Here is a 288,358-nt window from a genome sequence, read left to right as displayed (position 1 = left end):
GTGAGTGTCAAGAAGGAGAGGCCAGTCTCTTTTCAGCTGTGCCCTGTGATAGGACAAGGGGCAATGGATGCAAACTAGAGCACAGGAAGTTCCACCTCAACATGAGGAAAAACTTGTTTACTGTGAGGGTGACAGAGCCTTGGAACAGGCTGCCCAGAGAGGTTGTGGAGTCTCCTTCTCTGGAGGCTTTCAAGACCCATATGGATGTGTTTCTATGTGATCTGCCCTAGATTCTGTGATCCTGCTCTGGCAGGGGGGTGGGATTCAGTGATCATAGAATCATAGAATCATAGAATCTTAGGGGTTGGAAGGGACCTCGAAAGATCATCTAGTCCAACCCCCCCTGCCAGAGCAGGGTCACCTAGAGCACATCACACAAGAACGCATCCAGGTGGGTTTTGAATGTCTCCAGTGAAGGAGACTCCACAACCTCCCTGGGCAGCCTGTTCCAGTGCTCTGTCACTCTCACAGTAAAAAAATTTTTTCGTATATTCACCTTGAACCTCCTATGCTCCAATTTCCACCCATTACCCCTTGTCTTATCACTGGTCATCACTGAGAAGAGCCTAACTCCATCTCCCTGACACTCACCCCTTCCATATTTGTAAACATTAATGAGGTCACCCCTCAGTCTCCTTTTCTCCAAGCTAAAGAGACCCAGCTCCCTCAGCCTCTCCTCATAAGGGAGATGTTCCACTACCTTAATCATCTTTGTAGCTCTGCGCTGGACTCTCTCAAGCAGATCCCTGTCCTTCTTGAACTGAGGGGCCCAGAACTGGACACAATACTCCAGATGCGGCCTCAGCAATGCAGAATAAAGAGGTAGGAGAACCTCCAGAGCTCCCTTCCAACCCCTGCCATTCTGTGATTCTATGATCCTGTGTTTATTCGATTTGAAAATAAACCTACTGAAACTTGGCTGAAACAGTTGTAGAGGACTATTTAAAACATTACTAAACCTTTTACATACTGTTCTGGTTTGGTTTGGTGGGGGAAGGGCACCAGAAGGGTCTCCGGTGAGAAGCTGATGATTGAAAGACCCAGGGCCAGAGGAGTTCGTTCCCGAAGCAGCCGTGACTCTGTGGGAAGCCCAGGCTGGAGCAGCTCCAGACCTGGTGGGAAGGACTCATGAAGGAGAGGTTGGTGGAGGACTCTGCCATGGGAGGGACCCCGTAGGAAGCAAGGAAGGACTGTAAGGAATCCTTCTTCCTGAGGAGGAAGGAGCAGCAGGAACCACCAGCCTGTGAACTGACTCTAAACCCCATCCCCATCCCCCTGTGCCGCTGGGGGGAAGGAGGGAGAGAAACCGGGAACAAAGGGATTTGGGCCCGGGAAGAAGGGAGGGGTGGGGTAACATATGCAAGCCCTGCTCTGGGTGTGTCTGTGTCCTGTGTGTGTTTGATAAGTGTGAAAATAAATGATTATTTTTTCCCCAAGTTGAGTCTGTTTTGCCTGGGACCTAATTGGTGAAGAACCCTCCTTGTCCTTTGTCTCGACCCATGAGCTTTGTCCTCCTCATCCCAGAGTGTGTGTGAGGGGGGAGCTGAGTGAGTGGCCATGGGGCTGTTCCTTTGTTGTCATTTTGTCCCAAACCAAAACACATACACTAATGTTTTATGTCACAAAGATTTCCAAAGTCTTGGGTGCAAAACAATCAATTGGTGCAAACTGGAGCACAGGAGGTTCCACATAAACATCAGAGAAACCTTCTTTCCTGTGAGAGTGACAGAGCACTGGAACAGGCTGCCCAGAGAGGTTGTGGAGTCTCCTTCTCTGGAGACATTCCAAACCCGCCTGGACACTTTCCTGTGTGATGTGCTCTGGGTGACCCTGCTCTGGCAGGGGGGTTGGACTAGGTGATCTTTTGAGGTCCCTTCTAACCCCTATGATTCTGACATTCTGTGACAGTGGAAAATACAGAAAGTTTTGGGGTGTGGGGTTTTTGTGTGTGTGAGTTTTTTAATGAAAATTCTTAATTGAGGGATAAACATTGAAAAGAGTCCAGTATTGACATTTTAAGATAAAGGCAAATTGAGATTCTAATGAATAGTATGTATTAACAAGATTTATGAAAAAAAATCAAGACCTGAGGTGTGAGGTCAGTCTAGAATATACTCTTTGTTTGGAATTTATGGCTGTTGATGCATCCTCAGCATCTTCAGCTGATTTCACGTTCCATGGAAGTCAGTGGAGTAAAGCAAAAATTATGTTTCCACAAAGATAGTTCTGACTTTGCCACTTGTTATATAAAGTAATAACTAACTAAATAAATAACCAAACAATCAAACAAGAAAGTGAGAGCAGCAATAAAAGTTTTGGGGTTTTTTTTTGGCTGGTTGTTAGTTCGTTGGTTGCTTTTTTTAATTATCCCAGGAGTCTCAGGTGTGAGTCTTAAAGGAAAAACATCCCCTAGTGCAAGATGCAGGTTAAAATTTAAAAACTCTGCATCAGTTTGTGCTTAAAGTGCTCCATAGATATTTTGTGGTTACAGTTGAGCAGATGAGCCCTGCTCCCATGGAAATGAAAAGGAACTAGCACATAGGTACCTGTAAGAATCCACACCACAGCCAATGATGCAGCATCTGGTTTATCAACAGCAGCAGTATGAAGTAGTTAATACTTCAAAGTGGTACAAAGTGTGGCTGTAAATTTGACAGAGCTTTCTGCTGGAGACCATGTAAGGACACAGTAATAACAGAAAACTGATTCATCTAAACCTTTGCTTTGCATTTGCTGTAAGACACATCATCCAGTAAACTACTTCAGCTCTCTTCCACTGCAATAATGACTGCCTCACTGGCTATTAATAAGCCACACTTAAAAGACACAAATGGAAAAACATTTTTATTATTTTTTTTTTTTAAAGAGAAATATTACAGACATTGGGGAATGCATTCCTTGTTGGAGGTCTCATTTATTGCAGTTTTATAAAGATACAGAATTTCACAGCATGATAGAATCATAGAATCATTAAGGCTGGAAGGGACCTTAAAGATCATCAAGTTCCAACTCCCTGCTATGAGCAGGGAACCCCACCACTAGATCAGGTTGCACAAAACCTTGTCCAACCTGGCTGTAAAAACCTCCAGGGATGGGGCATCAACAACCTCCCTGGGCAACCCATTCCAGTTCCTCATCACCCTTATAGGGAAGAATTTCTTCCTAACATCTAACCTAAACCTCCCCTCTCTCACTTTAAAGCCATTACCCCTTGTCCTATCACTATCTTCTCTGATGAAAAGCCCCTCCCCAGCTTTCCTGTAGCCCCTTTCAAGTACTGGAAGGAGCTATAAGGTCTCCCTGGAGCCTTCTCTTCTCTAGGCTGAACAGCCCCAACTCTCTCAGCCTGTCTTCATAGCAGAGCTGCTCCAGATCATCTTGGTGGCCCTCCTCTGGACCCTCTCCAACAGGTCCATGTCTTTCTTGTGCTCAGGGCCCCAGAGCTGTACACAGTATTCCAGGTGGGGTCTGACCAGAGCAGAGTAGAGAGGCAGAATCCCCTCCCTGGCCCTGCTGGCCACACTTCTTTGGATGCAGCCCAGGACACAACTGGCTCTCTGGGCCCCAGCACACACAGGAAGCTCATGTTGAGCTTCTCATCAACTACCACCCCCAAGTCCTTCTCCTCAGGACTGCTCTCCAGCCATTCTTCCCCCAGACTGTATTTGTGTCTGGGGTTGTGCCAACCCAGGTGCAGGACCTTGCACTTGGCCTCGTTGAACTTCATGAGGTTGGCATTGGCCCATCTCTCCAGCCTGTTAAGGGTCAATATGATACAGCAGATCCATGTAGTGCCTTAATACTGTTATTTTTTTCTCGTTGAAAGCCTGCTGAGATGTGTTTGAAAAACTACACCATTAAAACCAAGAAAATGCATTTCCCCCTGGCTTTACTGTCTCCCCCTAAGAAGACCATGACTGGTTTTAGTCTTGTGGGAGAATTATCTGCTCAGATTTTATAAAACTCATTCTTCCAGACACTGCCATGACTGAAGTTAATGTCAAAATGGCTCGTTTTCCACAGCCCCCTCCATAGGGATGATACCTCACTCATTTAGAGGGCAGCACAGCAGGACCTCTCACCCCAGGGTGTCTTATGCAACCAATTGGCCTGAGCCGTGATGCCCCCACAGACCTCGGCTGTGGGGTGGAAAAGCAGTGACAGTGCCTGCAGCATGTGGCAAACAGACTGCTTGGGAGAGCTTGGCATCATAGAATCACAGAATGGTAGGGGTTGGAAGGGACCTCTGGAGATCATTGAGTCCCACCCCCCTGCTGGAGGAGGATAACAGAATCTAGGGTAGATCACACAGAAACCATATGGGTCTTGAAAGTCTCCAGAGAAGGAGACTCCACAACCTCTCTGGGCAGCCTGTTCCAGGGCTCCATCACCTTTACAGTAAAGAATCTGACATGAAATCTGACTTTCATGAAGCTCCTTAGCAATCTGCTCTGTTTGGACAGCCCAGCCCCAGAGTTGCTGTGCAGAGATAGGATTTTATCCCAGTGGATGAGTCCCCTGCCCTGGCTCTGGCTGGTCACTTCTGAGCTGTTTCTGCAGCACTCGGTTCCATGATGAGCTGTGAGTGGGGCAGTTGCAACATCCAGCTTCTAAACAGCCACTGTGTTTTCACCATGATGAAAGTCACAGCATTTCTGATGTTTTACAGATTTCATGCAAATATTGATAACTGTAAAAATACCATTTTTTAAAAAGCTGAATTGTAAACTTCACTGTTAGCAAGGTTTTTCCTCTAATAATAAAATCATTTATCTGTATATGAAAGGAGGTACATTACTCAGAAACAGTCTTCTTTGAGTCTCAAAACCCATAAATGCCATCAGCAGGAAGACTGAAATAAATACGAAGATGCTGAAATCTCAAACTTTGCTGCAAAATCTTACCCTGAGGTGAAATTGATCCACTCTGCTGTCACAGAAGCTGAGGGAGGTCAGACACAAATTCCCCAGGTAGGAAGCAGATCGTGATTGCTGCAACAACATTCACAACATGTTGGGTTTTGTCTTTATAAAGGCTATTAGTTCCCTTAATGTTATGTATTACAATATTTTTTTTTCTAAATGTGGCACCTACATCATGCAGAAACTGCTATCTTGGGGGTGCTGGAGTCTCTGGTCACCTCCAGACTTCATCATTTACATTCTCTGGTCCATCCCTGTAGTCATCATAACACCAAAAGGCAAAGCAAGGGAAGAAGTGAAGGAGGAGACCTCTTCTGTGTGACTGCCAGCTAGGATAAAATGTGACCCATCTCTCCCCATTCCTTGGGTGATAACACAGGTGGCTGTAGATCTTCATCTCTCCACTCTGCTGCAGAGGGCACTGGCATCACAGCCATAAATCAGACAAGGTGAGGTGCTTGACTCTTTCTACCCCTCTGCTGTGCCTTTTCTGTAATTCAAATCAATCACTTTAAGTGTCCATAGAGCTAGTTTACTGCTCCAGATGCTGCCAAAGCAAATGAGTCATGGGCAAAATTAAGGACATTTGGTCACAGGAAGCTGCTGCTCTTGCCTGTTGCTTCTAAACAGATTTGGATATGCCTGTAGAAGAAACCTGGTGTTGTGGTTTGATCCCAGTAGGCAGCTCAGCCCCACAGAGCAGCTTGGTCACTGCCCCCTGTGGGATGGAGGAGAGAATCAGAAGGGTAAAGTGAGAGAACTTAAGAGGCATTTAACAGATACAGCAAAACCTGTGTGTGCAAGTGAAACAAAGCAAGGAATTCATTCACCAATTCCCACTGTCAGGCAGGTAGGTGTTCAGCCATTTCCAGGAGAGCAGGGCTCCCCACCACACAGAACAGTTACCTGAGAAGACAAATGCCATCACTCCCAACATCTCCCCTTCCTTTCCCCCCCAACTCCCCATCTTTTATTGCTGAGCATGACATCATATGCTCTGGAGTATCCTTTTGGTCAGCTGGGGTCAGCTGTTCCAGCTGTGTCCCCTCCCAGCTTCGTGTGCACCCCCAGCCTACACACTGGGGGAGTGAAGAGCAGAAAAGGCTTTGATGCTGTGTAAGTCCTGCCCAGCAGTAAGGAAAATATCCCTGTGTTATCAGCACTGTTTGCAGCACAAATCCAAAACACAGTCCCATACAAGCTACTGTGAAGAAAATCAACTCTGTCCCAGCCAAAACCAGTAGACCTGGCAATAGGTGTTTGCAAGTCATGCCTTAAAAGAAAAGCAGCAGTGTGCCTGGGCTGGATGAGCAGTAGCAACTCAGGAGCCACGCAGGGACCCCTCTCTGCCCAGGTTTCAGCAGAGGTATATATTCAGTTTGTAAAACAGCCATCAAGCAGCCAGAAATGCAAGTAAAACAGTATTTTTCTTTTTTTCAGGTATAAAGGGAAGACTCCTGTGGCAAATGTCACCATGCCTCTGTGTGCCTGATGTCCTCTGTCCCTTCTCAACCTCTAAATTTCAAATGGACCATCTGGATTTCCTCAGGTCAGGCTGGACTATGAATTTCAAGTGGGATAAATAAAACACTATTAATCACAACATTTTCTTTGTAAAGGACATATTAAATTCCTTTACTTCCAGACAAACAACAGAACAGCTTCAGCTACCGGAAAAGGGTCCTATGACCCTTTCATTCATGGCCCAGTTCTGGTGACCAAATCAGCATTGACAGAGAAAAAGGTGTTTTGTATGTCTGTCGATGTCAGATTCAAGCCTCTGTAGCAATTATATTTATTTTTCTCTCTCTCTCCTGATTGCCCATGGCAGACCGAGGATGCTGACTGAAGCCAGACCAGGAGAACAGTTTTCCTTATCACAAGTCACCAATCAGCCAACGTTCCACTCTCTTTAGAATCCTAGTATCATAGAATGGTTTGCATTGGAAGGGACCTTTTAAGGTCATCTAGTCCAAACCTGTGGCCATGGGCAGGGACATCTTCAACTAGATAAGGTTGCTTACAGCCCCATCCAGCCTGACCTTGAATGTTTCCAGAGATGAGGCCCCGCTCTTGACAACCTGGTCCAGTGTTTCATCACCCTTATTGTATTTTTTTTTTCCTTATATCTAGTCTAAATCTACCTTCTTTTAGTTTAAAACCATTTCCTCTTGTTCTATCACAACAGGCCCTGCTAAAAAAGTTTGTCCCTATCTTTCTTATAAGCCACCTTTAAGTATTTAAAGGCCACCATAAGGTCTCCCTGGAGCCTTCTCTTCTCCAGGCTCAACAACCCCAACTCTCTCAGCCTGTCTTCATAGCAGAGCTGCTCCAGCTCTCTGACAATTTCTGTGGCCCTTCTCTGGACAACAAGTCCATTCTTTATTGTGCTGAGAGCTCCAGAGCTGGATACAATACTCTACATTAACATTTATTAATGTCAATCTTGGATGTCCACCATCAGATGTGAATTTCTGAAAATTCATATATCCTGTCAATTCTTTCTCCAGATTCTTAAGCTAGGATGCTGAAAGTAGTGGGGAAATACACACAATAAATTAAATCACACTGAATACTAGGGTAGGACTTTGGGAGCTTGCTACATATTTCTGTAGCATAAAGATGCTCAGGTTTATATATGTTCCTACTGAGTCCAACAACCTTAATTTGAGCATAAACATGGGATGTATCTTCCCACAGCCAAAGAAATAATTACTCCAACTGGAAACACAAAATCAGCTCACAGGGCCAGATGCTCAGCTGCAGCAAAAGAAGATCTGTTTTAATGCAATACGCAGAGTTATGCTATTTTGGATCAAAGTATTTTAGGACTGTAATGTTTGTTAGCATAACATGACAAAGGAAAGTGTCTCTGGACAGCTGGCATAAATTACAGTAGTTTAAGACCTTCAGAGGATCTGTCTTATAATGTAGTTTTTCTCTAGCTAGCTTTACAAACCCATGGCCACTAAAGAGAAGGTAAACAGGAATTAATCCTGCTTCCCATTTTACCAATGAAATTACCTTCCTCTTACACTCTGAGAAATTGAGATGCCTAAAAGTAGCACTGGAAGCAGAAAATACTGTTTATTTCCCAGTTACAGGAAGAGTTTGCAAAGCCAGCAGATTAAAACAAAACAAAACCAAAACAAAATAAGCAACAACAAATAAACCACTCCAGCTTTTATTTTGGAAACTGAGCACATCTCATATGTAATTAGGGAGTGCAAATAAATTAACTTTATAACCTAGGGGTGACATTTTTAAAGATTATAAATCTTCTGTCTGAGATCTGTTGGAAAGATGAAGATTATCCCAGGAGAAGAGATGAACCTTTTCCTCCCCCTTACATCGGAATAATTCAAAACAGACAAAACACAGGAACATACTATCTTCTCCAGGAAAAAGGTTGAACAATCTAACAGTTCTTTCACTCTCTAAATTGGCTGTTGAATATCTTAATCTCATAAGACTATGCATCCACAAAGGTGTGTTTTTATGTGGTTATGAAATCAATGTTATTCGCCAACTTCCTGAATCCTATCCACTTTCTTATCCTTATTTCTATATAATATGAAATGACAAGCCCTGAGCAAGTCATTACCATTTGATGACTATGAATTAGCTGACCTCAGGCCACAGAGCAATATAGCAGTGTCTGGCAGGCCACAGGGTGTTTTAGACAACAAACATATCGTAGTGTTCTGGCCTGCAGCTGGACATTTCTGCTGGCGTAGGAGTCAGGTGTTTCAGCTCTCCAAAAAAGAAATGTTCACCTAAGGAATAAAGAGGACACCTCTTCCTACACTTAGCAAAGCAATACTATTTGCTCGAGGCTATCGGTGCTATCAGAGCTTTATTGTCTTCTGCTGACTGCCATAAAAATACTTATAATGCAGAAAACATTAGGAAAGCCCATTTCAAGTATAATGGAGCATAGGCTAAATCAAATACCCAGTGCTGTAGTGTAGGATTCCTGTTTGCTTCCAGAAAACAAGTAAGATACCACCATTTCATTGAATCCCCACAAGGAATGCAAGTCAGCAGCAATATCTCTGTTGCAGATGCAAGGCAGAAGTAAAGTACCCCACTTCTCCCCTCCTTTCCACATCTTACACCTTTAACTTGTCCAAAGCAGCCCTTTCCCTGCAAAATTCTCCTTCCAGAGTTTGAAAGAGACCAAAGAAATAAAACCTGAGTCTGAAGCAGCTCTATTTGTTTAAGTTACTTAAAGGACTGAAATGTAGCCCCGGCCCATCTATTAATATATTATTTTTGTTTGATCTCAATTAATGATCAATGTGTTTCTGTGTCTTGCAGGCCATGCTGCAGCACCTGGCACAGCCCTGGGCTGTGGGTGGGAGGGATCACTGAGGGTCTGAGGGGGTTTGAGCAGACTCAGCTGCCAGAAGATAGCACATCAAAGGTCCATCTGCCAGACCTTCCCAAGGAGCACCAGTGAACACAGGCAGAGAGTAAAGGAGGAAAAGAGGTCATCCCTTGCCACTACCTTTTAGAGGGGAATATAAGGGGACATGAGCCTTTTTCCTTGGGGGAAAGTTGGAGATGCCTGAAACTCTCCATTCACTGCAAAGAAGGGGGAAAGAGAGACTGTGAGCCCTGTTCTTTCAGAAGGAGAGCTTGAGAAACCCTTTATGACCTGGGAGATGTGAAGTAGCTTGGATGTGCCTCCTCCCTTCTTACAGATAGAGTGCAGCAGAGATTAAATTTGCAGTGTGGTAACTCTGAAAGAGTGGGACACTGAAATGTCCCTGAGATGTCAGAGCTTGCCTCTGTGGTATATTGCGGGCAGATGCATGGAAAAGACAAGTCAGTTCCCATGCAAAAGCTGTGTAATGGCAAGTTAAGTTAATTCTGCTCTGCTGAGAAGCCAGAAACTTTGGGCAGTCTGGATGCACGGCTCTGCTATCAGGAGCACACAGTTGGCTCACGTCCCAGCACAGGCATTTCTCTGTAATGTGCTGAGGAGATACACCTGCCTGATGGATTAGTCTTCAGGGATGTCCATATAGACAGCAGTGAACCTATGGGAGACAGCATCGTGGCTGGGGAAAAGTGGGATTTCTTGAAACAACACTTTATTTGAACTGATCTGGACTTCCAGCTTCCACATATCCATAGTTCTATGCATTTTAACACTTGTAATTTTGTTCATCATCTATAATTGTAGCTTTGCATCTGCTTTTGTAACTTGGATTCTCCTTTTCTTTAATCTGGTTTTACAAGGTTGCTAATGGAACTGTCACAGGTAAAAGAGACCCTTGCTCCATTTTAGGAAGAACAGTAAGTAGAAGGAAGTTGGAAAAAAGCAATATTCAATATTCCTGCATCATTAGACTAAGCCAAAATACAATGTGTTTTCTTCAATGTAATCTTAGCCTCTCATTGCCACCATTTTAATAATCATTCTTCAGTAGTGAGAGGGTCTGAGTGAAATTCATTTATTTTCTCCATCAGATTGTAAGTAGACCAGTGCTGAGGCATGAAAAACCCTCAAACCCAGCAAAAAGTTTTTCTAGAGTAAAAGGAAAAGCCAATAGGCCAAAAGAAAAACTGAAAAATTAAATGGGTGTTTTTCCACTCTCACGTGTAGAATGTTTGAAGCACAAGCCTGCAGGGATGATTGGCTCTGTGACCTTCAGCTCAAGGAGAACATGGCACCCAACTTCAGAACTGCAAATCTGGTACATTTCATTCATGCTTAGGTCGCATTAAATGTTTGTTACCATTCATGTCATAACAATGGAAACAACAAGAGGGCCCTGTGCACAGTGAGGAGCTTTTACCAAATTTGTGGTGCTGCCTATTGTAAAAAAAAAAAATAAAAATCTCAGAGTAATTCCTCATCACATAAGGGTGTTAAAGACTACCTGGAATGAAGGGAGGGTTGCAAGGATCCTTTTTCTGGGCTTGCTGCCATTGTCAAGCCCCTCAGAAGGGAGCTCATCAGGTCTCTGCCATAACGTAGGAGGGTAGCATATGAAGGTTTTGAACTACCTGCTTTCAGAGATGAGAGTGCCCTCAAGTGAGATGCTTCATCCCTTCTCTAGTTTCCATTCCTTGGATTGTCAAAATGAACAAAACAAGCCCTGCCCTTGGGGCAGAGTATGTTGCTCTTAAATACTATCCCTAAAAGAGGGATAGTATTTAAATACTTCTCCTAATGAAGAGATTCCCACCAGCTCTCAATTGCTTCCTCTCCTGCCTTTCTACACTGTCCAGCTCCAGCTCCTGACATCAGTGGTGCAGATGTTCATGGGACTGTGCTCTGGGTGAGATCAGTGAAATGAGTAAAAACAAATGAATAAATGAGACATAGAATTGTAGTAACATTCAAACGGGAAGCAAAGTGAACTCGGGAGCAACGAGGATCTACTGCTCACTACATTGTGTCTGCAGCTTCAGCTATAGACCTCAAGAAGGAATTCACTCCTTGATCACTTCTCCCTTTACTTATAATGACAACTACACCAACCTACACCAGCTCCACACAGGGTGCTCATCCTAAACCTACTGCAGCAAGACCCTGAGCTCAGTTGAAGCCTCTTGGTGCTACTGTAATTCAGCTAATTAATGCTAATTTCAGACAGTTGTTCTTGTGTATCCTAAAGAATGGAGTGACTATTCATTAGCCTTGGTGTGAACTTTGAAAACAGCTACAAATTAAAACTCTTCTAAAATGCAAAATGCTATTTGCCTACGTGCTGTTTTCATTGAGCAAACAGAAGTTTAGGGTGAGAATGAAGAGTCTGCTGTACCTAGACTGCATAAGAATGAGATCTTGCATCCAGCTGCTACCATGCTGGTCCCTTCCGTGTACCTGCTTGTAGCCCAGCTCCTGGCAAGGTGGCCTTTACCAACAGTGTGAAAGGTGCAGCTTGAGTGGGCAAATACAGGCCAAGGTGTTAGGATACGAAGTTCAGGCTTTGGTCTCAGATTTCAATGTCTGATATGGTGGTGCAGATCCCAGGGGACATGGATTCCCGTGTAACATGTACATTCAGTAGGGTGGTTAGTGCCTGTGATTTCATACCTCCAGCTTCTGCTTCTAGGAAAGATGAGAAGCAGTTTTTTCTGCATGGGAGGGATGTTACTTCAATTCCAGGGGATGACAGAGGTGTTTCTGGATTGCACCTAAATTCCTAGGAGTAAAAAGAAGTTGACAGCTACATACCCCTGTGTGTGGCACAGCGAGCACATGCTTCCAATTACTTCTTTAAGTCCAAGATGTCCACAGGGTGTTATTAAACCAGGTTTGATTCAAGCCACAGGCAAAAGAGGTAACTGCACAAAGTTCTGCTGTTGCTGCCAGGAGTCAGGTTAGCAAAATGGTGCTTCCAAATACCTCAATGAGCAAAATCAAACAAGAATTTCTACAAAGTCCCAGCCTGTTCCTCTTCCCCCTCTTTTTCTAGAGAACACACCTGATTGCAGGCAAAAGCAAAGCCAAGCAGTGAAGAGAAATGAGCTGTAAAATTACTGGCATGCAGCTCAGAAGTAGGTGGAAGTTTGGAAACGTGTTTGATGAGCCTCTGAGTATGGCAAGACCTACAGAAAAGCAGGAAGCAACAGCTACCGTGGGATGGGGGATTGGAGTGACAGGCTTATGTAAGAGTTACAGTGGGATAATCTTGATGAGGAACAGACCCACGCCTGAAAATGTTGATGGTCCCTGTGAAAAAGTGTATGGAAGCCACATGGAACAATAAAATAGAGCATGAGATGTGAGCCCTGACCTGAAAATATTTCTCTCATTACAGTTATTGACCCAGGACTATGAGACAGTATTTTCCCTATTCCCCTTCCTTGAAGGAGAAAGCTAAAGCAGCTCAGAGGGTCAAGAAGCAATGGTATCAGACATGAAACAGTGCAGCAGCCAAGGCAAATAAAAGCCAACTTTCCAGCTTATCTCTCAAAACCCTTCTTCCAATCAAGGTGAAGCACTGTGTTGCAACCTGGAGCCTTTGCAAAATGCCAGTGCAACTTGAAAGCAAGTCTGACTTGCTGTGCTCCAGAGGCAGGTTGTAAAGATCTCCCTTTTTGGATAGTATCATTGAAGTGATTGTTGATGGTGTTATACAATTTATTGATTAAATTAAACAATTTATGCATGATGTGTGCCTGTCAATTACATTCACTTAGTGGGCTCTGGGTACTGAAATATTTAAGTATTGAACCCTCTGAGTATGGTAGCTTCAGAAGCTGGCTGAAGAATGTAGGCTGATGATACGGTGGAAACTTTGGGTCCCTGGAACTGGTCTTTTCAGAAAGTTGCAACAACAACATATTCTGTTTTGAATGGGCCTTCTTTTCCAGATTCAACATGAGCTGAAATAACTGCACAAACAACAGTATATCAGCAGGCATCTGCTAACCGTGGCAGAACTGCAGCCTTCGTATCTGCTGGGTAGGAACTTGAGGCAGCCTCATTGCCACTTGATCCCCTTAGCTCAGTCCAAATGGTCTGCATTTTCCAGTGTACTCACTGTCTGGATATACAGCCCTTCCCATGCCAGGCAAGCCTTAAAAAAAGACCAAAAAGGAGGTCCACTACAGTCTCCTAGTCTCCCTTGAAGCACGTCTTTTTCTTCTGGAAAAGCAGTAAGATGTAGTGACCCATATTAGAAAGGAACACATCAGAGAACTTTTTTTTCTGTTTAGGTAGGGAAAATTACAGTGTATGAGAGGCAGATGTAAAGTAGCATTGTCTGGGGGATGAAAGAGCCCTCCACAAGCCTGCTGTGATCTAGAAATGGTGTTAGCACAGTGCTGTACCCAGGATAACTGGCTTTGCTGAGAGCTTTGCCACCAACACAACTACACAGCCTCCATCCCAGAGTGAGCTTCAGCCCAAGCTGTTTGAAACCCTTCCAGAGCTACCTCCCACCTGCCAGCATGGGCACACTGCTCAGTGAAATCTTCCCACACAGGGTCCACCTAAATTTTGGGGACACAAAGGTTTTAGTCTGGAGTACTCTTCAGACATTTGGCTTCATTTGTGACAAAATACAATCTAGAAAGGTGCCATAGATGAAGTAATGACATTTCACATTTAAAATACTTTTCTGAACTACATAAATGTTTTAAAAGCAATTGCTTACTTTTTTTCTAATCCCTGGTTCCTTCCCAGGGACTTAATTGAGTAGCCTTTTGGAGGAAGAACAGGGAAAAAGAGATAAAACTGTCTTTCATCTGTCCAGGTAATCATTGGTCAGGACAGATAACTCCATCAACCACCTTCAGAAAGAGAGAGAGTTGTTTGTCCTCTTGCCATGGTCTACTCTCAGATATGGCAAGCTCAGAAATTCCAAAGATCAAAAATACCACACAGCCATTCTAAACACTATTCACCTATCCAAGATAAAGCACTTCAGCTCTACTTAAATAATAGAGATGGGAACATACGGTTAAGCAGAAAACTCAGGATTCTTTTTAACATCCTGTTCTCTTTTCTTCCCTGTTTTGTACACATGTAGTGTCTGCTTGTTTATTAAGTCAGCAAGATAGCTCTCCTCAGGGAAAAGAATGGAGAAAATGCACCAAATCTGGCACATCAGATCTTTCACATCTAGAAGGTAACATATGCATCCTGTTAGGACAGCAGGAATTTGCTTATGTGCTGAGGAACACAAGGTCCTTGTGCTGCCAAAAGACTTTGAGAGAGAGCAGACCAAACCACGACTTAGAGGCAATTCTCAGGCCATTCATAAGGCAACAATTCAAGTTATCCTTTTTGCCTCACCTCATAACAGCTTCTGCCTTTGTTTGGCGACCATAAAGCTTTTCCAAGTTCACAGTGTCAGCCTCAAAGGAAAATCATTCTACCCAGTAATTGAAAAAAGGGGAGAAGCCAGTGGGGTGTTTCTGAGGGGAAAATCCCTCCAGAACAGCTGCCCCAAGGGACAGAATCACAGAATTATTTACAAAGGTGGTTGTTAGGCGTGTGAAAATGCAGAAATAGGACAGCAAAACTTATATTCCAGTTAACACCAGCCTTGTTTCTTGCTGTGGATCCTGCAGGGCAAGATTTACTTAAGAATTTCTCATTGGATAAATTGTTTCTCATTTGCAACTCAGTGCCCTGGTGCATTTCAGGAAAGGGGAGGACATATACAAGGCCCATATAAAACAAACAAAATGCTGTTAAGACTCCTGCTACAAAGGCTGTGAAATTGATGTAAAAATGGCATTTATAGAAGCACTTTTTACTCATGCCAATTCTGTGAGCCATTTAGTTTCACCATAAACCCTTTTTCACTGCCCCACAGACAATTAGCTAAGTAGCAGTAATGCTACAATTTTCTAGGACATGAAGTAGTAATTTACACGATCAAAACAAAGCTCTGACATTGCCCTCAGTGCCAGGCAATTCCCTCTGGATTTCTGGAGAAGCAAAGCCCTGGGGGAGGCTTATGCCCTCTGCTCTCAATGTAGATCACAGAGATTTCACCCACTAATAAGGATTTCTTCAGAAGCTGATGAAGATAAGGGGATCAAGCCAAACCTATGTCTCTTTTCTTGTCCTCACACTTTTTTTTTTCCTTCCCTTGGGAGCCTGGTAGCTTCCCCCAGACTGGTGCCTCCCCAACCATCACCTTATCTTGGCACCCTCTATGTCATCATCCTGGAAGGAATGCCTTTGTCTTCTGACTCAGGATGGTGGGATAAGGACCATGCGATGAGTAGCTGCCCTGATTTAAAATAAGGAAGTTATCCAAGGTTCTATTTGTCTCCTTTTGTCTTTCTTTCCTTATTTTATTACAGGCCTACATTTGCAATCTCCTTTCTCTGATTTGAAGTTGGAAAAGTCAGAGGTTTCTCCTGGAAAGACATCTAGGCATTTGCTAAACACTTTCCTTCTCCCTAAGAGGGGCAGAGCAGTTCTTGCAGAATCAGGGAAGAGTATTTGTTTCCATGGCTCACCAAGACCTGTCAGTTAAGAAAACAAAGACCTTTTCCATTCTCAGCACTGCCTTCCTGGCCTGGAGATGAAAAAAATAAAAAAGAGCCTTGGAGGGATCACCTTTATGACTATGTCCTGCTGGGTCTTTACCAGTAAATTTTCCTTTTCTCTTGACTGTGGTGCATCAATTCCCTTCACCTTACTGCTACTCTCTAAATGTGTCAAAGAGGAGCAGGAACGCAGGTGAGAGAACAACATCTTGATTAAGGCTCCCAGTGACCAACAGGAACTTCAAAAATAAACCCGACATTTGTAAGGTCTTTTATTCACTGCTAACCTTCAAGAAGCTTCCTTCCTCTTGCTGCAGTGCTGATGTGCCCCTTCCCTTGCCATCTCTGTCCCCACAGCAAGTGTGCACCTGGCAATTTACCTAGCAGTGCATGGAATTGCTCTTCACAAAAGGAGGCTGCATTTTCCCTTTGCGTGGAGTTTGCTTTAATCAGAGGCTTCATTCTGAAAGCCTTCACACGCCCCCCTTGCAGCTCACAGATGTGCTGGGAAACTCATTCAATTCTTTGAACATCCATTGTGGCTCAGGGCTACGGTCAAGCATCCTTAATGAAAAGCTGCTTGTGCAATCTATTTCCTGCTGATAACCAAGAACACCTCCTTGACAAATAAACAGACAAAAATAAAAATCCCAGGAAGCTGTCAAGCCTGCTCCCCCTGCTCCTAGAGTTTCTAGACTCTTCCATGGTAACTGAACTTAGGAAACTACAAAACCCATCCCAGAGCAGCCAGAAGTCTCAAGTGAACGATGACTGCAAAGTGCCTGCATTAAGGTCTGTTTGTGTTGGGCAGTTTGTGTCTTTTCCCATGGCAGAATAGTTTCCAAGGATGGCAAAACTAAAAAATGTGTTTCCATTTTCCCTTCTTTCTTCTCCTCTCATGCTTTTCTACAACCCATATCACAACTGTCTAACTCCAGGCCAGCATGAGGTTCCTCAGAGCTCTGACAGTTCCTACAATCAATTATTTCATCCATATGGGCATTTGGTGATTTTTTCTTGCTTATCCATAGGAAAGGATGCAGTATACAGTCACCTGAGTGTGCTCACTTCAAGTTGCATGGAATGGGAAGCATTATCATATCTGCAATGACAAGTAGAAATCTTCCCTTCGTCCTGTACAAGCCTTGTGATTTGCTGGATGCACCAATGCTAGAACAGCTTTCTGTGCCACCACATCCCCAGGAAAATAAAGCATTGGGATGAATAGAGAATATGGACTTTGGAAAGCAGGTCCCTCTCTCTGGGTAAACCCCATTCCCTGTTAATTCTGAGGTTCTATGAAAATTGGCCCTTTTGTCTTCAGATCCCTCTAACTTACCAAAGACTTTCTGAAAGCACAAGAGAAAGTTCTCATAGTGAAACAAATTTGAAACTTGAATCACAAGTTTCAAAATACCAATGAAAGTGGCTTCCTGAACATGCAAGTGAGGGCTGTGAGTCAGAAAGATCATAAACTTTTGTTCCAAGGTTTCCACTGTAAAATATTGCCTGGAGATTGGAAAGACTAGTTCACTCCCATAAATATCTCCTCTTACTGATGGTACTAAATATATACATAAAAGGATAAATTTTCCCAGGCACTTTAGACAATAGTCCTGCACCAGAAAAAGCTGGTCAAAATGAACAATAATAGCTTTAACAACTGACTAACCTGCTCCTGTCTTCCCAGCCCAAGCTTCGTAGCTAGGGAGACAGATGTGTCAGATAGACAATCAGCTTCAAATTTTCCACTTAAATGATGCAAAAAAATTCACCTAAAGAGAAAAGGAGAAAGGACAGACTTTAATAATAATATTGCATAGCAGCAGGTGTAGACACCAACATCCTTGCATTCACCTGTCTTTCCATAGCTATGACTTTACTGAACATGTGTAAGTCCCCACCACCTTACCAAGGACTCCACTGTCTCTGCTTTTCTTGCTGCTTTTTTCTACAGACTTCTTTTGAACTTTTCTGGCTTTGGCTTGCACTTAGTTTATGCTGCTGTAGAATTGCATATTCTACTACTTGAACAGCCGGGAGAAGGGACTTGGGGTTTTTGTTTGTTCAAATTTTTTATGTTGTTGCTGTTGTAAGTGGATTTGGCTATTTAAAACTGCTGTAGACTCCCTTTGGTCTTCCTTGTTGCAGATGGAGAAGAAAACTTGAACATCAAACAGGAACAACAGAACAGTGTATGGCTTGCTTGCTTGATGCCCTGCATGGATTGGTTTGAAGGGAGGAAGGGAGTGGTTGGACTGCAATTATCAAACTCTGGAAACTTTTGTGTCTTGTTTTCTTCAACTCCCAAAAACTAAATTTTGAGAGAAGTAATTTAGCTGAGAGCTTTGCACCTGTAGAGCACTTTCACTCCAAACACAAATCCCAGAGTTTAATAGATTGGGTGGGGGCCTATCTGTAGAGAACTAATTGAAGGAGCTGCAAATACAGACATTCAACCCTGATTAATTAGAAGAGCAAAAAGGAACACTCTAATTCCATTTAAATTCAAACCAGTTGTACCACAATTCTCTTAAGTGCCTCAGAGACAGTTGAACTCACAGTTAGTGACTCTCTTTCCTCAGGGAGGGAAGGCTTGTGCACAAGGAGAATCATAAGCCTTTGAGCTCTGTATTCACCAAGTTACTTGTCTCTCCCAGTAATATAATATTTTTAAAACACAGAGCTTGTATTTGGGATCAGTTTTCAAGGGTGCTCAGCTCATGGGGTTCAGCTCCTGGGGACCTGAAACTTCCCTGGACATCTACCCACTTACTGAAATAGTCAAAAGAGAGCTCTTCTGGAAATCTACCTTTGATAGGCTTTGTTTTGAAGATCGGATATCTTGGAAGTCCACATCATGAGTCTTGCCTTCCTCAGCTTTCCCAATGGTCTGGGTAATAGGATGTATGATATTATCAAAGCTAGCAAGCATATTTTTAATATGAAATTAGAAAAAATGTCCTCTCCTGGAGATATATTTTTTCCATTGAACATCTACCCTGTCTACCTCATTTCTTCAGCTGGAAAATTTTAGTACCAACCTTAACATTTCTAACATATGGTAGAACAATGACATTATAGTCCCTTAAAGTCCACTGCCTTTCCACATTTTTCTCATTCTAAGCTCATCTCCATCCACTATCAAAATGCAGTTGCCTTTGCAACAGACAGCAGCTGTTTTAACAAGGTTGCAAAGAGTACACAAAAGCTCTGGAAAGAAGGAAACAACTTTCCCAGTTTGAATCTGTAACAGGAATTTCAGGCCAAAGGCAATCAAATAGACCACTGGTTTCTCAGGTAGCTCTGTGAGCCAGTCTTCAACAACCACAACTGGTCAGGGCCTCTCATTTTGTGTCTGAATTGAAAGACAGTTGCTCTGTCTTCTAAATGGGAAGACAGTTCACCTCGAGCCTGGCTTCAGCTGCAACAGCCTTTTTACCAGTAAATATAACTCAGAATAGATTATCAGCATGGGGAGAAGACACAAAGTGTTTGAACAAAACAAGCCATTAATTTTCTAAGTAGAAGAGAACAACTCTAATCCTGGAGACACTGCTGTGCTTTTGTCTGAAACACAATTTTCATCTGAAATTGGGCAAACCATTTGAAGAGCAATTTAAGTTTCTCTAAAGGGAGGGTGTATTGCACACTGATGGTGGTGGAGGGATTCAGTACCCACAACTGTGTTAACTGTGTGCAATGAATTGGAAGCATCTTCTTTTAAAAGGTTCTAATTATAACACTTAGTCCCAACAGTTCATTTGCAAACACCCCGGGACATCCTGCCTTTTGAACCCACCATCATCAAGCTCCACTTTGTTAATTCTGCTCCATTGTCATCACTACCAATTTGTCCCTTTTGTCTTGCAGCTTATTCTGAGTGGTGATCTAAGTCAGGGAAATGTTTGCCAGGAAGCCTTCCAAGGAAGAATCTGTCTCTGCACACACCACGACCAAAAAATAAGGACTCTTGAGATTTAGAGCATTATGACTGATGTGCCAGTGAATTTTAAGGCATCCCATTTTATGGCCACCATTTTAGAATAGACCACTTATCAAACTAAAGGCCAAGTGGGGAAATGCATCACTCCATGCCCAGCTTAATCATTTTTTCAAGACATAGACATTCATAGACCTTTTCACCCTCTATATTATCAATAAAGAAAAAATAGCCTGGGAACTGGAAGCCTAGGGGTGTGTTCTTTATGCACAAGTTTGATTCCTATTCTGGATCACAACAGCCTCCTTCCACATGCAAGGAAGGCTAAACACTCCACCTCCCCTCCACGTTCAGCTGTGTGGTCACAGGATGATGCAGGCTCAGTGCCAACACACTTGTAGATAAGGTGCAGAGATGATGCAGAATCTCCTCCCAGCCAGCTGCAGGCTGTGAAGTACCATTCTTTGGCATTCCATTTCTGAGTTTAGTTTGGGAAAGGCATCCACCCCTGTCCATCAAGTGCCACAGGAACGAAGGCTATAATCCAAGATTATTGCATAACCACAAATAGTATGTAAAGTAAAAACAGGGTTTTATTTTAATTTATCTCAGTATCTACAAACAGCAGAAGTTAAATCTGAGCATCACTTTTCTGGATGCATGTGATCAAAACTTTCATGTTTCATGCAATGCTGACAGACAACAGCAATTTTAAGAGATAAGAATACGGTATGTACAGAGTGATAGATGTTCTTCTACAATATTACTTGTTATTTGCTCCTAAACAAATTTCTAGGGTTTTCCCACATCTGAATATCAATCAAGCCCAGAAGCAGAAAAAGAAAAGAGGATGGATGAGGGAGCATTTGGAATAATGAGTCCTTCTATTGTAATAAAAATAACAGATGAGATTGCATCTGCTTCTTTGCTGGACCTTGAGCAACTGTAGGGAAAAGAAGTCACTTACAGAGTCAAGCATAAACACTGGGTTTGTGCACGTGAAGACAGCAACAGGGGAGAAAAGAGATGTTGGAGAAGTATTTCAGTTGGCTTTGGACCTGACTTACTGAATTGCTTTGAGCACAGCTCTGGCTAGAGTTCAATTACTCTTTCCATTAACTGGTTTAGTTGTAAGGACTTTTTTTCCAAAACATGACAGAATCATAGAATTGTTTTGGTTGGAAAAGACCTTTAAGATCATCAAGACCCTTCACCAGCTTTGCTGCCCTTCTCTGGACACACTGCAGCAGCTCAGTGTCCTTCTTGTAGAGAGCAGCTGAGAACTGAACACAAGATTCAAGGTGCAGCCTCAACAGTGCTGAGTACAGGGGAACAATCACTGGACCTGCTGGCCACACTGTTCTTGATGCAGGCCAGGATGCTATTGGCCTTCTTGGCCACCTGGGCACACTGCTGGTTCGTGTTCATCCAGCTGTCCACCACCACCTCCAGGTCCTTTTCTGCTGGGCAGATTTCCAGCCACTTTTCCCCAAGCCTGTAGCATTGCCTGGGGTTGTTGTGACCCAGGTGCAGGACCCAGCAATGGGCCTTGTTGAGCCTCACACAGCTGGCATCAGCCCATTGATCCATCCTGTCCAGATCCCTCTGTAGGGCCTTCATTCCCTCAGGCAGATCAACACCCTCACCCAACTTGGTGCCATCTGCAAACTTACAGAGGTTGAACTTGATCCCCTCATCCAGATCATTGATAACAATTTTTAATTTGAGGCAATTTATCTTTAGTTAACCATAAAATAATGAGCAGTCTTTCTGTAGCTTAAGAAAGGGTTTGTTTTCATAGAATAATAGAATCATTAAATGGTTTGGTTTGAAGAGGCCTTTAAAGGTCTTCTAGTCCAACCCCCCTGCAGTGAGCAGGGGGACCTTTTTAACTCAGTTGCTCAGTTGCTCAGAGCCCCATCCAACCTGACCTTGAATGTTCCCAAGGATGGGGCACCTACAACCTCTCTGGGCAATCTGTTTCAGTATTTTACCACCCTCATCATAAAAATATTCCTCCCTTATATCTAGTCTGCTTTTCCCCTCTTTTGATTTAAAACTATTACCCCTTATCCTACTGCTACATATTCATTTAGGTTAAGGCAGCAAGGAACAGGTGCAAATGAAATTGATATAAGACATTCTTCAATCAGAACAGACACCCACACTGGGGTTCATAAAGACATAATTAAAAAGAGCTGTAGAGGGCTACAGCTTCATATGCTCCAGACATCCATGTTGGATTGTTTTAACAACAGCAGCATAAAATAATACACCCTGAAACATGGAGGGTCATGATACCTGGTAAGAGGTTACTTAAAGCAGTGAGTCTCATTTCCTGAGGAAATCTGTGTGTTTTTTAAAATTACCCCTTACCTCCAAAGTTGTTATGAAAGCACAAGCTAGGTGAAGCAAAACTGCAGTTTGCAGCTCCTCACAGATCAGAGCCAGGTGACAGCACAGAGGACAGCAGGGTGCTGTGGAAGTGGTGGTGTCCACCATCATCACTCAACCAAACACACTATGTTGCAAAAATGCTCTCCCTTCCTCCCCCCGCCCTACCTCCCAAGGCTTAGTTTTATGCAGTTATATTGTTCTTTGCCTTCCAGACACCTGGACAAGAATTAGTGCTGCCTCATTGCATTTACGTGCTTAGCCAAGCCATCTCAGTATTTTCAAGGTCACCATCTCAGTCACCTGAGGCTGATCATTTGGTTTGCCTTCAGAGAAGCAGGGGAGATAAACCTCCAAAACAGAGATAGAGCAGAGAACTGAAAAGTATCAAAATATATCTCATTTTTAGACAATACAGAAGATGGAGGTCAATTAACCTTGGCTGACATGTACTGCCTTTGCTCACACAGAAAAAAACACCCTTATTTTTGTTGGTGGTGGATTGGTTGTTGTTTGTTTTTTCTTGTATCCACAATACAGGCAAGGACACCTGCTAGAGAGACTTTCCCTTCCCAAAGGTAGTGACTTCATAATTTTAGCCTGAGTAAGCTGCTGCTGTCTCACCCCATTCATTTGTGCAACCACCTCTATCCTCACAGCAATAATGAGCTGCAACTTACCTGCTGGTAGGTGAGAAAACTACTTGGATTTATGCATTGAGCAGAAGCTGATTTTCTTGTGTCAGTTCCTTTCCACAACCCCAGACTATGCAGACAAAACCAGGGGAGGTTTAGACTGGAAAAATTTCTTCACTAAAAATGTTCTGAAACATTGGAACAGACTGCCCATGGAAGTGGTGGAGTCACCATCTCTGGAGGGAATTAAAAGATGTGTAGATGTGGTGCTTAGGGACATGACTTAGTGGTGGACTTGACAGTGCTGGGTAAACTGTTGGACTTGATGATCTTAAAGGTCTTTTCCAACCAAAATTATTCTATGATTCTAAAACTGCACTCTGGTTCACCAACCAACTGCTCTTCAGTGTTGGTGTACCAAATCACAAGGATAGGCCTGTTATTCTTAATACCCTCTGCTTTTAGCCCCATAAACATCCACAGGAGCAGCAACATTTGAGCCAAAATACAAGAGACAGGACATTGAGTGGTGGTGGAAATCATTTGGCATGAAGTGTCTAAAACATTTGACAGTTGTTAACCCCTTTCCTCCTTCTGTCCCCCATATTTTATTGCCAACAATGATGTCATATATTGTGGAACATCTCTTTGGTCAGCTGGGGTCAGTTGTCCCAGTTGTGTCCCCTCCCAAATTCTCATGCATCTCCAGCCTACTTGTTGCTGGGGTGAGAAGCTGAAAGGCCCTTGATGCTGTGAAACCACTGCTCAGCAACAAACAAAACACAGGTGTGGTATCAACACTTTTCTAGTCAGATCCAAAACACAACCCCACATGGGCTTCTACGAAGAAAGTTAACTCCATCCCAGGCAGATATACCTGCTTCCTTTCTGCAGTTTTACTTTCTGCCAGTTCTCATCTTAAATTAGTATCCCTTAAATTAGTATCCTGTCTTTAGCAGATATTTACCTACGGAGAAGGTACACAGTACAAAGAGCTGACAGTGGCAGAAAAATTATACACAAATAGTTAAAAAAAATAATGGTTTCCTCTCTTTTGTCTGTTTTATTTAATTTTATTTTTAGTACTTTCAAAGTGTCTGTTAAGATGGGGACTAATGTTATATTCTGTGATATAGAAATGCTTACTAAGAAAAAAAATCTGTGCCTCAATGCAATTTTAATCTAAGAGTACAACAGGAGAGAGGTGAGCACAGCAAGTCAACCAGCAGAAACTCCAGTCCCAGTGTAGTGTCTTGCCCAGTGAACCATGCTACCTCTACTTTGAACAACAAGACCACCTCCACCTTTCCGAAAAGACACCAGTTTTCACACATCCTTTCCCAGAGGTCTTTGGTGTCTGGAGATGAGATTTGGAAACTATTCCTGTATAAGTCACCAGAATGGAAAAGTCTGCTTGTGAGGCATCTGAATTTCAGGTGCACCTCCTTGGTAAAAAATAAGACACTATGTTTGAAAGACTATACGAGGAGTTTTATTTGTAGCCAGTCTGGCTAGCTAAATGAAGACCTGTTTACAGATATTTTGAAGAAGTCCCATGCAGACACCAAAAACTCTCTCTTTCTTCCCATGGAGATGTTTGTGTTATTTTTTTTTCCCTGAAGTAGAAAAAAGATTTTGCATTTGAGAAAAAAAAAATGGTTTAGAGAAATGAGGTTTGTATAGTCTTATCAGTGACAGAAGTTTAACACACTGGCTGAGTTTCTCTGTGGATGCTGATTTTGACTGCAGATTTACCTGAAAATAAAAGAAGACCCCAAGCCAGAAAAATGCTTAAAACCACCTTTGGAGCTTTAATCATGTGAACAGTCATGTCTAAGCCTTGGAGTCCTCATCCTGCACCTCTGAAGATAATTAGAGTTTTATTATGCTGAAGGAAATTGTGAATACTTAAACACCATGATTTAGGGATGCTGCCTGGGACTTGGGAGTTAGATGTATTTCTTCCTCCTGACTCTGTGACCCCAGGCAACTCATTGCATCTGTCTGACTTTGCATCTCTAAAAATGGAACCAGCAGCTGCTTCCTTCCATCTTTGGCAAGGGCCTTTCTGGAGGTAAAAAAAAATGTGTAAATCTCCATAGCCACTCGTGCCTGAACTTATGTTATTAAACTACCTGTAATAAAGACACTAACTACCAGCACCTGTAATGCTGAGCTTAGTCCACTAGAACCTGAGCTGAGACCAGCAGTTCCTTTTCTGTAAGTTGTCAAAGAGCTGTCAAAGCAACACAATGCAGCTTGAAACTCTCTGACAGTGCTGGTTTCCTGGGTCATCCAAACTGTCTGTCCCTGCCACCACCCAAGTTTCAATCTTGCTGCTGTATTTCTGGGGTTTTTTTAGTAGCCAGGCAAGAAATGGGGCTGTGCTTCTGGGTAATATTGAAGTAGAGGAAATAATACCAAGGGGAGACACAATAACTGTCTGCAGATAAAGAAAAGAATGTTGCACCGGAGGACAGGAAGCAATTATTATCATTAGTCAGCAATGATAGAGAAAGAAGTAATTAAACTTCAGCTGCATCAGGGAAATTTTTAGAATGAATATTAGGAAAACAGCTGAAAAAAAGACTAGGCTGAGCTGCCAAGGAAAGTTGTGGTGTAACTGAGGTATTCAAATTCACTTCTCACTAATTTATTTCTGCAAATAGGCTAAGAACACTAGTCCTATCTCAGCACTCTTGAGGGCTGAGATGGGAAAACATTTATATTCATGGCAGTACCTAAACCTGTTTAAAACCCATTCACATAATCCGAAAAGCCAAGGAATGTAAGAAGAGCTGGAGCTACCAAAGGGCCTGGATGACAAGGGAGTAGATGAGAATTCTCCTCAGACACCAGAGTTGTTCCCAGTGCAGGACAGCTGGTGAGAAACTGCTACGACGAGGATGCAGCTCAGATGGATGTTTGTAGAGCCAGGGAACCTGTTTCTACCCCGACTGCCTCTTACATTTGAGACATTTAAAGTGTGACAACATGGAGGTGACAGTGCAAAGGGAATGGAGCCCCTGTCCCAGTGCAGTGTAAGCACAGGAGGGAGGGAGCATCTGTTCCCTGTGGCTGTGACAGCAGAGAAGAGCCTGATCACAAGACCAGTAGGGGACAGTCATTCCTTCCCACCCCTCAGCTTTAGCCTTGTGGGAAAAATTACACCTGAGGGTGTCTCCAAGCAGAAAACAAATTTATATACTCTGAATCCTTTCTAGAAGAGCCTGTATCCCCAGGGAAAATGCATGAAAGAGAAGGGAGAGCCCTCCTCCCCTCCTCCCTGCCCCACACCCCACCTGAAGCCCAGCAAAGGCAAGGTCACAGCTCTTTTTTCCTGTACTGAGCTCCCTTCCAATTTCTGGCACAGAGCAGAACACAGAGAGAAATTACAATGAACTATAATTAGTGTTTAGAGTAAAATCAGAAAGAAGGGGAGAGAGGGAGCATGTATGCCTAATGGCAGTTTTTACTGCCTTCCCATCCCCATATTTTGCTCATTTTGCTAATCTGCTGAAGAAATGGCTCACTGGCAGGCAGAATCTTGAAGTAGCCACTTAAATTTGCTTGATGGCCCCCAAGGCAAGTCAATTTTCAGTCTGACTGGCTTTAATCCCAGCAGAAAGCCCTGCCATGCCATTACATGGCACAGCAGGAGTAAGAATGGGGAGGTAATCACATTACAGCACCGTTCCATTTAGCTGTAATCTGTAAGGATCTCATGAAGGCATCAACCATTATTATGACTCCTGATGTCCTTCAGGCAAAGTCTTTGTGGGGTAAAAAAAATTTAAAAAAATAAAAATCTCCACCTGTCAAAAGGAGACAGGCACTTTCATTCAAAGGAAAGTGAGGTGAGATGTAAAAGTGACACAATATTATTTAAACATCCTATTACTAAAATTACAGTTCATCTATATAAAACTGAGCTACAGGACCTTAGTCTGTCAGCTAGATCAATGTACCTGCCATAGTCACAGAGACGCAATGAGCTGAGGAAGCATTTGAGAGACAGAATTTGCTGTAAAGGCTCCCACCTTCAGTCCATCCTGCCTGGTGTCCTTCCCACAGCACTGAAGAGCTGCTGCAGAAGGTGATGCTGGGGAAGCCAGGATGGCTTTTCTCAGACAGTTGCTGCTACATTCCTGCCTGGAGGCTGCAGGCAACTTTAGCACAACCACAGCTGGTTTGGGGCTGGCAGCTTTATTAAGAATGGTATTTAAAATCCTGCTCTGTAGTCTGACTCTTTGACCACGGCTATTAATTAAACTGTCCAGCTCCAGGATGGAATGTATATGGACCAAACAGAGTATTTAGGCAATTGCTTCTATTTCTACACCTGCTTTTGCTGTTGGGTAAATCACCAAAGCTTTTTTGCCTCAGTTTTTCTGTTTACAAATGTGAACTCCCGCTCACGTGCAAATGGACAAGCAAGGGATCATGGATACAACATGTCATTGTACCATGAGGCAAGCAAAAACAGTCAGCTTCTGTGAGCTTTTTCTCCTGATTTTCATCTCCAGCATTTTGTGAACTCTCTCAAGGAGTATCAGGGAGGTAGGCAGGACTATGGAATCTCAATTTGGTATGGTAGTAAATAGAGGGAAGAAAGCAGGATCCGAAGAAAGATCATATAGAGCACATCCATGAAGATGACCATTTTCCAGAGATGCAGGACAGGGCCAGGGAGAAGCAAGGATGACACAGTGGCAGGACTGAGAGTGTTACACTCTGGCATTCAGCCTACAAGAGAGAATGCCAAGAATGGCTGTATTTCTTAGGAGGGCATCGATCCAGGAGATGATGTGTAGTAACAGCAAAGCTGCTGACAGCAGGTCAGAGCATCTGAGTTGTGCTGGGACTCCTGATTCTCAGGATAGGATGCACATGGAAAACTACAGCATGGAAGCTAGATATACCACAGAAGGTAATGCTGGGGATGTTGAGGTAGAGCTGTGATGGCTGGTGGTAGTCACCCAAAGGAGAGAGCTCAGTAAGAACACTGAGCTTCACAAGGAGGACAGGGCAACACTCCCACAGTACAATACCCAGCAACCTGGTTGCTGCAACAGAAGATGTCTCTGGCAGGAATAAAATGACCATGGAAGTAAAGGCTTTAGAAAAGCTGGAGCCCAGATCAGTCTCAGAAGGGAATCAGGTGAAGCTTCCAGAACAGACTAGGACAAAGTCACATAAAAGTCTCCTCCTAAACTGCAAATTTGTTTTCTGCAGTGGACTAAAGAGTAGGCCAGAAAACAAAATATAGAGGAGGAGGTGATGCTGTCTTGCAGGAAGGCAGAAAGGAGAAGTCATAAAGAGAGGGTGGGATTGGGTTGAGGCAAAGCCCAGAAGAGGGAGAAGGTGCTTGAAATAATGTGTCTCATCCATCTAGCCATGAAAAACACACAGGGGAAGTGTGTGCTAACGTGCTCACCTAGCAGAATCATGTGGATTTCCTTTGCCTGCTACAAATGGGTCATGATGTGCCTGACCTGGCCAAGGGCCTGAGAGATGAGACAGACAAGCTTCTGTGAAAAGACCAGGCATGCAGTCACAGAAAAAAAGCAAAACAAGAACCTGGGTAGATGAAAGATAGTTCTGGCAGCTCACTGAGAAGAAGACATCTCAGACCTTACAGGGGTTTTTTGTTTACAAAAAGTATGCATACATAATATATTATAGAAGATATATAAAATATAGTGTAGGAAACAGAACATAGAGAACAGAATTAACAATGAGTAGTGAATAATGAATATTATATCATATTATATTATATAATGCAATGTAATATAACCAATATAATATCTAATATGTAATCAGAGATTTGTGAAGAGAAGAGCCATGGGAAGTTTCACCTCTCCTGCTGGATTTTAATGTGGCCCTCTATGACTTGTAATGGAAGCAGATCTATTGTTTCTCCAGTAGCAATAAAATAAGGTTAAAACAAACACAAACATAAATTTTACAAACAATCCCATATAAACACAGCTGCTCAATGAACTGACGAGACTGGTTGCTAGCTGAGTACTGCCCCCTAATGTTGTTATCTAATGAAAATGTCTTTTACAATATCTTTTATTAATGAAACATTTTCTCCCTGTAGGATGATGGAGAAAAAATGATCACTTTTGAGACCAGGATAAACTTAACATAAATGTAACCTTAACTTTAGTAGATGTGGTTTTGGCAGGATTGATTGCCTATACAGTTATTTTCTACATCACCAAATAGCTGACAATGCTGTTTAAAAAACTGGGTTTTGGAGAAAAAGCCTGTTGTGGTTAGATGAAGTTGCTTGGAAGACAAAGATGGGAATTCATTCATAACCAACTTTTTTTTTTTTTTTTTTTTTTTTTCTGAATAAGTTCAGCCCCAATGTGCAATGTCTGGAATAAACAGACTCTGCTAACAGGGATCCAAAAGTTCTGATGTTTCTCAGAGCCTCTGGGAAACAAAAAACCAAAATGAAAAGGATCTCCCATGATTTCTAGTTTTCAACCTCTTAGCAATAGGACCGTCCCTTACTCCAAGGTTTTTCCATATCAGTTCCATACATAAAATTCACATCTCATACTAATATAGAGCACAGAAGGCTTATAGAGCCACCCAGGCACCTGCATTCCTCTGTGGGTCTTAGAAATGCAGCGTCACTAGAAATTATTAATAAAAGTAAAGGTTGGGTTTTGCAATGATGGAGATTTATATCCCTTGCAGTCTTTTCTTTTAGGATTAACTGATCAGCTCCTTGCCTCCATGGTGCCTGGTGGAAGTAAATCCAGCCTGAGAGGAGCCCAGCTGTCCTGAAGCCAGTGCAGTGCTTTAAAACATCCAGGAAGGTGCATTTCTCATCACTCTTCACATCATTCATTGCTTTCCAGGCTTCTTCAACCCCTTCTTCATTTTCTTCCCTGATAGCACCAAACTTAATCTTTTTTTCCTGGTGCTAGGCCCTCTCTGCTCCTCTTGACAGCAAATTCCTCACCTGACAGAACATCCACCCACCGTGGTCCAGGCAGGATGTGGTGTGCACAGCCAGCTGTGCTTTGCCACCAAGCTGCAGTGCAGCTGCTCTGCAAGAAGGCACCTAGCAATGGATCTTGCTCCTGGGTCAGGCACATATTTGCCTGATGACATCTGGCTCTGACTCACCTTTCCTGACTCACCCTTCCTGACACTGTCATACCTACCTGACAGCATCAAATCCCCCAGTATCACTTTACCACAGGATTAGAAATCCTTCCGCTGTCATTTGCCTGGGACAGAACAATTTTCTTCGAGAGGTTATTTTTCATTCTTCCTCCTCTTATTGCTGCTTGACAGGAAACCATCTCATATTGTTCTGTTCCAAAATGTCACCTGTCTGTGGAGCAGCAGTCCCCATTTCCCTCCCTTCTTCCCACACCCTGCTGTATTACCTGATTGTGAAATGGCAGCTCAGCAGACGTAGAATCCTCTATTTTTCTTTTTTTTTCTTTTCTTTTTTTTTTTTCTTTGCACAGCAAACTAAAAATATTAATATAAAAATATATCTGTGCTGATCATGGGTATCTGCTCTGGGATCAGCAAGGAGAAATTTCAGGGCAAGACCCCCCATGGTTTGAATCAATAAGTATAAAACAGGAGGAAAGACTGAAGTGATAACCAGATAGACAGGCAAGATAGTTTTTTTATTTAAGTACTTTTCCTATTACAATTTAAAGGCAAATGTCTTTATGCAGATGTGAGGTCTGCAGCCATTTCAGAAAGGAGAAGGCTACATGCTCTAAATTATTGCAGGAAACAGAAACACAAATAGCACTGTCTCCTGTATATGCCTGACAGCCAGGCTGTTGCTGGTTACTAAAACCTGTCTGTAACTGAAATCCCCAGGGTAATAAGCTCCCTGTGAAACAGGTTCCTGACTGGAAAAATCTGCACATCTCCAGATTAAATCAATAACAATTAAGAATTCTTTGAAATCTAATTGGAAAAGCAGCTATTTTGATCAGCACCATGATGTTATCAGGAAATTGTATTTTGTTTATCTACAGCAGGAGGTTTTCTTCTTTGTGGGATTGGTTTGCCAAGTTCAGTCACATCCTTTGATCTCTCAGATGATACAGTGAACTGAAACATGGGGGCAATCAGAGGGATTATCATGGGATAGGGAAATCATTTGATCTATTTTTAAAAGCAATTTTTGTATTAATAACTTGGGGGGTTGGTTATCATTAAGAAAGGAAGAGACTGCTCTCCCATCTTTAATAGTGTTATATGTCTCTGAAGATGATTGATTCATGTAGCTAATAATACTTAGCATTTATATAATGCTTCCTAACTTCAAAGCACTGTACAAATATTTCTCACTGAAGCCCCACACCAAACTTCTGCATTATTATTTTCAGGGAGGGATGAGGCTGTTTGATGTCTCTAACACTCCTGTGGATGATTTTCTGTTCAGGCCCTTCTTTAGCTGTCTCAGGTTTACTGGGTAGGAAATCCCAGTGAGAGAAGGAAAAGACTAAAGCCCTCTGGTCAAGAATACAGTGAGACTCTTTCAAGCACATCATCTGAAAACTCTTATACTCATCTTGAGAAGGTTTTCTATACCTTGTATGGACTATCCTACCAAGTTAAATGAGTTTCTAGTGCCTATTGTAAGGGCAGTACCTTTGTTTGAAGTTACCTAGCAATAGCAATGTTCACAAAAAAAATAAAAGAGAACATAAGCATGGGAGACATACTGTGCTTTGTGCAAGAATATCTAATGTTTAAAACAAAATATAAACCCTAGAATGAACTTGAAACTCGAAAAGGTTGGTGGAGCCTTTTTTTAACCCTTGAACTTAGTTTTCTTATAGTACACATTCATGCCAACAAACAGCAGATGGTGAAACAGCTAAAATTGTGTTCCTTGCAGGAGTATCTATCATGCTGATCAGGCTGAACAGTCTGTGCTGGCAGCAACGTCTGGTCCACTCTGAGAAGGAAAGATCAAAACCTTTCTCAAGATCTCTTTGGATGGTATTTCAAGCAGATCACTTCACAAACAAAGGTAGATTTGCTCTTGTGGTTCCTGGGAGCCACTGAAGATGGGAATGTTGCAGTGTTAGCCATGTGTCTGCCCTGAAAGGGTGGCTTGAAGCAAGCCAGCATCAGGAATGGAAAGGAAAGACCTCAGGTGTGTGGTGGCAAAGGCACCACCTCTAGTACATACTTCCCTGTGTGTGGGGTTGGAAGCAGCTTGCAGCTCTGACAGCTGGGGTCTACTTGGGATTACTGCAGTGTCACTTTCACTCCTTTTCAGGGAGATCTCCTAAGAGATTTCTGAGTCTCTAGGTCTTCGGCTCCTGTCTGGCTCGCTACAGTCAGCTGTGACAATGTTCCTTGCAGCACAGGAATTTGTTCATCAAGAACTGGCACGAGATCCGCATTGGAAAGAGCAGTAAGGTTGTCATGGATAAACAAGAGAATTATGAGAAACTTGCATGTACAAGGAGATTGAGATTCACAGTTGCCCTGCCTCCAGCAGATCACTCCATCTGTGCTAGCACATTAAAGAAAGACCTTTGAGGGGTCAGCACTTTTTTCAGGCACTTATATTTTTCATCCCAGTCCCCCAAAACTTCAGGAGGCATCCTTTGGTCTTTAATTCAGGAAAGTAATAAACAATGAACACAGACCTTACCCTTTCCAGTAATTTTCCTTCTCTAAGCACTTTGGCATAAATCTACATAGCAAGATTATTTTAGAGGAAGAGCAGGTGGCCTGAGAGTCACAGGTCCTGGGCTCTGCAGTGATCTGTCACTCATTTGTGGTGTGATCTCAGGCCAGTTACTGAGAGTCTGGTTTTAGGTCATGCTGGACACCCACATCTCCCAATGGTTCCAGAGGAAGCTTTGTCTGTTTTGTACATTGAAACTGAAGAACCTCAACTGCCTGGACTCCTTGGTGTCAGTAATGAAAAGATGTGATTTCTCATATCTGCCTCCATGGGGTATTGCATCATTTCACTGATATTCATGTGGCACTGTCAGATGTCCACGTTGTGCAAGAAACTACAGTAACTCTGCTGTGCTTCCCACACTGCTGGTGTAGCACAATGCTTGGGCTTTGAGCAATTGCCCAGATTTTTCTCTACAATCCTCCAAGCACCTCATCAAACTGATCTTTTATATTTGACAGAGCTGGCTTTCTCCAGGCATTCTGGTTAGTAAATCCTACATGGCTTCTTTGTAGTGATACTAATTTTCCCTTATTCAGGTTGCCTACTGATGAGCTGATTTGAACTTATCTCTTGCTTGTAGGCTCAGCCCCTTGTTCAGTTGCTTCACACAATTTTATCTGATTGCTAAAGTGGAAACTGGGCTTTGCTCATAGGCAGAAGCAAAGCCACAACAGCAGCACCAAAACCTGGCACGAATGTCCAGGCTTTGAAAAATGTGTGTGTGTTGGGCTTTAATAGAAGGGAAAGCAGACCCTGTGCCTGCAGAGAGCTCAGCCAGATCCAGCATTTTTCATAGATGCCCCATGTCTTCATTAGTATGCAGATCCATCTGCACTGCTGAGATATCTGCATGGTACAGACAGGGAGTGGGGGAATACATTTATAAATAGGATCTCTTCATCTTTCCCTTCCCTGTGGTCCCCACTCTCCTGTAATCCCCACGGATGGAGGTACTTCACTGCCAAGAGCTGCCAGTTCCACCCTATCTTCATACCTGCTCTAATGTCACCAAACACTTTCTTCTTTGCATTGTAAATGAAATAAAGAAGCAGGAGGTGTGAGGTAGAGGTGGGGAAGAAGGGAAATATTCCAGGGACTGTTAGGACCCTCAAAATACCTATTACCATTTTATTAACAATGACAGGTACTAGAAATGATGAGAATCTGATATTACAGTGCCTGCCTGCTATTCCTAATGGGTGTCTTTTTACATCTAACAGGTAAATAATAGCAATCATCTTAGAAAGGGCTCAAACTATAAAACTACACCCCATAGCACAGCAACCTGCACCAAAACATCTCAGATAAAGCTAACTCTTCCTGCTCACTGTGCTAGAAGGTTTTTAAATGTTGTATGGTCACACAGAAATTAAACATTGCTCCTACTCGTGCTTACTCACATGAGAAGCTGTGGAAGCTGTAGTCACATTGAATGCAGTAATCATGTTAGTACATCACAGTAACAGTTGCTGGGAAGAAAATCACAGCATAAAACTCCATGAGACACAGCTTTTTTGCAATTGGGTTAAAGTTTTTCTCCTGGCATCTCACTGTGATTTTCTGGTAAAGTCAGTAGCAGAGTTCCAGAATTCAAATTTTCTTTCTTTGTGCCCCAACAGCTGAAAAATCTCTAGTAAAATTGTCCCATGCACACAGTCCTGGCTTGATTGTGGTTTGTTCTATGGCATTTGTTTCTGTTTTTTAGTTTCCCAAGATTACACTGCCTGTTGGTAAGCTGATTTATCCTTATTTGTCTGATTGCAGCTATAGAAACTGAGCTTTTGACTTCCAGCAGCAAAGAAAACACATCACATTCCATGGGAGAGACCAATATCCTTCAAAAAGCTTAAAAAGTCAGACTTTCTGTCTTTAAATTTTTCTTTTCTTATTAAGGAAGTAATAGAGGATGTTCTGGAAATTCCATCATCTGGCACTGAGGATTTAAATGTTCAGAAACAGACAGTGCAGTAATGATAATGGCAAAGATGCAACGCTGGAGATCTCAGAGGAGAATCTGAAAAGAGTGAATGGAGGGAACCCACTGGTTTGTTGTACTATAGCTCGTGAGCTCTCCTGGAGCCTTCCTACTATCCCTCATCCCTGAATAACTTCTCACGTGGCATCCTTGTTTAGTAGGCTTTCCTTCACCTTGGCTGAAATAATAGAAAAATCAAGGCTTCAAGCCTTCAGGTATTCAAACTGGGAGCTCTTCAGTGCAGAACTAGGACAGTTTTCCCAATTGACACTTGGCTGTGGAATAGCAATTCATTCCACCAGTGCGATTGCTACACACAGTGGTTCTTCTTATGCACCTTCTCAAGCATCAAACTTCAGTACAAACAGACCCTGAGACACAGGCAGCCCCCTGGACTCTGAGGTGTCTCACCACTATCCCTGTGAACTAAAGCAGCAATGATGCAAAGATACAGCTGGTAACAGGCTCCCAGGTCTATGCAGAACTTCAGGACTTGCTGAAACATTGCTTAAAGTCTACCCAGTACATTTTCTGGTTGGTAGCCAGATCTGACAACTTTGTGCTTGTCACTGTAAAATAGACCCTACAAATCAATCACCTTGCTTGGCAATCTCATGTCAGATTGAGATGACAGTAGATTTCATCAGAATCTGGCGTGGGTGCTTTTATCACTTACTTCATATATGGAAAATCTCATTTATTTTTGCCAAAACTTCATGTGGAAAAACTGGGAAGGTATGAGGAGGAGTAGAAGGGGAGAGGTGTAACAACAGTGTCACTCTGTCCCATTTCTGACATTTGAAAGAAAAGGATTTTCATTTCTCATTCTGTGCTTAGTTCTGACCAAAAAGGGAAAAAAAAAAACAAAACAAAAAAAAAACCTTAAAAAGCTTACAGTGTATTAAAAAAGCAAAGTCTGAATAAAGCTGTTCTGTTCTCAAAAAGCATTTAATTTCTCCCTGAATGTTTCTTTCATGGAGATTTTAAATATTTTGGGGGGTTTCACTTTGACTTGGAACAAAACTGGGCTTCAAAAACATATTTCCTCCTGGAACAGAGTTCTCATGGTCCCCTCCTGCAGTGACAAGCCTGCATGGGTTCAGGAGGATGGCACTGCCAAGAGCACATTTGCTGACTCCACATTTATGTCTTGGTTTCACCTTCTGAGTCAGAATGTTAATGTTAATACTTGTATGACCCCTACTTATCTCATGGTCGTAACTAAGGACATGTACATACAAATGTGACATTTCTGCTATGCCAAAATCAGGTAAGACAGAAGATGTTAGAAACATGATAACTAGAAAGCATCAGGCCTGATACCAACTGTCCCCATTGCTGCCTCAGCAAGCCTGGGGCAAGAAAAGAAACCAGGGGCATGTTAAACTACAGGAAAGTGAATAAGGCAGAGTTTAAGGCACAAGTAATGGGAGAAGCAAGCAGGCAGCCAAGAGGAATAACCTTGACTGATGAACAACAGGATGTGTGATGTCCTTTCATGTGGAACAAAAGGCAAACATGAGACCTTACTCGTGTTCTTTCTGCCTGAAAAACACTGCTGATTACACACAGCAGAGGTGAAGATAGAAGTCAAACACAAACCCTCAGTCTTCTCTTTTACAACCACAATCAGACAACAGACAGAAGGGGATAAAAAATGCAAACTATAGCAGTTGCAATGTAAAGCCTTGCCAGAGGGATCCTAAATAAAAAGAAGGGACTGTAGGCACTTAGCAGTTTTCATATCCTTTTGGGTGTCTGAGAAGGAATCGCCAGAGGGAGAAACTATAAATCTGTGAATTACTGAGTCTGTGTGTTGACCTGGAGTAACCTCAGCCCCTCCTTTCCCTCCTTTCACTTAGTTTTTTTTGGGTTTTTTTGTGTGTGGTTTTGTGTTGTGTTTTTTTTTTTTTTCCAGAGGAGGACGTTGTTTGAAATCAAACCATGAGTGAAAACAAATAAAAGCAAATTAAGAGATTCCAGCTAAGAACTGGCTAGGAGAGACTCTCCAGAAAAGCAAAGAGCTACAACACTGGGAGTCTTTCAGAGCCCTTCTAGACCCATAGAGACAGCCAGCTGCCCATGGTGACCCTCTCACTCCACTAACCAGAATAACCAATAGGCCAAACTGGGCGTAGGAGGGATCTTGGTTCAGTTTTTCACTTGCCTGCTCACAACACCTGACTCTGAGGTACCTTCAAACTGAGTTTCCAGTTGGTGTCACTGCTGTCTTGGTTATTTGGGGGTTTTCTGTTTCTCTGGTTTTGCTCAGAAATGTTATCCAAGGATCTGCTACACTGAAGCATCAATGTTCTAGGGGGGGAAAGAAAAAAAAATATATATATATATATTTCTGGTGAATTTTCATTCTGAATGGAAACCTAAAAATAATTCCCAACTAGCTGTATAATCAGAGCACAAGTATAAATCACGCATGATTCTTGATACCAGCATCCAGTGGGAGTTTTTTGGGAGGTATTGCTTCCCTAGGGCCATGATTTCAATGTGACACTGATGTGTTTGGCTTCTCTCCCATTTCTGTAGAGCACGAGGAAGACTTCAGCCCCAAGACAAAAGATTCGCCTGGGATGTTGACATCTGCAATCAAGTGGAATTGTTTAAAATGGATCCCTCTTTCCCCCAGGAGTTAATTTATTCTGATCAGTGGTAGGTTAAGATACTTTTCCCTGTTTTGGCTAATAAATGAAAATAATAATAAAGCTTTCACTTTCATTGCTTTTTCCCCTTAAATCTGCTATGTGCCTGGAGCTGATACGGACTTGAGAAATCTCTGTTCATGCAGGCCCAGGAACATCTTTGTGTCTGTACAGTTATCCAGAGATTTCTTTCCCTTTCCTTCCACATTTCACTATGTGTCTAGGGTATTGTTCTACTTTCTCAGTAACCAGTGGCTAATTTAAATTGTCCCAATTTTCAGCTCCCTTCTGGTAGCCTCCCCACTAATCCCAGAGGAATTGCCCAGAGGAAAAGACACTTCCCTTTTTTTTTTTTTTTTTTTTTTTTTCTCTCACTCTATCTCCCCACTCAATATCTAATAATTTATGTAAATTAATTCCTCAGTATCAAATAATGTTGGAGGGAGAAGGAGGGTCTGACTGATTATGAAAAATATGTGAACAGCTCTAGGAAAATGCTGTTTTCCTTTAAATCTCTATACCCTGCAATGCACCTCCTTAAAACTGCCTTAATCAAGACTCTGTTCCCATTAGCCAGTGATATACTTAAGCAATCTCAATAATTTTCAGGTGAACTACATTTTCCAGATAGCAGCCATAAGTCACTAGTTGTAGTTGAAGTATAGCAGACCATTTTTAATCCTAAAAACTAAACTTATCTTCATTATAAGAGCTGCTCCTCTAAATGGACACATCCTTAAAACGACATCTTCCACAGGCGTCTTACATGCTTGATGATAACAAAGATAATCTGTTGATGAATCTTTGGCATTTGCCAACTTTGAAGACATTGAATTGCCAGAAAAGTGTTTAGCTGAGAGACCTGGAAGGCCGCAATCCCTTTTGCCCACTGGCATCACTGCTATGACTGAGAATTTGTTCATTCAATTACAGAAACATTGATCTATTTCACTGTCTCCTATGGTAGTTCTACATTGCTCTGTATTCAATTTGTATGCTACAGACACATCTGACTTGATGAATACAGGAAAGGGTTTTATTTCATTATCTTAAAACCTTCAAATTACACATGTACAATAAATATTGACAGGGAAGTAAAATGAAAATGTTGCTGCATCTCTCAGCAGGAGTTACAAATGGCAGAAGGCAATGTGTAGAGGAGGTGTGACAAGCACAGTAGAAAGCCTTGTGTCTTTTACCCCTTAATAACCAGGCCCCTGGTAGAAGACATGCTCTCCTTGGATCCATCTCCTAGATCCTCAAGGGGATAGGGGGGACCTTTTATGTTTCTGCACTCATTAGCAATACTAAGGGACAAGTAAGTAATTGCATGAATTCTCTTGCTCACGATTTGGTGTTGTTTTGCTTTAATTGGTACTGGAAAATAAAAATGGGATTATAAGGTAGTTCAGCCTAGAAAAGACCTCAGGAACTATGTAACCCACCTTCCTACTCAAAGAAGGGTCAGCTATGGGATCAGAGGAGGTTGCCCATGGTTTTATTAAGACTTCAAAACCTCCAAGGATGGAGACTGCACAACATTTCTGGACAATCTCTGCTTCCAGAATCTAACCTAGTCCTGCATCTGCTCTAGCTGAAGAAATTCAATTTTTGTTGCAGCACCTGTAAGCTACAAAACTACTATATATTTGTCAAGTTGAGGACTTTAAGCAAGTTGCAATCTACAAACAGGCATCGTCTTCCAATGCTGGGTTTCCAAAAGCTGTGCTATCACAAACCCTGAACAACACACACTCCCTGATGTGTTCAGGGTCCTGTCTCAGAGGTCCTGCCATGAATCTGCAGCCACACTTGGCTCAGTTTTGCTGCATATTTCTCAGTCAGGAAAACCAAAGTGTGGAGAAATTTGTGACTGGCACATAGGTAGTGCAATGTCACTAAAAAAGATGGGAATTTCCATCCACTGCCTCAGTGCCATTCTCTACATTTTCCCTCTGGCTGTCTAAGCAGACCAGTCCTAGTCTGCTCCTAACAGAGTGGACATATGCCATATGGGATCCACATTTGACTTCTTGGCTACCACTTGCTTTTATTGCCTCATCTTTTCTACTGCAGTTATTGAAGTTTAAAGTTAAATCCTACCTGTTTTGAACCTGTTCCCTACAAGACCATCATTCCCTGCACTTCAAAGCTTTTCTTCAGTGTGTTGCAGGCTGGTGTGAATCAAACCAACTTCAAGAAGATGCCAGGGGCAGCATCAGGGTTTGCATTTTTATGTGCAGTTCTGAAATCTGGCAATTAAGATGCCAACAGACAAAGTCCTGCCTCTGGCAGCCCCCTCTGCCCTTCACAGCAAGACATCTGAGCTGCTCATCCATTAGGCTTCCTCATCACTGCAGCCATCAGCATTGCATTTTATGGAAATTCATTGCCAACTTCACTTTCCTTAAAATTCTGCCCTGTAGTCCTGGGGCTGTTTGAAAAGTAGTTTAGGTGCTGATGAGCAGGATGAGGTTAAGTAGGACAGAGGAGGGGAGGGAGGCAGGGGGCAGTGAACTGCCAGTGATAACCTCATCAGCTTTTCAAGGTAAGTCATCTCCACTCCTCACTCAGGGTCCCCTAAAAGCAGAGGAGCACCAAAGACACTGCAGAATTTATCCCTCAGAAATAACCCATCCTTTGCAGCTGGCACAGGACTGGTACACATGTCCATGTGAGGAATTTTGACAATAACATTTATTTCAGATTGATGTAAAATAAAAAAGTAGATATTCTAATGAAAGCAAGTTTCCCTCTTCCCCACAAAACAGATTGGTTTGGGGTGACCCAAACCCTCCATTTTAGCCAGAAAATCAATGTGGTGTGTTTTGGTTTTTTTCCAACGTCTTTATTATCTGTCATAAAATATTTTAATTCACTTTTTTCTTTCAAAAATATTTCCTTTTGGGAATTTTAGTTCCAAAAAAAAAAAAAAAAAAGGGGAGGAAACTGGGCCCTGATATCACTGGCATTTTATGAGTTTCCTCCAAAACTAAATTCTCATTAATTAATATAATTTCTATAAATATTTTCTTTTCTTTTAATGGAATAATATATTGCAAAGGAGCATGATTCTACCCCATGTCTTCTCATTTTCACTATACTAATTTTAAAGATGTTTATTTTAGGCTATCAGAAAATGAACTTTGAGGGGGTTTTGCTGTAACATTGTCATGAACTACTCAATGCCAGAAGCAGGTAACTATGATGTCTTGCTGACCATCTTTTCTGCTCCAGCCTCCTAATTACATTACTAGCATGAGAAAGAGGACACTGAGCTGCTTTGCTTTTCTAACAGGCATACAAACTTTGCCTGAAGTAGGAAGTCTTAATTTGTGTGAAACCTTAAGAGCCTTGTTACAAGTGCAGGGACATGCACAGCTCTGGCCACCAAGCTGTCCCCGGTGCCGGTGGGGGCTCTGTGAACCACATCGGCCCCCAGAATGAGCTGAGAATGAATTTCCCCCCAAGCTGCCTCTTTGAAGTGCTGCTCGAGTGCAGCCTTCACAGGCCACAAGTGAGCTGACATTTTGTGCAGCTCCTGTTTTGCAAGCAGGCTCAAAATAACAGCAAAGGAAGATCTTTGACCCTGACTGATATTGCATATAACCACATATAGTTCTAAAAATGCAAAGATTCTACTGGCACGATTTGGGAGGAGAGGGAAGCCAGAAACTTTTAATTAAGGAAAGCATAAGTATTTGTTTAATACATGATTTGCCATGTGAAACTGCATGTGAAAGAACATTACTTGTTTGGCTGAGCTCTAGTCCTGAATCTCTCTGCTATGACATTTACTATTAAATCACTACCGGATTATCTTCACTACTTAAAGAAAAGTTAAAACCCACTTGCTTTATCTCAGGGTAATTAGTTTGAGGGCTGTGAGGTTGAACTCAGTATGTTCATCTCATATAATTACTGTCCTCTCCCAAATTTTCCCCTCTGTATGTTGAAGCTGTTACTGTTCCTAGCCAAAAATTACTTGTACTCCACCCCCATTTCAGAGCTGTTATATCCTCATCGACCAAAATTATCTAAAATAACTCTAATGACCTATTTTTACTGTTTGAGTTAGGGAGTGTTCACAGGACTAATTTTGCTGGCAGAGCTGAAGAGCTTGAGGGAAAGGAAAAGAGAATCACAGGTTCAGAGGGCAAAACAGCAGCTGAACATGATGATGGAGGTGTTTGCAGACTGAGCATCTATGGCCTAAAATGACTTGTCTGGGGATTTGTTGTCATCGGGGTTTTGGTTTTTACTGCATTATTACTCCTTAATTGTTAAAAAAACTGAGGAAAAAACTTAAGAAAGAAAACTAAGTCCTATTTTTTTTTTCATTTTGTATTTGGTTTCTGGAAGAAGCTGTTAGTGGTAAACAGGGAAGACAAACCTGGAATCTCTGCTGCATCTTTCCTCCTATTTAAGATTTATGATTCTACATATAAAGAGAAATCCAGCAACTTAGTATGTGGCTCTGGTAAGTTACACAAGATAACATTTCACAATGTAATGTCTAAAACTAATCCTTTAATCCATATTTAGGTTTCTGTAATGAACTCATCTTAAAAGTTATCTGCAGGTGCTCAGACATATTGAAAAATTGATGAAGTATATACTTATTCTACTTAAGGAACCTGAATCTGAATTTTTGGGCCATAATGACTTCTCCTTGGTGTTAATGAAGACCGTCATACATTGAAGGGCTCTTCTGATGTTTATATAGAAATTTTAAATCATACTTTTCTGTGGCTGCTGAAAATTATGCTTCAAGCATCAAAGGAAGTGCACAGTAGCAGGAAGCAAATTCTATCAATCCATGATAGGTAATTTAAGTAATTTATTTTTTTTATTTTATTTTTTAAGGTTTGAGGAGCCTGCCTCCTCCCATGAACCCAATATGGGACTGGGTGATGTTTATGTTTCACACAGAGAGAGACTTGCTCAAATTATGGAGGGAAGCAGGAGCCTTTTTTTATAGAGAGATTGTAGCTGAACAAAATGGAAAATCACTTCATTCCAACTATTAAGGCTAATGAATTTAAGTCTTTGTTCTCTGCCCCTGGAAAGGGGCACACGAAGGGAAAACTTTTCTTTCAACAAGCCGTGGTGAGTTCAGAAGGGCCTAGACTCAGTGGGGGTGAAGGTGGCTGGGTTAAGGTGCCAGCAGGGAAATGGCAGCGACAAATCATCCCCGTCCCAGTTTGAGGCAATAGATTCCCACCTGTATAAGCTACTGATGGTCCAAATGCTCCAGTCTCCTTTCCCCAGGTGCCTCCATGTCATGGTTGGGGACTAACACGACAACAAAGGAACAACCCCGAGGCCGCTCACTCAGCTCCTCCCTTACACACACACACACATAAACACTCTGGGATGAGGACGACAAAGCTCAAAGGACAAGGAGGGTTCTTCACCAATTCAGGTCCCGGGCAAAACAAAATAATCATTTAATTTCACACTTATCAAACACACACAGGACACAGACAGAAACAGGGCTTGCATATGTTACCCCACCCCTCCCTTCTTCCCAGCCCCAAATCTCTTTGTTCCTGGTTTCTCTCCCTCCTTCCCCCCAGCGGCACAGGGGGATGGGAATGGGGTTTAGAGTCAGTTCACAGGCTGGTGGTTCCTGCTGCTCCTTCCTCCTCAGGCAGAAGGATTCCTCACAGTCTTTCCCTGCTTCCCCACGGGGTCCCTCCCATGGGAGAGAGTCCTCCACGAACCTCTCCTCCATGAGTCCTTCCCACCAGGTCTGGAGCTGCTCCAGCCTGGGCTTCCCACAGAGTCATGGCTGCTTTGGGAACAAACTCCCCTGGCCACAGGGTCTTTCAAAACTGCATCATCAGAGTCCACTGGCAGCAAATCCTCTGGACACAGAATCCAAGTCCAGTGGCCAAGTCCACTCCTCCTGATGCCTTCAGGGAATGTTCCACCACATTCCTCCATGACTGCAGGGGCACAGCAGCCATCTGGCTGTAGGTTGCAGGGAAACTTCTGCTTGGGCACCTTCTTCCATTTCTTTCTCATAAAACACGAGGATCTTCACCCCAGCACTGCCTTTCACCTCTCCAGCACGGCTCTTCTTTTTTTAAGTGCTCCCCTGCTCGGGTGTTATATCAGTTTTTTCATATGTTAATGGCAGAGGTTCATCTATTGTCCCTCTAATGGCTCCTTGGCTGGGTTCGGAGCAGGGGGAGCTTCTCATCTTCTTACCGGAGCCGTTCCTGGGGCCCTTCCCCTGCTACCAAAAAACCCACCAAACCAGCACACTTCCTAAAGTTACTGGATTGTCCTCCTTAAATGGGGGAGTAACTGTGGGCTTTCAACATTGCCTGCTAAGTGAAAGACAAAAGGGAGAACGGGTCTGTAAAGCAGGACACAAGGAGTAAAGGTGTGCTGATGTCTTTTGTCAGACCTTTGCTCAAGTTTTCTTCTTTCCATTACAGAGGCACCATCCTGACAGTTCATCAGGTAATGTAAGATGAATAATAATGGGTTTGGTACTAATTTTCTGTGGAATGTTGCACAGGTTTTCTCAGGAGGGTAGATTTTGGGGTAGGATGGGCCAGGTAAAATTTTGGAGGCCACACTCGCAAGTCCTCCCCATTATCTCTTTCCCCAGGGCCAAGTCACAGCACTAGCAGCTGAAGGACTGGCATGTCACAAGCTTTTGTCTCTGGAACAGAATTTCCCCAAGTGGCGGATAACAGGCTCTGTCTATTCCACTTAGGATCTATTCAGAGCCTGCCCTGATACATGTATTATAAACAAAGGCCAAAGAATGTTAAATTTTGTCTCTAACAAAATGCTATTCTGGCTATTCAGATAAAACAGGTTTGGCTTGCTTTTTTTCAGCTGCAGAGTTGCCTTTGCTGTAGGAAATCTCACGTATTAAGGAAAGATCAATACCACAGCTAATGGCCTAAGGTATCAGAAAACCTCACTGGAGGAAATGAGAATGTTGTCTGGAAACCAGATGATGATAATCCTCAGGATAAATGGATTTAGAGATTTCCGAAGCCGTTTCAGTAAACAGAGGGCAGACTTAGGCAGCTATTTCAACAAGTTCCTTTACAAAAGAGAAGGAGATTGCCATGTTCCTGTTTAGTTTTAGTCTTGACATTGATGAGTCTCAGTGAATGTTTATTAACCTCTCAAATGCAGAACAGACCTTTTAATAAAGCACCCTCTTCTTTACAGAGAAATCTTACCCTGGTTGTTTTGTCTTGCAAATGTTGTCCTTGCACATGCTGCTGACAGAGCTTGGCTGAGAGCCATCATTTTCCCTGGGAGCTGAGCAAAGGTAAGTGGAAAACTTGTAAAGGACTCAAGCCAGAGCTCAGACAAGTACAAAGCAGAGACCACTTGATTCTGCTCTCATTTTTGTGGCTGTGAACCAGAAGGCATCCAGAGAAAAGCAGTGTTCTGTGTGGCCCATAGGACCATAAAAATAGCCCTACTACTGCTGAAGGCCAGAGGTACATCTAACCCACCTAGTCCTGTCCATCTTCTGTCTTCAACCATTTCTTTTCCAAGCCCCGATGAGATCTCCCTGGAGCCTTCTCTTCTCCAGGCTGAACAGCCCCAACTCTCAGCCTGTCTTCATAGCAGAGCTTCTCCAGCCCTTGGATCATCTTTGTGGCCCTTCTCTGGTCTTTCTCCATGAGCTCCATTTCCTCATGTTGGGGCCTCTAGAACTGGACACAGTACTGCAGGTGGGGGTCTCACACAAGCTGAGTAAAGGGGGCTGCTGGCCATGAAAAGCTATGCTCTTGCCTTCAGTGCCACTGGCTTTTCCTGCAAGGACATGTTGCAGTGTCACATTGAACTTAGCACCCACCAGACCTGCAGTCACCTCCTGCATGTCCTGTTCTGTATGGATAGCTCTGGAGTGAGTAGCATCTTCCTGACAACCCCACTTCCATCCTATAATCTTGGGCAGGGTGCATGCAAGGAGGTGCTGAACTTGAGTTGATCCACTTGTATCCAAAATAGGAAGCATCCCTCAGGGATGAAGCCTTGGCCCAAGCACGTGCTTCAGAGAGACACCCTGTCTTGGGTCAGTGTCTGCTAAAGACTGGAAGAAAGAATGCACCACTCAAAGGACAATATACACTTTGTTTGAGGTCTGATACATAAAATTTTGGTGGGTTTGGCCTCATGTAATCTTAAAAACATTATGCATTTGTGTCTGTGTTTGTTTGTTTTCAAAGCAATGATCAGTTTTAAAGGAAAATGGGGCCTATTGGATGACAGCAGGTTTTTTTCTGATTATAGCTCCACAAAGGCATCCTAACATTGACAAACTCAGTTGTATGAAAAATAAATAAATTTTTAAAAATCACTAAGAAGTTGGCTTCTCAGATCTTTCTATTTTATTAAATCTTTTCTGGACTTTGTCACCACTTCCCAAGGAATTTTCATTTTTTCACAAGACAGAATGTTAAGAAAAATTACCCTGAAACTTTTTCTATCCATTCTAAATATTTATCACTCAAAAACATGTGTCATTTTTAATGAATGTTTGCCAGTCTTGATTAAGGGCAGAGGGCAAATAATCTTGGAATAGACCTTCTAAGTTTATCCTTACAATCTTTCTTTCTGTATTCATTTTGTTTGAAGGAGGGTAGCCTCAGTACAATTGATTTCCCAGCTCCCTCGAATAGGCTCCAATGTTGCTGACAACAGAAAAATTGAATGATTTGTTGACTGTATCCATAGATGCAGCAATCCTCACTCCGTGTTGAAGTTTCACAGTATCTTGCAACTTTAAGCTAGCATTTTCACCTCTCTGCTTATGAACTGGAAGGCTGACAAGATTAGTATTAAAAAAAGAAAGGAGGTTAGGAAGGAGCAACCAGGGAAGTGACTTGCAGAAATCTCTTAGCTAGAGCTACATTCTTGTATTTATTTACTCTATATGGTTCAGCACTGCCACTTTCTACATGTACCTCATCCGCTGCCCACACTGTTACCTAGGAATAAGCAGCCATCCCTTTCTGTACCACAGGAGCTCACTTTCATCAGCCACCTTTTCTCTCAAGCAATTAATGTATCCATGTTAAACTTGGAGCAATTACACTTTGCTCTACTTACCTTCACATCTCTTTTCTTTGAGAGTTGCAGAAAGGCCTTTACACATGAAAGCTTGTCTGCTTCCTCCCTCAGGTATTTCTATCTAATAAATTATATGACTTCTCTACAATATTTTTTTCTTTTGTACACCCTTAAAACTTTCAGTTTTAAGAATATGACCAATACAATATGTTATTATGGCTACTGTATTTCTGACAAAGCTGTGAAGTCAAGAGTCTTACAGTCATTAAAAATCCCCCAACACAAAAATAGGAATGTTAGTCCAGATTCCCTGGCCCAGTGAGCACAATCTTTACATGATGTTTTGGCTGAACTGTGTTTCCCTTTACATTCTGTTGTAACTGAGGGTTGTTAAACAGCTGCCATGCTTCCCCCACTCCCCCAAGAGATGGAGCTGCAAATGAATTATAGATATAACACAAGCATTCTTATACATGCTTTACACAAAGCCTCTTACATGGGTCAGAATCATACTGTTACTGTCCTGTCAGATCTTTGGAATAAAATCCATGGACTTTGTGAGACCACCCCAGTGTATTGATTGCTATAAAAAGAGACAGAGAATCTTTGACTTGAGATAAAAAGATATCACACGTCTGTGATTAACAATCAGCACAATGTGAGTGTTGCAGAGAGAGCTTTTAATTGACTCCATCAGTGTGCCTCTCTGTGTCTGTATAGTTATGCACCAGATGTGCATATGCAAAGTGCTGTGATGTATGGATTGTACATGTGTATGTCCATAGAGAGTATCTGAGAGATTAATATGTGGCAGGACTGAAAGAGCCCCACACACTGGGGGGTCTGGTTGTTGAATCTGGGGGCCAGCTCAGCACCAGCCCATGGCCCTGCCCAGCCATCCAAGGTTGTGTCTCATCCTGGATCCCCTCACTGTGACTGATCCTCACCTCGTACCTACAGGCTGATATCCCAGCCTGGGCTTGTCCTGTTTGCTCTCCCAGGGAGGTACTTGATGCTTGGGGCTGGTGATTCCCTGGCTGTTCCCCAAGCCTACCCTGTTCCTGGCGTTGGGGGTGAGGGTGGGATGGGGCCCTGAACGCTTTGGATCTTGACACTGGGCCTATTAGGAAAATAGTAGAAATTAAAAAATGGGTAGGGATAGCATAAGATGGATAGGATAGGATAGGATAGGATAGGATAGGATACGATACGATACGATACGATACGATACGATACGATACGAGAGAAAACGCTAAGTTCTCACATTACATGAAAACAAATGACCTAGAGAGAGGAGGAGAGAGAAAGAGAAGAGGGAGAGGGGGGAAGAAAGAGGGAACAGAGAAGGAGCAAAAAGAGAGAAAAACTGAGAGAAGAAGAAAAAAAAGAACTGATTAAATGGGCAGTGTGAGCATCTCTTCTTATAACAGCACTTAAAGGCAAACTCCTGCAAAAGAAGACAAAAGGGGATGGCACTTAGGAATGAAGCTTGAACTCCATCCAGAGGCTGAATTGACTTTGTCAGTCCTGTCCTATTTTGACCTTTCCATTTTTCAAGGGTGATTAAACACACCAGCTCCAGTTTGGATCTTGTTTCAACTAGTGATTCACCTCCACTGACAATGTGGAGAGGTCCAAAATTGCTGCCCAAAAATCCAGGTCCATATTGGTCTTTTTTAATGTGAATATAATGCCACCAAGTAATTAGCAATAAAAACACTGTGTATGCCATTGGGATTGAGTAATTTGATCTCTAACCCATCTAGCAGCTACTGCACAATGCACTAAGTCACTGAAACCCATATATCTCATTATAATACATGTTTTATAGACCACATCTCAGCCCATATCACCTTCTATGACATTGTTTTTAAAGCTGCTGACAGGTGACAGGGTGATTTCGGTGGCTGGTAATTGGAAAGCAGATCTTCCATTGCCATGTTAAAATGAACCTATACTGATACCAACCAAGTGTTTTCATTTGATCCGTGTCAAACATCAACAGGGAAATAAACTGGTGACCCTGCTCCTATTTCTGTAGGTCAAAGGATGAAAGACCACTTCTTCCCCCCTTGGGGTGCCTGCTCACCATTCTTCACCCTCAGGCTGATGCTGACTTGTGAGAAAACTCTCACAGTGGACATCCTGCTATGTTTTGTGGAGAGGCAGAAGACTGCTATTTCAGGCTGTAAATCTGGCATTTTCATAAGTGCTGAATTCACACCTTCACATTTCTTGCCAGATCTCTGCTACATAAGGTAAGCAAAGGTAACCATGCTGCTGATACTTGCAGTAGTCCTTCATCTTGCTCCTTTCAGAACTGCTCCCATGTACTTAAGTACCCTTCATCTCTGACATCTGAAGCCAGCTCCTTATCCATTATGTAGCTGAGAGACAAAGCATCAAAGAAAACTTCCTAACTGTGAGATTTATTAGACAGGAGAGCAGGGTCCTCTGGGGGAAGTGTTGGAACAAAAATCCATCAGAGGAGGTTTTCGAGCTAAAGGAGATTTAACATGATGGGGGGAGATACAGTGTTAAATTGCACTCCTGTACTGACAGGAATTGAGTGGGTACTAAAACCTATATTTTCATCCCAAAATGGGATAGGTATGGGGTAAGGTATGGGAAGAGCCTTCCCAGATCATCAAGTGGAGTCTCGTAGCACCATGCTATATGACTTTTTCGTTAATTGATTGCATGATCTACCTTTAAATCATTCAGAATTCTGTCTAGCCCCTTCACAGAGGGGTGGTGTCTGAGTGATTAAAGCCCCTGGGGCATTCATTCAAGTATCTCTGCAGACACCAGAAGACCATGCTTGATCCTGTTATGAATGGGTCACAACTATTCAGACAAGAGACTCAAAGACAACCTGAAGTGATGCTAGCCAAGCCATTTCCATTTGTGCAAATTTAAGATGCCAGATGCAACTGATCTCCTAGGCTCCCAAGAAAAAGTCAGGCTGTTTTCTTCTAAAGTAACAGAAATGTTTGTACAATTACAGCTCAGACAAAGCCAGCCTGGGATCAGAAGACTATCTCAGAGTCTCACTGTCCTCATGGCTAAAAACTTTCGTCAGCTTTTCAACTTAAGTTCAATCATTCTCAATACTCTTTTGTTCTCTGGGCAATCATTTTCTTTAGCTGAAACCAGCTTGCTCTTCACTGGTGTGCAGTCTAGTGCCCATTTATAGATCACAGTCATGCTCTCTCATCCTTAATTGTGTTAAAATTAACAAGCCCAACTGTCTTGATATAAGACAGGCACTTCAATTTCCCAGACCTCTGTTAGGGAGAAAGTAATGAACAGGGAATGATTGTTCATTGTCTTCTTAAAAACAAGAATTAGAGGAAATAACAAGGATCAATTTCTAAAGAACCAAAGCTGATGGTTTTCCCACATCTTGTGACTGCAGAAGTCCCTGCTGCCACAGAGATGCTGAAAGTTCATATTGGTTCAGAGAGCAACCTGCAAGCAAAGTGAGCAAAAGAAGGTTTGGGAGGAAATCCAATAGAGGGGAAACAAACAAACAAAAACATACGTCAGAAGATGTTAAATGAAAAGATAAAACCTCTTGCTCAGGAAGCCTTTAAATTCAAGTTTGCTGGAGACTGATAGTGTTTTGGGGAACTACTGTCTTGCACTCTTTGTTAAAACTTTCATTCTTGGTCATTATCAGAGACAAGATACTGAACTGCACGTGCCTTTAGTCTGATTCCTTATGGCTTTTCTTATCATAAGTAGTATTTTTTCACTGAATTACTGCATCCACAATCAAACCCAGTTTCAGTGGATGATTCTTGCAGAAGCATACCTAGAATGCCAGTCAGTATTCCAGATGAGCTTTCATAGAGTCCAATACAGGGCTCTTAAATTCTTCACTCTTTCCCAGTGAAAATATCTTCTTTGATACAACACAGGCTTATGTTTTCACTCAGTTTTCCTTCTGATCAGCCACCGTGTTTACCTCTTTCTGCTGTCAAGTCATGTCCCCAGCCATTACAGAACTCCTTATCACCCCAAGGTGTGTGACTTTGCATTTTGAACTGCTTAATTTCATCCCACTGCTCCTTCTCCAGCACTTACCATAATTTCAGTTTCCCTGTATGATATTTCAGTTCTTCTTCAAACTGATCATACCTGCCACTTCTGCCTGATCAGTGGGCATTAGTTAATTTGTATGACACTCTGGCAGTATCCTCAGGAGGGCTATTGTGATGGCATGTCACAATTACTCACCCTTGCCACCCTGCTCAGACTTAACAGAGGCAATAAGCAAAACTTTATTTCATTGGAAAAGTATAATTAGTCAGAAGCAAAAGCCTGTGATGGCAACTATCAGGCTTCCTTGAAGAATATAGTAAGAGCAAGTGATCAGCACTTGGGAGAGCCAGACCTTCTTCTGAAGACAAAGAAGGTATTTGTAACCTAGGCTTCCTATTTCAGAGGGAAATCCTATTTTTTGTCCAGGTTTTCTCCCATATTTATAGCGTGAAATTTTACACATTGTTACTTTTGTCTTAATGAAGGTCAGTTACTGGAACCTCAGATTTTCACAGAACACAAAACCCCTTTCACACCTGATTTTACTACTTCCTAAACAAGTTGAAGCAGGCTTCTTCATTACTGTACATATAAAGATGTCCTATAAAAAACAAAGCAACTGTGGCTTATTTTATAGCATTTTATTATTTTTAGAGTACCCTCTACCCACCCTTCCAACTGATTTCCAATCTCCTATTTTTCAATCTACAACCCTAATAAAACTCTAACTTACCTCATACTTTCCCATTGTGTTCTTCAAAACCACCATTAACCACACACCTGAATTACATTTTGTTCAAAAGAATTCATCAGAAAATGACAAGTTAAGCCTATTCAGTCAGCCTTTGTTCCCTCAAAGGCCTCTGGCTGTTGTTAAGTAACATCCCTTGTCACACTTTAGATAGCCCAACAGGCTGGAAAAAAAATCCTTTTTATAAATACAAAGATAAACAAAATCTGCTCTAATGCTGTTCTAATTGACTTTGGAGTCTAACAAAAACCTTGGGTTGACCTCTTTCTGGGCAAATATTACAACCAGAGTGTCAACCCAGGCTTAAATCCACACACAGTTTTCCAGCTGAACACTAAATAACACTTGGTCATTGAAAATCTAGGCTCCAAAGTCTTCAGCCAGCTTCTGTCCCTCATCAACTTTACAACACCAGGGAAATAAAGGACAAGAACTGCCTGGACACACGATGTTACACAGGTGGAAACTTGACCTGTGCTTTCAAGGGCTGTTACCCTTTTAGCCAGGATATCAGCATTAAGACTTTAAAACTTGTTATCACTCACAGGAGTTCAAAGACTTCCCTTTTATTCCCACAAGGGGTTTTTTTACAGTGTGTTTTGCTTGCCATTTAAATGTTTTCACTCTGAATGTATTGCTTATTTTATCTGGTGGGCAGCCTTAGCTGCTGATTTTTGCAATTTGAGTTTCTAAGATTGTTAAAGCAGCCACAAATTGTTGCTCTGTGTGTTATCCCAGTGAATATAAAATGTGTGATATTTCAGTTACAGTAGGATTGGTAGTAATGAGACCATACATTAAAAAAGAGTGGTATTAACTTTTAATCCTCATACAACCCTTTGAAGAAAACTCGCTAAACTGAAACGCATCATCTCCACTTTCAATGAGACATCTTAAACATTTATTCTCTTCTGCAATCAATCTAAGAATATGTTAAAGGACCAAGCTGCAAGTACCAGTTTCTCATAACCATTTGCTGTTATTAGCTGCTCCTTACAGATACTGGCCCTGAGATGGAAAGTCCAGGAGGGATTTGAGATTAGGGGAACGTGCAAGACAGTTTCTTCTTTGCTTGCTACCAGTTTCTTCATCCTGTAGCCTTGAAAGAGGCTCCTGAGATACAATCACTGTTTGCTTCCTGTATCATCTCAGACAGGCTCAGTCAGCTCACTCGAATATGAAAAGCTCTCACAACAAGAGGCTCATTAAGGGCAAAGGCAGAAGACAGAGGATATGCCAGGATGGGGACTAAGTGGAATCCTCCCTGCAGAGGCTGAGAGGTCCTTCAGTAGGGAAGGCCACCAGCCATCTTTGCAATGCTGTTTTCCCATGAGGCATGAGCCCTTCACCCCTGACTGTCTGGGGGGTAAGTGATCATACAGGCTGGTGCTAGTGCTCAAGCTCTCTCCACCCACAGTGTGGTAGGCACTGCTGTCCATACAGTGCCCCAAGCTTTCGACTGACATCGCTATTCTCATGAGACCCCACCTGCAGTACTGTGTCCAGTTCTGGAGCCCCCAACACAAAAAGGACATGGAGCTGCTAGAATGAGTCAAGAGGAGGGCCATGAAGAGGGCTGGAGCACCTCTCCTGTGAAGACAGGCTGAGAGAATTGGGGTAGTTCAGCCTGGAGAAAGGATGCTCTGAGGAGACCTTATAGTGGCCTTCCTATACCTGAAGGGGCTACAGGAAAGCTGTTTACAACAGAATGGATTAAAACTGGAAGAGGGGAGATTTAGGTTAGATATCAGGAAGGCATTCCTGAGGGTGGTGAGACACTGGCCCAGGTTGGCCAGGGAAGTTGTGAATGCCCCAGCCCTGGAAGTGTTTGAGGAGTTCAAGGCCAGGTTGGATGGGGCAACCAATCTAGTGGGAGGTGTCTCTGCCCATGTAGAGGGGTTGGAACTAGAAGATCTTTAAGGTCCCTTCCAACCCAAACCATTCTATGATTCTATGATTTTCACCACTGCAGTATCTCTTAAATGGATATCTGCTTTATTGCCTCACAAAGGAAACCAATGAATCAAAGTAGGAATGTTCTTGAAACAGGTCTTCTAAATGAAACATTATCTCAAAGCTAGCTCAGAAGGCACTGTTGGACTGCTTTGGGTTAGAAGTTAACATGTTTGGAAAAACATAAGAACTGAGTATCATAAATAAGCCTTTAATTTGGGTTTAATAGGGGCTGTTGTTTTGGGCTGCTGAATTCATCTATTAAAGGGAAACTTAAGGCAATATGAAAAAGGATCAATTCTGTTGTCATATAGTTAATAAAAGTGAATAATTGTTTACTTACAAATTAAATTCTGTGTGGAATTTGCATCTAACAAGGAAAGCTCAGCTAGGTAATTAGATATTGGCTTCAAAGATTAATCAGCATTTTAATAAATATTTTCATTGATGCATCTCCAGTGGTGGATGGCTACCCAAAAATGCAAAGTCTTGCTCACCTTCCATGAAGACTGGAAATGCATATCTGAGAGTAAACTCTGGAATCTATGTCCTGGCTAGTTTCTCTGCAACTCCCATTGTCTAACTCACAAAATTAAAACAAGCAACGTGAAATCCATCTCTTTGAAGGACTAAGCACAGTCAGTCCCTTCTAACTTAAGCAACCACTGACAGCAATCACAGCCTTCTGGAGGGAGACTTGTTAGCTTTGTCATCTTTGCCATCCCTTGAAGGTTTCTTCTGGTCCAAGGGAAATTACATAGATTTCACTAGTAATGCCACTAGAGCTTTTTTTATCACTCTGAGCAGCAACCGGCAAATACAGCCACTGCAAAAATAGAAAAGTAATTCCAACATGCATCTTGTGCCTATGGAATCTCATTGTGGCATACTGTGATTCGTCTCTTGCAGACCATTTCTTTCATTCTCATTTATGGATAAATATCTGTATTTCTTCACAGTAAATAAATAAGCTCTTGCACAACCTCACTTGTGACACAAATGAAAAATGATAAGCCATGAATTGATAACTTTCAGTTTTGTTTGTCTCCAGATATTTCAGAAATCCTGTGCCAGATGAGCTGACCAGTCTAACTCTGTATTTTGTTTAGAGGTCAGACCTTATGCACAGGTTAGTTTTCAGTGTCTTTTGATCACATTTTAAGGACTAGGTCTAAAGCTGTTTCTGGACATACAGGTCTTGATAACTAAGGTGCTGCTTTTAATAAATATCTTCCTGCAACTAGCCTCTCATCCTCAACTATTACTGCCCTTGAGTAGAAAGCATAAAACTTGCTAGAGTTCCTACACACCTACATATTTACAATCCCCTCACATGAATATTTCAAGTAAAATTGGGGAAGAAGGCGATGCAGCTAGAGAGAGAAACTCGCTCCTGTAGTTGCTTTTGCTATTCAGCAAAGTGCCCTGGGCTGATCTTCTAGGGACAACAGTTAATGCTGGTTTTTGTGTCTTATTCCTGACCATAGTCTCTTTCTTCAGGAAGACAAAATTCAAAATTTCTTTGGTCTTCTGCTCCTCCCTACTTACTTAACATTTCATTCATAAAACATAATATTGCATAGTCTTAATCCAGGAGTAAAACTCACTTCTCTCTTCTCCTACCCCACGTTTTGTCACATCACCTTTAGAACTCAAGACACCAGCAGATGGATGGGATTCTCTCTGCTCTCCCTAACTCCTGTTCTAATTGCTCCACCCTCAGAGCCAAAAGATGAATGCAAGTATCCTGACACTCACAACAAGCTCATCCAAAGAAGCTCTGGAAGCCACTGACAAAAATGAGTCATTAGACCACCATCAGGACACCAGCTACAGGGAATGAATGCAACAAACTGCTTCTACTAGTCACCATTTCAGTTCAAGTCAGGACCATGGGGGAAGCCTGAGATGAAACGGTGGAGTGACTGAGCATGTACAACAGGGACAGGGAGGAGGAGCCTCCGTACAGTCCCTCTGAGAAGTGCAGCTCAGCCTTACTCTGGGGTGGTCTGGAGGAGGGAGGTCTAAGAGGCTCTGCTGCATCTCGTAGAATAGTTCAACAGCCCTATACAAGAACAAAGTAACTGGCTCAGTCCCAGCCCTACTGGGGAGAAATTAGGAGCTATTCTGAAGGCTGCAGAGTGGCTCAACACAGAAGGTCACATGAGAGATGGTTTATTTGCCATCTTCAAATTTGTGGTGCAATATATTGCAATGATTCTTCTTGGAAAACTGAGAGGAACAGAAATTAAGTAGGGAGCTTCTACCCTCTCTGTCCTTTTCTCTAGCTCCCCTTCCTCTGAGAAAGCCTTTTATTTGCTGAGGATGAGGCATCCTTGGAACTATTAAGTTTGCTTAATGACGTACCTTAATGAAGGACTTTGTAAGGTGATCACACCAGGCGTAATATTTTCTTCAATCACTATACACACATGCCAGCTAGGAATGTCACAAAAACTGCAAAACAGTGGAACAATTTGCCCAGAGGGGCAGCCTGGGGTCCTGCTCTGAGCCTTTGCTCTGGCTGCCAGCCCAGGTGAAGTTTTGGTCCTGCTTGTGGAATGACTGCTAATACTATCCATAAAATCAGGCAGCAATTGCTGTTCTAGCAGCTTTTCTGCCTGATGTTAGGTAAAGCATTGCCCAGCCTATGGAAGTATTTTCTCTGCATAATAGTTTCATTTAACTTTTTATTGAATTTTTTTCCAGGACATAAAATAAAGGTATTGTCATTTGCTGTGAAAAAAAATATAGATGAGAAATACATCTTGGGGCTTGTTTTTTTTATTTCAAATTATTCTTCTCTTTTTAACAACCAGGAGCCAACAGTAGCCACTCACAGGAGCTGTGAGTTCAGCTCCTCTGCTCTCCTGTAATCTACTCTTTGATGTAACTAACCAGCAAAAATATATTTCTAATCAAATATAGTCTCCCATCCTTAATCAGCTCAGCTTTAAAATGCAGATCAATGAGATAAGAAAGAGCTGATTTAATTAGCCCAACCTCAGCAATGTTACAGCATATTCTCATTTACAGAAATAATGGGGAGCAAGGGGAAAGAGATTCATCATCATGAAAAGACCAGGGAAGGCAGAGGAGAGCAGGATATTTCCTATGTTAGCAAAGGGTGATTTTCACTCTGTCTAAAGAGCCTGCAGATGCTTTATGAGCTATTTAAATAACACTTAGGCCTTGTGCTTTGTCCTTTAGCCTAAGGATGAATTTCTTTCACTAAGTAGCAATACCTCCGGAAATCATCACTCTTGGGCTTAATTGATGAGCCAGAGACAGCTCCCACCACTTGGTGAATAAAGAAGAGGCAATATGGCAGGCAGGAGCACACCAATAATGCACGTTTTTTATAGCTGCATGGAAAAACTCACCCACATCCACTTCACACCCCACATGCCTGGTCAGGCGCTTTAATGGAGAGGCAGTGTGCTTGAATGGGAGCAGCACAGGGTGTATTTCCTGTGTGTCCACAGGCAATTCACTGCACCCCTTGAATATTTTTTTAGGGGGGCAGGGGCAGTGTTTTGTTTTGTTTTCTTTTCTTCCTCTGTCTCATTAGGATTTGGAATGAAGGCTTGGGGGAGACCTCATAGCAGCTTTCCAATACCCAAAGAGCCTACAGGAAAGCTGGGGAGGGGCTGTTTACAAGGGACTGTAGTGAGAGGACATGGGGTAATGGATTAAAACTGGAAGAGGGGAGATTTAGGTTAGACATTAGGAAGAAATGGTTTAGTGTGAGGGTGGTGAGACACTGGAACAGGTTGCCCAGGGAAGCTGTGGAAGCCCCATCCCTGGAAGTATTCAAGGGCAGGTTGGATGGGGCTCTGAGCAATCTGGTCTGCTAGGAGGTGTCCCTGTCTACGCAGGGGGGTTGGAACTAGATGATCTTTAAGGTCCCTTACAACTCAAACTATTCCGTGATTCTATGATTTTCTGCAGGTTAAACCTCTTCCTTCCCCACAGAGAGGGTCCACCCAAGAATGGGGACACTTGCACAATTGAAGCTCCAAAGTATTTCTGTACAGCTACTCGAAGTACAAAACCAGTGCAAGTTCTCAGCTTGTTCTTCCTCCTTTGTGGCTTCAAAGCAGCAGACCACAACTTTACCTCTACCATCCACAAGTAACCCAATTGCAAGGTCTTCTCCATCCCCCTGAAGCATGGGACCTCTTGGATAAGATCAGCTCATGTTTGCTTGATGAGAGATGCTGCCACTTCCACGTAGAGCACCCATACTTCCATGGCCACAGAAATCTTGTGGAAGCCTCAACAAGAGGAAAATTGCACCTGCAAAATTCCAACAATGGTTTTCAGGGAGGCTTCATTTGTGAACTTGGTCTCAGGACCTGAACCTTTGATGTGCTAGATGTCAACATTTGTACTGTTGCAAAGTCAGGCCCAATCCACACAGGTCAGGGTATATCAGCTCCTAATTTGAGTGTTAATTCCAAGGATGAAGTTAAACTTCTTTTCCCATCCTTTTGCATGGAGCTAACTTGTGACATCCACATGTGGCAGACACTACCTGGGAGATAATTGCTCATCATTGAGAGGAGCTAGCACGCCTAGTATAACTCCTTCTCCTCAGGGATGGGAGCACCAGAAGCAAAGCAATTAACAGAGCAATTAAGCTACTGGCCAAACATCTATCTCTGTTTTCTGGGGGATTTTTTTTATTATTTTTTTTTTTTTTAGTCTTCTCGGACTTGTGCCACTCTCCAGTGCCTCTAAAAGCAGCAAGGAAAGGTCCTGCTCTCTGAAGGAAAAGTCGCCTCAGGTGAGCTGGATGTACAGCATTGTGTGACAGCTCTCCCCAAGGTAACATGCACCCTTAGGCTCTTGTAAGGGACAGGAATTGGGGTTAGAGCCTAATCTCAGCCCATGCTTTGTGCTGCTCCTCTTGCTGGGCATCACGATCTTTGGTGCTCAGGGGTAACCTTCAAAGTTGTAGGCACATCTTCTTAGGCTAGGCAGGTGGAAGAGACAACTGCCTGTAATTCAGCCCCAAGTGGAGAGATACCAGCCTCCATCCACCTCTTCTGCCTGATAGACTGCTTAAGTGATCATTCCCTGGCAAGCCTCACCAGCAATGAAATTGGTTAGAAAAAGGCCTGCTGTTTGGACTGATGCAGTTAGGTCCAGAGACTAAAACTCACCACCAGCCTGGGCTTGATGGACACGGCTCGGCTACTTGAAACAGAACCAGTGCTGTTCCAATCCCTGCGACCCAAGAGACAACAGTGGCAGCTTAGAGCTCCTCTCTTCCCTGCATTCTTTTCCTCCTGCCCACCAGGTTTGTCTCCCAAGCAATAAATCAATCTTTCATTAAGATTAGACTGGCTGTCCCAAATCTATGGTTTCATAATAAAGGTTTACACAAAAAGATACTGAGGCAAACTCACATTCGCAAAGGCTGGGTCCCTAGCTGGTGGCGTTCATCAACACTAAAAGTGAAAGTTTGTTTGGGATAATATTAAAAGAGAAGAGAGAATGAAGAAAGAGAAGACTGTTACAGTCAGTCCCTCCAGCCCCTCTCGGCCGCTCCTCCCTCCTCACCCCTCTCCCTGCTCCTGCCTCCTCCTCCTGCGCCCTCCCTCGGGCTCCCTCTGCTGCTGCTCCCTCCTTGGCTTCCTCCTCCTCTGCCTCTGCTGCCTTGGGCCCTTGGGGAAACCTGTTTCCCCCCTTCCCCCGGCGCCCCCAGCTTGGCTGAGAACAAGGGGCTGAAATGTGTATCCCCAGGTCTCTGAGAAACACTGCTCCAGCAGCCAGGGGAAAGGTGCAGGGCTTTGAGGGGAAATCAGGCTGCAGAGGTCGCAGACTCTGAGCGATGCAAAAGGCCAAAGCACCTGAGGACTGCGGGGCTTGGCACAGGTTTCAGATGGTTCTCTCCCACCAGTGCAGCAGCTTGGTCCTACATGCTACAAACCTGAGGTAGATGGAGCCAGGCTGTGAACCCCACCAGGAGGCACTGCAGTTGTTCCTCCAGTTACCCCACCTTTGTTGCCAAATCTTAGAGCCAGATCAAGTCACCAAATAGCATCTTGATCTTTGACACCCAAAGGAAAATCAGCTCCTCCTGTCAAAGCCTGGAAATTAAGCTCTCCATCAGTGACTCCTCGTCGTTAGGAAAACTGCAGAAAAAAACACTCACCCCATCCTTAGCACCTGAAGCCTGCACGTCCCTCCACTTAGAGGATGCACAACGCTTTTGTTAATTAGAGCCTTAGTTTAATATGAGCTGTCAAAGTTCACTTAACTTCAATTAATTGTTTCTCCTGAGCTTAATTTCTTTAGTTAAGTATTGATTAATCATTGCTTAATTATGCTGGAGTCTCACTGGGTGATATTTCAGTCGCTCACTGCAGCAATGCATTGCTTTCTAAAAATACTCTGGGAATCATCAGATATCTTATGCATTGCTATTGTTTAGATGACTTTTAATATTTATCTTTTCATCCCTTATGTTTCAAAGTGTATATTTAACATGTTGTGTTTAATTCCACTGGTTTACACCTCATTTTTCTCTGGGAGGGTAGTTTTCAGACCAGAGTTTTGCATTGAATAGTGTGGGGAGAAAGGACTTGGCATCTGGCACTCAGCATCCTGTACTAGGAGCAGGGGTTAGGGAACACAGATGAATTACATTTATTGTGGCAGAACACTCACATTTCAACAACCAAAATACTGCTGGTATGTTTTTTTTTCTTCACACCTTTTAGGTTGCATGCAAGAACATTGACTCAAGTGCTATCTGTATTTCCTCAAAATTGCAATGCTGGACTTCATCTTATGAATATGGTCATCAGACCAAGACAGCTCCAGTCTGAAGTCTCAGTCTGTTCTGAACTATCAGGAAGAGAAACCTACAAAGTCCTCCACCTCCCTGTAGTATCTCAACAGCAATGTGATGTCAAGTTGGGTTGCAAGGGTCTTAATTCTCACAGATAAGTAAAATAACTTTATTTTTACCAAGGTCTCTCTTGAATTTAGATATTTATCCAAATCAGATTATAAGTTTGATCTGTAGTGAGAAATTAAACAGTTACTTTTTCCCCAGCAATAATTTCCCTGGAGTCCATGCAGAAATCTATTTTTACCTACTCATGGAAGCCTTTTTTATTCTTTTTCTAAGTGAGAAAGAGTCACTCCCCCAGAGAACACTTGGCTTGTCATGATTTTATCACAGCCAAGGGTTAACTTTCTCCCTTTGGTACATACACAATTCTTCAGAGATCTTTAAAGCTACTACTATTAAAATTTCATTTTGAACATGTACTATGCTGTAGGAGTACTAAGCATTATTTACTACTGTCATTCCAGATGCTCGAATGAGCACTGGTAGGAATATGCTATAAAGAGAGTCATCAAAATGAAATCCTTTCTACTACATTTCACCTACTTGGGGGTGAAAACATCTGGCACCTTGGGAATGCACAACTTTGCTGTGTGAAAGACAAAATAACCTGGTAAAAACACTGCTTATTATCTAGATAGTGAAAAAAACTGCTATTCTCTGGTGCTGAATGACACAATATAATACGTTTTCTGAAAAGGGATAGACGAATTACTCCAGGTAAAAAATGAAGTGACAAAGCCATTGCTCAGAACTTGAACAAGGGCTAGTCAAAACATTTCCAGAGTTCAATTAACCTGTTCTTTGTTATTCACTTCTTATGACAACTTTGCATTTCTGGATTCTGATCAAAAACAAAACCCAGAATCCTCCCTTCCATAACATAGGATGCTTGGATTAAATGTATAGTGATGCATAACCAAGAAGCTGAAGAGCAAATCTGTTGTAATGACTCAGTGTCATCTAAACTCTGTATCTGGGCCCAGGTCCCTACTGTTGTAGGTGCTGAACAAACATGGTCCTGCCCTAACATGCTTCCTGGAGAAGAAAAAACAAATAGGAAAAGGAGATTTTACCCTCCCTGCTTTCTGTAAAGGAAACTGAAGCACTGAGGTAACGATATGCAAAATTTCCCAGTGTGATTTGGGGCCATATTAATAAAAAATATTCTTCATTGATCTTAATCATAATCCCTAGGATCCTGCCACATGGAAGCCAGGGTCTGTTTCTGGAAGTCTGTGATGGCAAATGAAGGCACATCCAGAACTTGCTCCTGCTAATGCCTAAACACAAAAAAACTTCTAATTTCATCATCTTTCTTGGCCTGAGCCACATCCTCATTGCTCACTGTTATTTATTTATACTGTAACAAGGCTTAGCAGACAAAGTCATCAACCACAGCTGAATCAGAGGTTTTGCTACCACAAAACAAACTTGTAAATGCAAGTGTTAAGATGACACCACTGAGGAGAGCAGGCAGCTAGGTGGGAAGTATGAGTTTAACATGGCAATCAGCCTGGTCAGAAGGGACCAGACCTTCTCCAGTCCCCTCCTATAGACTAAACCTTGCCTGATTAAGGTTATGAGAGATGGCTACATGTGACATGGCTCTGAATATTTAAAATTTTCCTGTTCAAAGGAGTACACAAAGTCCACAGTAGCTCTTCCATCTGTTACATCCGTATTGAAAAACAGAGCACAGTACCATGGAACCCTCTACCCAATTATCTGCTGGTGTTTGGCAGTTTTCTCTCCTGCTGCCTTAATAATGTGGCATATCCCCACTTAAATTATTATTATTATTAATAATAATAATAATTAATAATTAATAATAATTAATAATAATAATAATTTAAGAGAACCATCACTTCTTTCTTTCAACTTGTCTTCAAGTGAACAGAACCACATTGTTCCCCAGTCTGGGCTGTTTTATCCCCTCTCTGCTCAGGTCTCTGAACCACTTTCTTCACCCTTCCAGCTCACCTGAGAAAAGGACAGAAGGCTAAAAAATCCTTACAATTGCCTGTGAACACATACATAAAGAGTAGCACGTGGAAAGTCTGCTGTGGATTTCTGGTCTCTCTGGACTTGGGGTCTGCAAAGTTGGCTGGGTTCCAGGATTTCCTGGTAGAGGAAATACTGTGATTTGTTGGAGAAAATCTTTCAAGCATGAGAGCAGAGAAAGAAGTTGTAAAAGTCAAAGATGGGTCCTTGAGGAACATCAGCAGTGTCAATATACATGGTTTCAGTGTGCAGTCTCTTTTCTTGGCACACTTGCTTTGGGCAAAACCATAATAGCAGCTTCTAAGCTTAGACAGGTAAATGTGCCTATTAGAATATTTATCCTAAGAGTTTTTTGTTATTAATAAAGAATCAAATAAAAGCTGCAGGACACTGTAACTTTGTCAGACTTCCCACCCTAACAATTTTTTCCATTTTGAATGATACTGTGGGAATGACTGTCACGCAATTTCCTTCCTTGCTTTTCAATAAAATAATTGCTTCGTGTGGATTTTTCAGATTGTTGATAACAAAACTAGTGGGTCTTCTGTAATTGTTTCCCTTTCTGTTTCTCCATCTTTTACTGTAGAGGGGCTACAGTTTTGGTTTGAATCCTGGTCTCCTGGTAACAGCAGCACTTTCGTGTGGGCTGGAGCGGAGTGCTGGTTTCTGGGTGTTCTAATAAAGATCTGTTGAGCAGACTAAAAGGAAAAGAAATGCAGATAAACTCTGAGGAATTGGATTCTGCCTGCCTCAAACATCCTATGTAACTCTTCATCCTTTCAGTAGTCACACTGATTTCAGTGGAAGAAGTTATTGCAGGACATGAATAAGATGTCAGAATTTTACCCTAAATATTTCACTTAGCAAAGGTAACAAAGTACTGCAAAAGATAAAAGAGACCCCAAGCTGCAGCTTGCAGATTTGTGGTGACAGGAGGAACTGGGCAGCCTTTGGCTTCTTTGTGATGGTGCCATCTTATTGAAAGCATTTCATAAATAGCAGTAGTTGAGTCTGAATCAAATGAAAGACCTAAAGACCTTGTTGTACAAGCTGAGAGCCTTCTAATTCTTACACCACCACAAATAATTCAAAGAAGTCTTGAAGTACCATGATAATGGCACAAGAAGATGGATATCTCTATATTATTCTTTTTCTGTACCTCAAAGAATGCTCTGCAGGAAAAATAATGTTGCATAAAAAAAATTAAAAACCAAACACATTTATTTCAAAGAAGCAGACAATTCAAATTATCCATAAGCTGAGGCAAATATTAGTTTAAAATATTTTGCAGTATGTTTGCCTTTGCAAATTTACATTGCCCTTAAAACAATTTTATGGTGGATATTGTGGGCTCTGGATTAACATAAGTGATCGATTGAAATTCTTTATAAGGATGTTAAGATTAAGGACACAGCTCTTAAGTTCTACAAACACAAAACTGATTTCAAAGGAATAAAGTGATCAGAATGGATGTCTGTGAAACAAAAATATTATCTTCATAAAGCCCTTTTTCAACAGCCAAGACATAAAGTGACAACATCTGAACTTGTCATCTGGTTTTAAAATTGTTTAAATTAAAGATGATGGGAAAAAATTAAAAAGAAAATTTAAAAATACAAGCCAGCTGTACCTGTGGTGTGATTAACACTGTCTTCAGTTTAGACAAGGCACTGGTCAGTTGACTTTTATAATGTAATTTTGGGTGTACATGAAGTAAAGAAAATGTGGTGCTGAATGAGCAACTGGAAAGTGCACAGGGCAAAATCTACCTGATTCAGTGCCAGCAAAGCCTGAGGATGAAAAAAGGGAAGGAGAGCATGTTATTCTATATTATTTTACAAAATAAATAATAAAAATGGGCATGGTTCAAACTAGTGGAAACATGAAGGACTGGGCAGAACTGTCCCCCAGACACTCTCATCTATCCCAGAATAATTCTGTGCCTTTTCTAGGTGTAGAATTTGAAGTTCCAGGTGAGGCAGGGCCTTCTGATGACTTGCACAGTCCCAGAAGCACCCAGGGTGGAAATGCAGTGGGACTGTCTGACCCTCATTTCTCCAATAACCAAACTGCTGGGCACGGAACGGGCAAAATCCCCAGTGTTTCGTGCCTTCCATCAGCTCAGACACAGAGCTCTGTGTTTGCCTTTGTCCCTTATGCACATGGAGTCACAGCCCCGTATGCACACCAGGGCAGACACATCAGCAGCAATGTAAGACCTGCTTTACTCCATGGAGAGATTTTGAAGTATAGCATCCACTTACTTGCTGTCAGACCCTTAAATCAAGGCTAAATGAGGTAAAAAGCAAATAGATTTTAAGCCCTTGTAAACTCATAGGGCGAGCTAAATGGATAAACTAAGATGATTCATAGTCATGCAGTATCCTGGTCTGTTAGAGTTGGCTTTATAATAAGTTCATGGCCATCTTGAAGTGAGTGGAAAGGTGAATGCTTCCATTGTGATTACTTGGCTAAAAAATACATGCCAGGAATCTCTCTTCTTCCCCTCTTCACCATTTAATGACAATATTTTAAGGTTAACGGGGGGAAAGTGCTATGTACTTTTCAGGGAAAACTGACCAGGGTTTTTTCAGAGACAAATTATTTAGAGTGAAAATTATACTTGTACTGAAAATGGCTCCTTAATCCAGATGTCTCTGTCGGGCCAAGGATGGGCACATAAAGCTGCAGCTCCTGCAATTCTGTGTCTGGAGTACAAGCTCAGCTTCTCACTGTCAAGCTGAAGGGAAAGATTCAGTAGAAAATCTCAGTTGACCTGCTTGGCTGGGAAGAAAAGTTTGAAGATAATTGCCCGAGTGTAACTGCTAAGGTGCCTGAAGGCCAAACTGAGACACCAGATCTGATTAAGGTCAACTGGGGTATTCTTGCAGTGGGGCCCTAATTCTGTATGGAGGTGTCCTCGAGGGCCTTTCCCCCACCTTTCCTGGCAGATGACTGTGTAACAGAAGAGGAGGAAGAGGAAGGGTGCGGGAACTGATTCTCTTCATGTTGAGAATCTCAGCTGCCACTTCTCCTTTCTCTAAGGTGAAAGGAGTCTTTCCCAAGCCCATCTTTAAGGTGAATGTGAAAAGCAGGACCACTTCAGTGGGAAAGCATAGTCATCACTCAAAAATAACATTATGACTGCAAAGTCCAGGTATGAACCACTATTTAGGAGTGGGTTGGACTACTTTTGAAACTACAATGAAGCAGCATTTTGCCCCCCAACTTTGTTATTTGGCTTCTGGAGCATCTTTTGCACTGATCTCCTGGTGATCCAGCTGATGTTTCTGGGCGAGAAATCACAGATGTAGCCTAACTGTTACAGTATATCCAGGAGAGAAATCTGTGGTGTGGCTGGACACCATCACTCACCTATTTGACTGATCTATTCTATTTGACTGATCTGAGGCAGACAAGGTAGTCTGGGCTACTTCTCCAGCTTCATCTATTGTATGTATGGATTCGTGGCCAGTCCAGTCTTGAGACTGATTACAGAAAAAAGGCTCTGATGAGAGTCTGTCACCCCTTATGTCCATAGTCTGGTGTTCTGAACAGAGTAGCACACTGCAAGAGCACAACAGAAAGAACTTTTCAGAAAGTATCTGGGAGCCCCTGTATGCACAGCAGAAGTAGCAGGTTTGGAACGACTGGGGAGCATAGTGGCCATGAAGAGCTGCCTGGCAGTGGTTCACCCATTTGAGGTGTGACTGAGGAGCTGAATGAGCTTCTCCGGAAGATCCAAGGAATGTTTTGCACCATTAATGGATCTGTAAGAATGACCAGGTGTTCATTATAAAATTTACTCTTTCAGTCCTGGTCTCTTCAGAAAAAAAAGAAAAAAGAAGTAAGATCAAAGTATTTTGGTAAACAATCAGTTTCCATGTTAGTTCTCTGCCTGGTTCACAGGTTCAGGAGGATCAAATAAGCCTTCTAGTTTTTCCACTCTCCTCTGCTACCAAATTACAGTGCATTGGGCCTTTTCTTTTTGCTTGTCATGTTTTGAGCAGCTTCTGATGAGATGGATTAAAATAATGTCCCTTATTTATAACAGCTGTAGTAAATTTTAGGGTAAATCAAGAGGCTATTAGACTGGAGTATGCTGTTTTTTTCCCTCCTTGAGTTAGGGCTGTGGAACACGGAGAGCTGATATTAGGTTCTGGCAATTTAAATCTGTTTAGCAGGGTTTTTAATAATCTCTGCATGTATATCACAGAGAACCTTTCGCACATTGCTTTAAATAATTCAGACCTGCTCCAGTATTGTATTAAATAATTCAAGAAGAGGACAGGCTTTGTGATTAATGATGTGTACCTGGTATTTCTGCTAATACAGTAAGGAGTCAAAGTATGCTCTAGATACAAGTGTCCTGGCACCAAATCCCATTTACCCTTTGCCAAGGCAATAGCATGTATTAGAAAATTGGAAAAGCGCCCGCTACTCAATGGAAAACTGACACAGGCCAATGGTTAATGTGGCAGCTGCTGAAAGAGTCTGCTCTTTCTGACAGACAATTCTAATTTGGCTGAGAATCTTTATTGTCTTCTGACTTCTATTTTTAATCTTCATGAATAGCATTCGTACCTGATGTGAAAATTAAATGGAGGCATAAATATTTCTGCAGGAGCTGAAAGTTTGTCCTGGTATTTTACCAGCCCTGATCTGAGAGCAGAGAAATGGGGTGCTTTGTAAAGCAAAGTACTTAAGCTTATTTTGCATGTTAACTTAATCCTAAAGGGCTCAGATGTTGCTGTTCTTCCCAGCTGTGCTTGGGTCTGTGGTCATGAAATGTACCTGGACAGTCTGTTGTCCTTCTCCATTTGTTTTTGTAGGGAGTTGGGAGTGGAGTAGCATTATTAAGGCAAAAAACTAAATAGTGGAATTGCTGTGTTTTCACCCTGTTGACACAGCAAGCACTTTCCTTCATTAGTAAAGTTGAAACTATCCCTGTTTTAGAGAGTGCTAGCAACATTTTTGCTTAGGAAGCTAATAGAGTTCTGTAAGCTCAAATTATTTTTTTGGTTAAGGGATTTCTCTGAGACACAAGGTAAATCAATGCTACATTGAAGTAGGAATAAAGAAAGCAAACCCTCCTAAATATCCTTTTTAAAATAAAGGCTATGTTTGTGAGCATAATTGGAATATCTATCAAGGAGATCACAGATCTCAGCACTATTGGAAATGCTCTGTAGATATCTTTATAGGAGTCTGATATTGGACTCCCAGACCAGCCGCCTCAGTGAGCAGCCACTTTACAAACATCAAAAGGAACAGCTAATTTTATTGGATTTTGGATGTTTTCAATAGAAAGACTCCGCAGGGGATACACTGAGATGTGTCCAGCTTTAATATTTAAACATGTTCAAGAGTCCTAGAGGAAGAGAGAGGGGGAAAAAAAAAAAAAGAGGGCTGCAGCTGTGGCAACTGCATTGGGTGTGCTGTGGCCAGGATATTCCCCTGTCTATGCTTCTCTGCCCCAGCAGCAGTTGGAGGCCTTAGGGCCATATGGATGGGGTGAGGGATGGGCCTGGATGAAACACATTTTTGTGTTTTGTTGTTGTTGTTTTTTTGGTTTTGTTTGGTTTAGTTTGAGTTTGTTTTGTTTTTTAAAGGGAGTTACATCTCGGAAGGAGACTCAGGTATCTAAAGGCAGGGACAAAAGTCAAAGCATATCAAAGCATATAATATCAGATTGGTATCTAGAACAAAGCTCTGTGTACACATTTGCATTTAAATAGCAGAAGACATTGAAAATCTGCACAAGACTTTATTTCAGTGTTCCTGAAATCCATGTTACAATAAACTCCATCATCTTTTTCCTGAGGCTGGCTGCAAAATGCTGCTCACGGTTTCTTATAAAAATCAAAGCTCTGAAAGGTGACCAATTAGAATGTCTCTGGGAAAGTCTCAGGGGTGAAATATCTCTAAGTAAAAGCGGAAGATGTTAATTTTCCATTCCTGCAGATTAACTGCAAGAGCCATAGTGCTCCTTTTGTGTTTCAGGGCACCAAAGGTGGGAAAGGAAGAGAGAGGATATTGTATGTCAGCCTCTTCTGGGTTTCGATGGAGAGTTGCCTCCCATAAGGAATTAATAAACTCAGCCACCAAGCCCCCACAGCCTTTTAAATTACAGTCCCCATTTTATTATAAAGTGATCTCTCAAAGGAATAAATAAAGTTGACAAAAATAATTGTCATCGTGGCTGACACTGATTATGCCAGACTGAACTCCCGCGCTCATGGGGCTCATCCACCTTTAAATGCCATCATGAGATGACACCTGTCTATCCTGCTGTCAGTCTGAACAGAGAATAAGTCTCTGTTCCCAGTGTCTTCTTTTCCCAGCAAGACCTATTCTAAGCCATAAAACACAGGATGACAAGTCTCATACCACCAAAAACTGGATGGTTTCTTGTTACATACTCTGTCTCTCTGTCACCAGCAGTGGTAATTCACTAGCCAGCTACTTCTGCTGCATATCAAGGACAACTGTGCATGTGGCTCTGTGCTTCACAAGACTGGTCTGCTGGCACACATCATTTCACTTTTGATGTTGATTGTCCATCTTTGAGAATAACAGGCTCAGAATACCATAGGTACTGCCATATTTAGTGAAATTAAAGGCCTAACTAGCCCTGAAGCCCATATTGGAAGGAAAAGAAAGTCTGAGAAAAGAAATCAACCTTCTGAGAAACATAAGCATGGCTGGCTTCTGTGACATGGATCATCTGAAACAGAGATGAGAATGATATTTGGGTTTTCTGAACTAGTTAAAAACCTCCTTCATTAGTCAGAAAATACTTTATCATTTCCTGATGACTACCAGTTGTTTTATTAAATTTCCCCCACCAGGAAAAAATATTCCAAGATGTGATTGTTCACTGAAACAGATAATTTTTTTTTTTTTCTATTTTTGCTTCAGCTCTTATTTTATTACATCAAAATAAATTGATATAATGCCCTCATGTCTCTTTCTATTAGACGCCAAGTTGGATATTAACAGTTTATCTGCCACAGAGCAGATGAACTGGTCTCCACAAACCAACAACACAGAAGTGTATGGCTGTGGATACTCTGTGATACAAACTGACATTCCCTCAGGGCAGCATATACATTTATAATTTAATTCCCTATGAGTTATTTCTTACTATTAGAACTGTTTTCTATGCTGGTAAGAAATCCTATTCCAGCTTCCAGATGGATAGTTCAGATAAAGTGCCAGCCTGCCTATACACCTTCTGTCCTGTGCACTGCAAGTAGGGCAGGACAGGCTCCTGCCACTGCACAGCCTCACTGCCTTGGCAGGATGCAGAGCGGTAAGGAAACACAACACACTCAGGGCTTCCACTTTACAGATGCTGCCAGATTGACTCCTAGCAAAGAGTGCAGTTATGATGCAGTAAAAAAAACAAATACACAAGTGCACATTTGTACACAGAATGTTACATTCATTAATTCACAGGAGATTTCAGATATATAGGGTGTGGCTTTTTGCCATTATCCAATCATTTTTCCTGTCTGCTGTTTCACTTCTTTGAAGCATTGAAGGTGTACTGCAATTCAGTTGGGCTTGTTCAGGTACTGTAAGTGAAAGAACTAGTTCACAGAATGACATCATGGTTGTAAAGGACCTCTAAGATCACCAAGTCCCACCATCAACACAAAAAAGCAAAATGAAAACAACAACCAAACCAAACAAACAAACAAAAAACCCCAACCCAAACCAAAACAAAAAACTCCCAGAACTATGGCCACTAGAACTTGTCTGAAGTACCAAACCTACTCAGCTTTTGAACACCTCCAGGGATGATGACTCCACCACTTCCCTGGACAGGCTGTTCCAGTGCCTCACCACTCTAGCAGTATAGAAATTCTTCCTAATATCCAATCTGAACCTCCCCTGCCAGAAGTTCAGACCATTTCATCTAGTCCTGTCTTTATTTGCTTGGGAGAAGAGGCCAACACCCACCTCCATATAACCTGCTGTCAACCAGTTGTAGAGAGCAATGAGGTCTCCCCTCAGCCTCCACTTCTCCAAACTAAACATTCCCAGTTCCCTCAGTCAGTCCTCCTATGACTTGCTCTCTAGACCCTTCACCGGCCTTGTTGCTCTCCTCTAGACATTCTCTAGCCCCTCAATGTCCTTCGTATAGTGAGGGGCCCAGAAATGCACAGAGGACTCGAGGTGCAGCCTCACCAGTGCTGAGTACAGGGGCATGATCACTTCTCTACTCCTGCTGGCCACACTACTCCTGATGCAGGCCAGGACGCTGTTGGCCTTCTTGGCCATCTGGTTCCTCTGAGCTACCTCCAAGTGTAAATTAAGCTGCACTTACTGAAGAACATGTTCAACAGCAGCTGGAGTACCATGTTCATATTTTGCATCTATTAAAAAAAGCCTGCCCCATTTTGATCTAGTCAAGATTTTCAGGCAAGAATTACCAGGGATTAAAATGGTTTTACATCTTCTTCCAGATTCTCAAGCAGCAGTGCTACTCTGTAGCTGTCCACATTGCTCAGAAAAGGTACAGCAGCAGGTAACTCTACAATTATTGGACAGTGGCAATACCACAGCACCCAGCAAACCCCTGGTTAGTTTAGTTTTTGAGGAGAGGATAAGTCCTTTGAAAAAAACAAAAACAAAACAACAAACCAAACAAACAACACAACACAACCTATTTTAATAAACAAATACATTTGACAATGGATTATCTTAGTTTCCTGGGTTAGCATCATGCCCTTCTCAGAAATGCACTAAGCATACCTTTGACACCTAATTAACACTGTAATAGAAACTAAAACATATTGGTATGGCACTAAGATTTTCCTCGCACTACTTGCACTGCCATGACTAAATAAAAAGGAATTATGTCTGGCTTTAAAAAAGGAGGAGAGAGAGGAGGTATGCTGAGAGAAAAGAATTACCCGTTGATTTATTCTTTTACTTAACAGCAAAGGGGAATGAGCAATTTAAGGTCAGCAGCATATTGCTCAGCTGGCCTCAGATCGTGTAAAATTACCTGCACTGTGCGTTGCAATAAATTGCAAACTTTTGTCGTCCCTGTTTATTTGAAATATGTGTGAAATTAAGAGGGAAATAGCTAAGGCCAGCACTGGGGACTGCACTGATCTGCCTAGAAGGTGAACAGGAGACAAAACAGTCTGCTTTGTCTTGCCTGGTGATATGAGTGGCCCTCTGATGCAGAAGCTGTCCCACTGCAATGATAACTGCTTCCTCCAGTGGCCCTCATACCAGCCAGGTTGGTCAGGAGGGATGCTGGCAATCCCAGAACTGCTACTGCTCCCTGTTCTCTCCTTCTGTAACCCACTGGCTCACCCCAAAGTGCTCACTTTTGAGTAGGCAGAGTTTGCAAGTAGTCATTGTACAGATTCATCCTGCAGGCTGCTCTGTCATCGCACCTGTAGATGCGTTCATGCTAACAGTCCCTAAAGAACTCACCCCCTGCCAAAGGTATATATTAAAGACTGAGGTGTGGCCCAGCCAAGGCAGTGCATCACACAGTGAGCAGGTTACTGACAGTCCAAAAAACTTTCCAGACTAACGATGCTCTCATCAGTCCAGGAAAACAGATCCTATTGCTCCAGAAGGTCAAACTGGCCTTTATTTTCCTCCTGGCAATGCAAGTGCTGATTATAGTGCAGTATCCCAGACAGGTAATTCGTGTCAAAAGGTGGAGAAAGTGGCTTTGCTTATAGATGTGTTGTCATCACAACGTTCAGCCTTTCTGTTCACAGCTATTCATGTGAGTTACAGCAAGGAGTGCCCGCTCCTGGCATTAACTTGCTCCCCAGGCAGCTTTTACTCAACATGCACAATGGCCTATGGGACACCAAAAGATTTGCCATTGGGCTGTTGACCAGGGGCAGCCTTGTATTGCATCCTGTAGTGAAGTAGCATCAAAAGACATTTTTCCAGAGAAAGTTAGTGGGTTGGGAGACCAGGAGGATAAAATCCCCCACTTGCACACCAGTTAGGCTGCTTTTGACATTGTCTAGAGCTGCACTGATCCCAGAAACAAGGGAGCAAACTGGGGTGTTTCCAACACTGAAGGCACTGGGGCAGAAGCATTCGGTGGAGCATCTCATTGTAGACAAGAAGGACTATTTCATCATATCTCCATTTTTTTCAAGGACTATCACTAAGTATAATGTAACAGGCTGCTAAGACCTCTCTTCAAAACAAGGCAAATTACATCCTGGTCGCCTTTACACCACCTGAAAGAAAGAGTTGCTAGAGATTTGATGACCGTAACTATGAATCCTGCAGTTCTGAAATGTTTTCCCAAATGTCAGCTCAGGAAGGTCTCAGATTAAGTCCCTGTCCAGCTTGATAAAAGTTATTCACTTAAGGTAATTCATTCAATCCTCAGTGAAATCTCCATACTGTCTCAGAGTGACTTGATGATGGTCGTTGTCTCAGCCTGTAGATTTCAATGAATCTGGCACCAGATTTTAATCTGCCTGTTAACTCTGAACTGAGTGTGGATGGCAAAAGTTAATTTCTCAACACACATTTAAAGGCCTGAGTCACAGAGGTGAGCAGTTCCAGTGTTGGAGCCTCCTGAGGCATTAGGATCTCCACGTACCATCTCAGCACTGCACTACAGGTTCCTGCTCTGGGAGTGGTGTAGATGGGATTCCCCCTGCTGGGATGCCACATCCTTTGAAACAGTCCTGGCTACTCTCATGGTGATGAGGAAGCCTTTTGGACCAAGTAGGTAATGCATCAGGCAATGAAAGGTCAGTAAGCTCCACACAATTAATTCTTCTTTCCACCCATGGGAATAGTCAGCAGAAATGTGCAGCCCAAGCCACCAAGAGAGGTTCTCTCTCAAAGTTAGGGGCGTCTTCACCCTTCGCTGCTTCACTGTGATGACTTTGCTGTGTTGCTTGGAAGGAGAGTGTTTGAGTGGAGTCTGTGTGTAATGCATCAATGGTCAGTGAGTAATGGGCAGGACTCTACTAATCACAGAATCACAGAATCATCAAGGTTGGAATATACCTTCAAGATCATCAAGTCCAACCATCTGCCCTACAATCCCTAACCACTAAACTGTCTCCCAAAACACCATATCTATCTATTTTTTGAACACCTCCAGGGATAGTGCTTCCATCATCTCCCTGGGCAGCCTGTTCCAATGCTGGTGGTGTCCATTTATGTTTGATGTCATCCTTTCATGGCTTGTTTAGACATAAAACAGTATTCTGAAAGCACACAACAAGACAGCAGGAGCAGTTCTTGCCACCCTAGAACTGATTTTAATGAGCTGCTGCTCCGATCTGCAAGATCCTGCAGGGACAGGGGAGCTAGCTGGTTGTACCTCACCAACAGGTCCAACACTTGGTGCAGCATCAAACAGCTACTGCAGGGACTCAACTGGGGCTGCTGGTGGACTGGATCTTGCTTCTGGCAAAGGCAAACTCCAAAGTCAGTGAGACCCAAGATCTCCAGCTTTGCACAGAGCAAGGGGTAGTCACCTTCTCTGGGGACAAGGTGCTGCCCATCAACTGCATCTAGAACCATACTTACAGGGGAGCTTCCTCTAAAGAATCACCCAATGTCACCCACAGTTTTGAAGGTCTGGAGGAAGTTCTTACAGAGCTACACGAAATATTTAGGACAGCCCCACGTACTCAAAATGCCACTTGTGTAACTGACAGACATCTGGAAGAGGCTTTTAATTTGTTGTAAAAACACACATTTTCAAAGTTTCCAGTATTTTTCTGCATATTAGAGTGAAAGGACATTTATTGCCACTTTTGTGTGTAAGCTGCCTAGAGCTCCATATTACTTGGGGTATAAAGCAGATGAGCAAAAGGCCTTTAAACTAGTGTTGTTACACCTCTTGATTTTGATTGATGTTGACACCAATTAGCAGAAAAGGAATCTTCCAGATAAAGGAAAAGAAGATTTTATTAAGCCCTAAATGCCAAGAGTCAGAATTCAATGCAAAATTCATTAGTGCTTATGGCAGGAGTCCTGCCAGCTATTGCCAAGGGGTTAAAGGGAAATAAAAAAATGCATAAATAATATTTTCAGGACTTTTAAATCCTATCTTGAACAGTAAAAGTGTTTGATTGATTTTGGCTTGCTATTCCATGCCCCAACTTAGAAAGGCTGTTCTGCTACATTCATTAGTTTTAATCTGAGGCAACTCCTACTCAAATCGGTGTGTTCTTCTGAATGGAGAGAAAAGACAAAAATAGAAGGTGGTTTGGTTTTTTTTTCATTCAGATCTAGATCACTGTTTGTAAATACAGTATTCACCAGGTAGAGGGAGAGGACTTCACGTGGTATACCTAGATTTCAGATGGTATAAATATAATTTTAAAATGTCTAAATATATAAATATATAAATGCATATGTTTATATATAGAGAGAGGATCAAAATATTATTTTCCACTTCTGACTCACCTACAGACAGTGACAGAAAACCAGTGATGCCTGTCTTTGCAGTCTTTTAAGCATAAACAATTGCTCAGAAAAATAAAGGAGCTTTGCAAGTTTCCTTATGTTGTATCACCAATAAATCCCAGTTTAACAAAGCTCTGAAGCAATATCTGAAAGCTTTGTAAAAATAAAGATTAAATATGCTTCTTATGAACCAGAAATGAGACTGTAACTGTTAGGAGCCTGGAAAACTTTGAGCACCTGCTCAGTAAGAGAAGTGCTACAGCTGACTGTTATTTACAGCTCTTACAAAAACTGTGTTTTGGAGCAGGAACAAATATTTGGGCAAGTTGAGGCAGTTCCTTCCCATGGCTTCTGTTCACAGCACTCAGAAATCTTCTCGCATATTCATGTCTCTCCGTTAGCTACGTTATGTTCTGCTTTCTACCACTAAGCTCTTCAGCTTTGCAAGGAAACCATAGTTCCCCATTCCCAAAGACTGAGCGCCTGCCTTCCCAGAAACAGACCCACAGATTTTCGTTCCTCTCCTCACAGGATATCTGCTATTTCAGTTCAAAGGACTGCACACGCAGACACTAATTTCTTACAACTCAATTTATCCAATGATAATGCAATTTCAACATGTCTTAAGACATGTTCTTCCACTGGCAGAGGATCCTGATGACCATCAGTTTACGTCTACTTGTCAGAAGCCCCAGGGCAAATGCTGACTCTGAATTTACCTTCCAGTCCCATTTACTGCATCAAATGTCATGAGAGTTTTTGACAGCAGTATCCAAGAGTAATAGCTAGAAATCTATTGCCATTTCTTGCTTGCTGTGAAAGTTAGGGATTTGTTTTATACATCTCTCATTTTCCAGGGATAAGCACGGCAGTTCTCTGTTTTACTTTCCTGGTGTAGTGCTATTCTCCTCAAGAGACTTAATCCCAGATTTATTTTGAAAATTCAAGCATCCCATTGCTGTCTTCACACTGCTACCCTCCAACCAACCACTCTCCCTTCTTTAATACATACTTTTTTGTCCCTGCTGCATATGGCAGGGGTTAATTTTCTTCATATGGATTTAAATAATTTGTCACATAGTGAGAGCTTTGCTCTCTGACTGGGGCTAAGCATTGTTTTTATTTTTTTTAAAGTCCTTTCAGGTTGCCTATTCAAACAAACAAACATAAAACAACACTGTGCTCAGTTATTAAAACAGATACTCTGGAAATTGGTGAGCCTGGAAACTGTTTGCAAACAGAAGAATAATTCTAAAAATTAAGATGTGGAATTTCAATAATATCTTGTGTAGACTCCTACTCTTATCTGATACTGAATTGCCTCAGTTTCTCCTCAAACCTTTTCAGCCACATTATGGTCTTGCAGTTTTTACGTGCTTTGTAAATGAAGGTGGGTGTCTGCTCATTCATCTAAGTAGCTCTGTTTCTTAGATCTTGATCAAACTACCCAATGTACCATTTTTATAATGGCAGATTTTTTTCAGCTAAACATTCAAAAGAAGGTTCCTATTCTGAGTCTAAAACTTCCCTAGCAAAATCTCAACACTGGAGCTAGACCCAGATGGCAGCAACCTTCTTTGGTCCTTCAGCAGCAAGTAACACATTGCAGAAAGCTGTTTCCTCCTTTAAAGGATCTCAGCAACAAAATATTGAGTAGTGTCTGACAGTTAGAGACTGTGACTGCTGTCTGTATGTGTACATAACAATTGTGAAAGCATCTACCCAGAACAGTATTACTCGTGGTTTCAACCACTGCACCACCAGAGGAGTCTCTCCCATGTTCAAAGAATTTTTGCTTTTGATGAGGAAAAGATAGGAAACGCCTTGCTGTGGAAGTTGAGCTGTGAATCTGTCTCTCATGACTATACTGGAAAACTCCTTAGAGGACCAGAGTTGGGTATTTACAAACTTGAAATAACAGGGCTTTAAGTCAGTGATACAATAGATACTTTCTCAGTTGGTTAACCAAATAGAAAAAAAATATTGGTTAAAAATCTCTTTGCAGGCAGTCAGATCTATTTCAATATTGTATCTAGATTCTGTGTGTTCTTCCTTTATTACAAGCAAAGAAGAAAAGACTTGATGGGATTTCAAATTTACAGTATAGCAACAAGAAAAGTTTGAAGCTTTCTGATCCAGAGACAAGGTAAAATCTGTAACTCTGTCCCTTTTCTCACTCTGGAGTCTTGCAAAGAACAGAAAGTGAAATATTTAGTGTTTTTCACAGATGCTCATATATAACAGGACCCAGAAGAAATGCTTACGTTGCCATCCTTGTCAAATTCCATGAATCCACAAATCCTGCTAAATGCCTAATATCACAACTAAAGACATTGCTAGATATGCAAGGTGTCAGTTATTGATAAAAGGCCTCTTATCAGGACTAGCATGGACAATAATGTCTGCAAATGTCAAAGGACCCTTAGCACTCAATAAAGAAATCATCATCCAGCTGTGTGGTAAGTGTATCTGCCAGGTGCTAAGTCTATAAGCAAAACATAAGGGGATAAACAACAGCTACCACCAGGACACCAAGGAGGAACCTGACCAAAGAAAAAAATACGTGAGCAAAACAGTAGGGTTATTGTTGAGCCTGATCCTGTTGTCATTACAGCACTCATTGCTGATAGAATCACATAATGGTTTGGGTTGGAAGGGGCCTTAAAGATCATCTAGTTCCAACCCCCCCTGCCATGGACAGGGACACCTTCCACTAGATCAGGTTGCCCAGAGCCCCATCCAACCTGGCCTTGAACACTTCCAGGGATGGGGCATCCACAACTTCTCTGGCAACCTGTACTAGTGTCTTGCCACTCTCATAGTGGAGAATTTCTTCCTAACATCTAACCTAAATCTTCCCTCCTCCAGTTTCAATCCACTCCCCCCTGTCCTCTCACTACAAGACCTTGTAAAAGATCCCTCCCCAGCTTTTCTGTATCCCCTTCAGGAACTGGAAGGCTGCCATGAGTTGTCCCCGGAGCCTTCTCTTCTCCAGGCTGAACAACCCCAGCTGTCTCCGTCTGTCTTCACGGGAGAGGTGCTCCAGCCCTCTGATCATCTTTGGTGGCCATGGGGTCTACCTAGAGGTGTTGGCAGTCTATAAATCATCAGACAGATTGGTCATTTCTGATTGCGTTAAAACGTGCATAATCTCAGCAGCTACTGCTTCAGCTGACACTTTGACACAAACAGGTAGAAATGATAGAAGTATTGGCATGTGCATGAAATCTCCTCCATGATCCAAATTGTCTCCAGTCACGACTGACAAAAATGAGTACAATAATCTGTAGGTGCCCTTTGCCATCAGCAGCATTTCTAGACAGAAAGAAGTATTAAAACATGTCCCATTAATCTGTCCAACATCTTCTAAAAAGCATGGGAACTTTTACTATCCACACTATCCTGTGGCAATGAGCTCCAAGGTTTAGCTGGAAGTTGCCCACATTCTCAGATGTAGAAAACGCAATCAGGACTTTCTTGACCTGTAAAGCAACTTCCTGAGGGAGGATACTTTTTTTCCTGACAGAATGGAAGCCATGCTCCACAGAACATGTAGACATGTAATGTATGACAGCAGAAAAGCACCAGCAATTAGTCAGAACTCTACTGACTGACAGAAAAGTAGACATATACTATGAGGGCAGATTCATCTTTTGAGTGTCCAAAGTGTGTAAATTAGACCCAAAGTGTGAATTATGTAGTAAGTGGCAAGAATTTCAGAGCATTGATCATCCTGAGACAGTCATTTTAGGAATGAATTCTTTAAAGAATGAAAAAACTGCTTGTCTTGATGACATCTGACAGCTGAGCAGATAAAATATCTTGGCTGAATGACAAATATCTGAATACTCAACCATTTATTGTGCATTGCTCTCAGTGTTTTAGTGCATGTATGTCGTGGCACTCCAAAAATCAGATCCTTCAGAGCCAAAGAACAGTAGGCCTGTGTCCATATGCATCATCTTCACAAATGGCATTAGCATCTGATCTTAATTAAATTAGTTATCACCATTTGCTAAATGGCTCCTAAAGCCAGAGCAAGCTGGACTGTTCCCAGAAAGTCCCTGCTGTTTAAGCGCTTAACAGCACTGATCAGTTCCAAGAGAGCCTTGGGAGGGCATGGACAGAGACACTGTGCCTGTAGATACATCAGCACCTGCTCGTGACACTGGAAAAATCTGAAGTATGTCATTATTTATAATTACTAAATTATACAAGTTGATCATCACTCCACAGGGATTGCACACTGAAAAGTTTACATAGAACCAGGCGAGAAATAGAGCCAGTGCTGCTGAGAGCAAGATGAACTATCAGAAAAGGGCACTTGTACCAATATTTTTAGCATCTGTCAAAAGAAACAACCAAACTATGATCATAAAAAATCTTATTTCCTGCAGGGCACTTTGTCATCACTGTCCAAAATTAGGAGTTCAGTTGTAAAGACTTCCTGCAAAATCAAAGCCGTGTTGACCTGATCAACTTTGCTGGATATGTGACTTGTCCATTCAAAGCCAACTGCCTAGGAGTTCAGATGAAACATGGGAGTCTCCTCCACCTTTAGACTCAAGAAGCTACTAAAAAATTCTGCACATCCCAGCTTGAGGGTGATTCACCTGCGACTAGCACCTGATGCGTCTGTGCATCCTACTAAACTGCACACTTCTCTGCAGGCCAGATAAATCAACATGCAAAGTGAGTACCTCTCAGAGCTCAGTTTCCAGATGGAGGTGAAGGGGGAGATGAGGAGACCGATGGAAACCAGATAATGCTGTGGATTGAACTCACACAATACCACTCAGCATCTTTACATGTGCTCTGTGTGGGAGAGATCAGGGCTCACAGAGTTAGATAGGATACAACTGATCAAATTTTCATTGTTTTACTGGTTATCTTGGATAAGCTAAAATCAATATGTCTTTCTGGGGATCATCCCATCTGACACCATGAAAGCACTAGCTATTACTAGAGAACGCATGTTTCATGTTTATGGTGGTGCTGAAAAGTTTTCTAGCTACAGCAGAAATAAAAAAGCTCTGTCAGCTACATAATTGGAAATGTACAATGTAATCAATAAGATAAATAAAGTTAGCATAAATTATTTTTTTTTAAAATAAATACCTTACCTAGTAACCTGAGAATGGAGTGGATGACCTGGAGACCTTCTCACACAAGTCATCTGGAACAAGAAGAACATGCAGAGGTGTGATTATTATAAAAACACAGAAATGTGGGAACACAGAGACTGGTTGAAGAGTACAGCACATCATGGTTTGTGGTATCATGAAAGAGTTTTAAATTACTAAGGATTTAGCCTGGGCAACCCATTGATCCATCTCTTATGTTCATGCTATGAAACTGTGTCAGAAAACAAGAAGAGGACCTATAACAGGAAAAAGGAAGCACAGAGATAGCTGTGCAGATGTGGAAGGATAAACAACTATTTTCTTCCTTTTCTGCAAATCAGAACAAAGGCAAAAGACTGAAAAGCCTTTTTCAAACCTAACAGTCCTTGACAGGAAAGAGGAAATAATGCCTTAATTGCCAAAAATGGCAAGGAGAGGAAAGAGGGCAGAATGTCATGGTTACAATTTGTTTCCAATTCATCCTCTCTCTCCAAGGTTCCTTCTGCCCTTTGAGAAATCTGTGCTTAAAAAATAATGGGCTAGACAATTTCCAAACCAGGAGCTTGGTATAATTCATTTTAATGCCACTCCAGTTGGCTGGGCAATACAATAGATCATCACATTGCAGGAGAACCCTTTGGTCCAGACTATGTATCAGATTGAACTTTTAGATGTATAGTGTATTTATCATGCCTGTGCTGTCACACCAGGCTATCAGGCTGGTACGCAGTATTTCTCCATCTCTCCCTTAGTGAATTTTGTTCTTTTAGCCAAAATGGAGCTAACCATCATTAAAAAACCTCTATGCTGACTTTTTCAGCAACCAACACTCAAACTTACATACCTACCATGACACACTCAGGGAATGTATCAGCAAACAGGATGGTCTCACATCATCTTCAGGACATTTTTCTTAATACGAGCCAGTGTTTAGTCCTTCGAAGATGTGCTGCATTTTACTTGGTTTCATCTACTTCAGATATCCTTCACTGCTTTTTCTTTTTAGAATGAGCTCCTTGAATAAACAGAGGATTTCTTTTTTCAGAAGATTATTCCCCTCAGCAGAGAAATAGAAGAAAATCCTTCATGTTTTTGGGCCACTTTTTTTCCAGACCCAGTGACAAAACACTTGAAACGTGCTAGGCTTGGGGTCACTTTTTCCTCTACCAGAAAACCAAGCCAAAAGGTCCAAGACATCACAGGAGACATGTCAAAGACCGTGGGATTGGAAAAAGTGCCACAACTAATTAAAACTTTGTTTTGGAAAACACTCAGTACTTAATATTTCCACTGCTTTCTTGGGAAGTCAGTGCTCTGAACTTCTGATAAATCAGGTCATTTATTCAAGCTCCTTACACTGAACTAACCCTCTAAACTTGACTCTGCCTGCTACTGTGAACTTTGATCTAAGAGGTTTAAAATATATGAGGGTAACAGAAATAAAATCCACTTTTGCTCAAGGATCATTGTCAATATTGTTTATTTTTTCTAGTCTTGCTTTCTCTTCCAGCATACGTGCATTTTTGTCTGTAAGTGATAGGTTTGACCAGACCAGCATTGATTAAACCCAACTCACAGACTCACTCAATATTTCAAGGACTGAGGTTTGCTGGAGGAAAAGAAATATTTATTTTTGTTTCACCTTCCATTTCCAGCAAGGAGTGAAGCCAGCAGTGACAAAAATCTGCTGTGCAAAGGTCTTTCTATGCTATTTCCATCTGGAAAGCCTCGTGGATCCCCCAAGAAGGTCTGTTCTTGTAAGCATCCCACATTGTTCCACTGAGCTTCTGAGGTCTGGAGAGCTGAGTCAAGGTCCCTTCTGGCTAACTAGATTCCTGCAAACTCTTTGCTGCCTATTTTCCTCCTCTCTTCACCGTTCACAGCACTGCAGCTAAAGCTCCTTATCCATTTCCATTCAGACTGTGTACCTATTTACTGACAGTCCTTAACCCTTTTCATTATATGTCTAATTTTGTCCTTGATGCCTTGTGTTGCTCCTGCTTATATTTATGCTTTTTATCCTTTCCCCCTTGTTCTGCCCTCACACTTTCCTCAAGCTCATTCTTACTTCTGGTCCATCAGGGCTGTATCAGCTTCCTGTTCTTGCTCCAACTCCCCCAGTTTCTGTCCCCTGGGCAGACTTCTCCCTCCAATCTATGCAAGACCCAAAGCTACAGTCTTGGAGTACAGTCCCACAGGCCAGTTTCAACAAGTTATATACCAAGTTATATTTGGTCAGGGCTTCACAGCACATCAGCCACACAGTGATAACTCCTCACATCCTTGCTCCCATCTCCTAACAGCTGCAAGATGGTCTATGCTTCTGAGAGGGAGTGACTCCAGAATAATATCCTGCTGGGTCTCAAAGAAAGAAGTGAACAAAGCTGAGGGAAAGAGGCAGAGAGAAATGCAAGTTATGTGGCTGGAACCATGCATGGTTTTTTGTTGTTACTGTGGAACAACAGCAACAGTAGTAACATGACAATGATGTTACTACTTTTTAAGAAGGAAAGTGATGTTTGCAGCATTGAAGGGAAGGATACTGTGGACACCAGCATCTGGTAAGATTCTCTCCAGTGGGCCATAGATCCTTCAATACTGCTGCTTCTCAGAAATAGGAAAATGACATCAAGATTGTCTGTTCTGGCACAGATTTTCTGCAGGTGTTATCCCAGAAATGCCTCATGACAGCTGCTGTGAAGGGAAAAAGCAGGAGACCGGGAACAAGAGTCAGAGATGAGACTTGGCAGCAGTTTCACCTGTCCACAGCAGGCAGCAGGGCTCCTTCATACTGATCCAGCTTCCAGGATCAGCCTCGAGTCCAGCAAAGGAGAAGGATGACTTGATTTCACTCAAGCCTTTTTCCTGGGATACAGGCTTGAAGAATATAAGGTTGGAAAGAGCAAAGGCATTGTATCTGGGAGAGGTGATGGGGAAACTGTTGTCCCAGGGCACTCAGCTACCATATTCTCCATCATCACAAATTTCACTTTTAGTTCAGTGTTAGCAGACTTTGGCCAAAACCAAGCAAAGCCCTATTTTTTTGGGTCACATTGCTGTGTTTAGGATGAAGAGCCTAACCAGACAAATCTCATATGATACTGGCATTATAAAAGTGCTCCTAGAGTAGAATTTCTCAAACAGAGGTTTTTTAAATGAGCAGTGATCCCTAAGATTTTCTGCCTTCTGGCTGTACCATACCCAGGAAGCCATGAACGAAGTAAACAGGCTGAAGCTCTTTGAAATTATTTGGCTGCTTCAGGTCATCCTGCAGGGTGCAGCAATGAGTGAAAACTCAGGTCAGATGGTCACAGCAGGCAACTGGGATCCAAGAGTTCTGGCTTTGGCATCTTATCCTCAAAAACCAGCATAAAGCAACTGACTTTTCTGTACCTCCCTTACCATGAGCAGAGTTACCCTTACGTGAAATAATAGATGGCACATTACCTGAGAAATGCTTTAAAATTGTGAAAATGTGAAGTATCACAGCACAGTAGAACAAGATCCCTAGTCTGTTTGCATTGATAGATATAAAAATCAGGGCTCCTGCTGACTCACATTTTCAGGGTAATTGCTAAAAGAGAAAATTATCTATTTGTCAAGCCAACTCATTAAACAAATTGAGACTTTGAACTAGTTGATTTGGGTGGAAATTTAATCAAGGAGTGAAGGGGTGAACTGACACAGAACATACTTCCTATCTTCTGCCCTTGGGCCATTTTAGATATTACAGTAACACAATATTCTTACTGTTATTTTATAAGCTAGCTGAAAATCAGCATTCCTGTGTGTGCTGCTTTTCCACAGTGAACAGAGGAAGTGCTTATTCACACATCTGTAGTTAAGATTCAGTTTAAATAGTAAACAGAGACTGGAAGGGGCTTAAATGTCTCTCATCCAGACTAACTCTGGTGCAGAGTACTGAGACCTGTCCAGTTCCCTCTTGTCTCCCTGCTGGCATGGCTCACGTTCCTGCACTGCATAAAGTGGTCCCAGCTCCATAGGTGCATCCCAACAAACTTCCATCAGGCCTCTCAAGTTGAAGCTTGAGCTTTTCCAAGCATTCAATTCAGTATTGTGAACAAAATCAATCTTACTCATTCCAATTAGGCAGCCAGTAAATAAATCTTGTGTCTTGTCATTGTGGGTTTTCCTGTTGTGTTGCAGACTGCTTAGAAATTTTCTCAAAGCACCTGCAGTGCTCCACTTGTTTCTTTTTGAGAGTTAAAACTTCTACTTTTGTGTAGCCATGCAGAGTTTGTTCAAGGCATACTTCTGTGCAGAGCAGAATCTGTGCTGTATTTACGAAGTAAAAGCCAATACAAAGAACGCTCACTGTAATGAACAGTGTTTGGAGCAAAAAGTCTAATGAGCAGAGATGCTATCAAAGCTGTTCTCTTGCTCACAAGTGAATGCTAATACCAATTACTCATGTTTCTTGATTAAACTCACTTCAAGCATTAAGTACTGCAGAACAAAAAACTCCTCCATCACAAAATATGCACATTGCAGTTGAGTCAGAAGCTGGTACCAAGAAGCCAGGGAAAAAAGTATGTTTAGGTTAGATATTAGGAATAAATTCTTCACCATGAGGGAGGTGAGACACTGGCACAGGTTACCCAGAGAACTTGTGGCTGCCCCATCCCTGGAAGTGTTCAAGGGCAGGTTGGATGGGGCTTGGAGCAACCTGGTCTAGTGGGAGGTGCCCCTGCCCATGCAGGGGGGTTGGAACTAGATGATCTTTAAGGTCCCTTCCAACCCAAACCATTCTATGATTCTATGATTCTATGAAAGTATACTCTGTGTGGTGGTCCTTCAAGGAATGCTACCATGAAATCACCCTGGATGTGATTTATAAAAGACGCCTGTGATTAGTATTCCACTGGCTCACAGGCAAATAACTAAGACTCCAGACTAAAATGTACTTCCAGAGCAAGGGAGGTACTTACATGAGTGACTGGATGAGTATGCTTTAGATGGACAAATAGGAGGTTCCACTAAAACTTTGTCAGTTCTCAAGATTTACAGCTGGGAATCACATAAACCAGGAGTCAGCTAGTGATCTCTCATAGCTGGAGCTGGGGCTACTGCCTCATTTTGACTGGATCCATGTTCACTACTCTGTGTGATAAACCATTCTGAAGTACATTGGCAGCAATTTTTTCTGTCAGTGTTTTGATATGATAGAAAAGGGGCAGGCACCCTGCTGTATGTCTGTATACTTGAGCTCTGGAAAAGGGGAAATACACCAACCAGGAAGAAAAGTCAACATCAGTTTTCTCTTTAAAGGTAAAAAGGCTTCTTGTCAAAGCTTCAGGAATGGATGTTTGCTTTCTATTCATCAAATCAGCTTTTAAAAGTGGAAGGGATGATTAAATAGCCTATTCCCAGCCATCTTCTCTGTCTCAGGCCATTGCACTTGGTACAGCTATCACTGCCTTGAGCCAGAGATTGCTCAGAGCTGTGACACAGTGACACCCAAAACCAGGCCTGGCATACCAAGCTACACAGCAGAAGTAATACTGGGAACAGACAATAACAGGAAAGTTTTGAGTTGAAATAAGACTAAAGGGGGCTGGTGGAAGACTCACTCTTCCTTTTCATCCCTGGTTTCAGACTGGGATGAAATCTTCTGTCTAAACCCTTGAGAGCTTCATGAGCCTCCAGGACCTGCTGTACCTTTCAGCCAGACCTATCAGGGCACTGCTCAGCAGAACAGATAAACAGATGTATTGTATGAAATATTGGGGGGAAAATGTGGCAGGAACGGGGAAGCGCCTTGTCCAGAGACAGGCAGGAAGCCATTAGCAGAGCTAGAAAAGGCCACGGATGTCCCAGTTCCAAAGGCTGTGCTTTAAATATTTAACTACCCAATGTTTATTCCATTTGTTATTGATAGATCACAGCACCCGGCATGAATAATGCTTCACACTTTGAAAATATCACTTAATAAATCTTCGCAACAGGCGCGCACGGCGGGTGGGTGATCAGAGTGATCCCCCCTGCACCAAACCGGGAGACCGGCGCCAACTGCCCAGAGATGTGTCTGCAGCCATCGGGTTAGGGAGGGCTTGAAGGCCAACAAATGCCCTCAGACACCTCCCCATGAACCTTGCAAATAGCAGAGCACAGTGATTTACATGTAAAGACCACGGCTCCTGGAGGATAATTTGCAAGAAGCTGGAGAGTCACTCCAGCTGAGCAGACAATTTGCTGGGTGCAGTTTAGCTGAACGGCTTCCAAGGGGAGGAGGTGACCAGCGAGGTGGCTGGGCTGTGCTAAGGCTGGGGAGAAAACTCTCAGCACACCTGGGATACCTGGACACCATGCCTGCTCATGCCCAGCCTCTCAGCAGCCCAATTACTACTGGCAGCACAACAATTCCCACACAAATTTAAGTTAGCAGGAGAGAAAGAAAGATTTGAAGTAATGGGGGACATATGAATCACATCTGCAAGTCTTTCTGTAATGTGGTTTTGAACTTTAAGATTTAAACTTATGTTGGTCAAAAGTTGTTCTAGCTTCTCTAGGCAGGTAATAATAGAAAGAAATGTGATCTTTTTGATTAAGCCAGAACATTTGCTGTCACTGGGAGGTGCTGCAGATAATGTACTGTGGGGACATGGTGCTTTCTGCAATTTCTGCTGCAACTGCAATATCTCACAGTAAACCTTCAAACGTACAGTGTAGAGGAAGTCTCAAATCATCCTCATTAACTGCATTTATACAACAGAGCACCTACCTATTAAGTTATTAGAGGTTCTTTCAGTAAAATAAATTAAGATCAAGTCCTGTTTCTGCTGCCAAACACCCAGTATAAATCTAGACAACTTGCCCTACTTCTGCAGCATTATTCCAGTTTTAAATCTATTCAACAAGGCTCTTAAATTTATGCCTTGCTTGGGCACTTGAGTGTTGCTAACAGTGTCATTGAGGTTGCTCTTTAAAATTCTCTAGTATCTTTGAAAAACTAAGCATGTGCCAGGGACTAAAGACTGATCTCCAAGGCTAAAAACAACAGATTGACAGAAAGCTGAGAGCTAATACAAAACCATTAGTGAAAATCAAAAGGCACAAGAGCTTCAGGAAGGAAAAAAAAAAAAAAAAAAAAAGAAAGAACTTAAAATGTTTTGAAAAACAGTCAAATCCTGGGAGGAAAAGGAGGCCTGAAGTCTGTGAACATTCACTTTAATTTAAAATACTCCAGTATTTCATCCTGCCTCAAGATCCCATTGTACTGATGCTGCCCAGAGAGAGGCTGGGCCTCTGCCTCCCCAAAAATTCACACCTCAGGTTTGCATATTGAAGATTTCCACTGTTTTGTATCTTCTTAAACACCCTACAAATCCCACCATTATCTGTAATCTACTAGTAGGGCAAGCAAGGTCCAGGAAAGAGAAATAATTTACCTCAGGCCTTATCACACATTCAGACCCTGGGAAATGAGACCTGGTCATCAATTTATTCTACTGTCACAAACAGGGAAAAATCTAGACATGTTTGGCAATAAGCTTTCAGGGTTTTGCTTCCCACAGTTCCTGATGCTGCCAATCTGAAATGCCTCCAAGGTCACAACTGCTCAGATGGAAGATAGGAAGTACCACAGCTTTATTTTCTTAATACACACTACAAAGATATAACCTCAGCCTAACCTTATAAGTTTAGTTTGGGATCATCTTTATGGTCCAGGTAACTCCCAGCCCAGCCAGTGCAGGCTGCTTAAGTGATACTGTAATATGAATAATAAATCTCAACTTGAGACCAAGTGAGATGCTATTGAATTCTGAAAAATTGTGCTGTAAAAAGCCACTTCAAAGACCTGTGCAAGCACAGAGGAAAGACCTGCCTGGCTGTGGGCATGTTAGGTTTCTCAAACAGGGTACATGAATACTTGTCTTGCTGTCTGCAGACAGGTCTTCACCCACTTTCTCCTGTATTGCACTTTGGACCATGTAACTGATGTACACATTGATTTCTTCCCTGAATAATCATCCCCCTAATTAAGCTGAGTGCTGCTTAATTCAGCCAGCCTGTAAACACTGCATTCGTTATTCAGAGTTCTCCAGATCTGAGGGAACTGGAGGGAAATGAAAACAAAGCTCCTCACAGGATTTAACGTCCACCCCACTGGTCTGCAGAGCCTCAACTTGGGGTGCAGCGTCATCCTTTGTCATGAGCAAACAGATGTGGGAAGAGACCCTGCCTGATCTCCCACCAGGAGGACCAGGGGCTCTTCCTTTAAAGTGGTCAGAGCCCATGGACATGGGAACAATCCTTGAAAGGAACCAGGGGAAGAAGAAAAGGCACAGCCCTTCCAGCTGGCTGATGCCAATTCTCCCACGTCCTTTTCCAAGGCACAGCAGATGTCTATGGAGCAGCTTCCAGCCCCTGGCTGTGGTGATGCTGAGTTCCAGCCTGCCCATGGTGCTCACATGCTGGAGCACAAGGGTTGCCTTCCTGGCTCCTAGCAGTGTGATGGCTTGGAGAATTGGAAAGAAGTATTATACTCTCTCTCCCACCTGCTTGTGCATTAGCCACAAGCCAGAGCAGCATCCAAGCCTTTGTGCATCATCCCACCCCCTAGGAAAGGATGGGATCTGGTTGAAGCTCATAAGAAAGTGGCCACCCAGGTATTTGGCTAGGCTATACACAAAGAGCCCTGCCTTGGGGATGGATTAGAGTGGGTGTCTTCACAGGGCTCCAACTTTATCTCCTTTTTCTTTTGAGGCTGCTGAAAAAATACCAGTTGGTCTGTGCAAGAACAGAAGATGGAAACAGGCAAAGATAACCACGTCATGGAGGGAGAGTGAGCAGGAGTAGAAAAAAACAAGTGTGCAGCTGGACATGTGTGTTCAGAGACAGTTTCAATTTGTTGCAAAAGCATTTAGAAATTGAAAACAGTGAGTCAGAACAAGCCAAAATCTGAGATAGTTTCACCTGGAGCAGGGATATGTTAATTCAGATTTCCCAAGTAATTTTAGAGATGTGAAGGCAGCTGTCTTAGATCACCTCAAGTTTGGTCTGTTTTCACCTCCTTGTTTTTATGGATCTCAGTTTCCTTGTTTGGTTTTTTTTTATTATTATTTTTTAAATAATAAAAAAATAAGGCCTCAGAGCAAATGTATCTGTTGCAGGTTGAGCAAAACACCTATTTAAATCTAAGTGATTTTTTTTCTTTTTTACCATACATAAAAAAAGAAAACAGCTTATTTTAGGTTGACCCCAAAAGAAATGACACTGCCCTAATCAAATCAATGGAAAGACACTGTTAAGAGCTTTCACCACCAAGCACTTTAACCAGGCAGTAAAGTTTCTGCTTGTACAAACATGACTTCCCCCATGCCTTCCCAAATTTTTCTCAATCATGTTTTTTCTCTCCACAGACATCCACAAGGGAGGCTATTTTGAGAGCCTACAAGGATTATTCACTGAAGATATTTTTAGTAGGTGTGACCATATTCAGAAATGATACTTTCACATGCATGCATGCACACTTTATTATTGCTTTTAAAAGAACTTACTAAGTAGTTCTCAATCAAGGCTGTTTGATAACCACTCATAGTTTCTTTATTCATGGCAGATGCTGTTCTCAGTCTGTGACTGGCCTCCTGGAACATCTTTTTTTCATACAGACAAATAACAAATATTGGATAAAAACCCCAAACAAATACAAGTATCACCATTCAGTCAACTATTCATATGGATCAGGTTGTTCTCATGAATAACTGGCAATATTTTGTATATTTGCAAAGAGCATAATAAGGTCCCATAAATAATATTAAATAGAATTTAGTCTTCAGAGTCTGAAAGTCAAACTTAGGCTTTTCAGTCTCCTCAGTAGTTTGGATTTGCTTGCTGACCAGTAATGCTGTCGAGGAGATAGGATACCAGCAGTGGGATTATCAGCCGCAGTTTCCTTTATTCACACATGTAACATTCCACATTTCTCTATATGAGATTTTTCAGAATTAACATTGTTATTATCAGCTTCATTTGTCCTTAAAAAACAAACAACAAAAAAAGGTATTGCAAAATGATGGCAGATCTAAGCAAAACCCTAGTTTAGAGAGCTCAAGAAATGTCCAGAGGGTCTCAGGTATGAGAAGAGCAGCAGCTTGATACTGCAGACATAACATGTTTCAAAGAGGCTATAAACAGATGAGTAACTTACAGCAAAAAGAGGAACTCAGACAATAATGTGTGCTTACATGGAGGGAAAGAAAGTGATACAAAAGAGAGCACAGCTCTCAGCACAGATAGATAAACCCAGAGAGATACCAAATGTAGCCAGGCACTGCAAGGTGGAGAAAAGCAAATGCAAAGAAACAGAGTCCTTCAGGCTACAAGGTAAACTGTAAAAAAACACAGAGTTCCCATTTCAGAAGCACATAAGCTGCTTAGTCTGTGTCCTTTGCAAAAGCAAAAGAAGCAGCTGGCTGGGTTTGTGAAGGACTATAGGAGAGGACTGAAATAGTGCATGGCACAGTAATGGAGGCCCCTGCATCCCCGAGGAAGTGATGTACCAACACTGATCACATGCAACATCAGCGACAAGTACTGTTTCTGCCTTCCAACAGCACCAAAGAATCAAACTTGTAGACGCACTGGATTTAGTTTTTTCATCCCTTTTTCTGTTTGCAGAGCTGCAAACAATGTGATTTTCATAGAATGAAACCCTCTCAAATGCCTTAGCGGGTGAAGAACGAGATTTAGCGGGGACACCAGATGGGCAGGACTTGGAAGAGCTGTCTCCCCTATAACTGACATGAATTTCAGTCTTTGTATTTGCAAGGGCTCCTATCTCAGAGTCCTAATAGGAAGAGATAAGCAGTGCAAGGAGGAGGCACTCAGTGTTTTCTTTATTATGGAGCATCAGAAGACACTTTTACACCCAGCTACTAAAGGGCTGCTGCACTGGCACTGCACTTTACACACAAAACATCTGGAGTAAGGATGTGATCAGGATCTCCTGGGTTTTCCCCCAAATTATCCTCCTGCATTAATATCCAGGGAGAAAATGACAGAATTAAAATATTCATCTGCAGAAATGCAAACAACAAAATTAATTTTTATTTTTTTTTTCCAAGCTGGTCACTAAGCACAGGAAAGTGTTATAAGCTGGTCCCCATTTAATCCATGGCCCTCCAGGTCTCCTTTCATGAGAGCAGAGGCTCCAGGAGGAAGGTTGATGCATGGTTGCACAGAGAGGCTGTCTTGCTGCTGTGGGAGGATGAACTCGCATCCTTTTAGAGTAATGACAGAGGAGACAACTGAGTGTAACACCCACAGGCAGTGCCTGTCACTGCAGGAAGGCAGCGAGGCCAAGTTGACCCACACGCAACAGCACCCAGAAGCCCTGGACATGTTGAGTTCTTTGGGCCTCCTCCACTCATGTGCAACCACCTCTGTGCTGAGGACATCCAGGGCTGGGATGAGCAGCCCCATGAACCCACCCAGACACCCACCAGCTCTCCCTCAGCTGTGAAGTGCAGCCTGCAGGCTGTGGGTAACACAGCTCTGCCGAGGTTGCCTCCAGCCCCAGCCATGTGCAGTGAAGCAAACTGAGACCAAGGGAAAATTGTTTCAAAATTGGCCTAAAGTGCAACTAGTCTGAGAGACTGCAAATTCTTCAGGAAGCAGGAAAAAAAAAAAAAAAAAAAAAAAAAAAAAAATTAAAATACCCCTGCTTTTTAAGGGCTTGGAAAGCATCCTGTGGGTGGCAGGTGCTCCTGTGAATAAATGACAGGCTCTGTCAGACCCAGCAACTTGCAGGTTCCTCCTGCAGGGTCACACCTGAGCTAATGATGTTGAGCTGGAGACCTGTGTGCCTGTTACCCATCCCTGGAGAGGGAGGCACATGTACCCCATCATGCATCCCAGAGCCAGCTGCTCCCCACATCTGCAATATCTGGGCAGAAAACAGTCCCCTCATAAATTTCATCTCTGGCTGGGATGGGGTGACCCCTATTTCTGCTGCCCTAAAGGAAACTACTGCTGACAGGAGCTGAATCTTTGAAGTAGGATTTCCAACACTGTGTAATGGCTTTTTTTCCCCAAAAAAGTTAAACTTTGCACAGTTTGAAAACAACTCTGGGAGAAGATGACAACAGCTGAAGGAGTTTAGCTAGAAACTGTGCTACCTCTTGATCCATCACCTCTGCACAGCAGCTCTGTGTGCAGACTCCCAGCTTGTTTGAAGGTGGTTGGGATGGCTTCAGGCTCTTGGCTTTTTTATGCAAGCAGATTTTCATGCTTTGATATCTTCTCTGACATGACTTTTGATCCAGCGGAGATGATGCTGACACTTTTTTTCACTGGGAATATTTTATTTGTGTACAGTGCTGCTGGAGCATTGCAGTTGCCTGAGTTACTTCGAGGGAGCTCTTTCACAAAGGTACAGCCTGATAAATGTGATTTAAAATGAGAGCTCTGCTAACTGCAGTCAGGGTACTTGTTGTGATCCAGACCAAGGTATTACAGGTCAGCTGCACGCAGGGACTATCAGATGTTATCCAGGAAGGCCAGAAGAGAAGGGGACAGACTGGTCTGGGGATCTATGCAGTGAGAAGGGCATTTTGGAATAGTCAGATTATTCCCCCTGAAAAGGGAATGATGTTTCAAGCTGGCAGACTGGCAAGTTTTTGGAAAATGGAAGAAATCCTGGTGGAAAGTCTGCATTTTGCTATCCCTGCTGGGGTAAAGCAACATAGGGAATGAGGCCCACGTGCCAAGGAATGCTTTGTGCCTGGGGGAACCCCCTGCTGAAGGACTTTGAGCTAATTGAGAAAGTCAAACATCCATATTCCCGCTAAGAAAGAGGCTGCACTACCTTCATCAACCATTTTAGCTACAAAGGGAACTGTTCATTAAGGCAGAAGGAATTAAAGGACGTACTATTTAATGGACCAGATTGATGTGCACACTGGTGAGATATACTTCAAATTGACTAAATGCCTGTTTTGGCTGAAGTAGTCTATTTTTTTTTTTCCCCTTGGCCAAGGTTATTTGTTATTTTTGCTTTTTGTGTGCCCTGTCCTTTGCTGTGACCCCAGCCAGAACTGACACTGCCCAAATTTAAGGTGTCTGTAAAAAATCCCACAAAAAAAAAAACAACCAAAAAACCAACACAAAACAAAAAAGGGAAAGAAAAAAAAAAAGATAAAAGAAAAAATAGTTATATGCCCTAATTTATACCATTCTAAGGCCCATAGAAGCAACTTAATTTTGTGCTCTTGTAATTCTCATACCACCTAAACTAAATCCCAGCCTGATTGCAGCCTTCCTGCATCCAGTGTAAGGACTCACAACGTGAATGACACCAGCTCCTCACCAACACAGCTGCCCTCTGTGCTGACTGAAGGAGAGAAATGGGTCTGTACAACAGCACCTTCTCCGTCCTTTCCTAAATCAATGAGGTGGTCTTTTTTTGTTGTTGCTTTTTTGTGTGTGTCTGTGTGTGTGTAATGGCATGAAAGCTCAGTGGCATGGAGCTGGTAAGCACTACAAAGAGCTAAGCTGCTCTGGATTTATACAACTTTTCCAGTTGATGTAGGTACCCAGGTGCAAGCCTCTGTAGTGGGACTTCCACCAGAGAGAGAAGGTCTCTCACACATTTACCTTATGAAGGAAAACTATCCCACCAAGCTAAAGAACTTCAGTGCAGAACAGTTGTAAGAGCTTGTTTACAGGAAGCTGCTCTGAAAAGTTGATCTGAATTTTTAAGTTGATCAGTTAAATGGCATTAATTACAGCCCTTTGTGAGAACTGTCAGAATTAAAGTGGCTTTGATTTGATTTGGTTTACTTCTCTTCCAAGGCTAAGTCATCTTAAGGCCACTTTAATTGTGAAACAGGAAGTTTAATGCAATTTAGCTAATTCACTTTAAACTCCTGCTTTTAGTTAATTTAAATCAACTTTCCTGATTGTCCCTGTATAGGCATGACCATGGGAAAGCGAAGACCACTTAAACAGAAAAACCTAAAAGTAACATTGAGAAAATTAAAAATTTGTCACTCGCACGTTCAGGACGTTACTATCTTCATTACCAACAAGCTTTGGGAATTGCAGGTAACAATGTCACAGTCCAAGAAGGCACACTGAGAAATAGACCCTCAGTCCTGAGCTACAGCTTCTCATCAAGCACAGGATGGCCGGTCGTACACAAAAACTTTACTCCAGCCTAAAATATGCAATGACAAGATAAGAAAATACCTTTTCAGCCCTCAGAAAAAAAATGAGAGCTTTGGGACATGAGCTGTAGAGTGGGAAGAAGAGATCTGCCCGAATTTGTGAAAGAAGGAAGTTTTGTTCAAAGCTCTGGTGACAATTTCCACATCCTTTCTCCCTCCAGAGCCAGAAGGCACAAACAATATTGTTAAAATTCTGTTGGAGGAGATCTGATCTTCTTTGCCACAGAATCATCCTGCAGACCTGTTTCAGGCATCGGTAATAGCCATGCAGCAGCCTGAAGCTCAGAGATTTGGGACCTGGAGGCATCCATCTGGCCATGTGTGGCACCAGCCCCGGCTCTGTAGGGCCAGCACGGAGCCAAGAGTCGATCTGTCAGGCTGTGCCACAATGTTACCTACCAATTTAAAAATTCCAGGTGAATCCTTGAAAACTGTCCATCCCTACAGGTGCAAGTTGCTTTCGTAAGACACTTCAATGCCTACACAAAAATCTACACCCCTTTTGCATCATGTTTTTGTAGCTGGTAGGCTGGATTTCTGCAGCAGCCAGCACTGCTTCCGGTGACAGGGCTGCTCCCCACACCAGAGCAATGATCAGAGCAGGGAACTGCCACATTAAATGAGAGGGAGTACAGGACAGGCTTCTTGTGCTGCCCAGATCCATTTTAGTATTGAATCATACTCCAAACGGCAGCCTAAGTGAGAGCAGAGGTGGTGATTAGGAGGCCTGTGTCTGCTTGGAGCTGGCTGTGTGCATGGCTGAGCATGAATGGCCTGATGACCCGTGGGTGGAACTCCCCTCGGAGGGACTGAGCAGGCAGAGCTGAGGTGGCAATGATTACCTGCTATGCAAGGTGAGTTATTGTCTCCTGTGATGCTAAAGATGTACTGTACCTAATCGTTCATCGCCTAAATGCATTCAAATGGTTGATATTGCTGCAGCCAGAAACAGCCATTCACATAATTAGTTTACCTTCCTAGTTTAAGCCAAATGGAAATTCCCCCTGTAAAGCACTCTTAAGCTGGCTGTTGTGCCAGTGCTGATCAGCACAGTTATTTTGACTTTGCAAAGTTCCCTGGTTTTCCCCAGGTGGATGTGAGGTCCTTCAATCCCCTACCTTATAGCAGTGCCTTACCACAGCCACTACAGGGATGCTCTGGAATCTTCTCTGGATAATCTGACCCCCAGATTTGTAATGGCACCCGCTAAAGTCAATGGAAAAACAAGTCATTTTGTGACAGGTTTGTTGCCCATCAGTGATCTTAATTCCAGGTGTGTGTGACAGGGAGGACAGGAGATGACTCATGCCTTGTCAGAAGTCCTCTGTGACACACATTTTCATTTATACCTTTTTCCAGATGAACTTCAGCTACTTGCATGTAATAAATGATCTTCAGGTGACTTCCTCTCCCTTCCCTGGGAGTCATGAATATTTGACTTAACAAATTAATCTTTTCACTCCCTTCATAGGAAGACAGATACCTTTATATATGGAGTGCATGAGACAGAGAACAAAAAATAAAATTAAATTTAAAAATAGACCACAAAGGATAGCATCTGATTTTCAAGTAACTCTGGTTATCAGAGGGGTTGGGCCAGACCCTCAACTGCAGGGGAGAAATCCTATTTAAATCAGCTATTGCACCTCTTCTTCTAATGAGATAGAAATCTCACTAGTCCTGTTTTGCAGGCAACAACATTCAGAGCCTAGACCTGGGTCTAAACTCAGCACCGAAACCAAGCGGTTTCAGAATAATGGATCTTGTTATTGTCTTCCAGTGTGTTTAGGAGGAAAGATGGACTTTCCTCCATTAAGCTGAGGAATTGAAACTGAATTTCTCTCTCTTCATAAACTGCCTGAAGTGTCAGGGCTGGGAAGAAGAGAGTCCTCTGAGGTCCTTAATATCAGCATAACCCCGTTATTAAACTTAGCATAATTTACTGATTTGCAAAGGTGGTGCCCAGAAAGGCACAGAAATGTAGAATAGTTTGGGTTGGAAGGGGCCCTTAAAGGTCATCTAGTTCAATACCCCTGCAGTGAGCAGGCACATCTTCAACTAGATCAGGTTGCTCAGAACCCCGTTCAACCTCACCCTGAATGTTACCAGGGATGGGGCATCTATCACCTCTCTGGGCAACCTGGCCCAGTGTTTCACCACCCTCATTGTAAAAAATGTTCTTCCTAATATCTAGTTTAAATCTGCCTTTATAGTGACTGTTTCACAGGTGCAGAGTTTACATTTGGATCATCATTCTTAATGCAGGCACATGGTTTTAGTGGGAGAGGGCCCTGATATGAGTGTTTGGTGCTAGTACCTTGCTCCATCACATCCATGGCAAGGAAGTATAACAGCATTCAGGGGTAGTGCCAGCATTTTGCTATTGCTGTCTTACTGTATTTCTTCCTTTGTCTGAGTCTTTTTGTTAAGCCTTCAGCAGCAGGGCTGAGCTCTGGAAAGGGCTACTTGAATGTTCATAGTCCTTCTTGTGCAGTATTACATCCTGTGAAGAGCTCACTAAGTATAGGCAGTACTTAAATTTCCACACACCATTTACAGTTGTCCCCAGAAGGGTAAGTCTGCTGCAGTACAGAGCAGGGTGTCAGGGTCTGGAGACTCATCCCTCTGGTTGCTTGTATTTGCCCCTGCATTCTTTGCTTTTGACCTGTCAGATGCATTATTGAGCCCTGCAATTATTTTTCCATTCATCATCTTCTTTCCTGACTCATTTAGCAAGCAAATACTTCTTGACCTCCTGTGCACTCAGATGCACCATCCAGCTCAGTGTGGTGGAAAGTGTGAATCTGCTGCCTTTGGAAACTCTGCAAGTTGAGAGCAGAGAACAGTTACCCTCTGGATATTTTGTTCCAGTTCCACTCCAGTGATTGCTCATGTAAGAAAGTAATTTTTATTTTTTTTTCTGTCTGGATTTATGCAAGAAAAATAAAACAGCCTGCTCATTTCCTACCTTCAGGCAGACTTCCTAAAGGGTACAGGAAGAGGATCAGTGGGGAGCCTAGGGGCTTCTTGGTCAGGAATAGAGGGTCATCAGAGCATCAGTCAAACAAGCACATTGGTACAGTGAGGTGGCTGCTGTGCCCCAAAGCAGACCAAAACTGCCGAGAGCCACAGCCTACCTGCTCCCTGAAGTCTCTCCTGCAACAAACTGAGCCATAATAGGGTCCAACCCCTACAGTGCAAACCCAAGAGGCCACCCCCCACAAAGGGTCTTACTGTTGTATTGCTGCTGCTTTGCATTTTTCATGAAGGGATGAGGAAATAGATGTCATGAGAGATTTGTACAACCAGGGGTGTACTGTGAGCATCAAATGTCTGGGCTGAAACTGTACACCCCAAACCTTCATGCTGAGCTGCCAGGGTGTCCTCAAAAGAATATCTCATCCCCACTGGCTAGCTGTGATTGCAAGGAGGACTTTTTAACCACAGAGAGCCCAACCTTTCTTTTTTTCCCCCAGCATTTCTAGTAGAGAACAACACTGTTCTCTTGTCCTTCTGCAGCTGAAGAACAATGTGTTGGGGGAGATGGAAGGATGAGCCTTCTGTGATGTTCTTTTGTCATTCCCTTTTGTTTCATGCCCTTTGTTCAGGGGGAAATGCAGGACAGCGACTCTGGCTTTATGTGAGGAAAAGCAGGTTTGCTATCAAGTAAGAAAAGCTGCTACCCAAAAGGAGAATTGGAATGAGGGTGAAGGATTGGAGAATGGGTGGAGACAGTGGGTGTTGTGAAGCTCCCTTTGTCCACAGCTACAGGGAGCTTACAACAGACTGTAAGATCATAAGTGCAAGGTACAGACCAGGACCATGTGTGTTTCCTTGTCTTTAGGTCAATGTCCTTGTGGAAAATTACAACATACTCTAGCTGAGTGGTAGAGGAAGGAGAGGACAGGTGCATGTCAAGATCCAGCCATGTCCCTGACTGGGGATTTAGCTGCCAAAGATGGGAGCATCAAAGAACAGAGCAGCCACCCCTCGTTGCCATGGGTAGAGCCTGCCTATCTGCCTGGGGCTCTCACAGCCTCATGTCTTAGAACCATAGAATAGTTTGGGTTGGAAGGGAACTTAAAGATCTTCTAGTTCCAAGCCCCATTCCATGGGCAGGGACACCTCCCACCAGACCAGGTTGCTCAAAGAATCATCCAGCCTTGCCTTGAACACTTCCAGGGAGGAGGCATTCACAACTTCTCTGGGCAACTGGTGCCAGTGTCTCACAGCTCTCACAGAAAAGAAAGTATTTCCTAATATCTAATCTAAATCTACTCTCTTTCAGCTTAAAAATTACATCAAGTCTGTCCATCCTATGTCTCCTTGATGGACAGGAGAAAACCCTCCTGGGCCAATCAGGTCATCAATCCCACTGCAATGTGGGCCACCACCACTGTTTCTCTTCTGTGACTTGGATGCTAGGGCTGGTGCCTGGAGCTCATCTGTGGCTCAGCCCTTGGCTACCTAGGGAAAAATGTGCATGGCTTTGCCATGGCTGTAGGGAGCCTCCAGCTCCCTGTAAGACTATAATGGGGTACAGAAGGGCTTCAGGTATCCAGTTGTAACACATAAGAGGAGCAACAGAGGAGGAGCAGCCACTCTCCATCACCAGGGGCAGCCCATGCTCATCCCTCCCCTGCCTTTCCCCCTCAGCCCTTGGTCACCTGGCCTCTTGTTTGCCAGCCTGATTTGGACCAGCCCTTTTTATACCCATCCTGGGCCACCCATGTCACCAACACACCCTGTGGCATGGCCACTAACAATGCTCTGCCTGCTGTAGCACAGCCAGGACATTGCCAGGACTGCTGCCTGGGGTTGGTGCTGGATCCCTGGCACACGGCTACTATCTTGCACCATTCAGCCAAGAAGAAATAAATACATAAATAATGAAAACGAACTAATTAATCACAATAAATTACACCTGGTAATACTGGGATGGGAAAGTAGGCATATGTAGCAGCTATTTAAAGAACAGGACCTCAGCAAAGGTTAGAAAAGAGTTAAAAGCAACAAATCCTAGCCACTGCTCAGCTGTAAAGGTTTGTATGGTACTTGCTGCTGAGATCTGTGGGTTTGAAGACTAAATTCTGGAAGAAAAATGCTTGTCAAGTTGGCTGAAGGCAATATTTTGCACCTTTGGAATTAAAGACATGGCCAGCACCAAACTCTGAATCCACAAGTGGCTGACAATGCTCAGCATCAGCTGCAAGACCCACATCTTTCTTCCCCTGAAAGAAACCAAAGATTTTGCCAGGGACTGTCCTGTGCCACTTCAGTTGGACACTAAAATGGAATACATGAATTAGCTTCCATCTGCTTTGTTCACTGCAGGCAATTACACACAATCTCTTTAACTGACAGCACCAGAGGCACTGGGCACAAACCAAAACGCAGGAGTTTCCCTCTGAACATCAGAAAACACTTTTTTACTGTGAGGGTGACTGAGCACTGGCACAGGTTGGCCAGGGAGGTTGTGGAGCGTCTGTCCCTGCAGGTATTCAAAAGTTGTCTGGACAGAGTCCTGGGCAACTGGTTGAAGTTTGGCCATGTCTAAGCACAAGGGTTGGACCAGATGACTTCCAGAAGTCCTGTCCAACCTCAACCATTCTGTGATTCTGTAATTCAGACATATGGAGACTTACTGAGAATCAGCTCACACGTAGTGAATGGTTGCCATTAGCCTTCTTCCAAGTTTGGCCCAAAACCAGCCACCCCAGTAACTGGCTGATACAGTCAGTTTGCATGATGCCACAGATAGTGGGCTAGCCATGAGCACTCAGGGACCACATCCTTCTTGTGCAAACTTTCACCTTCCTTTGGACACCAAAAAAATGGCAGATAATTCAGAGTGATCAGATTATCAGCCTGTAATTTTCCAGGCAGTGGACCTGTGAGCTGTGCGGTCTTCAGCTGGAGAAATTAAGATCCCAAAAGGTTGGCCAGTCTTATATATTTTGGACTTGGAGAAGAGTCAGCCTGGAGAAGGCTCTGGGGCAACCTTACAGCACCTTCCAGTACCTGAAGGGGGCCTACAGGAAAGCTGGGGAAGGACTTTTTACAATGGTGTGTAGTGATAGAGCAAGGGGTAGTAGTTTTAAACCAGAAGAGGATTTAGGTTGGACATTAGGAAAAAGGCCTTTATTGTGGAGGTGGTGAGACACTGGAACAGGTTGTCCAGGGAGGCTGTGGATGCCCACTCTCTGGAAGTATTCAAGGCCAGGTTGGATGGGACTTGGAGCAACCTGGTCTAGTGGGAGGTGTCCCTGCCCATGCAGGGGGGCTGGAACTAGATGATCTTCAAGGTCCCTTCCAACCCAAACCATTCTATGATTCTATGGTTCTATGATTCTGTGACTTAAACCAAGAAATTGTCTAAGGCAGCTCATCTGCAGCCTTCAGTAGCCCTATTGCCCTTGAGGAAAGTAGTTGTTTTCCAGACATCAGTAAAGCTGCTGGGTTGAGCACCAGACTGAGGAGCTCTGAACAGTACATTATCCATTTCTGTGCCTGTGAGGAAAAGAAGGTGCTGAAATGTTGTAATCCTCTGGCATTTTGCACATTCTTTGCTTTCAGTCTTTGCAGAGATAAATGGTTACAGGGGGTGCAAAGCAGTGACAACTCAAACCTGAAATGTTTCCAGATGGGATGAGCAGCACTGGTGCCTGAGGGACCTCACAAGAGCTCCTGCCTACATTTGCAGACAGTAGGACTTAGAAACTTCAGCTGAGCTCCAGATAAGCATGTGGACTTTGCGATGATCTTCTGAATTCAGCACAGGTTCTGAGCCATTTAAAGCTTTTGTTCATCATTTTTCATTTCCTCCTTTTACACAGAAATCTGAATCTCTCTGTGAAGATAATGTTTAAACTTGCTCAGCAACAGATCACATATAATGTGTAAGAAAAGTAGTTAAGTGCACCTTGGCCAGGTTTACATGCTGCAGGAGGTGCTGCAGCTTAGAGATGATAGAACAAGTTAATAATAAATAACTCATGGTTGCATTTTTTTTTCACCTGTTTCCTCTAAAATGAATCCTTTGGAAATCTGGCACAGCTGAGACTTGAGTGAGGGACAATTTGGCTCCCTATTTAGCAGCTCCATCATGAATTGCAGTGTTAATCAAAAAAGAAACTGAATAAAAATGGCACCTAGGTGCTGTCAGTATGTGTTCTCTGCAGGTCTCCTAAGGCATATGTGCTGAGTTTAAGGACCATGTGGTTTTTTCTTCTCTCCCTGTCTCTTTCCTGTAGCTAGGGATGTGCTAGCCATGTCACACTCAGCATTCCTGCCTCTCCCACAGTATCGCCAGTTAATGTCTGATTCCAGAAGCTTTGCAGTTGGCAATGTTTTAATAAGCAGAAAGAACACAGCTTGATTCTCAGGTAACAGGCTGAGCTAGCTGTGCTGGCAGTCAGAATAAAAAACATGGTATTGACTTGAAGACTGAGTGAATTTGGAACAGAAATTGCGGAGGAGGAATAAATGTGGCATACCAGAATGTCACTTCTACAATTTCCAGATGATAACTGCACTTTAAAGTGGAGAATCTCTGACAGTGATGTCCTCTTTTAAGCATCCAACATCTATGCCTGTACTTGGTCCTCCTGCACACCCCCTACCTTACAGCTCTGTCCAACTCACTTTGTGTATTCTTCACAAAATGCACTGACACAGGCTCTGCTTATAAGAGTTGCTCAAGTTTGTATCCAAGTCAGAAGCATCATATTATAAGGAGGTGGCTGGTTTAAGAGAGAAGTTTGCACTTGTTGGGCAAGGACATTGGAAAGCATTCTCTGGGAATACAAGTTGCAAGCTAGGTAGTACACATCTGACTGTGCTACCTAAAAAAAAGTGCCTGGAAATTCCTTCCTTGCCCCTCACTGCAATATCTTTCTGGGCACCTATGAAATCAGCATCCAAGAGAAGTTTTTTCGTCACCTCCCGCTCTACTATTGACCTATTTATTCCCAGGAAATTAGTAGATCAGGTGGAACCTGTCAGTTGGCTCAGATAATTGGGATGTCACCAAGTGGTACCAGAGAGGGAAGAGATGCCTTCTGCAGGGCAAGGCCACATCTGGGTGTGTGACAGCAGTGTGCCCATAGTGCCCTGGTGCAGAGGGGTAGGGGAGCCATGGCAAAAAGGCAAGCCAAAGGCTAACAGAGCTAGTGCTCTTTTGGGTGGAAGGACTAGTCCTTGCTGGAAGATCCTGTGGCACTGAAATATCTAATTTATTTTCAGGAAAGGGTGAAAAAGGATTAAAAGCAAGAAATCAGGCTTTTTACTTCTCTGGAAGAGACAGGCAGTTTGATAATAAGCCTCTTTCCCTTTGGCAGCTCAGAGTGATGCACTTCCAAGAGCCACATCCCTCAGGATGACACTCTTGGTGAGTGAGGTCGACCCTCTAGAAATCTTGTTAGAGTGTGAAAGGGAATGTCTGTGTGCCAAGGATGCTAAAGCCTTTTTCAGAGGGTGAGGAGCTGACCCTTCCGGGAAGGATGTTTCACAAACTGACCTGCACCAGGATGCTTCCACCCGCAGGAAACAAACACACTCCTCTCTCCACTGCTTCTGCTCCCAAAGGCAACCCTTCTCCTCTGGGGCTCCAAAGGCATGTCAAAACAAGTGTCTCTAAAAGACATCAAATCATTATTTTTTCATGCCACATTTGGCACCACAGAAATCACCACGTAAAATCATTAGCAACACACGATTCAGGAATATATGTCAAAAGGACAGTGAAAGCAGTTGTTTGTTGGCCTTTAAAATGTATGTTTGCAGCCTGATTATAACAGTCCTGGAGAACCAGAATATGAAAATAACCATAAAGAAAGTTCTGAATATCATACTTCACTGTCCAGACCTTGCATAATGTAAACAGTGAACAAATGTTCCTCATGGAAAAAGGTAAATGAGTTATTTTTAAAATTTATTTTAATGGTTACTGTGTGATTAATAATATATTTAGAAGAATATTTTCAGCTATGTCCCTAGATCCAGTAAAAGAATTACATGCTCCACAACAGCAGCAAAAAGATGAGGAACTACATCTATCTTAGTGACCAGTTCTATAAATATGCTACTAAAAATTAGTAATCATTGTCATAGCTGCCTCAAGAGAGACTTGTTAACTAATTATAGATCAAGCTTTACATTAAAATTAAAGCCATTTGCAAGATATTACAGCAAATGTAATGTTCCTGATAGATAGCAGATTGACAGTCTTGGAACCTCAAGTGGCTGCGTAACCTCTGCAGCTTGATCAGTGCTAAACCAAATTTTCAAACATTATTCCCCTGTCATACCTGGACTAAGTAGAAACAGTACCTAAGACAGATTATTCCTTGGCCATGGAGTCTGAGATTTCTTTAGACACCACTAGCTGGGGTGAACATGTGTCTGGCCAGGTCTGGCCTGAGATCACACCACACACTGCAGAGACCACCAGGACATTTTCACATTTTAAACAGTCTTGGACTAGCTGCCAAATTAAAAAAGCACTTAGGCACTTTTTTTCAGCCTGTCCTCTTTGGGACTTCACTCAAGATCATGCCTAACCCACTGAATTTCTTGATCTAAAGACTCTGTAGCAGGTGTGCTAAACACAACACAAATGGCCCCAGTAAACTACTTAAATATGGTAAGATCTTGGTTGTTTCTGCCTGATTTTGTGTTTTACAGTAGCTTGTGTGATGGGATCTCAGTCCATGATTAGTAGCCTTCCCACAATATAAAACACACGGAATAATACCAGAGACACTAATGCTGCCACAGTCAAATAGTTTTGGTGCATTACATGTGCCTAGTAAGAAGACTTCAGAAGTACTTTAAAATTGTGGATGACCTGAGAAAAAGGAGAAAGGGAATATACTGGCAAATCATACTTACTTGTAAATTATATGTAAAATTCCAGGATTTTATCCTGGAACAAAATCTGGGGCTGAGTGGCTGAGAAAGGTTAAAGCCCAGCCTTGCATTGCAGCTCCATCACTGGAAATAAAAATAAAATAATAATTTAAAAGTTATACACAGTGCAACCTTGAACATCAAAAGGACCAAGCAGGCTGCCAGAGAGGAGTGGGCTACTTCCACTTGCTTGATCTTCTTGCTCTGGCTAAAATATTATTAATATTTTAGTATATTGACTGATGCGTATTTTTTTGGAGCAACACCTTTAAAAACCAAGGGCATGCAATACAGAGATAAATGTGGATTCCCACAGATTAAGATGAATTTCAGGAGAAAAGCTGTAAAATAATGGACAAAAATATGGAGTAAAGCAACATCTTCCTTTTTTTCTTTTTTTTTCCTTTTTTTTTTTTTTTTAATTTGGATTATTTTTTCCATTTACCTGTAGAAAACAGAGCATCTGGTTGCAAAGAACCTGGTATCTGGACTGCAACATCCAATTACCAGTAATCTGCATCACTAGATACTTCTTTATGTGCCTGGGAACTATTTTGATCCAACAGAAATTAGTTTACTGCATGCATTTACAGGTACACAAAGAAAACAAAAATTATGACTGAGCTAAAATTCAGCTCATTATTTGCTATTGTGGCATTAATTATTGAACAGATTCTTATGGTACTGTACAATTTAAATCTGCCACTAGCAGTAGTCATTCTTCTGAAAAAAATGTTGGAAGATGGTATGTTAAAAATTAAACCTTAAAATGTAGAGTAATAGCACAGCCCAGTGGCTTATCAAAGAATAAACCACCACTTAGAGATCCAGCTATCTGGGCAATTTTATTTGTGTGCTATTAAAAAGTCTGGAAAATGTGAAGATGGGAAATTATTCTAGGGTCAGGTAGAAGCAAGTGATATTTATTCAAATCCCTTTTCTTTATGCAAAATCACTCTGAAATACTGCTTCCAGTTATGCTGGCTATAAAGCCCAGCTGTCACTCCCATGAGTAGAATTATTTAGGATTGTTATTCAAAACTCTGTTTAGAAGAATACTTTTATTTAAAATAATTTATGCTCTGATTTCTGTTATTAGTATAATTCTATTGTTGTAAATAATTATTCTGTATCTCATTATTCCCTTACATACTTGCTTGGATCTGCTTTTATTCTCTTGTACAATTTGCATATATCCCAGCAGTCACCTGAAATCTACCTACACTGCTTCCATCCACCTATTTATTCCAGGCACTAGTTGGTGTCTGACAAAAACACACACCTCTACCACACCCATCCCTGAATTAGTCCTGGGTGTCTTATGCTGTGTTACAGCAACACTTTAGAGGAAAAGAGCAGCTTGTTGTTGCTGTGCTGGGAGCTTCAAAAACACCCACAGGCTGATCAGGGTACGTGGTGGGGAGGCATCTTGTAGCACCAGTTGCAGTTATGGTCCTCAGCTGTGCGACCTGAGGGTCTTCTTACACCCTCCTTGCCCACACATGGAGGTCTCCTCCCCTAAGCAGGTGGGGTGGGAGGATGTTGTGTGCCCAAGTCTCGTTCCATTTAGGAAAAGGAGATGCATTTGGGGGTGGCCTGGGACACAGGTCAGGGAAGACCTCTCCAGTTCCTCACAAACAGTGCTTGGCTGAGCCAGTCCATGGGAGAAGGAACCAAACGGGGCTGCTGGACACCTGAAAATGGAACCCATGCATGTTAGCATGTGGAGAAGGCAAATACTTGACTGAGTCACCAGGAAAGGGTGGAAAGCACCGTGCCTGATGTCTGACTCCCCCAAGCAAAAAGAGCATCTTAATTCAGGATGCACCTCCCTTTCTCCTCTGATGAAGTGCTGACTCCATTCCTTCACAGGGGACACAGCTCAGGTGTTCAGATTGCAGCAAAACCTGCAGAGTCCAGAGCTGGAGCATGGATATGCCAGCTGGGAGTAAGGGGATAAAAAACCTTGCTGGAGAAATGACAAATTAAAAACAATTACAAAAAGCCTTTGAGGTATGCCCCTTGAACCAGAAGTCAGGTCAAAGAGCCTGTATTGATAGTGCAACAAACACAGGTCCCCAGAAGCTAGATAGGCATAGATTTCCCTCTATTGACTAGAGGAAACAATGTACCTGTCCTAGATAATTCCCTAAATTAATTCTACCAGAAGATGCTACAGATAAGAGGTGACCTTGCACACTGAGTCAATTTGTGAGACAGGGTACAGCTGACATAGCTAAGTCCTGCACACCTCAAGTCTCTGAGTCTGAATTTTAGCTTTGTGTGTTCTTCAAATACATCAATTTAATTTTCCATCCTTGTTAGACCCCTGAGCAGCAAAGAATGGGATTAAAATAACAATTAATAATGAAGCTAAAAAAAAAAGTGAGCCAGGCTCTGAGCTGTAATTAGTGCTTTTAAATTTCAGTATAGCCCTAGAGAAAAAGAAATGTAATCTGATGGAATTTTGCCCAGAAAAAAAAAAAATACAACAATGGTACACCTCACTAATGACCAAGTCCCTGGGGATTTAGGGAGGCATGATGAAGCACGTGCAGTCAAAGAAAAAGCTCAGCACCGCTCTGGGCTCTAGGTGTTGATGGCTGCAAGCAGCACCGGTTTCACAAGATGTAAGCTAAAGGCCACATCACACTGTAATCTGGAAGAGTGACAGGTATCACTCCTTGTTGGGGTATGGTGCTAGCAAAGAGCCTCATCTGGCATTATTCATGAGGAGGTGCCAGACAGTGACCCAGCAGCTGGAGAAATTTGTACATCAGAAGTTACAACACCTCTCATGGTGGTGATGGTGACATGACTCAGCGCTTTAGAATCATAGCATTGTTTAGGTTGGAAAAAGACCTTTAAGATCATCAAGTCCAACCATTAACCTAATTCTACCAAGTCCACTGCTAAGACATGTCTCTAAGCACTACATCTACACAACTTTTAAACATGTCTAGGGGGACTCCACCACTTCCCTGGGCAGCCTGTTCTAGTGCTTGACGAGCATTTCTGTGAAGAAATTTTTCCTAATATCCAGTTTAAACCCCCCTTGGTACAACTTGAAGCCATTTCCACTTGTCCAATCACTTGTTACTTGTGAGAAGAGACCAGCACTTGCCTCTCTGTGACCTCCTTTCAAGTAGTTGTAGAGAGCAATATGGTCTCCCATCAGCCTCCTTTCTCCAGACTAAATATCCCGAGCTTCCTCAGCTGCTCCTCATGTGCCTTATCCTCAAGACCCTTCAGCAGCTTCACTGCCTTTCTCTGTTCCAGCTCCAGCACCTCAATGTCCCTCTTATACTGTGGCACCCAAAACTGAGCACAGTACTCAAGGTGTGACCTCACCAGTGCTGAGCAGAGGGCAACAATCACCTCTTGAGACCTGCTGACCACACAATTCCTGATGCAGGCCAGGATGCTGTTGGCATTCTTGGCCACCTGAGCACACTGACTCGTATTCAGCCAGCTGTCAATCAACACCCCCAGGTCTCTTTCTTCCAAGCAGCTTTCCAGCCACTCTTTCCCAAGCCTGTAGCATTGCATGGGGTTGTTGTGGATGGAAACATCAGAGATCAACTGGATGCTGAGCCCTGGATGGTGTCCAGTTGGTAAATGGGATGTGGTCCCCTGTTTTGAAAGTGTGCTGGGATATTTATCTGTGTCAGTGTTGCTATGACATTTGTCCTCAGGACTACAGTGTGGTCCCTGGATGGTTACAGTTGTTAAGACAGGGTAAGACAGTCATGAAGCAGTAATCAGGTACCCAGACTCTGCAGAGGGGTGAAGCAATGCAGAACTGGAGTCCTTGCAGAGGGTTGCTTAGAAATCCCTCTGGAATAGAAGGCAATCAAAGATGGAAGTGTTTACTGTGGGGTTTCAAGCTGAAGGCAGCCACCTAAAATGAGGGCAAAGGAAAAGGGACAAAGCTCTTATCGCACACACGACCTTGGCAGCACCAGTTTCAGACTGTGTGAAGCAGCCATGCCATGCACATCACTCATCTAGAGCCTGAGTGTGGCCTTACCCAAAATCCAAAGTGTGGTTCTCAGTAGCCCTGCTCACTTATAATCAAATGCCAAAAATATCAGCATTTGGTGGGCCTTGCTGCTTAAGGATTAAGCACACATGAGTCTATGGGGCCAGACGGGATCCAGCCAACTGTACTGAGGGAGCTGGTGGAAGTGCTCACCAAGCCACTTCCCATCATCTATCTGCATTCTTGGCTAACCAGGTGTCCTGGTTTGAGCCAGGATGAAGCCATTTTCCTTTTACTGATTATTTTTTCCTTCAGTTAGCTATCTACTGATAATGCTGGAATGTTTATGCTGTTGCTGGGACTCCAAGGTCACATCAAGACACTACAGTGAGATCTGTGACCCCCAACATAGGAGGCTGAATTAGACAGACAGCAAAATTGGCCAGAGATATTCCATTCCATATATCTACGTAAGCTCAGAGGAAGGTCAGAGATCACAGAAGACAGCTTCCTTCCTGCTTCTTCTTCCCTTCTCTTCCATCAATGGCTGGCATCTGGGGAGGACTCTGTCCATGCATCACAACCAACCCCCAGGCTGAAGCTCTCCTGACCCTCATCACTCTCCACTTTCTGCGGCAGCTCCAGGACTTTTCAGGACTGTTCACAGCTCAGGAGATGCTGTGGGAGTTGCTGGGGATGGGGGGAGGCAATAGGGTTTTGCACATTTCCTGGACATATTTGTATATAATGGTACATATTTTCTTATATCATTAGTGTTTAATTAAAGCTGTGTAGCTTATTTTTCAATCCAGCCAAGTCTCTCTCATTCTCTCCTTTCCTATCTAGGTGGTAGGGGGAGGGGATCAAGAGCATTGTTGTCGATCTTGAGTCAAACGTGACACCAGGGAAGTCCCAGTTGACTGGAAGCAAGTATGACCCCTATCTACAGGAAGGGCTGGAAGGAGGCTGTCAGTCTGACCTCAGTGTTAGCATAGGTTTTGGAGAAGATCATCCTGAGAACCATCACATAGCATGTGTGGGACAACCAGGTGGTTATGCCCATTTAGCATGGGTTCATGAAATGCAGGTCCTGATTGACTAACCTGATCTCCTTCTACAGGGTGACCCACTTAGTGGAGGAGGGAAACACTGTGGATGTTGTCTACCTGGACTGCATTAAAGCTTTAACACAGTTTCCCACAGCATTCTCCTGTAGAAACTGGATGCTTGTGGCTTGGATGGGTGTGTGCTTGGCTGGGTAAAAAACTGCCTGGATGGTCAGGCCCAAAGAGTTATGGTCAATGGAGTTACATCCAGTGGGCAGCTGGTCCCAAGTGGTACTCCCCAGGGCTCAGTGTTGAGGCCAATTCTGTTTAATATCTTCATCAATGATCTGGCTGAGGGTATCAAGTGCACCCTTAGTAAATTTGAAGATGATACTAAGCTGGGCAAGAGTGTTGATCAGGATAGGAAGAGTCTACAAAGGGCCCTGGACAGGTGGAATCAACTGCCCAAGGTCAATTGTATGAGGTTCAACAAGGCCAAGTGTTGGATCCTGCACCTGGGCCACAACAACCCCATGCAATGCTACAGACTTGGGGAAGAGTGGCTGCAGAGCTGCCCAGCAGACCTGGGGCATGGCTGAGTGGGGGACTTGGCAGTGTACTTGGTGAACAGTTGGACTTGATGATTTTAAAGGTCTTTCCAAACAAAATAATTCTATGACTCTTGGAGGGTGCAGTGACACAGCACTTCTGTACTGCCAAAAACCTCCCCAGACCCAAGACGGCTTAGCAGAGCGTCCTTCCAAAACCAGGATCTTTTCCACATTTTCTCTCAGACACAATCCTGCAGGAGCTGTCAGAGGACCTCTTGCATACATCTTCCCTGAGTGTCAGAGAAGGAACCTTAAAAGCAGGAGAAAGCCCATAACTGTATAGCCCAGCTCCATCGAGATGCTTTCTAGCAAGCCTTCCTGTGGCACTGTGTGCTGCAATGGAAGACTGGCCTTGTTCTAAGTATCCTTCTGTCAGTCAGCTGTGGGCAAAAGCATACTGAGTGTGATCATTTCTTGTGGCTCCCTTTTCAGCAGCTCTCATTTTTCTACTGTGTATCCCATTCCTGCTCTAGGAATGTATCTGATTAGGGTCAATGCTACCTCTTCTCCTTCAGCAGGGCACAGTGTGCTTCCTTGCTGTTCAGTTTTCCTTCTTCAACCTTTCAGGCACCAAGTCTGTTTGTTTATCCGTGTTTTGCTGCTCAGGTTTGACTGAACTTTATGCTTGTGTAGTTGGTGCTCCAGAGCAGCTCTGCCCTCCTGGCTTTCCTGATCAGCAGGAGTCAACAAACTCTTGTGTTTGTAAAGCCTTCCCTCACTCTTGAATTCTTCTCTGGCCCCTGTGTTTTCTCCACTTGCTTCCCTGTAACCTCTTCCATGAGTTCTATCAATCCTCCTTGTGGGCAGAGAAAACCTCCACCAGGAACTTCCAGAAGAAACATGTCCACAATGTAAGCATCCAGACACAGATCACAAGCAAAGTGAAAAGCTTCCAAACCAGTCACCAAGTGACAAGAAAACAAACATTTCACTCTTCTTCCAAGGAGTTATGGATCTCCTTTCATCAACTCCACAGACCACCCTCTCTATATTTTTCTGTTTAGTGGCTGTGAGATGTTGGTAGTACATGCAGCTCTGTTATACTTGAAGAATTTTTCCATTTATTTTATTTTCTTTATCTAGTTGAATCTGTGATTTTTCAGAGGGTCCTGTAAACTGGAACAAACCTGCCAATCCTCTCCTAGAAAATAAAATGTGAAGATCTTTTGATACCAAATCCCAAGGGATCCACATAAGCATTCCCACTCCAGCTTGTAAATTAATTGTTCTTGGTGAAATATAGGTTGAAATGCCAATATTTTAACATGTAAATTTAGAACTATTATAATACCTCCCCTCCTCAGAGACACAACAGAGGAAGTATGCAGAATATCTTTGTTTATTGTTTGTGCATTGTTCTCTTATCATAGACAATTTCCATTTGCTTATTTATTATAAACTCATTCAAAGTTGTCACCAAAGCATTGCTATATCTTGTCCTTTGGTTTGGGAGAACTGTTACCTGAAGTTCTTCTTTATGTATCTGTTGTGGTACTGAAAGCTGCAGATCCCAGAAGCCTTTTCTGCTTAGGAAAAACAGGAGGATGTCCTTCAGCTTCTCAGAGATCTAACCCTAATTATTGGGTTTTGTTCCTTTTTCTTTTGCCCAATCACTTATCACAGGAAGGAAGATTATTTCCTTCTACTTCTTGCCTCATCCCTCATGAACTTTGTCTTTTCTGTGTGTATATTAAGTTTGACTTTTGCCTTCCTCTCTTAGCATCTGAATTTATACAATTTAGGGCTTGTAATGATTTCAGGCAGGTAAAATATCTAATTCACAAATAGCCTGGACTGTGCTTGATGTATTTCCCTTCCTCTCTCTGAAGGTGAAGAGTTTCAATAAAATTATGTCCTTTTTGTCTAATTTCCTGCTTTGACTTGGTCTTTTCACTCTCCTTGAAAGCAAAGTAAGTACATGGCGACTACGTAGTTCACTTATAATTGAAACAATAGACTAAAAGGCTCCTTTAGAGCAATTACATCTATTGAGCCAACAAGTCAGTTGTGCATTTGCATTAAGTCCAAGTAGTAAAATATATTTATTATTTATTCTTTTTTTTTTTTTTTAAACAAAAGTTACTGCTCATTTAGTCTCCAGAGGCAGCACAATGCGTCATCAGACAGGGAGGCTTAAATGTGAATCTACATGAGCAGTGTGCGTGACTTGTCGTGGAAAAAGAGCACACTGTGCTTTGTCTGGGCATGCTGCATCCAACCCAAGTGTTGTGTGTGTGTAATTAGAACCAGTCTGAGACATAATGGTTAATCTATAAAAACTGAAGTAAAAATTAAAGTCAATTTGAAAGCACAGTGCTCAAGACTAGACAGTGAGGAGGGGATAAACTGCATATTACTAAAATTAGAAGAGCCTCAATTCCTTTGTTTGCTTTTATCCTCAACTAAATCACAGGCTGACACTCCTGACAAGTTTAGCTGAGGGCAGAAAAAAGCAATTAAACTGTGTTAAGCCATACATCCATGTGGGATTCTGGACAAATAAAATCCTATGCAAGACACTGGATTACAAATGAAGGAGCCTGAGATCAGCTCCTAAGTGTGTCAGAAACATGGATGTCTGTATGATCCAGCTGTGCTTGTGCCCTGGAACCCACCGTGATCCTGAGCCACTTAGTGGATACCAATACCCAAAGGATGATGTTCATAAAATGGAGAGCATTTTTGGGGTCATCAATAGGACACCTGCTCCTTCATTAGGCAGCACAGCTGTAAATTCCATGGAGGCTCTGCAGAGGTGTAGCAGTCAAATGCAACCTCAATAGGTAGGAATTTAGCTGTAGACTGAAACAATTGATCCTCCGTGGGTAAGACAGAGCCAAGGAAAAAGCATATTCAGGGCCTCACAGAGTTGGGGCCCAGCTGCTACAGGACCTCACTAGCTTGGAGGTCCACCCAAGCTAGGTAGCTCCATGAAGTACCTGCAGTTTAGTGTGGGACAGGTTTTCCACTAACACGGCTGAACTGCTTTGAGTATCTGGGCCAACAGCCCAGGTCTTTAGCACTGTGTAAACACAGAGCACTTTTGGAGGCTGCTCAGATATCTCTGCTGCACCTCTACAGTGTGGCTGTGCAAGAAATATGTGCTTTATGGGCTTTACGTGATGGGGCTTGTTCTTTGCCCTGCCAATATGCTCTTTTCCATGGCGAGTGTTTCAGCTCCCTCTTAAAAGTAAGCGTGCGTTAAAGTGCTTTTCACAGCGAAGATAATTGAGCCCATGTACAACATCTATCACAATAAAAGCCAAATCTCAGACAGCTACTAGGGCACTATCAAAGTCAAAAAAATAATAAATAAGAGTTCACGAGGCTTTCAAGTCCGACCCCTTCTGCCAGCCCTAAATCCATTAAAAATATTCAAGTGTTTGTACAGCACCTAATTCTACAGAGTATGTGGGCAGTGCTGCAATACAAATAAAACCTATAGCTATTACTCCTAAAAATAATTATCAGGGCTGTCATTTGTAGATTTTTCTCTGTTTTTAAAAACTGCCTTTCTTTTTAGCCTTCTGAAACCTTTTTACCTTTTTCTACATTAAAAATTGTCAAATTGTTGAAAAGAAAATTGAACGTTTTTATAACAAATAACAAGCAATAGCAAATGTGCACATCCAGGTTATAAAGATGAGGTTTATAATGGCAATGCTGATAGATCGTTCCTGTTACCACATCAGCAGGGCAGCACCAGAACATAGTGCTCCACAAAAATGACATACTGAGCAGTACTGAAAATAACAAGAAATTTCTTGGTAGACCTGATTGTTTTTACTGTTTCATCAATGAAGCAGCAATCCCGGTTTTCTTAGCTTGATTTTCAGTTCGGTTGGTATGTTTGGGGATTTTTCAGAGGTGGGGAGGAGATTACTAGAAAATGTGGGTGCTTTTTTCTGCTCCATTTTAGTTTGTATACTTCCCCGGAATTTTCCAGGGAGAAAATACTGATTAAATGCCAGCTCTACAACACTGGTAACAAAGAGAAGAGAGACAACAACTTTCCTCTCATGAGGTCAGATATTCTTTAGGAAAAACATAGGCTTTTTACATAGCTTTTTACAGACTTTATGGTTTGCTTCTACTTCTTCACAAATAGCAGCACATTCTCAAAAGGACAGGACACCTGCAACCCCAGCTTCATTGAAGAAGGGATGGAGCTAGTGAGCACTCTGCCAGATTCAGGCTAGATTCTGTATTTACAGTGACATTTATTTAAAACTGATGAATGGGTTTGTGCTGACAGAGCTAATGCTCAGGAAGAAAACCACCTGTCACCAAGCCAGGCACCTCACCCAAGCTTGTGTGCCAGGTGCCCAACCTCATCAACCACCAGTTTCTGAATCCTCCAAGCCATTATTTCTATGAGCATCCCTGGCATGAGCATCTCTGGCTCCTCCAAGCTTCAGTACCCCTTCCAGCACTGGCTGCTCCTTTGCAGGCATTCCCAGGAAGTTCATGAACTTTTTGCAAATCCATACATCTGCTGAATTTTTAAAATAACAATAAGCCCCCTAAGAACTCAAAAAGTCCTAACTTGGAGGATGCATAAGGGTTCCCTCTTAGTTCCTGAATTACACAACATTTAAGACATCTCATACAGGTTTTGGCTAACTGCCTCAGAGACATGCAAATGCCTGCCCTTCTCTCCTGAAGAGCTCCATTCATTAATAAGCTAAAGTGTACAGAGCAACTTGGCTGCAAAAAGGGTGCAGTGCAGCACAATGCAGCCATTCCGCTCTGCAGTAGGAAGGAAAACACAGGTAAAATAATTTTCATAAGCTTTTTTAGTTAGACAAATCTGGGGTACACTGCAACGAGCAGGAGTCTTGTACAGCTTGAGCTCATGTTGATCAGCTTTTCAATCTGTGGCATAATGAAAATGTATCTGTGACTCTGCAGGTGTGATAGATCTGTGTCTGCTTGTCTCTGTCTTGAGCACTCAGGCAGCAGCACAAGGACACACACTGCTTACACACACACAGAGGGCTTGACATGCTGTGACTGAACAACAAGTTGGGATCAGGACAACTGATGCAAACATTAAAGTCAACTGCAAGATGCCACAAGGGACTTGCAAAGGTCACATTCCTTTCTCTTCAGGCTTAAAAAAATCTTAGGTCGGGAACGTCATGTGCCTGTTGATCACAGCCTCACTTCTGCTCTCCTGCAAGGCACAGAGGAAACAAACACAAGAAGGTGCAGATTGAGGCGGTTCAGAAAATAGTAACGTTTGTTTTGACAACTCCTGACTTCTTCTGCACGAGTTGGTAGGATTTTCTTTGGCTTTAAAAGTGTAGTTTCAAAACTCATCATGCCCAAAATAAATGTGCCAACAAATTAACATCATTTCAGATGTGGAGAACAGCTAATCAGAGTAGGGGGGTAGAAGAGCTGAGATATTTTGAAGAAGAATATCCCAAAGGAAGAAACTTCTGCCCTTCCTTCTGGATACTGTTTTGATTGCTTTATGGTTGTTGCCATTGTAATGTTCTTCACAGTAAATTGATGAAAGATGACAAAAAATACAACACAGTAAAACCCTGAAAATATAATGTATCTGCAGAGGGGGTCTAAAAGCAGGTAGAGTCTGTAGGTTCCCTTCTGATTGCCTTTTCTTCAGGTTGGGGAAATGGTGTGAGCTGCATCTGTCCTTCAGGCCTTCTCCTGCTTCTATGCCTTGCCAAGCTGCTTTGTGTTTGTGAGCCCTCCTCGGAGAAACTTGCTGACCTGGCAGCTCCTGCCTGAGAGAGCAGAACTGCAGAGAAAACACTGTTTTTCTGTTCCCTTACCCTGTCTGATCCCCTTGGCCTGTGGATGTGGATCTGGCAGCTTCCAGAGAGTGAATGTGGTGATAAGTGAAGGCAAAGATACGGTGTTAGACTGGGCGCCACCATGGAAAGTAATGTCATTACTGTGATGCTGGCATGTGATGCTGAAGGGGCAACAATGTGCAAATTCAACCATACATTTGTAACTCATCCCAACTCTTAGAAATGATCAAACTAAATATTCAGTCAAAAATATTTTTAAAGAATATTTTGTAACAGTGCTAAGTGAAAAAGGTAGCAATTCTTGCTTTAAAAACCTTATCAATGCAAATTCAAGGTAAAGTTTCAGAATATCCTAAGGGATAGGAACAGAGTACAGACATCAAATAAAAGAAAGCCACCTCCTGTTTCTTGCCACTGGCAATCATAGAATCATAGAATCATAGAATCATAGGGGTTGGAAGGGACCTCGAAAGATCATCTAGTCCAACCCCCCTGCCAGAGCAGGGTCACCTAGAGCACATCACACAGGAATGCGTCCAGGCGGGTTTTGAATGTCTCCAGTGAAGAAGAAATGTCTCCTGCCTTGCTGTGAAGCCTGACAGAAAGCAGGGAAATGGTCAGGCTCGTTTCTTGAGAACCACAGTGCAAGAGGGGACCTCAAACCACATTATTCCTCACTCCAAGGTGTGATGGAAGGTACCTGCACCCTCCAAAGATGCCTGCTGCCCCTGTCCTGCCTGGGCTTTACTGGCCTTCCCAGTAACGTGTCCCACTACATAATTATTCTCCTAACTGCTAAGTGTTTCCTAATGTCTAAACAAGGTTGCTCTCAGTGTATAAGAAACAACTCTTTAGTCCTGTCCTTGGCCTTGGGAACAAATGGTGAGTATCCCCTTTGTATCACTGCTCTCTCTTTGAAGCCTGTTTCCACTTCCCAATTTGATCTCTCTTTATTAAACTAAACAACCCCCCTTTGGTTACTCTGCCTTGATAGGTCACATTGTCTTAAATCTCTTAGCACTTGTGTCACTCTCACTGAGCTCTCCCCCAGACACACAGATGCGTGCATGCACACACGCACACTCTACTTAAAGTATTTGTGCCCAAAATGGGACACATTCCCTAGGAAAGGTCTTGCCCCAGCTAAATAGAGTGGAATAATAGCCTTTCATCTCTTACATGTGACATACACGAGAATGGCTCAACAGCATCTTATCTGCTGGCTTATATTCAGCCTCTGGTCTAATACAGTCCTTTGCTCTTTTTTTAAACTATACCAGGGTACAGACCAATATTTAGTATTTGTTGTTTGGGGTTTTTTTGCATTTCATTTTTCTTTCGAAGGTGAAACACTCTGCGCTCGCTGCTATTGGATTTTATCAATTATAGTCTATTTCCCAAAGTTATCACAGTTGAATTCTAAGGCTGTCTTCCAAAACACTTGCATCTCTACCCAGAATGTTATTTTCTGCCAATTGTCTAAGATTATGCTCTGTATCACCGAGAAACTTGGCAACATGAGCATCCAGCCATTCTGGAATTGGGGCAGACCTGTCAGCCCCAAATTATCTCAGTGGTGGAAAGTGAATAATGTGTAAGTTCTCTTTCAACATGACTTTTTCATGCAGTTGTGCTCCCATCCTTCCTATGAACAATGTTGCTCCTTCTCCAACTTATAGCTTATGCCCTTCTCCAGCTGGTGGAGGCTTCTTCATGCCTCATCACAGAAAGTGGCCTCAGGGACTTGATGTGCTGGATTTTGTCTGCTGATGTGGGGTATCATCTGGGTGTAAGCAGTGCTCATCTAGACCAGTTTTCTTCCCCTGTCAGTGAGGACACTGTCTATGCCAAGAATTTATCTTTATCCACTGGGTTAAAGAACTAAGCTGAATTCATGTGACATGCTTTATTCTTAACAAATCCATGCTGGCTGCTTCTCATAGGCCTATAATCCTCTAGGGATGAGTAAATAATTTGTTTCAGTATATTTCCAAATATCAGAGCTGCAATGTGTGATTTACAGTTGTGGGATCTCCTTTCCCCTGTTTTTTGAAGACATAATTTAACATAAACCAGCAGAGCTGCCATGCCGGTTACACCCATAGAAATGGATTGAACAGTGCAGGGAAAGTTCCTGGCCACTGCTCTCCATCTCCAAATCTGAGGGTTTTCAGAAGAAATTTGGATGGGGTACTGTTAGCTGTAGCAATTAATTCACAGCCAGTCTCTGGAGCTACATTAAGCAATGTTTGCCATAATGTTTCCAATTAATGTTTAGGTATTAGTGGTGTATGGCATTCTGCAGAGAACGCTGAAGGTTGGTAGAGGTCCATTCATCAAAAAATTATGGGAACCATGGTCTCTGTGGTGTACACAGATGTTGCTCTGATTTAGGGAAACAGAAATAAAAGTTAACATAGCAGGACAAAAGATACACCACAGTAAAAGATTTCTAGCCTTATAATTAAAAGGAGCGTAGAAGTGGAGTAATAACTTAAGATAATCTAATTACTGTCTAAAACCAGAGAGAACACTTCTTTTTTTTCCTCCAGTTTTCAGCAAGACAGATGACTTGATATTGTGGAGGGGACTCAGAAGTCAGCAGACTATAATGACCTCCAGCAAAATCCTTCTGGCACATGTAACAGGAGAGCAGAGGTCTGACAAGAGTGAGATGTGATGGCAGGTTCAACGCCTTGTGATGGCATCAGAGTAGAGCCAAAGCCCTAGTGCAGACCCACTTGTGAATCGTCCTCAAAATGGGCACAACAAACCACAGAAAGACACCTAACTGTGAAGAGTTTCTTTTTATTAGAAGACAAATTAGAACAATCCATTTTTAAAATGGAGAAAATTGGATGTTCTGGGTGAGAGGCTTCAGTGTTAAAGATGTTGTTAAAGATGTTCTAAGTAAGTTTTCCTCCATATCCTCTCCACTCGTTCAGTAGTCAATGAAAACTTCTCAAGGGCAGATCTTGCCCAATCAGCCTCACGTGATGAGCTGAGGAGCAGCTTTGATGAAAGTTGAACTTCACAGTATGTTCCTTCTGGCAGGGTTTGGCCACATCCAGTGGAGCAGGGGCTGCAGGGCCTCTGTGAGGAGAGGCTGGGCTGGGAGCAACCAACTTCACTGGAGTCTTACAACTTCCTCAAGGAGGGAAGCAGAGAGAAGAAGCCGATTTCCTGTCTCTGGTGACCAGCAACAGGACACGAGGAAATGAAATGAAGCTCCATCAGGGGAAATTCAGGTTGGACACTGGGAAAAGGTTCTTCATTGAGAGGGTGGTTGGTCACAGCAACAGGGTCCCCAGGAAGTGATCACGATTAGGCGTCAGAAAGGTGAGAGTGGGAAAGTGTGATTTCAGTTTTTTCTCTTTGTTTCTCACTGCCTGATTTCATTTCAACTGGCAGTAAATTAAATTAATTTTCCAGAAGTCATGTCTGTTTTGCCTAAGACGATGCTTAGTAAATGATCTCCTTGTCCTTATCTCACTCTTTTTCTTCTTTTCTCCCCCTGTCCTCTTAAATAGGGGGAGTGAGAGCTGGGGGGATGTTGGCTGCTGGCTAAGGTTAACTCACTGCACCCAGTAAGATTGACTTCAGGACAGCTTTTGAGACAGACTCCCTCCACAGTTTCACCTGGGAGCTGAGGAAGCCTGAGCTCACCTACAGGAGGGAAGCTGAGCTGGAAAACTGCCTGGATCTCTCTGGATCACATGGTTGCAACCAAGAGCTGAACATCCAGCTACAAGCTGGCAAGGGAAGACCCCAGGGCCAACACAGGCCTCCAAACACACCCATCAGCAACCAGGAGGTGACACAGACTGCACCCTCAGCAAACTGGCAGGTGACAGCAAAGTGGGGGGGGCAGACAAGAAGAGGGGGCTGACACAACAATTGGCAGCACGTCTACCAACAGAAGCAGACCACCATAAACCTGAGGACAGGGCCAAAAGAAACCTCATCAGGCTCAAGAAGGGTAAGTGCAAAGCTCTGCACCCAGGCCAGAAGAACCCCAGACATCAGCACAGGCTGGGGAGAGCTGGCTGAGGAGCTGCCCTGCTGGAAAGGGCTCAGGGCTGGGGCAGATGCCAGCTGAGACCGGAGCCAACATCTCACTGCAGAGAAGGCAAAAGGCAGAGGGGACTGCAGGAGAGGGATGTCACCCCTTCTCTGCCTGCCCTGGCAAGGCCACTGCAGAGACCCAGCTCTCAGGTGAGGACCCTCACTTCAAGGAGGATGCTGAGGAACCAAGAAGGGCCCAGCCCTGGGCTACCACCGTGGTCCAAGGCCTCAAGGACATCATCCAAAGGGAGAGGTTGAGGGAGACAAGCTTGTTTTCTCTGGAAAGAAGGCTGGGGACCAGCTAAGAGCTGTCTACAGCTACCAAGGGGGAAACACTTACAGTGACAGTCAACCCAAACTCTCTGAGCACTATCAGGCAGGATTAGAAAGAGCAATGGCCACATGAGGCAGCATGGAAAATTCAGCTTGGACACAATGACAAACTTCTTCACTAAGAAAGTGATGAAGCCCAGAAACAGGTTTCCAAAGAGGATGTGGATTCTCTGTCCTTGGGGATATTCATGGCTTTGTAGGACAAAGCCATAGCTGACCTTAAAGCCCTGCTTTGAACAAGTGATTGGACCAGAAACTTCCAGAAGTCTTTTCTGACCACTACTTCAGTACCTCTTTGACTATAACAGCTGTAAAACAAATATGTCATGGACTAGTTTTGATAAGCAAGGGAAGTAATGTAAATCAGGAATAATATTTGCAGTCACTGCAAAAGACCTCTCATGCTTGGAATAAGGAGTTTGAAGGTTAAGTCCTTTTGAGAAAAAAACTGCAATACGAAGTGGTATAAAGAAACTTTGTGAGATCATAAAGACGAAAAATCACACCTTTATTTTCTTTTATTCTGCTTTTTTTCCGAGAAGCAACCCTGCTGTTGTCTGTTCAAGAGAAGCATATCAGGGAACAATGGTTGCAGCAAATGTATAGCTGAGTAACTGCTGCTATATTCCTGCAATTGCTGGAGGTCTGGTGGTCTGGAATCCCTTGCAGAGCCTTGGCATGGCTCTGCTCAGCCGTGTAGCAGCATCTTTTCCCTGTGCACTCCAAGATTTTAAGGCTTGAACACAGGTGGTGGATCCAAAACTAAGAAGGAGCAGAGAGCTGCCATCTCACATACAGGTATGAATCCAACTCGTCTTGTGCAAAGGGTTTCTGAACTTCAAGAAGTGAGGAGTGGGAATCAGTACCTCCCTGGAGCAAGTTACCATCAGCCAGAGGATCTGCAGGGTCCTGCTTCTGTTGGGGAAAATGGCTGAATCTGAAAACATCTCCTCTCAAGTGCTCCATTGGGAGGAGCAAAAATGGGATGTAGGGACCATGACTGGTAGTCTCTATGGATGCTTTAAGTGCATAATGACTGGCAAGGCTGAGAGCACATCCCAGAGACCTCTGGTGTGCACCTATAGTCCCAAGAGAATGCTGCTGTCCATCCAGCCTCTCTGAAAAATTGTCATCACATCTGACTGACCAAGTCCAGAAAAGCCAAACTCAGTGTGGACTAGGTGAAAAGAAGGGCTTTTGGACCATGGGAATGGAGATCTGATTTTATAATGCCTTGTTTCATAACGAGTCTTATTTAGCCTGGCAGAAGAGTGGCTGCAAGGGAACATGACTGCTTTCTATAAATACAGCAGGGAAGGAAACACTGGGGAGAACTATTTGAGTGAAAAGCCAATTCTGGTGCAAAAACAAGTGGTGTAAATTGGCCACGGAAAAAAAAAAATTAGTCCAGAAGATTTCTAACCAGCCTAACAGGAATGTCCTAAGGCTGCAGTGTGTTGGGAGGGGGTCCAAACTATTTTACTGACAGACTTTGACAGGTTTTGAACCAGATCATGTGGCTGTTTGTAGTAGCAGATGATGTGACTCAGTCACCCAGGAGCAGCTCTGCCTCTGGCCCTGCAGGGATGGTGTGTCAGAGGGCAGAGATGCTGCACCTCCCCATGCTGTTCTGCCATCAGGGTAAAACTACACTGCTCTAAATTGCTTTAGTACACACAGTCGACTGCTTTCTTTTGCTTTCACAAATTTCTTGTTAATCTCAACACTGTTCTTCCTTCTTTGTTTTGCTGGTGTCCTGGGGAGATATTCTAGTCCAGCCAAAGGACCAACGCCTTCTGTGCTCTATTCTCTATTTTCCCAGCATCGTCTGACACTGCCTCTGCAGCAGCACACATATTATTCCCTCTTCTGCTTTATCTCCATGTTCTCCCATCTATCTAACTCTTCCTCTTTTTTTATTTTCTTCTGCGCTGTGCTACACCTGCTTGATCTTCTCTATCATCCTGGATTACTGACTTTAACTTCCAGCTCTTCTTCCACCACCATTCACCACTTGCCTCCCACATCTTCCTGAAGAGGATTGATATTACTTACCTGCAAATTGATATTACATGGGAATCTGTACCTACCAGAGTCTGTGTGGAGTGTGTGCCTAACAACAGTATCCTATGATGGAGACCACAGATGAAACAAGAGCAGATGTACATTGATAGAAAAAGTGTGATTTAGGGACTACAACTGCTCATTTCTGGTAACAACAGATGAGGAGAAGGCTGAGGTTCTCAACAACTTTTTTGCCTCAGTCTTCATTGGCAACCCCTCTCCTCACAGCTCTCATGTTGATGGCCCACAAGACACAGACCAGAGAGACAAAGTCCCCCCCATTGTAAATGAAGATAAAGTTCGTGACCATCTGAGGAACCTGAAGATATACAAGTCCATGGGACCTGATGAGATACATCCCAGAGTCCTGAAGAAATTAGCAGATGTAGTTGCCAAACCACTGTCCATGATATTTGAAAAGTCATGGCAGTCAGGTGAAGTCCCTGGTGATTGGAAGAAAGGACATGATGCTATGCCCATATTTAAAAAGGGTAGAAAGGAAGATCTTGGGAATTACCAACCTATCAGCCTCACCTCTGTGCCTGGGAAGATCATGGAACAGATCCTTGCTTGCATATCCATTGATATGCAAGTGTCAAGTGTCATTGGAGATGCCTCGGGGTATGTATCTCAGAGGCATTTACAGGACTGACAGAAATTACACAGGATCTACAGTGGACCTGTGACCTTCTGCAGCAGGAGCTGGAGGTTAGGCAAAGTCCTCTAGGACATCTTCCATGGCACTGAAGCTAGTTCTGTGTGTGAGCAACTGATTCAAGGAGTATGTGTCTTTATCTGGAACTGGATTCCCCCTGAGAAGGCTTACAGCTAAAATAAAAACTTTCAGGAATGACTGAAGAAACCAAATAAGCTGCTTTTGCAAGCCCAAGAGTCTCAGTGCAATTCTTGTAGCTCAATATTGATTATCCACTAAGTACAATGCAGACCTAGAAAAAAAAGAAAACACTCGTGTCTCCGAAGAGGAGCAAAAGCAAAATTTGAGTGAAAAATTATAAAGGCAGGTGGCTGTTAATTGATTTATATCACAGGATACAGTGGCTGAAGACTTTGGTACTGTAAATAAGAAAAAAGTGTGACAAATGGCCTAAACTGAAGTAAGACCAACTTTGAATGAAAACAAAGTGTTCACTGGCTCAGAGATGTGAGCTAAACTTCGCTGCTGATTCAAGGGATCAAAAATTGTATTGATCTAATGCCTCTGACTTTCCACATTATGTCCAGAAAATCTGACCTAAGTACAGCTAGGCTGCAAGATTGCTGCCTGACAAATGCTTTCTTTCCCCTCTAAGCTGAAAAATTTTGGCTCCATTTTTCCAGCAGTCCAAAACATCCTTTGCTTCCCGCATTGTGAGATGACAACAATGCTCAGCTGTCTTTGGCCTGAGTTATGGTGCCATGCCAGAAAGTGTCTCAAGTTGGGAAAAGTCTTAAATCAACACATTTTACCACTGAAGACTGAGGAAAAACAGTTTCTGAACCATATGAAATATTCATGTCTAGGATCTTGTGAGATACCATCTGGTTAGATCAAACCAAAGCAGAGCTGATAGTGACACAGAAACACACTGGATACAAAGTAGGATGACGTGACTTTGAAGAATCATTATTTCATGACCTACAAAAGACCACTGCAAACCCAGCAAGCATTCAGGAACAATTAACTTTTCAAACAAAGAATAATCTGAAAGAGAAAAGTTGATCCTTCAGGTCTGTTATTAGGAAAATCATAATGTACTTCAGATAAAATCATGCCTCTCACGAAGGCATTGAGAATTTAACTGCAATTTAACATTTGCCTAAAGTGTGTAAAAAAGGAGAAAACAACCCCCAAAACTACTAGACAAGCACTTCTACAGCCAGAAGAATAACCAAAGAGCAAATCCTGCTGCAGACATACTGATCTCATAGCATTTTGTATTTGTAGAAGTAAATATGTCCTCTTTTCCCTAAAAGTCACTGTTCACAGGGCATAGTACTGGGACTTGGAAGACGTGAGTTATACTCCTGCCAGAGCTACTTTTTTGATATATGACCTTGAGACAAACATTTTCTTCTGTTACTGCTTCCCCTCCCACTTTAGTCTACTCCAGACAGAGACAGTTTTACTGTGCCTTACACAATGGGGCCTCTAGGTGCTATTGCCATGTAAATAGTGGCAGCACAGGTGCAATTGTGAGCAGAATATGGCTTTTATTAGCCAGTTACAAGGTCACCGTTGGGTGAATGGATTGCTGCATAAAACATTACTGAGCCATCAGCCTATGGCTGCCTCACAGTTATATACTAATGTTATTTCAAATGCAGGGAAAGTATTTGAGGCTCTCCCAACTTGCCAAGTTTCCAGCACCACTGAGCAACAAAGGTAAAAATGCTTCACACAGGTGAGTATACACACAGAGGGGCTTAAACTGCCAGGGCTTCTGCCACTCTGTTGCTGCTGTTTGCAATTTATCCATTCCTTTTCTCAAGGTTAATGAAGTTTCATGACACCTTGGAGGATAAGAAAATATTGTACCCAGCTCTGCAGAGGGGAATGATGAAGGAGGCAGACATGAAATGGCTGCCTTGGAGTGGCAGAGCTGGAATCAAGACCAGGATAATCTCCATTCCCTCACCATGCTGTGTACCTTGTGATGAAATTAAAATGCTTCCACCTTAACAGCAGTGTCAGTCACACAGTATGGGCTCTGCACCGGCTTTGAAAACCAGGGAAGAGAGCATCAAATGTTCCAGCCCACTTAATTTGAAAGCTGCCTATAATAAACCCTTGGGAACATGTAAAACAGACAGGTCAAATTACATAGTTACACAAATATCACTGGATTTCTGGCATTTAGGAATAAAAGGCTTTGATCTGTTTAATTTAAAACTGGCTAAAACATGCATACACTACGTCAAAATCTAACATGAAATGCTTTTCTTTGTGTATTTTCCAAAAGCTTAGCTAGAGAGAATTGTACACAGCACGGCAAAACTTTTCCCTTAGTAACATAAATATCTATGCATAAGTAATTTGGCACAGTTTGCCATTGCGAAATATTCTATATTGAGTAAAATGAAAGTTCTTATCTGGTTCTTACAGAGAAATCCATAAAGAAACAATCTACCACCCTTTAAAAGCCCTCTCTATTCCTCACTTCCCCATCTGTCTTATTGATAGCTCTCCTTTGTAAAGCCCTCCAAGATCCAAGAGTGAAAAGTACTCAAAAAACCCCTCAGTGTGAGTGGGGATTTGAAAGCATCCTCACTTATGGATGTTATGCAGATGGAGGAAGGACATCAGTACAAGGCTGCGGTATTCCAAAAATCAACCCTACGTCAGTGTCCTTGTCAACAATTTTGCTTCAAACCAGCGCTCACTCTAAGTGTAGAAATGCCTCAAAATGCCTCTTAGCCCTCCTCCCACTTATTTTCAGCAGGCGTTTGAGCAGGATTCCTCTCTCTCTGTTTTCCCTCATTGCACAATTGACTTTCCATGGGCCTCTTTGGCAGCTCCAGCCCTTTTGGAAAGCAGGGTTTATTCCTCCCCTCCTCTTTCAGCCTGGCATTGAGAAGGAGGTCTGTGGTCGGGACTCGATGCCGCAGAATGTCAGTGCCAGAAGTGTCCTTTCTCATGGAAATCAGGCACAGGAGTCCTGCATTGTCCCTGCATGAAGGAGAGAAGTAGATTTTTTTGTTCCCTCTCCCTTTCTTCGAGGTTGTATTTGAACCCACGCGCTCTGGCTCTCCTGTGCCTCAGAAGCGCCAGATCCTTCCTCAGGACTGGTTTCTCCACCTCCTCCCTCACCTACATTGTTGTACCATCTCCTCTTTGTCACGTCCAATTAGTCATTACAGGCTTATCTTGCCGTTTCTAAGATTTCATAGATAAAAATGCTGAATTAGTGATTTTTTTTATTAATTCGCTCAAGCCAAGGACTGTATTTACCTGTGCCAATAGAAAGCACACAAGTATTGATCACACCACTTAACCCTCTGGGAGAAAAAGAAGTCCTGTTCCCGCCAAACTGGAGAGCAACAGGAAACGTGCAGGAAGGAAATTACTTCCTTGGGGATATGCTGGTGTCTTATTGATATACCTCTGGTGGCATATTTATGTATGCCCTTCCCAAAAGCTTGCAGTTCAAAGTCTTCCTCCTGATTTGACTCAACAGGGAATTTGTGGGGGGATCAGTAACACAGACACTGATGTTTTCCAGTACTACAAATAAGACGGCTGAAGTCCTGGTGTCATAATAGGCAGCCCCTGGTGGCTGAGAGCCACATTGGCCCCAGGTGGTTGTCTGGTATGTTAGAATAAGGTCACTAATGGTTGTTGCTGACCAGCCAAGCTCATGTCCTTCACAGAGCTGGCTATGGTCAGGCTCATTTGGAGACTGGAAGAAGAAAGAGACCCATACAAAAGAGAGCTCCAGTGGAGCTGGGACCTACCACAACCGCTGGGTAAGGACAGCAGATCCACGCAAGGACTTGCTGGGATGGGCTGGCATTACACTCATCAAGCACCAAGCCCTCACCAGGCAGCACATCACACTGCACCTGTGTGAGAGCTGCCTTTCCACCCAAACACCCTGCTCTGAGTATCACCACATTGGAGTGCTTTCTCAGAAGTCAGTGGTAAGACACTAAATCCAGTTGGGCTGTTAGAAATTAGCCACGTCACAAATCATGATAGTTAAAAATCTCTCTTTAAAATAATTTCCTTATTAGATTTCTGCCTTCAAATGAGCAAGATCCAGACCACATATAAGTTCCCAATTCAGATCCTGAAGATCCAAGATCATGGTTTTAGGATTTAAACTGGTTTGCTAACACTCTGGAATAAAGGTATCATGAATATCAAAGGCCAGGAAACTGCACCTGTGCCCTTTTATCCACCTTCAGGAAGGGTTTGGTGAATACATCTCGAAACGTATTTCTGATTATTTGTATTTCTGAATGAATATTTCTGATTTAAAACCATCTGAAGCTCGTCCTGGAGATCTGGCAAATACCTGGCACATCCAAAGTACTCAGTGTGTTCAGCGTGCAGGATAGATGAAAGACTCAGTGTAATTCCTAATTGATAGTGTATTTAAATATCACACCTGTGTACTTATCTCAAGGTAGAGCCTGCCCAACGTAGCACGTTGCTAATGCACACACCTTTCATGACACGAGGTACAAACCCAAAGACATCTGCTTACACCAGCCTCGTGCAGAAGGCTGCATGCTGTGCCTGTGGAACCTTCCCACAGCTGACAGTGTTGGAAGCAAAGGATTTGCACATTAAAAATTTATGCACACATTGTGCACTGAAATGTGCAGCTTTCCATATGAAGTATGTATTACATGTGTGGTATCCATGCCAAATATTTTGAGGAAATGTAGATGTGATTGCCCATATGCTCCCCAAACAATACGAACGTGCTGTAATTTGTGGGACTGGGGAAGCAGCTTGATCCTCAGGGAATACTGAAGCATGGTGGGATAAAGAACACTAGTGATGGAGCAGGCAAACTATGACGGTACTAGCTTGGCTTGTGCACATTCTGAGCAGAAAAAGGCAGCACTGAAATTCATGTGTTAATATTTCCTTTCTCCCTCTGGAGAGGCGGGAAGTATTTGCTTCATTGAGTGTGAAAGAGCATCTCCTCCCTCCTTCTCCCTTATCTCTCCACAGAAAGATTAGAGGCCTTCCCTGTAACACACTGCTTTGCCCTTGGCTCCACAGCAGCCACGTGCAGCATTCCTCCTGCTCCCGCTCACATCCCTCTACCTCTGCTCCCACTGCAACAACTCCCTGGCACAAAAGGTCGTCCTCCCTCTATGTGCTCTCTTGCACATTCCATCACCAACCCTCCCTCCTACATCCCTGACAAAGATCTCCAAGGCAGGCGGGGTGAAAGTGATGAAGTGCACACTGCTGGTGGTACAAGGTGAATGATATGCACAGGTCACCACAGAATCTTAGACTGTGTGGGGGTGGAAGAGACCTTCAAAGCTCATCTAGTCCAGCCCCCCCTGCAGTGAGCAAGGACCTTTTTTAACCAGATCAGGTTGCTCAGAGCCTCATCGAGCCTGTCCTTGAATGTCTCCAGCGGTGGAGCCTCCACCACGTCTCTGGGCAACCTGTTCCAGTGCTTCACCACACTCATTGTAATCTAAATCTACCCAGACCCTTGTCCTGTTGCTACAAGCCCTTGTAAAAAGCCCCTCCCCAGCTTTCCTGCAGCCCCTTCAGGTACTGGAAGGCCACTATGAGGTCTCCCCAGAGCCTTCTCCTCTCCAGCCAAACATCCCCAACTCTCAGCCTGTCTCCGTCAGAGAGGTGCTCCAGCCCTCAGATCATTTTTGTGGCCCTTCTCTGGACTCATTCCAGCAGGACCACGTCCCTCTTGAGATTAGGGTTCCACAGCTAGACACAGTACTCCCAGTGGGGCCTACATACAGCTCCCACCACGGTCCCTAACGACACGCGCTGTGTTCACCATCTGCCCTAAGCACCACACGCACCTTGTACCGCAGACTCGGTGTGCACCACGCACCCCGTGCAGCCCCTACACCCTGTGCAGCCCCTACAGCCTGTGCAGCCCCTACAGCCTGTACACCCTGTGCAGCCCCTACACCCTGTGCAGCCCCTACACCCTGTGCCGCCCCTACACCCCGTGCAGCTCCTACACCCCGTGCAGCCCCTACACCCCGTGCAGCCCCTACACCCCATGAAGCCCCTACACCCCGTGCAGCCCCTACACCCCGTGCAGCCCCTACACCCGGTGCAGCTCCTACACCCCGTGCAGCCCCATCACCCCGTGCAGCCCCTACACCCCGTGCAGCCCCTACACCCTATGCAGCCCCATCACCCCGTGCAGCCCCTACAGCCCCTACACCCCGTGCAGCTCCTACACCCCGTGCAGCCCCTACACCCTACGCAGCCCCATCACTCTGTGCAGCCCCTACACCCCGTGCAGCCCCTACACCCCGTGCAGCCCCATCACCCCGTGCAGCCCCTACACCCCGTGCAGCCCCATCACCCCGTGCAGCTCCTACACCCCGTGCAGCCCCTACACCCCGTGCAGCTCCTACACCCCGTGCAGCCCCTACACCCCATGAAGCCCCTACACCCCGTGCAGCCCCTACACCCCATGAAGCCCTTACACCCCGTGCAGCCCCTACACCCCGTGCAGCTCCTACACCCCGTGCAGCCCCTACACCCCATGAAGCCCCTACACCCCGTGCCGCTCCTACACCCCGTGCAGCCCCATCACCCCGTGCAGCTCCTACACCCTGTGCAGCCCCTACACCCCGTGCAGCCCCATCACCCCGTCCAGCCCCTCCAGCCCCTCCGGCCCCTCCACCCGCGCACGCACACTCACGCGCACGCGCACGCACACTCACGCGCACGCGCACGCACACGCGGGCAGCGCAGCCGCCGCGCTCCCGATGACGTCTCACTCCGCGCGCTCCCCGCACGCTCACCCCTCCCGCCTCCGGGCGCGCGCGCCGCCGGTGGGGGGGGGGGGGGCGGGGCGGGAGGGCGGGGGAGCGCGCGCTGATTGGCCGCGGGAGCGGGAGGCCCCGCCCCCCCCTCCCCCCTCCTCCCCCTCCCCCCCCCTCCCCCTCCCCCCCCCTCCTGACGGCGCGCGCGCGCGAGGCGGGAGGAGGCGGGGATTGGTTGCCATGGCAGTGACGTCACGGGGTGTCGGGGACGGAGACACGGAAAAGGTCAAACTCAAGGCGAGGAGCGGACGCGGCCCCGGGCGGGCCCTGCCGGGGCCCTGCCGGCCCGGCCGCCGCAGGGGGCGAGCGGGTTGGGTTCGAGGCAGCCCCCGTCAGTCCCGGCGCTGGAGCCCCTGCCCCGCCGTCTCCCCTCACAGGTACGGGCGAGCGCGGCCGCCCCGCTGTGGAGGCGGGATGGGGCGGGCTGCGGCCTCCGCGGGACGCGGGGAGGGAGCCCTGGGTGCGGGGGGAGCCTCTTTCCTCCGCCGAGGGGCAGAGGTGTCTTGGGCTGCGTGAGGGGGGAGGGGGTTTTGCAGCCTGACGTCCCCCGGCGACGAGGATGGGCCTGGAGGGGAGGGGGGGGCTCCGCACCCCGTTTTGCTCTAGGGAGTGGGACGGGGTTTTGCGAGGAGGGAGAGGAGCCTCGCCCCGTTCTCTGCCTCCTTGTCCTCCCGGGCCCTGGGTGCCTTTCCTGCCGCACAGCCCGTGAGGCTCTGCACACCCCCCCGCCTCGCCGCGCTGTAACACCGTTGACCTCGGCACAGAAGTTGGGTTGGTTTTGTTGCTTGTGGGGGCCGTTTTGTGCGTGCATGTGGGCTGCAGGGACTCCTGCCCCTCAGCCTGGCCTCCGGCTTTGCATAACTTGTCTCCCGAGTTGACTGCCCCTTCTTCCCTGCACTTTGCCCTTGCCCGGTAGCGCGAGGGAGTACAACTATTCACGAACTGTTTTTTCTTTAGTGAGAAAGCTGAATCACAAACAAGGCAGACTTCCTAATAATGTATTTATTTATACACACGCATATCCCCTTTTTTTCCCCGCAGCAGCCCACTGCTGAAGTAGGATTTTGTGACTCTATAGAGCAAGGCCCTTGGGCATGTGTTTTTTTTTTTTAATTTTAGAAAACCCTGGAGTGAAGCTGCTATTAGCATGTAGAGTTTGAATGCCATAGGCAGTCTGTTCATGTTCAAAGAATAGTTTAGAGGAGCAGCAATGACTCAGAAAGTATTAGTTGCACGAAGGCAAAACCAGGTGAAGTTTCTTACTTTACCACACACTTACTCTGTGACCTTGAATCAGTCTTTCTGCATCAGCCCCCATGTTTGCTTATGGATCAGGAGTAGTGCTGCTTTGCCAAAGCATACTGTGAATAAATATGCTAGTGGCTGTGAAATGTTTATCTGCCATATTAATAGCTGGTAGATAGTGGTGTTATTTCTACTATAGAAGCATAGAGGCTATGGCTGGGATGCAGGTCTTGTGCTGGCAGAATTTTCCTGTAGTAGCAACACTTTGATGGAAATAGGTGTTTGCTTAACAATATGTTAAATAACATTTGACGCTCCGTGATGTGCACTGTGTGATTGTCTTGCACTCCATATTTTTGTGAAGAGTGCACTGTCACACGCTTTCACAGGGCTGCTATTCCACAGTGCAAATAGTTTGTGTTTTTTTTCCCCTCCTCTTTGCCTAGAACAAAGCTGGTGTCCCCTTCCACTGCTAAGGAAACCTTGTGAATTTCTAATGTGGCTGATTATCTCCGATGGCTGGCATCTCTTGGCTATCTGGTGTTAGATTTGGTGTTTTGGTAGGGAAATGGAAGTGAGGTGTCCTGTTGTACTTGATGTGATGAAGAAATTACATTGGTTTGTATCTTACTATGATGCCATTCAGTTTTGTTTGCCAGGGTCAGGTAGTTGCATTAACTGGATGTTAGCTCAGCATTCCCCTGCATTTGCAAGAAAATACTAAAGAAATTGACAAAGTTCCTTACATGTGTAATGGAAGAGTAGTACGAGTGAGTAGCTCAGTTTTAGGAGCAGTGTTTTCCCTATCACCTTATATGATGCTGTCTATAGAAAATGCCTTGTATGCCATAGGCAAAAACTTCAGTATAGGAGTCCCTAGAACTGTGAAGGAGTTACCTGTGCTGGTTCACATGCTGCTTTGAAGTGGTGTGCAGCCAAGCACAGAGCTGGGAGTTGCTGCTGCTGTCAGTACTGACCTTGGGGAGCTAAGTTTTCCCTCTTTACAGTTTTGCGTTATGTTAACTTGTGCAGCTAGATTACTTCTCTCTCTGATTTTCGTTGGTTTTGGTTGGGGTTTGTTTGTTTTTTAAATCTAGTGTGGAAGGATACACCAAGAAGATGATTTATTTGACTGACATCTTAGGGTTGTGTTTTTGTTTGGGTTTTTTTTTGAAGTAATTTGAACTATAGTTTCTCACTTGTTTACTCAAGTTAATATGAAACTTCTTTAATCAGTTTTAACATTAAATAGGAAAGCTTTTATGTGTTGAGGGGGAGTTAAGCACAACACAGTTGGGGTTGTCTGTGAGGTTTTTTTGTCTTTTTATTAACAAAACTGAAAACTGCTCTGGTAAAATGGCAGTTCATTGTTAATTCATAATATGTAGGTGCCCTGGAAAAGTCAAACACCTGGTTTCATAGCTACCCTTAGGCATCTTTAATTTATGCAAGCAGGGCTCACTGAGTAACTACTCTAAGTCTCATTGACCTTAGTAGGTTTACAGAGGTCATATTTTAAAACGGGTGAGTTGTGCTTGAACTATTTTTTCAGTAAGTATTAGGAGCAAGGATTTGTGTACATAATTACATGCTTTTTCCAGTTCTCCATTACATTTTCTGTTTTTTCTTTAGATTCTTGCTTGTAAGTTCTGCAGAGTCTTCTTGGATTTTATTTTTGTTATCTCTTGTCTTAATATTAGAAAGAAACAAAGGATTTTCAAAACAAGTTCTTCAACATCTTGGTAAAACAAAGGAAACTGGGATGTTTTACCAACAGCTAGAAATGCCAGTTTTAGGATCAGAGAAACTTGGCCAGCACAACCCAAACGTATGCAAGTGACATCAGCATTTTCCTGAGCCATTTATGCTATTCATTTCTGTCAGTTCCCAGCAGTGACTTGTCTTATGTAAGCTTGCCCTGTACATCCTGTCCTGCTGTTCTCATGCATAAAAATTCATTGGCATTATCTTACTGTAGGTTTTGAGAGCTGAATAGTTATGGCCTGCTTGTTGTCTCAAATGTCTACATGTAAATTTCTTACAAGCATGCTGAAGAGATCTGTGCTAGAAGTGTTATACTGTTCTCCTGGGAGACATCAGAGGAATAGCTTGGGACTGAGACACAGCTCGTCCCCCTGCCCCTTAATGGGAACTGTCTGTAACCACTGTGACATCGTGTGGCAGTGGAGATAATAATGAGAGAGGTTTTACTGGACAGAAGCCTTGATCTGTACCATGCATAGTTGGACCACTAATGCAGTTTTGATGGCTGGTGATAAAACACCCATAAAAACCAGAGGACTAAAGTTTCAACAGAAGCTTTGTTAATATTAAAGACTGGAAAATAAAAGGTTTTATATATTATTACCGTGCATTTCTTGTTACAAGGCCCTCAAGAGGAATTGTGCCCTCAGATACTGATGCTTTAAACTGGTAGTTAGCATTTAGTGATGCATAATGCATAAGATACTGTCACTTGATGGATGAAATTAAGGCAGATCTTCCATTGTAAGCTCTAAAAAACAAATATTCCTTCTGTTTTTCTTTCTTGCTAAATCTAGCTGAAACTCTCTGGCATAAAATCCTGCAGTAATGCAATGTTTATAGTTTAATTCCAAGTACATTGGGCACCTTCTTTGAACAGTATCTTATGTTTCCTTATACTCTAGCCTATTTTGTTAGTGCTTTAGCAGTGTAAGGGAGCCAAATTCCTGCTTACCTGTCTTGGTAAATGTGGTTGGCCTTGTCTGGCTCCATGGCTTGTTTCGTACAGCTGGAAAGTTTCCTTATGAGCAATGATGTGGTGCAGTCATATACATGACTGTCCAAGATGTGCAGTTCTTCAGTGGAACCATGTACAGGAGGGTAAAGGGTTGATGTGGAGCTGCACGTATAGAGAGAAGTGCTGATGTGGCCTATGGTCGTCACAAGGAATTCTTCCCTATGACTTCCCACAAGTGGTGTGTTCCATGCTGCACAACACAATCATTGTAATGGAGAAATGAGGAGTATGACACTTGACAAGGAGGCTGGTTATCTGAAGAGGAGCAGGTGCAGTGCTTTGACACTTGAAAGCTAAACAAATTCCTGTAAGGAAGCCATTCTTGCAGAGTTAAAGCAAATTTATTGGCAAAACATCTAAGAGGGACTTGAATTTTCAGTTTGAGTAGGGAATTGAATTATCACTATTGCTGCTTTTATCACAAATCTAGGAATGCATGTGCTTTTTCTCATGCTTTTGTTATTTTTGGAGCATATGCAAATCTGTTCTAAAAGCATATGCAGGAAAATGGACACCAATGCAGTTGATTGTGTTTTAGAGACTTGGAGTAGCTGTAAGTAAAGCCCATAAAAAAGAAAAAAATTACACTTCAGAAGCACCTGCTTATAGCACATTCATGACACAATTGCATTATACTTTATAGTTTTACAGATACTAATGTGAATATGAAAGTCCACATATATATTGTCATTATTCAATAGTATTTTTATTCTGTAGATGTAAGCAAGTGAGGGGTAGTCTGGATACTTGTATCTGCTAAAATATTTATAAGAAAGTTGGCTCTTGGAAAAAATTTCTCACAGGATGCAGTGGGTGTCAGGTCTAAAGGTCAGTGGCAGACAGAGTAAAATTAAGGCTCTTTTGGATTTATTTTTCTACCTTTTTTTTTTAAAAAAAAAAAAAGCAACAAACCTTCCTTATGCAAAGAAATGTGGCATCTTTCTTTGTTACTTCCTAAATTTCTAAATGCTAACAGGCATTCACAGGCTCATTTCTACTTAAGTGTTTTGATGAAAACTTTTTTTCTTTAGGAGAGGAAAGAAAAAAATCAGTGCAGTTAATATATTCATGAGCTCTTAGCACGGAAGTTCCTGGTGTAAATAAAAAAGCCAGATGGAGTTTCAAGCAACTGTCATGTACAACTTAGGAAATGAACATTCCTGATGCTAATAAAAGGGCCAGATTGGAACTACAGAATTAATTCCAGAGCCCTTTTCAACACTTGATAAAATTTGGCTGTAACAGCCATAGAATTAATGGAGACAACTGTCAAGTTCTGTGAAGCAGTGGATTGTTTGCCTAAAATAAAAATACCTGTAGGCTTAGTCTTGTACTTACCTACTGCTGGTTAGTGCTCATGCTGCAGTTTAAATGGGGAAAAAGGCATGAGTAGTGGCTGACTTGGTCTTCCATCTTTTTTCTGTCTTAAGTATTTAAACATATTTATATACATATTTATATACATATTAAATGTATTTAAAGACAGGAAATAATTATGTAGGAGTTTTTAAGTGTTGCATGGTAAAACCTCTCCGTTTGAATAAATTTGAAATTTAATGACTGGGGAGTCTCAGGAAACAATCTTGCAATTAAGTTTATTCACTGTATGTATAAGTGACCTGGAAGAAGTGTGCAGGAAGATGCTAAAAAAAAAAAAGCTTATGAGATGGCACGAAGTCTGCCAGAGACAGACAGGAGGAGTGGGCAGATGGCAGTCAGTACAGAACAGGTGAATAATCAGATTGAGAAGCAAGCTGAATAGACTGTGAGTAAGCTCTGTGCATTTTTTAACTTGGTGGGGATTTTTCTTTTTGTGATCTATGGAACAGAAAGGTAAAAATCTTGGAGCTGGTAACATATGTAATGGTGACAGCATGCCTGCCTTTGTCAGCAGGAACTTCTGGGATGAGTAGAAAGATGTGTGCTTCCAGCTCTATCTTTGCCACACCATGTGGAATAATATTGAAAGGACCTAAAATCTTAGTGCCTGGGCAGAATGTGCTGTGTGATGATAAATGTGGTTTTTTTAACTGAAATGGTCTAGAAGGTAACAAGATGCATTTGTGATCATTTGTTTATGTAATTTATTTTCTCTAGTTTGCTTGAAAACTTTTTTCAATTTTAGGGAGTTTCATAAATTAAAACAGCAGTGAACTGGTCTTAGCTGGAGAATGCTCTGCTACCCAATAAAGAGGCATTGCTTTGTCTGAGCTGGCACTTAATGAGAAGAAGCACAACACACCTTGTAGTTTAAAATTGATTTAGTACAGATAAGTTTTCTCTGCCTGAAGTTACCCTTCAGTAATAGCAGTTTGCTCCTTGTCTACTGTCTTGGGATGCCTCAGTCTGAGCCACACCAGTAAAGGGTTTTAACAGCCCAAGAAGTTTGAGGGATTAGGGCTATATTTGTGCAGAAATGAAGGTTAGATAAAGGAAAAAAAAAGATTAAAATATTCACAAGAAGTGCCCTAGATAAGATTGTTTCATGTCTGAGGGCATGTTGAATCCTGTGGGAATGAGGAAGCTAAACCACTAAAAGGCTGTTTCATTCTTATGTTTAGCACTGAATCAACACAATGTTGGATATCAAAGTGGTATTAGTGGAATTTGGAAGAATATGGGTAAAGAACAAAAATACGAAATAAGTTAGTCTGAATCTTTTGCTGTGACAGAGCCATGTGGAGAATGAACATTGGAGGCTTAACATGAGTGTAATAAATCAAAATGCCAGATGAGCCTCAGAGGACTTCATTCATTCACTTCATTGTTTTCTCCACAGATACAGCGTGGTTCAGCCAAATGTAGGGCTGTCATTCTTCTCAAGTTCAAAGGGTTCCTGAAGACTGAGCTCTTTATGCATTATCTTAAACTGCTCGGCTTTATCATCTGGAGTGTTCGGTGTGCTGAGTCTCGCTTTTATATGCAGAAGTCACAGTGTAAATTTGCAATTTTGGGTGAGGGGTAAGGGATGTCGTGTACTGTTGATAACTTATAGAAAAGACTCAAATTTGTGTCTTCTGGAAAGTGCTGTTTCCCAAAGCTGATGCTTGGCAACACAAGATGCCCCACTGACCCTCTGCAGCTTGGCAGAACATGCTCCTTAGTGCGTGAGCTTCCTAAGCATATATCCCAGGGTACAAACTGCCCAGGGCTGCTGGCACATTGTATTTTTTCTTTTTTAACCTTCACTGAACTTTCTCCTTTCCCCATATCCTCAGTACCAGGCAAACAGAATAGTAAAACAGAGGGCAGAAATCTTCAGTCAGAAATTAGAAACAAAATGGTGTAAGTAGAACAGGCTAAAAGCTCCGTTCTGGTTTAAGCAGGTGGTGACCTGTCTAGCTCTTCAGCTGCTGGTACCTGAAATTTCTAAGGCACATCTCAGTGGTTGGACCTGGAGAGTCAGTACTCGTGGCAATAGTGTCACATCACTGTTGGCTTTGGTTAAGTATTTCAAACTAATTTGCTGTGAGTTTTCTGCCACATCTTCCTTTCTTTTGCCTCATCCTTACTACCACTCAGGCTGGGGATGCACAGGGTGTGAGTTGTTCATAGCTTTTCTTAGAGACAGGCACCTTTGTGCTTAAAGACTGGTCCATATTTTGATATGCATCATTATTTTAACATGCATTCTTACAACCTACTCATACACTTGGCAATACACATTATACTAACCTGATGTTTTCTGAGAGTATATTCAACTTTTTATGGAGTCTACATGTGATACAGTGTTGCACTGGTGATAAACTTTATAACTAAATTATCTGATTATAAATGGATTGTGATTGTAAATAAATATTGTTTCTCATCATTGCCCCTCAATCTACTTCTTTTGGAGTTTCGCTTATCTGAAATGATTGTTCAGTAAACTTAATTGGTAAAACTTTAAGTTAAGACTAATCAATATTGCACTCACTTCCAGAAGGATAAGTAAACAAATTTCTTCCATCAAACTAGGTTAAGACAAGAAATACTATAGTTAACTAATTCTTAATGTCAGTTTGACAGGTGTATACTTTAAAACATTGCCTTTGTCTTACAGGGATAAAGAGCATTTTTCTTGATGGTCATTCTGTGACCTTCCTGTAGGTCAAAGACATCTTAATTTTCACATAGCCCTTTGCTGTGGGGTACATAAGCTGCCTGCTGGCAGGATCAGGCACTTTGAGGTCACTGGAACACTAGGAATGTTCTGGTATCAGGGAAGCTAGGTCTTCTGCAACATGTCCCTCATCTGTTCTGAATATATCAAGGGAGTATTTCAAAGAACTAGCAAGAAAAGTTAAGGTGACTTCTAGAGCTGTGTGAAGATTGGCACGATGTATCTCTAGCCTTTATAGAAGAAAACTATAGCAGTTAACAAAGCTTGCCTTGTTCAAAGCTTGAATCAGCTGTGATATGACAGATTCTTTAACAAGGAAACTTGTGAGATGTTCTTTGCTTAAAATACACATTTGGCTTTTTTGATTCTTCTCTCTGATTTTAGTTCAATTACTCTAACTTGAAAAGTGAGTTATTGCATCTGATCCAATGCTTTTAATATTGTTAGTTACAAGATAAATGTAGCAGTTGATATCTTCAGATATTATGTGATTAGGCATGTGGTAGTTTTGTTGTGGTTTTTTTTTCATTTTATTTCAGCCTGTGTAGCTGACTTGAGTTTAAAAGCCTCATGTAGATTTTACAATGAGTTTTTTCACTTTGAATATAGTGACCAGTTGGATCAGGAGCTGCTAAGCTGGTGGTTCAGTTAAAAGTCAGGTTATGCCAAATATTAACCAGAAGCAATAAAATCTCAGGAAAGCAAACTACATCTATGTACTTAAGCATTCCTTGGTTCATACAAACTGATAGAAGCTGTGATTTCGTATGTTAATACAGTTGCATACTTCAATATCAGGGAGAAGTACTGGTTTATTTGTTGCTCTTTCTTACACAATGCAAATTTCAATGTGAAGTTCCTTATTGTTGTGGTTAATGATACCTGACTTCTTGCTTATATGTAAATTAAGAAATAAGACCTTGATTTACACTGTTTGAATTGCTATTATGTGTAGTATTACTTCTAAATTTCTCCTGAGGATACCAGGAATCCCAATAAAACCAAGCCTTTGCTGCATTTCTCAAAACTGTTAATCATTAATGATTCATGGTTCTGCCCCTCTGCTCTGGTCAGACCCCACCTGGAATACTGTGTACAGTTCTGGTGCCCTCAGCACAAGAAAGATAGACCTGTTGGAAAGGGTCCAGAGAAGGGCCACCAAGATGATCAAAGGCCTAGAGCACCTCTGCTATGAAGACAGGCTGGGAGAGTTGGGGCTGTTCAGCCTGGAGAAGAGAGAGCTCCAGGGAGACGTTATAGCACCTTCCCGTACTTGAAAGGGCCTAAAGGAAAGCTGGGGAGGGGCTTTTCACCAGAGAAGATAGTGACAGGACAAGGGATAATGGTTTTAAAGTGAGAGAGGGGAGATTTAGGTTAGACACTAGGAAGAAATTCTTCCCTATAAGGGTGATGAGGAACTGGAATGGGTTGCCCAGGGAGGTTGTTGATGCCCCATCCCTGGAGGTTTTTAAGGCCAGATTGGATGAGGTTTTGTGCAACCTGATCTAGTGGTAGGGTTCCCTGCTCATGGCAGGGAGATTGGAACTTGATGATCTTTGAAGTGCCTTCCAACCTTAGCGATTCTATGATTCTATTATTTTTTTCTTTTTGTGAGAAGGGGAATTTCTCCTTAGGTCACCTGCTTGAAATGAAAAGAGGAACTGGTTTTCTGTCAGTTTACAAATATGCTACTACACAATTTTCCTATATTAGTTTAGACAGTTTATGATATGCTGTTAGCTTGAACTGTATGTGCCTGCTCCAGTTACTGTAGAATGAAGAACTTATTTTAGCTGTCTGGGTAATCTTTGTTCAGACAGGACGTTCAGGTCACTGGAGATTGAAGAACTGTTGTGTACAGGTTATTGATAACTCTGTTTCCTGTCTTTTAAGCTACTGCTTTAAGTTCGAGAATATAATTAGTTTGAGGAGTTCTGCTTTTAAATAGTATTGTAGTGAAGTTGGAGTTTGATTAAATATGAGCTTTTTCATTTGCATATGGAGCTTGACAAATATTGCCAATTATGATACTCTCTTGCATTTAGGTGGAACCTAAGGCAGCTGACTTGGTGGTTTTATGGGAGGGCGGTGAGGTTTTGGTGTGTTGGTGCTTGAGTTTATTTTACACAGAGACTGGGAGCCTACATTTGCAGTGTTTTCTTAAGTGTACCTTCATTGATTCTATTGTATGTTAATGTTACTATTTTCACAGAACATATTTATTCTAGAAATATTATGGCTGATGCTTATTACTCTAGTAATTTCCAGTTTTAATTACTCCAGTACCAGTACATTTTAATTCTTAATCTTGAAAGAAAGTTACATACTGTACATTAAATTGATCTCTTTATAATTAAAAAAAAAATAATTGATTCCTTAGAGGAATTTGATGTTTTTATAACATTTCTGCTGAGCTAATATGATCTCCACTGACCTCTGCTAGAGAGAAACAAGTTCCCCAAAACTGACTGAGAATTTGCAGCTGGTCACTCAGATAAAGAGCAGAAGTAGTTGGTGTCTGCAAAAAGTGCTTTCAGTAACCTGCCCCACACTTGCTGGTAAACAACTTAGAAGAGGCAGAGGAAAATCTCCAAATACCTCAAGAGTTTTCTTCAGTTACTTATCCTGATTTCTTTGGCTTATAAAAAAAGCTATTGAAAGAGATGACAACTGGGTGGAAAGCTGTGTGAAGGTGTACATTTCAGCTCCTTCAACAGGTGAAATAAATCTTAAAGACTGTAGCATCCTTACTCTTCAAATGTTCTTCAGGAAACATAATGTGGTTTATCAACTGAGTGGGACAGGATTCCTATGAAAAGCTACACGTGTGCTTAATTTTTATTTTACATATGTAAATGTTATGAAATGTGGTGGGAAGCCTTAAGTTGTTGTTTGTTGTTTTTTTTTTACTCATTTTTTTGGGGGAGATGTCTGGCTTTAAGATTTTATTTTGGGCTCTAGTCAAGTTCACTTTATAGTTTTAATTTCATTAGTATCATAGAATGGTTTGGGTTGGAAGGGAGCTTAAAGACCATCTAAATACAACCCCCCTGCATGAACAGGGACACTTCACACTAGACCAGGTTGTTCCAAACCCCATCCAACCTGGCCTTGAATACTTCCAGGGATGGGGCTTCCACAGCTTCCCTGGGCAACCTGTGCCAGTGTCTCACCACCCTGACACTAAAGAATTTCCTTCTAATGTCTAATCTAAATCTCCCCTCTTCCAGTTTTAAGTTTTAATGTAGAAAGTTCAGGCTTAATGTTGGTTTTGCATAGGAGGTCTACTTTTGGGCTTGGCTTTCATCTCTCTTGCAAGTTTCTGCAGAGCTGTACCCTTGAGCTGATGAAGTAACTAATGCTTGTGTGTTAGTAGCCAACCAGCCACCAAAAGAGGTTTGAACCACATCCTTGGTTAGAAGTTTTCACAAGTATTTTTCAGGGGTATTAGTATTCAGAAATGTCTTATACTGCCAAGCTCTTAGGACAGGTTTTGCCTTAGGTCCTTTAAGTGCTTTAGATGCTTTTGGCTACTTTGAAACATTTTCATTTATTCTTGCATTCTTTTGGCTTGTCTGTGCCTCCTCAAGGTCAGGATGCTTTCTGGACTAATCTGTATTGTCCATGTGCCAGCAGGTGGAGCGTTGGTAACGTAAGACAGATTTCTGACTTCCTCCAGCATTTAGGAAAAAGTGGTTTCCATGGAAGGCCTGCTCAGTTTCTGTGGAGGTGGAGCCTGACTGGCATAGAAGTCTGTGGGGCAGCTCCATGTTAATGTGTATTTCAGACTTGCAGTTGAGTGAACTTTGATGTAGAGAGTGAAAGGCAACTTGCTGTTTTTAATTCCAATGTCAGTTTCCTGTTGCAAGACATGGAAGTATTGAAGCTGCATCTAAATGGTTATAAAGTTGATACTACATTTAAGGGAGCATAATTTTGTCAAATTCACTTTTTGTTGTTGTTTACTGTGTCTTTGAGATATAAAGCTCACTCACCTTCAAGCGTTACCCACTTGAAACATTGATTCCAGATGTCTTAAGTACTGCTGTCTTTTTCTTGGGGACGTGGTGGGGAAAGGTTTCTGTTGTTAAAAAATACACCTCTGTTGATTTAACACTATATTGCCACCAAAACAGGCAGTCTTGCCCTATACCGCACCTTCTTCATGTTGGTGCTGAGGGTTGTACTATCATCCAGTGACTGAGATCAGCTGCCTGCTGTAGCAGAAAGCTGATTTTTTTTCTTTTCCCCAGGATTAGTTTTCAGCTAAATATAGTGATTGTTCAAGTAACTTGCATCATGAAATTATAAAATTGCTGTATCAGTGGAGGAAGCAGGAATGACTTGGAGAGAGCAGGACCACTCTTTTGTCACGGTGCTTTTACCATGTTCAATTTAAACCATCCTGAAAGCACACCAGTAGGCAGGATCTGCTGTGTGAGTATTTTCTTCATCTTTTTGGAATGGTCGTTGTGCAACAGCCTCCCTCATTAAGATAATTATAAAGAAATACTGAACTGCACTAAATTATGTTCTTGTTGTGCAGTTGTTCTCTATTTGAGGTGTTACAAAGGCTTCAGCTGCATGTAATTGCTGCATTCATTCATTACTCTGTATTTTGCAGGAATGCATAAAATATAAGTGCTTAGGTCTTGTGACTTAACATGCAGCCAATAAAAATTGGGTCAGGATTAACTTCGGAATAATTGTGCAGTATTATCTCCAAAAAGCCTATCAGTATAGGCTGGGTAATGGTGTTCTTTGCTGCTGATCCTGCTCAACATGCAAATGAGCTGCTTTTGGATGAAACAAAATTGAAGTATGTGCTTCTGGACTTGGCTAATGCTTATGGCTTGGCTTAGGGCTGTTCAGACCTCTAAAGGTCATCTAGTCCAACCCCCCTACAACACGCAGGGACATCTCACACTGGAACAGATTGCTCAGAGCCCCATCAAGCCTGACCTTGAACGTCTCCAGGGATAAGGCCCCCACCACCTCTCAAGGCAACCTGTTCCAGTGATACACCATACCTTACATTAAAGAACTTTTCTCTCATGTCAAACCTAAATCTACCTTTATCTAGGTTAAAACCATTATCCCTTGTCCTGTTGTTACATACCCTAGTGAACAAGCCCTCCCCAGCCTTCTTGTAGCCTCTTTTAGGTATTGGAAGGTCGCTATAAGGTCCCTCCCAGAGTCGTCTTCTTCAGTCTGAACAACCCCAACTCCCTCAGCCTGTCTTCATAAGAGAGGTGCTCCAGCCCTCAGATCATTTTCATTGCCCTTCTCTGGATATGCTCTAACATCTTTCTTGTCGTGGGGGCTCCAGAGCTGGAAACAGTATTCCAGGTGAAGTCTCACCAGGGCATAGGGGCAGAATCACCTCTCTCAATCTGCTGGCCACACTTCTTTTGATACAGCCCAGGATGCAGTTGGCCCTCTGGGTTGTAATTGCACCTTGATGGCTCATGTCCAGCTTTTGGTCCACTAGTACCCTCAGGTCTCTTTCCACAGGGCTGCTCTCTAGCATGTCTTCCCCCAGCCTGTATTCATATCTCTGGTTGCCCCAGCCCACGTGCAGGACCCTGCACTTGGCCCTGTTGAACCTCATGAGGGTCCTCTGGGCCCAGTTCTCCAGCTTGTCCAGGTCTCTGTGGATGACACCACTTTTACTGCAGTAAAATCCTTGGAATATCTGTAGAATGAATATTGTCCTTAGCACAAACTGTTTTATTTTGCCAGTCTCTTCTTGCAGTAACTACCCAGTAACGTGGGCATAGCATGTTTCGTGGTTGTTTGGTTTTTTTTTTAGATTAATAGATGAGTCAGTGCAAGGAAGAGAGTTCATTTTATCTACTACTCTTACTGAGTGCCTCTCATTCTTATTTTGAAGCTTGGTGATAGCATGACATAATTCAAGGCTTGTTGGACCAAAAGTACCCAAAAAGCAAGATAATGATATCAGGTAATGACCTGTGTTTCCCTTTCACCAAGCTGTTTCGTCTAGTGCATTGAATTGTATAATCTGTGTGGTTCCAGAAGGGAGTTGTAGGAACCAGTCTTTCTAATCCTTAGCTACTCCCAAGCTGTTTGTTTACTGTAATTGGTTTAATTCTTACTATCACTAAAACCGCATTTTTAGCGTCAGAGCCATTTGATGGGTCATACTATCCATCCGGTTTAATTTATTATACAACTTTTCAAATCATACTGGGAGGAAACAAAATTGAAACTTGCTAGGGAAAAGTAGAGACTTAAAGTCTGTAGTCTGTCCCAAAATGTAAGACATGCTTGTGTATTGCTTAAGAGTGGCAATTAAAAAATTTCATGTTCGAAGTTATGTCTTGTGAGAAACATTTTACTGCCTAAGCACACTGGGAGATGTACAAAGGTAACTGGGCAATAGTGTTTAGCAGGATATTTAAGTTCAGTAGGCTTAGGCATGCAATTTCTATTTGCACTGTAATTTATTTTTCAAAATATTTTGCATCAGTTGATTAAAATAGTTTTAACATTCAATATTTGTGACTTCAGAACTGTTGGAGCTTATAGCTTGTTATAAGAAAGTCTGTTCTGATGTCATGGATAAGTCTTTTTCCAAAGACTTACTGACTTCGTCATATCTGAGGATAACTATATAAGCAAGGCCATAATTGCTGGAAGGATATCACAGGAATTGGTGTTGCCAGTATAGTGGTTAGAAGAGACTTCTGGAAGTCTCTGGTCCAATCACTTGTTCAAAGCAGGGCTATAACTAGCACTTAGTGAGATTAGCTGTGGCTTTGTCCTACAAAGCCATGAATATCCCCAAGGACAGAGAATCCACATCCTCTTTGGAAACCTGTTTCTGGGCTTCATCACTTTCCTAGTGAAGAAGTTTGTCATTGTGTCCAAGCTGAATTTTCCACGCTGCCTCATGTGGCCATTGCTCTTTCTAATCCTGCCTGATAGTGCTCAGAGAGTTTGGGTTGACTGTCACTGTAAGTGTTTCCCCCTTGGTAGCTGTAGACAGCTCTTAGCTGGTCCCCAGCCTTCTTTCCAGAGAAAACAGGCTTGTCTCCCTCAACCTCTCCCTTTGGATGATGTCCTTGAGGCCTTGGACCACAGTGGTAGCCCAGGGCTGGGCCCTTCTTGGTTCCTCAGCATCCTCCTTGAAGTGAGGGTCCTCACCTGAGAGCTGGGTCTCTGCAGTGGCCTTGCCAGGGCAGGCAGAGAAGGCATGACATCCCTCTCCTGCAGTCCCCTCTGCCTTTTGCCTTCTCTGCAGTGAGATGTTGGCTCCGGTCTCAGCTGGCATCTGCCCCAGCCCTGGGCCCTTTCCAGCAGGGCAGCTCCTCAGCCAGCTCTCCACAGCCTGTGCTGATGCCTGGGGTTCTTCTGGCCTGGGTGCAGAGCTCTGCACTTACCCTTCTTGAGCCTGATGTGGTTTCTTTTGTCCCTGTCCTCGGGTTTATGGTGGTCTGCTTCTGTTGGTAGACGTGCTGCCATTTGTTGTGTCAGCCCCCTCTTCTTGTCTGCCCCCCCACACTTTGCTGTCACCTGCGAGTTTGCTGAGGGTGCAGTCTGTGTCACCTCCTGGTTGCTGACGGGTGTGTTTGGAGGCCTGTGTTGGCCCTGGGGTCTTCCCTTGCCAGCTTGTAGCTGGATGTTCAGCTCTTGGTTGCAACCATGTGATCCAGAGAGATCCAGGCAGTTTTCCAGCTCAGCTTCCCACCTGCTCCCAGGTGCTGCTTCATCAGCTCCCAGGTGAGACTGGTGAGATACTGGAGAGAGCCATACTGCAGTCACAGTATGTTTTATGTGCCATTCAGCTTTAATCAGAGTAGCTCCCCAGCTCTTCATGTGAGGCTGGTTGGGCACATTCTGCCTTTGATAATTCTTTAGCTGTTAATGGTTATCTCTTTGGTCCACATTTATAAAATTAACTGCAAGTGGATCTATTCCCTGTGCCTTCCAGAAGTTGGCAGTACTCCATACATCCTCACCTGACTCTCTCATACATGTTTTTTTTGTGTGTGTCAGGAGCCTTCTGTGAATGTTCTGACCTTCTTTGCGGGATTATATTGGTAATTCTGTATAGAATACAGCAAAAGAAGATTAATACATTTGGCAGTTGGCAGAATTTTTTTTTAACAGGTAGTAGAAAAATCAAAGATTATTTTCATTAAGGGAAAAAAACAACAACCCTGCTAAAAGTCACTTGTCTTCTCAAAAAAAAAAAAAAAGTTGTTCTTATTGTAGTCTAGTAGCTAAATGTGAAATGTCACATTGCTCCAAGTAGGGAAACATGGCTCAAATTTGTCAGTTACACTCCTGGCATATTTACAGCTAGGAAAGTACATTTTAATTCTTGTGGTGTTATAAATTATTGAAAGAGGTTGATTCCAGTGGAAATGGTTTGAGAGACAAGCTTTAATAGTAATTTTCTAAGGATATGTCAGAGCCTATGCAAGATTGGTTTGAGATTATGGACTAGTGTTCTCCAAATGAACTGTTTTGCCAGTTCATTGTCTGTTTCCAGTTACTGTCAGTAAATCCTGAAAATTATTGTCTCAGTGAAACTTAAATTTTAAATAGAGTAATTGAAAGGTGTTTAGGGCTTTTGGGGGTGTTTTTGTTGTATGGTTTTTGTTTTGTTTTTGAGAGTGTTGATCCTGAACTGGGATTCCATGACTGCATGCGGTTGTTGGGTGGACTTTATCCTTTGTGGAGGCAGCCTATATACGTGCACTTAACAGGTCTCTTGAGCATTATTGCAAAACATAAATTAACTTTTTTTTGTACTTGTGCATAAGGACAAAATTTTTTTTTGTAAAACCAAGTGCCATGCACTTATCTGATCTTCGGGACTTGCATTCTTGCTGGGTTGAGCTTATTTTCTTTGAAGTAATTAAAAAAAAAAAACCCTGTATATTCTCTGAGAGCAAGGTTAGGATTTATACTGCTGTAAGATCACTTCTCAGTCTGATCTCTTTCAGGATTGCAATGGAGGAGTGGAGCTAACTTTATACAGCAGGGAAAAGATGTTGCAACGCTGTACTTTCACCAAAGTCTACAGGCTGCATGAACAATCCCCAGACTCTGCTTGCCAAACCTAAGTGTGTGAAAAGGCCAGGATTTGCTGTATTTGCAACTATGCTCATTGCAAGGATTGAAATATGCTTGCACAGGATTACCCTTAAAATGGGAACATCTGTCTGATACTGGCCGTAGATCTCGTGGTGCCCTGGCCCCTACCAGCTTCTCCAGCAACATAGTAATTTGGTGTAGACTTAATCGTTTGAGTTCTAGTGGTAACAGACTATTCAAATGTGTCCTTGTTAGCAAAGGTAAGCAGAGGGACTTGGCAGTATCAATGTCTCCTTTCAGTTCTCATCTTGTTTCCATCAGTGTTACAGGGACCTATTGTTGGCAGCTGATACCACCAGTGAAGTATAATTGCCAATGTCAGTGAAAAGTCATTAAGTGAAGGAGTGTGCTGAATGTGTTATTGATTTGAAGTCAATTGATATACACTCAAAAAAAAGCCAACAAGCAACAAACCCTAACTAAACAAAAAAAACTTCCTAGCCTAAGGAATGACATGTAGTTTTTTTCATCTTGATCTCTTTAGGGAGGTTTTTCTGTTCATTCTTGGCCATATTGGAGTCAGCAGGAATGGAGGGCTACTGGAAATAGTAAAGGCTGAATAATTTGTATTTAGGTTAATTTTTTATGGGTAGAGCTCTTCTAATACTACTTCAAAGAACATCTATTAAATGCAGTATTTGTTTCTGTTTCTTGTCATATTTTAGGATTGTGTTTTGCCTTCCTTCTTTTCTTCTGTCTTCCACTCTCCTTAATAGGAGGTCATCGAATTAGTTACTGTGTGCTCAGTAATGAGAATTTTCCTTGTATTTTCCAGATTGGAGGATCATCTGCATCTTAAAGATGTCTTCAAAAAGAAAAATCTCATTTTCTACAGACAGTTTTGTCATCTTGACCGGAGATGTTGGTGACTTTGAAGGAAGAAAAGGCAGACTATGGACCCAAATTAGGAACTGGAAGACTTTTCAGAATACCATGGAAACATGTCATGTAGAGGTAGCTGTAAAGTATTTACAATTATTTGGTTTAATAGATTCTAATTAAGCATCTCTAAGAATCTACCCCAGATTAAACAATCTGCTTTTGGTGTAACTCTTTACCAGGAATGAGGCAAAAATTCATTTCCTGTAAGAGGGCCTGAAAGAGAAAGTTGAATAGCTGAAGCTATGGAATTAAAACTGTACTGTGGGTAGCAATATTGAATTATAAGTTAAACCCACTGAGTTGGTATAATCAAAGTTTCTTGGTAAATCTGAAGAAACAATACTTTCATGGGAACATAAAGAAAGGGATTGAATCTTTAATTGAAATTTGGCTTAATACATTCAGGGTATTCATGTTTGTCCTAAGTTTGTGATTGTAGTTGTTCAGTTTTCTCTTACAGTCAATGCACTGCGATGGAACTATCCTGCTAGAAAAGTTTAAATCTAAAAAACCCAGTGAAAACAGCAGTGCATGTTGCTATATATCTTAGTGATATGTAGCTGCTGAATGTCTGTGCTGTGAGAAGAAATACAAGTCAGGGTGCCAATATTCTATTTTCCTTTTTCTGTTCTTAGTTGCAGGTTAACCTGTTGGTTGGGATTTTTATGAGGGTAATTCATTATGCTAAGTTCTTAGTGTGGTAGATGAGGCTTGGGGGTTTTTATAGATCATTTTTAAAGCAAAATCATTTTGGTTAGCCACTTCCTGCCCTCTGTGGTGACTGTGGAGAGGAACTGATTGCTGCAGAACTTTCTCAGTTACCTGAAATAAAGACTTAATTTGGCTGAATAATTTCTTGTGTGTGTTACTCTACCTAATGGAGAGCCAAGATGGTATTCTGTAAATAAAGATTCTGTTTCCCCAGCCTGAACTGTGTTGCTCAGCCTCAGGAAGAAAAGACACTGATAGTGAAGTGGGGGGTGTCTAATTGCTGCCATCATTCTTAGGCATAGCAGACTAAATTTATTATTGTGTTCTTTATTCAGACTCAGTTGTGGGGCAATTGGACAGAGGCCCTTTAGAATCTGTATCTGCACATTGTTTTGGCTCACACCATCATCTATCTTTCTGTCATTTGTCATCCTTAGATCTCCTTTAGTCAGCCAAGAATACTGTTTTACAACGAAGACTTTCAGGTCTTTGTAGTTCTGAAATGATTATATATTATATGTATTTGCATCCAGCCCTCACTTAAGTTTGGTCTCAGCTATGTTAGCAACATTCTACTTTCTTGCTTTTCCATACATTTTTTAAGTATAAGAAACTTTTTTGTTTGGTTTTTTTCCCCTTCAAAATTGGTTCATTGTTTCAGAATGCATGGCCCCATTTAAAAAAAACCCAAAACACAACATTCTACCTCTGCTATAAAAATTGATAGTCATACCATAAATGTATTAGTGATCAAAATAAGCTGTGTGTGCTTTTCTGACAGGACACAGGACATGTGGTGTTAAAACTACTTATATGCTCTTCCTACTTCATCATAATTCATTGTGCATTGTTAGCTTCTAGAGCTAGAGGGAACTCTGTGTGTGTTAGAAGTTCACTACAACATCCAGTCAATGTTCAAGGCAGTAACACACCTGAATCACATTAAGTGCTGTTGGAAATGATGTGATTTGGATGACATATGAGCTACACCCCCTAAAATGTAATTCTGATTCAGACACACTGTTTGACCCAGGGCAAGCAGCTTAATTTATTCATTGTGATGCCTGAAAAGGAGAATAAAAATGCCTGTGGATTATAAAGGTAGTTAAAAATGTATAAAAATAGCGAGCATTTAATCATTTAATATTTCAGAGTTGGAGAAATTTATTTGAGCATTTAGTTTATTTCTAAACTATTGAATGAAAAGAAGTTGTTCTGCCTTCTCACATCTACCTTCCTCTACCAAAGAAAGAAAAATAGAAATAGGGACTTCCAGATAAAATCTGTTCTGGCTACTTAACTGGAGTAAAACCACATGTTTGTATTTACTTTTTTCCTAGATTTATATGTAGGATGAGTTTGGGGAGGAGGGAGAAAAGAGCATATTGGGAACATACCAAGTCATGCAGCATTAGTCTTTGAACGACTGTAGAGTTCTAAAATCCAGACTTAGCTACTAGAAAACTGGTGAATGCTGGCTATTGGCTTCTGTTGTGAAGTTCTTCCTACTGGTAATTGTGTGCAATTCAAGAATCCCTTTTATATTTAGTATTAAATGTTTAATTTGCAACTATTTTCTGCTCGATATGTGTGACCTAAAAAGATCAGAGCAGTAATGAGCATTTGTCTTCCTCGGTTCTAGTCCCTTTTTGCTTGCATCAGGCCTCTGTGGATAAATTACTTTGACTGGTAGATGATGTACAAGACCTTGACTCCAAAACACACACTCAAGCATGCACAAATAGACTCCTTTCACTCCATTTACATTTAACTGTTTGTGACAACTGAGGCTTCAAATTCAATGAGTTACAGTGTTCACGATGGTTGTAGAGTGAGGATATCTTAAAATTTGGGGAGAAGACAAGGAAGAAACTTTTTGGCTGCTTCCTCCTCACCATCTTCCTTCCTCCTATTGTGTTGAACTCCTTGCCCAAGGTGCTCATGTAAGGCACAGTAAAAGTTCAGTGTGACCTCTAAAATCATGCTTGAGGTTTGGGAAAATTGCAGTAAATCTCTGTGATCTGCATGACTTTGATTTGGGAATTGTGAGTGAACACAAACTGTAGGTATCATTATGATGTCCCTTTCTTAGTATTAAATGTTTTGTTGTTATTCCAGAATGTTGGGAGCTGAAGAACAGTTCTTAGGCAGGTGATCATACATGGTGGTTGGAAAATGGCAAATAGGTAAATTTCTTGTGTCAGAGAGACTGTTTGCTAGTCTTAAAGGTTTGCATTGTTCTGTGTGCTCTCTACAAGTGGAGCTAGGAGGGGAATTCACACTTCAAAGAATAATATCTTTATTGCCATTTTTAAGAAAAACAGAGGCATTGTCAGAAGGCAGCAGTCAATATTCTGCACTTTGTGATGACATTAGGATAAATCCTGTTTGTTTTCAGTGCTTTTAAGCTTTATGAAAATGAGAGGGCAGTGCCTTTAGTGAAAGCTGGGGTATGCTTTCTACTTAAATTTGTTTAAAAAAATAAAGTGTTTGTAGGTGAAGATTCTTAATAAATTTGTGGCTTCAATTTTGATTGAACTTCTACAGAAATTGTATTTTTCAAACATTTAGTCATACCAAGTAATCTGCAAGGCCTCTGCCATTTTTAACACCACATTTGGAAATGAAAATTTCAACTCCTTTTATACAAATACAATAGCTTTGTAAGGTGGTGTATTTGTAAGTGATGGTGAGTTTGATAAGGTAGCAAGAGACTCCATTGCCTTGTATATGGACTATTTTGTCATGATTTCTGTGATGAAACAAAAGGAGGTTGTGGGCAGGTTGTTCTCTTTGGACAGGTGACATTGTAGTAACCTTCATTATACCTTAAGAAGTAAGTGTGAAAGGAAAGCAGTATAAGAAATGGTTAATTGCAACTTAATGCTCAGCAGCCTAATTAGTCAAATACCATGTGCTTACCTCTGCATGAAATAGCTTTTTATTTTCCACTGTAAAATAGGAATTTTCAGTTTTGGAACAGCCTGAAGAGGTCTTTGTTGCAAATGACCACTGACTTTTTAAACTATTTATTCTCAAAAATAATGAAGGTCAGCATGGTATCCATAGTGACTGCATGCAGCTTCCTTGTTAATGTTGGCATGCTGCTGTAGTAATGAACTTCACTTACTACTAAGTTTTCATGTTTCAGGAGGAGACCTTTATTTGAAAACATGTGATCGAGTTCCTGTAATAGAAATATTGATTCTTGTAGGTTTTTTTCACTTTTAAACTTGTCATAGTTCCTTTTTTTTGAGTTGCTGTGGAGGCCCAAGCAGAACCCACCAGAACAAGCAACCTGAAACTGATGATGTCCTTTTAAAATCTGGCACTAGAAAACTTTTTACTTGCACAGTTGTTTTCTTCCTGAAGGCATAAGGGCTGCTAAATATGGATGTTTTCAAGTCTCTTAATAAAAGGAAGACATTCCACTATAAACTACAAAATTAAAGCATGTATTATGTGAATATAATCAGGCCAGAATTGTATGGTTAAAACCATTTCTGCTGAGAGCAGTTTCAGCCCCTCCACATCCATTGCAAAGACAGGGGAAACTTTTGCAACAGCAGGAGCACCAGAATTCACACACTTTTAATTTTGACTTTTGCATTATGTCTCTATACAACAGAGTGCAATTGGAGAGTTAGGAGAATATGCAGCAACTAACTCAGTGCAATTCACTTAATAAATTACTGAAGCTTAAATTATTTCCTCTTTAATTGTTATGCATTGTAAATATTTTGAATATTATAAAGGTTCTTTTAACTTAGGGGGAATTGATTGTTAGAGAACAGAATGCAGTCTTGCGGGAATTTTGATAGTAATCTGTTCAAGATGGGAAGTAAAATTATTTTATCCTTATGTTTTCCTTCCCACCCTGTCCCTATCCTTTTAATACTTACCCAAAGATAAGTAGTTTTGGGTTTCATTGCTTTTGTTTTTTTTTTCCTTAGTTTGTTGTAATAAAGCTTTAAGCTGAACAGGTGGGAGTCTTGACACTGAAAGTAAATGTTTTCAGAATTCTGTCAAGTTTATCTTTCTGATACTTTCTTTGTTATGAACACAGCTTGTTATGCTACTGATTAATTATTGCATATAGCTTATTTTAAAATAAAATAACTATGAAAGGATAGCTATCTGAAAAATTCATTAGATAACCAAAGTGGAAGTCCATTTATTTTTTGAGAGCTCCAGGAATGAGAGTAAAGGGAAGAAAAGTCAAGGGATCTTAAAAATCCATTTTATTTGTGTATCTTTTTAATGTATAAGTAATACATATATTTAAGCCTAAAGAGGTATTTAAATGTGTATCAGAAGTTGAGAGTTTGTTTGTTAGTATGTTGCATTTACAAACTTTTTTAGTTCAATGGAAGTTGAAAAATCTAGAATTTTGGTTTTGTTACTGCATGTGAAAATAAGGTTTTCTTCAGAACAAGCTGAACAGTAGTTGGTTACAGTGTTACAAAAGTGTGTCTTAAATCTTGTCTTTTTTATTTCCCCTCCTGCAAAGGTGACTGGCTGCTTTGCCCTGTTGGACTGTTGCAGTGATGCATAGTAGCCTGTTACTGTAAACATCCCCGACTGGAAGCTGTACCAGTTCTAGCTTTCAGTCAGATGTTTGCTGCACCTGGCTATTCTTGGACAACATCCGAAGGAAAAGCTGGCGTAAACACATCTGTGCATCTCCCTCTCTTAAGGCTGTTTCTGTAGACACAGTAGAATTGCCTTCAGTGACTTAACCTGATCATTGTTAATAGTGTAGGTATGATTTCTTGAAATCTAGTCTGAAATGGAGATAGAAAGCAGTTCCAGATTTATCAATAGGAACAGAATTCTTTGCTGCTTTGTGGTATGAGTTATGGAATTATGCTTCACTGGAACATAACAGTGAGTGGGGGTTAATTTTTTGTGCAGTTATCCATAAACCAAGCTGATTTTATAAGATGTCTGTTTTAGCAGCTTTTGTTACTTATGACTCAGGAGAAGTTATCATAAATGCTGTCAAATACTTCCCAGTCATTTTATCTGATGTGCCTTGCTTTTTGTTTGTGTGGGGGTTTTTTTTGTTTGTTTGTTTGTATTTTTTTTCTGAAATTCTCTGTTCTCAGTCTCAAATGAGTGGGTGGTGCTCTTATTGTTCATAAGCTGGATATAACCCAAAGCCAAAATAAAGGTTAAAAAAATGAGACAGAGGATGTATTTTTGCACTAACAATGCATAGCACATACACTTGTTTGTGGTATGGTCATCTTGGTTTGTGCTGCTCCCCACCGAGACACTACAAAGATTGTTTTTTTTCACATAAATAACAGCTTTTTAAAGAGCTTCTTCAGAATTAACTTTTCACTAACTCAGTCTGAAAACAACTAAAAGCAATTATGTCAACAGGAACAGCTCTCTGCAAAAAAGCTTCAGCACTTTCCACCTCTCTGAGTGGGATCTGCACATGCTGTTTCCTGGTTCTTGTCTGGGATTTCTTTTCTCCTTTGCTTCTCTAGCCTTTTATTTTCAAAGGAATGGCCTTTGTGAGTAATTTCTGCTGCTGCTATTCTTGTGCTGTTTTACTTCTCCATTCTTACCCCTTCCAAAATGTTCTTTTTATCCCCTAACACTTAAAACTCATTTATTTGGTAGTACAGTAAACCTAGATACTATCCATTCAACTTTGTTCAAGTGATTCTGTAAAAAAAGGTTAGGTCCAAAGATACAAATTCTTAAAAAGTGATTTTAACGTATCAAAATTAAACCTACTAGTTTTTTTTAGTCCTGTGAAAGCTAGCCTAATAAGCATTGGAAAGGTAATAATTTTCAGGCAGGCAGTGAACCAAGGACAGCCATTCTTCTTCTGGGATGGTCCCATGACCATAACTATTTTGTTTCTGTTGCCTGGGTGTTCTGTCTGGTGCCATAGGAACACCTGTGGAGATGGAAGGTGCTGAACTTATTGACCCAGTTCATTGCTAGCACCTCTGCAAAGATGTGTGTTTTAAAGCAACTTGTACACTTCATACAATCTCAGTTAAAATTACATCTTTTTAATATTATCTGCTTGGCTTGATCATTGCTGTGGGTGTATTTATAAAAAAGAATTTAAAGTCGAATCTGCAGTTTTTGATGTCTAAAAAAAAAATAATGCTGGTAGTTGTTTTCCAAGCCTTGTTTGCTGTAAATATTTAGCATTTCCTTGTTCTGTAAAGTATTCAGATGTAGAAGAAAGGAAGTGTTATCAAACTTTTGTAGATGATCAAAATAAACTTGTTATCTTGTAATTAATCTAGTAGACATTTTGGCCAGTGCTGTCTTAGCCTTTCCATGTAGCAGGTAACAACAGTGACTTTAAGCTTATTTCATGTGCAGTTTCTCAGTCCAGCCCTGTGGAATTTTACTTCTATGAACATTTGTATTGTGCTAGTACCTAATACATGTACTCAAACAGAGCTGTCATATGTCTTCACATGAAAGTAAATTGAAGTGGCTTGTAAATGCAGGAAATAAATCAATTTAAAAAATCACACTGCATTTTTGCTTGTTTGAGGTTTTTTGCTTAGTGTTTATATTACAAGAATCTCCTTTTTCTACACAGGAAATACAAAGTACCTGACATCTTAATATGTCTCAAAGATACCCCCGTTGTTTGCAACAGAAGAAGGTGGGGTCTCTTAAAATGTATGTATTTTTATGCAGTGATTCCAGGTGAGCTTGCAGCACTGGAATTGCTGGGAAGGCATGATGGGATTTAGGCATTCTAGCTGTGGAGTTCTGCTTGTGGGGAGGAGGAGTTGAAGCAACTGTTGCAAATCAGGCATCACAGTGTCATAACTATAACAGTGAGTGCTGGGAATGGAAGAGGCAGATGTGACACATCAGCATGGTGACCAGCAAGCAAATTGCCCCACCTGGTTAACGTGAAGCCTGTGACTACTGCTTGTATTATAAGGAGTCATGGATCAGTTTCAGATGTCTTGCAATGTACTAATTTCAAAGTGGAGGAAGGTACCTGAATGACAAGAATGTTGGTGGTCCAGAGGCCAGCAGTGAGTTAGTAATTTTGGGTGGCTGTCATCTGCAGGTGTAACATACAGCTACCTTGGCAGAAGAAAGCTAGGGAGCAATACAAAGGTCCTCGCTTGCTGAGCAAGTAGAGTGCCTGTGAAGACTAGTTTTTGGGGTCGAAATTTCCTCTGGCTGGTTTTTATGACCACTTAAAAGCAATACATCCAAGTCCTTGGTGACTCCATGGCCTCCATGAAGCACTGTCTTCCCTTGCTGTGAACTTGCAGCTGTGTTTAGCAGAAATGCTTGAGCTCGTGTTTTGCTTCATATAAAGGACAATTGTTAAATCCTTGGCAGGCTTCCCTCCCTCCTCTCTGTATGAAATAATCAGCGTCTGTGATTCCTTCTCCCCAGTAAATCTGCAAAACACCTGTTCTGACAAGTGCTTTGAGAAGGCTGAGGCTTGACCTCTTGGCTGATGGAGTTTATTGAATTTTTTTGTTTTCTCTGGACTGGTGCAATCATCATTGTTTGAGATGGTAAACATTAACATACCTTTAAAATCTAAGACAAAATGTTGAAAGTGAAGTCATAGTGTTCTGCTCTCTTGCTGTTACTTACATTTCTGAGGAACTAAATCCATGTGGAGGAAAATAAAAATGAAGAAAATTGAAATAATATGAGTACTTTTAAATTGTTCTTGAGGAGGAATGGGAATTAGTTTAGACACAAATACAACACAAAGAGGAAGACATACAAACCTAGCAACAGAAGTGGTAAAATTTGGCACAGTAACAAAATGGTTTAAATGTTCAACACCACAAAGGTTAATTTTTTAATAAATTGTTTGAGGCAGACATCTTTGAGGACTGTTACTCAGTTTGTCCTATCCCTTAAATCTCCCATGTATATTTTGATGTTGAGTTTATTTTGAAAAATCGTTTGAGATTTCTAGAAGAGGTCTACTCTGAGCATCAAGGGTCTTGGCAGGTAAGTGCAACAGAAAGCTGATCTCCAGGGCTTGTGAGAAATGTCTCCTGTTTTCCTTCTTATATCTCTACAGCGTCAGGGAGTGTTTGTGGATATTACTGTGTTCTGACATTTAGAAAATTAAATGTTAAAAATAGGTGTTCCAACTTCATAATGTCAGCAAGGCTTAATATGTGATGCCTGTGCTTTATGTGTTGTGCAAATTGTAGCTCACACAATGTATCCTAAAGTATGCCTCTGCAGATTTATTTGTTGATATCTTGAAAGCCAATGGTGTATTTATATTGTTAAGCTAATTTTTAGTTCCTGTAAACATCCTACACTCAGCTATAACAAGTGGTAGGGCTGGGTGGTGGATGTTTACTTCAACTGACTTGGAAAGGCAGCTTTCCTCAATGATCAAGTGACATATTGGCAAGAACAGATTACTATTTTTCAGTAGTATTCAAATAAGCTTATTGAATTGTAAGTTCTCCAATTTCTGTGGAAGAACTATGTATTTCTGTAAATGTCTTTATACTCTAATTATGGTTTATGCTGACTGTATAGAGGCATACATGTTTCTTGTGAAGCAGTCTTGGATTAAATCTGTATCTTTCTAGCTGCAAATAAACTGTGATAATATATCTTTGTCTTGAAAAGTAACTTCTGATGTCCTTAGTTCACTTAGGATACCCTGATGGTAGAGAAATAATAAAAAAATCTTGTATTGAATGTTCAATACGAAATTGCAGCAATGATTTATTAAGCTACTTGCTCATTGTCAAAGGAAGAAGAGATACGTTGGGTAATGCTAAAAAAAACCCCAAACCAGCATATCATTACAGTAGAAAAACTACTAAGATTTAACCATTTCTCTTGCTCTTTAATAAAATGAGAAACATCTCATTTTGACAGGGACAGTCTGGACAGGAGATCAAGGAGGGAGACGAGCAGCTTTTGCTTTCCTTGTAGCTCTTCTTACATCCTGTCTTATCTCTTGCTATCACATTCCTATTAGTGATGGATGCATTGTTAAATGAAGTATGGCTCCAGCATATTTGTAGAATATTAAGTACTACATTTAAATTAAAAAAGCATCAAATATTTGTATTCTAATGGAAGAACAAAGGACATGGGATTCATCATCATTGTGAAGCATAACCTGGTTTCTTGGTCGTTTTTACAATTTTGTGTTTGAATGGCTCAGACTCTGACATGTAACATAATTCTTACTTAAAAGGCCAAAAGCTTTATGAATATTATCAAGAGGATTTTTCCTTGTTCAAATTCACATACTTTTTTGTGTAGTAAAGCTTTTTGCCATGCCTTTTTTTTTTTTTTTCCTTCCAGGCAATGTCTTTTTAATTTGTAGCAGTCCTTGCAGGCAGGTTATATGCAATATATGGCGCTGAAACAATTGCATGCAAGAAAATGCATCAAATTCTGTTTGGGGATGATTCCCATGTGGATGCTGGAGTACAACCCTGTGTTTGCTGTTTGTACATGTACATGTAGATTTAAAAAGTTCTACATTTTGATGTAGTATATCTGTTTAATTGGAACAAAACTCTGATTTCTCCAGTTGGGGTGAACTAAGGAAGAATGAGGGATGTGAGGTTTCCTCAGGAGAGATCATTCCAGAAAAGAATCTGCACATTTTCCTAGTCTATTCCTGAGTTTGATGCCTTGTGGCATCCCTAACTAAGTCTGAGGTAACTTCGAGTCACTAGTTTATCCATTCTTCTCCATCCTAAAAAATCATCTTGTCATGGATTGCCATGCTCTGGGAATGACACAATTTGAGAGCAGGCCAGAAGCAGAGAAGGTGATAAAAGCTGAGAAGGATATACCTGTGACACCATAATAAGTTGTAGCTCCGCTGTTCTGCATGAAGTGGTGGGGTTGGTTGGGTATAAGCTCTTTAGGAAGGACAGGCAGGGCAGAAGAGAGCATATTGTTACCTCTACATCAATGACCAGCTGGAGTCTGTGGAGGTCCACCTGGGGATGGAGCAGGAGTTGACTGAAACCTTACAGGTCAAGGTTGTTAAGAATAACAAGAAAGGTTTCTACAGATATGTCAGCAATGAGAGAAAAACTGTGGGCCTGCTTCAGAAGGAAACTGGAGACCTGGCCACACAGAACACAGAGAAGGCTGAGATGCTCAATGGCTAATTTGCCTCAGTCTTTATCGGCAAAGGCTCTGGTCATGCTGCCCAAGTTACAGAAGGTGAAGGCATGGACTGTGAAAAGAAAAATCTCCCTGCTAGGAGAACAGGAAGTTCATGACCATCTGAAGGACCTGAAGTTGCACAAGTCTGTGGGACCTGACAGGATTAATCCATGGCCTTATACAGTGGGGTCATGGCATCAGAAGACAAAGGAAGCGCAACAGACATTGTCTACCTGGACCTGTGCAAAGTCTTCAACACTGTCCAGCACAGCATCATGGCATCAAAACTGGAACAGTATGGATTCAATGGATGGACCAGTTGTTGGTTGCACTCAAAGAGTGGTGATCAACAGCTTGATGTCCAGATGGAGACCAGTGACAAGTGGTGTTCCCCAAGGGTTGGTACATGGACTGGTGCTATTTAACATCTTTGTCCATGACATGAACAGTGGCCTTGAGTGCACCCTCAGCAAATCTGCTGATGACACCAAGATGTGTGGAGTGGTTGACACTCCAGAGGGAAGGGATGCCATCAAGAGGGACTTTGACAGGCTGGAGTTGGGCAGGGAGCCTCATGCAAACTGCATGAACATCAGCAAGGCCAAGTCCAAGGTCCTGCACCTGGATCAGGGCAATCCTAAGCACAAATACAGGCTGGGTGGAGAATGGATCAAAAACAGTCTGGAGGAGAATGACGTTGGAGTGATGATGAATGAGAAGCTCAACGTGAGCCAGCAATGTGTGCTTGCAGCCCAGAAACCAACCGTGTCCTGGGCTGCATCAAAAGAAGTGTGGCCAGTAGGGCAAGGGAGGTGATTCTCCCCTGTTACTTGGCTCTCATGAGACCCCACCTGCAGTACTGTGCCTGGAGTACTGTGTTCTGGAGCTCCCAATGTAGGAAGGACATGGAGGTCATGGAGAAAGTCCAGAGAAGGGCCACAAAGATGATCTCAGTGCTGGAGCACCTCTCCTATGGATACAGACTGAGAGAGATAGGGCTGTTCAGCCTGGAGAAGAGAACGCTTCAGGGAGACCTTATAGTGGCCTTTAAGTACCTGAGAGGACTACAGGAAAGCTGGGGAGGGACTTTTTACAAGGGCTTGTAGTGAGAGGACAAGGGGTAATGGATGAAAAACAAGAAGAGGGGAGATTCAAGTTAGACGTTAGGAAGAAATTTTCTAGTGTGATGGTGATGAGACACTGGGACGTGGTGCCCAGGGAAGTTGTGGATGTTTCCCTGGAAGTGTTCAAGGCCAGGTTGGATGGGACTTGGACCAAGCTGGTCTAGTGGGAGGTGTCCCTGCCCGTGCAGGGTGGTTGGAAACTGATGATCTTTAAGGTCTTTTCCAAGTCAAACAATTCTGTCATTTTGTGTTGAGATACGACACATGCTCTTGACCTATTTCACTCGTGATTTCTAGCCTTACTGGTCCAAAGGAACACACAGTGTGTGCACATCCCTGCATTATGTTCTGAGACTGCAGTGAAGTGTGGTTGCTACTCTTAAAACTGAATCAGTTCCCTTGCTTGGTGTATTGTGCAGTGCCACATGCTGGTGTAACCATGGGATCGTGCAGTGCCAACAAAAAAAGGGTTTGATGGTGAGAGGGAACCCTCACATCGACGTTACCGCCAACCAAAGCGATTATAAATTTATCTTTTCAGCAAGTGTCTCGATCTGGAGCTAATTTAGTGAGTAGCATGGATAACAGGGTAGATCAGATGTGGATGGATGTTTCGTGTTTCAGCAGGTTTGTTTTAAATGTGTTTGAGATCTGGAATTCATATTGCAGGAATATAAGTATGACCACAACTAGAGTCTTAACTGTTATTATTAGACAAAATAGAGTTGTCACTGCTTTTGATGGAACACTATAAAACTAGGTAGGAATAAAATCTTAGAATTAGTAACACCAGAGAACCTCCTGAAGCTTGAAATTTAATTGGCATATTTTGAAGAGTTGGGGTTGGCAGAACTTTGAATTCTATAGTGGTTTCAGGTTTGGGGGGGTCACATTCACTCCTTTGATAAATCCCCATCCCTGGAGACTTTAAAGGTCAGGCTTGATGGGGCTCTGAGCAATCTAGTCTAGTTGGAGATATCCCTGCTTATTGTAGGGGGGTTGGAATAGATGACCTTTAGAGATCACTTCCAACTCAGTACATTCTATGATTCTGTAATTTTAAATGGGCAGTAGAGTTTGTTCTCAAACAATTTTAAACTAGCTTGGCTCCTCCCAGGAGAGACAATGTGCTCACTGAAAAGTGTCAGGACTAGTACTATGACATGAAATTTCTAAAGGTAAGCCAAACCTGGGAGGATTTGATAGGAGAATGAGGATTGTGCCTGTGTGTATCCTTCTATGTACTTGTCTGCACATGGTGGTGTTGTAGAAGTGTGAGCTGTTAGCTTGTTTTACTTGCTGTGGACACCCTAATTTGAAAACAAAATGGACAAACTCTGGTAGGGTTCCTCCTCAGCCAGATTCATTGGGTAATGTTTGGCATTGTAGTTTCTGCTAAAGTAAAACAAGAAGTTAGCTACAAACCTAGAATGTGTTCAAAATTCTGAGCATAAAATAGCACTGCAGAATTGGAAGCTCTGTTTTAAATAATGTAGTTTGCTTTTTCTTCCATTGTGTTGGTGCTTTTTAAACAGATAAGCACCCTGGTGCCAGTGGTGGCATCAACAAAACTTGGATAAATGGCTGGGAAAGGGATAGAGCGTGCATGATTTATAAGATTGTCTGGAAATTTCACATAGAAATTATGTCAATGGTAAGTCACTTAACATTAGTAAAAAATTAAATTTCTCTTGAAAAACACATTGGCACAGTTCATGTGGTGTTGTTTTTTTTCATGGCAAGTTTGAAAATATGCTTTTCTCCTGTTTTTTCCCTTCTGCTAAAAACCGAAATACAGACTTAAATCTAAAAGTGCGTGGATACCCACTTTCCTCCTCTGTTGTGCTTACACAGATTGTTCTTCCAGTAATTTAGTGCACTCCCTCTTAACCAGTTATGCTAGTTCTAACCAGCTTAGCTCACATTTTATAGGAGTTCTGTGTGTGTAGTGAATAAGAGCACAGTTTAAGCTACTTGAAACTTATGCATAATCACTGAATCACTGTTGAATCCACAGGATTTTGTAGTGGTTAAGTAGTAAGACTCTTAACGCTGGTGCTGAAGTCTGTTCAGAAAGTCTAGGAAAGCTCTTAAGTTGTTTGTGGGTTTTTTCCTCTGTTAAGGAATAGCAGGGCCCTGTAAGCAGAAGGAAGGAAATGTAGTTTATGTCAGTCTGGATCATTTCTTGTCTGATAACAGAGAAATAATTTCCTGTAAACAGTGTGGCTTTATCTGTCTTAAAAATCTGTCATTTTAATAAAGTGAAAGATTTATTTTCCCAGACTTTACACAGGCCTTATCTCTGACAGAATAAAAAGGGAGGTTGCTGGGATGAAAGATACTTTGTGAACTGAACTCTGTTTACTTAAGGTTATAAAATCCATGCTGGAAACATATACATTAAATGCATGGCTTAATGCATTTTTTTTATAAACACATTTCCTCAAATAGTAATAAATTAGTTGAATTGACTAACTACCAACTACATGATCCATGCATAATCTTTTTGGAGATGTTTTCACACTTTAAGGAGTTTGTAAGCTAGAAAATCTCTCCTTAACCTGGATTCCAGTTTGGTATTAGTGATCAACAGAAACGTTACGGCTGAATGTGATTTCATGAAATACAAGCTCTTTTGTTTTCACTACATATAAAGTCTTGTCTATACCATTTATCTGTCTGCAGCAGATATTGTAGGTTGTTCCCTTCCTTCTACCTGTAATGGAGATAGAACATTCACCCAGTATTTCCACTCAGAGCTACTCTGGTTCTCCAGGAACAGGCACTTCTCAATTCCATCACATGCCAAGGGTTTGACTGGTCTAGCTCTGTCAGCTGGAGACACAAATTTCGGTCACCTTCAGAGAAGAGTTAATGAAATATTTATTCTGCTATTAAACAAACACCTCTTCTTGCCTTGCTTACAGTCTTATAAAAAAACCTGATGTAGTGGGATAGAGGCAGAAAAACAAGAAGCAAAATGGATCTGATCAAAAGGAGGAACCTTCATGAGAAGAGCGGAAGAAAGGTAATTTAATACACAGTTTTTAGGTCACAGGCACTCGTGTGTGTGTGTGGTGTTGGTGCTAAAGGCCAAGAGAACATCTGTTGGCTTCTGCTTCAAGACACCGAATTAAGTGAAGCGAAAGCTGCAAGTATGGCTGAGATACAGTCTGTGAGGAAATCTCTTCATAACTTTGCTTTCAAAGGCTGAAAAAGGGGAAAAAAACCCACCCCCAAATGGCTATCTTAGCTCAAGTAACCTGTGCTCTTTCAGAAAATTGAGGTATTCTCCTTTGTATCTTCAGTTTACTGCTGCTTCCCATTTTATCTGCTAAATCTGATTTAAAATCAAAGAACACCACACACACAAACCCCCAAACAAAAAACCCCAAACAAAAAAAGCAAACCACACCACAAAAAACCTGTCATTTTGAAATGTGTAGAGACATGTTTTCTAGAAAAGTTCCTTCCAAACAAGAAGCCTAGAGAAGGGAAGCAGAAATGCAACAATTCAGAACTACATGTTTTGAAACTGGAGCATCTGTCATACAAGGAAAGGCTGAGAGACCTGGGACTGTTTAGTCTTGAGAAATGAAGACTGAGAGGGGATCTTAATAACGTCTGTGAATATCTGAAGGGTGCGTGTCAGGAATGGGCCAGTCTCTTTTCAGTGGTGCCTGTGATAGGACGAGGGGAAATGGCACCAAGTTACAACACAGGAAGTTCTATGTCAACATGAGGAAAATCTTCTTTTCTGTGAAGGTGACAGAGTCCTGGGACAGGCTGCCCAGAGGGGTTGTGGAGTCTTCTTCTCTGGAGACTTTCAAGACCTGTCTGGACATGTTCCTGTGTCATCTGCCCTAGGTGTTCCTTCTGCAGCAGGGGGGTTGGACTTCATGATCTTCAGAGGTCCTTTCCAACCTCTATGATTCTATGATTCCCATTCTTAATGCTCACATACCACAGTAGGTGCAGTGTCTGCTGCTGATGGGTAAGTGGGTGACAGTTTGGTGAGAAAATTTTTCATTGATTTGTACTTCGTGCCTTATATGGAACTTTGGGTTCAAAAATGGCTTCAGATTAATTTTATATGCATTTATGCCAGAACAAGTGAAAGTGTTTTAAGCTAAATAGGGAGGTTGTGGAAGTTGTGGCATTCGTTTTAAGCTTAGGGAGGTTGTGGAAGCCCCATCCCTGGAGGTGTTCAAGGCCAGGTTGGATGAGGCTTGTGCAGCCTGGTCTAGTGTGAGGTGTTCCTGCTCATAACAGGGAGGTTGGAACCTGGTGATCTTTCAGGTCCCTTCCAACCTGAAACATTCTGTGATGCTATGATTCTAAATGGAAACTAGATGCTCATTTTCTCATGTGCAGTTAATCAGGAACAGCTAGGGTTTTTAACTACTAGAACACATGCTTTCAAATGCTACTTTCATGTTTACTTGAAATTTACTGCAGTAGTTAAAAAGAGAGTTGGCAGGGACAGAACAAGTAACACGTCTCCTTACTGTAAAATGGATTAAAACTTCATTTCTTCAAGATATCTAAGAATCAATATTTGACCTTACTGTGATCTTATTTTTCTGATGCAAAAATGGAATCTCATTTTACTGAAATATATTTCATATAAGTAGACAAAAAATAATAAATTTTAAAAAAATATTATCAGTTGTAGACTTTGTTTCCCTATTTAGTTTAAACTACGATAGTAAAAAATGGCAAAAAATTGTAGCTGCCCCTCCCCCCCAACTGAAATTCCATACTTCTGTTCTGGTAAATCCTGATGTGACAGGATACACAAGCAGCCCATCTGTAGAATGTCATCTATTTACTGCCACTGTCTTGAGCAGAGCTGCTGTTTGGAATTGCTCCTCTCAACATCTGTTAAAAAAAACCCTCACAACCCTTGGAAACCTTCCTGAAAACTTTCTCTTTGTGTCAGATCTAGAGAAGTTTGTGTTTTTCCTCGGGGTTAGGTGCTGTGCTGAGACAGCTGCCTCAGATTTCTGTGGCTGTTGTCTCTAGAATGCCTTATTGTAAACAGGGTGGGCTAAAGACCCTTTTGCATTTATTTATGTTCTTTCTTTTCTGCCGAGCTTCTAACAGCTACCTGACTTCTCCCACTAGTAATTATACACCCATGTTTATCTCTGGCTTCCTCCCATTAGAAAAACTTAATGAAAAATAAGAAGCTGTGAGGAAAGTTTTCCATGTATATTCTCAATGTTATTCTATGCTTCTTGATCAATTAAATTGATGCTTTCAGTGCAGCACAGATTTCTAAATGTTTTGCTCCTTTCTGAACCCTTTTGAGTTTTTTTCTACTGTACTTTAAAGTTCCTATTTTTAATCCATGAATTCAGGAAATTAAAACTGGTCATTTCACGTGTTCAGCAGCAGATAATAAATTTTAAAATACTTTTGGATGTTATTTCATGGTAAGAGCAAAGTTTTATTTATAGTTTTCATCTTCATTTTTTGAGCAACCTGGGCTAGTGGGAGGTGTCCCTGCCCATTCAAGGACATTGGAACTAGGTCATCTTTAAAGTCCCTTCCAAACCAAGCCATTCTGTGAAGTTTGAAAACTCTATTGCATGTTGAACAAGCGTAAAGAATTTCCACACAGATCTTAATCTTGATTTTTTTTTTTTTTTCTATTTATTGTGCCTGCTTAAAGTGCAGATTTAAGGTATTGTACCATAAGAACTGCATATAGAGTAGTTGTAATAAAAAGATCTAGCAAAGGGTTTTTTTAGAGCTATGTTGATAAGCATTAACTTCCCCCTATTTCAGCTGATGAGTCATAGAATGACAGAATGGTTTGGGTTAGAAGGGACCATAAAGATCATCCGGTTCCAACCCCCTTCATGGGCAGAGACACCTCCCATTAGACCAGGTTGCTCCAAGCCCCATCCAGCCTGACCTTGAATGCTTCCAGGGATGGGGAACCCACAGCTTCTCTGGCCAACCTCTGCCACTGTCTTACCATCATCACAGGAAATAATTTCTTAGTAATATCTAAACTAAACCTACTCTCTTTCAGTTTGAAACCTTTCCCCCTTGTTGTATCTCTCCAGGCCCTCATAAAAAGTCCCTCTCCAGCTTTTCTGTATATCCTCTTTAAGTATTAAAAGGCTGCTGTGAGGTCTCCTTGGAACCTTCTCTTCTCCAGGCTGAGCAAGCCCAACTCTCTCAGCCTGTCTTCATAGCAGAGCTGCTCCAGCCCTCTGATCATCTTTGTGGCCCTCCTCTGGACTTGCTCTAACAGCTCCATGTCCTTCTTATGTTGGGGTCTCCAGAAATGGACACAGTATTCCAGGTGGGGTCTCATAAGAGCCGAGTAAAGGGACAGAATCCCCTTCCTTGCCCTGCTGGCCACACTGCTTTTGATGCAGCCCAGGACACACCTGGTTTCTGGGCTGCAAGCACACATTTCCAGCCCATGTTGAGCTTCTCATCAGCCAACACCCCCAAGTCCTTCTCCTCAGGCCTATTCTCAATCCATTCTCTGCCCAACTGGTATTTGTGCTTGGGATTGCCCCAGTCTATGAGTTCAAACTAAACTAATGGCTTCCACCGCCTCATTCTCAGTGAGAGCTCACACCCATTTATTAGATTTGAAGGTTGTCTTTATAGCAGAGCAGTAGTACTGGCTTGAGAGCATTTAATCAATCTGTAGTAGTTGTGACTGAAGACCAGATTCCAACGCCATTAAATTCTATTACATCTGGGTCACTTCACTGATCTCTAACATTTTTGTCTGGCTTTGGTTAATATGAATGAGATTATAACCAGTCTTCAGTTGTGGTCCAGAATGTAGTAGGAGATACTAAAAATGAGCAAAAGTAAACAGTCATGTGAAACTCGTCAAGTGTACCCAATACAGAGGGGGGTTTAATCATAAACAAGATCTGCAAAATTGACAGATGAGCTATGACAGGGATTACTAATTTATTAGCATAGTTCTCTGTATGGCCATAAAAACAGAACTCGTGCATTTTTATTAAATGTTTAAGTAATGGTGTCAGTCTTCAAAAAAACCCCAACCAAAGAAAAAACAACAACCCAAGACCCAACCCCCTTGATGTAGTGTATTAATAAAAGCAGACTGAGCAGATGGTTTTTAGGGACTGCACTTCACATATTATTCAACTGTTCTGTTCTTCCAGAGAAAGAGAAGTGAGGCAGAAAGAAATATAACTAGACCTGGAAAGCTTAATTTTTCACTCGTTAAAAGAGAAAATGACCTGAAGAACCTGCCAAAAATAGGGGAAATACTCAGGTGTGAAAGCTACAAAACTTACTTTATTTTGCCCTCTAATTCGAGTGATCATCTCATTGGAGCACTGGATTTACAAATTAAACACACTCAACAAATTTTTATAAGGGCTGTGGGGAATCACTCTTAGCCCAGGAAAACCCTGCTAGCATGGCCAGGAGAACAGTCCCAGGTAGAGCATACAATTGCTTGGTTTTGAGGTGTAATTTTGTAGGGTAACCTCCATACTACCTTTAAAATTCATCCTTAAGAGAGATGGAGGCTGTTTGGTTAAAATTCCCACAAACACAGTGGATCTGCTTTCCTCCTGGTAAGGAGCAAAGAACAAATAGGTGGTGGGAGGATTTATTGCCAGCCAAGCAGTATTACTGAAAAAGGAGTTATTGTCCTTTTGCCAAGTTGCAATGTGAGTTTGCAAAGAGTAATGAGCAAATCAATGATATCAACACATGCTACATAGATACCTTCACTTTTTTTAACCTTGTTTCATGAGTAGGCATGTGCTCCTTTAAAGCATTTTTTAGATGACCCCAGTAGTCCCATCAGACTCCTTCTGCAGTCAGCGGGAAAGTCTGGATGTTTGTGAAGACCTCTAGAAGCTGTAGGCAGACAGGCCCTGAAAAATTTTGCTGCAGAATGTTTTTTCCATATATTAGCATGCTTGTCCACACAGAGCCAGGAGAGGAAAGTACGTCCATGACACAGTCACTGCTGCTTAAAGCCCAGCATCTTGACTTCAGATATTGGTGGAAGGAGGTTAGGAGTTGCTTGTGAGCTGAGCACTCTGAAAGCTGCCATCTACCAGCCCCAAGAATGGGAAATTCTTTAACCAGTTACCCTCTTATGTAAAAAATACAATTAACTAACAGACATTTTTTTTACCAGAAAATGAAAGCTTAAAAAAAAACCCAAAACAAACCAAACCTACCTTTTATTTGCTTATAAGGAAACACGCAGTACTTTTCCTTTCTCCTTCTCTGGGTGAAAGTCTTAGAATCTCAGAATCATAGAATCATCAAGGTTGGAATGGACCTTAAAGATCACCAGGTTCCGACCTCCCTGCTATGAGCAGGGACACCTCCCACCAGACCAAGCTGCACAAAGACCCATCCATCCTGGCCTTGAACACCTCCAGGGAGGGGGCTTCCACAACCTCCCTTGGCAACCTGTTCCAGGACCTTACTACCCTCATGGTGAAACATTTCTTCCTAATATCTAACCTAAATGTCCCCTCTCTCACTTTAAAACCATTACCTTTTGTCCTATCACTATCTTCTCTGGTGAAAAGCCCCTCCCCAGCTTTCCTGTAGCCCCTTTCAAGTACTGGAAGGAGCTATAAGGTCTCCCTGGAACCTTCTCTTCTCTAGGCTGAACAGCCTCGGCTCTCTCAGCCTGTCTTCATAGCAGAGGTGCTCCAGCCCTTTGATCATCTTGATGGCCCTCCTCTGGACCCTCTCCAACAACTCCATGTCTTTCCTGTGCTGAGGGCACCAGAACTGTACACAGTATTCCAGGTGGGGTCTGACCAGAGCAGAGTAGAGGGGCAGAATCCCCTCCCTGGCCCTGCTGGCCACACTTCTTTGGATGCAGCCCAGGACACAACTGGCTCTCTGGGCTCCAGCACACACTGGCAGCTCATGTTGAGCTTCTCATCAACTACCTCCCCCAAGTCCTTCTTATCAGGACTGCTCTCCAGCCATTCTTCCCCCAGCCTGTATTTGTGCCTGGGGTTGTGCTGACCCAGGTGCACTTGGCCTTGTTGAACTTGTTGAAGTCCTAGGGATACACTAATGTATGCATACTCTTTCATGTAATTTTTGAACATTTTAAGTAATGAAGCAAAGAGGACTGAACAAACTTACAATTGCCTTACCCACTGAGCTTGATGGATAGATGAAGGGTTATTACGTTCTATTTAAGATTATTGGCAAAAAAACCCAAACCAAACCAAAAATCACCAGAAGTAAATGAAGTCTGAGACATGCATTTTAGTAGCACAGATAAAGCATATGTGGAGAATGTGGGTAATTCAGTGTGCATGTGAAAAAAAAATAAATACATGTATATATGTATTATTTAATTGAAAGAACTAAAATTAATTTAGGCAGGAAGTGGTGATGGTGCTCACTTTCCTAAGAGGAAATTTAAGGTATGAAGTATTTCATGACATGCTAATTTTGCAAAAATTGGTGAAAATTAAGAATAGAACAGCAGGCTGCTGAAGCCAAACACAGGATGCAATGTCTAATCAAATCAAAATCATACAAATTATGTAGGAACTGTCAGACTTGTATAATTTGAAGTTTGACTGTGTCATGTTTGTCAGATTCTTACTGTAGGCTTAATAAATAAAACTCAGCATGATTGATGCTGGTTTTTCCTCTCTGCTATACTATCCTAAAAATAGCTGTGTTCAGTGAGAGCTGTGGCAACTTTCCCAGTAGGAATACAACAGCAAAGATTTCTGTCTTCTACACTTGTCTTCATGCCTTTTCTAACACCACTGTCTCCTAGTGGTGTTGAGAATGTGCTTTCTTGTACCATGAATTTACTTTCTCTAGTTGGTACACACATATTTGCTCTTTCTCTGAATTACAGTAAAGGGAAAAAAGAATTAAATCAGGGTGCAGTTTGGATGTTGCACTGGTTTGTTTTTTGTTTTTGTTTTTTTTTTATACATATGCATCATCGCAAATATAAATAATCTTTGATTTTGAGAGTGCTACATCTTGAAAAGTTTCTGGCAAAATTTGCTTTTCCACAGGCATTTCTCTGAGTCCAGCTGCAGGGTGTTCATTTTGTACTAGTCTGAAGCTCCAGCACATCATAACATTTCCTCTTAACTTTCATTTTTTAATATAATTTCATGTCTCATGGGAGCCTGGACAAGAAAGCAACCCCCAATCAAAAAGTCCTTAAAAGAACAAGGAAAAACACTGTTTAAATCTGCCCAGGGTTCCAGCTGTGCTGCTGTCTCCAGATAGTCTGACATCACCTAGCGAAGGAAAAACAGTCTGTACAGCTGTAATAGGATTAAACAGTATAAACCTGCAAGCAGAAATGTGATTAATACAGGGTGTTTCTAAGTCCTGCAGTGATTATATTGCTACACTGAGAAAACTAGAATCTGTTTATTAGAAGCATTTTCAAGATGTATGTATTTTTTTCTGAAGTTAAATTTATAATTGTTGACTGCAGGAGATCATTCTTAAATTAACTGTGCAGTGTAATCATTATCAGCAGCCTAGACAGACCTGAGGTGACAAGAATTATGATAAGCCTCATACTAAGCACTGGAGAGATTTGTAAATGTGCAGTTTGCACTGCCTCATTTTTATTAGCATTTTCATTATAAAGTTGTTACTGGAAGCATAAAGTTAATGTTCTGTAACAAGAAAACAGCAATTATGCAGTCCTAAACACAGACATCCACATCAAACACTGCAGATAAAAATAACAAGCAGATACAGTTACTCCAGACAGATAAAGTTGGAAAAAAAAATAAAATAAATGAAGCATTTACAGTAAAGCAACGACAACTTTTCTTTCTCAAGGATAAAACTAGTTGCAAAACAACCTCCTATAATTTGTCAACATTTGTCTCCTTTGCATTTTCAAGTAGGACTTCCAGAAGTACACAACAACAGCTTGAGTTGTTTTCCCTTTGAGATCAATGGGAAAATAAAAGTGAGTTAAAATATATGTGCTGGATAGCTTTGAAAATGCTCCTTAAGCTGTGTAGTGATGAACTGACTTTTGTCACACAATCAAACGGATTGAATAGGGATAAGGGGCAGTATTATTCACAAGAAGATGAAGGCAAATTCACTTTAAACACCTAGCATTTTTATTTAATATAGTGCTTTGAGCTTCTCTTTGAAGGAATCCATGGTTTTACTCAGATTTAAAAAAAAAAAAACGTATATACCTTATATACCCTAAATGATAAAATTAAAATACTTTTAGACTGCTCTCCTTTATGTCCTCTCTTAGAATCTGTCTTAGATGGACACTGTTGAATACCCTCACAGCTGTAAATATGGCTAGAGTTTTCCCTTAGTGGAAAAACAGGAAGAATACTTAATAACTTTAGTCTTTGTGCTCATTAAACAATGGTGCTATTATTTTAAAAACAATGGCACATGCTCCTTCCATGGTAATGTATGATCACCCACGTTTCTAAGTTGCAGGTGAAGGTGATGGACTCAGACTGTCTCTGCAGGCTAAAATGAAAGCTGATCATTGCACTGATTGGTTTTAAACCTGTTTAATTGACTAAAACTAAAGAAGAGATGTTAGGGATCAAGGCATGGTGCTACAGCTCCTGTTCCCACTCTCTCCTGTCTGCTCAGTTGTTGCAGTGCAGTTCTCCTTGGGCTGACTGAGAGAACTAATCAACTAATCCAGGTTACAAAGAACACTTTCTGCACAACTTCTGTGTCTCAATTGTTTTGCAGGTTGAGTATAGACCACTTGGCTGTAGAAGTGTAGTTAGGTGGCAATAAACTTGCTGCTGTGGAGGACTGAACAGCTGATGGGAGAAAAGAGTGGGGAAGAGAAACAAACTGTTCTATCACCAGGAAACTGTAACACCCATTGGTGAAGAAACTGAGCTCAGAATCAAGTGTCCGTATCTTATGTAGCTGGACTTGTGACTGAGGAACTGGTGTGTCTCATTTCAGGACTGTCAAGTGGGCATTACTCTAGAGGATGTTTTGAGGGTGTAGTTTGAAACTGTGCTTCAGTGGCAGTGCCACTGGTTGTTGGGCTGTTTGCAGGCAAACAGGGTTCCCTGCCCACTTGCACTGCATAGATGCTGCTTCAAAAGTGTGGCTGTGCAGCAAGAGGACCAGCCAGCAGGTCCAGAGAGGGGATTCTGCCCCTCTACTCGGCTCTCCTGAGACCCCACCTGGAGTACTGTGTCCAGTTCTGGAGCTCCCAACACTGGAAGGAGCTATTGAAGTAAGTCCAGAGGAGGGCCATGAAGATGATCAGAGGGCTGGAACAGCTCTGCTATGCAGACAGGCTGAGAGAGTTGGGGCTGTTCAGCCTCTAGAAGACAAGGCTCTGGGGACATCTTATAGTGGCCCTCCAGTACCTGAAGGGAGTACAGAAAAACTGGGGAGGGACTTTTTAATAAGGGCTTGGAGTGACAGGACAAGGGGCAAATGCTTTAAACTGGAAGAGGAGAGATTTATCTTAGATGTTAGGAAGAAATTCTTCACTGTGACTGTGGTGAGACACTGGCACAGGCTGCCCAGGGAAGCTGTGGATGCCCCCCCTGGAAAGTGTTAAAGGAAAGGTTGGATGGGGCTTGGAGCAACCTGGTCTAGTGGGAGGAGTCCCTGCCCATGGCAGGGAGGTTGGAACTAGATGATTTTTAAGGTCCCTTCCAACCCAACCCATTCTGTGCTTCTATGATCCTAGGTGTCACGGTGTAACCACACAAGCCAAGATCTGGTGACATTTTTCTAGTCTGTAATGAACATTGTGACTACAGAAAAAAACAGGGGAAGTCTAGAAAGATGAATTGCAGTGACATGTGGAGAATGCAAAACATTTATGGAATGGTACAGCTGGCAAACTGGGAAATATTTCTGTATATTTTTGTTTGTTTGTTATTGTTTCAAGCACTCAGTGTTGGGGAGGAGGAAAATTTTGCTCTAGCAATTAAAAAGTATTAAATTCTGGAGGTTTGGTTTGTTTTTTGGTGTTTTTGTTTGTTTGTTTCTTTTCTTTTGTTTTTTTTTACTTCAACAGTAATAAAAATGCATCTCCAAATGGGAATATACAAAGCTGGCTTCAGGCAGTAAACACTTCCATTAGTATTAACACAACTTGGAAGAATAATTCTATCAAAGATTAATCATGTTAAATTAAAATAATTTAACTACATGAAAGGATAATAACCTAGTTTATCAATGTTTTCTTCTTTAAATAGCATCCAATAAAATACTTATCCCAAGAGACAAAAATTCCTAGTTCCTGGTGTACTAATAAAAAATGAGAAATAAAAAAAGTATAGAAGGAAGGCTGTTGATAAGACTTTCTTTCTGAATGATCTGATTTGGGTCATAACTCTCCCATGCTGCAATGCCCTTTGTCATGAAAGAAGTGGGAAAACCTTCATGTGATTTTGTCATGTGATCTCACCTCTGTTAAGAGCATAACTGCCACCTTTGTCTAAAACTGCTTTTTGGTCAAATTGCTCTTCTAAAAACTATGAAACCAGAGAACATTAAGATTCCAAGGAGAATTGTGAACTTCCCAAAAAAACCTGATTGCCAACAAGTGCAGAAACTCAGGGGCAGTAAAGTGCATGTGTACACAGAATCACAGAATCTTAGGGGTTGGAAGGGACCTCAAAAGATCACCTAGTCCAACCCCCTTGCAGCATTCCTTGTATAAGTAAAAAGCCCAATGGATGGTCTGGGTTGGTTTCTTCAATTCTGGAGCAAAGATACACAAAGTTGAAGGTTTCTTACAATATTTATTCTGTAGTAACTCTGAGTTCTGCACTTGTGTTAGAACACTTTGTGCAAGAGGCTGCTCCTGGGGCTCAGCCCTGGAGCCAATGGGGGCAGCTGCTCACTCTGCAGAAATCAGGGGGCTGGAGCAGTTCTGCTGTGGAGATGGGCTGGGAGAGCTGGGGTTGTTCGTCCTGGAGGGGAGAAGGCTCTAGGGGGACCTTAGAACACCTCCCAGTACCTGAAAGGGCTACAGGAAAACTGGAAAGGGACTTATTACGAGGGCATGGAGTGATAGGACAAGGGGGAATGGCTTTAAACTGGAAAAGGTGAGACTGAGGCTAGACATTAGGAAGAAATTCTTTCTTGTGAAGGTGGTGAGACACTGGCTCAGGTTTCCCAGAGATGCTGTGGCTGCCCCATCCCTGGAAGTGTTCGAGACCAGGTTGGATGAGGCTTGGAGTAGCCTGGTTTAGTGGGAGGTGTCTCTGCCTGTGGCAGGGGGGCTGGAACTAGATGCTCTTTAAGGTCCTTTCCAACCCAAACCATTCTATGATTCTATGATTTTACTTTATAAAACACTAAAGTTTTTCTTCATTTAAAAAATACTAATATTATAATAAAAATAAAGTTGGAAAGTAAAGAACTGGAAGTGTCAGTCAAGACTGTCAGCATACCTCTGTTTTTATCCTCTTGCTGATATTTTTCATGGCAGAATCTTAGGCTTCTGATCACATAATTTACTGTTTTCTCTCACCGGACCACTGCTTCATTTAGGTAATTAAGTAGGCTTGTGTCCTATATAGAGCTTTGCATCCTTGCTGTATCTTAATTAATTAATTTTCTTATGGGTGCTTATGGGGCATTTTTATTGCTTTGCTTCTTCAGTAGAAAATGCTTTTCACAAAATGCTTGTGGGGAAAAAAAGGGAAAATAAAGGATTGAAGTTTAGGGTAGAAATTCTCCCTAACTTTATGTCTTCAATTTCAGACATCTAGGAGAGGGTTTTTAAAGTAATTTTCACATTTAAGCCCAGATGCTAAAAATTTCAGCTATAGAAATACATAATAGTTTTAAAGCACGTTGCAAGATACCATGGTGAGCAACCAGAAAAGGAGGAAGACAGAATTAATGAACACAGTTTCTGTATCATAAAGGAACTCTTTGAGAAAAGTATTATCCTCCTGAAAAACCTGTTCTTCATTTCCCTTTGTAAAACTTCACAGTTTACTTCTCAGTATTTTCCTGCTTCTGTGACAGATGAGGCAGCATCTTGTTTTACAGAGAACTCCCTTTGCCATGTAGCCCTAGTTCATATCCAGGTCAGGTCCATCAACAATGCTAAGAGTCAGAGATCCTACACAAATGCAGTACAGGGCTGCGATGGGAAATATTCCCACAAATAGCTCATGCAAAGCCAAATGGAAATGAAAGCTGTACAAGGCATTACTAATTGCTAACTTTTTTACTGATTCCAGTACTTTAATTCTGTGGGACCATTCACAGTGAGCAGCTAAGCAAGGTGCACCCGGGTTTCACGCCTGTGAAACCACATTTTCAGTAAAGTGCTTTTCCCATTGGTAGTGGACGAAGCCAAACCACATTCCTGGGAAAAGGAGGAGTTGGTATGTGCTGTGCTCTCAGTAAGGGCATCTACGCCCTCTTCATGGATTCTAGCTGTAGAAGCAGGCTGGAGCCCTGTGCAATACTTAACTTGCACTTTAAGTGAACCTGGCATGCTCTAGCACTCCATAGGGTTTTTCATTATTATGATAAGAGAATTGGTTAAGGAAAAGTCAGCTAATACTGGCTGGACACAGAGGCCAGAACAAGGAACTACTCAGTGGGCTGAAGAGAGGGAACCAGTAGCTGGTTTTGATGAACACGTGTTCATGTAGGAGCTTATCTGCGAGTGGTGCAACAGTAACTGCAGAAAGTACCCAGAAAGGGCATTTGAGGGAAATGGGAAAGATATTCCTGTGAATGAAATCTGGGACTGGGAGCTGAAAGGCAGTAAAAGAGGTTAGACAAGGAAATATGGAGAGATTAGGAATGCATAGGCAGAGAGTGGACCTAGAATTTATTTTATCAGGAAACTAGGACAGAATGAGATAAATAGACCAGGATCAGGTTCTCTCTTGAGACAAGCAAAGGAATGAGTGCATTGAGACCATAGTGCCTTGAGGAGCCTGACTTATGATTCACAGAATCATACAATGTCTTGGGTTGGAAGGGACCTCTAAAGGTCATTTGCTCCAACCTCCCTACAATGAGCAGGGACATTCCTCACTGGAACAGATTGCTCAGACCCCCATCAGGCCTGACCTTGAATGTCTCCTGGGATGGGGCCTCCACCACCTCCCTAGGCAACCTGTTCCAGTGATCCACCACCCTCATATTAAAGAACTTTTTTCCTTATGTCCAACCTAAATCTACCTTTCTCTAGCTTAAAAACATCACCTCTTGTCCTATGGTTACATGCCCTAGTGAACATGTCTTCCCCATCCTTCTTATACAGCTCTTCATAAACACTGTTAATCCTGTGGTTTCAGAAGACACCACTGAAACTCCTTTATATCTTGTAATCAGTGTCCTTGGCAAGGGGGGTTGGAACTAGGGGAGATTGTGTCCCTTCCCATGGAAGGTGTCCCTGCCCATGCAGGGGGGTTAGAATGAGATGACCTTCAAGGTCCCTCCCAACCCAAACCATTCCATGATTCTATCTTCTGTTGCCTGCTTTGAGAGGACATACATGCAAGTGACGAGTCATGTGAGTTTTAACATGGCAGCATGTGGTGGAATTTCTGGAAGAACCTGAGGGTATTTTTGTTTAAACTGTGTAAATTGTCATTCAGAGTTGAAAAGACTTGGCTTTAACCTAGCACTGTGACCTGGCCAGGCACCTCAGCAGTGATAGCATTTCTCATTCCCTTCTGTCCTCCAGCAGGCAGAGCTCCTAGAACATTTTACTAGGTCAGACACAAAATCTCAGAGATTCCAGCTCTGATTTTTTGTCTTTGGTAAAGAACAAGCCTTTATTAGCGTGGCCTTTTACACAGGGTTGCGGTTGTGCAAAGCAGAACTGTATGTGAAAAGCAACAAACCACTTGTCACACTGATGCCCCACCAGTGAGGATCTAACTATGTGAAAGATTTGGAACAAGCACTGTTCTTGGTAGGAGAATCCACCCTACTTGCTGTAGTGAGGCCTGGTGACTAAAGGAGCAGGGAATGTTCTTTCAATGCCAAGGTAAGGATGAATATTGCTCACGTACTATAAAGAGCACATCCCTTCCTTTCATGGGGTGTGTGTGCTGAGCATGCAGATGCTTTCACCTTTATTGCTCCTAGTAGAAAACATTCTCCAGAAGATGGTAGGTGCAGTAGCGAGCAGGGATGGGAAGAGAGGCTAAAAGGGGCAGTAGAAGCAGAAGTCCAGAAGGTGAAGAGGGTCTGTCAAGGCAGCAAGTTAAAGACAAAGGCAGATCCCTGAATAATGCTTCTCACCAGGTCAGAATATCCATTCATGTCTTTGCTATAACGTTGCTGTATCATTCAGCTCAAATGAAACAAGTTAATTAGCAGAGGACTTTTGATCACAGCCTCTGGAAATGTCTGCCCTTCCTTCCCTTCTGCCTTGTTTTTTGGGTCCCTGATGTAAATTCTAAAGAACATGTTCCTGTATGAAGTGTCTCATGCAAGTCAGGAATATTGGTGGGGTGAACACTGCATAGTACAGCTGCTCAGGGAAAGCCTTTCTGCTGGGACCCAAGGCTCACTCTGGCTCTGGTCAAGTTCTCCTCCTGCATCTGGAGCAACTAATGTAACAAAACCCAACAGAAGACTGTGTGATGCTGGGGGGCGGGGTGTAAGGGAGCAAAAGGTGCCAGCAGCTCAGGGGCGACTTTGTTTCACACACAAATGATTTCACTTCCTCACACTCCCCCCGGGTTCCTCGATTTGCGGGCTTTGGATGGATATTTTGTGCTGTTCAGGAGCTGACAGCAACCTTCATCCCACAGGCACCCCACCTTCCTTCTGGCTGCAGCGTTGAAGTTTGTTCATTGGCTTATATATATATATATATATATATATATATATGATCTATAGGCATTTGCTTTAACGAGCCCTTAGATATGATGGATTCTTCTGTCTGGGCCAAAAGACAAAAATAAAGGGAGGGGTCAAACTACCAGGCTGGTTGCCAGGATAAAAATCCTAATTATTTCAGCATCTGGCTAAGGAAGTTAGAACATAAAAACGAGAAAGAGGAAGACGGTCAACATTATCCCCCGCTGTTTGATTATTATTTGTTTTTTTTTTCCAGATGAGGTGGCAGAGAGGCTGGTTCTGCCCTGGCAGGAAGGCCGCCGAGGTGGCACCAGCGGAACACAGCAGCGACGGTCAGAAACTGCCCGAGGAGCGGCAGAGATCGCTCAGCCCCAGAGCTGTGGCGAGTTTGGTTTAGGGCTCTGGACTCACTGTCTATGACGTAGGTCATCATACAGCTATGTCCTAGGTTAAAAACTTTTGTGGGACTGTGAGATATCTAGGTTTGTTGTTAGCTTATTTTCCCAGCTCGAGGCGACGCGCTGACGCGAGAGGGGACTGTTGAAGTTTATCGCCGCAATTAATACCGAGTTCTTGTTTTTACTCTTCGTACTTCAGCTGCGGTTGGATTAACCATGAGCTTTACCCCCCCCCCCCCCAGCTATTTGCACCGACGTTAAAGCTGCGGTGACAGACCCCGCAGCACCGAGGGGCGCGCGCGCCCCCGCGGGCAGGGCGCGAGGCCGCCACCGCGCAGGCGCGCGCTCCCCTTCCCCTCCCCCCCCCGCCCTGCCCTCGCGACGTCGCGCTGCGGAAGAAGAAGCAGCCGCCGTGTCGGAGGCGGCAGATTCGCCAGAACGAGCCCGTCTCTCCTCCCCCCACCCCCCTTTAAAATATTTTATTATTTTTATTCCCCCCTCCCCCGCCTCAACCACAGGAGGCCTCGCCGGCCCGCTGAGGCGAAAAGTGTTGTGTTTTGTTTTGTTTTTTTTTTCTCTTCCCCCCCCCCCCCCCCCCCTTTTTTTTTTTTTTTTTTTTGGTTTTGTTTGGTTTTGTTTTGTTTTCTAACCAGGCCGCTCCGCTCGGCCCCCGGCCAGCTGCCCCCGCCGCCCCTTCCCGCCGCGGCGATGGAGGCTGCAGGTGAGCGGGGCCGCGCACGGATCCGCCGGTAGCGGGGAGGGGGGCCAGAAAGTAGTTCCGGGTGGGGCGTCACTCAACGGCTTCATCCGCAGGAGAAGTAGTTCCCTGACAGGCCGCTGCTCCCCCCCCGCCCCCCTCGCCCCGCCGCTTCGCTGGGGGCTGTCAGGGGGTGTCAGGGGGTGTCGGGGGGTTGTGGAGCTGCTCTACCCGGGGAGCCCGGGCCCTGGGTTCAGGCCGCGGTTGAGCAGGGCCGAGGGCCGCGTCAGGCGGCGGGGCTGTCCCGGGGCGGGGGGGGCGGCCCAGGCGGTGCCCGCCCGGCGCGGGGGGCTGGGGCGGCCCCGGGGGGCCCTGCCTGCCCGGCCCGGCCGTCCCTCCTGCTCAGCAGCCTGTTCCTCAGCCCCTGGAAGGGAGCAGCTGCCGGGCCGCCCTGTTCCGAGTGCAGGGCTGGGCGCTCGTGCTTTCCTTCGACGGCCGGTAGGAATTGGTTTTAGCTCAGACGCCTGAGAGTTCAGCTGCGGAAAGGAGCTGGCAGGTTAAAGTGAGATGGCCGCAGAGTCAGCTCAGCCCTTTGTGTGCCTTGCGTTGGCCTGGCTCGCGTGGGCTTCACCTGTGTAAGGAGGATTACGCAGACGTGGTAGCTGCACGAACTCCGTGTAAGTGCTTTCTGCATTTCGCAATCCCTGCGAGTTCCTTGCAGGACAAGTTTGTGAAGGGATGTTGCAATACTTCCAGTGCTAGTTAATTACCCCGTGCGCTCGATGTTTGGATGCCGTTCCCTGGAATGTTGTAATGTTTAGAATCCTAAGTTATTTCTAGCTGTCCTATGGAGTATTTACAGACAATGAGTTTACAACCCAAACCAGGATTTCATGCCAAAGAGAACAGCACTATCAGGAGAAAACTTGGCTCTAAAGAGCAGATTATCTCATAGGTGCTGATTTAAAGCATCGTAAAAGCATTCCAGGGCTGCTTTATATTCTCTCATCCAACAGATGAGAATCTGATTCTCTTATTGCTGGTACTGCTACTGCTGCTAATAAATCCGTATTTATTCAAGCACGTTTGTCTTTAGTGAAAAGTGTTCTGAGGGTGGTTGAACCCAGAAGTGTCACGGGTGTCCAGGATGTTTGATTTTGCAACTGCAGAACTGCATCTGACTGCAGATGTGTTTCTGCTAAGTGTGCTGCCAAAAACCATGTCCAGAGCATTTCAGCCGGGGCATCCTGATGCCGGTGGCTGATCACATAGTTACTGCTTATTCTTTCGAGAGGTGCCAGATGTTTCTGGGACCTGGTAGTGCGGGTTGGGTTACGAATGGTGTTTTAGTGGGAACTTCAGCAGCGCTGCCTTTAGCCACATGAGGGCGATCTTAGAACATCAAAACCCAAAGTAACTGGAGATACTTAGGCACGCTTTTTCTAATAATGGGAAGATACTTTGTGTGTTTGATAAACTGATTATTCGAAACTTCTGCAGATAAATTACTTTCGTAGTTATTAGAAGATCCTTTTTCATCCAGTTGTGATTTTTTCTTTATATTCTAGCCCAGATAAGTGTGTATAGCCAGTGTCTACTTTGAGGAACTCTATTTAACTTTTTCCAGGAACATCTGTGAAACTGATGCATGTAAAAGAGAAGAATACAAATGCTTTTATTTGCTTACATGAACTACATGTCAGTAGTTTTAAACTCAAATTTCTTTTGACAAATCTAGCAACAGAACAGTTTAAATACAGTATGTTTGGTTATGGTGAGGGTGTGAGGACACACTTCAGACAAATAAGGGAGATAAGAGCCTTGTGCACTTTTCCTGTCGGGCCAGCAGATCCCTCGTGGCTCAAGGCAGGCTCTGATTTCTGGTATTATCATAGACAACTCTGAAGCAAGTCAATGTAACCTGGTAACTTACTCTCCTAGTAGCTCAAATTAACCATCTAAAATTGATCTATTGCAGAGCAGAACTCCAGCCCATTACTAGTCTGTTACTCTGTATCAGAGATGATGATGTCTTTATGTCAAACCTCTGGGGATGTTCAGGGGTGTTGTGTTATGTTGGTGAAATACTGTTAATGTTTGAATGCTGTAGTAACTGAGCTGGCTTAAAGTCTGCATTGTGTGGTGCTGTTGTGACTTAGAAGAAATCTAAAAAAGCATAAATAATCTGGATCTTAGTTTTTCACCATGCCTGACACATCATGTCTCTAACAGGGGCTCATGGTGGATGTCTAAGAAGAGAAGTGTAAGAATAGTGCAAGCACACAGTGATATTTGTCCAGAATACTCTCCCAGGCTTTCTTATAGACTTGCTGAGCCCCAAATCGTGTCTTTCCACCTACTGGTTCTTGATGGACTTTTAACTCCAAGTGAATGTGTTCCCATCTTAGAATTATATGAAGAACTGCCTCCTTTCACCTTCTCTGCTTCTTCCAGTACAGGGAGACATCAGCAGACAGTAGTTTCAGAGGGATGATTTGCTGGTCATCTCCTCCAAGACACATGTTCTTCATTTTACTCTTTGCTTTTGCACCACCTCTCAGGTCCATCCTTCCCAGGCAGAAAAACTCTAATTTATTAACTGCTTCTTGTATGGAACTGTTCTGTGTTGTCAGTTGTCCTTATCTTTGTACCTTTAAAGGTTTTTATTCTTCTTATTTTTTTAGTTTTTTTCAATTTAGAGTAACAATGTGCCAAGGTGTAATCCCAGTATGGACTTTTGCAGCAGTGATCTGCTTTTCTGGTTTTTATACATCTATGTGTTACCTGGTCATATGTTTTGTAGGACTGTCTATTTATTAGAGCTGTAAGGGTTTGTATTTGAATAGTGCAGATCTTAGCCTGGTTTGGAGGCTGTCTTGAAAGTGTTTGCTGGAATTGAGAGATCTTTCAGAGAAAACATCTCCAAACCCTTAGAGAGAGACAGCAAATTGAAAAGCTTGTTTTGCTCTGGGCTCACTTGCTTTGAAGGATCTTTTCATACTTCCATAACTTGTTGTTGCACAGAGTCCCAGGCAGGCCTGTTACTGTTGAGGTGTTTAAAAAAAGTGCTGTGTTCTGCTTTTTATTTTTCAAGTTGATAAAATTATCCTTGTTGACCTGCGTCACTATGTTTTTATATTTAATTTGTCACAATTTCCAATATTTTTATGTTTTCCTATTTTGACCAAAAAATAAACTTCTATAAAGATGTTTTCTTCTACTAAAGCTTCCTTTCACTGGCATTTAGCTGTGCTAGATTTTTTTTTTTTTCCTTCCCCTTTCCAAATTCTTCGTTGATGAATTGGCATCAAATGTGATGCTTTTAAATAGTTTTCATGCTGCTTTCAAGGCTTGAAGCATTTTTAGTCCTTTTTGTTTTGTTAAAGATGCTTTTATCTTTATGTGGTTCACATTGTTGAAGTTAAACACAAACATTTGGCTATTTTTCACTCTTCTAGAAGATTTTTGAGTACTGCTTTAATCACCATTATGCTTTGAATGAGGTCCTAAGTTTTACTTCTGATAAAGTCAAGATCTGTTTCTCCTCATGTGGTTTCCTGCCTGCTTGCTGGGTGAAGCAGTCACTAACAATTTCTAAACATTTAGTCTTGGCATCCTGTCCTGACATTTAATCAATCTGCATAAGAGTAATTGAAGCCTGCAATATATTGTTGTTTCTGGTTTTGTAACTTCTTTTCTCTCCTTCAAGTCTGTCATGATCATTCTTACCATTGTGGTCAGACTGTTACTAAGTAGTCCTAACACTATCCTTTTCTGTACAATGCAAGGATTTCAGTCCTCAGGGATCCTGTTACTTGTTAAAAAAAAGCCTGTTAATCACATTTCACCCTGAGCTGCTTCTAACAGATGGAATTGCTTCACAAACAGTATGTCCTACTTTCTGTCCACAACAGTATTTTTCAGAAACTTGTTTGAATGCAAGTCTGTCAGTTATCCTTGTCTACAGTTAGGCATTCTGGTTTTGGCACCTTGTTAGATTTCTTGCATTATTGTAGTAGTAGTGCTTCTCTTTTAAAAACGACTGCAAAGCAAGAGAAGACAAACCACACAATTTATTTCAATGTTTTTTTGTTGTTTCCTGTTAAAATTGTATTATCTTCTGTTTCATCTTTTGTCTGAAAGTGGTCTTCATGTTTTTACCACTGCAAGATGAGTCATTTCCATCCTTGTGGTCTTTTGCACTTGTCACCCTTCGGTCTTTAATTTAAAAACATTTTAATAATCTCTTTAATTTGGGGTTGGATGAAACCTGTTGTTCCTCTGTATATTTTCTCAACTTATAATGTTCCCTTAGGTATATATAGAACTATTAACTTGTTCTGATCTCACAGCACTGTCATGTGTTCTTGTCTCAAGAACCTTAACCTAGTGCTTTTTATTTTTCTGCTTTTTTTTTCTCTGTCCTAACAGGTTTGTATAGTATGGATTTTTAAATGCAGTTTATTTGTTAAGCAGAAGCACTCACAAACTTCAGTGCAATTTGGTCTGTCTCTTTCTCATGTCTGAGAGCCTCTATAGATGTACTTCACCTTGTGAACTGAACTTGTGGCCTTGCTAAAAAAATGTTGAATGTATGTGATTAGGTTTTCCATAAAACTATACTAAGCAGTATTGATTTTTAGTATCATCTCCTAGTTTTTGCAGGAATGCATCTTACATCAACATTGTCATCACTTTCTTAATTTTAAAATTTATGGCATTTAACTAATGATAAGTAAATTGTCCTGATTTTAGTTAGCAGCTAAAAGTGAGGACATGGTCAGGCACTCCTTTTCCTAGATAGAATGTGTTCTCTGTTGTGGGCTTTGTGTCAGTAGTCATCCTGTGCTGGTGAATTAAACAAAAAACAGTTGCTCACTCTTCAGAAGAAGAGTTCAGATTCGGATGAAGGCAGCCCTAAAATATCTTTCTATTCTCTCTAGTCTGCTGCTTTTAGTACAGTTAATTTTTTAGTTTTTAACATTGTTATGCTGTTGTTCTAATGGTAGCAAATAGTACAGGTTTTATTTACTTTTTAAATGCTTGCTAAGGATAATGCTTTTGATTTGGAGATATGCTACTATCCTGCATGTTAATTTATTGTTGAATCAGAATAGAAAAAATAGCAGGAAGTAAACCTATTGAATTCTTTATAAAATGAAGAGAAACAAAAAATAGTTTTTATAAGCATCTTTATTAAAATTATAACTAAGATGTTACAAGGTCAAGGACAAGGTCTAGGCAGTAAATATGTGCCTAAATCTAATCTGAAGTTAAAATGTATCTAATCAACACTTACATTAATTTAAAGATCCTTGTCTGTAAGACAGAAAAATGCAAGACAGTTCTTTACATTTTACTGAAATTATTAAATAGTACTGATTACCTGAAGGTATTAAAAACCATAATCATACATTTCACAGTATTAAAAAAAAAAGGTTTTGATTAATTTTTTAAACAGATTAAAATAGACTCTAATAAAAAAAAATAACAGCAAAAAAGTGTCAAAGCAAAAATTACTAAATAAGATATATTATAACATTTTGAAATATTTGAAATAGCATTGAAAAAAAATCTCTAGCAAGCACAGGGGGATATGACCTGATGTCTAAGAAAAACATGTTTAATGTATTTGACATTAGTATTGGATATCATACTGTATGTGCGGGTTCTGTCATGTTCAGTGAAACTATTTGGTTTTGCTCAGATACAATGTTGCTTGTGTTAATCACAAATTACTGGCTTTTTACATGTTGCTCTTGTGGTAACTGTTACCCCATGATTTCAATACTTAAGCTATCAAGGAAAAGTCTTGTTTATTGTTCTTAGACAGTAGAATATTTTACAAGCTCAGCATTTGTACAATAACTCTGTAATAAAAAAAAATAGTTTATTGGAATAATTGTTCCCCCTTTTTTTGCACTTGAGATCTGAACAGAAACCCCTGTATTTTCTCAGTAATTCTTGTGTTAGTGTATTATTACATTGGTTGGTAGGGCAATGGAAAATTTTACTCCATTGAATCAAGACAGTTAATATGTAGTTAACAGAGCTGTGATCTGGTAATTGCAGATTTCAAGATAACAGAGCAGGGCAGAGCAGAGGCAGGACAGTGAAGAAGTCAGGTACTGAATAATGTAAATATCTCTATAAGCTTGTTGAACAGCAGTGCCCTGTTGTGCTTTGCTGGTAGATGAAACTGCATCTTGGAGGCAGCTGGAACTGCCTCTGTCTGACATGAGGGCAGTTCCTGATGTCTTCTTACAGAAGCCACCCTGCAGCCTGCCCCCAGCTACCAAAACCCTATCACTTCAACCTAATACACATAGTCCTGCAAACACTCCTAAAGTGTCCCAGGTCTTCCTGTTTCTTTTGTTTCCCTTTTCTTACCAGTTACAAAGTCCAGGTGGCCTTCCACAAAGGTGCCTGCAGTTTCTTGGTTTCACATCAACTAGTAACTGGAGACTTTTTGCTCCTTGGCATTGTCAATTATCTGTTGTCTGCCAGGTTTGTGTTTCTGTATTCTTGTTCATAATTTATCCCATTAACTTATTGACCTCCTTTGCGTTGAAAATATCCTTGATCAGATAGCCTTAATGAAGCAGACTCTCACCTTCCACATACCCTTATAAATGCGTAGACTAAAATCTTATTTAAGAAATTGATCTTTCTCATCCCATTCTTGGCTCACTACATTCTGTTTCCTGGCTGTACTCTTGGATACACAACAGAAGAAGGACGTTCATACAGTTGTTTGGGTTTTTTTTTTAAGAGCCTTTAGACAGAGAATGTTAGGGGGAAAAAAATATCACCTAATACTTGAATTTGTGATAATGCTGTGTGCTGTGACATGACTTACTTCAGAGTTGGAAAACCTGAGCGGTGAAGAGTAAGTGGTCCTGTGGACCTGCACATCAGGTGAAGTGACAGAACATGCAGGCTGCTCTGTACTCTGTGCTGCACTTTGAGCTGCTGGGGAACTGGAGGAGGGAGCTAAGTGACCTGCAGCAAATTGGAAATGCAGCCGGACACTGGAGAAGGGCAGGAGACCTGAGGACCTGGTTCTGTGCTGAAGGCATGTGTTTGTGTTTCTCTTTATTCTAGCAGGTTCTGTAAAGAAACTAACACCACCAGAGGCCTTTCTTTGCAAACCTGGATGTTCTTGTAGATAGGAAGACAGAAGCAAAGGGAGTTTAGGATCCAAGGGAATGAGGAGGGAATAGTGTCTGGTAGAGAAGAAGGCATGATGTGAGAGATGCAGGAGACAGAAATTGGTTAAAAACAATTTATGAGAAGTGGGAGAAAAATAGTTGGAAACAAATACTAGAATAATTCAAGAGATTGAGTTGCTTGAGTTACTAAACTGAGAATAAAGATTATATTGCATATATTAAAGATGGGTGGTGATATACTTTTTTCACTTCTACCATTAACATTACTAATTGTGTGTAATGCAATCACAAATACCTAACTGTAATTAAAAAAAAACCCTCAAAACTAAGAAAAATACCCCAGGAGAACAAAATTCTAGTCTAAGAATGCAATGCAAAATTTTGAAGTGCAGAGGGTTGTTGTTGTTAAGGATTTGGTTGTGTTGAAGGTTTGTTTCAGCCTTTTAAGTTTAGACAGAAATAAGTAGTTATTTGTATTCTGAACTTTATTGCTGTGTATTTTAGGAAGGCTGACCAGGTGTGTAACTCTGCATCCTATCAACTTTGTTATTCCACAGGCCAGTAGATATCCGGTGAATTTCTATTTTTGCAATTAACTGCAGAGTTCTAGTTCCTTTTAAGAGTTGCAGAACTTCAAAGGCAGTTACAGAAGTTTTTAACTGTTGTGTTCACAGAAAAAAGTAGTGAAGAGTTTGGGATATAATAGAATGATTTGTACAGTATAAATCCAGTTTTGTTTTTTTGCTCTGTTTCTTGTGAAAATAGTTTAACAATTAAACAAAACAAGCCCCAACCCCCAGCCTGTCTTTTATGTAAAATGAAAGGTTTTTATGAGTTAAAATTAGCTCTGGACTAAGTTTTGTCATACAGTGATCAAAAGTATGCATGACTATATTATATTATCAGATTCCCTTAAACACTGTTAATTGGAATGATTTTTCTAATTCAAGTTCTTCTTTCTCTCGCTTTTCTCTTTGCCTCTCCATGTTTGAAGCAAAGCAGCCCAGGAAATGTTTTATGCTTTGTGAAGTGGATTGGGAATAAGGGATCCTGCTTCCTAGCTTGCAGTTGGTTTTTAGTCTTTAGTAATCCATTGGTTGATCTCCCTTTGCTGTGTACATGTGTCATGGTTCAGCACCAGGCAGCAGCTCAGCCCTACACAGCTGCTGGCTCTTTCTCCCCAGGTGTGATGGGGAAGAGAATCAGAAGGGTAAAAGAGAACTTGTGTGTTGAGGTAGTTTAACAGGTAAAGCAAAAGGTACACGTACAAACACAGGAAAGCAAAGGATTAACTACATGAAAGAAGGTTGTAGGAGGTGGGTGTTGGCCTCTTCTCCCAAGTAACAACTGGACCAGAGGAAATGGCCTGAAGTTGTGAGAGGGGAGGTTTGGATTAGATATTAGGAAGAATTTCTCTGCTGAAAGAGTGGTCAGGCACTGGAACAGCCTGACCAGGAGGTGGTCGAGTCACCATCCTTGGAGGTATTCAAAAGCTGAGTAGATGTGGCACTTCAGGACATGCTCTAGTGGCCAAGCTTGTGGGGTTTTCTGTGTTGACAGTTGGACTCAGTGATCTTAGAGGTCCTTTCCAACCATGATGATTCTGTGATGCACTATTCCCATCATCAGGCAGGTGTGTTCAGCCATCTTCAGGAGAGTAGGGCTCTGTCACAAGAGTTAGTTGGGAAGAGAAAGGCCATCACTCTGAACATTCCCCCTTTCCTCCTCCTTTTTCCCAGCTCTGTATGCTGAATGGGATGTTGTATGCTCTGGAATATCCCTTTGGTCAGCTGGGGTCAGCTGTCCCAGCTGTGTCCCCTCCCAGCTTCTTGTGTACCCCCAACCTACTCGCTGGTGGGATGAGGAGTAGAAAAGGCCTTGATGCTGTGTAAGCCCTGCCCAGCAACAACGAAAACATCCCTGTGTTATCAGCACTGTTTGCAGCACAAATCCAAAGCACAGCCCCATATGAGCTTCTATGAAGAAAATTAACTCTATCCCAGCCAAAACCAACACAACATACTTGGTATAAAGAAAAAAACCCAACAACTCATTAATTAATAAATACCATGAGATCTTTGGAAGAATTAAAAAAAAAAAATAAAATTGCTTCACTTGAGTTATAGCTTAATTTGCCACTTTTCCATTTAAGAACAAAATAGCTGGTATTAGCAAACTGAAGATAATTAATTAACACAAACCATGGTTAGTGAATGGAATATTCCAGATTGGTTTTGGCTGAAATTCTTGTTGTTTGCTTACCTGCATACTTGATTACTGCTCCTTTCTTTCTCTGCATATTTAATTGCTGTCTAATTAATTGCTCTGATGATTTCCTGCATAATTAATTATTCACTAATTAATCATTGATTCCCTGAATACTTATTTAACGTATTGCTTCTTTGATTTTTGCACCTAATTGACTATAATGCATTGCTCTGTTGCTAAACTACCTAATTAGTAACAGGTTAATCAATTATCATTTGCTTACTCCTAATTTAGTCATTTAGGCCTGTGATCAGCATGATTTATCCTCTGCTTTATGACTTCCTTTTCTAGTCATTCTTCCTCAAATCATGTGTTTATTAAGTTTTGTTTCCATCTCATCTCTGAGCAAAGTGCATGTGTATCTTCTGGGGTCACAGTGTGGGTGGACAAAGGGAGAGCAACTGGTGAACTTGTGCAATGCATTCAACACTGTCCTGCACTACGTCTTGGTGTTCAAATCAGAAAGATTTGGATTTGTTGGATGGGCCAAATGGTGGATAAGGAATTGGCTGGCTGGTCACACTGGTAGAGTAGTGGTGAACAGCTCAGTGTCCAAGTGGAGATGAGTGATAAGTGGTGTTTCTCAGGCATTGGTATTGGGACCAGGTGCTGTTTAACATCTTTGTCAGTGACATGGACATTGGGATTGAGTGTGTATTCTCAGCAGGTTTGCTAATGACAACAAGCTGTGTGGTGTGCACAACATATTGGAGGGAAAGGAGGCCATCCAGAGGGACCTTGACAGGCTGGAGGCCAACCTCATGAAGTTCAACAAGGCCAGGTGCAAGTTCCTGCACCTGGGCAGGGCAATCCCAAGCACAATTACAGGTTGAGTGGAGAATGGATTGAGAACAGCCTTGAGGAAAAAAACTTGGGGGTGCTGGTTGAAGAGAAGCTCAACATGAGGCAGCAATCTTCTCTGGCAGCCAGAAATCCAACTGTGTCCTGGTCTGCATCAAAAGAAGCGTGGCCAGCAGGTCAAGGGAGGTGATTCTCCCCCTCTACTCTGCACTTGTGAGACCCAACTTGGAGTGCTGTGTACAGCTCTGGGGCCTCCAGCACAAGAAGGACGTGGAGGTATTGGAGAGGGTCCACAGGAAGGTTATGAAGATGATCAGAGGGCTGGAGCACATCTCCTGCAGAAGAGAAGGCTCCAGGGAGACCTTAAAGCAGCCTTCCAGTACCTGAAGTGGATCTGTAGGGAATCTGGAGAGGGACTTTTTAAAAGGGCATGTAGTGATAGGACAAGGGGTAATGGTTTAAAACTGAAAAAGGAGAGATTTAAGTTAGACATTAGGAAGAAATTCTTTTGTGTGAATTGAGATGAGATACTGACACAGGTTGCCCAGGGAAGTTGTTCATTTCCCTCCCTGGAAGTGTTCAGAGGCAGGTTGGATGGGGCTCTGAGCAACCTGGCCTAGTGGGAGGTAGGAGAGAACACTGTTCAGCCACTAGGTAAAGGCTTCATTTGTTTTTGTTTCATTGTGTGCTTTTTATTGTTGTTTTAAAGAACAGTATTAAGGAGAGCAGAACTGGTTCAATGGAATGTATACAAAGGAACATTTCCTTTGTAAACACAGTGCAGTCAAAATTGAAATGTGCTTCAGCTCAAGGCAGTAGAATGCCTGAGAAGGGACCCTACTGAGTGTATTATGCGCTATTACACACAGTAGCTATGTAAAATGTATCTTTCAGACAATACAAACTGTATTTGTGTTGCTTTTCAGAGCTGTCTTAAAAGATAGGAATACATACTCTGCCTTTTAGTTTTAAGATAGCTGTATTATTTATGAAGATGAGGATGCTTTTGTTGCAGTTTGAGGCACAAATCCGTCAGAGTACCTTAAAGATGGGTTTTTCTTGAGTGAGGTGAACCATTTTATTAATAGTGAACAGGGGGAGTGATCTTTGCTTGGGATTGTTTTGAAAACAGGTCCCAAAACACAGCTTCCCTGTTATTTTCCCCAAAACCTCTCAAAATTCACAAAATATAACTTTATTTCTGTACTCCCCTGGCTAGTCTGTGGTTTGGTTTGCACTTCAAATAGCATTGTTTTTCCACTTGGATTTCAGTGCGTATAATTGTCCTTAGTGAGGCAAAGGAGCAATTGAAACCAATTTCAGGGCCAAGAGTTTATGTATGTAGCTGAAGAACAAATGTGCTGTTAAAAATGGTTCCTGGTGGTTGTTAGTTTTGATGGCACAATGAAGGAAGCAGGGACCATTGAAAAATCAAACCATTAAAACAAGTGATAGCAGCTTTAGAAAGCAAACAAAGTCCTCTGAGTTAACTCTCTGTCCTAAGTTTATGAGCTTCTTTTTAGCTGGAGTTTTCTGAATTATTAACTTTCTCTTAACCTTTATTGTTATTTACTCTCATGTGGCTTTGCTTTCACATCACACCTCTAGTACCTGTGGATTTGAAAAAAACCCAAACAAACAACTATTAAGTTTTTTCTAACAAGTTCTGTAAAATTTCTGTTCATCACATTGACCTAGGAAGGTTTTAATGAAGTTAATTTGCTGCTTCAAAGTTCTTTACTTAGTTGGTTGCTTTATGTTTTTGAATTGACAGAAGTTTTTCATAGAACTTGTAGGTCAAAGCATGGGAAATACTGGATGTTTTCATTAGTGTCAAATGTTAATGTGGCCTCTGAGATTGATATGGTGTGTTTTATTTTGAGAGCAAGTTTTGTCCACCTCTTTCAATTTTCCTCCTATTTCTGCCTATTTTTCTCCATGTATATGGATGAAGACGAAGCCTGGGGTTTTTTGGGTTTGGTGGTTTTGGTTGGTTTTCGGGTTTTTTTTTGGTTGTTTTTAAATGCTGGGATAGAAGAGGAAAAACTGTTTCTAGAGCTCTGAAGTGAATAGCTAGAAGGAGAAAGGAAGACGATGTGATTGCATAGCATGTCATATGATAACAACATTTTGTGGTCCACAGCACTATAGATGTTTTGACCTTACTTTCCAGGCTTTCATTAGTGGCAGAGCCACATCTAAGGATAATGACCCCTGAAACCAAGCACTTAACATTTTTAGCTTACAGTGTATGCTCATGGTCATGTCCTAAGGCAAAAATGACAGATCAAAGCACACGTTTTTGTTAAACAGATTTATTTTCTAACAAATGTTGCTATAGTGAAGGAAAAGCTTCCTTTTATCTTTTACGGTATTTAATTCTTCCTTCCTTCTTTTGGTTCCAGCACTTGCATGGGTTATTAGAGAATTAGATTTACTTAGGTGATATAAGTAGAAAGGTTAAGTACATGTAGGAAAGAACAGTGAGGTCTGTGAACATAAATTAGAATTTGGGTCCAGCTTCTCTGTATTTCAGAGCTACTTTGTAAAGGATAAAATGGTTTGCATTTTTGTCAATATGATGTACATAAAACCTGGACAATTACTGAATATCTGAGATAATTTTATCAGATGTTTGAAAAAAAATATGAAATGTTAATGTTATCTTAGGCTGGAAGTAAAACCCAAGAAGGTCTTAATCTATCCTGCTTCCTATTGGGTCTTGTTATTTCTAGGATTTGAGTCAGAAGACATTTTTTGCCATATGGGGATCTGGGTATAAGTTTAACCATTTCTTAGATTAATTGATTTGGAGATTTCTTATGAATGTCTTCATTTAACTGTAACATTCTTGTTTTCAGCTCATTACTATCTGGTAAGTATATTAAGATAACTCACAGTTACTGTGTTAGCTGAACCAAAAGTAACTAGGGGTAATATAAAGAAATATAAATATTTATATAAAATATAAAGAATATAAAGAAACTTAACATTTGAAATATTAACTCCTGTTTTTAAACTTGTTTTTCAGGAATCAATTCCATCTTCATGTGTAAACTTTGTAACTTATTTTCACCAAATCAATCTGAACTATTGTCTCACGTCTCTGAGAAGCATAAGGAAGAAGGGACCAATGTGGATGACATAATTATTCCACTCCAACCTCTAACAGTACCCACAAACATAAAAAAAGAAGAAGGTACCTTAACAAATTTAGAGGAATGTAATTTTCAAACTATTTTTTTTTTTAAATAAAACCTGTGGTGTGATTGTTCTGTATTGTTTATAGAATGATTTATGTAGCTTTTTTTTATAAAGGTTACTGTAGAACTGCCAAACTGAGTTTCTGTCAATGCAGAATAGACAGAGGACAGATGTGGATAAACTCAACTTGAGATAGGGGATGATGACATTGGTACATGACTTTAAAAGTCAAATATAGCCAGGTCTGCTTCCTACAGCTTTAATTTGAGTTGTGTAATAGCAGTGGCAAGCTTCAGTACTAGCAGTGGAAAAGCAAGCAGGGCACCATGGATAGGAGCATGTCTTGTGGTTTAGGGATGGTGCTGTGCTTTTTGAGTTGTTTGTTGTGATTCAGACAGTCTTTAATTGTTCTATTCCAAAAAGGAAGTGGCATGATTCATAATTTATGATTTTGGCACTGGTAAATAAAGCAATATAGTAGTCAAAGGTTGAATTAGATACACAGAACAAGCTACTCTGCAGTGGAAGAATTTACATTAATCCAATTTTTAACTGATTATAACTGTAATCCCTTGTAAAATTAGCAATGGGTTGAAAACAATTCAGATTTTTAAAAATTATCTTCTTTTAGACCCTTACTGAGCAATGGATTTATATTGTTGGCAAATCTCTTAACACAACTACCAGGATTTCCCAATTGTTATGATTTCTGGATTTTAAAAACAATGTGCTTGTGAATTAAAAACCCCATACAAATATGATACTTAAAATATTTTTCTTTATAAGTAACATATGCATGTGATATTCATTTATTTACCAGCAGTAATTCAGTAGTTATGTTGACTTCACTAACATAAGAAGATATTTCTAATACTGGTTATAAAGTATTCAACTATTGCTGCTATTTCCTCAGATGGCTGGTGAGGAAAAATGCACCAGATTATTATTTCACATACACATGATTAGACTGTGCATCAGAAAAAAAAAAAATAAATATCAGATCTACATCAAGTTTGAAAATGCAATTCTAATTTTATTTAAATTGTATGAAGTAAGTTTCTCAGACATACAGAGTCCATCTTCTTGTCTGAAATCTTTGTTTTCTGTTATCCCTTCTCTGAGCACAGTGAAACTGCTACTTTGTGACATTATTCTTCCTTTCAGTAAAAGGGCTCTTCTGTAAACTTTGGTGTGCATCTGTGCCACGGATTGTCTGTACTTTCTGTACTGTAGGTTGTTAAGCATGCATTGTACATTTATGAGAATAGTATATAATTACTATTATGTTCTGAGGCAGCAGAAATTAGACGTGCAGCTTTTAAGAAAATAACTGTGCAAATCTAATTATGTAAAATGTAACGTTCATATGTAAATTTACATACTCAGAATTTACCTTTTAAATTATTCTTGGTGAATCCTTTTCATTGTCTGGTATGATCAAGGGGGGTGCCACCTTTTTCAGATCATGTACCCCAACTCTTTGCCATCTGCTGTCAGTAAGAATGTCAAGGTAAATTACTTTTGCATAGATTTCACATAGGTTTTTTTCATATTCTAGACATACTTTAATTCTTCTTTCCCATCACACAGATTGATCAGAGAGAAAGGTAGTCTGTTCTCAAGTACTATTCAACTATTTCCTGTGTTCTGTTTTAAAAAATAAGAATATTTCACAGTTGAATACAGGAGTTTGCAGAGTTCTTTCAAGGCATACATTTTTTTCCCCTCCTGTTATAGAATCTGCAGCAGATAAAACTATGTAATATATTTTTTTCCTCAGTTGTTCTTTGTAGTAATTCAGTATTGTCACTATAAGGAGAAGTGATTGATGAGTGACAGTCTTGGAAATTACAAGTTTCTTTTAGTACTTGTTGCCTGATAGATGAACATCTTTTTGTCCTTTGAAAGCATAGTTTTTCTTGCAAGTGCTGGCAATCACTTCTCTAGAACTGGTAGCTACTACTAATTACTGGTAGTTACTCCAGAATTTGTACAGATGAGTGAATGTCAAATTATTAATGGAGCTCTGTGTTCTGCCTGAGTAATAAATTAGTGATTTGGTAAGTCCTGTGAACAAGTAAGATGCTAGGCAGGTAATATGGGTATTATTTTACTGGCAATACTCTTTGATAAATTTTATTTAGTCACTCCACTTAACCATAGTTAGGTCATTATATGTTTAGAGTTGGTGTTCTAACCATTTCACTAGGATGTTAGATTTTTAGGGTTTTTTTATTAAGTAAAACCAAGGGTTGTGGGAAGATGTTGCTGTTATACAAATTATACATAGGTCACATTTTGCCCAGCACTGGAGTGGGGCATCTTTGTCTGGGAAAGGACAGGTATTTGCTTGTTAATTGTAGTCACTCATACTTCACTTATGCATAGGTTTTCCTTTTATTACTTCTCACAATGATCTCCATCTCCTTCAAAGTGCTTGTAAAAACTCTCTGCTTTCTTTAACCAGATTGGTAATGATTTGAGGGATAGCTTCGTCTATCATAATATGTTCTCTGATGGATCATTAACTCATTAAGGTCACTTACAGCTGTGGCATATGGATCAACTTTATCTGTACTCAACCACAGGATGCAACTAAAGCATGAATTCAGGTTTGGAGGAATAAGAAGTGTTCTTAGGTGACGTGATATATACATGTAACAGTAACTTTATAAGTCTGTGGATTTATTTGCATATATTTGTATGACATCACGTGCAGAAGATTCTGAATACAGTCATATACTGTTGTAATTGACTAAATAAAATACAAACTTTCTATACTGACATTTGAGGAAGGATTGGTGTGGCATAATGTAAACATTTGCACAAGTGTTTTGTGATTTCTGACAGACTTTTTGTTTGAATCATGCTACAGCTGGCTCCTCTACTCTGCTCTGATGAGGCACCACCTGGAGTACTGTGTCCAGTTCTGGAGCCCCCAACACAAGAAGGACATGGAGCTCTTGGAGCAAGTCCAGAGGAGGGCCACAAAGATGATCTGAGAGCTGGAGCAGCTCTGCTCTGGAGACAGGCTGAGGGAGTTGGGGCTGTTCAGCCTGGAGAAGAGGCTCCAGGGAGACCTTAGAGCACCTTCCAGTGCCTGAAGGGGCTCCAGGAAAGCTGGGGAGGGACTTTTTACAAGAGCTTGTAGTGATAGGACAAGGGGTAATGGTTTTAAACTGAATGAGGGGAGATTTTAGATTAGACATCAGGAAGAAATTCTTCACCATGAGGGTAGTAAGGTGCTGGAACAGGTTGCCCAGGGAGGTTGTGGAAACCTCATCCCTGGAGGTGTTCAAGGGCAGGTTGGAAGAGACTTGTGCAGCCTGATCTAGTGTGAGGTGTCCCTGCTCATGGCAGGGAAGGGGAAACCTGAAGCATTTTCAAGGAAATGTACCAAAAGACCTTACTAAAATGGTTGACTTATAGCATATGAAAAAAAATAAATAACCTCAAGGAATCTTAAGGGAAGATTATGTAAGAGAATAGGAGGTGGTAGCACCATCTTATTAAAAATCTGTTCAACGTTTCCATAAGTATAGCAGACAAACAGGAATCCACATGCCATAGTTTGGAGTTAATTAATGAATACTGAGTGAAAAAGCAAGTATTCTTTCTTGTTATAGGAGTGACTGAGTACTTGTCTGCTTAAATGTAAGTACACTAAAAGCCTCATTATGAGTAGGAAAAAAGCAACCTTTTCACAGAAGTTCTTGCAAGCCCCTCCCAGCATTGTTCTGAATTTCTGTGCTACTGCACACTAGTGAAAGTAGTTTTAGAATCATAGAATCATAGAATTGTTAAAGTTGGAAGGGACCTTAAATGAATTTCCCCCCCTCCCTCAAATGTTCCCTCCTTTCATGACTTTTTAAGACTTTCACATTGTCTCAATTTATCAGGCAGAAGGTAGGTTAATAGCTTGATGGGTACTTGATAAAAATATGTAGACAGCTCTCAACCTTTATTCTTGGTACACAGTGGTTTGGGTGAAAGTTTCTGGAATAACAGTAGGAGAAATGTAACTTGCTCATAAAAGTAGTAATTTATGTGTAATACTGCCAGTCTCTTTTAGCTTGAATAATCTCAAGATACTTTTAAGTTTTTGGAACTGCAACAGTTGCTTTATTACTGGGCATTTCTCTCGTAAGCCAGAAGACATATTTCATACTCCTCCCATCTGTGCTGTGCAAAAAAAACCCAACAAACCCAAACCAACAGTAAAAGGATGACATTCTGAGGAGAATAATTGTATTTTCATTTCTGCACAAGTCCCAGGATTTGGAAATGTTTTAGTATAAGAAAAAAAAAAATAATTTAAAGGAACTCTTTGCTGTAACTACCATAATTTGAAACATGCATGAGAATTAATTTTGCTTGTTTTTTTCTGAGCACTGAAAGACAGAGTTCTTAGCAAAATTTTAGTATGTGCCCATCCTTTGTCTTTCTCTGGTACAAAGATAGTGGCTAACGGGTGCTTCACACCTGTGTAAACTCACTTAGCACATTTTAATGCACATTATACTCTGGGTTTTTTTTGCAATTATGAGACCATATCAAGCTCTTTTACCTTTTAATTCTCAAAGCTGTAATTCACTGCACATAACTGAAGGTTTTTAAACTGGGAGCTTGATCACCCTGCGATGCAGGAGACAATTTATGTCTTATGTGATCTGAACTGCACTCTGGAGTGTAGCTTCTCTTTTCCTTCAATATAGAAGAGAAATATTAACTAATTTGAGAGCTCAAGGGTCTGGCATTAGATAAAACAAATCCTAGTAGCCTGGCTGTCTTCTATTTCTCCATAGATCATCAGACAAGCTCTTTTAGGTGCATCCTAATTTTTCCTTCTCAGAACTGTGTATCTTTATGCAGATAAGTGGAGTAGATCTGATACTTCACCAGATGTCTGCTCGGACTTTAAAATAGCATTTAAATGCTACCATGCTTTTCTGTTTGTGAACTGACAGTTTCTTAGAGCAAGTTGAAAGTAAATAACTAAAATCTATGCAATAATAATCAGATGATTCCTCAGGAAGCACAGTATAAAGAAGTAAAAAAACAAGCAAACAACCCACGAGACTAAAAAGAGAGACTGACAGATACTAGTTCTTTTAATTGTATTAGCCTGTTAGATAGAAATAACTTACAGCTAGGATGAAATCTACTAAAATAACTTATCACTATCCAGAAAATTCCTCCCTTCCCTCTGAATATCTGCTTTTGTTGACTTAAAGTTTTCTTGAGATCTAATTGCTTTGGTCAGTGAGATCAACAGTTACATCTGTGAATGTATGATATAAATTTGGCTTTTGAAGTTACTACAGCAGTGATGAGAGAAATCTTTAAGCAGGAAATGTGAGTGGGAAGTTTTGTATGTTATGCATTTCTGTGGTTACTCCATTAATTTTGTCAGTGTTTCTTCTATATAAATGTAGCAATGTAAAATTATGGATAATTTCTGATTTTAATTATTTGAAATATTAAGGAAACTTTTTTGCATGACTTATGAAATTTGTTTGTTGTCAACAATTTTTTTTATACCACCTTTTGGCTAGGAAGTGTTAGCAATAAAGAGCCACAGGAAGAGATAGAATCATAGAATGGTGAAGGTTGGAAGGGACTTTAAAGATCATCAGGTTCCAACCTCCCTGCCATGAGCAGGGACACCTCACACTAGACCAGGCTGCACAAGCCTCATCCAACCTGGCCTTGAACACCTCCAGGGATGGGGCTTCCACAACCTCCTTGGGCAACCTATTCCACTGCCTTACTACCTTCATAGTGAAAAATTTTCTTCCTAGTATCTAACCTAAATCTCCCATCTTTCGGTTTAAAGCCATTACCCCTTGTCCTTTTACTGCCCTCTCTAGTATAAAACTATTAGAGACTAATTGATTTATTAAAAGCACAAAGTGCTTTTGGTTTTAAAAGATAAACTGTATTTCTCTGCATACTTAAGCAATTTCTCTAAGTGTGATTTTATTTGAAAACCTTTTTTGTAGTGTGTCAGAACACAGCAGAGCAGTGCTGATACAGTGACAACAATTTAAAGGAGTGCTTGAAGTTTAATTTCTGTACAACTGTGGCACTTTGATATCTGCCCATCTCAGTAACACAAATCTTACTGATTTGCAGCTAGCAGAGATGTCAACAAGTATCATTACTTAAAAATAAGTTTGTGTGAAGCTAACTTCTTTTGAAGCTTTAGGGACAGAGGGTCTTGAACTTAATTTCATATTCCTGTTTTTCAGAGATCACGTGTATTAGCTAATTAGCTGTGGAATTGTGATATCTAATAATTCTAACTTTAACTTTCTTTTCTAGAGCTTCTTGTAGTGAAGAGGAAAAGGGGCAGACCGAAAGGGTCCACTAAGAAGTTTTGTGTGGATGAAGATGTGGCAGAGAATAACCCTGTTCCAAGTGAAGAAACTCCACCTGGGACAGAAGAAGGACTGGATCTGTCTGAAGTCTCACCCAGCAGCTTGGAATGTAGGAAATGCAATCGGAAGTTCTCCAACACACGTCAGCTGAGGAAGCACATCTGCATCATTGTTTTAAATGAAGCAGAGGAAGACGGAGATGGAGGTAAGAAAATAACCAACAAAATTAAATTAAGGATGTTGCTACACACATAACCTTACACTTAGAAAAACCCCAAAATGGACACTCCCCCTTAAATCACACCAAAAAAATAATCTTACCTCTCAGTGACAGCTGTATGTTGTAAACCAGGGTGTATTTTACCCCCTTTTTTATTGATGTCTTTCCAACTTGACATTTTTAACTGTTTTTCTAATGTTTCTGGGATTTTGTAGTAATTTTAAAAATTACTTTCTCCTGGTTTTAATTTCTTTCAAAGTTTAGCACTGTGTGGACATCTGGTTAATAATCAAGTATGTTTTCACTTTGCACTGGGTCTGGCTGGTACAGAGTTAATTTTCTTTGTAGCAGCTCTTATGATGGGGTGTTTCAGATTTGTGATCAAAATAATGCTGATAACACACTAATGTTTTAGCTATTGCTAAAATATGCTAAACATATAAATATTGAAAAGCTATATATTGATATTCTGAATTATATCCTTTATTGAAGGAAACATGATATACATTTTGAGCTGAAGTTGAGGTATTAGCAATGGTTTCCAAGTAGTAAAATGTTTTGCTATCTTTTATAGGTCCGCAGGAGAGGTGTTGAAATCCTTATAATACTGGACATTTAAAATTACAACAAATAAAACTGTATTGAAACTGCAGCATGTATTGGTCAGAGGAATAATACATGGATGTAACAGGCCTCTGGTGTTCTTGACTTCTGTGATCAGTGATCCACATGGACCTCTTAGAGATCAGTGTCTCATTGATAGTTCTGTCCCTGTTTCAGGAGTCACCAAGCCTTGCTGGTTACAGACATCCTCTGTGGATGTAATTTAATCCTTTGATGCATAATGATTGTCTTCACCTTAGAATTATAGAAGTATCCAGTTGTCACGGTTGGAAAAGATCAAGTCCAACCATCCACCCTACAACCCCTAACCACTAAACCGTCTTATGAAACACCATGTCTACCCCTTTTTTGAACATCTTCAGGAATGGTGCCTCCACCACCTCCTTGGGCAGCCTGTTCCAAGGCCTCATCACTATGTCTGGGAAGAAATTTTTCCTAATACCCAGCCTGAACCTCCCCTGGTGCAACTTGACCCCATTTCCTCTTATGCTATGACTGGTCACTAGGCAGAAGAGGCCAACACTCACCTCATTATAATCTCCTTTCAGATATTTGTAGAAGGTGATGAGGTCTCCCCTCAGCCTTCTCTTCTCCAGGCTGAACAGCCCCGGCTGCCTCAGCCTCTCCTCACAGGGCCAGTGCTCCAGGCCCGTATACAGCTTAGTTGCCCTCTATGCACCCTCTCCAGCACCTCAATGTCCTTCCTATACTGAGGTGCCCAAAACTGCACACAGTGCTCGAGGGGCAGGATCACCTCCCTGTCCTGCTGGCCACAGTATTCCTCATACAGGCCAGGATGCTGTTGGTCTTCTTGGCCACCTGGGCACACTGCTGGCTCATAATTAGCCCCCTGTCAATCAGCACTCCCAGGTCCCTCTCAGCTACGCAGCTCTCCAGCCACTCCTCCCCAAGCCTGTAGCTTTGCATAGGGTTGTTGTGGCCAAAGTGCAGGACCCAACATTTGGCTTTATTGAAACTCATGCTGTAAACAGGAAGAAGAAAGTGTGCTAATTTTTTTTTTTTTCAGGATTAAAAGAAAAAAGTCTATTGTGCTTACATATCCCACATGTACCTGCTTAGTAATTTTTATTTATTTTTTTTTATATTGGGCTTATTTGTCTAAGAAAGTTACTGTGATTTAAGCAGAGCTGTATGTATACCTATTTCTGCTTTTATTTGGGTAAACCAAATTGAAGGGTTTGACTTATAGTTTGGATCTGGCTGCAGGTACTGCCATCCATTCTTTTTCTCCTAATACAAAACTAGAGGAGTTGAGAATCTTCCTGAACCCTTGTTGATGCCTTCACTGTGTCTGCTCCCAGTCAGAAAACAGTGCTGCTTCTGTAACATTATGGGGGTGGTTTGGGGCTTTGGCTGTTACTTGGTTTGATTAGTTCCCCAGCAGCTGCTTCTAAACTCACTTGTTTTGAGAGATAGAAAGAGGTCATTATTTTAATCACCATCCCTCTCCCACACTGCAGAATACCTGAGTCTCTGGCACATGTAGGAGAGGTAATTTGTTGGCTGGGGAGTGGGATTTAGGTGGGGGACAGATTACAGCAGTGAACAGCTTGTTTTCTCTGTGAAGTGGACCATTCCTTCCTTCTGAATTATGACCCTGACTTGTGATGGTTTTACCATCAGCTGGATTCTAATTTAAATGAATTCTTTCTTTGAGTAGTACATCAATTTACAGGAGAAGCAATTGCATTGTGTTCATTTTTGAGTGGCCAGTTTACTTCTTTTCTATGAAATACCAGCATCTTTTAGGGGATAGAATATAGTAATTTGAATGAAAAGCAGTTTAAAAACATGCCAATTAGGGATGTGTAGCTGTGCCTGCAAAATGTCATACATCCAATTATGAATGCAGGGAGCAGTAACATAAATTAATGACTCAAACAGAATCATGAGACAGATGAACAATCGAGTTGGATGAGACTCCAAAGCAGGGGTTTATTCAGAGCTGACAGTAACTTTACACATCAACACAGCCAGCACCGTTTCTTAAATGTGCTAGAAGGCAAAGGCATGGAGTTGTATTTCTTGCACAAACAGGCATTTAAAATGCCTATCTCTAGATAGGGGAGCTCACTTTATTTGTCTGGTGAGTGGAAGTGCCAGCTGACAAAGTGCTCAGCTGAGTGCTTAGCAATGGAGCTGCAAATTGTGGCAGTTTGTCTAAATAAATCTGTTTAGGAGCAAGCAAAGCCCCTTAACTGCTTGGAGGAGCTTTGCTTAGCTATTCTAAGTTGCATATACTCCATTTTCTTATAAATCATCTTAGAATCACCTAGGGGTGTTCCTTTAAATGTAAACAAAAAATCGTTTTAAAGAAAACTATTGTTGTATTATACAGGTGAATTGTCCTAGTTGTGAGACAAAACACTTACTGTGACACCAATCCACAGTGCTAACACTTTAAGTGACTTTTTTACAGAAAGACAACTCAATTACTGATGAGATAGTCTCATATTATGGAAAGGCAGATTGAGCCCAGTGGTGGAAGTTGAAGTTCTTGTCTTTCATTAAAGATTGTCTCCCCTCTTAATCCTTTATTAAAGCACACTTCCTAGTTCAGGGTATTTTGGTGTAGAGAGAGTTCAGGAAGAAAGCAGCTGTCATTGAGCATTACATTTTTTTGGGTTTTTTTTGTGATTTAAGGGGGAGTGTTAATTTTGTTGGTTTTTTTTTTTTAATTCTAAGGTTACAGGAAAATAGTTATCTTTGTAGAAAAAATTATTGGTCATGTGTGCAGCTCCATCTCCTTATCAAGATGTTGTTTCTGGAAGATACTTGTTCCTCTTAGAAAGGGAAAACATGGAGCTACTGCCATCAACATTCATCAGATTAGTGGATAAATTTTAACATTTAAGTATCAGAATTTGACTTGATCCCTCTGTAAACAAGATAGTGTTGTCTTTTTCAGGTGAATGTTGAGAATGTTCATACAAATATTCAGCACTAGTTGAATTTGCGTAGCACTCAGTACCTTCCTTGCAGGTTTGCAGATACTGAATGTAGCCATCCTTTTAGTTGCTGGATGTTCTCAGCTTTTATTGAGAGATGGAAGTTGAGATTCAGTCCTTTGTTTGAAGTACTTCCCAGCTTTGAATTTCTTAAGAAAATATATGCTCATGGCTGTAATCTTCATATTTAGTGCCTAGCAGCCATGTAGGAGTTTTCTATGCATATGAAATTGCAACATTTCAATAAAGAAATATTTGTATATGGCTGTTGTGTATGTAATTTTAAAATATTTTAAAATAGTATTTTTGAAGTCCTGTTTTGGAAGCTTGGAGCCATAGTCAACTGTAGTTATTGCAAGATGTCTGTTCTTTCCCACAGCTTTTACCTTCGCTCAAACCGAAAGAATTAGCAAACTGATCTGCCTGATAGAGGCACATTAGGAAAGAAAACCAACATGAAACATTTGTTAGTAGTTAGTTATAAATTATTTGGTTCAGTAATAAACTTAACTCTGTGGTTCATCCTTGTCTTCCTTTTTTAGTAGAATTCCAATTTTCAAAATTAATGGGGTTGCAGTTTAACATGAACAGTGTGAAAATGGAGTAAAATGGATCTGTTGTTTGGTTTCTTCAACCCCTTTATTTCCTCATTAAACTGACTAACTCTGATTTTGTAATAGTTAGAAAAGAGGACTTAGGAGTAGGGTTCTTGGATTCTGTTCATGTGTCCTCTCAGAATTCAGTATTTGATCCCAAACAAAATGAGGAAAATTCTGTTGTCCTAATCAGACCTTTCCCTTCAGTCTTTGTGCTCTGGATTTCTGTTACCTAAAACATGCCGGAAATTAGGAGTTTTGTCAGGAGGTATATCTACATTTTATTTCCCCCCCCCCCCCCCCCCCCGAAAGTATCAATAGCTCTTACTGCCTTCTGAACAAAAGCAGTGTAATTAACCAATTTCATTTTTGTATTTGTTTTTTAACAGTATGTGAGGTAGCCTCAGGGAAACACAATTTAATAAGCAGCTTTCATTTTTTGTGTATTCTGATTCTTTATGAGAAGACTTTCTTCTGATGGTTGCCTGTTCCTACTGTGAAAGTTGTGATGTTTTGTTTTATTACTGATAATAAACTAATAGAGGCTTTTTCATAAAGAAAATGTGGAAAAATGTGTTAACTTCCTCTAAGCCTCGTTCATCCCACCAAAACAAAACACCACACAGGCAGTTTCTGGTCAAAGAGGATGTTCCTTTATATTCAAGTATCCCTCTCAAGAACTGCTGTGAAATGGCAGTGTTAGAATTTCTTGGTTTCAGTGTCAATCAGTAATATACGACTTAATTAGGGAGATAAATGGGGAGCCTTTATACTTAAAAAACAGTGATATTTTTCCAAAATAGTAGAAACCTACAGAGAAAAAGTAGTTGAGAAGAGGCATATATCAGGGAATTTATCTAATGAAATGGAAGAAGTCATTAGCAGGCACTGAAAAGTAGAGGGCTCTCAAGGCACAGCATTATTTTCTATAATCTAGAAGCTGGAAGCTGGGGCAAAAACATTACTAACATGACTCCACAGAAAGGTAGCTGGCTAACTGTGTTTGAATTCTGTTTGCCATGTGGTTGTTGCTCATTCTAGGTATTGTAAATACAAATTTCAAATTCACAGACTGGCATCAAGTCATTAGCAAATGTCAGTAAACACATCTGCCTCACTATGCCTGAGAAATCTAAACTAATTCCTGCAGACCTTGTTTCCCCCTGGTTTTGTATCTGGTAAGGAGATGGTAGTTTAGACAGGTGGTAGTTACACCATCAATCATAACTATGATGCTTTATTTTGTGCTTGTGTCCTGCATTTTCTCAAGGAACAGGTAGGACTCTTTAACCCTTTGGTCCATTAAGTTCAGGCCCTGGGAGACAGACTTGTTTGAGTCTTAGCTGCGTATTAACGAAATATTACTGAAATTAAAACATAACCATTTCCATGTAGCATCTCTTTCCACTGCTGTTGCTATTTACATGCCATAAACAAGTCTACACACACTTACATCTCTGCTGTTCCTGGTTTTTTATTTATATATTGTTTCCATATCTCAGTAGAGAAGCTGCAGCACATCATGAATACACACTGGATACCTTATTCTGGAGACTGTGTCAGCTGCTTTATATGCAAAAGTAAAAAAAAAGACAAAATTCACTGACTTAATTTATAATTTTCTTTCTTCAATCAGTTTTTGCTTTCCTTATTCATTACCTCTGGAACATTTGCATAATGCCTTAATTTGCCAGGAATGTTTTCTCTAGCCTGCATTTTCTACCACTTCATCTAATATGAAGAAATCATGTTGGTATAATCTCGCAGCACACTGGTTTTATTATTTATGTTAATTCTTTATATATAAGTAATTTTTTATTTTATTTTTTTATTATTTTTTTTAGAATTTTGATAAAGAATTCTTCATTTGCTTTAAAGAAGAAATAGCTTCAAGGAAGAACTTAGCAGATTACTGTTTATTCATTCTTATAACAGATGACTGTTTTGAATACAACTGTTGCATTGCTATCTAGTGAACTGGTCCAAATGTTATCCAATTTAAGAGGCTGAAGAAATTCTGAACAGCAATTAAGATAAAGAGGATTTAAAAGTGCAGGTCTTCAAAACAAGGAGTTACATGTCAGGAGTTAGGTTGAACCAAATAACTGGTTTGAACCTTAATTCTTTTTGAATCTTCATTGAAAAGTAAAAGAATGTTTCTGGCTGTTGACTCAGAGTCACAGTGGGGGGAAAAAAGCCTAATTCAGAGTGACTATTGGAGGACTTTCCATTAAATAAGATGGATAATTAATCTAGTAGTAGGATAAATAATTCTAACATCATCAGAACAGTTATATATAGAAAAGAGAAAAATACTTGGTTAGTTAATAATGAACTTGTAGGAAATTCTACATTTTTAGAATTTCTGCAGAAACCAGCAATAATTTCAAGACAATTTAGAAACACAAATGTTTCTGAGATGTGTTTTGTTTTTTTTTAAATATTGTTTTTTTCCTGTATTTTATTGTATTTTGTTTTAAAAAATATTTTAAATGTTTATTTATTTGTTTTGTGTAAGTATCACACTTGTTGGATTAAATATATGGGAAAAAAAGTTCCCCTTTAGGGACTCATGCTGCATACCTGGTTTTGATAATGTCTTTCTTTGTACAGTAGCATGAATTTTCTTCTAATTCTTTCTTACAGTGTTAATGACTGTGTTGCTTGCATTTCTTTTGTACATAGTTAAATTCTTTTTGATGTTTGCTCTTTAGGTAATCATTCTGAAGTTGACCTTGACAGGAAGGGAGATGAGCGAGAAAAAACTCCAAAGAGGCCCAGAATTCAGAAAACAGAGAAAACTCCATCAACTAAAGAGACTGAACAGGTTTCAGGAGCTAAAAATCCTATTATAAGTGTCGTTTTGACAGCCCATGAAGCTATTCCAGGTAATGAGAATCACTGATTAGATAAATAAATCCATTTTGGGCAGGGGGTTGGAACTAGATGATCTTTAAGGTCCCTCCTAGCCGAAACCATTCTGTGACTCTATGATTTTTGTCCATGCTGACACTGTGTAAAATATTAATTGGTCTAAGACTGAACTGTTTAGGATACTTCTTGTCTGAAAAATATTTAGTATCATTTGATTATTTTGATACAGAATTTCTGCATCTGGCAGCTACATCAATTTAGAACTACCATCACATTTCTTCGTAGGTGTGACAAATGCTGGACCTTGGTGTAGTTACCTGCATTAACATCAGTTATCTTTAGTCTGTGAATGGTTTTAAAGAAGAAACTGAAAAAATCAGTGATCAAGGAAAAGGGAAGTATTTTTCCCCATAATATCTTTGCTTCAGCTCTTAATTTGTGTGTGTATTAATGATAGATGTGAATTTGATTTTGAAAACACAAGCAGTGCAGTATATATATATCACTGAATTTCTTCCATACAAGTAGTTTGACTGAAAATATGTATAGGTGTTTGAAAACCAAGTGAAGTTTCCATGTAAGGATTAAAGAATTCCTTATTCATAAATTTCTATACTGCCTTTTCATCAAATGATTTTGGAATAATTTCAAACTATTTTAAAACTAGACTTGCATTTGCCTATTTATATAAACCACTCACCTGTCTGACAGAATCCCTTTTTAATAGTTTGTGTGTTATTTTCAGCCTTGTGGCTTTATTGTTCTCCTTTTCATTATTGCTAATGTTTCTGAATATTTGTTTGCTTAGCTCTCAGAACAACTAGAATGTATTTATTTATTATTGTAGGTTTGAAGTAAGCTGGATTTTCTGTATTGTTCTGTAGTATCTTTTGATACTGAGATTTGTGATATGCTTGGACTTTGTTTGCTAAACTGAATTTCTAATTGTGATGGTAGAGGAAGCTGGATGAGCTCACCCACAAATATCCTGTGTGCTTTGAAGAGAAGTAAAATGCACCTTCAAATTCATTGTTTGAGAAACATGACACAGGGTTTGGGACTTACACTGAGCTGTTCAAGATTTGGTCTTGGCAATATTATAAATATGGGGGAAGGTGGAAGAGGACCAGTGAGCACTGGAGGTGTGGAAACCTGCCTTGAGCATGTTCTGAGGTCTGCACTGTTCTATTGCACTAACTGCAGGCCCCTTTCTCTTGCCTGCTGTAATGCTGGACTCTCTGCTACCTGTTGCTAAACACCCATTTTCTCACTGTGTCTCCCACCTCACTCCCACATGTGGGGCTCCTCTCATGTCTTCTTCATCTGGGTGAAGGGGAACATGTGATGGATGATTAAGGGGCTCACGTAGGTGTTAGTGAATGGTTTCATATAGGTGTTAATTGATGGATCTATACACATATCCTGCTTTCCTCAGGGCTTTTGGGAAGAGCTGCAATTAGGTTCTGCTATCTTCAGGTGCTAAATTTTATGAACTTTGTAAGAAGTTTTGTCTTTGAGATCTTTGCGCTTCTGGCAAGGACTAGAGCAATTTTCAAGTGAGGAAGGAAAGACATGTTTGACCCTGCAATCAAAGACAAATTTTCTTGGGAAATAAGCATAAAGAGGCAAACAAAATCAAAGTAAATACAAATAGTGAAGAAAATATAGTAAGCATGTGATGTGGGAGAGGAAATGAAAATCCAGAGAAGATTGTTGCCGTCATTACTACTAGTAATTTTTTCCTTTAGACAACAAAATGTTTGGGTTTTCTTTATACATGCTTTTTGAGTGACTCAAAATATGAAAAGAATTTCAGCTTTGGAGCTCTTTGGTCATAATGCCTCTTGCATTCAAAAACCTTTAATGAACCGAAGGGATTTATAGTCAAATGTGAACCTACAGCTGTTTTTGAAGGTCCTCTCATTTATGTGATTGACAATTTGTAATCTTCCTACATTCAACCTGCCAGATGAATGTATGTAATTAAAAAGTCATTGCTGTTAAGACAGTTCTGATTTATCATCCTACTTTTCAGGATTTGGAAATTATAGAAGACATCATATAAGTGGTTAACTCTTTGTAGATTAAAAAGAAAAAAAATACATTTAATACAGTTATTTCAAAATTTATTTTTAATTGCTTTTCTTTCTATTTATTAATTTCCATCGTCTAACTATATTTTAGTATCACTGGCAATTCTTAGGCTGTTCCTATTCCTCAGTAATACTTCAATATCTGGAGTTTTTCTAAAGATTTTTCATAGTGTTTCATTCCATTTTTCTGGAGATGAATCACATGCAGAAAAGGTGAATTATTGCTATAGACAGCCATTAAAGGATATAAGTAGATAAAATGTTTCTCCCCTCTCCCCTGCTTTCTGTGTACTAGATCACTGGTAAAGTTGAAATTAAAGTTTAAAAGTGCTTTAAGCACTAAGAAACCTTTCATCTTTCTGCATTAGCATTCTGTAGCTTTATGTATGTATGTTATGTAGCTTTAAAGATGCATGGAGATAGCATTTTTCGTGTTCAGCACAGTAAAATCCTGCTGAAGATGTCAGATAAGCATTCCATCAATTACAGAAATAGAGAGGGCATTAAGAATTAGTTGTATTTTATCCACAGATAGAGGAAATATTCACATGCTATATTTGCCTTCTTAAATGAAAGGTGCTTCTAGGAGTATTACATTCTCAGTTTGCTGTAATTTTACTATACACTATTTAGGTTTGGAACACTGTTTTATATCATGTGTTCCATAGATTATGACTAAATGAATCTTTTAAAAATCCCTTTGAAGAAACAAATCACGTTTTTTTTTAATCTTTCCCAAAAGGACAGTTGGACAACATTATTTTTTCCCTTGTTCCTTTTCTATAATGTTCACTTGGGAGGTATATGAAAGGTAACAGATTTGCAACCCACAGAGTAAATATAGCATGAATAAAAGTGGTAGATTTTTATCTTGACTTGATTGATTGATTGAGGAGAGATTCTTCTTTGAACCTTCAAATTGTTGTTTTATGTGAGTCTTGAAATATTTTAAAGACTCAGCTTGTTACTAGAAGAGCTGTTTTAAGGTCCTCTAATGATGATCAATGGTAGAATTCTTGGGGGTTTTTTGGTAGAGTTTAATATATACCAAAATAGCATAAAATATTTTAAATTTTAATGCTAATTATTTTTTTATTATTATTTCTAAATAAGTTGATTTTTTTTTTTTTTTTCTTTTCCTACTACTAATTCTCAATACAAGCCGGTGCTGGTTTTTCTCTGCCTAATTGTCATGGAAGAACCACCACCCATGAAAGGGCAGCTGCATCCTCCTCCTGCTCTGTGCTCTGGCTCACAAACACTTGGCTGCTTCCCCATCAAGATTTTGTGAAGGGAGAAAGAAGTGGAAGAATGTCCTTTTGCTCAATATTTTGGACTAAGTGACTTAGTTTAACTGATGAGTCTTTTTCCTTAAACTTGGTAACAGTCTTCTCTGTTGAAAGTGACTTCCTTTTTTTTGTAGCTCACAGAAAGATGGTTGTGGGTTTATGACATATCTGAATGTGAGCAGGCTTCTGTATTACCATGGGGTTACAGATTGGTTTAGCTTGGCCAATCTGATGTCCAGCTCTGTTGAAAGGGGTCCTGCATTTTGGTCACAACCCCAGGCAAAGCTACAGGCTTGGGGGAGAGTGGCTGGAGCTGCCCAGCAGAAAAGGACCTGGGGCTGCTGGTTGACAGCTGGATGAACATGAGTCAGCAGTGTGCCCAGGTGACCAAGAAGGTCAACAGCATCCTGGCTTGTGTCAAGAATAGTGTGGCCAGCAGTAGGAGGTGATTATGCCCCTCTACTCAGCACTGGTGAGGCTGCACTTCAGGTACTGTGTTAGTTCCGGGCCCCTCACTACAAGAACATTGAGGTTCTGGAATGAGTCCAGAGAAAGGCAACGAAGCACAAGTCTTATGAGGAGCTGCTGGGGGAATTGGGATTGTTTAGTCTGGGGAAGAGGAGGCTGAGGGGAGACCTCATTGCTCTCTACAACTACTTGAAAGGAGGTTGTGGGGATGTGGGTGTGGGCCTCTTCTCCCAAGTAAATAACAACATGACCAGAGGAAATAGGCTGAAGTTACACCAGGGGAGGTTTAGATTGGATACTAGGAAGAATCTATTATCTTTGTCTAAATTCCTTCTTGAATACATTTATATTTTCAGTCTCTCTAATATTGTGCAGTAATTGTTCCATAATTTAATTACACACAGGGTGAAAATATACATTCTGTTGTCTCATATTAAGCCTACTGACTGCTTATTTCTTTGAACTGCTCTTTGTTCATGGCTTATGAGACAGAATAATTATTCACACTTTTTTTCATGGTATTACTAATTTGAGAGTTTTTTCTGATATTCTTCATTTATCTCTCTTCCAAGCTGAAGATCTCAGAGATAAATACTCTTTTTCCAAAGTAAATACTTGTTTTTATCTTTGTTTCTGTTTTCTAGTTTTTCTATATTCTTTTTTGTTGTCCATACTTGAAGTTGTAGGAGGTTTAAGGAGTTTAGTTGGATTGTAGTAGGAATTTGTTTAATGATGTTTCCTGTCTTATTTCTGATCCATTCCTAATATTCCTTCTATTGTGATTACCTTTCAGGCTGCTGCTAAGTATTGGAGAGCTCTGTAGTGAAGGGGAAGCTGCTTTTTGAAGGGACTGACTGAAAGATTAGAGTCCATCACTGAGTTTGAGCTATAAATAAGGCACACTGGGTGATGTGTATCTGTAGAAGTTGCTGTCAGAATGTCATGAGGAATTAAAATCTTACTGCTTTTAAAGCAGATTTATTTAAAATAGATGGTATTGACTGAAAAGAGGAAAGCAAAAGACATTAATAAAGTGTAGTAAAATAAAGTCCATTCTGCATTTTAAACAGAAATATAGCAGTGCTGGGGGAAGGTTTTTTTTATCAGTACAGTTAACCTCTTTTTTCCCCCTGGAATTTGTATACTCTGACTTCTTGAAATTATTGTCCAGGGAAACAGATAGGAAAAAAAAATATCTTCCCTTTTGGCATATGGTATTTTTAGTGGCAAATCAAACCTTGTATCTTTTTGCCTTGTTCTTGTGCTTTGCCCTAGCCTGGTAGTGCTTTTAGAGGCATGAGCAATGAGAGCATTCTTTTGGGATGTGGAACATATGGGTTCACTACCTACTAGGTGGGGTACAGCCTAGAAGCCAGATTTCTTACTTTCTGGGCATAGGTTTTTGTCATTAATTTGTTATAGTAGTAATCACTGCAGCTGCTGGACCCTTAGTAGCCCATACTTAGGGCAGCATCCTGGTGGATGGAGCATTCTTAATGCTTCTGTATCTTCTGAGGGTAGGAAGTAACTACCTAACATGAAGGCACATGACTGTGTCCTGTGAGCAAGTAGTTAATCAGTATGTTTGGAGAATTGGATCTCCTTTAGGTTTTTAGAGGTATTTGCCTCTCTATTAACTGCATGGGGAATGTAGGTGGTGGTTTTAGGATGACCCAGAGCATTCTGTCCACTCCATTCTGTCCACATGCAAAATACTGGTGAGTTAGTACTTATGAAGTCCACTTAATTTAGGTGATAAAAACTTTATACTGATAACACAACAGTCTATTAAACAGTTCAACAGTCTTTACAGGAAATCCTCAAACATCCTGAAAGGCAGAAGGGCATGGAGGAGGTTTATTGCTGAGCATTTAAAAAGGATCTGTGTCTCACATTCAGGAAATAGGAGGCCTGAAAGAGGTGGATATAACTATATATCGTATGTATATATACACACACATATATATGGAGCAGTTCAAGATCTGTTTTCTTTCTTTCAACTGAGTTGTTCAAAATACAGAAACATTTGCTTTGATTTTAAAAATACTGAAGTCTGGGAACACTGTTCTGGTGTCTTTAACATCTTTATCCCAAGCCCACTTGTTGAACCACATCTCCTGTATTGTAACGACAAGTGCCTGTCTCACTGAGCTGCTCCAGGGCAGTTTGGAAGATGCAGTCCTGCTGGACAACCTAGCATTTGTGGGAGGGGGAGTGACAGGAAGAATAGAAGTTAAGAGTGTTCTGGTAACATTTAGGTTGAAAACATGGAAGATTGGTTCTGATCAACTGGCAGAATGTTTAGTACAGAATTGAAGGCATTATTATTAATATACAGTAGTCAAAAGAAGTAATTGTTAGGTCCAGCCACTTCAGTGAGCAGCAGAGCTATTACAGTATCCTGGTTTTGGCTGGGATAGAGCTGATTTTCTTCTTAGTAGCTAGAATAGGATTGTGTTTTGGATGTAGTATGGGATTTGATATGAGAAGAAAGTTTAAAATATACTGATATTTTTAGTTGTTGCTAAGAAATCAAGGACGTTTCGACTTCCCATACTTTGCTAGTGTAGGGGTGCAAAAGAAGCTGAGAGGGAGCATAGCCAGAGCAATGGATCCAGATTGGCCAATGGGATATTCCATATTGTTCAATATCAGGCTCAGTATATAAATGGGTGTTGGCTGGGAAGTTTTCTCTCTCTTCCAGGACTGCAGTTTTAAAGTTTATCTCCTCCAGGATTGCTGGCCAGGGGTGGGGTGGGCATTGGTCAGCAGGTGGTAACAGTTACACTGTGCATCACTTGTCTGTACATTCTTCTGTTATTGTTTTTATTAGTATTATATTTTATTTTATTTCAATTATTAAATTGGTTTTATTTCAACCCACGAGTTTCTTTACCTCTCTGATTCTCTGCCCTGTTTCCTGGGAGGCAGGGGGAGAATGAGCAAGTGGCTGAGTGGGTATTTAGCTGCCTGCCAGGTCAAACCATGACATACAGTCTGTTTACTTACAGAGTTGGCTCATGTCCCATCTGATACAAAAAACTTCAATAACCTTACATATTCCCAAATGGCCTCTTCTCAAAAGAACTCTATTTCCTGGTTTAAATCACTCTGAAGGACCCACAGAATCTCCCTCTTCCTTTCTTATCTTATTAACAGCATTGCTTTCTCAACTTAATTTCCCTTAATTTTTTGCACCTTGTTGGGTAATTCCCACTTATTACTGATTTTTCCCATATACTCTGCCTGCCTTTTAGCCTGTAGTCTAGCAAAAGTATTGGGAAAATGCTTTTTTAAGGAAACTGGATATAGTGATTTGCTAACCAGCTAGTTTTCTTTGGACAGTGTACTCTTTGTGGTTTTGTGTAGTTGTTCTTATAAATTTTTCCGAGAAACTATGGTAGTACTGCATCTTTTTTATATTTCTATATATATAACAGTGAGAATCTGTTTAAAATACACTGACTATGTTGACTCTGTCTTTTGTTTTCTACAACCTTGCTAAGCTTTCGTGACTCAAATTTCTTTTGATTCTTATTGTAAATTCTTCCCTCTATCACAAGGTGTGTTGTACATTTTCCTCCTCAGTTTCTAATCAGGTGAATAGAAATGAGATCAGACATTAATGTAATATTCAAGAAAAATAAAATAAATTGAAACTTACCCAATTTCAGTTTTGCCTGAAGTTGTTAACTTTGTTATTTAATTCAAAGATGTTTTCATGTGCAAATTCTCTTGCTTCTTTGTCATCAGTATATTTTAGAGCAAACTTTAATTACAGTTCCTCTCCTACTTTTTACCTGTGATGGGTGGGTGTGCATCTGTTACTGCATATTCAATGTCATGGTTGTTTTTTTTTTTGTTATTCAGTATATGATCCTTCATTTACTATTAATTTTGCATTATCAGACCAGAAAGCACAATATTATTTTTCCAAAGATTTTTATTCAGTATGTGTTACTTTTGAAAATAATACCATTCCCATTGAATGTGTGGGTTGAAGAGTTACAGACACACATGGAAGTTAAAAAGGAGGGGCTCAATCAATAATGCATGCTTGGTTTCACATACATGAGGTTTTGGTTGGGGTTTTTTCAGTGTAAGTTAATATTTTTATTATTTTCATTATTTTCAATGCTAACTATAGATTCCCAGCATTAACTTTTTCCTGCCACTGTTCAGAAAATAAGGAACATCCAGCTAAATAATCTCAACTTAATCACATCTCAAAATGTGCTTATTTTTCCCTCAACTAACTGTAAAGCCCTGAAGGACAGAACTTGATCTTACTGTGTTTGGTAGAGCCCCTGTACTCCTGCTTCTAGTGGAAACTGAGAAGTGTGCATGGAACATGTTCTTCTACTCTGAGGGCATGGCAACATGCCCCAAAATAAAAGCAGTACAAGATCGGTTTAAGGAAAAGATGTGCAGATTTTTAAATATAGACTGAACAGTGGCTTTTCCCCAGCCTTATATGTGGGACTGATTAAACAGCTTGGCTGAAGTTTTCAAAGGATTTAGTATCAGCCCGCAACAGAAAAACTGAAATTTCATTTTGAAAAGTTACTGGGTTTTAAAAGTGAAAGTATTTGGATGTAGGATCTCACAATAGCAAGCATCAAGCACCGTGAATAACCCTCAGAACCAGCAGTCCTGGTGTGATACTTAAACAGATCTGTGGTGTAAATACTGTTGTCTTCTGGAAGTGCAGCCATCATTTTATGCACATGAATTCAACAGCAGAAACTAAAAAAGCTGAACTAATGATTACAGAGTATAATGTTTTGTTTACATATTTGTTTACAATATGATGTAATGGCCAGTGTTTTTTCTTGCTTTTAGGAGCCACAAAAATTGTTCCTGTTGAGGCTGCTCCCCAAGAAAGTGAACCCACAACTCCAGAAGCCACGGCTCAAGACCCCTCACAACGAAAAGGGTATCAGGAATATGCTATTCAGCAAACCCCATGTGAACAGGCAATGAAATCTAGCAGGTAATTTTGAAGTACTTAGATTTATGCTCATGCAAAGGATGACTGAAATGCTTCCCTATCCATTTTCATTAAACTGAAACATTTTCTGAGGCTTTAAATAAAGGAACAGTGGAAAGTAATCTGTGCATAAGCTGTAGAATTTAGAAAGCCAGTGGAGAATATATTTCTAAAGTAAATTAAACATTTATGTCCATTGTGAGTATCTGGGGAAATTCTGACATATTATGTCACCATGATTCAATATTGCAAATATAACAGGTTTGCCTTCATTTTAGGTTGGGTCCAACTCAGCTGAAGATTTTCACATGTGAATACTGTAACAAGGTGTTCAAATTTAAGCACTCCCTCCAAGCCCATTTGAGGATCCATACAAATGAAAAACCTTACAAGTGTTCATACTGCAGTTATGCCAGTGCCATCAAAGCCAACCTGAACGTTCACATGCGGAAACACACCGGGGAGAAGTTCAGCTGCGATTATTGCACCTTCACCTGTCTGAGCAAAGGTCACCTCAAAGTCCACATCGAAAGGGTTCATAAGAAAATCAAGCAGCACTGTCGCTTCTGCAAAAAGAAATACTCGGATGTGAAAAATTTAATCAAGCACATCAAGGAAGCACACGACCTTCAAGATAAAAAGGTGAAAGATGTGTTTGATGAGCTCCGCCTGATGACACGGGAGGGCAAGCGGCAGCTCCTGTACGACTGCCGGATTTGTGAGCGCATCTTCAAAAACGAGCTCGATCGAGACCGTCACATGCTTGTTCATGGGGATGAAAGGCCCTTTGCTTGTGAGCTCTGTGGTCACGGGGCCACTAAATACCAAGCCCTGGAGCTTCACGTGCGAAAACACCCGTTTGTTTACGTGTGCTCCGTGTGCCTGAAGAAATTTGTCAGTTCTGTGAGGCTGCGTGCTCACATCAAAGATGTGCACACGGATTTGCACGAGGCTTCTGTCTTTAACAGTTCTATCAATCAGAGTTTCTGCCTCCTTGAGCCAGGAGGTGATATCCAGCCAGAAGCCCTTGGGGAACAGCTAGCACAAAGTGCAGATGAACTGACTGTTACCAGTACTGATGCTGTTAACACAGCACAACCATCTGCTTGTAAAGGTGAATCTACAGCTGCAGATGTAAACCATAATAGTCAGCATAATGATGACTTAAAAATTGATGGTGTCCCTTTGTTAGAATTTGAAAATCCTCCTGTGGAGAATGTAACAGAGACGCTGTGTCAGACAACAGACATAGCAGTCCCAACCGTTCAGTCCTGTGTAGCAGCTGATTGCTTTCTGCTGAAAGATGGTAGTTCTGGTTCTGAGGAGTTAAAAGTTTCTCCTGCAAACGAAGAGGAAGTTAATCACTGCAGTTCTGTAAATGAGCAGGGTGAAGAAATTCAGCTTTTGCTGGCTGAAGACAAAAGTCTAAATCCGAATCAGAGCAATGCAGTGACCGAAAGCCTTTCAGCCTCTGAAGAGAGAAAGCAGTCTGTTCCTTCTAGTGAATCAGAAGCAGGCAATCCACCAACTCAAAACTCAGCAGAAACCACTGACCCTTTGTCAGCACCAGAGGCTCGTGCAGCCCTCAGTCCACAGGCAGCCCCCTCTCATGCAGTTACATTGGAGAGTGGGAGTGGAGCTGCTGCCTTTATGCAGATCCTGGACAGTTTGCAGAAGAGACAAATGAACACAGAGTTGTGTGAGAGAATAAGGAAAGTTTATGGAGACTTGGAATGTGAATATTGTGGTAAGGAATACTAGAATGATGGGTTTTGTTTTGCTGTTTTAAAATATTATGTAGTGAGCCATCTTTTTCCTGCTCCACTGGTTGATTTTGATATATTTGTGTCTTTGAAGCAGTATTAATTTTGTAGTTCAGTATAGATTCTGGAGTCCAGCAAGATTTAGTTTGGGCTGTAAAAATAGTGTGAAATGAAAAATATCCCCTCAAAAAAACCCACTAGTGGAATATAGCACAGCAATGCTTTGCTAGGCTCATTTTTCTGTTATTATGAAATTTGATACAATCAGATTATTTGTGTCCATGTGTCTCTCCTCACCTTGTAACTTTCATTAGAGTGAAGCACAGCAGATTTAGGCATATGATCAGCATTAGTCAATCCATGCTTCAGTTCTTCATTATCAGCTCAGTGTAAAATTCAGAGTCTTGTTGATATTGTATTTCCATTACAGTAGTATCAGGTCAAGACTGTTCTGATTGTAATAGTTTTTTTGAGAACATGAAAATGGGAACAATCCACTGTTCCCATTTATTCTAACTGAAAATTTTTGTGTTTGCATAGTTGGAAAGGGAACAACTTGGGATTTAATTTGTAGCCATCATTCTTGAAAAAGGAATCAAAGTTTGGAAGAAAAAAGTTTTTGAAGCAACATAACATTGTACATTAGATGAATTGCTATGTACTTTTTCTTTTTGGTGCCATTATGTCAGAAAAGCTTTTAGGAAGGAATACCATGAAAGGGAGTAAAAAAAAAAAAATACAGTCTCATTTAGTGTACAGTTGCATTCAGATTCTTTGTAGAGGAGAACAAATTTAAAGGACCTCTTCACCGGGAAAAAGGTTATAGATATGTATTAAAGTTGCCCTTGTTATTCTGTTTCAGGATGTGTAACAGTCTTTTTAGACAAAAGTGGTTTTGTGAACATATTTTCAATAGTGAGGGGATCTTTAGCACAAGTTTTCATTAAAGGCAGAAAGGACAGGATTCAAACTGGGTTTTACCCAAAAAAAAGTAATTGTGTGTGTGTTGAAATTTCCACTAACAATTGTTTAGAAATTACTTTCTTTGTCTCTAATTTTATTTCCAGGCAAGTTGTTCTGGTACCAAGTGCATTATGACATGCACGTCCGTACGCACACTCGAGAACATTTATATTACTGCTCCCAGTGCAATTATTCTTCCATCACCAAAAACTGCCTTAAGCGTCACGTCATTCAGAAACACAGTAATATTTTGCTGAAGTGTCCCACAGAACATTGTGACTACTCTACTCCAGATAAATACAAGCTCCAGGCACATCTTAAAGTTCACACAGAGCTGGTAAGTACCAAACAAAACGTTATGTTTGTCTTAGTTCAGGGTCATCTTCATCATGTTTGGAGTTCTTGACAGTATTTGAAGTCATAGGTAAGAGTTCTTGCCTGAATGCTCTCTGCATACATCTGTACAGGGAATACATGAGTGACAGTAAGTAAATATTTGGTCCCTTTCATAGTAGTTTCCAGTGTACCATGTCTGTATCCATTTTCTCCCCTCAGTTTTTCCAGTATTGTCAGATTCTTTGGATATTGAGAGTAAAATGAGGTCTGGTGCTATTGTTACTTTATTCCTTTGAGCTGAATTCCCTGCCTTAATAAACAGATAATTGTGGTAAAGAGAACATATGTTCCTCAGTTAGTATGGACAGAAGTTGAAGTTGTTGACAATATTTTTTTTTTCCCCAAATATCTCCAGCTAGTTGTGGCCGATCACCTTGAACATCTATCATTTTCTAGTGTGGTTACAAAGATGAAGAAATCATGCTTTCAAGGGATCTGTCTTACTCAGTAAGCTCTGAATCTCCAGCTCTGAATTGGTGGTGTTAAAAACAGGTCTGGTCTGCTTATTCAGCGTGCCCTGTCACATCTTGTCTTTGAGACTATGCACGGGGCTGCATGCCTGACTGGAAGCCCGCTTTGTGCAAGACTCTTCTTTGTGTTCTTGTTCTGATCCAGCATTATCACATGAATGATCTTTTGATGAAAACTTTATTTTTCTTCAATCCTGCTTGCACTTGTTTCAGAAGTAGGTTTTTAAAACCATGTTACCGTATTCAGAATAAGAAGTACTTTAAAACCAAGGAATGAGATTTTAGTCTTTATTGTTGATTACATTATTATTTTTTTTGAAGATTAAGAAAAAAACGATTAATTTCTTTATGTTGGTGCTGCCTTCTTTTCCTACCACATGTCAGGATCCTTTTAAGGTCAGTACATTCTAGACTGACCCCTAGAACAAGGTATTTGGCAAGTGCCTGCTCTCCCAGAACAATTAATTTAGTCCACTTTTGACTGTAGCCTCTCCTGGAGGCCACCTGGCTTGTTTAGGTGGAACATATGACCTCATACTATTTTACGTGAAACTACTGGTATTGAATGAAGTGCAATTTAGGATTTCATAACATGTTTGACAAGCATGCTATTTGTAATTAAACTTTCTTAATGGTCTTGCCAGAAAATTGGCATGAGCTACCTCCTAGCAGTTTGGATTTTTAATAATTTATGGAGTAAAATACTGATTTACCTCCTGAATTTATTCTTTCAACAGAGGATAAAATACTAGTTGTTTAATTGCAACACTCACTCATTTATCCTTTGAGAACAAGGAGATACATAGATTGTCCTCTCTCTCTACATGACATGTTTTTTGCTGGCATTATCTTGTAAATAAATCTTACCCTTGATAGAACACACCACATGTCACATTCCTCCTCATCACATGAGAAAGCAACATCACAGCTCACTTAGTCCTGTGATATTGTTGTTGCACTTACTTTTACTAGTGAAATGTGATGCTTGAATTACATAAGGGTTTATGTTAATTTTTCCCCAGATGTGGACATTTTTTGCATAGCTACTGAGAAAAGCTGTTAACATGCATTGTTGAGTGGTTTCAGCTCCTCTTCTGCAATCAGCAGGTGGGCTCTGGCCCAATGCTTGCAGCAACTGAAGTTACCTTAAAGGTGTTAGTGACAGAGCAGAACTCTTCACCTCCTAGTTTATTAAGTCTTTTGTATCTGCAGGACAGCTTTAAAAACCAAAATAAAACATTTTTCCCCCTTTTGTCTGCCAATTCTATAGCATTTTACACAGAATATAATAATTCTTTTAGGCTGCTTTTGAATTTATTACTTTTATGTTGTCCATCTGAGGTAAAAAATATGTGTAAATGATATCTCAGAGCACTTAAAAAAGAAGAGCCTAAAAGTAGATTCCCTATATCCTTACCTAAGTACCTGTTAAATTTCAAGCGTGATGAATGTCCAGCAGCTCCCATCAGGAGCATCATTTTCATGATACTAAATGGAACCAGGAAATGCATTTCATAATTAAAACCAGTGTGACAGCAAGATCTTTCAGAAGAATTCTTACTGATGCTTACTGTCAAATATATTTGAGTATTCAAATGGACTGAAAAATTAATATATTAGGATTTACTCAGTAACTAAGCTTGGCATTTCTCATATTGGCCTTTTTGCCCACTGCCTGGGGTATTTAGTTAATACATACCTCACTGGACAGGACCACCCATTGCAAATAAAAGACTGCACAGTTAAATGTGGAAAGTTACTTTAATGTTAATTTTAGTTTGCAAAATAAATTCTTAATAACTATTAGAATTAAAGCTTCTCTGGAGATAGATTTCAAAATCTCAGTTCAGTTTCTTATATGAACGCCTATCTTTGTTACCTTGTTGCTGGCTGCTTTTCAGCTGGATGCCCGTCTTACTTGGTGAACAGGATAAATGATGAATATTAAAAAGCAGTTTACTGTTCATCTCAGTATATAGCCACTTTATTTTATTCTCTGTGCACCCTCCCAGTCTTGAACTGAATTTGGTATTGTTTATTCCCTGGGGGATGACAACAGAACCGTGTACGTGTTGCCTATTGCCTCATTATTGGCTACACAGTGTTGCTACAAGGAAAGTTTTTCCTTAGAAGTCTGGGAATTGAGGCTTGGCTTGATTTGAAACCAAAATCTTGTGTATGTTCTGACTTTCAGTACCCACCTTTTACTGTAAGGCTTGTGTAGTGATTTTTCATAATTCTTGTAATTTATGGAGCTTTTTAGAAGAAGTTCAAACCACAACACCTGTGAATCACCTCGGTTTATAATGACTTTAGGATCATTTGTGATTATGAATATGCTAGTGGTAATATTAGGGACCAGTTGTGGAACTAAACAATGCTGATGTAGCTACCAGAGTTGGTTTGCATCCTCCAGTGGGTTTTACAATACTCAGTATGCTGAGCAGATAAACATCACAGAGAGGTTTATGTTTAAATTATTTTAAATCTATATGTGTAATTTCAAGATAAACACCTCTGTAAAACTGGAATTCATCCCCAAAACCACCACTTGCTCTTAGGTGCCTATGCCTGCACTCATGTACATTTATGGATGTAAATGTTTCCTGTCTTTAGAAGGGTACTTTGAAATTTCATTATGCTACTGACCTTTCCTGTAATAATGTAGTTAGAGCTTTTGGTAGGGAGATATTTGAGCCCTGGTGGTTTGTTTCCCCTTCCCAAGAAGTCTGCACTTTCAGACCATTGCTGGTCTAGCTGCAGTACCTCTGCCTGTGGAGCAGTGCCACTGGATAGTCAAGAATGCAAGGTACTGGAGAGGGAACGAATTAACAAAAAAATCTATTGTCCCATGATGGGAAAATGGCTTTTGTTCTTGGTCCTTGCTTGCACAATGAATGGCAACTAGTCCTTCATTTTTACTAGTTGCTGTTTGTTCATGAAAAGTACTGAAGCAGTACTGTATGTGGGTGCTTGTCATTTTGTGAGCTGGTTTCTGCTGCTTGAGGGACTTCATCTAAGTCTGGCTAACCATTGGCAAATTTTTCTGTAACCTCCTTCACACCTGGGCACAGCTGCCACCTGGATACATCAGATCTTTTTAGCTAAGTTGCATTTTAATAGGACATCAGCTTAATTCTGGAATCTTCCATGAAGATGTTAATTTGAACATCACGACAACTGTGGTGAACATTTTTGGATGTTTTAACTCAGAAGGGTAACTCAGGGGCCTAATTCTGCTTCCATAGGCATCAGGAATTTTCTGTTGATCTGAGTAGGTGCAGGAGTAGGGTTTGGCTCTCTATTCCTCTTATGAAATTACATAACCCAATGTTTTGTTTAATGAATTGTGGAAACCTTTTTTGGAAATGCTCTTAGAGTACCAATACTTAGTACAACTTTATTTCCTGCTCATAAAATCATGTCACTACTACTACTACAAGGAGGATAACAAATAGCTGATTTCTATAACATATTTGTCTCATTTGGGCCTGAACATTTTTAATATGGCCATGGTCTTAATTTTACAGTATTAATGACATCAATAAGAAAACCTTCTGGAGTTCACAGAGTCTCTTTTGAAATTAGTGGCAGAATTGCTGTATAGGTCACGTGCTAGAAGATCTTATGTGTATGTTCATAAGAGAGAGATTTGTGTCAGTCTCTTTACTGATGAGTGCAATAGAATAGCTGCTAACGTTTATGATGTTTTGTGGTATAGGTAATATTTAGTACTACTTCATTGAATAAATGTCATAATGATCTTTTGGTTTAAATGCTACATTTATGGAAGCTTTTAATTTTTCTTTTTTCATTACTGCATACTGGTACACATACCCCTTGAATTCTCTTGAAGCCACATGCCTTAGAGAAACAAAATTGTCTTCAGAGAGCTATAAATTGCTAATGCAATATAGCTGGTGCTTTCTTAGCACAATTTTAATTCATGTATGTAACAGGCATAGTGATTCCTATCTCAGTGGCCTTATTTTATTATGAAACATATCATAAACAAGATTCTGTGGTAGTATCAGACCATTTTTTTTACTGGATTGAATAACATTTGTCAACCTAATTCACGATTTTGGGTACTGAACAGTACTTTCAGCCAGAAAGCTAACTTTATATTGGAATTATTTTAAGTTTCTTAGATTTTTCTCAAGTTGGCTAATAGGGGGCTTAAGCAAATCTCAAAGTGTGGATGTAACTTTAAAATTTAACTGATTGCACTGTGCAGCTGGTCTCTAATAAACATAGATCCAACACCCTTGATATTTTGCTTCTGTTAGTCTTTCAAAAAAACCTCAAAGGCATTTAAAAGGCAGGTACTCTGATAAGGCATAGGATGAATTTTTATTCTTACCAGAGGAAAACTTGCATGCTGAGAATGTGATGAAGGTATTACTACAACCTCAGTGTAACTCCTTCAAAGTGTCTCCGTCATTGCCTGTGACAAGGGCACTCTGAAGAGGTTAAGCTGTGGTGGGGGAGACATTCTCTGAGGCTTCATGTTGTGACCTGGGTGCTCTGAAATACCTCATTTGAAACAGAGGTTTCTTAAAAGCTGTTTTTGAGAGTGATGGCATTACAGCAAAGGACTAACATTGTCACAAACTCTCAGGGCGATGACAATCGCACACTTAAACTTTCAAAACTAATAACATAAACTCCAAAAGTCTGGCAATGACCTGAACAAACAACCATGAAAAGTTTGGCTTCAGCTGGGTGGTTTTTGTGAGACTGCAGGTTGACAGATCCATGTGGAAGGGACTCTGTGCTCAGAAGCACTATCTGTTACACTACAAAGGATGTCCTTTTTGAAAATTATTTACTGTAGAACTTGGTATAGTTAACTTTCTAACTGCTTGAAGGAAGCTGTTTGTATTATTTTGTTACCATCATCATGTAGAAAAACTTATGTTCTTGGTGCCCATATTTTCGTGTTACTCTATAGCTCTTGATGCATTTACTGATGGTTGTGGTTTTTTGCTCTCAGGTGTAGTTCTATAGCCTTGCCTTCCTGAACCGTAGTCACAAGAATGTAAAATGGTGACAATTACAGCATTTACTTCAAGTAGTGAGTGTGGAGTGGAGAGACGTCTGATTGTTCACTTTTGTTGTTTGTTTCTTCTAGTGTAACCAGAAGGTTGGAACCTGATGATCTTTGAGGTTCCTTCCAACCTCAGCCGTTCTGTGATTCTATAAGATACTCTCCTTGGGGTGGTAATCCTTTAGTAGCTGCCATCCTCAGTCCCTAGTGTAGTTTTCTCACAGGAGTAAATGACCTTCTTGAGAGCTTCATATCCCATGTGCTGCTAACATGAGTATTGCCGGTTCAGCCCAGTTCTAGAGCTACTTCTGTTTTAAACGTGTAGGTGTTTCTTTCTCAGACATACATGACACCTGCATCATATTCCAAAACCCTTTTGTTATGAAAACCCACCAATTTTTGCTTTTCTTTTAAGTGAGATGTCCAATTATAGATGTCTAACTGTGACATAGACACAATAATAACCTTGTACATTTTTTCGCACTATTCAGAGATTCTGTTTGATCTCATGTCAGAAACTCATGGAGATGAGGATGCTTATTCTCCTTTTAGGTCCACATTTCTCTTTCATAACACATAATTCTGTCTCTTCTTGATACAGTTATATTATTTTCATGCTCTTCAAGAGGTTTACTGTCCTGAAATAACTAGTAAAATACCTGTTCTGTGGCTTCACTCACCTTTTACGGTGGTGTCTTAGTAGTTTGGTAGGAACACATCTCCCACCAGGTAACATGTGATCTTGTTGTCAGCCTAGTTTTCAGAACCAACTAGATTTTCTTCACTCCATCTGTTTTGATAATCCATTCATATGTTAATCTGCTCCGTTCAGAGGTCACTACATGACCCACTCATTTGATTGAGCATCCAGTCTGTTGTGTCAGCACGTGCTTCTGGAACTGGCATCATCTTCAATTTATAAAATAAGCAGCAAAGATTATTTAAATAGGGTCATATAGCAGTTGATGTGGAGTTAGATGTGCTTGTAAAGTACAATTAGACTAAAATTCCATATAGGAAGAAATTGCGTCAAAACTCTCCAGTTCAACTTGTTTGATGGTGTTAAATCTTTTATGACATCATTTACATTGAAAAAAGCCAGAGTAGTCTCTTAAGTTTTTAAGTTGAAATAGTAGAATAATACTTCACTGGAAATACATAAAATGCTGAATATTTATAGTTAGAACTTAAATCAGTGTATTATATTATTTCTAGTATCTGTCCTTGTTAGCTCTTCTGCTCGATTTCAGGCCATTAAGTAGTATTAAAAATAAGCCTACTGGTGGATGTCTTCAGAATTCTGAGATCTGATCTATAGTTTTCAAAGGGGTGGACTTGTGAGAAAACTCTGAATATTACTGCTTATATCAAATGACTTTTTCTGTTATGTGACCTTGTCTCTTGACTCTTAATCGTCTGGAGTTGGTCAGAAGATAATTATTAGTGCATATTCTCATGTGCTGTAACTTTGAGCCCTTATTCATGTGGATTAATAATGTGCTTAGAATATGTTAATATTTCTCCTTCGCTTCTTTCACAATAAGTATCTTCATATTTTCCTTAAAAAATGAACCTTCAATTATAAATTTGTTTGGAACCATGTTTTACTGAATAATTACTTTAGTGATTGCACCAGTGAGCTGGTAATCCAATCTCTCTCTCTCTTTCTTTCTTTCTTGCTTAACGATAACAAGAGTTATTCCTGTCCTGTGTGTGAGAAGTCGTTTTCTGAAGATCGACTCATAAAATCGCACATCAAGACAAAACATCCTGGTAAGAAAAAAATCAAGGAAAATGTCTCAGTCTATTGCAATAAAGTGAGCAGTGTAATGTGATTATATTCCGAAGAAAGAGAAGAGTCTGTCTAATTTAACTGGTTTAGAGTAAGAATTGCATTACGTTTGCAGATGGTAGAATTTAGAGTGAAAAATAGTTACTGTTCCAGTCTGTGTGCTGTGTGTTGTGGAGTATGTCAGATAATCATGATAAGAAATCTCTCTTTGTCAAAGAACTCATTTCCAAAAGAGGAACTAGGTGGATTCAAATTAAGTATTTTGAAATTTGGACCTGGGTATATAAATATCCTGTAGCAGGCCTAAAATTCCCATTGGGCATACCTAAACTGAGAGAAATGGGTTTATGGCACGTTGTTTTGTCTGTAGGTAATTCAGGTGAATCCAGAAGTCCCTGAGCTGAGTGTGCAGCTGGGCTCTACCCTCAAAGGCCAACTGGATTCTGCAGCAGGGCTTACACTAGGACCACCTGTGATGGATATGGCTAGTTTTAAGCTGGATTCGACAAGCCTGGCTAGATCCAAGCTAACCACTGCAGTCTGTTCTGACTTAGTTTATACCTTGCATTCTAGTGCTCTGATTTTTCAGTGCAAGCACAGCATACAGTGAATGTGGGCAGTCAGTCTGCTGTGCCTGAGTAAACAATCCTTTCTCAAATCTTGGGCTTTCAGTGCCAAAGTACCCACGTGACTGGTGCAGGGACTGATTTAAACCTGCCTGGTGTGAACTTGGCAGGGCTGTATGGTGTGTCCATACTTTCCTCCTTAGTATCTGTGTTAGGATGGATAGAAAGGCCCACTTCTACTGTGAATGAAGGAATGTTGACTGCATTGGCCAATATACTTCAGTTAACTCGTCTACAGTGTTGCTAATTACCTGACATAATTTCATATTAAGAAAGAAAATACCAGGCACCCTCAAAATGAGTTTGGGGAAAGACAAAAAGTATAAAATTTTACTGTCTTTGTCTGAAATACAACAGAAGAGATAAAACAGTAATTTCTTATCTTCTTGCTGTCAGTAGATAGTGCTAGGCCCATGTTTTAAACAATTTCCTTCACTTAATTTCAGACAAATTCCCACTTTAGCTCTTAAGTTACCAAACATTTTCATTTGCAGACCATTCCACAACAGTGTGGTTGGTGAAGGGCTTGTATTCAGGGGACATGTCTGATGCAGCAAATTGAGATGAGGAAGGGCTTCTGTGCTATACTGTAGTCAGGAGGTATGTCACCCACTAAGAATAGAAATTGAGTCTCAAGAGCAGTGCCTGTAAAGCCTTTTTGCTGCCCCAGCCAGGAAGTATAGGAGGCCTTCTTAAATAATATGATGTGTGAACTAGTAGTACATTATGTACTGTGCCCTTTCAGGTTGTCATTGGTCCATTGCACTGGTCCATTGACTGCTGAATTATTAGTGTGTGCTGTGTCTGGCATCCAGAAATACCAGTTAACTCTGGTTCCCTGGTGTGCTAAACTCAGGCATTTAAATAATCAATTTAATTAATTAAATTGTGTAATTTTTTGATCCAGGAGAGTGGGTTCTTTTAAACTCTGAGTTATAATAGAAGTAAGGTTAGAAAAGAAAATCTGCACAGCCTAGTATTTTGTGTCCTCATTTTTAATTCATATATTGTAGGCAAACAGCACTTAGATGTAGTATTTATTTAGAACCATGGAGATACATCTAGTAAATCTTGTATTTTGCTTCTAAGAGATGCCTGTGCAGTAGTTATACAACAACACTGTTTTAATATACAGAGGAGAATTAATGCATAAATCTTTTTGCTGTGCATGCTGTCCTTATAATCAGGAGGAAATCCTTTATTCCTACAACATATTTAATTACAAGCCAAATAAATATAAGGCATCTGATGGTATAAACTATGAAGTACAGCAGTGGAATGAATGCAATTGTTTTTAAAATTGGAAAAGAATAAAGATTAAAGGAAAAGTGCATACTGTTAAAAGGAATTGAATTTTAAAACAGCCTATAAAAAATTAATTTAAACAGAAACCCTTGATTAAAATGCTATTTCTGGAGCTCATTTCTCCTTCCTTTTTTAAATTCATTCAACATGGACCCTCTCCTGTGTCTTCTATTTCATCTGGTAGAAAATATGAAATAAAACAGTACTCCTTCATCTTCTGGATTTGGAAAGAATAGAAGTTAAATTTTAGTCCCATGAAGGCAGTAGAGCAAAAATCTCTGTTGGTTTTCATAGGACAGTATTTCAAACCAAAGTGATCGGAGATCTTGGCTTTATTGCAAAATGATTTGAGTACTCAGCAGTGAAGGAGGATTCTGGTCCCAGCTCTCAGAATTATTTACCATTCCATCTCCTGTCTGATTTAATATGGAATTTGTTTGTAGTCCTGAGGCATGAGAAGCATCAGCTTTCATAGATCCCTACTGAGTAGATATACTAGCCTGCAGTCATGAATGGAGGATCTAAGCCATAGAAGGCAGGTGAGGGTTCAGACTTGTGCCTGTATTTTTCTTTTTTGGGTACTTCAGAACATATCTCTGCTCAGTTAATGGGCTTTTATATTTCCATTTTGAGATTATTTTCCTTCTGCATATGGGTTCAGGCAGGATTTTTTATTACACTCTGGGACCAACCTTCAGGAGACTAGGTGTGACAGTTTGTATTTGGTAAAAATCTAAGTTTAGACCGTAACTTTCAAATTTTCTAAAACTTTGAGCATAATAAGTCATCAGCTTTCATGTCTTAATATTTAGACTGCACGAGTGCTGAACTTACATTGAGTCAAGTGATAACTTTCATTAATCTGAAATGCTTTTCAAAAAATGAATCAAATTATTCAATGTGTTTGGCAATGTTTTCATTATGTGTATTTGGGACATTTTAATTTAAAATTCATTATTTTGAGCTTTTTCACTGTGACAACCAAAACATTGGATTGCAGGAAGGAAAGACTTGAGAGAGTTGAGGGTGTTTAGCCTGAATAAGCACAGACTTGGAGAGGAATCTTAACTGTTGTCTTCAGCTATCTAATAGGAGATTAAAAATAAGACAGAGCCAGAATCTTTTTGGAACTGTACATTGAAGGGACTTGAGTTGAAGCAAGGAGATTCTGATTAGAAATAGGAAAACAGTTTTTACTGTAAAGATGGTCAAACTCTGGAATGAACCAAGGGATGCAGAAACTCCATCCTTGGATATGTTGAGAACAGGACTGGGTATGACCCCAAGCAACTTAATGTAGTGTTGAAGTTGGAACTCAAAAGTTGGCCCTACTTTTGGAGCAAGTGACCTTAGAAATCCCTTCCAATCACATTTATTCCATGAATCTGCTTTTAGCTTTAAAGTTTCTGATTATCAGGTATTTTAATTATTATAGCTGTGGCTGAAGTGAATTGTCTTTGTGTCCTTGGCATCTGGCAATCTGAGATGAAATATTGAATAAAGTAGTTTGAAAATATTGAAAGAAAAAAAAGCCGAATTAGCTTATTAGTAAAGTTCATAGTTGAAAAATTATTTCTAAGACAGTGGCACATCCAAGCTTTTTTTACATTTTATTCTATTTTTTTAACCAGGCAGTGGGGACATTGAGTACACAGAACAGGAAGGACAGAACATCCTAGAAGCTCTAAAAGAAAAAAGGTCATTATGTCCCTTGCTCAGGTCTTATCTAAGTGGCATTAGGGGAAGTAGGGCTTTTAAAATGTTGGAGTGAATCAGGATCTAGCTCTTCAATATTACTTATATAACATAGAAAAAACTCCCTCATGTATTTTTGTTTTTTATTACCTTTAATTCTTCCCTCAGAGGTTTCAATGACTACTATTTCTGAGGTTCTTGGCAGAAGAGTTCAGCTGAAAGGACTTATTGGAAAACGAGCTGTGAAATGTCCCTACTGTGATTTTTATTTTATGAAGAATGGATCAGATCTTCAGCGTCATATTTGGGCTCATGAAGGTAAAACTCTGGGTTTAAGGTTTTGGGCATATGATCAGTCTCATATTCCACACAAACTCGGCTGACATAAAAAAGGAATTCAAAGTTCTTGCTATACCTGAAAAAAAATTTCTAGGCTACAGTAGAGGTTAAATAATTAGCTTAATAAATGGATCATATATGAACACAACACATGAATAGTCCTCTTCAATATTAAATAATATTAAGAAGTTTATGTTTTCATTTTTTATCCAGAACTCTTTCATAAATGTCCATGAAGTATTCTGTAACAAATGCAAGTGAGGAGGAGGGAATTAATTACATGCTCGGTCTCTTACAACAAGTAATTCTCTGTAACTTCTCATGCATAACTGCTGCTCCTTTCACAGTTGTCCAAAAATGCTTGATCTGGAAATCTATTAGTAAAATAACTGAAATGCAGTTGCCTTGATGTACATATAAAATTTCAGTGTGTGTTTTAATTCAAACATGCTGAGTGTGGCAGCTAGGTGACATGGACATAAACTATGATGAAAAACCTGCAAGATGAAACTGATCATATCTGTCACTTTTTTAGGGAGAAATTCTAGTAAAATGGCAACACATGTTAAAAATTCCTTGGAGCTAAAAACTATACCCTATAAAATCTTGTGTCTGCTCAATCTGTCTGTAACAGTTGGAAAACCACTCGTATGCTCTTTAGTCAGTTAATAATTTATGGACTGTGTTGTCTATGGCATTTGAACGTTATTTTGGATTCTTTAGCCATCCATCTGCATGTAAAGATAAAGGGGCTTGGTACTCCCAAGAGACTATCCTGGTTCCAAAGTTTTTGTTCCTCTGCAGATAGTTCAGACATTTATACTAGTACTGCATTTTTGTTTGAGTGCTGTAACTATGAGCTTACCTGCCTGTGTACTATAGTAGCGGTCCTCTCCAGCAGCCTTTACTCCAGGAGGGAGTTCAGGTAATGCAGAGTTGTAGGCATAGAGAAATCACTTGTGTATTCCATAGATACAGTTTGTTTATTCTGCCAGGAAAGCTTGGAACCCATCTCATCTAACTAGCAGGAGAAAAGTGAATGGAAATCTATTTCAAAATCAAAGTGTGCAATCAAGTCTGCCTAAAGTAGGCTATAATTCCTCATGCTCTAATTCTAGTTTTAAGGTCATGAATATCAATCTGAAGCTGCCAGAGTGTCCTGAAACTGTTGAACTACTCTGCCAGCTCAGATTTATTCAACTTTTCTTTGAAGGATTTACTTTGTTCTTGTAGACCACCTGCTAGATGACATATTGTGTGTCTCTCTATCCTTTGGATGGTTTGAGAGAAGTGAAGATTTAAGTGCTTGTTTTTACCAAGGGAAAAAAAAAAACACCCTACTACTGTATAAGCTGTCTGCAAATCTGATGCTAATTAACAATAAAACACAGCTTTACACATTTAACTTGTGCTTACATATTAAGTACCTAATGAACCACTCCTCCTAAAACAGGCTTCTTCACTCTTTATTGCAGTAAATACAGAATTAGTTATCTGAAGGCTTCTAGAAGGAGATTTGGTATGTACACCAGCTAGGCATCAACTTAGGCAGTCTGGATTCTATTTTGAAATGAAGGGTAGACATAGCAAGACTAAAACATTTCTGTTTGCTTGGTTAAACTCAGTACCTGACTTCAGTAGGGAGGTACTTTGTTCTAAAAGAATCCTTCCTTTTTCTTAGCAAGGTAAACGATGCCATCAAGAGCCTGATATCAAATACACTGAATTTCTTAAATGTAGATATTAAAACTTTAAAGTTTTGACCTTTTTGTCTATGTTGTTCACGTGATCTGAAATTTCTTTCAAACAAATGTCCACCCTCTCACTGAACGGTGCAGCTTACTTGTTTCATAGTGTATTTTATTTTATTTTTTTTATTTTTAGGTGTCAAACCCTTCAAGTGCTCTCTCTGTGAGCATGCCACTCGCAGCAAGAGCAACTTGAAAGCCCATATGAATCGTCACAGCACTGAGAAAACACACCTTTGTGATATGTGTGGGAAAAAGTTCAAATCAAAAGGCACTTTGAAGAGCCATAAACTCCTTCATACTGCTGATGGTAAATGCATGTTTATTAAATCCAAGTTTATTTTAGGGCTATATATACTGGCAGTACTATAGGGCCTTACTAACAAACAATTTTAGGTTGAACACTAAGTGCTACTTGCAAATCTAGTTTATTCCCAGGAGATGTGGTGAAATAATTCAAAACTGCAAAATTAAGACATCTGTCTCTGGAATACTTGTTTTTTTTTTGTGAAATTTTGGGTTGGCCTTGTAAACCTCTTACTGACACATGTTGATTTCAGAATTAGAAAATACAAATAATTCCATGTTCAAGTCTGTTCAGTGCTTTTGCCAGTGAGAATATTGTTAGGAGCTGCCAAATCCAGTAGCCCTGCAGCTGCAGCTCTGTGTGGCCAAGTGTATCTAGTGGCAACCCTGAGCATGCTCCATGACAAAAAATTGAGATGCAAATCCAGGAAAACGTGATCTTTTCTTTCAAAATTTGGGGTGCAACAATACATTATTCCTCTGAGATTATCAAAGTGAAGTAAATTATTTGGCCAGATAAGTTGTAGAGACCTTGGTTATGACATAGTAGTTTGATGTTTGCTACTCATACAATCTTGTGAAACCTCATTCCACTCTTTATTAAATATTTAATTTGAATTCTTTGGAGAAAAATTGTGTATTCATTAGCTTTGTCCTTTCACAGAAAGTTCACATGCTCTTTTATATCTCTAGAATATATGTGAAGTTTGTGTCAGAGATGTTTATGTTTATCACAGTGATATGATACATATTATAAGAAGCATACAGCAACTGTAATATTACCAACATTACTGTGGTATTACCATGAGTCAGAAAATCACTCATTATTCAAAAAAAACTTCCAAATTTTAAAAAATAATTTGGTCAATAGCAAGCAGATGTTGCACATACTTCTACACTTCATATGCAAGAATCAACAATTTTACTTAGCAGATGCAATCCTCATCTGATTTCTGGCTGGAAAAAGGAGACAGGTTGTATTTTAATTAAAAGAAAATTTGTATTATCATCAGACTATATGGCACTATGGTGCCATAAAAGAATCTCTGCATGGAGTTTCATTTCAGAACCTTTCTGTTTTGTTTTCACCATCTGGCACATCCAAATAATGAAATTCAGCAATGGAAGTTGAATTTATTTTTACCTGTGAGCTAATTCTATTTCTTAAGCACAATATATATGTGTGCAAGTAATTGGTGCAATTCAGATGAGGCTGCTTTGAAAATTTGGCACTGCTAAGAATAGGCGTGTAGTCATGCAGGAGCTAGCCTGGTCTGGGTTTGGTTTAAAGGTGTGAAGTTCTAAATATTTAGTTGCATGCAAGGGGCTATATTCTCTGGTCATTTACTGTTAGGTCAGGCTGAAGCCTTGGCTCTCGAGGCAGTGTTATTACCAGGGGCCTTTTTTATCTGGCTTGAGACTTATCATCTTCTGCAATAACTTCTTTTTGGTCTGATCCAAATAATTCCCAGACTAAATGCTCATTTGCCTTGCATTTTGCATACCTTTGGAAAATGCATTTTGCCGTTGGCTCCAGTGGGAACAGGATCTCACTGGCTGTGGAGTCCTCCATAGTTTTCCTCATTAAGTCCACCCCAGTAAATTCTTCGTGCGTTTCAAACATTTGTGAAAAATAAGATAACATTTGTGACTAAGAATGTAGTGTATGTTTTATCAAGGGGCTTTCAGCCTTTTGAAGGCTGACAGTTTCTCTTTGCCCAGTGTCCCTTTCTATAGCGACAGCACTTCAGAAGTTCATACTGGCACATATCTACTGTTCTTCAGTTCTTTCACAAATAAATGAATTTGAAAAATGCTTTGCTGTTCACAAGTCTTGTATTGCTGACTTATGAATCCAGGCAATTTTTGTTCAAATATCATCCTGCAAGGTCAATTTAACCAGTGGAATATAAAGTAGTTTTCTGTCTGCTTTATTCTTCTCCAGATGACAGACTTCTCAAGAGTGGCATGACAGAAAACAATACTGCAGTGCAGGCTTATTACTGTTTGTGATTAGAAATAAACCAGAAAATCTACTTTTCATTCTTTTAGTTAGATAGCAGAAATTGCTGTAAGACTTTTCTTAGCTATGTTTGATGGAAGCTTTCACACTCAGTATAAAGTGCTTGTGACTTTTTAGAGCAAGGTCCAAAACCTAAAGAAATCTTATGTCTTCTGGATAATACAAAATATTTTGTATTGTGCTTCTCCATCCTTCCTTTTGGTTCTTTTGCTTTTGGGTAGTTTTTGGGACATACTTATTCCATGTCAGTCAAATACAGTGTGCCAGCTGTGGCCATTTAATGGAGGAATACAGTCTTTTTGTATATAATACACCTTGTAATTTGGCTGGAGGTAGCAGGACTAATAGAATCTTAAAGCTCAAAAGTGGAGAAAGAATGTGAAACCCAGAGAATAAAAGGAAGAAAAGTGTGTTATTTTAAATTATAAGGGGAAAAAAAGATTTTTCAGAGAGATTGCTTTGAAGTGAAAATAAGAAACATTCAAAATAGTACTGTTTGGGAGTTTCACTCTTCAAAGCCACAAACAGCAATAGATGTTTCTTGAAAATGTCAAAAAGAGTTAACTCCTGTTAAGGAATCCTAAAAATATGTCATGACAAAATCTGACCATCTTGCCTTAAGAAGGACTCAAACTGTCCTGGAAAAAGCAGACTCTTACCATCATGAAGTCTGATCTCTTGCAGAGTACAGGCTATCTCATAATTTTGCATCACATTGCCACCAGATTGCAATGTATCCTTTTAGGAAGGGCTAAGCAGACTTGATTTAAAGACTTCACATGACAGGGCATCCATCTGATTTCAAAGTAAATTATCATAGGCATTAATCATGCCCTCTGTTAAAAATATTTACTATATTTTAGAATGAATGTTCTGAGCATCAGCTTTCATTAGTTGAAACTCCAGTTCTTATTCTTCATTTTTATTGCTACTATAACAGGTTGGAGGTGCCTTCAGTATTAGTGCCTGACTAGAAAGCTCACAGGCATGTAAAGAAATTTCAAGTATAATGTCTTATTTGTAGAATTTAAAATAACACCTTTCTTTGGATGGCACTTCTGAGTGGAAGTAAGGGTGTTTGTTTTTTTTCACACAACAGAATATAGAAATTTCATTGACTCTGTTTAATGGCATATGTTGAGTAGAAGACCTGCGTGCAACTCAGACTTTGAGTCTGTCAAGTACTAAAGAGATTGAGACTGTTTGAAATCTTTACTTTTTAGGTTGGCATCTGAAGGAGCAATGTTTATGCAAATATGCACTCATGGTCTTTACCCCCCTTTTGATCCACTCTGTGATTTCTGAAACAATTGATGCAAAAGAGTAAAAGTCCAACAGTTGTTTTAACTCCGTACATTTTGAGAAAATTTGTGCCAAATCAAAATAAAGAAACATGAACCAGCGCTCTCCAAGAACAGATCACAGAACCTTCTGATTATCCCTAGTGTTTAGTATCTGCCAGTCTGACAGGACAAAATATCATGATGAGCAAGGCAAGCAGGCATCGTTCAGTCTGATATAAGTGGAACAATTTGCAGCCATTGTTTTAAAATTGTGTAAGCAGAAGTGAGATACAAGTCCTCTGTATTATTTGCCATTCTAGTTTTACTTTTGCCTGTAGGATATGTTATTTCTCCCTGTATACAGAGTTAAGCCAGTGTAGAAAGCTCTTTTATAATAGTTTGGGTGATTGTTGGGAGAGTAGTGCTAAAGACATAACCAAATCTTGTGGTAAAATTCATAGGTCATGTCTGTCATACCCTACCAGAAGTACATCAAGAGAACTTAAAATAGAAAAACAAAAAAAACTTAAATGTATTTGTATCATAACAATTCTGTGCCTGGGACAGAAGTAGGTAACAGCATGTAAACATGACCAAACTCCTATGTTTTAAGGATTTCCAAATCTGCTTTACAAACAGCAAACTAATCATGCCTGCAATTGTAAATAGTTGATTTTCTTCTTTTATTTAGGCTGCCTTTTAATGGTTCTTTTTCTTATTTCCAAATTATTATCCCAGAAGCATCTAGACTAATGCTTCTAATGTAAAGATGGCACTCAAGCCTTTTTTCTCCCTTACTGCTCTTAGCTCTATTTAACCAAAATTTTGCAGAGCAAGTGCCAGACTTGTAGCATTGTTCATTCTTAGCATTTTTTAAATAATCTTTAAGAGGAAACATAATCAGTAGGTTTCTGTACTTAAATAGAAAGAAATTATTCCATTTTCTATTCTCATTTCAGGAAAGCAGTTTAAATGTACAGTGTGTGACTATACAGCTGCTCAGAAACCACAACTCCTACGTCATATGGAACAACATGTCTCTTTCAAGGTAAGAAAACATGTAAATCATACCTACTGATAAGTCATTTAGAAATACATGAACCTTTAAACAGCAGTTTTAAAACTGGCACATTTTTTCTGCTTTGTGACAGTTATGGCATCTTAACATTTTAATATTTTGGGAATTTTGCCTTTAGATTCAGGCTTTTGAGATAGTTATTTTGCTTATGAACCATTTGTAATTAGTATGTATACTTGCTGAAAATATATGTATGTTGGAATATAAAACAAACATTGGGTTTTTTGACTTTCAGTCCTTGAGAGAAATAATCGATTATGTACCTTAAAATGTCCTAGTGAAGCAGGAAAGCAAAGCTTGTACATCACTGTTGGTTGCCCACCTTAATTTTCTCTGAAAGTTTGCCAGTCTAATGTACTATAGATGAGTTCATATACTTGAAGAAAATTGAAGAGAATTAATTTTAAAACACCCCATTTATCTGAAATGAGTCTTGGAAAGAGTTTTGAAGGTTGTTAATATTTCTGTGAAGTGTGTAGATTAGAGATACAGTTTATTTTAGTAAACTGTAGTCTGGTTTTATTCCTAAATTTCACATTGATTCTCAGTATGACAGGTCTTGATGTAATTAATTGCAAAATGTTATATTCAGGAAATAGAAATTATACTGGTATCTTTTCCAGAAAATCCCAGTATTTGTATGTATGAAAATGTTCATTTAGTGTAATGCCTTATCTTGACAATGAGAATAATTCTTATTGAAAACATCCGACTCTTCTCATGTGCAACATCTTTCATTATCTAACAAATCATTTTGCTTCTATAAAGAGAAAACTCCAGCCATTCTTAGTAAGTGCCAATGCTACGTACCTCTGTAAAGCAGGAAGGAGAGTAGTCCTTTCATGGCTTAAACTTTGGAAGATAAGGCATAAGAAAATGAAACAAGTCATCTAAAGTTATGATACATTCTGAACAAATATTTTTTCTTTCTTTATGTGTATTTTTGCTGTGGATTTATATTTTTAAAAGATTTTTCTTAAAATGAAAATACATAATTTTCTTTTTTTAATTGGCTAACGTCCTCATAATGCTGGTTCTGAGCTCAGGGGCAACTTTAGAACTGTTGACTCAGCACCTCTCTTCAGTCGTCTCTCAGCCTGCGTAGAAGTGTGACTCTTCAATTCATTGTCAAGAGAACTGCTAACACAGAAATGGGTTAGTCAGGAGTATTTGTCAAAAGGAGTTAAAAAACTGTTAGTAAGGTGTTGCCTTCTTCTGGGACAGCTGTTTGCATGTAGATCAAACTCACAGAATTGAATCCATCTTATTTCCAGCCCATGGCTTTGCAATCCTGCTCTCTGATAGCAGATATAATGTAATGGACATGCAAAAATATTTAGCCAGTGGTACAAGAACACAGCAGCCTGTCTGGATTATTTTCTTGAAAAAAAAACAGTTTCAGCAATAGAAATGTGAAGCATCCCTCTCTGAAAAACTGAGTAGCTGAGGATTACAGTACCCTCTGAGTTGTAAGGGTAATGAAATCTGAACATCACTTTTTGTGCTATTTGGAGCCTGAAGGAAGGTCACAAGCAGCAAGCTTAGGCAAGTGTTCTGGTTGATGGAACCTCACTGCAGACATTCTCCTGCTGTAAATTCAACTTCTTAATTAATATTTCTGTACCAACCATTTTCTGCTGACTAGGTTTAGGTTGCTGTCCATGAAACATTTTGTATCGCCTTCTGAGGTACTTGACTTTTCCCCAGGGACTCTGGTCAACATCTGCAATCTCTTGCAGTACCCTAACATTAGTGCCACACTTCCTGTAAGTGGGACATATCTCACTCAAAATGTTAGTCTGGAAGGTTTACAAGAACACTTGGTTTCCTTCACTCCTAGGCACAAACACTTGTTTTCCTAAACTTTTTTCTTTAGAAGTGCCTCTCCCTTGCAGTTGAAGGGAGATGTATGTTCTTAAAAATGGATTAATTTAGTTCCTAAAACTTGGCTCACCAAATGGTCAGATGAATGCAAGTGTCAGTGAAAGGGGAGCAGCTGGGAGCATGTTGGAGAGAGAAGGAAAGGAAAAGGAAGAGATCAACCCTGTCAGGTAGGTTATCTGTTGTATTAGGTTGGCTGTACAATCACATTGGACTTTCAGTTATTTTAGCTCTCTCAGTCTACCTTTCAGAGCAAAGCTCATGCCAGCTTAGTAATTTCTCTATAATAGAAAGTCAACACATGGTCAGACCTGTGATCATCAATTATGAAAACACACAGTTTACTGAATTATGAAAAATAGGTAATAATCTTATAATATTGAGAATACTTGGTGACGTGCATATAGCAACCTGATCTAGTGGGAGGTGTCCCTTCCCGTGCCACTGGAACTAGATGATCCTTAAGGTCCCTTCCAACTCAAACCATTCTATGATTCTATGAATTTTTGAAGGTCTCCTTGAAATATGCCTGAACGAGAAAGGAACGTGGTTTCTTGGCTTCAAAACATTGCAATTCAGACCTGTATCCTAAAGAGGTCAGGAAACACATTCTAACATTTTCCTTTTTACTCCTAGCCTTTCCGTTGTGCACATTGTCACTACTCCTGCAACATCTCTGGTTCCCTCAAGAGGCATTACAACAGAAAGCATCCTAATGAAGAGTATGTCAATGTAGGTTCTGGGGAGCCTGCAGCAGAAACCCTTATCCAACAAGGTACATCCCCACCATATAAGACTAGTTGTTTGGTTTCTTTTATTGAAGCAAACTGGGCGTAAAGGTAAACTTTTCTGCTATATGCACAGTTCTTTTGGGTGTTATGTGATAAAACATTACTAGTTTGTAGTGATTCTGAAATGGCCACCTTTTACCCTTTACCCTTCATTCATCCTTTCTTCCTTTCTAAGGGTGGGTGAATCAAAGTTTTGACTGACCTTGCCTGTGTTGTTCATTGTTGCATACATTTATCATTTTCACTTGCTTGTTTCCCTTTGTAAGTAAAGTATCACTATGTGTTAAAGTGAATGATAAATTTCTATCCTTATACTGATAAATTTCAATGACAGTTTTGCAAGGTTGAACTAAAGTTAAAGTTGAACAAACATAAGGAAAGAGACTGAAGACTAAATGGCAGCAAATTATTCCCCCACTAGAGAAATGGGGGGAGAAGGAGTACAGATAAAACAGGTTACAAATTGTTACACTTAGAATTTAATAGAATGTAATGCAACAAATCTGTTGAAGGGTCTGGAGCACAAGTCTTATGAGGAATGTTTGAGGTTTTGCTTGGAGAAAAGAAGGCTGAGGGGAGACTTTATTGCTCTCTAAACTACCTGAAAGGAGTCTGTAGCAAGGTGGGGGTTGGTCTCTTCTCCCAGCTAGGAAGTGGGAGAATGAGAGGAAATGGCCTCGAGTTGCACTAGGGAAAATTTCTTCACCTAAACTGTTGTCAAGCACTGGAACAGGCTGCCCAGGACAGTGGTTGAGTCACCATCCCTGGAGGTATTCAAAAGACATGTAGATATGGCCTTTAGGACATGGTTTAGTGGTGGACTTGGCAGTGTTAGGCTGATAGTTGGACTTGATGATCTTAAGGTCTTTTTCCAACCTAAATGATTATACGATTCTATGATCATCTCGCCAGAAGGTTGGGTCCATGGTTACATGTTTGCTTACATGTTTACACTTTATTTATTTATACAGCTACAGACCAATAATGAAAATTTACTTTTTATAGCATTCTTTATGTACGTTAAATACTCTTTTGTTGTGCCTAAAACCAGTTTTCTCCAGGTCCAGGTGTGCATATTTTTAACTGATCATTTCTGAGCTGTTGGTTCTTCAGTGCCAAGGTTGTGCCACAGTTTTTGCCAACCCGTGTCTGTGCTGCATCCTAGGTCTCTACTTCTCAAGGCTGTCATACAGAGCCTGTGGTTCCCTACATTACACCTCTGTGTTAAGAGTCTTAAATATCTCACTCTGCCTGGAGCAATGGCTTGTTACTGCTGTCTGTAAAACTATAGTCATACCACACAAACATAAAGACAAATAAAACTAACTAGATACATAGAACTGGTCAATTAGAGAAACTGCTGCCACAGATAAACTAAGTAAAGGAAATAAGCATTTTGGGGAGGATCAAAAATTCACGATTAAGCATAAGAAGTAGTGGAATGTCAAGGGGAGGAGAAAATCAGACTGTAATAGTTTTTACCTCATTTATAAAGTAGCATAAAAGTTTATATTCGTAACTGTTGTTGGTCTTGTTTATAAATTTCATCGCACTTGAAGTCCTGCAGCCTTCTGAAAAGCTGGTTAATATCACTAGTTGTTTTCTTTCTGCTTGATACAGGTATCTTAATTCTTTCCTTGAAGTGTCTGGGTGCTAGCAAAGGATATGTGGGCAAGTTTTCTGACTTCCATAAGTTTTTTTTGCTATTGCACATGTGGCAGTTGAATTAAAGCAAACGATTGACTATGCAGTCAGGATCATTTTGGGGTATAAAGCTCCTTCAGTTCTAGTGCCTGGTGTTGTCAAAAGTGGGTAAGGAGAAAGACAAAGTAAATATTACATTGTGTTGAGTATATTTTAATGCTTAGTAATTTGAGTTTCTTTGTTTCTGAAAATTTTAGAAAGTGTTTTTCCCTGTTTTTTTTAACAGAATCCACAAACCTTTTTACAGTATATTTTGGGATCTTCAAAATTACTGGTTTTGTTGAGGAAGAATAGAGACCAAAATAACACTGTTGTATTAGATAATGAATTAAATAGAATTCTTCTAAGATGACATTCTTTCTAAATAGTGTTTCCAAACTGTTCATCTAACACAAAACATTTTTCTATTGAAGGTGTTAATCTGTGTTAAAATACTACTGATATAATGACACAGATAAAGCCAGTCAAAGACTCTCCCTTAAGCTTGCACTATAGTGGAGAAATTAATAACTACATTAAGGAGTTTCAGCTTGTGTTATTTTTATATTACATTCTCTGTTTCCTTTTTGTCAAAGAAACAGAACTAATTGTATAAGTAGATCTTTGTCTAGAAATATCAGGGTAGGGATGTATAGTAGAATTTTATGATTATTTTCACAGGCAGTGGGAGTTGTCAGGGAAGCTGCAGTTGTTTTTAAGAGGTATTATTGACTTTGTCAGTGTTCAAAGCCCCTATTGTGTAGTCAAGCTGGTTAAGGAAGAACTGTGCACTGTGGGGAGCTTTGTTTAACTTGCCAAATATCTGAGCACTGTAAGGAATTATTTGTTCATAGCTAATCTTAAGAATAGGTACCTGAAATTGAATTATGTTAAGATGAAATTACATCTCATATTTATAATGTTTTGAACAAATAAAATTAATCATATGCGAGTTAGGCTTTCCTTCCCCTTTGGGAGCCAGACAAATGCTCTTGTGAAATGATTTCTTTTCCACCGAAGCAAAAAATCTGTAAAGTTGTTGAGAATGCAGGAACAGTTTTACAATGAAGGCTTTGGAATGAGATCATAGAACCTGGGAATGGTCGGATGGAACTTTTAAAGGTCATCCAGTCCAACTCCCTTGCAATGAGCAGTGACATCTGCTACTAGATCAGGTTGCTCAGAGCACATTCCAACCTGAGCAAGAACAACCTTTAGTATTTTTTCCATGGTGGACATGCTTTGGAACATTGAGCAATGATTAATGGGATGAAATTTGACTAGTCAAAATGCTGCATTTTGCATCTAGGATGGAGTAATGCTGGCCAGAAATACAGACTGGGAGAGCAGAGGCTGGAGAGCAGCCCTGCAGAAAGGACCTGAGGGTGCTGATTGGCAGGAGGCTCAACAGGAGCCAGCAGAGTGTCCTGGCAGCCAGGAGGGAAAACCCATCCTGGGGTGCATCAAACACAGCATCACCAGCTGGTCAGAAGAGGGGATTATCCCACTGCATTCAGCATTGGGGTGGCCTCACCTGGACCACTGTGTGCAGTTCTGGGCCCCACAATTTAAGAGGTTGCTGAGGTATTTGAATGCGTCCAGAGGAGGGAACAAGGCTGGTGAAAGGGCAGCCTGTGAGGAGCTGCTGAGGACTTTGAGTCCTTCAGACCTCATATTAAGTCCTTTCAAATTAAAGAACTATAGACAAGAAGGAAAAGGCAGGAGAATGAGCAAGTCAAAAGGTTTGGAAAAACAGGGAGAAGGGAAACTAACAAAGATTAATGTGTAATAAAAGCTGTCTATCTATTAATCATGTATTCTGCTTGTTAAAAGTTCTCCCTGAGCCCTCACACTTGCTCATCCTCTCTGCTCTCAGCTTTTTTTTAACTGCATTGCAGACATTACAAATTATCTTAATTGGAAATATTGATATGAATGTAGACTGCTGAACTCTACTCAGGATTCCTAGAATTACTTTATAAATAAATGAATGATTCATAGAATAGAAATGGGAACGTGCCCATTTAAGTGACTACATTGTCAAGGATCATAGAATCATAGAATCTTAGGGGTTGGAAGGGACCTCGAAAGATCATCTAGGATAGACAGCAGAATTTATTTTATGGGCTTATATTAGAAATTAAGAGAAATGCTTGTTTGTTTAAATAGTAGCCTATAATCAGACTTTTTTTTTTTTTTGTATTTTTAGGTAATAGAAGAAAATTTCTGTTGTTTGCATATTTGTTTCTTCACTGATATTCCCTGCCATCCACCCATTTTGTTTACATATTTCTGCACTCTCTGAGAGACACATTTTCTGTTTGTATTTGTGCAGAACATATGTTGTGGCCTCTAGGTTTTATTATACCACTATCATCACATGCTTTCTTTTAACATAATACCTGTCCTATGGTATTTTAGGCCAATAAAACAATTGTTTGGAGAGCACATGTCAATGTCAAGATGGAAAAATGCTGTATAATATTTGTGTGCCTTAGTTTGTTGAAAAAAAATCAGTTCTGGTATTGAAAGTAGATAAGGTGTCTAATTTGTTGACTTTCTCTGTATATTATCCATTACTTTACAAATAATCTAGAAATTAATTTTCTTGAGCTTTCTTATCACATTACTGATGTGGATTTATGTATTACCTATTCAATTCTAGGCTTCCATTATTTGTTCTTTAATTAAAGTCATAATGACAGAAGTTGAAGCTTTAATTTATCTGGCCCCTTGATAGGGAAATTGTTTCAGTTTTGTACAGAAACAGAGTATTGAGCATCTGCTAAATGATGAAGACTTAAAATACATTGAGAGAAAAAAGAGGAAATTGTAGAGGGATAATAAGTGTCAGTGAAAGACCCTAGTGACTGAGTGTAGTTATGTTTTGTTTTATCAAAATAAAATGCCTTTTTTTTGTTCACCTGGCAGAATACCATATGGTAGATTTCCATTACTGTAAAGCTGAATGCTTTTTTTTAATCACCTTGTTCCTTAAAGACTATGTGCAATGAGAACTTGACTTATAAGCAGCTTATGAAAGTGTATTTGAAGCATTTAAACAAGAAAGGCAAGAGGCATAATTTGCCATGATAATGTGGAGGCAGCCATCTGGTGGCATAGTTCCTGAAGTGGCATAATGCCCTTCCCTAACCATTGAATTTGTTAGAGAGAGTTCTGGTCACCTAATGCAACAATTTATCACTTGCAGATTCTATTCTGCTTTAGTCAACAGAGGGGAAAAAAGAGAACTACTTATTTGCATAATTACAAGCAACCGAGATCTGACATTTGACTAAATTACTTTCATAAGAAAAAAAGTAAAAGCTGTTAAATCTAGTGTAGAAAATGGGATGCTTATGATTTTGTCATGCTTAGTTTTTTACCTGCAGTATTGCATACTCAGTCAAGCTTGTGCTAAATTCAGGCTATGCATTATTTTGCTGACAGAACACTTAGGTTTACATTTTCATATGTTAACATAAGCTGTAGACACTCTGAAAAGCAAAGCTAGTTGGCTGAAGATGACATTCCAATGTTAACTCTTCCTGGTTTGCTTTGATAAGGTGCCAAAAACCTTAATAAGGCTCATTTGAAACTTGAGAAATCTAGAACAGCTATACAAGAGAATGTCTTTTTTTAAAAATAACATTAAAATATGCCACTACTGTGTATGTTAAATATTAAGATGTCAGTGTTGTTTGTAAGTACTTAAAAAAATTCCATCATTTACTGAAAGAGCACAGTGCATTAAGAGTTTGCATTGTGTCCTGATGAGCAGCACAGCAGGGCTTTGCAAGACAAAAGGGAACTGATATTTCAAGCTGAAGCTTGTTGGAGACCTATCTTGTGGGGTTTTGGATGTACAATATACATTTGAAGCTGCAATTTTATGTAATGGAGTAAGCATTAAAACTTGTTTATGAAAAACTCTGATTTGAAATCAAATTTCAGAATTAGTTCAGAATTATTGCAGACGTGTGCAAGGCTTTGGTTTTGGTGGGCCTAAAGCAGATCATAACGCACGGACCCCCTTAGACTTGAAAAACTTTTCAGTTGGAAGGTCTTACTAGTCTCCACTGGTGCTGCTCAACTTGATTTTTCAACCAGAATATCATGACTGTGGCGATGATTCTGCACAGCCTGAAGCATCCCCTAGGTTTGCAGTATTTCTTGCAGCAGTGGAAAAAATGGGATGGGGTTGGTCAAACTTAGTGTGTTGTCATTCCTTGAAAAAACTTTCCCCTCTCTAATATACATGCCACTTCTAGAATGGCTTTTCTTAGCAAAGCAAGCACAAGTTCTCACCCAGTAGATAAGGAGTTATTTTATTTACTTTGCAGCTTATGTTCCCTCTGTTACAGTCTGGCTATCTCCCTTATCATCTGTCTCCTCAGAGATGAAACCAGTACGTCTTACATGGACCTAATTCCAGAATGATGCTATATCTGAGACAAACACAGTTGTCTGCTCCTGCTCTTTCTTTCTAGTTGGTCTGTGGTAGGGGCTCCCTGTGGAGAGAAGTGTAGAGGAAGGGAAAGATGGGAACAGCATTCCTGCTACTTCACATCCACCAAAGGGAGGCATGCAGGCAGGAAAGGAGGATTGCTATAGCTGCCCAGATATATAAGTTATTTCAGACTCCTTCCATTGCCTTTATCCATTGTGGCAGGTCAACTAATTTAGTTCCCCACCCCCTTTTTTTTTATGTTGAAAGTATGGCTGAAAGAAACCATTTTAAATTACAGTTGTGTGGCTTGATTGAGATGGGGTCAAATTAAATGGGCCCTTACTGCCTTGAGTAAGAATGTATGTGAAAATAACTCAAGGAATTTATTTGTGTTTCCTTACAGGTGGTATTAAGTGTCCTGTTTGCAGCTTTGTGTATGGTACGAAATGGGAGTTCAACAGACATCTTAAAAACAAGCATGGAATGAAGCTAGTGGAGCATGATGGGGAAACCAAGTGGGAGGTAAAGCAAAGTTGCCATGGCTTTGGCCCTAATATTTTAAAACATCCTTGGAAGAAAAGTAAGGATAAGAATAAGAAGTATTCAAAAGTTTGCCCTTGACTTTATATAAGATCAGGAGGTCATGTGATCTTATATAAATTTTGAATGCATACATTGCTATGACTTAAAATGACTACTTTAATATCTTTAATACCTGGTACATTTAACAACCTTTTAAGTGCCTATTTCTGCATTGTTAGGGCTCTATTCATAGAGCCATAGAATGGTTTGGGTTGGAAGGGACCTTAGAGATCATCCAAGCCCCCTGTGTGGGCAGGGACATCTCCCACTAGACCAGGTAGCTCAAAGCCCCATCCAACCTGGCCTTGAACACATCCAGGGAGGGGGAGGATGGAATTTTTAGCAAAAAAATGTAAAATCAAAAAATGTACTGCATTTTATTGCTTGCCAAATATTCACTGATGCTAACTGCAAGATGTGAAAAGCTTAAAATTTACATTGAATTAAAGAAAATAACTTATCTTGGTCCAGAAAAGGTGGAGCTTTTTTAATCTAGAAAACTGAATGTGTAAATTGAGCAGCTAAAGAAATGGGACTGTTATGAAGAGCAAATGTATAATTTCTTGTTTCCAGCTTCAAACCAACGTATATAGGAAATCACAGTATCACTAAGATCAGACCTTAAAAAATTTAAGTTAGATCTAAGAAGGCAGAATTAGAAAAAAACGACACAACAACAACCTAAGATTTCTTGGTTTGGTGTGGGGTAGGGAAGCTACCCTTTCAAGCTTGTCTCTCCTGTCATATGCACACCAATTGTTTGTGCTAAAGTGAAAACTGTTGCTCTTCCAGAGCAGAGCTGATAGTAGATGCAGAAGCCAGGGGAAACCACAGCACTACCTAGACACTTTTATTTAAAACATTACAGTTGGCAAGCTGAGTCTTTTCTACTGCCTGAGTAGGCTACTGTTGATGTCTAGTGAGCGGAAAAAGCCAGAAGTCAACTGCATTTGGCTGACCTCCACAGTTTATGACCTGTTCTGCTGAATTTCAGGCAATCTAAACCCTATTATAAATCTCATGCCTGATTTGGATGAGCCGTCCTGCAGTTCTTGGTTAACAGTTTTTGAGTATCCACAGATAAAATCCTAAGTCCCTGAAAAATAGTTCCATGTGGACAGTTATTTAAAGAAGAGGACAAGCATTTTAGAATGTAGTCCTTCAAAGTCTTATACCCACATACATTTCACAAACCATTCTCTGTACACTCCCAGTAGATCCCAAACCTGAAAAATAAGAGGATGTCCAGGATGCAAGCATGTCTCTGCTGCCAGAATGACTGTAAATGAAGAAGTCCCATCAGAGCAGGAATTCATATGGACAGCTTGTCTTGAAAAAATATAGTTATGGAAAGGGTAATTTTTTCTAAAACAAGAAGTGATTTCCAAACTTCAGAAGCATTTTACTAGCTCTCCAAGGACATGCATTATAAACCAACACAGCCCAGAAGGTCTTTACTAGACCCTGATACAGTAGAAGTCCATTGTTAGTTCTAAAATAACTGCAACAAAAAATGAAGTAAAAATAATTTAGAATTATTACAACAACTTTTGAATTAGAATCTAGAAGAAAACTATGGGATGGTATCCCTACTGCCTTTCCTCTTAAATTATGTTTCACCCAGTATTTGTATAACTCTTCTTTCAGTATTTCTTGTCCAGATCTCATTCTTTTAAACTCAGATATTTCATTATTCTCTAAATTGCTAGAATGAGAGTGAGATTATTCATGCATTTCCTGGGTTTTGTTTTCAAGTTAACTGCTGAAGTTTCTGAAGAAGCATCCACTCAGTATCTCCACATCACAGAGGCTGAAGAAGATGTTCAAGGCACTCAAGCTGCTGTAGCTGCGTTACAGAACCTTAGATATACTTCTGAGAACGGTAAGTGACTTTTTTTTAGGTTGGAACACAAAATAAATCTTTTTTTAATAAATACAGAATCTCCTCTGCGGCTATTAGAGATGGTGAAAATTGATATTCATAACTTACTGCTGTAGGTTTATAGTTTTCTTTGAGGATAAAAAATAAGAAATGACCATTCTTTATGAATTTCTATATCCTGAAGTCACTAATACTTATGACAGTCTGTTTTGCCCTCTATTATTAGATGTGTGGAGTTTCCTGTCTGTGTTAAGTCAGCCAGACTGCAAAAGTGACACAGTGGGATAACTCGTTTGCCATATTCCCAAGACTGTACTAGCAACCTTAATTCTAATTATGCACAAAAAAATTAAGCTGTTCTGCATCAGGTTGAGGAAGAACGAGGGTGAGATTAGATAATGACTACTAAGTGGGAAATAACAAAAACTGGAAGAAAAGAAAAAAAATTCAGGTTTCTGAGTGTGTTACTTCATCAGAGACTAGAGAAGGTGTTTAGATATTTTGGTTTTATATATAATAAATAGATGCCTTTGTTATCAGAAGATAACATTCTACAATGGTTTACCATTGTCTTCTTTACATTTCATAATATAGATGCATTTCAAAAACTCCGATTTTTAATGGGATTTCCAGTCATATTGCAATTAAATTATATTACTGAAAATTTCTGTATATTATTTATTTTAGTGAGTGCAAATTCTAAACAAGTAAAAACCTCTTGAGAATTCTTCTTAAGGTTTTATTTATTTAAATTGAAACAATATGATTGTGAGATATGCTGTACGTAACAGTTTTGATTTTAAGCATGAGGCTGTAGTTTTCAGAGTAGAATTATTTACTTTTTAGTGCATCCAGCTTTTTATACTCTTTGAGCATATTCCCTCTAGGTATGAAAAACAAGTATCTTTTCTAAAGCCAGTTATATATATAAAAAAACCAAAACCTAAAGAAAGCAAACCTTTTTCAGTATTTAGAGAAACTTGTTTCTTACGTAGATCATAAAATATAACTGCTTGCTGCTTGAAATTAGATTATCTGATCTAGATCCCCACCACAGTGTCAACATCAGTTTGAAAGGGTTTGGAATTAAGAGATGAGCTTTATTCTATTTACTTTCTCTTTCCTAGTTCCAATAGAGATGACAGCAAATCTAAGGCAGCTTTAGCAGGACTCTGAGAGTTTCTTTCCCTTTCTGACATCTCTCTCATGCTGACACTGGACGTGTGGGAGTGGTGGGCCAGAGGAGGGGAGTTCATATTCCTGCATAACAAAAAGCATTTTCAAGTGTATGAATCTTGCCTTTCTTTTTGGCAAGGCTACACACAATAAGAGGATGTTTAAAAAAAAGGGGCTAACATGTTCTGATGCATGCCTGTAAAATGATAAGCATGAGCTCTCTCAATCAATGAAGTTTTCCCTTCAGCACGTTAGTGATAACAGTACTTCTAGGTTGAAGGGTATTGCGGATGGCCAGGCAGATGGTAAACACAGGTTTGTAATACACCAAATAGCTGTTGTGGCTATAGGTGTAGAGTTCAGAGTCTGATTAAGGTGAATGTCTGGCAAATACACATTTGGATTTGTAAAATCTTGCAGCTTCCTAATTTACACTTGCTGCTCTGAGTTGTGTCTGTTGTTTGTTTATTCAATGTATTCTTTTAGGTCTCTTTCAAAGAGGTTTAAAATGATCACTGTGGCTTCGCTTGCTGAGCTGAGCACCCCTCAGGCAAATTTGTTTTGTGAATACTGTCCTGCCATGGATCTGTTATCAAAGTGTGGTATTATTGAGTTATTTGAAATGTATACACAGCACTATGCATCAGGGTGAAGGCAGGAGGGGGAAGTGTGTCTGTGTCACTTAGATTTGCATCTCCTCGGAGCTGTTTTGCTGTGATCATCTTACGGTTTCTGTCTTTCTGATAAGGTGAAAGGCTTGATCCAACAGCTGTCAACATCCTGCAGCAAATAATTGAGCTGGGTTCAGAAACCCACGATGCCACTGCAGTTGCTTCTGTAGTTACCATGGCCCCTGGCACTGTGACAGTGCTGAAACAGGTAAGAGCTCTTTTCTTCTCAAAGAACACTATAATGATTTTTCGTATATATATTGTGAAATGAGTATCATTTTGCAAGGGCTATAGTTTGAATGACCGTGCAAGGCATTAATAAAATTTTTCCTAAACTTATTTTTTACTACAAGTTGTGTGTATGTGAGTTTATATGCCCACACAGATACATATTTATACATCTATATACACATGTTTATACAAATAAAAATGGATACGTTTTTGCATGTATATGAAATATGAGTGGAAAAATACATATCTATATGTACCTCTGTACACCTCTATATGTAGCTCTGTGTATGACAATACAGCCTTTTTCTAGCAGGTGTTTTCAGGCTTTTTGAAATAACATACCTGCATGGAGGGGGGGCACCCATTCTCACCTAAAAGAAGCAGGAGGTCCTTGACACAGCATTCATCTATCTACAGAAGAGTCTGAAGGGGTGTTGCTTGTGCACAACTGTGCATGCTCTGCTACCTAATGATGGGTGCAACACAAGTGATCTGCAGCTCTGAGAAGAATGTTGCAGGTGCTTCTTACAGCAGGTGTTTATGTGAGACAAAAGTCAGGGTGGTACCCCATATTTGAGATAAATAAAGGAAAATTCAGCTGAGTTGTAGTCGGTTGAGAAGAATTTTATTGTTGCCAGGGAAATTGTGCAACACCAGAAGATACATATCAATATCAAAAAGAGGGATGTATAAGATCAGTTGTTAATTTCAGGTTTTTGCACAAATTATCTTTCCAGAAGAACAGTGGATTCAGCTGATAACATAGTGACAAAATTTGTGGTTGGCAATATGGTTTGTTTTAAAATGAGACAAATCTTGCAAGATATTGGTGAAGGAACCTTAATATATGTATATTTTTTCTTGAAATTTGGAACTGCACAGTTTTTGCTAAAAATATTTGCAATGTACACTATTTCTAAAGCACTTTAGAAATTAAGAATGACAAGATGCACAAAACCAGCAAGAAAAGGAAACAATTTTCAAATTAAGATGGCTACAGAGTGCAAACATTAAGACTTTTGCTCAACATTTCTTCCTCGAAGGTGTTCCCTAGCTATTTTGCTGACATTTTGTGCTTCTCCCCACAGTGTTCTCCAAGCTCCACTTGTTCCTCCTGTATCATCATACCTCTCTGCTTATCCTTTTTCCCATTCTGTTCCTTGAGTCACTGGGGTCTCTGCACTCAACGTGGTTGAGAGGAGGGGAAGGACATGACAATAAGATAGAGTCACAGAATTCTACATCAGAAGTCTTAAATTTCCAAAGGGTTTAAATAACTCCTTTTATTTGAATAAACCAAAAATTGAATTATTCTGAGAGCTAGAATGACAGTTAAATATTTTTTTGTAGTGTTGTGGCTGTTGAATTAATGAGAATTTCATAGAAGTGGGAAGTCTCAAGCTTGTGAACGTGGATAATTTCTAAGCCTGCCGTCTTAAAGTCAGGGAGATAAAGCAGAATTTCAAGACAAAGCATTTAAGATTTTCCTTTGCAATACTTAACAGGTGCCTTGATTAGAAACCATCTTAAAAGTTTGAGGGTTTTTTGAAGAATACCAGATCCTAATTTGGAATCTAAATTGAGTTATTAAAGAGACTTTTTAATTCTCTTTGTGTACAAGTTTCAAAACAACTGTAACAGTAGTCTCTGCCAACATCCATGCTGTGCTTTACATACATTTAAGTGTTGAATTCAGCATCAGCCATTGATGTTTGTCTATGCTGTCTGTCAATATTACTGAAACTTGTTCTTCCCTTAAAAATACATCTTTTTTAGGTCCTTCTACTAAAAGCCTATGAAAAAAACCACATCACTGTGGAAGTAATAGCTGCCAAGGAGAAACTACTTTTTGATATTTGAGTGTTAAAGAATACATAATTTTAAAAAATACAATCATTCTTCCTCCTTCAAGTACTTAATCTGATTAATGCCTGATTCGTCTTAAAACCCATCATCTTCCTTGTCAGACCATGTGAATTTTCTATCAGCTTTTTGTAAGTAAATGCATCTATTCCCAATTAATTCTTTCCCTCACTTTTCCATCTATATCTCTAGCCTTTGAGCGAGGCATTGATCTCTTCTTTTTCCTTTGCCTTGTATATATCAATGGCTCTCACTGGTCTGATGTCGAACTTTTACAAGCTCCACTACTGTACCAAATACTGAATTCTCAGAGCACAGAATCTCTTTACTGCTTTCCTTAAGTTTGTTTTCTTCCCCCTTCTTTAGAGTTCTGTTCATATAAAATGCCCTTTTCCCCCTAACTTGAAGTCTCACAGAAGCAAAATCAGCCTCTCGAGCTGAGTGATCTTGTGCTACCTGTTTAGGCTGGATTTTACTAATGCATTACTTTGATGCTTAAAGCACTGTTCCTCTGACATGTTTCTTGAGTGTGTTGGAGTGCCTTTTCCTCTCCCTCTGGTAGCCTCACTGACTTGTGACTGTGCAGAACTGTGCAGATCTGTGATTTCCTGGGGAAGGATCATGTGGCTGTTTGCCTACTGACATCTGACTGATTGCTTGGTGACCTTTGGTGGGCTTCAGGGAAGTAGAGCAAGGACCAGTGGATGTCTGCAGATTATTATGATTATCATTATTATTATTTATTTATTATTTTTTTTCTCCTTTCATTTTTTCTTTTTTATTTTTTCTCTTAATTTTCTATATAAATCACTGTTTTATTGAAGTCTGTTTAATCTGTTATGCAGTTTTAGTTAGTTTGCAGTTCTTCCCACCAGAAGATTGCTTCAGAATTATGACCACACTGATTTTTAATTTGAGGGAAGGAAGTATTTAAATGCTATTAACTTGATTGTAATCCTCTCCTATTCAGAATTGTCATTTTTTCTTTTTTCTTGAATACTGAGTTGCTTTCTGTGGGATCTCACTCATTTGTACCTATGACTTTGTCAGGTTTTAATTATGCTGAGTTCCTAATTGTTAACCTTGAAGTGATCTGAAGTTATGTTCATATTTCACGTCCTAACTGGAAAATATATTCCACCATTTCTTCTGTGACCTTCAGCTTCTCTTGTGGATTGTGAGACAAAAAATTCATTCAGGGTGTCAGCAATATATCAGCATCATCTGTCACTGAATTTCTACTCTTGTTCTTTAATGGCCTCACCGAGTCCTTGCCTGGCAGCTTGGTTCCATTTTTTCCCTTAACATTTATTGCAGTTATTCTGATTTTTATGCTGTTCTGTTGGGTTTTTCTTTTTCTCTAAGGACATACATTGTCCATTTTTTTCATCAATTCTTACCTTCATCTCTTATTTTTTAGCTAGCCCTTGCAATATTTCAATATTTGCACCAAGAAATTTATTTAAAGTCCTAAATTATTATCATTTTTTTAAAGTATTTTTTCCTCTAAATATTACACTGTATTGTTGCTATCCTTGTCTCCTATTTCCTCCTTGGAACTTTCTCTCACAGATGCCCTCTTCCTTACTTTTCACCTATAAAAGTGCCATTTACACTTGATCCTTAAGGTTCTGTGCCAATCCAGATGTATCTGTCAGTAATGCTGCTTGCTTCACCCTTTAGCACTTTGGTGTGCAGCTTCTGTAGTGTTTCAGGTTAATGCAAGACTTTTGCCAGCAGAAGCAAATTTTGTCTTCATCCTTCAGTCCCTTTCAGCATATTGCAAGATGTCCAGTTAGCTAGACCTGGCTGGTATTGTTTTAAAATTGTCTGGTCACAAGACAGAAAGGATACCGTGTTTGGAGTGGTGTTCTGTTCAATTTTTGCTCTGTGTTGTATGTAGGTTTATTGCTTGTATCTGAAATCATGAGTAGGCATTATAATGGCAGTGAAATCAAGATCATATTGTTTGTTCTAAGCCCCCAGCTCCTGAACTGAGTGTTGATAAGAAAAAAAAATTACAGTTCTGACTTTGGAAACTATATTTTTTGTTGATAGGAGTGATTTTATAAAATATAGCGCTTTGACAACATAGCAGTAGCCAATCCTGGCCTGAATCAGGATTCAGCTTATGATTTAAGACTCAAAAAAAAAAAAAAAAAAAAAAGCAAAATTAGCCCTATTTAGCTTGGGTTATGACTGAGAAATAGGAATGATTGTTGACTCTGATGGAGTCATGTGTATGAAGCCTTTCAAAGGTTGTGTCTGAAATAGCTCATTCTTGCCTAAGAGACAGTATACTAACCTGTTATCAAGGTTAACCTTTTTCTGATATCTAATTTGGGAGAAATGCTGTTGTGTGTCAGCTGTGAAGATACAGAGCTGCTAGGGAATGTAATACACACCAAATGCCTGAGAGAAAAACATGTTTACAGTGTGAAGTTTTACTCACATGATCTGAGACTGGCAAAATCCATACTGAAGCTTTGATGACAGAGTGGCAGGAGAAGTGTATTCTTGTCAGTCTGAGTCCTTTTCAGTTACTAGTGCTGCAGTCTGGATCTCTTCCTGAGACAGAGTTTATGAAGATACTTCTTTATGGCATGGTATTGGAGTTGTTCTGCACTGCTAAAAAAGCAAAAAGAGTAAAAAGGTAGAGAAAAGGTGAAAGCAAAGAGTGGTAAGTTTGAAGAATTACTAGGAAAGAGGTGAATAAATGCTTAGGAAAGACAAGACTTTGCTTGTAATGGATGGTACACATAGAAAATAAATTGGGGAGCAGGCAGTTTCTTGGGAAAAGAGCACCTAGCAAGGGGGATGGACTGGAAATGTAAAACAAGTCACTTTATGTTCTGCAGATTTGTCTCTTGTGTCCTATTACAGATAGACTTTTTTGCCCTCATGCCTTAGGGAAGAGATTGGTTCATTTAGGTTTTTAGTTTCTTGTGCTAGCGGAGGCTGTTCTGTTCATTATTTATATAGGTGGACTATTTTCTTAGCTCATGTGCTAAATTTAAGGAATGGAGGATGAGCAGTCATGCCAGTATCAGAGCCACCCTTGATTTGTATATCTATAGGTCTGTGTTCAAAAACTTGTTTTTCACACAATGAGTCTTTAAGTGAACTAGAAGAGAGAGGGAGAAAATTCAACTATGAACTACTTGGATGTATAATTATTTCTTGCAGTTACCACATACATAAAGTAAGGATATTAATTGGTCCCAAAGAAGGAGTTTGTTCTATGTTAAACATTTGTTTCATTTAAATACTGAGTTTCTTGTGAAGAAACATTTCCCTCGGAAATGAGCACTCCTGTTATCCTATCTTCTGCAGAGGAGACTCTTGCAGTGTGCAGTGTCTGTAAGTTATTCTCTAGTGAGAGAAGATTCTGAGTGCATTTTCTTGGTTTCATAATATGAACATCCTTGAATACTTATTTCCTGAATCCCTCACTGCTGATCACCAGAGCATCAGAAGAGTTGCCACTTCTTGCTCTATGCCCTTCAGCTCTAGTTTTTGTTACAGTTGTTGCTCTTCCATTTCCAGTGCATCTTAGCAGGAATGTGTAATTGTGATAATATACTTTGTTTAATTAATTTATTTTTCATAAATGCAGTGTATTACTTGTGCTAAATCTCTTTGAAACAACAAAAAGTACAAACTATATATGGTTCTTTCTCCAAATTTGAGTTTTTCTGTGTGCCTCAAATTACTGAACTAGAACAATAGATTTTTGGATTCATAGTCTCATCCAGAGTTTTTGTTTGCCATGTCAACTCCCCATTCATTTTCTTAATTTCTAATTAGTCTGAAAAATACATCTGGATGAGCACTGCAAACAGACATTTTTATGCCACCTTACTTGTAGTGCATTTGCATGTAGGAGCTTAGTAAAAAATCCAGGGCTTCATTTGCCAGGTAGTACACAGACATTTGACTTGCATGATCTTTGTTTCAGGGTTGACATTTTTCAAAATTACATTGCCACCTTAGATAATCTTCCCCTGACCCAAGATTGCATCTCTCCTTGAAGTTTTTATATAGCTCTGCAGCTATCACTTCAAGCTCACTCTGAAGATGGCTACGAAGATTGCATTAATCATTAATTACTAAGATAATTATATCAATCTTTCTGCACTGTTCATCAGTATTCCATTTTCTTTTTAACCTAATGGGATGTAAGTATTTCCTGTTATTCAACCTAGAAAAGTGATGTGGGGCCTTGCATGCAGGTGATTAACTAAATGATGCTGCCTTGTTCTGCATGATAACTTTCATATGGTCTCTTATTTCAACCACTTAGCTAAGATGGTTGTCCAAGCCATTATTATTATATGCTACAGTTAATTCTTAGAGTCTTTTTTTCTGACATTCACAGATTGTGTCTTGTCCCTTTTGTATTCTTTCAGAAAAATTCAAGGATTACTTTTCTTTGTCCCTCTTGATGTCACCCTTTCTTACTCTCCTCGCTTGATGTTCCTTTTTTGCCACATCAAACAAAACCTTGTTTTCATTTCCAAAGCTTTTTACTCCTTTCTTACTTAATGTCCCGTTTCTCATTAGCTGTAAAGATTTTGACTCCTACCTTTGCCCATACCATGAAGATTTAATTGCTTATTACTTTTTTTTAAAACAATTTTCTTAATGCCTTCTTCCATATTGTGCTTAGTTATGTGGATTTTTAATGAGGAGCAATTTGTACCTCATTGTCCTCTCTCAATTACTCTTCAAAAATATGATGACAGTGATTATCTGTGGTTAGGCTATATTGGTATATTGACACTATTGCCTGTCACAATAAACTACCACTGTGTCATTTATGTTATTCTTCCCCACCTCCCTCTCTTGTTTTATACTCTTTGTATGTAGCACAACTGATACAATCCAGGTCCTGGACCAAAGCACTGCATGAATATTAACAATGAAGAGCAGTAATTAGCTACTGAATTCTTTCTCTTTTTCTCCCATTTAGAAATAAGAAACAGGACTGATGTTCTTATTACCTCTGTAGCTTGGAGTGTAGGGTTACCTCTATTTCTGAAAACCACTGAAAACCACAGTAACCTATTTTCAATCTAGACTTCCACATAATTTGCTATGAAGTGTAAGTATACCAGCTGTTTCACTAACTAAGCAGGTCTTTGTCAAGCTTCAGAAAACACTGAATTTCCATGCATTTCACCCTTTATTTTAGTTCTTTTCATTATTTTATTCCGTCATCCCTTCAGGCTCCAGTAAAATCCTACCATGGTAACAGTCACGTTCTTCAGAGTGGCAATGGTAGCAATGTACAGCAAGGGTTACACATCAGTGTGAGGCCCATCACAAGATTTTATAGTGTAACACATCTTCAAAAATAAATATCTAATAATATTAGCATGACTGGCATGTCAAAGGCTACTGCACATTGTACTTCAGCAGCACGCCTCGTATTTCAGTCTGGCTCTTATTTGTACCAACATGATGCTGGGTGCACTATTAATCTAGAAAATTTGCCAATATGTGGAGTTGTATATAGGTTGATTGTCAAGATTGCAGTTCTTTTAAGATATGGAGTGATTTGGTGCTTGACTTGATGGTACCTGCAAAGGACAGTTTTATTTGGGACAGATGGTCCTGTTTTTTCAGACTCTGTGGAGTTGTTCTCATCTGTGTAACATTTGGCTGAAACCTCACATCATGATTACTGTCCTCAGAGCTCTTGAAATGACAGCAATCTTGCCATACTTCCACCAGGAAATCTGGTGTTTGCAGTGGTTTGTCAGTCTCTCGGTCAAGATATATTCAACCAGCCCTTTGCTACAACTTCTGAAAAATCTACATTATCAGGATGAAGATGAGTTTCCCACCTTGCGTGTTTTATTTTATGCAAAGCAACTCTTCATATTCAAGTATCTTATTATTCTGAAACTACTGTGCACCAGATTGGTTTGTAGCTCATTATAGAGGTTTATATTACCAAATTACAGTGTTTGTGTGTCTGTGTGTTTTTTCACACATTATATATAAACTAGAACCGAGAGATCTAAAATGCTTATATCCACTTCTCCTTTTAATCCTTTCTGTAGATATTTTGTACATCATCTTACTGAGGTCTTTCAATATAAACAGAAGTATCTGTAACCTAGTGTAAGGTTTTGAAATCTGGCAAGATCTCTGTGATTAAGTTTTCTTCTTCATAGTAACCTGAAAGATATCATTCAATCTGAAATCAAGGGAGAGATTCTGTGAAGGGTGTTCAGCCCAGCAAGACCGTTTTAAACACTATGGATCTGCAACTCCTGCTGACTTCAAAGAAACCCGAAGTTATTCAGTATTTCTGAGGATGAGCTCTGGAATATGAAAATGACTTTAGCAGTTTACTGCAAATATTTTCTTTTTTCTTGTTTTCAGGGAAGAAGTGTGTTTTCCTCAATGGCTTGAATGAATTTCTCTCAAATTAAAGAAGACTTTCTTGCTTTGAGAGGAACAGATTCCTCTAAGAGATATTCATTTTGTGTGTCACATGTATTTGGATGGTCCTCAGATATGTAAATTAAGAACTTTTATAATTTACAAGTGTTAAGCTTCTTCTGAAGACATGAGGGCAGAGGTCCCACTGGATTTCTTGAGAGACACATTTAGCTAGTAAGAAATATTTATGCAGGTACTGAACTGATTTAATGTGCCAGCTGTGTGTGGTTTCAGCTTCTTGCTGGCATTCTTTAGCAAAAGATAAGCAGCCAGATGCTTTTCAGCTGGCTCTCAAACAGCAAAGAGGTCTTGGATGCTACTCTTCAAAAGATTTCAGATGCCAATAAAAAGAATTGAGTGTAGTGACTTCATTCATTCTGATGGCAGCTGTCCCACTGTTTCATCAATTTGAGGGATGTTAATTAACATTTTGAGATTATTCCCTGTGGAACAATCTAATAGGAACCAAGCAGAAGCATGTAAACATTGAACTGATTTGAAATGTAAATATCCAAAATAATGTGGTGATCTGTCAAACAAAAAGGATTACAGATAGCTGTCCAAAAAAGATACTGGAAGCTAGAAACACCAGAAATAAGGGCATTAGTCTTCTTTACCCTGTGTGACATGTGTAATAAAACTCCATCAACAAAGTCCAGTAGGGAGGTTAAATTAACTTTCTTTATTGGCCATTTTCATTTCAAAAGCATATAAAACTGAATAAATATTAGATTGCTGCTATTGAATTGAATCAGATTCTGGTTTAATTTCGTTTTCATGTCAACTGTGCTTTATTTATTTTGCTTTCTTCATTATTTATGTACACTCCACAAAACTATACCTAAAATTATTTCTAGGTTTTGATTTACAGTTCCCAAAGCAGGACTGGGCAAGATCCTTCTCAGAATGCAGTGCATTCTTACAGCTCTTAGCAAATGTGCTGGAATTGATCTGGCCTGAGGCAAGTTGTCAGAGGATTATGTGTGGGGCATTAACACAGAAGTTAGTGTGTACTGCATAGTTAGAGGGCTGCATTTTAGACACCCCTATTTATGTATTTCGGGTTCTTTAGCATCAAAGGCTGTAATTGTGAGCTGATTCATGACAAGCTGTTAGATTTTAATTATCTACACGTTTTTAAGTGCAGCTTCCTATCTGATTTTGCTAGTGATTAGACTTTTATCTGCCTATTATGATCTTCGTTAGTAGATCTTTCCTTTCACACAGGAGCTGGCACTGGAGCAGGTAGCCTCAGGAAGCAGGATAAGACAAGTTATGAAAAGGGAGTCCTGTTTATGCATTTATGGATTTTAGTAAGGCTTTTGCTACTGTCCCTCAGAGCATCCTTCTGGACAAGTTGTCCAACTGTGGGATGAGGGATTTTATGTTGTGCTGGGTGAAGAACTGGCTGAAGGACAAAGCTCAAAGTGTTGTAGTGAATGGGGCTACATCTGGCTGGCAGCTGGTCAGCAGTGGTGCTCCTCAGGCCTCAGTTCTAGGGTCATTCCTGTTCAATGTATTTATCAACTGTCTGGATGCATGAGTTGAATGCACCATTAGGATGTTTGCTAATGATACCAAACTGGGAGGTACTGTTGACCCTCCTGAAGGACAAGATGCTTATCTAGAGAGATCGAGATAGATTGAAGCATGGGGCAGTGATTAATGGAATTAACTTTAATAAGTCAAAATGATGAATTCTGCTTCTAGTATGAAGTAATGCTGGCCATAAGTACAGACTCGGGGAGGAGAGGCTGGAGAGCAGCCCTGCAGAAGGGATCTGGGGGTGCTGGTTGGCAGGAGGCTCAGTAGGAGCCAGCAGTGTGTCCTGGCAGCCAGGTGGAAAGGAGACTGAGGGGAGACTTTATCGCTTTCTACAACTACCTACAAGGAGGTTGTAGCAAGGTGGGGATTATTCTCTTCTCCCAAGTAGCAAGTGATAGAACAAGAGCATATGGCCTAAAGTTGTTCCAGGGGAGGATTAGATTGGATATTAGGGCAAACTTACTGAAAGGATTGTTAGGCAGTGGAACAGGCTGCCCAGAGAAGTGCTCAAGTCACCAACCCTGGATGTCTCTAAAAGATATGTAGATGTGGTGCTTAAGGACATGGTTTACTGGAGGACTTGGCAGTGCTTGGTTAACGGTTGAGCTTGAAGATCTTAAAGGTATTTTCCAACCAAAAAGATCCAATGATACTAAGAGGGCAAGCCTCATCCGGAGGTGCATCAAACGCAGCATAACTAGCTGGTCAAGGAGGGGATTATTCTGCTGGATTCAGCATTGGTATGGCCTTACCTGGCCACTGTGCCCTACAGTTCTGTGGCCCACAGTTTAAGAAGGTTGCTAAGGTACTTGAATGCATCCAGAGGAGGGCAACAAAGCTGGTGAAAGGGCTGGAGGGCACATCCTGTGAGAAGCAACTAAGGACTTTGGATTTGTCTAGCTTGGAGAAAAGGAGGCTGGAGGGCAACTTCATTGCTCTCATTCAGCTTCCTGAGGAGGGGAAGGGGAGAGGAGGGAGGACCAGTGATAGGATGTGTGGAAATGGTTCAAAGCTGTGCCAGGGGAGGTTTAGACTGGACATCAGGAAGCATTTCTTTACCCAGAGGGTGGTCAAACACTGGAACAGGCTTCCTAGAGAGGTGGTCAATGCCCAGGCTTGTCAGTGTTTAAAAGTTATTTGGACAATGCCCTTGGTAGAATGATTTAATTTTTGGTCAGCCCTGAAATGGTCAAGCAGTTGGACTAGATGATTGTTGAAGGTGCCTTCCAACTGAAATAATGTATTATATTCTAATTCACAAAAATCCTATTGATTTCAGTAGGATTGAAGGGTTTTTTAATTTATTTAAAAAAAAAAAAAAAAGAGAAGGGGCTTATGGCGAGGAACAGGGGAACAAAGTTAACAGTGCTGTTTCTTTTCATGTTGTAGTTCCTTGCTTTTTAACGAGACACTCAAACTTCCATTAGTAAAGGGTACTTTGGTGATGCCCATATTTTGTGACAAGCCAAATTAGTTTTTCTCTGGGCAGTTGCAAGTTTTACTGTGTCGAGAATCCAGCATCACCTGCTTTTGTAGGACGTTTAGCTTGAACGTCAGCAGGAGCTGTTTAAAGTAGCTTTCAGTTAAAACGTTCAGATATGCTTCGTAAAAGAAAACTTGGAGAGGACTTCAGCCCATTCCTGTAGTCTTATCCCTGTGATCTGAATTCATGCAACAAAGCCAGACTTGGTGCCAGCAGGTACAATTGTGCTGTTGCATTAAGGTCAATGACAAGATTCTCTTCAGAAGTTAAAACTTTCACCAGATAAAATCCAGATATATTTCATCAAGGTATCACAGGCGTACTGACTCTGGGACCTCTGAATGATTTAACACCTGAACATACTTGTTATAACAAGTTCAAGAAAAAGCTTTGTATAACCTGATGAATTGAGTGAAAGTTCAAAGTGATATAATGTCCTAAGGGATTGGTGCTTCTCTGAAATCTTTGTGATCTGGTAGATATTTTAAACACGGAATAAAAGAGTTAAAAAGACGACGTACAACATTGGGAATGGTTGCTTAGGGGGCAAAAAAAAAAAAAATTAGGAAAAAAAAACCCAACATGAGGAAAACAAACATACAGAACTTCTTTTTGTTCTTGCTGGTCTCTAAGGACTCAAGCACGTTTGGAAGCTTCACTGTAGTTCTTCTCATTCCCCTCTTAAGCAACTGGTCTCAATCATATTTTCTTGAACTTGATTGTTCTAATACTAAGGTTTACAAAACAGTGTCAGATTAATGAGACTTAGAAAAGAACTTTTGAATCAGTTTCTTTATAAGAAATAGCACCTTTCTAATTTGCATAATTCAGTTTCCATACTTTGTGGAATCTGCCATGTTTGTCCTATTCTTTTCAAAATGGCTTATGAGTTTATTGCAGCCAATAGCCCATCATCTAATACTCTGAGACACCAGGGCACACTGACATCCAGGACATTGATACCTATCAATCCTTTGTTCTCTTCTTATTACACTTCATATGGTATTGGAAATACCATGGGCTTTTGCTTTCCATCATGAGATGTGGGTGAGCCAGTGATTCTTTCTTCATTCCCTGTTCTTTGTGTAAGTGGAGATTTTATAGGTGCAGTTGAGGATATGAAAAAAGTGCCTGTTGTAGAGAATGTGACCTACAAATTCAATCAGCTGCTTTCTTACAGTGAGAAATAAACATGATTTGTCTCTGGAAGCTTACTTCATAAAACATTTGCTAAGCCTAAATGAAGGAGAAACAGGCCTTAGCAAAACCAACCCATTTTCTAAAAAGAGAAGGAAGAGAGGGTTTGATTAACTGTGTGTTGCATTTGCAGCTGGGTTGGCATTTTATGATCCAGCAAATAAAACATCTCTCTTCACTGAGCACAGGCAGTGGTATTGTACTGAAAACATCTAACAAATGCTTTTGCATATATCTTGCATGCCTAAAAATTGTTATTCCATTCTCTTCTGAAAAGTACATTATTTTGTAACTAACACTCGAGAGAATGCTTTTTCTCCACACAACTTTCTGATGTTTTCTGATGTGTTTTTGCTGGCCTGAACTACGTTGCATAGGCATTCTCTATGGATCTGGTAAAGAATTAAGATTTGGTCTTGAATTCTAGTAAGTACTGTGTTTTAGTAATTGACAGACAGCTGTTTGAACTCTTTGAAATTTGATACCAAATTTTGTTGTGTTTCTTCTAGACAAGAAGCAAAAAGTTCAATAAAAATTCTGTTATTTTCAGTTGTTTCTGTCACTATCCTTTCAATAATATAAAAATTGCTCCCTCACAAACAAGCAGGTCTCAGGGATCTCTTTTAGTAATATTTACATTTCAGTTTTCTAATGAAAGTCCTTTAGGGTTTGAAATTTTTGCTTCTATGAGCAATCTTTTGGAGAGGGGGGGAAAAGAAGAAGAGAGAAATGGGTGTATTAGATGTTATTTCATATGGTTTCCGATGGATTCTTATCTCAGTGCTACCAGAGGAACTGTTTGACTTCAGATTTATGTATGTAAGAGCAGTTTTTAATGAATGACTGCTTAGAGATAACACTGTCTCCAAAGACCTGTGTTCCTGGAACATTGCAGCTCTGTGCATATAACTGAGATGCTGTGTTCCTGCTTTCAGTATTCTGCCTAACTATACACCTATTGATCAAAAATGCTCCCAAAACTTTCTGTAAAACTGACATTTTCTTCCAAAACAATCAAATTACTAATTTTTGTTTTCCCATTAATGTCGGGTACTTCTTGGAAAGGTGAAATTTCTGTAAGCTCTTCTGTTTCTCCTCAGGTAAAAGAAGAGGAGCAATCAGCCAATCACACTTTGATGATTCAGAAGACACTGCAGCAGGCTTCTGTGGAGCTGTCTGAGCAGCATCACCTGGTACTCTCATCAGATGAAATGGAGGGAATTGAGACAGTGACTGTCTATACTCAGGGTGGAGAGGCTTCAGAGTTCATTGTTTACGTTCAGGAAGCTGTGCAGCCTGTAGAAGAACAAACTGTGGAACAATCAGTGCAGGAGCTCTAGAGAACAATGTTCAAAGGAGGTGGCTATTTGATTTGCTAAAGCCAAAAGTTTGGGGGTTTTTTCCTAGCCCAAAGCAAGCAAGCTGATGAATTTTCAGTTAATTTGAGAAGCCATAGTGTGTTACTAGATGGTGACCTGACTTGTTGGATTGTGTCAGTTGTACAAAAGCTCCTCAAACTTTTTTTTTCTAAAAAATATTCATGTTTTGAGGAAAAGTATTTTTTCCCTTCTTACAAGATCTCTCACTTGATTCCTGTAAACCCCCACAAATACTGTCTGTTCAAAAGAGTTATCCCACAATAATAAAACATCTATAAAGGTAGTTAGAACTTCCAGAAAAGTCCATACATCCCATTTTATATGTACTTAATATGTGCATTACTTGATTGGAAGCAAAGTTGTTTTTTCTTTAAAATAGAAGGGCCTCTTATTTCTGAGTGCGTGCTTAGAATGTTTGCTGAGTTGTGGATCTAACCCAAACAAAGGCTTAAAACTTTAAATAATAATAGAATTAAATAAATAATTATAGAATTAATCAAAATTAGAAACATACCACACTGGACTGTGGACTGTAGTTTGTCCTTGTAAGATGATCCTTTGAGTTTGGGAGGTATTTGAAGCCATATATGATAATTCTGGGTACCAGTAGGATGACTGTTACTTAGATAATTTAATAATGATCACTCTTTTCATCCCACTGGATAAATACCTGTCCAGAACCATATGATGAAACCAAATCTGTCAAATCAATGAAATACTATTTTTTTTAATTAAAAAAAAAAAAAATATTCAAATTATTTGTAAATGCTATTTAAAAAAGAGTGTTCATATGTTTTAAACAGACATGCTTGTAAATACGATTCTGTGAAAGAACTTGTACAAAAGAATTAAGTAAATATTGACAAGAATCTAGATACTCTTAATTATGCATGTATATAGTTCCAGATTTTTCTTCATGATTCTTGAATTGTTTTTGATTTAATATTTTTAAATTTGAGCTATAAAAGTTATTAATTAATAACAAAATTGTCGTGTTTTCTTCTAAGGCTCTAATTTCTTAAGTGTTGGCTTCCCTGTCACAGCTAAGTGAAAAATGCTATTTTGCATTGATTCTGACAAATTATTCCTCCAATTAGTAATCTCTAATCAAGAAAGTAGAATAATGAAGTCTAGGTGGACCTTTCTGTGTAATTGAACTTATTTGTGGGCATTCTGGGTAGTAAAGTGGAAAAAAGCTTTTGTCTAAGTTGATGGAATGGAATGAGTCTTCTAAGCAGTCTGCTGAGTTGTGTTGATACAAAAAAAAGATCCAAGTGCATATATTTAGTGCTAGCTTCTCCCTTAACTGCTGTGGTAGGGAATTTAAATTTGTTAATGGAAAAGAACTGAAAGTTGTTTGACTTTGGTGGTGGCTGTGTTTCCTCTGGCTTAGTCTTGAAAGTGCACAGGAAGCCACAGGGATGTCACATTTGTAGGATGGAGACCTTTTTGCCATTTGGTGTGACTGGCTGAAGCTGTTGATTTCTTCTGTGTTCAGTAACCTTGACCAGAGTGAGCCATGGAGTGATTAGTGTCATTTGCAATGTGTTAAAAACTGATCCACCAGATGTATCAACTTGATTAGTCCACATAAGAAACTTCCTTTTTTGTAATTACTGGTTAAAATGCTGTGTTGATTTGCAAGAATAATGCTTTCTACTATCTACAAGAGAAGAAAGTAGGCTCAAAAAGTTTTCTTAGTATTTGTTGAAATTGTCACAGCCCACTTGCTATTAAAACCACACTTGGAAGAGCACCATGATCTAATGTGGTAACACCTGGGTTCTTAACATAAAGCCATTCTGAATCTGTTCAACAATATATTGTATTATTATTTGACCAGGTTGGGGGAAAGGAACATAAAATTATTTTACCATGCATCACTGAAGAATTCTTAAGTGAATTATTTCCACCTGGACTCAGTACTATGAGAGGTGTGTCTGTATCTGGAGGAAGGGTTTTGATTTTGGTTTTTTTGTTAATTTTAATTCCAGATACCACAGCCATGCTGTAATGTCAGGCTTGACTTAAAATTGACAAGTTATATCATATTTTCCTACACTAAAGCATGAACATTTTTGTGAATTTTCTATACCTTGTTCTTTTAATTTTTCAAGATATTTTTCAATTCAGGTCTTTTCTTAATTTCAAAGGTGATTTCCCAACTCTGGTTGGAAATGCAATGGTTGGAAACATATGAGGTGTAAGTCAGGAAAGGCCTTCAGCTGTGTTGGATCCTACACATTGGTTTCTTGCCTCCATAATTAATACATTTTCTTCTTTCTAGAATATGCAGCATCTGTAAAGCCATGAGGAGATAAGTACTTCCTGTTTAATGTAAGCCATTGTACTTTGCAAAGTGAGTTGGTCCAAAGATTTGCATTTTTTCAGAAGCATAAAGAAAATGAAGAGAGCTTTGTTTACACCAGGAGTTTGTTTTCAGGGGCCAGAGTTTCCAGTTGTCTTTTGTCTGGATTTAGAACCACCAAAAAGAGTAAGAAGTGAATCTTTTGCTTGGCAAGCTCTGCACACCACACCTGAGCAGCACAGTTTGATTTTAGTGTACGTTCAACTCCTTTTATCCAATTAATCTTTTCTGAGGGTTAGATGACCTTTTCAGCTCAGGGGAGGCAAGCAGTTAAAATTTTAAGTTAGCCAAGTAGCTCCTACTTCTGAAGGTTATAGAGTCTTCCCACACACTGGTAATTTTCATTCTCATTTACTACACTATATGATCTATTTTTTCCTCCTTATTTGACACCTGTGGAGTATCCTGGCTTTAGGCTAACACTTGGCAAATACTACTCTTTAAAAGTTTGTGTGTAGAAACAAGTATCTAATGTGCTAACTAACCTGCACAGCTAGGAACACATCAAATACTTCTGGGAATTTGTTGAGCACAGAGAGGGGATTAGTCTTGGAATCATGAAACAAAAATTTTCAATGGAAAAAGAAAGCTGCAAATAATTTTAGTGATAGCAAAGTCTTGTTTAGTGGAAGGGAAGATTATGATTTTTGAAGCTGACTGCTGCTTCTGAAAGGTCTCAGAAACTAACTAGGAGTACTGGTTCTGGAAGGGTCTTGTACAGAATTAAATAAGCACCTTCACACAAAAGGAAAGATTTAGACCTGACAGGGCAAAAGGCACAGGAGAAGGTATGGGGGAATGGAGGTTCCAAAAATGTTTACAACCCTTTCTAATTTTTCTGTCCTGAGTAGAGGATGGGATCTGCCTTTCTGATATGCTTTGCTTTCTGTGGCCAGTTGTGGTGTCTGTTGGTCCCAGAAGCATTTCTTGATGCTAGTGATTTTAAACTGGCTTTTGTAGCACTTCAGCTTATATGAAGCTGCAGTGATAGAGGCTTTGTACTGAATCTGTCCAGGAATGTACTGGAAAGTCCAAGGAATGAAAAGAGAAAGGAACTGCTAACTTCTACTTGGCTCAAATGTTGGGTTGTATGAAATCACAGCTAGAGACAAGAGTACTACAGAGATGATAATGTTAGACCAATTGTTCCTACTATAATAAGAAATTACACTCCTTGAGTATATTTCCTTGACATGAATGCTTTTAATGGCATGTTTTCAAACAGGATTACAGAAGAGACATTGCTGCAAGTCTGAGATTTTAAAAATGTTGTAATAATTTTATTCTAAAGCTACAAAGTTCTGAGTCCACACAACATCCTAGCACTGTCATGTAGAATATGACACTTAATCCATTTGGTTGTACTAAAAGAAAAGAAAAATGCTTTCATATTCCAATAAATTTACTCGTGACATGGACATTTGTATTACAAACTTAAAAAAACCCAAGCCAAACCACAGGCAAAACACAGAACCTCATCCCCTGTTGCATCTTGAGAATAAGTAAGCACTGTTAGTGCAGCAGAAAAAGGAAGAAAGTAGCAGAAATTATACTGAAGTGTTCCAAGAAATGTTTTAAGCTGTAAGTGGGCAGAAAGCCCTGCATGCAAGGGAGCCTTTTGGAGCTGTGTTCAACTGCAGGATCAGGACTTGAGATTTGGCTTGAGTTCTTTGTATCTGCCTATGGAAGAGTCTGGTCATTAACTGCTGCAGATTGTTGAAGCTTTAGTAAAGTCAGTGGAGATGTGGAGTTTTAAGTAGTGGGCCCTTCTGAAAATCAAATAACCAAGACTGTCCACTTCGGGAGAACTTTTTTCCAAAATCACATGTTATCTTATGGAGGTAGGAGAATGATCAACCAGTCTCATGCCTTAAAAACAACAAGCCTGTAATTTCTCATCTTGCTTAAATGTGGAGTTGTATTTCTGTAAGAGCAGTGAGGTTCAACTGAAGACTGTTCAGCTAGTATGGAAAAGAGTATTGATATTTTTTTTTCTGATTCTTTTGATCTGGAAATAATGACGACTGTTGTCAGAAAACGCGTAGCAGAGCTAGAGTGAAACAGATGGTGTACACAAAATCATAGTGTATGGGTTGTTATAGTTGGTTTTCAGGTTTGTTTTGGGTTTGTGTCTTGTTTGTTGGTTGTTGTTTTTTATATAGCAGATTACAGTATTTGCCTTTAGTAAGTGTCTTTGAGCTTTATCTGAAAGTTTAAACAGGGAGAGACATGAGCTCATTTACAAGCTGCATCATTAGCATGTTCTTTCTTTAGTTAATGCTAAAGACTCTCTTATTATACAGTCTTTGCTCGTAACATGATAAATTACAGATGTTATTTTCTCTTCTGTAATCTGATCACAGTGAGTTTACTGAGTTGTAGTGCACACATCTTGACAGCTTCTCAATTTGTGTTTCCAGCTTTCCCATCATTAACAGACATTTCCATCAATAGCAGCACTAACCCATTAGTTTTTTTTCTTCCTTGAAATAAGGACAACTTTTCATCTTGGAAGAATTTCATGTTCACTGAGTCACAGGGTTGTATTTTGTCACAGCCTGAGAGTATCAAACTTGATATTATGACATAAATATGTACTATAGTATTAATCTCTCCTGCAGTCCCAGACAACAAATTCTGTTCAGGTCTGTTGTGTTCCCCTCTGTCAGTCTTCAAGAACATTGTGGCAGCAAGAGGAAACCATCACATGTTTCTCACTTGCTAAATACTAGTGGATAAAAATGCTCTGCTTATACGCAAACATAATTCCTTGGACTGGAACTCTTGAAATTGAGTTCTGCTTCGCACAGGACTGAAAGGTCCAGTACAGATCCCAGTGCAAACTTGGCATCCCAGAATGACTTTTGCTTTCTTGGGAGCTAAAGTTCAACGTAAGGATTCTAGAAAGAGACTGCTGCCACCACAGCAGCATCTGGTGGGCAACTGACTCCAGCTGGGCAGTGTATTCCTGCTGTGATAACACTGTGCATAGGAGGAATTCAACCAAAGAGTTCAGGAGCTGCTTGCTTGTTTTGGCGCAGCTACCTGTTTCCCTCTCTCTGATTGCTAAAAGAAGTTTAAGGTGCTGAATGAATCTTAAATTAATTGTAAGCCCTCTGGATGAAGGAAAGGGATGGCAATAGTTTTCCTACTTAAAAAAAACATAATCTATTTCCAACACACACACGTTGCTCCCACGCTCCCAGCTCCTCTCCCCCAGGGCTGGGGGTGTCGGTCAGTCCCTCCAGCCGCTCTCGGCCGCTCCTCCCTCCTCACCCCTCTCCCAGCTCCAGCGCGGGCCCTTCCCCGGGCTGCAGCCCTTCAGGGACAACCTGCTCCCGCCTGGGCTCTCCAGGGCCGCAGTCTCTTCAGGGGAAGGCTCTACTAGTAGAGCCTGTGAAACTGTATTGGCCTGTATTTTTTCTTTAATTCAATACAGTCTTTTTGTTTAGTTGTTGTTGGGTTGCCTTGTCTCTCTCCTGCCTGTCTTGCCAATAATGTCGTGGTTTCAGCCCAACACAACAAAGAACAGCTCCATGGCCACTCACTCAACTTCACTCACACACACTCTGGGGTGAGGAGGACAAAGCTCATGGGATGAGACAAAGGACAAGGAGGGTTCTTCACCGATGCAGGTCCCAGGGAAAACAAAATAATCGTTTAATTTCTCACTTGTCAAACACACACAGGACACAGACACACACAGAGCAGGGCCTGCATATGTTACCCCACCCCTCCCTTCTTCCCAGTCCCAAATTCCTTTGTTCCTGGTTTCTCTCCCTCCTTCCCCCCAGCTGCACAGGGGGATGGGGTTCAGAGTCAGTTCACAGGCTGGTGGTTCCTGCTGCTCCTTCCTCCTCAGGAAGAAGGATTCCTTACAGTCCTTCCCTGCTTCCCCATGGGGTCCCTCCCATGGGAGAGAGTCCTCCATGAACGTCTCCTTCATGAGTCCTTCCCACCAGGTCTGGAGCTGCTCCAGCCTGGGCTTCCCACAGAGTCACAGGCACTTCGGGAACAAACTCCCCTGGCCCAGGGTCTTCCAAAGCTGCATCATCAGAGTCCACAGGCAGCAAATCCTCTGGCAGCAAAATCCAAGTCCAGTGGCCAAGTTCACCCCTCCTGTCACCTTCAGGGAATGTTCCAACATGTTCCTGCATGAGTGCAGGGGCACAGCTGCCATCTTGCCATGGGTTGCAGGGAAACTTCTGCTTGGGCACCTTCTTCTTCCTCACCAACCACCAGCACCGCTGTCCTCCCCCTGCACAGCTCTTCTCCCCCCAGGTGCCTCTCTGCTCAGGTGTTACATCGGTTCTTTCGTATGTTAATAGCAGAGGCAGATGTATTGTCCCTCTAATGGCTCCTCGGCTGGGTTTGGGGCAGGGGGAGCTTCTCAGCTTCTTACTGGAGCCCCTCCTGGGGCCCTTCCCCCACTACCAAAAAATCCCACCAAACCAAACCAGAACAGCTGAACAGACTCCATCCATGTAAGTCCATCCACAGCTCTTCAGAAACCAAGAAAGGAAGAATTTAGAGCTAAGGATTACTGAAAATACTCTTTGTCCTTTCCCCCCGCCTCTCGACTTAGGTTTACATCAGATTGCTGCCAAGCACCCATGTGTGTCCTGATCAACAATAGTTAAGGGTTTCACCAGAGGAGAAAGGCCAGGGCTTAATGTGATACAAAATCATGGAATGATAATATTGTCATTGAGGAAAATAAATACTAGGCCAAATAACAGGATTACTGTCCTGTTGAGGAGCTCTCTTGGTAAAAGCTCTTTTACTTGAATTGCTCAGTTATTGCACGGAGTAAAATACAGCCAGATGTTGGGTGTGAGCCTGGTGGGAAGAAGAGTGCAGCTGACCTCAAAGGATTCTCTCTCACCTCAGGTTTCTGGGCGTTTAGTAACAGCAAAGGAGAACAAAATGATGTAAGACCTGTTTTATATCTAGAGTCACACCTAACAAGGATGCTTGTCAGAGCTTACTCTGAATAAATTGAGGGGCTGGGCATTGATGGGATGTTAAATAAGACCAAAATTATCACTTATATTTTCTTCTGTCACTTACTTTTCATTAAAAGTCCAGTGCAAGACTTGAAGTGAGTAGTGGTTGCCAGTAAAGTACAAAAACACAAAATAAACATCTCTGACAGTGCTATAAATGACCTTTTTATTCCCTATAAAAATATCTTTTACAGTCTTGTTTGCTGAAAGTGGATAAAGAGAGAAATCACAGTCATTACATTGCACAGAGCTCTGCCCAATTTTTTTTTTTATTTTTAAATGCTGTAAAATTTTCCTGAAAAGCTGGAAATAACTTAATCAGCCTAGGTGAATTAAAAGGGGTCTGAAAAGTTTTCAGTGTTTTGGAATGAAATCAAACAATTAATGGGAATTTATAGAACAAGCTTTGTTATGTGTTTTCTTCAGTTCAAGGAATGTGCTTTTCTGGAAAATAAGGGACCACTTGGTGCTGTGCGCCAAAAATACACTGTAAGTATGTTTTACAGGAACATGTAAGATATATGACAATGAGCCCATAGGAGCTACTTCATATGTAATATTATTATGGGCTAGCAATGAAATAAAGCATAAAATATCACAGTAGATTACAAAGCTAGTCAATGATTTTTACACTTTGTTTTGGAGCTGGCTCCTCTTTTTTGTTAGCTGTGATAGCATTTAATTTTGCTACTACCATTAGGAGTGAAAATACTTGCTGGGAGCTGAAATGAATGGGCTTGGGGTGTTAAAAATAGAGTACAGACTGTGCTGGTGCTAGGTAGCTTCTTCAAATCCATATTCAGATGATAGTCATAGAGTATTTCCTTCTTCTGATCCTCGAGGTCCCTTCCAACCTGACATTCTGTGATTGTAATTCAACGAGTTAAAGAGTTTAAATCCAGTATATGATAGAAAAGGTCCAAGTGAAAACATCTCCATGTAATTGGGAATGAAGTAGCATGTCAGTTTTGACTGAAACAGCACAATTTCAAGCAGGCACATGGAGCCTGACATCAGGTCGTCCTCAGATGAAAAATGCATTGTAGATCTGTGGCTGTTGTGAGGCAAGATCTGTGGCACACCTTTTCTTCTCTGAAAAAGCCATTTACAATTTTGGTGGTGACTGAAGTGTCAGGTAGTTGGCTTCTCTAGATTATTCTGTCTGAAAGCTAAAATCCAGTACAGTACAGAGTTATTTTGTGTTAGGACAAACCCATTCAAGCTGCCAGAATTGGAGTTAAAAAAATCAAACAACCAAAAACGAATATTCTAAGTGAGTATTTAAGTAATATTTAAATGCTGCTGAGAACATTCTTCACCAGTGGGACTGGAATCACAGTGGGAAATAAATAATCCTGGGGCAAATATAAGAACTTCAGACTGGAAAAATAATGGAAGACAAAAAACTTTAAAAAAATGTTCATTTAATCAGTTTTGATCATGTAACAAGCTCAAGACTTGCAATACACACCTGAATTTCAAGAAATAAATAATTGGTAGTTTCAGCTTGGGGTTGTCTTATTACAGCAGGTTGTGTTTGTGGCTCAACAGAAATGGGGTACATGAATGATGCCCAGGAATACCAGTAAATTGTAGTTCTTGAACTGATGTGAAAAAGCCTGGATTATTTATCCCCAATAAGCCTGGGTGATTTATCCCCCATTTTTAACTCTGCAGGCCTTTTTGTGCATGCCTCTTATCCCCTCAAGCAAAGGTCAGTGAGTTTACCCAGCAGAAACAGCCATCCTGCACTTGTCACAAAGCCTAGACAATGACATTCTAGTTAAAACTTGCTTTTAGACCTTCAAGTTACATTTTAAATCTTTAAATAATAAATTGTGTGTGGCTCCTTGTTTACCCAGAGTGCAGACCCGCTGGTGTGGAGATGATGTTTTCCTTTTCTAGTTGGGTGATTGAACTCCTGGGCACTGCCAGGGCGCAAGAACTTTTACTACAATCATAGTGCTTGCAAGTTCTTCTGGCATAACTGTGCTGCTTTGTGAGGTCAGAAAACAGCTGGGGAACACTAACACTTGAAACTATCAAAAAGTATTTACTGAAGTGCTAGACAGATGTCCAGTTGTGAACACACAGCTGTTTGCTAAAACCAGTGTGGTCCTCAAGTGTATTTCTCTTCCATTTGCTAGAGGTTACTCAACAGTTTTCACAGCAGAAAAGATCACGTAGGAGCTCTCTGATCTACCCAGTGGAAACTGGAGCATTAACTTAACCCCTTACACTTTTTTTGAAACATGTTACAGAGCTTTAACTGAGCCTCCTGCTCCCAGAGCTGTTGGGCAGCCTCAAGGAGGCACCTGACTGTGGGTGTGTGGGGGACTTCACTGATTTCAACAAGTATGGTCAGCCATGGAAAAGAGTGCAGTGGTGACAGGATGAAACTCCTTTCACTGGTACACCTGAGGCTGGGAATATCATGATTAGATCTTCTAGAGTTTTTCAGTACTCAAATCTGTTTCTTATTTAGAATAAGTTCTTCTCCTGTTTGCCTGAAGAGAATGTTTGGGTTTTTTTCCTGGCAAAAGGCCCTTGCTAAAATAATAGCATCTGCATTAGAATGTGACCCACTGTAATTCTCTTTCTTAAAGTGTGATTAGAACAACCCAGGAAAAGCAAAAACCCAAACCAAAGCTGCAGATGGTGTACTTTAGCCAGTCTCAGTGCTTTAATTTTCTTGGACCAGAATGTAAAAAAAACCCAACAACCCAAAATCAAACCAGCACCCAAAACCAACTAGCTGACATGAAATTTAAATTGATATGTACTTTAACAGAAAATAGTTATCAGAGAGCCTGCCACTGTGATTGTGTTGTACTTTAGTGATTAGTCTAATATTATTTTTATTTTCCTTTTCCTAAAGCTGCAGCACAACTTCCAGCTTTCCATGCAATGCATTTATCTACAGAGCCTCTCCAGAGCCTTGTCTGAGTGAGGAAAACAAGATAAGCAAGTAAAACTATTAGACTTCTGTGTAAAGATGCAAGATGCTACTTTTTAGTAAACCTAACATTTTCTTAGTTGTACTTAAAACAGACAAGTCATTCTGAGCAAGGTGCACTGGGTACAAAGTTTACTAAGAGTTTTTGGTGTTTTGGGTTTTTTTTTTTAGTCATCACCTAAAACATTGTTACAGCAGGAAGCAAAGTGCAACACAAGATCTGGCAAGAACTGATAAAAAGGAAACATATTGCTATGTCTATAGAATAGGCCTATTTATTTTACTATTAGTTTGTACTAGAGCAGAATTTAGTCACTGGCTGATCTTGTAGTAGATGCTGTAAAATCACACCAAGAATCTTTGCCCCAGAAAGCTTAATCTCCAAGTAGGCAGGATTGATATGACTTCTTAAAATACATTTTTCTGTGTTTGTAAATGGAGATTTAGAGTCAAAGGTGGCTCCAAGTCTGTAGCTGAGCCCAGAGAAGCCACATACTCTTGTATTGTTTTTCCTATTGAGATGCTAAACATAAGGGAGTTGCAGCAAAGCCTGCAGGCAGGTGGAGAGAAGTATATGTGGAACCTGTCCTGGAAGAAAGCTTTTCTTGCAGCTGAAAGGGGTCTTGCCTGACATTTCTCATACTATCTCTTTATACAGCACCATGCAGCGTGGGGCCTCTGCCAGCTGTAGATGTGTGGCTCCGCAGCTCTGCAAACAAGTGAGAGCCTGGAGCTTCTTGAATTCTGGTAACTGATATTTCCATGGCAGGGGGAGTGGGTGAACGAAATAATTGATGTGTTTGGCAGCACGGTTGTGTATTTATACGATTCTATGGGTAAGCCTCTGGGACTTCTTTCCCCCTGCCTACTGCTCAAAGCAACAGAAGTGCTTTGTCTTAAAGCTGAATCAGGGGAGGTTTAGGTTGGATATCAGGAAACGATTTTTTACCCAGAGGGTGGTTAAGCACTGGAACAAGCTCCCCAGGGAAGTGGTCACAGCACCAAGCCTGCCTGAATTCAAGAAGCATTTGGATGATGCTCTCAGGCACATGGTGTGATTCTTGGGGTGCCCTACAAAGGGACAGGAGTTGGACTCAATGATCCTGATGGGTCCTTCTAACTCAGCATATTCTGTCATTCTATCACAAAATACAAACTTTGTTTTTTACCTTTTCTTGCTTTTTCCTCTAATTCACTAGCAGTTAGCATTTGTACTTCATGCTTAATTTGTTTCATAAGGTCTTCAGGGCACTGAATGCTGTGGGACATCAATAAGGTTTCTACACTAGATGTCAGGATGTCCTACATCACAGCTCAGCATAAAGCCAGACTGTCATTTAATTGCATATTTCCCAGTTGAGGCAAGATCCATCTAAATTGGACATTCATGCTTATTCCCTCATGCTGTATATTCAGAAGAATATACCTTGCCACTTTTGTTCTGCTTTCAGATCTCCTGATGCTCTTTTGTTATGCTGAATGCTCAGGTTGGTCCATTTTTCAACCTTTGTTCAAGGCAGTTTGCTTTATGCACATACTCAGAAATGTAAAAGGAATCTGTGTATGAAAGGATTTTATTTGTTCTGAGACAACAGACACTGCTTATAAAACAGCCCTAAGACTTGGATCCTGGGTGATTTACTGTGAACCCCAAACAATTTCACTGAGGCTGGCACCACAAGACTGTAGGAATTTGTGCTTGAATTTCCACCAGTGATTTAGAAGGACTGGTTAAATACCTGATTTAGAAACTAATAATCAAGCCTATGTGAGCTGGCAATTATGCATGCTGTAAATTGCATGTGTTAGGAGTGTGTATTGTGAAAATGGGAACCAATGGAATTATGCCACTTCTCAGGAGGTTTTAGAGGAACAGCTACTGTGCTTAGAACCAAAATCAGCTCTGCATAGAATGAGATTATAAAGCATCAGTACACAAACAGCAGAACTAATTCTTCAACGCCTGTGAGCCTGGGTGTTCATCCCCACTAAGTGAGCATCCAGTGAGCTGGGCAGGAATTGCTGCCCTCCTGGCAGAGCCTGGGAGGCTCTTGCAATAACTGGAATGCCAGATGAAGCTGACGTACAATAGGCACAGAAGAGTTCCTTGGGACTTGCTGAAGAGCTGCACTGCGGGTTTCTTGGCATCCAAAGGTCAAGTTTTATTTACATAAGATGGAGCATTGCAACAGGTCTCCATGCAGATAATGGCCTGCAAAGATCCCAGCCTGACACAGTGTGTTTTGAGCCTTGTTTTCTGTTTTTGTCATGTTGTAAGCAGGAAGTGAGTGCCTAAGAAGTCAGTCCAGTGAAAGAGGTTGTTTGAAACTTTCACCAACAATATGTAAATTATCCTAGCAGAAATGCACAGTTAATAATAAAGCATTTCTCCCTAGACGAAACTCTCTCTTGCAGTCAGGTGCACAAAACTTGTAAAGCTGTCTATAATAAGGATGTCTGTTGACTGCAAATAGTGTCATAATCCTCCGTGGAAGTGTTCAAGGCCAGGCTGGATGAAGCTTTGAGAAACTTGATCTACTGGGAGGTGTCCCTGCCCATGGCAGGGGGGCTAGAACTCGATGGTCTTTAAGGTCTCTTCCAACCCAAACCATTCCATGATTTGGTGGTAATCCTTTTGGGCTTTTCTTACCATCCTTCTTTATCATTTGTAGGATAAAACAGTAGAGGATAAAGTAGCGTCATCATTCTTTAGTTAGTGACAGGTAGTTACAATTTAAATAAGAATGCAATTTCTTTTTTTGATTGAAAATTATTTTTTAGTAGTCCTGAAAAGGAAATTCATAGGATGATGATCAGGAAGAATGCACAGAGCTGGATGTCAAGGGCTGATCACCAGATGCAAGGAGTATTTTGCATGCCCTCTGAAGTTTTTGGATATCGTGGAGTTTTTTTAAAATGATTAGTATTTGAGACAAAACCTGGGCTTCCAGTCTTAGGTTCTCCTTTCTTAACATGAGCATCAAGAGTTCTTGCCTACATTGTGACTGGTATAACAGTGTGTTTATTGAGTCCGAATAACAGAAAACCAACAGATGACACAAGTATTTTGGAAGCTGGGGTCACCACTGAAGGTACTGTGGATATTCTGGAGGCACATCTGGCCTTGTTTCCTAAAAGAACCTTGAACCTTGGTTGTAGGTAGCTTGTATCCAGTCCTGCCTCTGCCCCTGTCTGCTGGATGGACCTCAGACTTACCCTGTACCTTTGTTTGCAGCCATGCCTCCTGCCCAGTCTCCTAACATTCCACACGGTATTCCCTAGGGGAACCCTGGACCTGATTCATCACCTTGCTTTGCGTGGCACTGAGGGACCCTGTTACAACCACCTGGCTCTACCCAGACAGCTTTAGGCCAGATTGACAGACTGAATAACGTGGTTGGACCCTGCTGTGTAACAAGCTTGTGAGTGCTACTGCAATACGAATATTTGGGAATAATTAGCTTGAGCATTTAAGCATGTCTAAGACTCTCTGTGGCCTTTACGTAGCTGCAAAGCACCAACTACAAGCCAAAGCAAGTACATCTGTCCCAGCTTCATTATTTATATTTTTAACTTGAACACTGTTTTTCTAAACACTTAAAAAATTTATAGTGTAAAACTAGAACTTCAGTTCTAAGTCTCAAATTAAGTTGTTTGGCATTAACAAGAAGCCTGGAAAATTAATTCATCTGTACCTTAAGAGCTTGGAGCACTGGAAGACATCTTCCACACTATCTCTCTATGCTAAAGCCTGAAATGTCACTGAAATTTTGAAAGGAAAGTGATGCTTTAATGAAAAGTAAACTACTCTATTTAATTTCTTTTCTAATCTGCATATTAATTACTGTCACACAGCTGATGCAGTGGGCTGCAGATAGATCCATCCCACTTAAATCAGTTTAATCCTTTGCAAGTTTGCAAAAGTAATTATTCTTCATTTCCATCTAACACTGTGTAACAGAAACTTCAATCTGCTCAGTGCCTGCTCCAGACTCTTGGTGACCTTTCTGCTCCTACACCACTAACACTGACTGCAATTAATTTCTTCTCTCATTTGGAACCTTCTTACATTGATTTCCTCTTCATAAAAAATGGTAAACACTAACCTGCTGGATCACCCTTTGAATGATCTCATTTTACCTTGTTATCAACTGCAGTGTTTTTGTTGTGTGTTTCACAGAATCACAGAATAGTTTAAGTTGGAAAACACCTGTAAGATCACAGTCCAACCATCCACCTGGGAGGGAAAAAAAAAAAAAAAGAAGGAAAAACAAACACCACCAAACAAACAACACAGCAACACCCACCATGCCCAGTAGACCATGTCCTGAAGTGCCACGTCTACAAGTTTTTTTAATACCTCCAGGGATGGCAACTCCACCACCTCCCTGGGCCCGTCCCAGTGCCCGATCACTCTTCCAATAAAGAAATTCTTCCTAATATTTAGTCTAATACCTTTCATGGCATGGCTTTCCTGTTCAGCATGTAGACCATATTGCCATTAATTCCTGGTTTCCTTGGTCAGGCCAGCACAGCACTCTCTGGGAGTGCTGTAGCTCCTCTGCATCTGCTCTGTGTGGTACATTTTCTGCCTTGGCAAAGAGATGTTCTGTGCTGCTTAATTTATCTTTTGGCTGGATTCATCTGCTTTATCAGCTTGATTTAATTGGCCATGTAGTGAACCTGAGGTGTGAGCCATTTCATCTGACAGGGTGGCAGCATATTACAGTGAGCAGAGCCACTTTGTGCTGGTGATGCAGCAAACACATTAATGTGGCAGAGACCTCTTAAAGGGCTTGAATTCCCTTCTACTTCAGGATTAGATAGTCCACTGAAAATTGCAGTAAATCACTTCCTTGTGGATTTGGGTTTCAGATTCTCCCACTTATTCCTTACCTCTTTTGCAAAATTCATTTCCAATTCAGAGTTCATTGAGCCTGAGCCTTTCTTCTGTGACAATCATTAACACAATGATGGAATTACTCTTTCATGAGCATTGCTATTATCTTGCCTGGTTTTTAGAAGCGTTAAGAGAAAGCAGAAAAAGCATCACTTGATATCAAATATTATATATATAATATATATATTTGCATTACATTCAGATGAACTGAATGACTGGCAGAGCTGTGACTGTTTCTAGCAAGTGTCCCAGAATAACTGTAATTATCATTACAACATTCCTGTAGCCCTTCTGCTGTGTACAGGTGGCAGTTTATTGCAATCATTGTACATAACTAAGTAAGATTTAGAAAATATGCAGCTCTGTAAGCCAGGACAATTTCACAGCTTTTCAGCCTTCACAGGTGATTCAGGGATTAGTCCACTTACACTTTTTCTTACATTACTTAGTATGTTATTTTTACCTATATGTTTAATCCTTTTACATATTCCTGCATCCTTGTTAATCTTTCGAGGACAGATAATTATAACTGTTTGAACTGAGGTGGAATCTCAGCCACTGATGCTGACGGGGATCCAACAGGAATGCAGGAAGCTGAGCAAGATGGAGCAAATTGCAACTGCTATATTTAGATATGTGCATATTATTAAGTAACAGCATTTTATTATACACCATGAAATTACAGAGCAATGATAACCATTTACTTACCATTGTTAAATATTTCTGTAGCTGCAGCAACTGAAACCTCAGTTGAGGTCTTTCACAGCAGGTGCTTCCTATGCACCTGAGAAATTTCAATCCCTGCCCAACCAGCCTGAAAGTTAAATTCTGGTAAATTTTCCAGCAGAGCACCTTTCCTGTAACCAGTTTTCTGCCAAACTGGTCAAACTCTCTCATGAAGACAAGCTGAGAGAGTTGGGGTTGTTCAGCCTGGAGAAGAGAAGGATCCAGGGAGATCTTAGAGCACCTTCCAGTACCTGAACTAACTATGGAAAAGCTGAGGAGGGACTTTTTAAAAGGGCATATAGTGATAGGACAAGGGGTAAGAGTTTCAAACTGAAAGAAAGTAGATTTAGGTTAGATATTTAGGAAGAAGTTCTTTTCCTGTGAGGGTGGTGAGACACTGGACAACTGTGGATGCTCCATCCCTGAAGTCTTCAAGGCCAGGCTGGATGGGGCTTTGAGCAACCTGGCCTAGTGGGAGGTGGAACTAGATGATCTATAAAGTGCCTTCCAATCCAAACCATTGAATGAAATGGTTATTGCACTGCAAACAAAGGATCTAACGTCTTGGCAACTTGGGAGTGATGTCGAGATGATGATCCTCAGCTGTCCACCCTTTCACACCTTCCCCATGGATTTTATTAGTGAAGTAGCTGCTGAACTTCTGGTTTGCCTTCTGATAAAACAAGGTAACCTCATTATATTGCTGTTTTACATCAGGTTTAGTACTTGCTTCAGGAGCAGCTGAGGTGTTTGTACAGCAAAAGAGGGAGCTCTTCACAGGGGGTAGTGTTAACAGCTGCTGCAGCAGTCCAGGCACGCTGCCTCTGGTCACTGCTTAGAGCCCTAAAGGTAGGAAAATTAAAATCTGGCCCCAAATGGTCAAGCAAATTACAGGAGGAAAGAAAAATTTTGATCTCTCAACACAGTCAATGCTGAATCAGTTTGACACTCCCTGAGATCAAGAAGAGTTTAGCTGATATTTTCAGAGGCAAAAATTAGTTTGCTTTCCCACCACGGGACTGGAAAACAAAGCAGTCGAGATGAATATGGAAAAGCATGACATAAATTCTCAAGCACTGAAGAAATAGGTTTCATTCAGTATAAAGGAGAAGCCCATCTGGCAGCTGCTGATGATTCAAAATGTCAAAGTTTACATGTTAATTGACTCTCTATCTAGGAGTTGCTTATTACCTTGCAGTAAAGTCTGTGCACAAGACAAATTGAGCTTTGAGAAACACATGGAACAGCCGTGAAAGAACTTTAATGGGAAAAAGCATCGTGTGCAAAGGACATCAAAAGTCTGCCCCTGTTTGCTGTTCTGCCTCATTCTTTCTCCCTTTCTGGTTTTTAATGCTTCCAGCCCCACTGTGCAACTTTTTAATTAGCCTCTCTTATTTTATAAAAATGGTGCAGGTAATGCTGCCCCAGCCTCCTGTCACTGGCTGTATGGATTGGAAAAAACGGTTTCGAGTGACAAACATGAGTTGGAAATATAACAAAGGAATTAAAAAGCCCTGCTTTCTAAATCATCAGGTCTCTCTGAGTCTGATCCAAAATCCAATGAAAGAAAGGAGATCATTTTTCCATCAGTTTCAGTGGGCTTTGAGAGCGCTCTGGTCGAACAAGTGCCAGCTGTTCTCCTTTAGAGATTGTAATTGGTAGCAGTGCTGCTGTAGCTGAGGATAAAGGAAGCAGCATTCAGTGTTTCCATGGGAAAAAGAATGTCCTTGTAACATCTTGTCCCCCGTGTTTATAACAGCAACACATAGTGAATGCTTGCCCAGGGTATGGTGGTTGAATGCTGAATATGCCCCATTAAGGCACTGCTGCCTGCTCCAAGGGCTTGGTGGATTCCGTAGGCTGGTATTGGCATCTCTAAGTATGATGACTTAATCCTTGTTTTGCACTTGGCCTGCATCCATTTATCTGGGAAGATTAAAGTGGTGGAAATTAGGAAACTCATTAAGGCTCCCAGCCCCTTCCTGAAATCAGCAACCTGAACAGGTGCTTGGGTGCTCTCTAATGCAGATTGCACATGAAGAGAACAGAGCGATTTTGTCTGAATGCATCCAGCATGTTGCTCCCCCGTTGCAGGCAGGGAAGGAGGGAGAAAGGGAGGGGGGCTGCAAATGGCTGTCAGAGAGACAGATGGAGTCAGAGGGAGCCCCAGAACACTTTGCACTGCCCATCAGAAAGAAACTCACCACTTCCAAGCACCTGAGGAAAGAAGCAGGATTGTTTCCTTTACAAACCTCTGCAAAGCAGGTTGTGCTGCTTCAGCACAGAAGGAAGATGTGGAATGTGACATGTCCTGCCCAGGTTTGGGGCAGCCTCCAGCAGTGCTGGGGCTTACACTAGGCCCAAAAGCTCCTTAGCACCTCTGGGATCCATATAGAACTTTCCATCTGTGGTCTTCTATTGTCTGCCCTAAAAGCTGGCATTGTCTCCTATCATTTCTGCTTAAAAAACAAACAAACAAACAAACAAGAGAGCTTTTTATTTGTTTATTTGTTTGTTTTTCAGCCCTCTGGAGACACTGTTATCATACAAGCTTTAGCTGAGTGCTGATTCCAAAGCAACATTTAAAGTATTTGTTATCAATCCAAATACAGACCTGGAGGAAAAACAACCAGCAGAAGCAGTCCTGCACATCACCAGGCCTCATTAACATGCAGCATCTTCTTTGGGGGGACAAGGGTGCAGACTGCACATTGAAAAGTGGCAGATTTCTGTTCTGGGAGGGTGAAAGGAATGACAGGGCACGCCAGCATTTGTCACCACTGTGTCAGGGATTGAATGACAAAGGAAGGACAGCAAGGTACCTCTCCTGGCAGATAGTCGATGATAGTAGCTTGGAGTCAGAACCACCGTTGTCACTCAGCCATTGTGAAATGTGACAAAGGAGCAGCGACTGCTCTGCCATTTAGAGGCAGCATGAATTATTAATGCAGCACTTGTAAAAGTAAGTTATATATATATTTAAAAAAAAAATAAATTAAAAATAATTCTAAAAAGTCAGCATGCTATGCTGCAAATCCAGTGATAACAATTCTCTTCCCTCTTCTCTTTTTAATCAGAAGATGGAGCATTCTGGATTAGATTGGCTTCCATTTTCATTTAATAAGCAAGTGTGGTTGGAGTGACACAGCCTGGGTTCTGAACAGATTCTGCAGTTTTTCCCCAGTACATGCTTTGGATCTCTTTCTCTCTTTACAAAACCCTCTTTATAAAACCCTGCATGCAAATGATAAAGTTTCTCCCTCTCCCAACCAAAGTTATATCTTTTTTTCTTTTCTTTTTCCTTTCTTTTTTTTTTTTAAATTTGTGATACGTTTTTCACCTTGTACAGACTGACTAGGTGGGGTCTGATCTGATGTTAAGTTTTCAGTGGAACACCAATTTTTCCCTTCACAAAGTCCAGAAGATTGTGGGGTTAAGGTAATGAATTGGATTTTAAAGTTTAATCGCTGCTGGTCTGTTGTCCAGAGAAAATTCTCCTTGAGTGCTCAAATTGAAAGGCAGCTGGATACGTAGGCAGTAAATAACAAACTTGAGATGATTTGCATTAGTATTTTCAAAGGAATTAAGGATTTATAATATTACTTTGTATTGGTGCTCTTCTAAACCCTGGCTGCAAGATTTCTTTGAATTAATGATGTGCTTTTGCTAGCCTTTAATTTTATCTCAAGTGATCCTAGATCCCTTTCTCTTATTTTGCCTTCACAAAGATGCACAACTTGGGTCTGAGAGCCAGAAGATATTCTTGATGGGTTAAAATTAGCCCCTTTTTTCACCTACTTTGTGTCTGAGGTGCACCTATAATGCTGGAGATGATTTGTAACTGTGCTTCCAGCAAAGCACTGGGAAATGGAAGTTCTGAGTCATTTCCAGAAATGTGGTTTGTAGGACACTGTGGGAGCCCTTCTGGGATGTGAAGGGGTTTGTGCTCTGCTGAGTTGAGGGAAATGATCTGTGTGTCAGTCTTCCAACCCATGCTGGTTTTCTGAAAAACATTTGTTTGTTCCTGACCCTCTAATCCTCGGTTTACACAGTATCTCACATATTCCTTCTCCTCCTAAGAACAGCAGCAGAAAGGCAGCTGAGCCCATCCACAGCGTAACAAATTGTGAGGAAACAGAAAAGGTCATCGGCAAAACTATCAGAGATCGCAGTGAATCCCTTGATGTGATGTTTAATAGTCATCCTGAGGAGATGTTTTACTGTGTTCTGAATATTTCCCTTTAGGAGCAGCAAGGGTAAACTTCACACCAGTTAAGGAAGGTCTGTGATAAATCTGAGTGAGGCTTAATGGGGCTCTGAGCGATTTGGTTTAGCTGGAGATGTCCCTGTTATTGTAGGGGGGTTGGACTAGATGACCTTTAAAGGTCCCTTCTAACCCAAAACATTCTATGATTCTAAATATGATATAAATACCTACATTAACAAAAAAGCAGCTGGCAGCAGCTGTTTCTCACAGGGTGAAATGAAGGGAGTGAGAGACCCATGATCTAGTGGCTGCATGGCCACCCTGTGCAGGAGGAGACGATGCTCTGCAGCCCTCCCACCACTGGTTCCCAGGATAGAAGTCAAGGAGGAGAGGTCCTTCAGCCACGGGGCACTGCCTGGGCTGTTTTGTGGACAGATGAACAGAGGATTTGTGTTTATGGCGTTGTCTGGCACCTCCCAACAGCATTATGTGCAAACACATTTTGAAAGGAAAAATAAAGTCCTTGCCTCCCACAAGAACTGAAGAGAAACACGTCTTCTGCTACTACATAAATAGAGCTTCATGCTCCTCCAAAGGCTTTTCATAGCTATTTGAGCAGACACAATAAAGTATTCTTGGTAGTAGATAATAAACCTTTGTTTGCATGATACTGACTGACAAACAAGTAGAAATAAAAGGTCTGGAGAATAAGCCCTATGAGGAGAGGCTGAGGGAACTGGGATTGCTTAGTTTGAAGAAGAGGAGGCTGCGGGGAGACCTCATCGCTCTCTACAACTACCTGAAAGGAGGTTGTAGGGAGGTGGGTGCTGGCCTCTTCTCTCAAGTGAATAATGACTGGACGAGAAGAAGTGGCCTGAAGATGCACCAGGGGATGTTTAGACTGGATATTAGAAAGAATTTACTTTACTGAAAGAGGGGTTGGACAGTGGAACAGGCTGCCCAGGGAGGTGGTGGATTCACCATCCCTGGAAGTATTTTACAGAAATGTAGATGTAGTGCTCAGCGACATGATTTAAGCACTGAATGGGTAGATTAGGTTATGGTAGGGGGATTTAGGTTATGGTTGGACTTGATGATCTTCAAGGTCCCTTCCAATCAGGATGGTTCTATGATTCTGAAGATGAAAATACACTGCAGGCAATTACGGAAAAAAAACTGACACACTTTCATTTTTTCAGCTATGTTTCACTGCACTAAATCTTTGGATACCTTTCTCCCCCCCCAAATAATTTTAAAATCAAACGAATCCTCCTCAGCCTGGAGAAGGAGGATAGACACCCTGTCCTGCTTTTCTCAGTCCTGTCCTCTGCTGCTGTAATCCTGAGTCTCTGGGTCATGACAGTAAGGATGAAGTATCCGTTCTGTCTAAGACTAGAATATCAGAAAATACCTCAGCCCACCCATGTCCTGAAGCCTCAGTAACTGCCCTGCTCTGCACAGGCTGAGCAGTTGTGTGTTCTGATTGGGAAGGATGCTTTATGCATGGAATGTGGTGAGAAATGGAAAGCAATTTTCCTTTCAAAATGTTGGCATCATTACATCCAGCTGAGAAGTGGCTGCATGGGAACACATGAAAATGAAAACTTACTTGGGAAGAGGGAATTGAACTAAATACCCGGGCTCATTCCAGTGAAACAGAACAGCTTTGGAAAAACACAGGTAGTTTTCCTAATGCTGCTTCAGCCACCTCCACTCACTGCCCTGGTTGCTGGGGTGTCGATGTGACTAGAAAGAGAGATTGTCTTCTCTGTAGCTAAATGTAATAAGAGGGTGTCCCGGTTTGGTTTGGTGGGATTTTTTGGTAGTGGGGGAAGGGCCCCAGGAGGCTCTGGTAAGAAGCTGAGAAGGTCCCCCTGCTCCAAACCCAGCCAAGGAGCCATTAGAGGGACAGTAGATACACCTCTGTCATTGACATACAAAAGAACTGATATAACACCTGAGCAGAGAGGCACTTAGTAGGTAGAGAAAAAGAAGAGCTGAGCTGGAGAGGCAGAGTGGTGGGGGTGGTTGGTGAGGAAGAAGAACATGCCTGAGCAGAAGTTTCCCTGCAACCCATGGTGAGATGGCAGCTGTGCCCCTGCACTCATGAAGGAACGTGGTGGAACATGCCCTGAAGGCACCAGGAGGGTTAACTTGGCCACTGGACTTGGAGTTTGCTGCCAGTGGTCTCAAATTTGTTGCCAGTGGACTTGAATCATTTAGCCATGGAAGATCCCGGCACCAGGGGAGTTTGTTCCCAAAGCACCTGTGACTCTGTGGGAAGCCCAGGCTGGAGCAGCTCCAGACCTGGTGGGAAGGACTCATGAAGGAGAGGTTCATGGAGGACTCTCTCCCATGGGAGGGATCCTGTGGGGAAGCAGGGAAAGACTGTAAGGAATCCTTCTTCCTGAGGAGGAAGGAGCACCAGAAACCTCCAGCCTGTGAAATGACTTTAGGGCCCGGGAAGAAGGGAGGGGTGGGGTAACATATGCAAGCCCTGCTCTGGGTGTGTCTGTGTCCTGTGTGTGTTTGATGAGTGTGAAATTATTTTTTTTTTTTTTTTTCCCAAGTTGGGCCTGTTTTGCCCAGGACCTGGATCGGTGAAGATCCCTCCTTGTCCTTTGTCTCGACCCATGAGCTTTGTCCTCCTCATCCCAGAGTGTGTGTGAGGGGGGAGCTGAGTGAGCGGCCTCAGGGCTGTTCTTTGTTGTCCTATGAGGCCCAAACCATGAGAGAGGACTTTGTAACAGTGTAATAAGTAAAAGTAATTCTCTGTGGGAAAGATGGAGATGTGATTCCTTTAACTTGTTTTAGAGAGATCTCTTTCAACAATTTTCTTACAACTTCTGTTGGGAAGACAACATGCAGAGAACAGTTTCAAATCTCTTTGCCTTTGCCATCAATAATGCAGAACAAAAAAGGAGAGGGGAGAGGGATCCCATAATAAGAGGCGGTCACCCATTTGCACTTACTGTAAATTGTATTCTTACATGAGCCAGATCAAAACTTTATATTACTGTATTACTTAGTGCTTGGCTTTGAATGCTGTAGATCAGAAAGCTGAGCTGTATTATATCCCAATTCCTTAGCCTTACCATTCAGCATATAAATATATTTGTTGTTTCATTCTCTCCGTCAAGGCACTTAGTTTCTGCTTGACAAATGTAGAAGAAAAATCAAATGTTATTGTTCCTGCCTGAGATGGCATCATTGAGATTCACAGCAATGACAGCATCAAGGAACTTTGTTTTCTATTACCTAGTCATGACTGCTGCTATTTCAAATGAACCAGAACTACTTTTGAGTTTCATCCTTCTAAGCTGTCACACTTCGCTCTGCTGGGCTGAACACAGCAAAAACTCTTGTTTGTCAAGGGACTGGGCAAACTTTGACATGAAGCTTTTAAAGAGAATGCTTAAGGAGATGGCCATCACGAGCACACCCACCAGAGGCAACGGAGGCTGTCTCCTCCTCCTGGCTCTCTTCAGGTGATTTACCTGTGGTTTCTGAACAGATTTCCAGTCTTCCTTTCATGAAGTCACTGGGATATTTAAGCTGCTTCTTTTAAGCCTGGGTGGAGGCTAATGGTTCTAGTAGGGGTAATATTTGGCACAGTCTGAAAATCAGAACACATCCCAGCTATTTGCATTGAGCACTAGATTGGGCTCTTGAAATAACCTGCTGTTTTGAAAAAAAACAAACAAGCAAAGAAACATTTTATATAAGTAAATAGGTGATTATCGCTTTCTGGGTGCTGCAAAGTGTATCTTCTGTAAGGAATCATGTAACTCCTCAGTCTTAAAAAGTTACTTTTCTCAAATCCCTTCTTGTAACCTTCATTCAAAACAATCTCATAACTTAAGGAAAAGCATTTATCAGGTCAGATTCTCCACTCTCACTTCACTGAAGTTCTGCCTACTTTTGCTAGCAGTGTATTTGACCTCTTGCTCTTAATTTAAAAATGTTTTGCTTACAGAGGCATTTATCTAACAGGGACATGTAAGGGAAGAGAAAATTTGGTTTACAGATGACTTGATTCCCTCAAGGTATGCGAATCAATCACATAAATTGCAGTGTGTCCTGCACTTCAGCTTCAATCAATAGGGGATTAAAACTCTACTTTCAATGTTTGGAAAATAAATGCCCTTAGTGATGCTATTAATAACACCTGGGATTACAAAAAATGTAGAGATGCTTTCAAAATCTCACTTTTTAGTGCCTATGTGTCTTGTTTGGTATTTCCACTGTTCCTCTCTGCTGGGAGGGGGAGAACAGAGGAGGAACTGTAATTTATCCTAAACTCACTGTCAGACATTGCTAAAAAGGGTTATTTCCTGCAGCTCTTTACCCTCTGTGTTGTGTCTGGCTTTGCTTGAAAGAAACTCGTAACATTAAGTAGGACCTAGTTGAAAACAGGCTTTTTTAGAGGGTCTCTGCTCTACCATGCTGGTCCTTGCTCTCCTACATTGCCTCGGGTAAAACCACCTATGGCTGTATGGGTGTACATCCCTAATTCAAAAGCAGGTATTTCCATAGAACAATTAAAAATACTTAAATTTGATATTTTTAATTTTTTTTAAGCTGTGTATAATAGTCTCTAAAGAAAGCACCATTCCTTGTTGGGGTAAAGATCTGCAGTTACTGCATCTTCTGACAGGTCCTTCCAATCCTAGACAAAAAGCCAGATTTACTTAGATATATTTTCTGCTGGCCCACATCTATTATCACATATTTTGTTCTTTTGTATTTAGAAATTGATGCTTACATAATATATCTCTTCTGAAATGAAACTGGTAGCATATATTTTGCCTCATGAAAAGTTATTTCCCTATCAGTGTGTTTTTGAGCTAATAAATCCATTGCAGTTGTTAGTGTGTTTTAGAATGATCTCTTGTCTGCTTTGGATAGTTGTCATTGATTTTGGAACGTGCTTGACATACATGAAATGTTGCTTTGTAGGCTGCATGGTTTAAATTTTGGAGACTTCTGCTTTAATTTACTTCAGCTCTCAAATGCTTTTGGCAAAGGAAGCAACCTGCCCCCGGTTGGTCTGAAACCAGATGTAATTAGGAATGTTTTCCACCAGGAGAACTCTGTTCTGGCTCTTCACAAGTTTGCTTTTGTATCGCTGTTTTCAGTGCAAGCTGTGGCAGGGAACTGGTGTCTGTCTTGCTGCAGTCTGCCAGTGACTGGGAGTCTTAGGAGCTTTTTGTGAATTTTGACAGATCAGCTGTAGCCAAACCATCCTGGCAGATGATGATCTAATCTGCTTGCAGACATCTCTGAGCTTCATATTGGCTTCACAGTCCTCACAGGCAGTGTTCAAGCCTGAATGGATCATGCTGAAATTAGAAGTCCAGCATGATTTATCCATTCCCCATTTGACCTATATCTTTCCTAAATGACCCTAACTAATCTCCAGCTGAGGTCTTACGAGGACTGCATGAGGAAGATGCCATCTTCTGCTCTTGGTGCAGTGTCCATTTATCCATGGCCTTGTTCCTTACAGCAGGACCACAGGCTTGATTTGGTGGCAAAAAAATTCATCCAGGTTTATGGGTGTGGTGGTTGTGGTGGGCTGACCGTGGCTGGATGCAAGTTGCCCACTGAAGCTGCTCTATCCCTCTGCTCCTGAGCTGGGCAAGGGAGAGAAAAAGGCTCATGGATCATGATAAGGACAGGAAGATATCACTGAGCAATTGCTGTCATGGGCAAACCAGACTTGACTAAGGGAAATTAATTTAATTTCTTTCCACTCAAATCAGAGTAGAGATAAGAAGAACATGGGCTCCTCATCCACAGGTCCTGCCAGGAGGAAGCCCCAACATGGGATCACAGCCTCCTTGAGGTGCATCCACCTGCTCCACCGTGAGGTCTTCCACAGGCTGCAGGTATATATCTGCTCCACTATGGACCTCCATGGGCTGCAGGGGGAAAACCTGCAGCCCTGTTGTCTTCACTGTGTTCTGCAGCAGAATCTCTGCCCTGGAACCTGGACCACCTCTGTGGGAAACTGTTCTTCTTCCCCACGTAAGTATAAACAAAATGCCTTTTAAGCCAGCAAAGGCCTTCTGCTGATTATTCCCAGCTAATGGACTAAAACCAGGCCTGCTGCTCAAGGACAAACAAAAGCAAAACAACAGATGTGGTACAAGGCAGGAAGGATGGGCAACAAGTTATGCACTGCCCT

The 288,358-nt window shown here is 40.9% G+C and overlaps 1 protein-coding gene across 4 annotated transcripts; it reads left to right on the top strand.

The window, feature by feature from the left end:
• Positions 1-129,134: 129,134 nt before the first annotated feature.
• Positions 129,135-262,992, top strand: ZFAT (zinc finger and AT-hook domain containing). 4 transcript variants are annotated; one of them, XM_051609739.1, is made up of 16 exons: positions 129,135-129,306; positions 191,226-191,393; positions 197,723-197,983; positions 204,902-205,075; positions 213,754-213,904; positions 214,180-215,648; positions 216,732-216,964; positions 224,238-224,316; positions 228,130-228,279; positions 230,185-230,358; positions 234,620-234,708; positions 237,256-237,394; positions 243,947-244,065; positions 245,881-246,007; positions 247,932-248,062; positions 261,727-262,992. In XM_051609739.1, the coding sequence occupies exons 2-16, from the start codon at positions 191,243-191,245 to the stop codon at positions 261,964-261,966; spliced, it is 3,687 nt and encodes a 1,228-aa protein (XP_051465699.1). In that variant the 5' UTR covers positions 129,135-129,306; positions 191,226-191,242; the 3' UTR covers positions 261,967-262,992. The 4 variants fall into 4 exon arrangements, with proteins under 4 accessions (XP_051465699.1, XP_051465698.1, XP_051465696.1 ...); XM_051609738.1 differs by lacking the exon at positions 129,135-129,306 and adding an exon at positions 177,216-177,279; XM_051609736.1 differs by lacking the exon at positions 129,135-129,306 and adding an exon at positions 177,915-177,977.
• The last annotated feature ends 25,366 nt before the right edge of the window (positions 262,993-288,358 follow it).

The sequence above is a fragment of the Apus apus genome, chromosome 2, assembly GCF_020740795.1.
Source record: "Apus apus isolate bApuApu2 chromosome 2, bApuApu2.pri.cur, whole genome shotgun sequence".
NCBI lineage: Eukaryota > Metazoa > Chordata > Aves > Apodiformes > Apodidae > Apus > Apus apus.
Note: the sequence above shows the minus strand (reverse complement) of the source record. Positions and strands in the feature narration are given on the sequence as shown.

Bases quoted from the DNA above. Each gene is read 5' to 3' on its own strand.
- ZFAT (XM_051609736.1), top strand. The intron at 228,280-230,184 runs GTAAAACTCTGG...TTTTATTTTTAG, and splicing joins TCATATTTGGGCTCATGAAG to GTGTCAAACCCTTCAAGTGC. The intron at 246,008-247,931 runs GTAAGTGACTTT...CTTTCTGATAAG, and splicing joins TAGATATACTTCTGAGAACG to GTGAAAGGCTTGATCCAACA.